Source organism: Nesoenas mayeri (genome assembly GCF_963082525.1).
Source record: "Nesoenas mayeri genome assembly, chromosome: 7".
NCBI lineage: Eukaryota > Metazoa > Chordata > Aves > Columbiformes > Columbidae > Nesoenas > Nesoenas mayeri.
The window spans coordinates 23,232,397-23,486,998 of record NC_137551.1 but is presented as its reverse complement, the minus strand read 5'-3'; the positions used below and the strand labels follow the sequence as shown (position 1 = coordinate 23,486,998).

The window sequence follows — 254,602 nt, the reverse complement described above, 5'->3', positions numbered from 1 at the left end:
ATCACAGACTGTTCAGTTTATGCATGTTAAGCAATACTTCCTTTGGCTAAAATGCAAAAAAAAAAGTCCTGGTAATGTAACTGCTACTTACCTACAGTTCTTAACAAATATTCTCTTGACTGTCTAGTGGATATAGAAACAAAACAAACAGAAGGGGATTTGTTTCCCCAAAATTACATCACTCAAATTTCTGTTAAGCTTCTTTTCAGTGTAAATTAAGAATATCCCTGTTGCTTCAAAAAGATGACAGCATCCTGCCCACTGGGCCAGAGAAATGATAACACACTCTTACAGTGATTTGGCCTGCAGTGAGGAAATCAGCCTTGTTAGCTCTTCTTCTAAGAATAAAGCCAAACAAAAAGGTTAATGCAGAGGTCAGAGGTGCATCCTTCAGAATTTAATTCATCAAATGCGCTAATAAGAACACTTTGTTATCATTTTTTAAATAGAGTGGTCGGATCAGAACAACTTGAAGAATAGAAACAATCCAGCAGTGACCTCACCATATCGACCTTAGAACTTGTCAAGATAAAGAGAAGCTGTGAGCTATTTGAACAGTCTTCTGCATCGCTGAACCCAGCCTCATCTCACCACAAAGTCTTTTATGAGAAGGAAGCTGAAGGTAATGTCTCTTTGTGAGGATCACTAGTAGCAAGGATTGTCTTCTACAGCTCTAGCAACAGTGCAGTGCAAGAGGCAGACAAAGGTTATACTATTACTCATGCTTTATTTGGTACAAACAATACATTTTAATCTACCTACCAGAAATCAAGCCAGATTGAGTCATAACTGTTGTGAGCTTGGATGCCTGAATTGTTCCTAATGTCTGAGTGAACCTTCCTGCTTTTGACAATCTGATTTGCAATCCAAAGGAGTTTGTGGTGTTAAGTACACTGAATAGATTTTGACTAATTCAGTCTCAGTTGAAAATAAGTGTGTATGTAATGGGATATTTCTGAGAAGAAGCCTCTTGTATTGTGCTTATCTGAGTACAAGGTTTGTTTGAATGGTGCTGTAGGCTTTATTGAACATCCTAGCTATGTCTTTGAAGAACTGACCTAATAAAATCTCGTGCTGAGGGTAGGGAGACGGTTAAATGTGAAACAACCACCACCCCCTCTGCCCAACCCAGTCCCTCCAAACAGGGATCAGACTTTCAACATCGGTTCTTTACACAGTGGGAAAGAACCAGCAATTAAAGCTTCTTAGGTCCTTGTAGTTGTCAAGTGTAAAAATTAATAGGCACCAATAAATGTTTTCTACAGTGATCAGTTTTTTTCTTTCATAAAAAGGGCTGAGCTTATTGATAATGGTTACACAAGTGAGACTTGCACATTCCTGACTTGCTGCATGATCTCAGACAAGTCACTAAGTTTTGGTCCTTCTGTTCTTTTTATGTGCTCTGTTTGTTTTGCCTACTTAGACTGAAAGCACTTCAGGACAGAATCTATCTCTGTGCTTTATGTAATGTCAGGCCAAACAAAGCTCTGTTTTACTTTTGAGCCCTTTAGACACTGCTGGAACATAAATACTTTCAAAGAGAATTAGCAACATGGGCTTTGAATGAGAAGTCATAGCCTGGCCTGAGAAGGAGTTCTTGTAGTCCTTCCCCCTCTGCTGATTAATGTTGTCTTTGAAACAGGAGACTGGGAATTATTGTGAACATTATAAATGTTCAGAATACTTGCACAGTTCTGGCAGACTGAAGGATGTGGGCTGAGTAGTTGGTTTCAGGGTACAGTGAGAGGGGCAAATTAAGTTAAGAGATGAATGGTCTGACTGCATGTTATAATTTCTTCCTCTCCAGAAGTTGCTGTCATCTCAGTTCTTCCGGTTGATCTTCTTTTTGTTTTTTAAACCTTGACATTTTTGTAGAGTCAAATTGCATTCTGTGGTAACTAGATGAAGATCTGAGATGAATGGAACTCTGGCAGAGACATAGGGTTAAGTATCCCGGGAGTGGAAACCTCTTAACCGTGATCAGCAGCAGAAAACATAGCAAGTGAACATGCACTGATTTAAATCAGTCCTGATCTCACGGGCGTGGAAAATAAGTGCAGTCAGAAATTCCTTCTTACTAATTTGGTGCCAGGCTGTGATGAGAGGCACCTGCAAAGGCAATCCACCGTTGAAATTACTCTGGCCTTTAATTTCTTTGTTTTAAAAGCTAAAGGAAGTCTCACTAAGATGGTTTTAGTTGACACAGTGACTGATCTATTAGTAGAAGGGCACATTTAAGTACAGGTAGAGTATATACAGTTTGCTTCACCTCACTTCTGGAGCTTTTAATTATTCCACAAATGCAACATGGAAGTTGTGGTGTGTGTGTTTTCACTCAGAAGACTTGTGGCTGCTGAAATGTCCTCTGTAATCAGAGAAAATATTTCTATCATGAGATTGACCCAGGTTTAGATAGTTTTTTGGTATCATCATGGTGGACTGTTCTAATTCACCTTCTAGTTCAATAACATGCATTTTAGTAATTGTAATTATTTAAGAAATAGTACTAAGTCATTAGAGCTCAAGGCAGGCCCATTGTTCACTTGCCTGCAGCATATATAGATGGAGGCAATATCTCATAAATCCATCAAATTAGGTGCATCTGTATGGGCTGTGAGATAGTTGGAGAATCCCGAACCTGCGCAGTGTCAAGGACAGTTAGACGCTTTCATACTTGGCAGTGCAACTTCACTAGCTAACAGCAAGTGGTGTAGACAGCAGCATAGCTGAGATCTTGCCCTTCTTTAACATGTGGGAATGTCACATGGAATTCATACCTATGAATATGTCAGTATAACTGAAACTCTACTGACAAATTGTGACAAGAAGTGGATGGTGCACCTGCCAGCATAATGGTGTGAAATGTAAATGTACAACAAAGTCTATAAGAGCACTTGCTCCTTGGATTTTGGTGCTGTCCAGGCAGGTACTACATACTAACCTATTCTGCTTTGCCAGGATAGGTAATTCTGGGTCTGTGCAGCGGCAGCTTTAGTCAAGTCTAGTCAGCCAGAGAGTTCAGACAGCTTCAAGGTTATGCAGCAGCTGAGTAGGAGTTTTCAGGAACAGCTTTGGACATTAATTTTTAATTACATCCTTTTTATTTTTTCAACTTGGCCCTAAAGTGAAATATGATTAAGGTTTTCCACACCAAGAATTTCACCTTCAAAGGCATTTGCAGCTGTGACCTCTGACACTCTCTGTGTTTCACTTATTTCTTCTCTGCTGACAGAAGGAGGAATTCATGTTCACTGTTCATAAATAGGATTGTGCTAGAGAACATCCTGACTCTATGTGCAGTCTCACTGCCTGCAGTCTGTCTGTTTGATCTGAAAACCCTGAATTTTCACCTACTCGCCTGATTTGAAAAGGGACAGATATTAGATTTTTCTCTGAAATGAACTTGATTTAACAGCTCTCTTTTCTAAGAGCCACAGATGGAAATGAAAGGTAGTTCCCTGTGCCATGTGCTCTGCCATGAATTATGTGGCAGACATGCTAAGTGATGCATATGATATTCTTAGAAACTATTTCGGTGGGATGTCACTACAGCAGCCAGGAGCAAATGCAGATGAAAGGCTCAACAGATAACAAACCAGAGGAATCCCCTTCAGTCTGAGGTTTGTGTCCTCACTCAGGAGTGAGATTTGGAATATGCTTGTCCTAGGTGTCATCAAAGTGTGTTTTGAAAGCATGGATACAGCTGTCCAGAGAATCTGAAAGGATTGCTGGCCAGCTCCTTTTTTTTTTTTTTTAATAGGTTACATCTGTCTTTGATGTGCTGCAAATACACCTATACGATCTATATCCAGATCAACAAACGTATAGTTTAATGTTTAGCACTAAGTCCTTCATAACCTTTCAATCAAGGGCTTCAGTTGTGTATTAATGGTATAGGTTTTTGTGCAGGTTCAAGAGCAGAAACAGCAGTATGAACTGGGGTAGGGAATATTTTGGCTCAACATGTCAGATATAGCCATTGGACACAGTTTGGCAATTACTTCAGTGTATATGTAATTTTAAGCACATAAGCAATTCTAGTCAGTTTGGCTTATGTTTAAGTGAATTGCTGAATGGGGAATTTCTGGCTCTTAGAGCTAGTCAGATCTTGGCTCCCAGGAGTCTTCCTCCAAACTTAACAGCATTTCTGCTCTACTCTCTTGTAGTAGAAAAGTGGTAGCCTGCTTTGCCCTGTCAGCAGAGACAGCAAATCTGCTTTAGCTACCATGTTGTGAGGATCTATCATTTATGCATTGGACAGATGACTTAGTGGGAATAAACACCCTATGGTTAGCTTGGAGAGGCTAAACAATGTAATCATAGAATCATCCCCATTTGGGTCGGAAAAGACCTTGGAGATCATCTAGTTCCAACCCCCCTGCCATGGGCGGGGATACCTTCCACTAGACCAGGTTGCTCAAAGCCCTATCCAACCTGGCCTTGAACACTTCCAGGGATGGGGCATCCACAGCTTCTCTAGGCAACCTGTTTCAGTGCCTCACTACCCTCACAGTGAAGAATTTCTTCCTTATATCTAACCTAAATATACCCTCTTTCAGCTTAAAGTCATTGCCCCTTGTCATATCAGTATGTGCCCTTGTAAAAAGTTCCTCTCCAGGTGTTTTGTAGGCCTCCCTTCGGTACTGTTGAAGCTGATATTCATTAGCTAGGTTTCATGAAAGTACAACCTAGCTAATTGCCAGAATCTTATACAAGCTTTTATAAAGTTGGGCACTTATTCCACAAAATTCAGAAGTTTACAGAATCTAAATAGGGCAGTACAGAATAGGAACCAAGAGACATGTTAGAAATTGAATTGCTTTTGCACTGAGATTGCGAAAGAAATGTGTGAGCTCCTTTGAACTAGTTGAACTAGAACATGAAGTTACGTTAGCTCCATCCTGTACATGAGATAAATATTGTTTGGGACTGTAAAGCTGCTTAACTCTTTAGGGAGAGGAGGGACCGTTTGGGACATTTGTAGGTGGGGGAAATGTATTTAAATCTCTGATGCTATTCCTTGTCCTGATTTTTTTTTTTTTTAATGGATCCTTCACTTTACTGCACCCTAACCCAAATGAATGAGAGACTTTCCCCACTCTCCCTTCTACTTCCTAGCTGCTGTTCATGTTTTCAGCTCTTCTTCCAGGCAGTGGGAAAAGCCACAAATAGCTGGGGAGTGCTGTCAGCTGTATCTAGTGTCTTCTCTGTCAGGAAATCCACAGCTGTTCCCAGGTGCAGCCCGAATATCCCCAAGCAAAGCAACAAGAGGTGAGGTGCAGCTTCTGTAGCACAAATAGGAGCACATAGCTCTGTGGATTGCATCAGACAGCATGGCCTGTTATGGCTCTCTGCTTTCCTCAGCTGTGCAGTCTAGCAGTTAAGACTTCTCTTCATACTTAAGAGCGAGGATGGGGTGGGGCATGGGGGTCCTAGAGCACGACTGTGACTCTGCTCATGGGGAGTGGTGGAACTGACAGATGATAAAAGTCACCTTCTGATGCCTCAGAAGGGATATCATGTTCTTCAGATCCATACAGAAGCAGCGTCTTCACTGGTTGCCTTGTCCCACTGCCAGGATGAGGCTATTACAAGTAAATGGCTTGGTAATAGGAGGAGTTGTAGAAGTGCCCCAGGAGTCCAAGCAGGTGGTACAGCTGGTGATGACAGGCTGGGTCTATGGGAAACAATGTGTGTGCTGGAGATAGCCAGGGAGAACTCATTTTATCAGGAGCCGGGCAGACTCACAGTCACATGGACCTGGCTCAGCTGTACAGCCTGAGCTTTAGGACGCTGAGAGAACAAAGTTTTCCAAACTTGCATGTTGTAGCTGAGTGACTCTGCAACCCAGTGACTGCCTTTCCTGGGGTTAGTGGGTTGTTCTTACAGTCCTATTTCTGCAAGGATCACAGAACAGAGGACCAGCTTCCCCCCCGCTCCAAATTTCTAATCTGACAGAGTATTTGGAATTGGCTCAGGAACTAGGCAAAGATTTAGTTTGAGTCTTTTGATATGAAATGTTCATTTCTAGCTAATGCTGTTTCTGTTACATCCCTCTTTCAGAGCGTGATTTCAGAGTGTTCTCTGATAGAAAGGCACTGCTACTTGCTGACTCTGCATTAGCTCCTGCAGCATTTAGTATGCAGCTTAATTTCTCTGTGAAAAGAGCTGACACAACCAGTTGCCATGAACTCTTCACACTTGACAGAAACATAGGTAAAGAGTGAAAAATCTGTGAAAATTAGGAAATTTGGATCAGAAGCAGGCAGGCTTAGGCCGAACTGTTCTGCTCAGAGGCAATACTGTGGTTTATAATTTACAAATTAATTACTAGAGAGCATAATTTGTGCAAGTGAAGGCAGTTTCCAGAGCAGAAAAGCTGCCTTAAATGTAGTTCTAAATTGTACTCAAATTAGGTTAGGAAAGCATGAGTTTGGGTAGTATTTAAAAGAGCAAAAGGAGAATCTCATATAGTGTTCTATTTCTGTTGTCATTCCTCAGTAGAAAGGCCATTATCAATCACCCATCTAGCCTCATATGCCATTCAGAAACAAGAAATCGAGAACAAGACAGAAATGGTGTTCCTTAAAATCCTTTTCTGAACAGAAATTGTTGTCCTACTTTACAGCAGAGGCAGGCATCTTCAGTTCAGGGTTGTGGTTGCTCTGTCAAAGGACATACTGAAATATGTTTTCTATGAACAGCCCTTTTTTATGTCTCAAATTTGGTGTCAACGAAAGGCTAAACTGCAAGAGAGATTCATCCTCCCCACATTTTGCCACTTTTCCTCTTACTTTGTACACCTGCTGTATACTCTCTACACTGTACAATGGAGCCCAGGCTCATAAGATGGGTGTGAATTTAAGATAGATTTTTCAATATATTTTGCATGAATAGTCTGACAAATGCAGAGATTACATGTATCTTAGCATTTGTTTTCCTTTGTCTTATACTACATCTAGCCTCACTGAGGATTAGCTATCAACAGCCATTACAGAGTAGTGAGTTAGATACAAGAGTTACTGTGTTATATAATGGTGTAAAGATTTGCAGACTCAGTCATATCTCCTCATGACTAGGTTGGTCGTTTTTTTCTTTTTGTCTTCTGGCTATATAGTCTATATTAAACTTTTTTTCAGGGCAGTGATTGAAGTAGTGTAACTGAAGAATTTTAGCAGTGAAATTTCTTGGTGCCTCAGGGATTTTTCCAGAACAAAGCATTACCAGATTGCTGGCTGATCATTAGGAAAATGTGTCCCAGAATCACAACTGTGGACTTTTATTTTGTTTTAATCAGCAAGAGAGACTGCTATGGTTTGTCATATTTATATCGTGTGGGCTTTTGGAGTAGTGCTTTCATTACATAGCCATAAAGTAGCAGTAATGCTCTGCCTGTAAACTCTCTTGACAGAAAAGTGCTAGAACATTCTAGCTCTGGATTTGTTTTTTTTGTCCTTTTAGAGTTGTGTGTCTGTGGTTTGCATTATCACTTGTTTCACATTTTAGGTTGCAGGTTCTTAAGCACTTTGAGGCTTTACTGTAATTTTCCTGTGTGGCAGGCCTTTTATTCGGTGTTTGTTGGAGTATATTATTTCTGCTGTTGTCAAGCATCAATATTTACCATCTTTGAAAGGAACAACATAATCACCTTATGTAAACATTTCAGCAGATAAACAAATCTCAGCTAAAAGGAGGAAAAAAGGGTCAAGGTCACAAAGCCAGATCCTCAAAGTTATATAGGTGATGTGAATTTGAGCATCACTGTGTCTAATTGTCTGGTTTGTGGTGGCTAGAGCATAATCCATGTCCTTGGGTTAGGCATCTGTACAGTAAATGTGGTGCGGAGATACCCAAGGTGCTTTAACATTTGCTAATTTAGTTGCTTTTGAGGGTGGATTAACACAAAAAGAATTTCATGATCATGACAGTCGAGTTAGCTTGTGTTATGCTGCCTACAGCTGGAGGAAGGCTTTTGCTTTCTGTTGTTCCACTTTATATAAAACAAGTCAAGACTCTTTGGGCAAAGAGGGTGGGAGCAAAGGAATGGCTTACTAATTGAAAGGCTTGGACACCCACTTGGGAGGAACTCTTGGTTTCTGCTGTTTCTGAGTTCATGCTATAAAGAGTATCAAATACTCTTACTTCTCTCTGCCAGAGAAATTTTTCTAGAAAAAAAATTTCTAGATAATTTTTTTTCTAGAAATTTTTCTAGATAAAAATATTAATTAAAATGGACTTCTTAACCTTTCCCCATTTCTGCTCCCTTCACCTTACTTCACCTCACATTTGCTAGTGTGCACTTGCAGGTCATTAGATGCAATTAAGTTCATCAGTGGGTAGAAAGCAATGATTAGGCATTTCCTAAGCTAGAACATGTTTAGATAAGACTGTAACATAAGAAAGTAACCAGCGTACCATTAAAGTTTTGTGTAAAGCTGGAACTCATGAGAACTGGGTGAAAGTTGAAACACTTTCTGGTGAAGTGGTACCCCACTGAAGTCTGTAAGACAGAATTGTGTCTTTGAATTAGTGGGAACAATATTCTGTCCCTTTTATGCATCTTTTGGCCTTTGATATTGCTTACCATTTTGATTAGCAAGTGATTTCAAATCAACGTGTTCAGCATAAAATGAGTGTTATATGGAGGTGACATGTTGTTTGAGTGTTTTTTAAAGGTATTTACATCTTGTAACATAGGTAGCAAGTTCTTAAGGTGAGTGGAATGCTTTTGTTTGTGTTCATTCATGTTTGATATTTTCCTTTTGTCATTGCAAGCAGCAGATGAAGGGATGCAAATGTTCAAGAGTAAAACTGTCCAATTCTTAGTTGTGACAAAGTATGTGTCTCAAAATATTCAATGTAGTTGCTACAACAATGAGCAAAAAAGTTTAGGCCTTGCTCCGTAGTGCAAGAAATTTGAAAAAGAAATAAAAACCAAACCCAAACCAAACACCTCTACTGCATAGAGAAGGAGAACTACACTTTTCTTCTCCTTTATGTGACACTTCTGATAAATATGTTTGCAAGTGCTTTCTGTGTTTAGGCTTGCAAGTTAAAAAAATACAGGAAACTACTGTGAGAATCTACGTAGATCTTGGGTACTGAACAATCTAGAAGTATTAAGACACAAGCAGTTTTAATCTTCCTGTTCACAAAAACATAGGCCCAAGCAATGCTAGGCAACAGCTCAGAGGGGATTTTAGGAAGCTGTTAGCAACTAAATGTCACTCAGGCACCTAAAAGTAGCAAATGGATAACTGGTTTTAATAATTTAGCCCCCAAGTGCCTACCATGCTAGTTAAGAAATGGCTGGCATGGCCACACTGGGAAGTAACATGAGTTCTGTCCTGACTATTGCCAAGGGACTGCATGTGACCTTATACTTGCTGGTATTTTATTTCTCCTTGCAAAACAGGAAAAGGGGAAGATTTCTGGACTTCTATCATGTTTCCATCTTAAATTGCTCTAGGTACAGTTTGTCATCCCAAGATAAACCTTGCACACCTTTGCTTGCCACTGGGGAGAGATAATGCATTTGAACAGACATAGTTTGTGCAGCTGGTGTATGCAACTTTGCCCTGTGTTCATAATAAAGTTATGTGGTATAAGGGTTTTGCAAGTAGCTAGTAACATTTTTATAGCAACAGGTTAAGTACATTGCTTGTTTTAAAAGCCATTTTCTCTGGTTGATCCCTAAGAGAGAGAATGCAACAATTCTCACCTTGCGCTCCTGCTGTTTAGCTTTTGCTAAGGAGGATTATGGCTTGTAAGAGCTAAGCTTTGGCTTTTCTGCAGGTCTGTGTGAGGGGTGGTGTGTTGCTTTGGTGCCTTGAGTACAAAAATATTTAGTTTAGAAGTGTGCCTAAATAGGTTTAATATACAAGCTTCAATAGTCATAGAGGTAGGTAGTTCAGTTTAAGCCTAGCAAAAATAATGCATGCAAGCCAAAAGCAAAAGAGGCCGTGCAGCCTTTTGTACTTAAGGGTATTGGTTGCAATTAAATTAATGCAATGGCTGAGTTAAATGCTGCTATCAGCTCGAGAAGGAAAATTGTCAGTATCAGTACCTTACAAGTGGCATGGCTTACTTTTATCAGTAATGGAAGGATTGGGGATTAGAAGATCCAGAGTGGCTGCGCTCCTTTCCATAATTGTTCTTTATAATAAAGGACAGGGGTAAATCCAGATTGACTTTGTCCAGATGGACTCAGGACATTGTGCGGACAGAAGCTACAACAAGCAGTTTAACCCTTACTAATTGGAAGGTGTTTGTAAGAACTCCCTCCTCAAATTTAACTCTGAAGTTACCAGAAGCCTACAAATTCTCATAAATGTATTTACTACTAGAATTCCTATTGCAGATGGCTGTCTTGTAAATCCGCTTCTGGAAGAACAGTCAGTAGACCATTCTCCTGAGAGTTCTGGTTATTCACTATCAATGAAGTCCATGCCTGAGCATCCTGTTTATTTTCTGGCATCCAAGCTTTCTTCTTTCATGTGTATGAGCTATTGCACGTGGTAATGTTAGGATAAAATAGCATAACACAAGCCACAGGTCTCTGCACATTAAAGGAGCATGCACAATACTTAGTCAGCACACATAATCTCATCAGCATGCATTTTCTAGTGTAATCGTAGGCAGTTCCTGTTTAAGTAGAACACATACATTGAAGTCAGCCTCTAATTTCTAGTGCTGATAGTTCCAGCCGGGTTGTTGAGCTGCATTTAGGTAGACATCAAAAGAAAGCAGTAATATAGAACGTGTACTATTCTTATGGTCTTCAGTTGCCCTGACGTAGCAGAATTCACATTTATTCAAGGAAGTATTCTAAGAGTTCCAAACAGCTATATTGCTGAGCTTTAATTGCCCCCTATTCTTCAAATAGAAACCATTAAAAAATAGTGTTGTTGTGCTTTTTTCTTTTACAACTGATGAGCCTAATCTTTAGCCTGCAGCCATTGTGAAACTGCTAATTAAAAAGTGCAATGTAAGTAAGCCAACAATTTTTGTCAAATTCAGAGAAAATAATTCAACAGTTCCTTTTTTTCAAGGCACTCAATACTGCATTTGGGAGGGAAAACTACATTGTCAGAAATATTTACATAATATAACATAATATAAATTTTTTATTTACTTTTGGCTTGGCATAATAAATGCCCTATCAAGGGTGGCTTTTCCATTTTAGAGACAAAACATAAGTGGACTGTAAACTTACATTATAAAATTACTAGAAAACATAGGCTTTGTGCATGTGAGTTTGTTGTGTATTTGCTTAACCTTATCTAGTGTAAATGGTTTTCCAATACAAGATCTGGGGTTTCTTTTAAGTAGTTCACAATCCCATAATTCATATCCCAGGATTTCCTTAGCATGTGCAAAGGATGACAAGTATCAGTACTTCATACAACTATATTTAATAAGTTATTACAGAAAAAAATAAAGTCCAAACTACAAAGTTTAAGCAGTTGTAAGCAATAGCAGCATTGAGCTCCATGTTTAGTCACAGTACTGCAGTTCCATACAAGCATTAGTCCAAGCCAAAAAGGAAGAAGCCTTGTTAGAATTACTAGCAAAAACAATCTAAGAGAACATGTAATAAAAGATACAGTACATATAAAATTAGTTGAAAAACAAGTACAGAGATCTTAGCCGTGAATGCTCTAAAAGTTATGTCCATTATTTTGACAGTAAAATTACAAATACCTAATACTTTATACCCCAACAGAACTGCATCCAGGGAAAAAAAGGAAAAAAAAAAAAAAAGAAAAGAAAAAAGACCCCGAATTATCACTTATTAGCACCCTGGTTTTCTGCTTACTGCTAAACTTTTTCTGATGTAAATTTGAGTGTGTCAGAATTATGTGATCAATGTGATTTCTGACCAGCTACCCATTTGGGGTATAGAGTAGTCACTAACATGAATATAAAATACTCTGTGGTATGAGAGAACACTATAGCAGCAGAGATTAGGAAGTTTGTCTGGTTTAAAAAAAAAAAAAAAAAAAAAAGGGTTTAGCTGACATCATACAAACCAGCATAAAAGCAACTACATATAAGCCAGATTAAACAAAAGAGACATTTCTACAAATCTGTGACTAATCTTTCACTCATACCTTGCAAGTAGAGATGTCACAATACTGAAATAGTAACATGGGAGCTTTTCCCAATTAAGCGGCTTTTTTTAATTATTTTTTATTTTTTTTACTACTCTAACAGATAGTGAAATTAGCAAAGTTATTTGCTAACTGCATATTTGCAATACAATTTGTTTTAGCCCATGCCTTGCTAGCAGGCTATAAAATACAAGCATGTAGGCAGAAATATAAGTATAAACTTTGTACCACTTAGCAGGAATTTTTTCATTCCTTCTTCATTCCTTAATCACCTTTGTTTGCAATTTGCATACATTCCAACCAGTAGTACCTAATTTGAGTCTAAATTTTACTTCACTATTTGATCTAGTCTATACATTACTTACAGAACTGAACACACAGAGGACACACAATGGACCAACTCTGGACGTATCTTTCCACAAGTTACAGATGAGCCACTCTAACACTCTAGCATAAGTTAGTCTAAAAGGTCATCAGTAACTCATTGAAGTAATTGTTTTGTCTAGAGAAAGTCATTGTATGCCCTGTTTACGCATCACCAGTTTTAGTCTGGATTGTTTTAGGTGCCAGAACAGAGAGTCACTGGCTTCAGGAAGGGGTTTCTTCTGGCTGCACAGGGAAACAAGGGTGATGTAAATGGAGGTGAAGCAAAAGGTGTTTTGATACTGGCACTTGGTATTGCCAGTACAAAAGAAAAAAAGGACACAGACACAAGAGAGGCTGAGAAGAACAGAGAAAGACAAAGAAACTGAACAGATGTTCAGACGTGGTGGCAATGTAAGTGCATTGCTACTGGGGAATGGACATACATTATTCTGCATTAGCTAGGCAGCTACCAACACTGTGTGGTAACTTCGTTAGAAAATGATGTGGGTACCTACAGTCTGTTCCATGCTGCCACATCAACATATGCAGGAAGTAAGTTGTGCAGGAAAGGGCCAATTTAATAAATAACACAGTGGCAAAATACAATGCAGAATATATATTTTAGGAGGTTCAATCTAAGACTATTGAAAAGCGAGTTTTTCGAGTTCATGACGACAAAAGTAATGGAGCGTTATGCTGAATGGGCAGGGTCAAAAACCCATTGTTTCAATAGATTTAGTTCATTATAACGGCAATAGTATTTCATCAGCACTGGTGGTGTATAAATCTAGACAGCGAACTGGTACTGTGACATCCCTATTATCTCCCTAAATCATTTTGATAAAGGAAAAGGCTTTTCAAAGTATCACATTTTTTTTCTGCTTCATTCTGTCATTTTATTGCCCAATTCTTTGTTACAGTTTTCCAATCACTTTACATAACCAACCATTTTCATCATTGCCACACTATTGTAAACCACATCAGCAAGTTAATACATAAAGCTTTGCATTTCAAAAAACTAGACACTTTAGTAACAATATTACAAAGATTTTAGCTTCAAAAATAACTGAAAATGAAAAAAATAAACTTTTAAAGAATTAGCATCATAAAATTAATTTATTCCAAGTAAAAATACAAAATAATATTAATGACATTGACCAGATATGAAAGTCTCTCCCAGAAACAACTATATTAATGGTTGAGAAAGCACTCCTTAAAGAAAATACGAAATAAAAATGAAAAATATGTAAATATGTTTAATTTTTTTCTTAGCAAAAAATCTTTCTAAAAATAACAATGAAAATTTGTCTCAGTACAAAGGCTACATTACTATTGAAAAAATACCAGCATGAAGAAAAGGTACATATTTGACAGTAGAAAAATGATTTTAGTGAATCACAATGTCTAAAGTCTGCAATGAAAATAAATCTGCAATAAAGATTTATGCCTTTTTTCTTTTCATTTTTCTTTTTTTTTTTTATACAAACAGTACAAACAGTATTGCACATAACAACAAATAGTCGAGGTTAGGTTAGCCTTCAAAAAAATCGACTAGTTCAAGTCTCACATCAGAAAAGGCCACAATAGGACCTGTTGTACCCAGGGGCTTCTTAGTCAAGTTGCAGTTCAGAACTCCATATTTTAAAAAATAACGTTTTTTGAAGGACTCTCTTTTAATATAACATATTAACAACTCAGGGGCACATTCATTTACAAAACAAAAGGGAGCATGTCATAATTTAATAAACTAAAAAAAGTTCTCTTTAAAAAAATACAAACAGAAGAACTCACAATTCTGGTCAGTCGTGCATAATCACACTTGATTATAAATATACAAATTAAGGGAAAATATTTTTTCACCTTCTATTCACAACTTTCAGCACCAAATGGATGTTGTGTTTACACCTGTTCTTGATGATGATTTTGCTTTAGATTTAATCAAACGTTATGCTATATTGTACATTTTCCTGCTTCTCTCTCTCTTTCTCTCTGGGGGGTATTTTTCTACATGAAAGAGGGGTAGTTCTTCAAAAAGGTTTACTTCTTTCACATAATTAGGTAGATTTCTGTAGGTTAGCTATGATCTTTAATATTACAGTTATAAAGCTCTAACTTCTTCATTTTCAAAAAAACTCAAATAAGCATGAAAAAAATAAAGTTACCCATCTGTTAAATCATTTTTCTTGCAGAATTAAATTAATATATATTTTTCTGAATAAACTTACTTAGAAAATATCATTTTCTTTCCTATATTTCAAAATTGAGGTATTGCAAAAGATCATGTCAGTCAGAAAGCATGCCTTTTTCTTTAAAAAAAATCATCAGCCGACTGTTGAAAACTGTCTAGATACAAAAAGTAGTGCATAACAAAATGTCTTGTACAGATGAAAAAAACCAAAACAAACAAACAAACAAAATAATCAAAAAACAGAAAAGACACCTGGGCTGCAAAAAGCAATATCACAAAATGCCCAGCAGGAACTTCAAAAGGGTAATTATAATAAGCATTTTAAACCAGTAAAAAACTATTTTTTCTTTTTCTTTTTTCTTTTTTTTTTTCTCCAAAAACAGAAAAAAAAATTCCTTTCAAAGCCAATACTTGCAACTAAACACTGGGAAAAACATTTTACCAAATTAGACACAAACAAGGACGTTACAACAAACAAAACCCAGAACACTTAAATCTACTATGCGGTGTCATATCCAGTCAGATTGTCCCCAGAACTACAAGAACAAAGGAGGAAAAAGGAAAAAAATAGTGTACACATTCTCACAATCATTAGTATACCAAGTGTGTTTATATTTATATGCTATCTGCAGCCCCATAGTTCATGCTAAAAAAATGTCCACTGTGTTAGCAGGTCTTAATCATATTCAAGCTTCACAGGATACATCCAGGGATTAGAGAGATAACACCACATCCACAGAGCAGACATCTCATGTTACTTTTATATGCAGACATTTCTTTAGCACCACTTTTTTCCTAACTTTCTTAAATGTGCCTAGTTTATTAGTTTGACAGACTATCTAATCGGTAGTGTATGTACGCTAACATGAGCTCTTTGGTTTTCTGGACAAGGTCTGCAGCTATGTAAAAGATGCAAGCATTAGGAGAGAGATTGTAACTAAGAGCTCATTTCTGTTTATGTACCTGTTACGAACTGTCAAAAAATGTGTTAATGTTGGATACAGAGGCTTTAACAGTTAAGTTTGATCACAGTACTAGACATAATCACTTTACTATATAAAATAAATTGCACGATATATAACAGAGCACCGCAAAGTACTTCATCTACCATCCACAAATTTGTTTTAAGAATATCCTACAGCTAGTTTTTATATCTGTGGTAATATAGGTCATTCTGTAATGGGCTGATCCTAATTTCAGAAGCATTACATTTATTGAGGCATGCCTTCCTCCAGTCAGTAATCCATTTTCTTTTTTTGTTACTGAGTATTTTGTAGCCTACGTAGATTCATAATTTGTGCATTGTGGGCAGGTTTTATATTAGACATATATAAAATTTATTGCATGCAGCAACCTGATTAAGTAAACATGCAGTCAAAAAATATTGACCTTCCTTGGAAGCTTTTCTGTATGCTATACTGATCTCCTTTCAGCAGCCATCACTATTTTAATCACATATTCATTTTTAAACTGATACACTAGCCTGAATAGAGTATTATGGTATTAGTAATACCATTTTAATAGCAGCAAAAGCTATTGCAGCATACATTTACATAACACTAAAAGACCTAACAAAAAAAAAAGAAAAAAGAAAAACCCACAACTAAACAAAACAAACAAAAACCCTCAGCAAAACAAAAGAAAAAAGTCTGATCCAGCTTATGAGGTATCATCCTTACAAGTCAAAATGGAGAGCAACTAAAGGCTTATTTTCTTTAAGGGTTATTACTATTCTAAATGACCCAAACTAACGATTGCTGAATATCTGTGTAAGTTTTTGCTACATCTGCCACCTACTTGTGAATATTACCTTTGGTAAGTCATCTGCTAGGGGCAAGTCTAAATTTCTGAAAATAAGTGCATGCTCCAGTTTATAAACAAAAATAATTATAACTATAATAAAAAAATCTTCATCACATACACATCAACCCAGTAAAGGCTGATGAGAATGGCAGTCTACGTAATGTCACTAGTGACAAGTCTTGTGTAGGAAATTAAGGTACCAAGCAGATGTTTGTGTGAATCAAAGTGCAAAATCAGTACAGTTACACTCTGCCGGTTTGTATTATACTGGACACTGAGTTCAGTAATGTGACTGTAAATAATAATAATAATAGTAATAAAAAGACCCATATCTTCATTAAAGTCGAGGACGAATGCACAGATTTCCAGAACACTAAGCCCTGAGGCAGCGCTCTCTTTTCACTCGATTTTATCTACTCCAGTACTTGTTGCTGGGTGAGGCCTGGCGTTCAGCTCCAGCGGAACGGGACGTGGCGGGGCCGGTCACCTCCCTCCTTTACCAGTGGTTTGTGGAACTCTCGCCCAGCACGAGAGTGTATGCTTGCCCAGCAGTATTCACAGTAATACTGCAAACAGGTAACGTTGGCACAAAAGAATGGAGCAAATTTTCCACCACAGCGAGTGCCCTGGCATTCATCACACATCTGATCATCCAGCACGTATGGCTTCACTTCCACCTGCACCAGGAAGAAGAAAAACAACTGTAAGAAGATTACATAGTTTTGCTAAGTATGAACAGAGGAAATAATTTTAATTCTTTTGAGTCTGTTGAAGGTTTTCAGCTGCTGCTGGATTAAAACAAAGAGGTTGGTAGTTAAATTTTCATATCAATCGCTTGTCAGAAAAATCTCAAGAAAGAAGGGTGTGCTTTGGTAAGTATTCAACATTTCTTGGAAAAGTTAGGTATGTGTAAGTATTAAGATGGAAGTACAGTAAAAATAGCCTCTCCAAGGATTTTGCTGTTGTCTAAGAAACCTTCAGGAATGTGAATACAGTTGTTATGGGGGCAGGGTGCAAGAGAGCACCATTTAGGAAGAAAAATTATAAAGAACAAACATATATTTCTAAGCTTCAGGGGTCTGGTGAGCTTCAGAGTTGTGTTGTTTTGTTCTTTTGGTGGTGGTTGGTCTGTGGTGTTTTTTTCCAGAGAGGTGTTTGTGGTAGGTTCTTGGTTGTTTTGTTTGGTTGGGTTTTTGTTTTTTGTTGTTGTTGTTGTTGCTGTTGTTTGTTTGTTTGTTTGTTTTCTAATGGGGGGTGGGAGGAGGAGCAAAATGCAGGACCAGACTAATACATGAAGAGAAAATTCAAATTAAACAAGATAAAATGCATTTGTATTAAATATTCTGCCTTATGCTGGCAAAAATCACTATCTAAAGATTTTCAGCTCTAGAAATGTAGCAAGATTTCATATTGTTCCAACTGTGGCCTTGCCATCAATTACAAATAGGCTGGAGAGCTGCTGACTTTTGTTCTACACTCAGTTGTAGACATCTTAGGACTGCAATTCTTTTTGTTTTTAAAGCACTTGTGCCAAATACAGCAGTATTTTGATGTCTCACTGGGCACTTGCAACAATACTATTACAGAAGCTGACAACATGCGCGTTTTCTCCTGTGTGTCTGTTCCTCAGAATCAAACCTACACATTTCAATTTAAATTGAGTGCTTATTCATGCTGGGGAATTCATTATCTTATGCATGTGTAATTCTTATGGCTCTATGATGCTATTTATAAAGTGGATTAAGTACAGTCAACTACATTGAAAGAGATTAAAAAATTGAGAGACTCATACTTTTATTATAAATAATTTTGCTGTAACTGCACAGGTGCTAGTTGGCAAAATTTGCATATTGCAAGGAAAATTTCATTCTGGTAACTATGCTTAAACGCATACAGTATTAAACACAGAAGGAGACAGTAAGTTGAAAAACAAGAAACCTATAATACAAAAAAGCTTTATGCTGAATTTTACTTCAGTTCATCCTGATGACATTTCAACAAATATCACTCATTTGAAGTAAAGCTTATATAGTGAATTCTATTTCTTTGAATTATATTTCTTGCCTTTTTTTTTTTTTTTTTTTTTTTTTTTACACTGTACTACTAGTATTGTAAGGGCCAAGTGTGAATAACTGCCGTTCCGCATATCAGATGCCCTACCAGTAAAATTAAAAGCATTGTGTAAAATAAACCAGCACTCTTCCAAATGACACTGGAAGGAAGCAGGTCCAATGTCCAGCACATCTCTAGATCCCCACTCGCATTTCCAAAGCATGAATTGTGAGGGTCTGAAATAGATTCTCTCTCACACTCTTTTTCTTGTGTTGGTTACTAGTAAAATAATTTCAAGAATGTGTGCTGTACCATTCAGGGATTTCAATCTATTAGATTTAAGAACTAGTATTTAAGGATGGATTAAGAGAGTTAATACTTCTTCAAACTCACAGATAAACTTATTTTAAAAACAACTAAAAGATGATTAAGTAAACCTAAATTATCAGTCAACAAACTGGGAAAAGTACTGATCTATGGAAAAAAACTACCAGCTAGCATCATTTCTGGCTCTATCCTAAAGCTTAGAAAAAATGTCAAGTTTTTAAGCATGGTAGATATATAAATCTCAAAGAGTTCACCACTGTGATTAAGGCTCCAAAATTAAACTTCTTACTCTCTGTAAAATTTTTCAGAATTCAATGGACCAGAAATATTTAGGAACAGCTTTGTCTTAGTTAAAATCATGAGGTATAGTAGCACCATAGAAAAATAGTTTGAAGATTTATAACTCCATTACCTCACCTAATCTGACAAAAAGTTCAGTTCTGATTTTATATATATATATTTTTTTTTTCTTTAATGTATACTGCACATCCTATACCTGTGAAGCTGACTGCTTAAGAAACAATTGATATCAGATTAAGTAGCAAATACGCCATCCCAATTGTAAAAATACATAGCAGCAGTACATTTTGTATGTTCTTTTGAGTAAGTCTAACAGTCCTCAAAAACATAGGTGGTATTTGTACATGTAATCAAGAAATGAAGACTGAAGGTCTAACAAAAATAAATCTCAGAAATTAAGTAATGTTTTCTTTTAACATCTTAGTAAATACCTTAGCTATACTGTATACTTGAAAAACCCTTTAGAAACCAGGATTTCATTTAGACTCAACAAAACCATCTCATTTTCTCCCCTTTTGCCTATCATGCATCTGTTGGTGTTTGGTTTTAGTTAAATAATTCTCAAGACTTTTGAGGTCAGCATTATCTATTACACTTATGATAAACCTATTTATGAACCTTAAGCCTTACTTAGAGAAAATGTTGCCTAAGAATAGCAGAAATGCCAGAAGCTATAGAGGTAGCCACTAACTAAAAGCTGTTGATGCAGAATGAGCAAACATCTAAAAGAGAAGAAGGAAGCTGGGAAGTTGTAGTGCTTGACCTTCAGAATTCAAAACAAAGCCAAGAACAAATGAGCTTATGACCATTCTCTGGTTTTAGTGCTAAACAGTTATTTACGATCCTTTTTTTTCACTCTACTTTAGCTGTTCAAATAGGCATATAAATAATTAACAAATGTCTCCTGACGAACAGGGGTTACAGTTTTCTCCAACACAGTATTAATATAAGGATGTTTTTAATTTCTGTACAGTTTTTAGAGTAAATGTTCCATGTGATTTTACTTACCCGTTTATCAATGTCATTATGTTGGAGCTGGACAAATCGAGCACTGATAGCAGCAATATAGCTCTGCTGATTGGAGAAAGCCACTCTGCCAGCACCTTTTGGATACTTCAGCTCTGGGTCTGTATCAATGCCAGCATAGCAGACACCTCCATATAAACGGTCCATAATCATTGCCAATTCAACTGCAAGAAGTGAATTGTTAAATATTATAGATTTAACATAAATAATAGTGTTGCATTTAGTTTGTTGCATTCAAAAAAGTGCCGCTTGCCTTAGCATACTTGTCTTCCAAAGTCTAAACCAGCAAACCCAAAAGTTGGTTTTAGCAGATTGAATCAACTCTACATAAATTATAGTAAAATAGAAAGGCAAAAACTAGGCTCTATAAAAAGAAACTTGGTGTGACTGAAGTGTGAAAAAAAAATGTAGAGCTACATTGTTAAAGTAGGTACCAGGTCAACTGTTTTAGAATTTATCATATTGTAAATTAAAACTGTGGTATCTGGGATTAGTTATTCAGGATCTCCTTCTGCTCCAGCCAGGCTTGTTCATGGTACTTCACATGTAAGATCATTAAAGATATTCCTGTTATTTAGAATCTGATATTTTGCCCTAAGTACTAAGGTTGAAAAGACATTAAGGAAGTGTTTTCCATTTGAAACAAAATTCTGTGAAACATCAGAAGTCATTATACTTGAAGTAAGCCTACATTTTGAGTGCAACTTAGTATTTTTGTAGAATGTTAACTTGATTGTGGATCTTCTAAAATGGTTTGTTGCTTTTTCTGACATTAAGAATAACTCTGAAGAAGTTATAAATAGTATTCATAAAATAAGACAGGCTGAGCACCTGGTTGGGAAACATACAGGAGGAAAGTTAAGGGAAGGAAATGAAGGAAGTGGAAAAGAGGCTGAAGGAAGTGCAGAAGCAGCATGTACGCTGTGCAGAGATATATGGCCACTGAGCCAAGTTCTCTATAACAGTTGGCAGGCAAACAAATTTGTGAGATGGACGAAGGACAGACCCTTGAAAAGCAAGATACTGGGAGTCATACAGACCCTGCCAAGTCAGCTATTTTTTTATGCTAATATGTGAAAACACTTTCAGTAGCAAAGTAAAATTTAGCTATCCAAGATGAAATGAAAAATATATGCTAAATACTTACACCCAAAATTCTCACTATTTAGTTACATATAGAGACAATTTTTAAACTGAGTATACGTGTTTCTGTATAAATGTATGTGTCACATTAAGGGAAGACCATACGCTAATTTGTCCACTTGCAACGAGCAAGCAAATGTCTGACTCATTCTATCAAACCAGATAATACTCTTGCTCCAAAAAGTAAGCATAATGTCAGCATAATGTCGTGACTAGTAGATTCTTCTGCTTATTAATCATTTGGAATCATCATTTAGTTAATGATCTCAGAAAGTGACACTACAGAATAAACATCAGGAACACTTAAAAACATTTACAATAGGAGTTCTAGTAAGTTACTCCTGCCAATAGACAATATATAGGATTCCTGGGCAAGGAAACCATACAGTGTTCAGACATCTTAGCAAAAACTTCTGTATCAGATCTTTAAAGTTGCAAACAAGAAAAACTGGAAGACTTGGAGAAGTTAACTATTTAAAGGCATCAGTTTTCAAATGTAATGCGTTTCAAATGTAAGCTACAAAAGGCCAAATGACAGTTTTATAAAGGCTGTGACTAGAAATGAGGAAATATTTAATTGTTACTATTTACATAATTGCCATCTTATAATTATTCCTTATTTTAAGATGGTGAGGAATGTGAAAGCTGCCAAGAAACCTGGGCTTGCACAAATCTTACTGTCAGCAATGGCCGTGGCACTTTGTGTACAGCTTCCCAAAAGAATTAGTATTAGGAGAAGGATAAAGTGAGCAGCTGAAGTTCTAGTGGGCTGGAAAGTGGCTGCCAAAGAGAAGTGAGGGCTACCAGGGAACCTGATCCAGCAGTGTTTCTCCCAGACAGTGACTGAGGGGCCTTGTCTACTACAGCCCTGGAAAATTAGGATTAGGGTTGAGAGAATGAAAAAAGGAAACCATGCAGCTGACTTGGAGTGAGGATGGGCAGGGAACTACTGAATGCAAGTGAGGGCTGTCAAAAGACCTAGATAGGAGAAGTGTTTCAGCTGGCTTCATGACCTTGTCATTGGCTCAACAAAAATATAAGGGTTAGGAAGAAAGGAGTGTCAAGCTACAGTTGGGAGCAGTGCTGAAAAGGTGCCTTCAAAACAAAGTCGGGGCTGCCAGGAGATCTGGGCTGGGATAAATCTTTACCTCTGGCCAAAGGCTAAGGAGTCTTGTCTATGGCTCTGCAAATCAAAGTGAAGAAATAGTTAAGGGTGAAGAAAAAAGATTGAGAAAAAGATCTGCATCAGGTGCGGGTCTGGTAAGTGGTCTTCAGCACAGAGTGGGGCCACCAAGAGACCCGGACTGGGAGAGATTTTTCTTCTCAACAGTGGCTGAGAAGCCTTGTCTATAGCTCCATGGGGAAGTTATGGTTAGGGTTGAGAAAAAAGGGAAAGAAATCATAGAGCTGCAGCTAAAATTGGTTTGGAAAGGGGCTGGGAGAAATTTGTCCTCTAGGCAAAGGAAAAGGGAACTTGTCTGCATCTCAGCAAGCAAGTCAGGGTTAGGACTAAGGTGGTATACGTTATGAAAAATCAGCCAAGTTGTAGGATATTGTGCAAACTTGGGGAAGACTGTTTCAACTGAAAATCCTAATCAGTAACTTATATGAAAGATAAGAAATGTTCACACTTTTGTATTTTCTAGACAGGAAGACACTACTGACTTAGAAAGTGAGCTATGATCTTTGGAAAACACAGGGTATACTTTCTGCTCTTTTACATACACCATATATCTTTTATCATCTTTTCTACTTAATCTGGAAGCTGCTACTACATGTCCTACATTTTCCTTGTACTCACCAGCTCGGAGGGGCCGTGGAACTCCTCCAACAAAGATAGTTTTTCTTGGATCCAAAGGCTGAGACCCATCCATCACAAAGTCACTGTCACTTAGGTTCCAAGGTCGGATTTGCACCTGTATTAAGGATTGTTTTTAGTAGAGGAACTTGACAACTCCATTAAAATTAAGAAACAACTGCCAAACCTTTCTGTAATTAAAAATATAATTTTAACTTAGCAAAAGCAGTAACTCAGTGGCGTAAGCTTATTGAAGTGTTTGAAAGAAGGTGGACAGTTCATTTATCACCTCTAGAGGCCAGGCTTGAGTCAAATTCCAACAGAGCAAACTGCCTCATTAATTCCCTGCTCCTAATCGCCATTATGATGGGAAATCTGTGAAAGGACTTTCAGAACATTTTACCGTGTATGTGCTATTACAGTTGTAGTTGGGGCTTCTGGCTTTTCTGAAATGACATACAGTGATCTACAAATTTTAAGCACTGATGGGGTGGAGACAAAATTAATTTCTGTACTTGGATACAAAAGAAGTTTTTATAATGTATGAATGCTCACTTCTGTTAGGCAGCAAGCACCACAGTTCATAAGGAATCTTTAGATTACACAGAAAAAAAAGTGCTCAGAATTTATTTAGATAAAGCTGTTCATCCATGTAGTGTTTTGATTCTAGAAACCACAGAGGCACACTCACTGTGGGGTTTTTCATTTATCTGTGCAAGCTTTTAAATAGTATTTTTAAAAGGCAGCACATTTTTTATCTAATCATATTTGTCTGTAGTTTTCAGCTGTGTATACCCATAGTCACAAAAGAGACTCGGACTAAATATTGTTAGAGATCTGAACTATAGAAGCAGGTTACTCTGTTTCTTCTATTCTGCTATGGCTGTCTCCATTACTTCTTTTTATCCTGCCGTTTTATTTAAGGTAAATGAGACCTAAATTATAAGTTGGTTAGTTATTGCATGCAGTAAAAATAATAATTAAGAAACCTAATGAAGTATGGGGATATTGGAAGCTATCTGGATTTTAATGGGGGTGGATAAAGTTTCTTCATTTCATTGCATAAGGTTTTCCTTCCTTTCAAATAATATCAAGGGGAAAAGTATAATCCGATTGTTTTACAGCTAACATTGTAAAAGGATGCATACTCTTGTGTGATACCAGAATTATCAAATATAAAACTTAATTGAACATGGCATTTATCAGAAAGAAGCAAATGCTAAAACCATGTTACACTGATACAGAAAGTCAATTCAATGTAACAGCAAGGACAGCAACAGGAAATGGACAGGTCAATTAACTGTAAGTATGTCTGTCTTTATTAACTGAAAAGAGGAACAGCAAATGCGTTAGCAACCAGCGTGTCCTGGCATAAGCTACTTACTGGTTTATCCTTGATTGTGGGACTTGACACACACAGGTAAAGTTTCCCATCTTCTTCCAGACAGGCATCTATCAGAGCTTGTACAGAGCTTTCTTCCTGGAACAGCAGAAAGGCGTAACCTTGGAAAGGATAAAGGCACAAGAAAGAAAAAAAAAAAACAGATTAATTTATAATGCATTTTTTAATAAAGAAAACAAACCCAAGAAGTTAATGAAATACACAAATTACAAATAAGTGTTAAGGCTATTAGTTTGTTTTCATAAATGAAGTTCACCAAGGAAATCATACCTTTGTCCAGTACTAATTTCAGAACAGAGACAAGTGTGTTTGCTGCATATGTTTATTTGATTAAGTAATGATTTTGAGTGTGATAATATATGCTGGTGAATAAGGAGTTCTTATTATCCAACAATTGTATCTGACCTAATTATCAGTGGTATCTGCTGGTATCAGTGATTATCATCTTACAAGGGGGGCACCGAGTTTGTGGTTACTATACAACGAATAAATATTAGAAGAAAGTGTCGAAACAGTGGACAGGTAGACAGATAAATAGACTTCTATGATCACATACTTAAGTATGAAAAAAAATGTTTACCTAAAAACAATAAGCATGAGCCAAAAAGAATGGCATGTGATGTGTTTTATTATAAGTAACAGACCTGCTGTTGTTATTTATATTTAAATAAAGCAGTTCAAAAGACAGAAAGAAGTAAGTCCAATAAAAATTGCTCTAAGTGATTCAGAATTTTAGGATTTTAATTTAGCCAGTAAAACTAAGTGTGTGTGGCATTCAGTGCTCTTCTGAATGCAGCTGGCAAGAAAGCTTTCTTCAGTTTTATCTAATATTACTACATTTGAATGAGGATTTGACCCAAGCAATCCATGCTTTTGCTACCTCAGAAGCGAAACTCATGCAGCACACCGGGCCCAAAGCAAAGCCACGTACAGACTGGCTGCTGGACTTCCTGTGGAGCATGCACTGATCTTTTGCTCCATAATGGGGACAACTCCGTTTTCTCACTGAATGTGAACTGTTGGCTTTGACCTTTAGAATTTGGCACTTGTGTGTCTTACAGGCTACCTCTTTTCAGAAAACCTGCAGCAATTAGAGGCAGCTGGAGTCTCAGCAGGGCCTGCTAGACTTTTTTCTGCCTAAGACTCTTGACACAAACCAAGCGCCTACACGATGATACACCATCTATAAATTATGACATCCTTTGATTGAGCTTTACACCGTCTATTTGCTATTAATAGAGTAGTGACTCTAATTCTGCACTGAGCATTGAGTGAATACTACTTGACATGTCCTTTTCAGATAAATACTACACCTCTCTGATTTATTAAAAAAATAGGACACTGAAAAAGTGTTTTCCTCTGTACAGTCACTATCTACCAAGTTCTCTCTTATCCTGCTGTCTCCAGTCCTGTTTGACTTCTTGAAGAATATTAAATTCTATGCAGCTGTTGGCTTCAGAGGCAAAAAAAGTTTGTGTTAACAACATACACATAGGCCGGAACACATCTAGAAAGAATGATCTGCCCAAGAAAACAAAACAGTTCGATAATCGCTCTTGGTGGTAAATAAGGAGCTTGCATACCTATAGTGGGAGTAGATTAAAGATACCAGTACCAATAAAAAATGAACTCAGTTTCTAGTATAAAAAATGAAGTTGGAAAATACATGTACCAAAATTAACATTATGTAAGTATTATCTCATACTAGATGCAATTTAATAATGAAATAACTTTTTTTTTTTTTTTTACACAGGAACAAAACATGGTATTTAATAACTTCAGCCACAATGTAAAGCAGAAACAGCACACCAATCTGTAAATCAAGAGTAATTAATTCTCTTTTTCCATCAGCTGTGTTTAAATACCAAGTTTGGCTGTAACTTTATAAAACCTTTAAGAGTATTCCTTCCTTAAGAGATTCTCAAAAAGATCTACTTTATGCATTATATCCTGTTCTACTGTATATTACCATTCCTGTTTCTACTACACACAATGAGAGATGAGCCTAGTCCCCAAAAAGCTTTAGTGCATGGCCACTTACTTCCAGTAGTCAGAATGGTCAATTATAGGGGCATGTAGGTTTAAACAAAATTTAATTCACGTTGAAAGACAGTAGGTGAGGTAGAATTAATCAGATGAACAGTTTCTAAAATAAAAATTTATTAATCCAAATAACTTGAATTATTTAGCAGATGCTAAATAAAAAAAATTAAAAATAAATAAATAAAAGTTGTTTAAAATTCCTCAGCACCATGTGCTTCAGCACATTCTCCTCTCTCTGTATCACAGATATCATATGACTTAAAAGCATATGTGTTTATTTTACAAGAAGTAAGAGATTTATTGAATTTCAACATTTTAATCCCCTACAGAAGAATGTTGGTAGCGTGCTGCGGCAATATGCTGCACACAGACCTCAGCAGTGATCCTTTCTTACCTGACTAGATATTCTAAATGTTTGAGGGCTCAAGAGACTGTTCCTGACGCAGATTCCACAAACAGGCAAGATATTTGAAGCCCCAGAAAATAGCAAGGTACCTGACAGCAGCTGTATATTCTATATGCACAGTTACACAGCTTCTTGGCTGAGCAGAAACAATCCAGCTCCTCAGCTGTTGGTACAACACATCACTGTAGTGCTGACAATAAACATTGCACTCTGCAATTCACTGGAAAAAGGCAACAGTGTATTTTGTTGTAAAAACTCACTACAGCTTTTAAATGGGTACAGCAGTGGGAAGATGAGAAGATTAATTTCCCTAGATTCTGAAGCACAGAGCTCCTCAACCGTGAGCTCAAGGATTCATTATTTTACAGAAAGCAGTACAAGAACCAAGCTCCTTTGTACATATCCCATTCTGACATCTAAACAGTGACACAATTTCCGTAAGAAAGGATAATTTAGACCACTTGGTCTAATTTCACTTAACCTTGCTGAGAACAAACTGGAAAATCTGGCATATACACTGTGTCTCACAAGCTTGAAACAAGGTCATTGCTTGAAATGCAAGATACTCTTCAACTACCATATAATATTGCTATAGTCTGGAAAATGCATTTTTGTCAGCCTAGACAGTCTGGAAAATCTCTTATTTCAACATCGACATAGGCAAACCTTCTCTAGTGATGGGAACCTTTCTGTATTACTGAAAGCATATCTTGTAATAAGGCCACCATGATCTCTCCAGAACAAGCTAAATGGAAAGCTTATTAAGGTGCTTACTCTGCCTTTCTCATGATAGCGGAATCTTGATATTCATACTTTCACGTTAAAAACTGTCATGTTGGTACAAATTATAGGCAATCAGATTGGAGTTTTAGCTACAAGTGCATCATGCATGTGTTCTACCCATCCTTTCTCAATGTCAAGTGAAAACAACTACTCACGAACCTTTATTAGGGTAGAATGTGTATTAAATGTACCAAGCAAGGGAGAAAATAAACTTTTGGCCTTGTAGACAGCATTCAACTGAGCCAGCCATAGCTGGTAGAGTTTATCAGAGAAGATCATCTTCTTTTCTAGACCAAAATATTGCTCAAAACGTAAAGATGATCCAACTTCATTCATTTCATGGCTCACCAGGAAAAGACTGACTGCATTTCAGAGCATCCATTAATAAAATATGTTTAAAAAAATTTTTAAAGGCTTTATTTTATTATTCTAAACCTGGTAACACCTTCCTTGTGCAGTGCCATCATCAGGCACAAAGTTTGGTGGAGTAAAACAAAATCGTTGACTGCATTTTGTAACCTATGGGAGAAGGTAGGAAATAAGTTGGGTATACTAGAATTTTTACACTCCTTTCAGCTTAAGTGATTAATTACTAATGTCAAAGTGCTAAGGCTGTCTGAACAGTCTCCAGTTACTTAGTGATGATATGGGAATATTTCAGAAAGGTGCTAATGAAGTAGCTGCACAGATCTCTCACTTAAGGAAGTCTGGATGGATTGGACTCCATCAGAAGGTTTTCTTAGAAACTTCAGTTAACTGTGACTTAGCTCCATTACTTCATATTAGCTGAAGTTTACCATTTGATGCACAGCTTGTCAATACTAAACGTAATTTATAAGTTCTTTAAGTTACTGCATTTGAGAACAGCAATTTATAAATTGCTCTTCAAATACATCAACCATGAGCTGTGCCTTCTGATACAGAGACACCATTTTGGCATTCAAACATTTTATATAAGCAATAGGGAAAGATTAACCTATTGCTCACCCTTAGGATAGGGGTTACTTTTCAAATTAAAAAAGAAATTATAATGAAGATTTATATATAAGGTCAAAGAGTATTTGAATATCCATGTCAGAGGTCTGCATATCATCTACTGACTTCCTATGTAATTAATCTCAAATCTATAATGCACAAAATTCAGCCTACTTACAAAATCAGATACAGAAATCATATTCTAAGGGTCTATCTCTTTGCGTACTGTATAGCAAGTCAGGACAGTCTTTAAGTAGTCACATGTATTCATTTCATATGCCAAATGGAAAGACTACTTGAAAAAAGTAAAACTACCTTGAAGCACATTTTCTTTCTGTCTTTTTAAAGTTTAGACAATGTGTTTCCTGATCTTTTACAGGCTCCAAGATTACAATGACATCTACCATCCACTTAGGATCTCTGTAAAAGTATTTCAATATAATTATCTACCTCATATTACTATGTAAAAAAAATAAGGTAGAGTTAAACTGGCAAAGAAAATTAATGTTCTAGTCTCATGTCTTTGGGATTATTTTTAGATGGTTACCTCAATTAGTAGATTTAAATAGATGCAATTTTAAAATGAAATACAAATAGTATTTTCTGTTATTTTTTTTTCTGGATTTTTAAAAATAGTTTTGCATTGGATTACAGTTGTATTTACTAGAACTTTTAGAATAAATTTATTTTAAAAACCCACAGCAAAAGAACATTTAGGAACAGTGTGAACCAAATTTCTAAATCAGTTAATGTGACGAGTCATTGCTCAAAGTAATCGTATTAGAAGATGCTTTGAACATGAATAAAACACATTTCTAAATCCAAAGATAAATTACTATTAAAAATGAAACTCATTTTTGGAAAATAAAAATCCGAGGTGTTAAAAAAAATGCAAAGTTTCTTTTAAACATTGCAGTGACATGGCTGGATTGTTAAAAAAACATCAAAGGCTTTAAATACTTAAGAAACCTCAAAATAGAAAGGGCTGTAATCTCAGCTACTGCAGAAGAGTGAAATTATGTATTAGTCAGAGCTGCAAAGATGAATTTCCTTCAGTGAGTCTAATTTTAAATGTCAGTATATGGCCCTGGCAGCTGATTCCTTTCTCTGAAAAACAAAATGTGTATAAGAAATGTGAATAGTTTAACATCTTACAACGAGACTCCTGTTCATTTTTACGCGTTTGTCAGACTAAGCCTGAGTATGGAAGAAATTCCCCATATGCCACATTAAAGATAGGTTTTGGGGTAGGTTTTGTTTGTTTTAATTATCAGATCCTGAATCTAAGTAGCAATTAAGTGCACGAAGTTAAATGGAAGACAGGATGTACACCAAGAAAAGTCAGCAAGTAAGTACATCATATGGAAGAGTTGAATGGAAATGAGCATTTAACCCCTACTACTAATGATCTTACCATATGACAACAGAGAAATTAGAAATAGTCTATGTTGTCATAAAAAACCTACCCATCCCCAGAATGTTTGCTTGCTCCATGAGGACATACATTATTTTTGAGACATGAGAGAGGTAACCAAATGTTTCCTTTGCACTTCAGTGCTGAATAGAAAGGACATTTCCCAAGTGCTGTAGTGAATATATACAGCTAAAGATTCACAAAGTCCCTTCAATTCAAAAACAAGTCAAGAAGCAGAAGGGATTTGTTAGTCATCACTACTTCAAGACTTTCACTGCTCGTGGGGAAAAAAACCCATCAGTATACATATACCATATCGGTTTGTCCTGTAGTAAAAATACTCCTACCCACCCGTATGGAGAAAGAAAACATTGAAATGCCTTTTTTAAAAACAAAAACAAACCTTACACTAAAATAATGTATCTTTTTACCTGGCATTTTACTTCTACAGTAGCGTAAAACATTGCAACAGCAAGTTTATAGGGTTGTCTCTTCTTTCAAAGGTCACAGCCATTTTAAAACTTCAGACTGCAACATGATCTATAAAAGCTATAAATCAGCATTAAAGGGTATAAAAACATAAAGGCTAGAACATACAATTTGGTTTATTGTAGTTATAAGAGTAGTCACATGAATTAATCATATGACAAAGACTAAATTTTTGATGAGGCAAGAGCTATCTCTGTGAAGTTTACTGGGTTAGCAGCTTGAAAAAAACATTTGTTTATGTTCATAAATACCAAAAGAGCAACTAAATACAGAATTGAGTTGTTCAGTTCTGGTTTTCAAGGGCAATATGAAATGGTGGCTGCTCTGAGCAGAGCAGCTCATTGTCATCCTCTGGAGGGGGTCAGGGCTGCTGCTATTGCTCTGAACAGATGGCTGAAAAGAAATCAGTTTCCAAGCTTGAACAAAACCCGTTACTCTTCTTTGCAAATAAGCCAATTTCCAATTCTGCTCCAACCAACATTAACATAGAAAAATTCTAGATAAATATAAATTGTCTGCTTGATTTCAGTTGCCTTAGCATGAGGCAAAATAAATTCAACACAAATATTTTCAGGGGAAAAAAGCAAAGGTCCAAAAATCCAGGCTACTTGTTAGGTGAAGTCAGTTATTTTTAAATAAGAAAATTTGATATTGGGGTTTACAATATATTTAATTTTAAACTATATGTTTTTCTTAAAATTTGTTTTTAAAGAAGGAAGGAAACAGCACTGTACTAGAGCTGTGCTAGAAAAAACACTTGGGACTGTTGCCAAGAGCTTCATGCAAAGTAAAGAACTTCCATCAAAATGATAGCCAGTGTCATTTACACAGATCAAAGCAGCAACCTGTTTCCTGATTTTGTATGATTGCACCTCTCCTGTGAGCAGACGGCTGATCTGCTCTGCACACTGAGTCAACTGTGCCTGGAGAGGAACTGAAGCTGTAAGACAGTTTGAAAACAGAATGCAGAGCTTCAGTACCAGGTTTTGACTTGTCTTCTTTCACTCAAGTGGTCAATTTGTTAATTGCTGCTGTGGTGCATGGCTGGTTAGTAAGGGGTTGGAATGTTCACTCACATGTCAGTTGTTTTCAGGTTGTAGTTGCTCAAGTTCCTTGTCTTTGTTAATTATACAGAAAAGATGCAGCTTGAAAAACCTTCCTTAATAATGTAAGGTTTTTCCAAAACTATGCGTTTTCCTGGGAGATTAGAATGGTACATTAAATATATATATATATTTGAACTATCAAATCCTCTAAAAAATTATGGTTTTCACTTTATTAAATGAAAACTTCATGGCCTCCATTGGTATACAACAGATTGCTGATTATATAGATAGATATAGTATAATCAGTAGTCATGTACATCATAGGTCCCAAAACTATGTAGAATTTGCATGGTATAAAGTAGCTAAGAACTGCCAGCCAGAGCACCAAGATGTGAGACACACAGCAGCTCCCAGTTTGTGAAATGAGAGGGAGGCAGATACCCCGCCTGGGCAGAGGCAGCCACAGCATCTCTCATTCCAGCATCTGATGAATTCTCCTTGCCAGTCCTAACCTCTGATTTGAGAGAATAGAAGTACAATTTGGGATATTACCTCTGATAAATTGCTGATTTATATATTCATATGATATTGCACTAATTTTACATTATCGTATCATTGTCTTAGGGGTAGAATTGTGTGCATCACTGCAGTGGTTCTAGGAATGGAAAATTGAATGTTAAAAATATAATGCTTATAGGAATTAGTGAAGAGAGCATGAGCTTATAATGCATGAAGCTATTACAACTGTCAGGGGGGTGGGAGTAGGAGACAACTTGTTTTTCACATGACCCTCAGAAACAGTGAAGATGCTGCAGTGCTAGTACAGAATCCCTCTCTTCACCACCACGCTCAGTCATGCCCTTGAACTTATTTCAATGATTTGAAAGAAGAATTTGGTGCTTCATAAATTATTATCAAAACAAGACATGGCACAAGCTGTTAGCAAAGCACTAAATATTATCAAGTCCTTGATATCACTATTGAAACGACTGCTTTTATCCTAGAGCCTATAATACTTACAGATCAATTCATGTATTTCCATTTACAAAACTAAAGGCAACATTTAAAGAAAGTCACATTTCAGTGGCAGGGTGGGGCATGCAAACCACAGTCAAATGTACTTGGCTTTAGAAGTGGTTAATCAGATAAACATTCTACTGCTTCCATTTCACAAAAGAGGTCTGATGACTTCCTATAGGTGAGTGATGGAAGGCTTTTTCTCTACTTCGATATGTTCGGATCCCAGGTAATGCTTTCACTTCTCCACTCTGTTTTCGCCGCCTTAAACCTCTTTTTGGTGTCTCAGTCATTAGTGGGTTTTGAAAGAAAATTTAGATAGATACTGTGAACTGACAGTCATTTAAAACAGCATTTTCTTTCATATGTGTCCTGTTAAGTGAGAATAGTGAAGAAGGAACATATTTTTCAGTCTGCTTATGAGACTTTTAGCCATTAGTCCATCCAAAATTTCACTATAGACAGCAGGTACATGGAATTATTTAATATATTTCATTTTAGCTTAAATATCTATTCACTATTAAGATACAGGGTGTTTCAACAAGATGGACTCAACTTGAAATGATGACTCTTTTGAAATTGGGTCCATCTTTTTGAAATATCCTGTATTTCTTCAATAAGAGACTTCTCAATCAGAATTCATACTTTTTTTCCCCATACAGACATTTCATAGTAGCTACAAATCCAGTGGGAATCTATGCCAGACCATATTTTTCCCTCCTGAGTAGGCCATGTGTGATGTGTAAGCTACTCAGTGACTCAGTTTGATACAGCAGTATTAACACACATGTACACTCAATTAGTATACCATATATCACAGCCTGATATATTTATCATTCATAAAAATGACAGAGATGCACACCCCTAAAGATGCATGATTCAGTGCTCTTATTTAGGAAATGGCATCAAGTCAATCATCAAGCTCCATGTGCTTCTGTTTCACTAAATACAAAGCTTTCCTTAAAAAAGGATGTGTCTCCCAAAGAAAGAGCTAAAAATAGCTGAAATTTTGAACTTAACTCTGTCCTGGATTTGGATAGCCAGTTATTTGTAAGACTCGTGTTTGATTATTAGAAGATAAATTCATGGGGCTCCTCCTTTCTCTTTGAGATAATCTTTAAGAACATTAAGATTTAAAACCTGTGTTCATAACCACGTCTACCTCTATTAAAACTAATTGCCCAATAAGTTAAAAAAAATATTCAATTTGCATGTAAGTTGGTTTCAGTTACCAATGTAGTACAGAATACTGAATACCCAAGACACATTCCTGAAAATCTCATCAAATAATGCATTCTTTAATAAGAATTATCTTTAAGATTTCCTTTTTTTGTCAAAAAGAGACATCAGTAAACTTGTCTGAAATTTGATTTATTTTTTGGCCACCATCAGTTCTTCAGATGACTGCATCACTTAACCAAACACTTGACTATTTTCCATTTAAGTCAGAGGAATTTTTAGTCTAAATAAGTCAAAACTTCAAGAGGTTTTCTGCAGGTAACAGCTGCACAACAATGAAGGAAAAAATATGAGCACTATACATAGGTAAGTCTTACTGAAGAATCCTAGTCAATTATTTCAGCATGCACCCAAACAAATTTACTGCAACAGTTAGTCCAGAGAGTGGATGCTTGGAATTGCTATTTAAACAGAACCTATTGAACTGGACATTTGATTGAAAGCTTGTGGTGATGAGTAGTGATTAGTAGATGCATGACCCAGACTCCAACCAGCTGCTCTTCAGATTTTAGAAGCAGCAATCCCCTTGAGACAAGCCTTAAATATCAACTGTGACGTAACTCAAGGTAGTCTAATAAAACAGTTCATGTAAAGTATAAGAAATCCCATTGCAATTTTAACCCTTCCAGGCTGTGAGTGAAAGAAGCAGCCTGCCTCTTTGCCAAATGGCCAACAGAAAAGTGTCTAGATGATTTATGGAAAGAATTTGTTCTGGAAATAGAAAATTATGTAAATCCAACATATGACCTTTAGCTTTTCGCTAAACAGTCAGGAGGCTTATGAAAAAAAAAAACAACCCATCAGTAGGTGCAGACGTGATGCTTATGAACTTCAAAACTGGAATTGCTGGAAGCAATGGATATGGCTTAAGTATCTCTCCTCCTGTAACGCACTACCGAGCCCATCAGTCACAGCAAACCTGAGGGGCGTTAGATACGACTTAACAGGAAAGGGGTACACAGACTGCAGCCCATGATACAGGCTTCCAAAGTAGCCTCTTTAATTGCCACCAAGAAATCAATTAGGTCTTTCAGAAACCCGATGTTTTTTTCTGTGGGAAATTCAAGGCCTTTTGATGACACTGGTCGTAAGACTGCTGATCCAGTTATGAGACGCCCTGTCTTCTTCCTATAATCATATAATCCAACAGAAGAAGTCTACAATGTAATGCAATTTTGAATATAAGGAAAACAACTTAATTGACGTCTGTGATGTAAAAAATGTATTTTGCCTCTATTAAAAACCTCTGAATAGACTACAAAACTCTTCTAGCAATATATTACTAATGCTGTAAAATGGAGTTACATGGTTAATTGCAGCCACCCCCCTGATTATATAAAACACTTCGCGATAGATTCAGATACGAAAGAGGCTGGTTGACAGATGCACATCCAGGCTAAAACTGAAAACAGATCACTGGATTGTCTTTCCAGTTTTTTTCTGGAGACTCTGGGGACTAGTGCATTAGTGAGGAAGAGTATGAAAACAAGTTGTTTCTCCGGCAGATTAGAGTGCAGCCAGGAGAAACTGTAGAGTTGTATTCGTCTTCAGATACCAGATACTAAAATCTTCATTTTCATGTGCATAACAGGTATGTCTGACAGTAAAATGTATCATATTAGCAACACACACTGGAAAGGCAACTCTAGGACTGTAACAGCCCTTGAACTCTCACTTTGGAGGCAGCAGAACTTTTCCTGCTTAAATAATCTGCTTGAGCTATAAAGAGGAACCCAGGGGATGGAGAGCTACTGGATTTATGTCCGGTATGACACATTATCCCCAAATGCATATTACTTCCTCAAAAACTGGAAAAATGTCCTTTATTTGTCTGTTGTACATGTACAACATCCTACAGCACACAGACATCGTATTATCCAATGTGATTAGACTGTTGATCCTAAAAATGTTTTTTAGTGGAACAAAAGAACTACCAGAAATGCCAGGACACCGGCAAGTATCCAAGAACCTGTTGAGGGTAGAGGATGTGCTGCAACCTGTGGGACAGATCTCAACAACTTTGAAATCTTTGGAGGAAGGTTAAAAAAAAAAAAAAATCTACACAGACAAGTATGGCGTAGACTAAAAGTCAAACACAATTTCTTAAGAACATGACCAAAAAAGAAAAAAAAGGCTAAATTTATTGATAGGACAGATCTAAATTTAGACAGCCTTCTTTTGTGTTATAGGCAGAAAATAATTTGATTTGGTCCCATTACATAAAATCTCACAAGAGCTTATTCCACTTAGGAAAATGTCTTACAGAGTGTTATCAAGCATGTGGTGCCACAAGATCTGTTCTTAGATCTATTCTTACAGCATAATAATTGAGCAACACTATTAGTAACTGCAGACCAACATCTGCCCTCCCCCCCGCCCCTCCCGGTCCTGAAAATGAGCCAGCCCAGTAATTGTGGGCATCGCATCAGATTTGTCCTGTCTTGACTGGAACAAGCCTTCTGACACCACATAAGGAGACTGAAGAAGAGAGAGAAATAGGCAGAAAGGGAGAAATTACTTTCTGAAAAACAAGGTTTTTCTCTCATAAGAACATTTGGTTTATACTACTGAGGAAGACAGAAGCTGCTGGGGTTGGATTTACTCTGCTTTATGATTGTGCTAGAACCCAGAAACCCAAATTTCATTCTTGAATTCTATGTCACACATCCTTTAACTTCCATGCCCTGGCTCTCAAAATAAGGTTTTCAGTGATAACAAACTACCTCAGGAATATTTGGCTGCAGTCATTATATTTTTCTCATAAGAAATAGCCTTTTAAAATGTATTTGGTTACTAGTAAGCAACTAGGTAAGACAGACATAAACACCTGCACTTCTACATCCAGTGGAGCCTGTGGATGCTGAGCCCTTTCTCAAGAGCCCCGGTCACTCCTTAGGCATCACAAGGTGCTGACAGGAGAAGGGTCCACAAATGAATGCTACAAAAATGTGCTTTCTTCAGGGATAAAAAAAAAATTCTATAGCAATCTAACAATTACAAAAGCAAACTGCTTTTGTTGAAAGCAACATGAAAGTTGTGAGACGATAATCCTGCAAAGCTATTTCAGAATCAGATTTGTTCTGCCTAGGCTTGATTGCTCAAAAATATGTTTATATTTTTCCTCACCAGATTCTTGTTTACTCCTAGAAAAATAAATTGGAAATGACATAGTTTTAGGGACAGAGATTCTCACTATGAAACAATCTCCCTGAATGCTTTTTGATAACTGGCACAGCAGTCTCAAATACAGATATTTTAAAATTACCATTATCAGTACACCAAGAACCCTCCAACATTTAGGAGAAGACAGGAAATAGTGCGAAGAGTATTACAAAGAGAGACTTAGACAAAAGTCGTTGAAAACCTAAAATAAAATTCTATACAAAACCAGCCTTAAGTTACACAGCTACAGAACAGCAGAGTAGTGTGTGCTGCATTTTGCTACCACACATCAAATGAATTGCATTGATTTGGGATTATGCTGCCCTGCTGTGGGAAGACAACAAGGATTAGAAATTATTAGGTGGGTGCAAAAGGAATTGTGGTTTTTGCGTTGTTGAAATTTGTCATTGGATATTGGAATACATTCTTAAATGTGGTTATATTATACATCATCTGAATGTGCTTTTGTTGTTTTATGGTTTCTTTGCTACTGATTTATAACTTGCTGGTTAATTTATATTTATTTTAGACTATGGAAATGATGTTAGAGAAAAAGCAAATTTGAGGAGATTTGGCTGATCCTCTTACAACTACATGAGAAGTTGCCGAAGAACTCAACATCAATCATTCTAGGGCCATTCAGCATTTGAAGGAAATTGAAAAGGTGAAAAGTCTCAACAAGTGGGTACCTCATGAGCTGACTGAAGATCCAAAAAATCATTCTGAAGTGTCGTCTTCTCTTACTCTATGCAACAGCAACAAACCATTTCTCGATTGGATTGTGACATGCGATGAAAAGTAGATTGTATATGAGAACTGGCAATAACAGCTCAGTGGTTGGACCAAGAAGAACCTCCAAGGCACTTCTCAAAGCCAAACTTGCACCACACAAAGGTCACAGTCACTGTTTGGTGGTCTGCTGCCGGTCTGATCTGCTGCAGCTTCCTCAATCCCAGCGAAACCTTTCCAGCTGAGAAGTCTGCTCAGCAAATCAGTGAGATGCACTGACCACCTGCAGCTGGCACTGGTCAACAGAAAAGGCCCAATTCTTCTCCACAACACCACCCAACCACACGTCACCCAAAGGACACTTCAAAAGTGGAATGAATTGGGCTACGAAGTTTTGCCTTTATCACCATATTCCCCTGACCTCTTGCCAACCAACTGCCACTTCTTCAAGCATCTCGACAACGTTTTGCAGAGAAAACGCTTCCACAACCAGCAAGATGCAGGAAATGCTTTGCAAGAATTCATTGAATCCCGAGGCGCAGATTTTTACACTATAGGAATAAACCAACTTATTTCTTATTTGGGCAGAACTGTTGATTGTACTGGTTCCTATTTTGATTAATAGAGATATGTTTGATCCTGGTTATAATGGTTTAAAATTAATGGTCCAAAACTGCAACTGCTTTTGCACCAACCTAATATATCCATGGCCTCAGACAGCAGTGGGTAAAAGGCTGATACCGCACACATGTGTGTTGGAACACATGTAAATAAAGTTTAATAAAGATCTTGCATCGCTGTTTGCCACGCAGTGTATTTCTGGATAAGGAACATCAATTTCCATTCTAGCAAATGCTATGATCTCTGACTTCTGCTCCTAGAAGACAGAAATTGGCTTGGCATTTTATGCTGGACTTTATTTTCTCACTCTATCTCTCACCTTTATCCAAACATCAGTCCTCCTCAACGGAAAGGAACAGAGGAAGGCTTTTGCATAATTTTTGTCATTTTAAAATATGTTGTGTAGTTTTTAGTGATTGCTAGAAAAATGGTAGTTATCAGAAGGAAATAAATCAGTCAAGTTGTTTTAAAGCTAGCAATCTGCTAAAAAATAACCTAAAAGAATGCTTTTGAAACAGTGGGCACCATCTGTTTAATTAAAAAAAGGAAAAAAAGTGACTGTAGTTAGCATAAGCCTTGCTTAACTCAGCAGACCAGCGAATAAGTAATAAAACCCCTCAGTTTATATTTCAATAAAATATGAATTATCTAGATTTTGCCCGAGTGAAATAGATTGTGTCATGGTAACGTGTAAGTACATTTGATAACTACATTCTTTAGCACATATTTCATTATTTCTCAACATTTCATAGGTACTTAAAAAATACTTGTCTAAGCATTAATTCCCAAAACTCTGCGGAAAGCCAAGTAAATACATTCCGAACTGGGCACCTGCTTACCCAAGACCAACACATGGCATATACAATTTTGCCAGTTCTGTTACTAACACATCCAGACAGATTCGAAGGAAGTCGTCCAAAGACTTTTCAGGCAATGGGAATGAATTGGCCTTATTCAGAAGCAAAGCATTAAAATCACTTTCAGCTTTACAACGCATAGGAGGAGTAAAAGGAAATGTGAAGGCAACAATACAGATGCTCAGAACTAGAAATAGCAACCTCTTGTACTCCTTGTCAACTGTTAGCAGCTTCTCTTGCCCAAGTGCATAATACACACTTTCAGAGACAAAACGGCTGGGTGCCACCGGTCCCTCTTCTCTCAGCAACCTAAATATTGAACTCGCTGGCAACCAACACATCCTGTAAAGGCTACTTGATCCATCAGATGATTTTGGTTTTGTTATTATAATAACCAAAATTCAACCATCCACCAAACCAGATCACTTTCCCAAACACGTGATCACAAGGTATTCTGTGATGTCAGGCAAGATTCAGTAAGGGTAGTGAAAACCTGGTGTAAAACCTGGATAATACAGACAGTACAGATGTGCTTGGGCAGTATGGTGTAGCCACATCCATGTTGATCTGCAGTCTCCCAAGGTCCACAGTCATAATGTTGGCATTGCACTGAAATAAGCCTTGTGTAAGTCACCATGCTGGAGACTGCAGTTAAGCTTATTTCACACACAACCAGTTTATGTCCATCAGGTCCAACACTAAACTTGAAGTAATGCGCCAAAACAAGCTTGTGGTGACACCATCCTGCTCGGGATCCCAAATCCAGGAAGCCTTCTTTGTTCAAGCTGATTGCTGCAGGAATGTTTCTGGACCCCAGCTAGTCCTGAATACAGCACACATGCCACTGCACCTAAGCTAATCAACCATACCAACTAATACATTAGCTAATACGGCTTGTTAGAACTGACTACACATCTGTGGCCTAACTTGCCGACTAAACTAACCAGATGCAGCCCTCAGGGTTGGGGGGAGGTCACCAGACTGGAAGCAACATTTTTATTTTAATCTTTCAGATTTCATGCTTGATCAGATTAGCCGTGGCTAATAGTTCCTGCTGCCTTTTGTTCCTAGTCCTAAGAATATCAAAGTGTTCCTCATATAGTGTGACTATAGGGAATTAATATATTGCACCAACAAAGTAAACATTCCACAGATTCAATAAATTATACCAGTAAGTAGATACTGGAAGTCTGTATTAATATACTCAGGACTGCAAGGGATCTCATCACCTGGATGTAACTATGAACACAAAAACCATGATGTAAAACTGCTCCAGTGTAAAACTCAGCTGACTCTGCTGACCCACAGCATCAACTGCTGATGCTGTCTGCTCCCAACCTCTGACTGAACGCTTACCGCAGCAAGCAAACAAAAAAATATTGAACTTGGTTGTAAGTCCAGACACTGCCCGCTGGTCTGACCCTACAGACACCAAGGAGTAATGAAAAGGACATCCATCAAAAGGACACTAATGTCTGCCTGGAAGTGATGCCGTATGTTCAGAAAGAGCAGGGTTCAGTTTTACTGCCAGTGGGGCACATTCAGGTAGGTGGGAGAAGCCTTGGAGGTCAAGCTTTATTAATGTGTGAACAAAGATTAGCCGCCACATCATCCCTGCTGCATTCCAATAATCCATTTTTCTCATTTACCTTAGAGATTGCTAGCACATGAGAAAAAACTCATTCTCTCCTCTATAATTTAATTTGTGCTTTTTTTTTTTACATATTTTCCATTTGAAAGAATCATATTCCAAATGTCAGAGAATTTACAAACTAGCAACGCAACGTGGAGGATGCCTAGAAAAAGGGAGAAACCATTTGAATTCACAAGTGTTTGACAGCTGAGTAAGTCATGTCACTGGATTTGTACCAAGTCTGATTTCAAACATCTCCTCTCATTTCACTGTATTTCTTAAAGAAATGCCTGATAAGGCATCAAACCAGCTTAAAATAAAAAGGTAAAAGAAAAAAAAAAAGAGTTCTACAGGAACTTCTAGTGAAAAACAGCAGTGGAGACATTTTATTGTGGTACTTGTGTCAATGATTCTGCAATAAGTTTGGAAAATAAGTACTCTTTATATATAAAATAGACGAAAAGCTGTGGAAAAAAATTATAATACACATCCAAAGTTTACCCTTTGATTCCTGGTAATAACATTCTCTCTTCTATGCAGATGCTGCCTGTACTGAATCACAGTAAGTCAAGTACATCTGCCCTACCAAACTTAACATAAATATAAGTGAATCTCAAAGACAGGAATGCAGGACGCATGATGCTGCAGCCCTGCCTGATAACTAAGAAGTCAGTTATAAATAAATCTGGAACAGTTGGGATTGACTGTTGTTTAGCACTTTCAGACAGACATTCAGGGCAACTGGCAGGGGCTTTGAAAGCTGTTTCCTATATTAGAATCACGACAAAAATAGAAGTGAGGCTGCATTCCCTTGTCTTCTGCTAAAATAGATCTTGTTCAAAAACATTTCTACAAGTTTGGTGAGGCATAACTAGTCCACTGACAGATACAGAACAAAATCATAATTGGAAGTCCCATGTTGATCTACTATGAATAGTTACTTAGTGAATTAATAAGAAAAAAGAAAGTAAAGAGTACCAGGAGATATTGGGGACAAGGAGAAGCTGGGTTTACTAAATTTTTTTAACTTGCAAGTGAAGCCACAATCAGAGTTCACTAGTCAAAAACATCCTAAAGGCCTTCAAAATAAAATAAAAAGGGAAAATCATATCTTTTTATCAACTGTCCTTAGGAAAATACGGGGGTTTTTGAGGTTTGGGGTGTTTTGTTGTTGGTTTTGGTTTGCTTGTCTTGCTTTGTTTTTTAGATTCAATATCAGATGTTGCATAACTACTGACAGCAAGGCTGAGTTGTGAGAATGGAACAGGAAGGAGAGAGCATTTATGGGGTTTTGTTCTGGTATTAAGTGCCCCAAACACTGTTTACAGGGCAAGCATTTGTCACAGACTTCTCACCTCCAGCGCTTAAGCTTCCAGATAAGTTAAGTTGGCTTTTTTTTGTGTGATTTTACAGTCAAATAAATCTATCAAAATATTGTAGGGTAAGCTAGTTCACTGACTGAACAGCCCATTGTTCTGCCAAAATACTCAGTGGCCTTAATGACCAATTAAGAGCTTTCAGGGTCAGTGAGAACAGCGAATCTTAACATACAGGTCAGAAATTCTGTGTGTAACTTTATGCTACTGGTTCAGATCATGACTGAGCTCCCAAACTACATGCAAGAGGCAGGCATGACTGAAAATGGAATGTATATACTATAATAAAAACTCATAGGAGAGACTAGGATACAGTAACAGCAATTTGATTTAGCCAAGTCACTCTCCCAGGCAGGTTCCCCATAATAGTTCTTTCTCAACTAAAACAGGTCTGCGTAATGTTTTGCTGACAGACAAAATATTACCTCACCTGCATGCACTCTAAAGCACCCTGAACCAAATAAGCTCCAACCTAGAATCCCAGCGACAGCTGCGTGTGACGCCAGCCTGCCCGGTCCTTAGCAGAGCTCCTTGCTGCAGTCCAGAGCCCGAGGTTCCGAGCAGCATCTTGGCTCAGAACACACAAAGAGGACTCATGCTTCTCTACAAAATACCCGGTTCCCCCAATCCAGCATGTCTTCTGGCATTATTCCTATAGTCTCTACAATATGCAAACTTGAAACAGAATCAGCATCAGGAAGTTTCTGCAACTTGCTTTCTAAAGTAAGCCTACTGTATATTAAGGCATGATTCAAGGACTCCAGATTTGCTGAAGAAGCACACATACAGGACCACATTTCAGTCACTGAATTGTGTTTTTTCTTTAATGGCAACTGCTGAAAATATGCTTGTTGAGAGAAAATTTGTCATAAAGAGTCTAATCTTTTCTTTATAATGGATTGCCACATTGCAGACATAGATTCCTTTTACCAAAACAGCCTGCATAAATGTATATTAAACTAATTACCTTTAGGTGGAAAATATGACTTGCTTTCAGCTTTGTGAGGCCAGTCCACCACAAGAGGTCCAAACCTACGAAAGCTGGCAGTGATCTCATCTACAAAAAACAAATGAAGCACCTTAGAGAGAATCTGAACACTGACAGTGGCAAGGTAAAAATGCTTACTAAAAAAAATAATCCACACCAAAACACCACCACTATTTTCTATACCTATTAAGAGCAGTGAAAACTGCAGTAATGTACATAGAGGATGCCTAAATATTCTTTCACCTCTATGCTATACATGGCTGCTTATAAAAGTAATTTTACATGCCACTAACGCACGTTTGCAGCAGGATTAAATGCAAACATGATCTATCAGAAGTGACTATGCTTCAGCTGCGGTCTATTTCTAATTATAGGCACAAACCAGGGTCAGATGCAGCCACATGGGACTGACGGAGGAGCGACATGTCAGCGTGGCCACTCCTTGCAGCATGCCCTAGAAAGCAGGCTGCGTCAGGTCATGCGGCTCCAGGGATTTCACCTTCCTCAGTCTCCTCTAGAAATCTGCCTTGAATTAACAAGTTATTTCTTTGCTTTTTGTGCATGAGTTTAGAAACACCATGGAACACACATCTAAAACTAACTTAGAGGACAATTTTGGTTTACATACAAATGTTTCCAAAAAAGTATTTTAAGTTGTTTTTAAAATTATTTTTCTTAATACATCTATTTATGTACTTTAAAGAAAGAAGTTGTTTACAATTGTGTCTAATGTGATGCTAGATAGATCGGAACAATAATCCATCAGGAGAAAAGTCTGAAGAGAAAGGCAGTGTTTTTTCCAATATTTTTGATTGCTGTTTCAGATGTGTCCAGTTTATCTGACACCTACACCTCAGATTTTTCAAGCGACTAGAGCCACACCACACATATTGTATAACTCAGGAGCTGAAGGAAAAAAGTGTTACTGGAGTAGACCTCTCGTGGAAGAGGGTAACAGCTCCCACATGGTCATGTTACTTCCTTGCAGGAAAGGCTGGCCATATATTTTGATTCTGAGTGACAAAGCAATGTCACATCAGTCATACCTGTTGGTCTGCTGCTTCTTACAGCTGGGGATTCAGATTGCACAGCAGTTCCTCTGTCAACAGTCCTGCAGCTCATGATGTGACATGGGAACTGCATTTGAGCTCTTTGCAAACCATAGCCTGGTAACTCATACTATTTTTTATTAAAATTGCATGTGCTTTAGGCTTCAATTTAGTAGATCAGATTCAGAGATCCCTCTCTTGTCATTATAAGGCATCATCAAATTCCCTGTGTATGCCAACTGAAGCTAGATAGTGATGGATTCCAGCTATAATATGAAAAAAACGCCCAAACCTTCCAATTCTATTTTGGGAGTCAGGGTGTGTGGGAGCACACACAAGTAGAGCACACAGCGACTGAGAAAAAACCTGACCAGCCCCACTAAACTGGTTATTATTTTGTAACCATATTAATTCCCCTGCATGTATGCTAGATATCAGAGCTGATTGATTAAAGCCTAATTTATTTTGGTAAGGACTGTATTAATGAAGTCTTTAAAGTCAATCCCATCCTTTGAAAAGAACAAGGAAGGACTGGAGGAGTGACAGGACCCACCAAATTCCCTTTTTCAGCTTTCCCACTTACATACGTGGGAACACCTGATGCTATTGCAGATGAGAAGACCTGCTCTGCAGGCATTTCTATCTCCATGTCTTCTGGTCTAAAGTACATAAGAATGGCAAATAAATGCTCAGGTCTTGCAAGGGGTGGTGGTGTTTGTTTTAAATAATGCAACAAGCGCTACAAGCGATATACCTGGGAAAACACATTTGTTTTTATGGAAATCTGACCTTTTAAAAGTAATTATATGAAAGCTAATTCCCACATCTCACCAATGTAACTTATTCACAGTACCTTCATCAATGTCAGGAGGAAGACCTCCAACAAACACCTTTCTAGAATAGCGTTCCACTCTTTCACCATTCTGACAGCGTGTTGGAGAGCTGAGACCCGATGATAAAGACTGATCACCATGACCATCGTCTAGGAAGCCATCTTCAAAAGGAAAGAGTGAAGACCGACCTGTAACAGATTTTGTAGTATTCATAGTTAACGCTATTTCCTGGAGAAGTAAATATTTCAGTAAAATTGTTACATTTTTGCTTTTACTGTTTTGCTTTAACAGAATTTGCATTTAAGGTCCCAGCTAGGTGGTCCAGTTATTGAAATGATGTTCATTAGTATAGCTTCTATTTTTCCAGGACTACATTATCCTTACAAGACAATAAACCTAATCAGCTTTAAAACAATCCCTTGCAAATGAATAGCAATGAAACCCAAGAAGTTATCTGCTGAAATTGTGTATAATAGCTATGAAAGAATCTTTGTTAAGATTTACATTTCAAACCCATTCTTTGAGATTTAGAAAGCAGATCACCCAAGCCCCCATGGGGCAGAGCAGGATGGTCCCTTCAGCGCGCTTGGCAGGGTCCTGCCCGCAAGGGCTGCCTCACCTCCCCCCGAGTGAACGGAGGCCTAAGCTGAGCAGAGCGGCAAACAGCAAAATAAACATAGAAAAGCTTTGTATTGTGGATATTGAACACGTAGGTGAAGCAAGCAGCTTAGCTAACAAGAAAAAAAGTAAATCTTTAGAATATTATTAAATAAAACACAAAAACTCGCGCTTGAAGGAAATCGTTGTTAACTAGGACAGCCTGTCAAGCTGTTACTCAGTGTTAAAACACCCTTTCAGTAAAGAATTGACAAAAAGTAACATAAATGGCTGCTATTCAGTTTGTTAATGAAAAGTGAAGAATTTATTGGTGATCGCCTGATGTGGTTGTTGCTATTATTGCCAAAGTATACACACATTGTCTTAAAAACAAACTTATTCATTCAGAAGATAAAGAAATATTCAAAGTCTGTATGTAAGCAGCACTGCAGAACACACCAGCTTCAGAATTTAATAATTCCTTATACCAGAGTTGAAAAATAAATCCTCCAATGTAGAGAGATGTATAAATTTTAACCGCATCTCAACTCTGAAAAGACTAATTGTCACCTCATCTCATGGAGGATTGTTTCCAGGGACGGAATTATAATTAATTGATACAAACAGCCTTAGGGTGTTAATTACAAATAGCAGTGCACATAAACTCAAAGGTAATGGATCACATGAAACTGACTTCCAGCAAGACCTAAGGAAGCATTAATACCATAAAGGTATTAAAAGCACAGAGAAACACAGGAAATAAAACAGGAACAAGGAGCAAAATCAAGACATGCAGAGGGAAACTAGTCAGAAAAATGTATACAATGAATATATCAGTAATAGTCTCCAGTTGTAAAGGACAGATTACAAAAAGAAGCAGCAACCCTATATATGGAAAACAAGGTAATGAACAGAAGCCAGGAAAGATGTTCTGACATGAATACCAGCCTGATTTTTTTTATGAACACCAGAAAAGTCTTGATCAGAAAGAATACATTGAATGCACAACGTTGACAGAGATCACAGATGCAAAAGTCCACTGAAGTAGAAATCCCACTGTGCTTTTAAGCACCAACATAAAAAACAGGGTAAATGCCACAATCAGAGAAGGATTTAGAGACGGTACTCTTCAAAATCTAGTATAGCTCATTGTCAGAAATGGGGAGTTTAGAGCATAAAACAGTAAAGACTATTGATGAATATTCCATTAATGGCAAACAGGTCATGCACATAGATAGACATCTGCATCTCAGCACAAAAGACAGCACATGCATGAGAGAAATATTAAATAGCAAGGCTAAAATTGTGTAAAAAGATCAGAAACCCCATTGACAATTAGGAAATTTGAAAATATCTGTAAGAGAATTACATTATATGAGGCATTAATGGAAGCTGACATGTCAAATTAAGAGATACTAGAACAACTAACAGGTCTGTACAGGTCTATGAGGAAGCTGAATTAGTGCTGAAGTTTTGAAGAAAAAAAAAATGCACAGCAGCTTAAAAAGATATCACCTCTTCCGCCAGATGCTTGACAGTCTGCAAGCATTGTACTCCAGTAAATGCAAAAGATGATCTATAACTGTATAGTTAAGTCAAATGTAGAGTTAAATGTATGAAGTATACATTTACAATAATGGAAAACATACAGAGAAGGGAATGGAGAGTGATTGTTCACTGTCTCTTCCAGTAAGGGGAAACTGAAGCCCACTGAATCCAATCAGCACAGGCAGGGCTGCAAGCAAATCAAACTGTGGGTCCCCTTGCCATGGGCCTTTTAGGATGCTGAAAAGTTTACGTAGGCTCAGAAAAGAAAATGAGCAAGAGGAGGAGAGAAACCTTTTCTGATGTAATAAATATTGAGACAGCAACTAAAGAGGCAAATCCCAGAGGCAAATCTCTGGGAGAGTATTATGGGAAAGCATCGCTAAATGTCCTGCTTTTATACTCTTGCACCCCTCCCCTGACTTCTCTGAGTTGTCAGTGTAGCAGAATAGATTTTGGGCTGATTTCCCATAGCTTGTGCTTACATCTAAACCTGAAAAACTGGTTATAAAAGTTGAAAACAAGGTACCTGGAAGAATGTGACTCAGCAACTCTAAGCACAATACCTTCAAAGAAATGCTTGCCTTTCTACTCAAAGAAAACAGAGAATCAGGTAGGGAACTGACTATGGCAGGAAATTTCTGACAAAACCTCTTCTCTCTGAAGATGCTTAGTCACAGTGACACAACCAAATGCTAATTAAAATATCCAAGTATAATAAACATGAAATGAATTCCTGTACAGATTGGCCTCTGGGTACTCTGCAAATTGCCACAATGCAAATAGTAAAAACAATAATATGGATATATGGGAACATTTGACAAACACATCATTTTTTAACACACTGTTTTAGAGTTTTATGTTCCTTAAGGTTAAGAAAGCTCAAAACAACATTATAAAATTAAAGGTAATTAAAAAGCGTAAATATCACAAACTTTAGTATTGTATGAAGAAGACAAGCTACAAAATCCCTAACGTTAATGACAAGACACACACACACACACACACACACCCCTACTTGTTATTATAGAAAAGCCTGAATTTCCTACAGGAAACAATTATTATGGAATGAAACATGCTTTTTGGTAGAATTTAAAAAAAATAAATCTGAAAGTCCAGCACATTCAGAACTTGTTTGCCCTGTTTTGTCATGACTACAGTTAGTATAAAACAGCCTACACTGTGTTCATCACAATTACTGCCACATTACTAATTTTACTTCTACAAGTAAACATGAGTTGCACAAAGTTAACAGTGTCCAGCTGATTCCCATCTCCTTCCCTACTTCGGTGCCATTTGATCAACCTGGAAACACGTGACACAATCTTAAAATGAAACTGAACAGTGTTCACATACACAGAGAGTATACAATATTATATACTATGCATACTTTCCCATTTGTTTCACTGCTATGAGAGCACTGAAAAAGTCTAAGTATTAGGATGCTTTCAACATCTGTTAACAATAGCCTGTTCTCTGGAAGCAGGGAAAAACAGGAAGGTACATTTGCAGGAAAAAAGCATTTTTTTCTGTTTGTTGTCAAATAAGCAATAAAACCAGTCAGCTTTGAACAAAATCAGCTTGATTTCTATATTACAAACTGTATTGGTACAGCCTGTACAGCTTACTACCTCAATCCTTACATATATGCAAACTACAAGTCACTTATAGGCTATCGGCTTGCTTGTGCAGTGAGCTTTGTCTCCCATGGGTTACTTTGGAAACATGATGCAAATTCTACATTTTGAAAAAGAAGCAACGTCACATGCAGAGCTGTCACAGATCATACATGAAAAAGAAGGCAAAATGAAGTTCAGTGCTGCAGTACTCCAAGCAGATGGCACCGCCTAACTCTAATTGTTGAAAGCTGCAATGTTCACTTTTTTCCCCCCCTCAATAAAAAACATTCTGTGTAGGCTACAGCATGGTACAGAAAGATAAGGTGCATTAGTAGCTTTCTTGGTAGTCTGTGAGCGTGCAATTGTCCATGTGCATTCATCTCTCAGAATAAACTTCTGTGTAGCACTGTACATTTGTAAAATGTTTTCAGCCTGCTTTTATTTTCTAAGGGTTTCCTATGATGAAATAAAGTTAAAATGCGCTCAAACATTGTATCTTTTCTTATAATTATCAATATTCACTGTTGAGGACAGTTATTAGTATTAGTATTCACAATAGTCTACCTAAGAGAATCCAACATAATACTCAAGTGAAATATTCAACAAAAAGTGTTTCATCTAAGAAGAAAAGTACTTTTTAGATGTTCAATGCGCTAGTTAAACATTGCACTCCTACAAAAAAAAAAACAACCAAACCACAACTGAAAACACTTTTTTTAACACTATGCATTTAAAGTCATAAATATGCATAACGAAAAAGTCTTTACATTCAGTCATCCTCCAGTTCATTAGTAATAGTAACACACTTGAAATTATCAGCTCAAGATCATCCTTGTTTTAAGCTGCTATTAAAAGGGAGATGTTCTACAAATGAAGGATACGAGATCGATTTATACGAAGCAATTGATCAACCAAATAATGTTAAAATTGGTAACATGTTACCATAAGAGAAATAAATATTTATTTCTCCCACTATTCAGCAAACAAAACATTTAGTAAATATTTTTACCTCTTCTCCGCCCATAGCTCCTGGCTGCATGTAAACACAGAAGAAAATTGTCGGTACAGCTGTCATTAGATTTAGCTCCGAAAGCAAAGAAAATGTAGATTCTACCTCTTCTCTTTTTCCCCTCCCACCATAAAGAAGGAAAAGACATTCAAAAAAGTGCAAGATGAAATTCAAACAACCCAATACAAGAGAAAAAGTTTGAAGTTGACACAGCCAGGGGAGGAAAAAGAAAAAAAAAAATAAAAAAAGAACAAGAACATACCTGCTATGCAAGTTTTCTAAATAGCAAAAGTATTAAAAAAAAGGCATATCAGACATACAGTATTATAAAATATTAATTTAGGATTATGGTTTTAAGAGGCAATAAACATCATCAATGGTAATCCTAATTAAAAGAATTAATTTTGCATTTTATTAATTAGTTGTGGAGAACACATTTTCTGATTATGTTTCAATTTAAATAGCTAACCATCTCTGAGTACTAAAACCCTACCAAAACCATATGAACTCAATAGCCACTATGTTCAGATGAATAAACAGACTGACAAAATGTCATTGTCACCACCAGAATTAATACAGCATTTCAATGAGACACGCATCGAGGGCAAAATCCACAATGTTGTACAAATGCAGAAGTGTATTTCATGATAAAATGGGAAATGCAAAAAGCAGCAATTTTTCATCTGAAATTGTAGAATACCAGAAAATAATCTGGAAAACAGTGCCTTCTACACAAGGACTTCAATCTGTCACAAAAGATAACTGTGGTCTTCCAAGGTAATTAGATGTGGAAGGCTTGGGATCATATAGTTTTTCAGACCGTGAGCTTAGGTAATAAGTGATAGAGCCTTGGTTTGCTTCTTTCTCCCACCACTGCAATACTACCTGTGTTCCTCCTCCTCCCCAGCTCCATCCATTTCCAATCCTAACACAATGCATTCTGCTCCTGCCCTACATGCCCAGGTTTTAGGTGTGATTCCTGTAGCTCTCCCTAAACTCTCCCTTAGCCCACTTCATCTTGTTCCCACTCCATCCTTCCATATACCAAGTGTTCTCTACCATAAATCCTTCAATTCATCCCGTTCTCCTATTTCCATCTTCAAATGCGCATCCTGAGGTGACCCACCATACCTCCTCAGCTTTTCCTACCTACTTTTCCCTGGCCAGCAATTACATGATAGATGAGTCGTGGCTGGTTGAGAACTACTCATCTGCTGACTGGTCTCCCGGCTGTCACCTCTGAGTGGCCCCAGGAGCTGCCCAGAGCGAGGCTGAGTCTCCTTCAGCACAGGCACTAGCAACCTCTCTTCTACTCAAGTAGCTTCTTCCTCAAGCCCTGAAGAAGAACAGTCTCAGACAGCATACACGTCTTTCTCCCCCGCCATCAATGAGGCCACAAAAGAATGAGTGTTTCATTAGGGAGATCAAAATATCTCAAGGGCTACTCTGAAGAACTGCTTCACAATTCATGCTTAACGAAGTCAGGAGAAGCTCTTTGTGTGAATAACTATTCAACTTCAGCGAGGCAGCTGCAAGTCCTGAAACAGACTCTGCTCCTCACACAGCAAGTGACAGGGAGAATTAATACTAGAGTTGGCTTTGCAGCAAAAATAAAATTAATCCTCCTCCTTTCTAGTTACTGCTAAAGCCATATTTCATTACTCATGATGGCAAAGAAACACTGCCAGACTTTATGTAGCAAGTCCTTGTCTTGTTGAATGCTCACATAACAAAAAAAGCATGTATCAAAGCACAGCTATCAACAAGTCTTGAGAACCATTGATTTGAAAGAGGTTTCTCAAACAGAATGCTACCAATTTAAAAACTAAATAAAGAAGCATTACTTTAACTAGAGATTAAAGACTTCGGTGTTTTTTTTAAACAAAATAAAGTGTTGTATGCTTAACATAAACATTTAGGCTCTGAACAAAATAGCGGTATGTGACGGCAGAAATCTACCAGCCTTCTGTAAATTTTAGAATAAACTATTGCTATACATGTGTTATAACACTTCTGTGTTATACTGGACTGCATAATACTACTTTTCTCTTATATATGCACTCACAGACATAACCTTTATGTCCATAAAAAAATTACTGAAGGTATATTTATAATTATCTGTAAATTTTAGGGAGGAAACAGTGTGATCCGCTTAAATAGGAAAACAATCAGCCTAGTCAGCTTTTGCTGATTTAAAAACATTGCATCACATTTAAACACTTAAAGAAGGTGAAGTTTCACCATTGTTGATTTTATTTTATTGATTTATATTATACACAATTTGAAAAGGAACAGGATTTTATCCAGGGACACGGTTTAGAGGTGGACTCAAAAGTGGCAGGTTAATGGCGGGACTCAAAAGTCTCTTCCAACCAAAATATTTCTATGATTCTATAATTAAAATTTACTTTTTCCAAAAAGCAGACAGTTATTCAGTAGGACAACTTAAGAATGTCAACACATACGTTATTATGTTGTTTATAAAGGATGCAAAATAAGAATGTGTCATTTCAGACATGTTAATAGAAAAATTCCCATCTTATTTATAAATCAAAGGTCAGAGCAGAACAGATTTAATAGTAGGAATGGTTCATCAGGTAAATTTAATAACCCCTCCAGTTTGGGTAAATATTTTAGAAAATAAACCATTTATAAATTATTCTTCAATTAAGACATTTGGGAGGCAATAAGAAAAGGGTTGTACTATTACAATTAAATCACAAGTATTGTATATCTGAAATTACCTTGTCTCTTGGGCAATTCCAACAGAAGACAAAAGATAAGAGACTGGGAGCTCCCAAAATTGTACCCACCAACAATGAAGCTACTCAGATTTATTCATTTTGGTGCCAAGTATGGATGTCATTTTGCATTGAAAACTATCTCCTGAAAGGTTTCAAAATTCAACACAAAAGTGATTCTTTTCTAGGTACGTCATAGAACATTACAGTATTAAGGAAAACATAGACACTTTAAGAAGCAATGAACACATTTTCCCATGTAAAATGTGAAATTGTTGCAAGCAGGCACTGATCAGTTGTGCAACTCCAAGAACGATCATCACTGTGTTCGTGTTTCTCCATCCCTTTGTAACTTTCTTTAACTGACAGGTAGAAAGTTACATAACCACTATGTCCCAAGTTGCACTTACTCAAATACAAAGGAACAATACATTCTTTTTTTACCTCCTGATAACCCTCCTGAAACTATTACCTCATCCCAGAAGGAAAGTGTATTTTTACCAACATGAACCTGTATGTTGCAGAACTCTAAGCTTCTAACAAACACACAAAACAAACTCCCCAAACCTAGCAATGAATTTGAGTAAATTTAGTGCTAATGCTACTGGAATTCTTGTAAGCCTGCAGCTAAGATTACCCATTTTTGCAATAACTCAACACACACTCAACTGAAATGCTCAAATTTTAACTTAATCTCAAAGAAACCTATATGAAACTGATGAAGAAGAATTTTAAAGGCTTGCATTTTGCAAACATTTATTTGGCACTGTACTGGTGGTATCAGAACACACTTGCAAAATCTTATCAAGAGCCACAAAACTCTTTTGAGATAATGTGGTTTATGAGATGAGCACAGCCGCACGGCACACAGAAGCACACATCCGCACAAGACAGCCCTCAAGGATTCCGAAGGAAGCGGTGACCTACCTAACAAGCCTTGCCTCTGGCCCTGGAAAGACAGAGGACCAGAATATCCACAGTGTGACAAGTTGGCAAGAGAAGAAAAGTTATGTGGATGAGGGAAGTTATTCTGCTGTTTTAAAGTTACTCTTGCTCTGTTAACCAAGAAAACAATCAAGAAACAGAATACTGCCTATTGTATCTCAACAAGTAAACCAACTTCATTCTTCAGGTCACTACTTAGGCTGAGAATAAGTTTAGAGGTTTGCCCTGTTGTATGTGTTGGAAGGTTCCAACACAAAAAGGGACATTGTGTAATTTGTGTGATAAAAGCAAACCATGTAAATAAATACCAGAATTGCACAAACGATTTCTGAGAATTATTAGTAAGGCTGGCGTTCTGCAATTTATTTGAAAGACATGAAATGAAGTGGCAACCTACAGAAAAGTATGGACTTTGACTAAAATATATTCTTATGAACTTATTTTTAGCATATGTTATAACATAGACATGAACCATATAGCTCAGCTGGAAAACCTATGAGAGTTCATATGCAATGCCCTGCTGGGTAAGACAAACGCACCATCCAGACAAGTATTCAGTCTTCAATAGTGACATTAGAGAGAGCACATTACACTGGCCCCTAATCAGTGATCTGTTTCTCTCCTGTTACCTTACTATTCATGGTCATTGGACGAAACACATTAGGAGGCACACTCTCACCTACTTATAATACCTACTTAAAGGCCTTTTGTTAACCGTTTGTCTAATGCTTTTTTGAACCTGCTGATACTATCTGCTTCTAGAAATTCCTGTGGAAGCACGTTCCAAAAGTAAACTACAGAAGCCCTTCTTTTTATGGGTTCTAAGTGGATCTACCAGAAGCTTCACCAGTTGCCTCATTAGTTCTAGCTCTGGGGAACATGGTGAACAGGAATTCTGCATTCCTTTGTGATTCTTCTAAGGCACCATCACATTCACTTTCAACCTTCTCCTTTCCGAACTGAAGCATTTCACCTTCATTCATCTCTTGGTAACTTGGTACAGTTACACTAGAAAGAGACTATAAGAAAGAGCAATCACAAGATCCAGAGAAAATTATATTCTAATAGTTAGCTATTTTGATAATACAAAATAAGACCATAGCTAACTGAAGGGAAAAAAAAAATAAAAACAAACAAAAACCACTTCAAAAGGCACAGAGAAACTGAAATAGAGCAGTGAAACTAATGTTCATTATCAGCCTCATTAGCTTTTCCCAAGGCTGTAAAGACAAAAAGCTTCTAAACCCCAAAGTTATGTAGTGTCACTGGCTTAATTTATTCCTATGGAGCATGACTATTCCATAGGAAGGCCATGAGAACACTTTTTCACAGAAAAAAATATGCATGCTTTGGGGCTTGTACTGGTTTATTATTCTAGTCTCAAATCACACCTGTAACTGGCCTGGCTATACTCTTGTAAGGCGTGTTGTATGCCCTGTTCAGAATACACTTCAGTTATGAGACAACAGAAAATAAAAATCGGTGGCAGTGATGACTACACAAAAGCCCAATTTAGGAATGCATATCATCTGATATGATTCAATTAAACACTGTCACAATATATCAGTACAAGAAGGCGTAATAATAACTTACAGTTCAATATCCCTGTGAACCAAGCCTTTGAAGTTAAGAGGCACTTGCAAAAACAAAAACGGCCTTACTTCATTTCCTAGAGACAACAGATGTTAGTCATGTGAAACAATGAGTATCCAGTCTAACAGCTTAATCTCTAATTACGGGTTCAATTTTTATGGATCAGAACCCGTGGGGAAAAGTTCCCCTGGGAAGACAGCTAGCTACACAAGAGAGAAAGTTGGTGGCACAATTAAGCTTGACTGAAATACAATCACCTTCTTGAAACATATTTTTTAGTGAAGCCAACCAATCACATGCTGATATTTATTCAACATGATACTATCACTACCATCAAGAAAACGTTCTGTATAGAAACTTGAGTATCATTCACCTACATCAAGCAGATCAAAAGCTTTCAGCAGCTTCAATACGGCTTAATTAATAACCTGTGAGAGACAACTTTCTGACAACCTTTTCAAATACATCATATCTTATTAAAAATATAATAGCTTAAGTCCATAGACAAGCTGATGTACTTCCAGTATGTTCATATAGGGGATAATATTGCCCAAATAAATTGTTGACTTGGCTTTTAATCCAGATTCTATAATATGTTGACTTGCCTTTTAATCCAGATTCTAACAGCAATAGAGAACTGACAAGCTGTGAAAGATCCTCCTCACAGATTTCAGCAGTGGTATGGACAGGATTAACCTTGATGTTTAAGGTACCGGAATCTTATTTCTAACTTGAAAAAATAATTTGTAACCCTGAAGCAGTCAGCAGTTCAGAACAATACTTGCTTTAATGACATTAAGAGTTGTCCAATAATTTTCTAAGATCAAAAAGGAAAATATGTCAAGTTTTTTCTTTTGAATAGTGGATCTCTGAAGTTCTCAGAGATCTGGCAAGTGAGTTACAGTGCCAGGGAAAATGAGGACCCCCAGCAGGACAAGAGCCTGCAAGTGCAATGCCTCCTGGAGCTGGAGTAAGAAGGCTCCATCAATAGGCTCCCATTGATCAGCGGCCTGTAGCAGATACCAACCACAAGATTCGCTTTGTTGCCTCGGTCTCTAATTCTCACCCATAAGCTTTCAACCTCTGGCTATTATCCAGAGACAGCTCTTCACATTCTATCCATTTCTTGATGCAGAGGGCAACACCTACACCCCTCCTTCCTTGCTTGTCCCTTCTGAACAGCCTGTAGCCAGCAATAGCCACACTCCAGTCATGGGATCCATCCCACCAAGTTTCAGTAATGGCAACTAGGTTGTGGCTTTCTAGTAGCACGGTGGCTTCCTGCTGCCTCCTGTTTTTTACCAATACTGCATGCACTGGTGTAGAAGTACATCAGCTACTACAATATCTATACAGTTCTAAAATTATATTCGGCCCTTTGAAGGCAACTGAAGGGGCTGATGTGACCCCTGGTAAAAATGAGTTTGACACGCCTGCCTTATAGGAACACACCTTAATTCCTTTGAGGTATTTCACTGGTGTTTCCCCATTGGCTCCTACTACCTCAGGAGCCCCTGGCTCATCTCCATTAAGCTTCACACGTGCTGCAGTGTAGCCAGCACATCTCAGAGCAACGGGCTACGGGCCCTCACTAGCAACCCATCCTTCCAGCCTTGCTGTGTCATCCCACAGCTTGTCACCGGCACGCCTGATATTACCCCACTCCCCCTTCAAGTCTAGTTTAAAGCTCTGCCAGTGACCCACACTCATGATAAGCAATGCAACAGAACTGCTTGTTTAAGAAAATAAAGCTCTTTCTTCCCCTTTTTCTACAGCTAGAAAAGCTGTTCACAAAGAACAAGATTTCTACCCTCTGGTCATTTTAAAGAGGTATAGTTTTGGGATTGGGAGGATTATTGCTCATCTAAGAGTGGTTCAAGAGGTGGTTCTCAATTTCCACTGATAGATGGGCTGGACATGCAGATAGGTATTGTGATCATTTGGTGATATTAGCCTCAACAGTCTCTTCTGGTTCACCTTTTTCCCAATGATAGCAATGAAAGCATTACAACAATCTCCCTGATAACATATGATGACATGCATACACAACTGAATCCCACCATCAGAAAAATACAACCTACATGGCAAGCTGTATGCAGTTAAGGCCCACACATTAGGCCTCAAACACTTGATCAGACACATGAACTGCATTTGATACTAAAACTATTATTTAAACAGCTTAGGTCTTTCATCCTTAGGCATATTAAGCAGCCAAGCATCTGTGCAAGAGGGAAGACTTATCTATTTTCAGTTCTTCATTTTAGTTTAAAAAAATAGATTAATGATAAAACTCACATTTCTAACAGCGAGGCCGATAGGAACTTCCTTCATATTGCTTCCAATCTACCAAACCTAATTCTGGACTGCAGTCTCATTTCTTTTACCATAATACATAATGCTTTTGGAATAGCCTGGCAAAGCTTTTTCTTAAAATTCTGCAGAAACAGATGGCAGTCGCCCACAATAGAGAGGATCACACAGATGAAAGGAAAGCACATTGGTGAGGTTATAAGGCAGAAAACATGGTGAGAGGAGAAAAAAAAAAAAAAGAAAAAGAAAAAAGAAAACCACAAAAAGGTAATAAAGAGCTACAAAGTTGGATTAGAAGGAAAAAAAATTAAGGAATCTTCCTCTACTAGAGAAAGACTTTAGCAGTCACCGATAAGAGATCCTGCCCTCAGAAACAGCCAAATCAGATCATGGGAAGTGCAGATGCTAATATAAAAAATTGAAGGGAGGAAAGAAGAAAAAGCATGTTTTATTGTTCCCCTGCCTTTCTCTGTCCCCTCCCCCTACTTTTTTTTTTTTAATTAAACAGGTATAGAAGGGACTCTGAGATATCAGCTAGCCCACCTCACAGCCCCCCAAGGCAGCACCAATACTGTTTGTACAGCTGGTTCTGAAAAACTTAACAAGGTTATGTATGAAGTGCCAGTTTGCACACGCTGGGACTGTTATGAACACTGCTACCTTTGCTATGTCACACTTTACATCTCTCATTTTTTCCCTCGAGTTAAATAAAGTCTGATCTCTTTATAATTAAATTAGGTCTAGTTTTGCAAACCTTATTACTTCTCTCAGTGTTCCTTATTCCTTCCTATTACTCCTTATATCTTAACAAGCAAGTAACCCAACCTGGCAATTGGGCTGATAAGCTCAGCAAATTCCTATAGGCAGGTACCAAACTATTAGAACAGATTGATGCATCTCAAAATTTAGCTGCACATTTTCTCAGACTTCTCTCACTACAAAAACCAAGCTTTTATTAGCTATTACACTGCCAACACAAGATTTTGCAAAACAAAAATAATTCAATAAACTTTCTATCCAGAATAGTTCATTTCAAAGTATACCAAAAGCATGAGCAGGAAATTCCAATATAAAATTCTATTTCAGCAACTTTAGTATATCTAAACACTGTACATGTTTGAAAACAATACATTAGAATATCAGAAGAGCAAAGTACAACAGTTCTTAAAGAAGTAAGGAAATCTTAAAACCAATTGAAGCATGAAAATAAAAAATGAAATTGTTTTGCTGCCATTACGTTTTCCGTCATGGCATGACAACTTCCCCACATAATTATTATTTATGTTTATGAAAACATCCAAAATCTCTATACAATCATCTAAAAAGGTGCTCCAAATCCTTGCCTTAATGTATTTTTCAAGTTATTTTATTCAGAACAAACAGAACTAAATGGCATAAATGAAAAGAAGACAGTCAGATGGAGAGCAAACACCACCAGACCTCACAGATGACATATTTTCATGAGACAAGAATGAACATTGGAAGCAGATGGAACATTCGAAGCCCAACAGTAAAGTCCCTGTACAGAGTAGCTTTAGGAAGAACAAAATTTCAGCATTTCACAAAGGGTTTTTTCTCATTTGTTGGTTTCACTACCTTTAGTATAAACTCATTTTACAGAAGTTTGTTTGGGATCCCAGCAATGCAGTTCAGTGCTTCCTTAGAAAGATCACACATGCTTGTTTACTCCCCATCTCCCATTTTCACCTGCTAAACTTGTCTCCCACTAAAGATGACTGTTGGCTTTCTGGAGTTCATAAGCAGCAACAAAGACAGCTCACTACCTAGCACGTAGGTGACTGTGTATTCATGCCAGTCATTTAGACCCATTTAGAGAGCTAATTAAAAAGGAGGACATATTAATTCAAGCAAATGTCCAGTGTCCCCCAAACAGAAGCAACCACTGCAGAAATGTATGACTACAAATGAGTGTGAGTATGAGCAAAAGAAGGGGATGGAGGAGACCTTTTGAGTTAAATTTGGCAAAGAAAAGTTATTTCTTTTCAGTTTTTCCTTAGTATTGTAAACATAACTTTTAATTAGCTTTGCAAACATCTACTAAAAATATTGTCAATACATCATTTCCCTTTAAGTCCATACAGTAACTTACATAGCTAAACTCAATTATTCAATTTATGCCAGATTTGCCCTAAAATTACAGTATCGTCTTTAAGAGTGTGCTGTAGATTAAAAGTTCATGAAAATTATTTTACTGTTTAGCTCAGTATGACTAACACTATTAAAAAGTTAACAAACAGGTGTCACTACTTGATTAAAAACACTATTTCAATTACAGAATTTCAATTAGAGCTCACATAGACAAAACCAATATTTTTTTCCCTTTGCACAATGTTTCAAATCTAAATATTTGCGTCTTCCTTTTGTTTCAATGCTCTTTAGGATTATGCTCAGATGTCTCTGAATATTTGAACACTGCATTCCTCAAGAGAAGCCTAATTCTGACAGAAAACTTCAAGTGCCTCTACTGTATGCCTATACACAAGCATAATGATATTTGTGAGAAGAAAAGATTCACAGTTATTATGCATTTAAAAGCAATCTCTTCTATCTCACTAATTTTGTCATTTCACAACTCAGTGCTGTGAGGTGATGATGATTCATAGCTTTGCACAATCACGAAAAAAGAGTAGTAGTATGCTCTACACTAAGCACTGGCAACTAAACAAGTAACACCTTCCCTCAAGCCAAACCGTCCCCTTCAATGTTTACAGGCAGCAGCTTGAGACAGTCAGTCAGGAAAATCCCTATTTTCTAAAGGCTGTAATCAATAAATCAGAATAACAGCTCAAGTACAGTTGAAAATGTTGCCACAAAGGATGAAAAGGAGCTAAAGAGATGAATGGCCCCCAGAAAACTTCCCGTCTTCCTATACCACGTGAAGAAAAGTTTTGCATTGCTGTTGGCATCAGCCTATGTTGTCTTCCAGCTTCAAAAGATTGTGTATGCTGTTAGTGAGAAATTGAGCTTTGAGTAATAAATCTTAAAGATTATTACTGTGTCTTCACAGCAAAAGAGGAACATGCCTATGTAGCAATGACTATAAATAGAACATGAAGGCTGGATTTGCAGTTTCAGCAGACAGTGTTCAGTTTCACAGAAATTATACATAGATATTACAAGTATTATGATTTAAAGAAGTTACATAAGTTCTCCAAATTGTTCCATGAATTACTGGGATTAAATATATTTGGAGAATTTTTATTTTATTTTAATTTACTTATATATATATATATTTTAATCCCAAACCATAACCATTCCAGCACAGGAAAGAATATTTCTTCTTGGACCAACTTTCCCTAGTATATTTCCCCATGCGGAAGTAAGGGATCACACAAGAATTACATAGTTCTAAATTTCTCAGTTTTAGCTGCAGACAAAAGAAAATTTAAATCACAGAAAGTAATTTTTAAGCTCAGGTACTTGAATACTTGCTTTTACTCCCAACCCTTTGAAGATTTAAGAGCAAAACCCAATAGGTTTCCCAGTACAATCATTCTGGCTTCTGGACTCTTTGTAATGGCCAAAACCAGTATGGCCTCGCCTACTATGGAATGGGAGGGAGAAGAGATGCAGGAGAAGGAAAATTTATGGGAACTTATCCAGACTTTTGATTTGCAATTTTATTGAAAAAAACCAATCACTACTATTTTGGATAAATTGCATATTTATGTTTCCAGGTTTATGCAAGTCTATAAACTTGCATATCTGTCAATAATCACATAATATTTTAAATACTGGAAATGCCTAAATATAACTTGGTTAGGTCACTCAGTTAGTTATACTAATCTTTTAGCCATATACCAGGACCATAGCTGCAAAGGATCATTATTTTTCCAAACTATTAGATTATATAGCTGCTCTAAAAATTTCACAGTAATTAGACGGAGAAAGAAATAATTTCTTAAATGTTATTTCCTTTAAAAGGGCAACTGATTTTTTTTAAGTTTATCTTGCAATGACATATATCAAAATAGAATATAATCAACTGCTTAGGATAAAAGTGAGTTGTCCCAAAATGAAACAACCCTGATATGATATTATACAGTATATAGTATAGATTTTTGTATCAGTTTTTCAGTCCCGTCTTTCAAAAACCTCTAGAAGACCCTGTAAGAAATACTGCTATATATTGCATAGTAACTGTTAATTTTTAAAAATATCTCAAAATTCACTTTTAATCCCCCGTCTTCACAATTATATTACTATTGCAATCAGCTTATTGAAATGCCCACATTAGAGAAACAAATACCTTGTGAGATCAGAATTCATGTCCAACAGCAGCAGACTGTACTGTGTGAAATTTATTCACACACACACACAGAGCTACATGACCAGCTTCCCCTTTTAATAAGGTCTTTAATTAAATGGAGCATTTCCCCTAGTTGATTTCCTGTAATGTCATGTGCCCATAAGAAAATGAGGCATATATGCTAACTACGATAATAGAAACTCTGCAAAATAGCTCAACATCATTAGCAGTGTAAAACAAACCAAATAAAAGGGCACAAGCATGGTCTTACAAGTTCCAAAAGCTGTCACTTAAAGCCAAATGTCAAAGTCCTTGCATCCTGTCTACTACAGATTTTTCATTCTTCACATTGACATATTCTTTTTAAATTTTGTGTGGCAGTACACAAAACACAATCTAATTTTAAGACTCTAAAAAAACCTGCAGCTTTCAACTATACACAGTGTATACTTATATAGATGATGCAAAGGCAAAAAATTTTAGAGAAGTTAGTAAATTAATCGTAACATACAACATTGTAAGCAAAACCAGACATTTCAAAACAGTAAGCATTTCTTCGGATTAGGTGGACAAAAAGTATGCTTTAATTTGCATAGTTCAATTCTACATTACGATGGCGGTGCCTGACACGCTGTCTGTCCCCCACATCGGAGGCTGGCTCTAGAGCTTCCACATCAATTTGGGCAGGTTTTTTCAATGTGTGTGCTCATGACTGGATATTTTTTAATTACTTTTTATTTTCCAACAGAAAGAAAAGCAATAATCTTTCAGTGAACTTCAGCCCCGCACTTCTCCTGTAGCCTATAGATGTCTAAACATACTCTCCAGTCCTGTCTACATAATGTTTAAAGGAAAACAAGAAAGTAAACTCCAACAGTCAACGTAAATGTACACAAAACTTGTAACAACTCATCCCAACAAGAAAAATATGTCTGGAGAGATATCGGAAATTAAAGTTCCAGATTCAACACACACACCCACAAAAGAGGGAACAACAGAGATTGTTTTGCAGTATTACCTATAGCAGGCATTATGAAGTTTCCAGTGGAACACATAAAGCTATTATAAAGCTAATATAAAGAACCATCAATTCTACCAATAAAATCAGAGATAACTGATTTATGAGAATAATTTTTAGATAGTGCACATAAACTTCTGTGCAAATATTATTGTTACACATAGTTATGTCTGGCTGTACAGCTACATACACAGTAGATGTAAAAAAAAAAAAAAAAACAAACCCTCAATATGACAGTAAGTCACTAAATATTAACTACTTACTATTAAGAGCCATAATATTGTCCGTTCCTGGATGATGGAAGTTTATTCCCATACGCCCTGCAATGTAAATAAAAGCTATTTTTAATGTCTTTATTTCAAACCTGAATTACATTCAATAACATGAAAATTTGCTAAAAGGAGAACAGCAGCCAGGGTAGCCAAATCTTCCACCTACTGAAGGCAACTTTGCAAGAATACACATTTAAGGTATTTAACACCATAGCACCTTTAGTGTTATGCACTTACAACACTGAAAATCACAAAATAAACACATAAATAATAACTTTTAATACATCCCTTTGCCTTCTACTAGGAAAGTATTACATTTACTCATTCAAAATAGAGCTTCAAAGGTCAATGTTGCTGCAGTTGTGTCTTTTATAGCAGGCTTCAAATAATAAGTACAGCAATACAAAAGCTCAATTGGTAAAAATAAACCACTATTTTCTATACTACATGTGACACCAGAAATTCTAGAGTTAATGGATTGTTAGAGACAGAGTGCTCACCCTTTTTTTATAATCTTCTCTAGGAATCTGCCATCACTTACTATTTGAGATAAGACATTAAGTTGGAGTGTTGTTCTCATGGAGTACATTCACATGTATTTGAAAAACATGCATTCTTGACCCACAATATGGGCCATCATATATACCATTAAACCCAAATGAACTCTGCGGGTGCCAGTTTCCAGGAAGCTAGAGCGATGCAAAATAGTACCAATTTTCTCACATGAAATTTAACAAACGAAAGGTTGGCTTAAGAATGTCTTTGATGACTTTAAGAACTGAAAGTGGGAACAAATTCACATGCGATTACTTTGTTTCACAGGAGACACAGACCACCAAGTCTACTTCTATCATCAAAGCAATGAATGAGCCAACTCTCCTACTATTCAGGTTAGTTTTAGATACTATTTAACTGAGCTGAAGTATTAAAAACTTCCCCTGAAGAAACTTTGTAACAGGACTATTTTAACTAAACCCCACATAACAATTTGAAAGCTGTAATTTATCTTAGTCCTCATTGAGAAAAAGATATGAAAGAATCACTATAGCCACATAAAAGATTATTTTAATTAAGTAATGCAAGTAACTTAGGTTACTTACAAGTGCTGTAATCCATTTTATATGCTCTCCATGTCTCTATATTTGTGGTTAAGTTTAAGAGCTAAGCAGACAGTTTACATTTTTTCACTATATTGGCACTCATATGTGGGAGATCAAGACTCACTCACTATACTGACGAACTAACATAGCCATTAAGTTCCTGTAGTGTAAATTCTCTTCCATACTTCTGCAAAACCGAGTTTTAACAAGTGTTGACAAAGCAGAACTAAAGCCAATCTTCTCCAACATTTTTAGTTCCTGTTAATAAGTTACAGCCTTCTATTTCCAGCCACAGAGACTGCTGTGCTGTAATTAGCGTTATTTCTGAATAGATACAACACAAAGTTTCAGTACACTTCTGAAATGAAGTCACAAGCAGTTTAAGAAAAGCAAATATATTTTATTCACATTATAATTTTCTCACTCTTTTAGAAAAAAGTACCCCTGCAATAAGACTGTGAAGCAAACACCTCCAGAAAGAAGTAGGGGCAGAAGAAAGGTAAATACAATTTTCATTTTTAATTCCCAACTCCTTCAGCAAAGCTTCTTAAAGAGAACTTCATTAACTACTTCAAATTTCCTAATTACAGATATCATTCTCCTATACATACTTCCACATTAATCTGGCACTGCAGAAACATAAAGCTGCTATGATTTCACTTAGTATAAGCTTGTGCCAAAATAAGTCAGGAGTCCTGCCAGATTGACATTAATTCCCTTTTTCTTAACAGTATATTAATGAGTGTTACAGGTATTACTTGTGAAAAGGTATATATATTAATCTATACTTGTAAACTGATACTTGTAACAGAAAAAAGGAATTTCTATTTAAAAAAAAAAAAAAGAGGAGTAAAATTCAAATGCATAATGCTTGGACAGGCCCTTCCCTCTTCCTTTGCTGAAGCTGAAATTCTGCTGTTTGACCAGCTTCAGAAATAGAATCATATCTGTGACATCTGGGTTTGGTTTTTTCCTCCCTCCAGGCTGTCACTGGACCAGGTGCTGCTGGCGTGACATTTTGTCACCTGCCCTTGGCCTGCTATTTTTAAACAGTTCTTGTCAGCTATCTTTTCAGAGGAGCAGAAAATACAGAGCAGCACAAGCAGAAGGACATGTTCTCACACTGAGCTAAGCAACAGTGTGGGATGATTCCGTGCATCTTCAGAGGTTCCCTAGTGCAATTCTGTAGAAACAAATTAATGGAATGCTTTCAAAACACACCTGTATTAAAAGCATTCAAAACAGACTGGTAACACACCAGTCATAAGACAATTAGTTACCAAAAATCATGTAGCCTCTCATGTTAACGACAACATTTGAGTATCTTGCTGTCTGAAAGCAAATTATCCAGTTGAAACCAAGAGGCTATATGCAGATTACAAAACTACATAGTTTTCTACGGAACAAGAAGAGAGAAAATATATATGAATTTGTTCATTTAAATGGGCAATGTAAAACTGTGAAATGTAAATAGGAATAGATGTCTGATGACATTTTTGGGTTAAACACAGAAATGACTACAGGAAAAAACATTTAAGAAAGCACATGTGTGCTACCCAGACCTTTATGAAGTCCATACAAGCACACATTTCTGTTATAGTTTAAAAATGGCATCTCTGGATAAAATATCTGTTTTTCAAGAATCCTAAGCACAATAAGCAGAAACACAGAGAAGTTATAGCACAGAAGCTATGGACTCCAGTAGTCCACTGAAATCATAAACAGGAATCCTTCCAGTAACAACATCCCCAGTACTTGTATTCAGCAGACATCTGCCATTTTCAGTTTGCCTGTCTTGGTTTCATAACTATCTATCGAGTATATTTTTACTTATGTGCATTTATAACACATAGACTGCAACAATAATCACTCTTTTACATAAGTCTTTTCAATTCCTAATCAAAAAAAAAAAAAAAAAAAAAAAAGTAGTTGTATATTTCTTGCTCAGGGTATAAATGAGGGTTTAATCCAGGCTGCTCTTTTGCATATCTTCTGTCATTAAATTCCTTAAATTCTCTCTCCTAACAGCTTTTGGAGAGACTTTTCTAGCTGGACTGCCTAAAATGCTCTGCTGTATGTCCAACATCATGTTTGTCATGGCAGAGCACCCAGTTCCTTCTTAGAGCACATCTCAAGCATATGCATCTTCTCTCTGTATTATATAGGAAATAAGAAGATCTCAAATGTAATTTAACTTCACCTCAGTCTTTGTAGAAAAGTCATGATTTTGAAACTATTCTGAAATCTTTCCAATAACTTAAGTAAGTATACCCTTCCCAGATATGAATCAGTTTATTAAGTCTTTCATAAGTAGATAATCTGATTTTTTTTAATTGTCTAGATAATTGCAAGTTACATGAACAGTTCTGAGAAAGAATGTTGTACCAGAAATAACAAACCCATATGTCAGGCATGGTTTTACCACTATTGCATTTGTTTGACAGCGTCTATCTAGAGCCAGACTTGCCTATAGTGGTCCCCTTAATCTCAACTTTAAAATCCATTGGTTTTAGCAGATATTGTAGCTTATGAATACAATCTGTTTACAACTAAGTGTAAAACTAATCTTTTATTTCATCATTGTTTATATGTGCTGGCATTATCATTATTTTTCTATGTCTGAAACAAACACCAGTGATTAATCAGTTCTAGATCTAACATTACTGCTTTTGCATGAAGAGATTTCTTAATTCACTTTCTCTTTCTATTCTTTTTCTCTTCCTAAGTGCGCTATGGATTTTTGAATTTGTGAAATCATAATCATCTCCCGGACATGAAACACTAACTCAGTTAAGAACTTTTATAGGTATTAGTTATAATACCTAGTCTCATCATTTTGATGTCACAATCAACATTCCAAGAAACAATGTCCATTGATCATGTGCTGAGTAAAACTTCTTCCACTGTTACACCTCATGGCTTTCACCAAGGTTGACCACTTACACCAATTGCTATTTGGCATAAGATTTGCTAGAAAATAGCAAAACTGGCTTGCTTCCGACCTTCCCGAACTTACTGGGAATGAGAATTTCCTCTCACATAGTTTTTAAGATCATTGTTGATATCAATTAGAAGTTATGACTAGAGACTCCAGTGGCAAGGTCAAATGAAACTGGCAACAGGACTAGGTCTGCTATACTTCCTTAGCATGAATACCTCCTTTATCATTCTTCTCTTTTCCAGCATGTGATTTCAAAGTTGGTGCCAACAAAAGGCATTACAAAACAGCAATAGTTATTTGGACAGACAAGTAGTAAGGGGGTAAAGATTAGACACAGAAAAGTGCAAAAATCAAAGCAATGCCAGTATTACCTCAAACATCTGAAAGAAGGTTATTTTAACTGATATGTATTTGGGGGTCTAGTTTACAGCAGAACCTAACAGCCTCCCAAAACTCTCACTCAACATACCCCAGCTCAACCATGAGTCTTTGCTCCATGATTCACAAATGGCCTAAAAGCATGAAGCGTGTGTGTGTATATATAAGAATTTTAATCATTTTTACCTGACTAGACCTCATAACATTCTCTCTCCTCTTCCCCCTGAAATACAGACACCTGAAACTGATGTTGCAGTAACTCAACATACATGCCCAAAACAATTTCAAAAGCAAGAACTGTGTAAGACAGGGTCTGCATAAAGAATTAGAAAAATAAAAGGTAACTCACTGAAGAAGTTTGTTGGTTTTTTTCTTCTTTTTCTTTCCCCTTCCCTCCCTCTCGTTTTCTTTTAAGTCTGTCTTTTGTTCACACTTACAATTTAAACAACTACTAGGGACCTACGTATCATTTATACATTAATGCACTCAGTGGAACAAAAATACTGTTGTTTGCCAGAAGGGAAATACAAAGAACTCTTACTATGTTTACATGTATAGATTTTTACTGTGCAAATACATATTGTGGCAATGTGAACAGCAGTGTATAGTTATCAAGTATGAATATCAGTAATAAAGCTTGCTGATGCAAACTGCTTCCTATTACTGACTAAACAAATACATGTGATCAGTAGACAAAGCAATCTATAAAATCTAACAGCATATACAAGACAATGAAAAGTATTCTTCATAAGTAAATTACAGTGTTCGAATAAAGCACGAAGTAAAGGTCTTGCATGTATTTAAGTAGTGCAAACATTTTTAGCTCAAAAGCAGCTATATTTTCAAAATTTTCATACTTTAAAAGAAAGAGCTGATGAATATAAAATGAAATCTGGTTTTACTTGTAAGGGGTAGACAGGTGTAATATACATACACATATATCCATTCTACATATAGTTCTAGAACTGTACTAAAAAGAGCAATATTGGTATTCTTACTGGGCAGTTTGGGGAGAATAAAATCAACCAATATGAAAGCAGACATTACCATTCTATTCTAAAGTATACAAAACCCTCAAAACAGTACAGAAGTGAGGAAGAAAAAGAAGAGGGGGAGGGGAAAACAAACCAACTTTAGGTGCCTCTGAGGCCAGTCCTAGTAGTACAATATAAAAATAGAAATAAAGAAAAGGAAAATTGATATCTGTATCACCACTCCTTAAACTAAACAAAGCAAACAAAAAAACCCCACCAGTCCAGCCCAGAATGGATTCTATAGGTCAAAGAAAAGGTCACGCTGGATGTCAGCAGCAAATTAGGAAGTATAATCATAACACAGGATCACTGAAGAAAGCACTTAAAGAAATACGAACCATTTAATGGTCATATTCCGTACTGGAAAAAAAAAAAAAAAAAAAGTGTTCTCTTGAATAAGCAGAGATTCCAATAGAAAGAAAACAGAGCACATTTCCTTTAAGAGGATTACCTTATTGCGCTCTACAACTACATGCTACAACCTCCTCTCAGAGAGTGTGTTGGTCTCTTCTTCCAAGTAGCAAGTGATAGGATGAGAGGAAATGGCCTCAAGTTGTACCAGAGGAGGTTCAGGTTGGATATTAGGAAACATTACTTCACAGAAAGGGTTGTAAGGCATTGGAACAGGCTGCCCAGGGAAATGGTTGAGTCAGCATTTCTGGAGGTGTTTAAGAGACATATAGATGAGGCTCTTAGGGACATGGTTTAGTGCTACAGTTAGGTTATGGTTGGACTCAATGATTTGGAGGGTGTCTTCCAACCAAAATGATTCTATGATTCTGTAATTAGCTTGAGTGGCCTGCCTTAATACACAAATAGATGTGCAAACACAGCTGTGTGCTCACTCTGGTCTTCATGTGCATTTACAGAAAGGTGTCTGATGAGCGTGGAGATTTTGAGAAACACTGTTACAGCGCACTTTTTTCTAATGGAAGTGTTGCAAAACGCTCTCCTGAGTGGCACCATTTCTAGGACTGAGATGACAACATTTGTTCTATTTGCATGACCTTTGTGTTCAGCTGCTGACTGCAAACACAAATATCGTCTATTCACCTTCACTTTTCTCAGGTCATGTGGCAAACTTACCATTTTGCTTACAAAAAGCTTATGAACAATTACAGATGAAGAGAATCTGGTAGCATGCAATGAAATTAACTGAAGATCAAGATGGAAAAGTAAAGATCTCTTCTATGTGTATTACAATATTGTCTAAGTTGCATATAATCTTGAATCACTGCTGTCATAACTCATTAACAACATAGTTAATTTAAATGTAAACAGGAAAACTGAAATGTATTTAGTTTTCATATGACCTGATACAGTCTTTACAGTAGTTAAAAAGTAGTAACCCCAGTAACTTCAGTTTTCTCTTGTGCGAATATATGGGTGTCATTCATACTAGGTATTGAAAACCAAGACAAAAAGGTTCCCCACAGATGCTATTTCTACCTCCAAACTGTTGTACATTTGTATTCAGAGTCTCAAACAATCTCAGAACAAAAAATGCTAAGATAGTCAGGGAGCACGTACATTCTACTGAAATATTATGACATAATCAGCACATATTTTATGTCTCCTTCTACAGTATAATAGCCATTAAAATTAGTTTTAGTAAATTCTGCTCTTGAAATTCTCCTTGTACTTGTGTAGAAATACTCATACTTGAAGATGTGTCAAATAGATACACATAAAAACCTCTGAATTTTTGTTAGCTGCACTTTACTAAGTTTCTTTCCATTCTGATATAGAATAAACCCCAAATATTACAGTTATCTACTGTAACAGTAAATTTTAAAAAAATATATATTTTGAAGGGACGTGATTTCTCTCCTCAATTTTATATTTTGATTCAGTTTCATGACCTGTCAGTAGTACATGTGCATAGCATATGATCTAACACAGCTGAAATATTTTATTTAATTATTTTAAAATAGAGCAAAGGCAGCTGCTAGTTTCTACTGATCAAAATATTTTTTTATAGATCAGAATGAGTCTGTTTGTGTTGCAATGCAATAGTTTGACACAGATAAACATATTGCAACAGTGACATATTGCACCACAGACAGGAGATGCTTTGATGTAGGAAAGAAATGTTTTGGTCAGTAATAAGTAGCATCTACCCATAGTTATTCTGATAATTCAGTTTTATCCTACAGCTTTAGATAGAAGTAGTACATAAGTACCAACAGGTTACAAAATACTGCAAATATATCCTTTGCTCATTAAAGCTAAACTCTCTCGCATGTTTTTGTAGCATATAATATATTTTATTGGCAACTCAGAAAATAAATAAGACAGTTCAGGAAAAACATCTTAGAAAATATTGCACAATTCTGTCATATGGGCATGTTTATGACTGACACAGGGAGCAACCAGATACCCTTGGCCATATACAGTAATTTGCCTTTAAGTAGAAGAAGCTTGACAATTCCTTTACTGTAGTTTTTTTGTTCTTTTTTCTCTCCTTTTTGAAAGGAGATTAGTATTTATGAATATTGACTGAAAGAAAAAATTTGAAGCCAGTCATGATGGCAGAGAAAGCAGGTAAGGAAGTTTGCCTAACTGTCTTGGGAGAAAAGAAAATGAGACTTCCTTATTAACGAGTGAGTTAGATCTCAAAGCATGAAAATGGCAAACGATTTTTAAAGTTACACAGTTCCCAGACTATGAGAAGAGAACAACAGGAACCTAGAGCAGGGTACCCCTATCTGGCAGGACAAGCTGAGAAATCAGTTTTAGACAGAAACAGAGTGAGAGCTGACACTGAAAATGTTCTTACAAGACTGGGCTCTAGAAAAAGTGCAACATAGATGGATAAGCTGGTAATTTATCTAAGTCCAGAAACCTCAGAGCTAGGTATCAAATCTCTCCTACAGTGAGAAACACCCAAAAAGAACTAAGTGACCCTAGCTCTCCTAGCTGGAGAGCACCAAGCCAGCATGCCAATCACACTGAGTTAGCACTCAGTGTAAGTAATTCAATATTGCAAGACTGAGGACCAGTTACTTTCTGCTTCTCTAACAATCCTTCAGCCTTTCTCTTTTTCCACAATTGAAAACAACATCCCTCAAAAAAAGTCACTTAATCACATGCCCTTTCGAGGCCAACTGGATCATGCTTTAAAAAAAAGTGACCTGCTTTGGTGACCTCAAAATAAACCAAATTTCCACAGCGTGCAGGACAAAGTCTGATTGTACCTCCGATTCAGAGAAGCTTCAGCTGCTACAAACAAGAGGAAAGACACTTTCTCACGGGGAACTTGTACCCCCAAATGAGAAGAAAATATACCAGAACCATTTCAGTTTGGTCTTCACATCAGAATCTTTTACGGTTAAGCCTCAAATCCGCATTCTAATCTAGGGCCTTTGTTCTATATCCAAGATAATTATTTTTTGTTTCAAGTATCTGCCGGGATGTGAGGGGGCACATACGCCAAGAAGGGCTATGTTCCAAGCAAAGTTTCGAACTCCAGATAAACCACCTGCAATATTTTACTAATGAATACATATACAGACAGTACTTCTAAAAATAAACATTTGCTGAACACTTTGTTGCCAGCAGCAGGCTGAGATTATCCTGAAATAGCTGCACTGGCTTTGTGACACACATTGGAGGCTCCAAGAGCTGTTATAGAATTAAATTTTTCTGTGTTTTCAAAATCAGGGGATTTTGGTCCTTATCTTTTCATCCTTTTTGTTTAGAAGTGTGAATAGGAAATACAAGGCCAACTGACATGTAAGTGCTGTTAGGTAAAATTGTTGGTGAAAACAAGGTTCACTTACCAAAAGGTGAACAATTTAAAAACTGATTTGAAAGCCACCTCATTACTTTTGTTTGTTCTCTAAATTGGGATTTTTGTAGTTGTTTTACTTTCTATGTACACAAGAAAAAGAGAGGGCAGCCACACATGCCAGAGAAGGGAAGATCTAAAGGGAAAAACTCACTAAGTTTAGCATGAAAGACAGAGGAGGTAAAATGAAGAAGCAGCTCTGAGATTTGGTTAAGTTAATAAGATTCTGGAAAAAGTACCTGAAATTTCACACAAAAGGCATTCACACAGGAATGTCTATGAGGAACTGAAAAATCAAGCTGAATTTACATAGACAGTATATTCAAAAGCTTCAAGGTGAAAATAAATGGAAATGTGACAACGACTGAAGAAACAAAAGCAAGCAGAGTCAATTACTTACTTTCTCAACACAATCACAGACCAAAATATGCTGCTACTTTAATGGGGAAAGCCAGAGGAGAGTGGGATAAATAAGGAAAAAAAAAAAAACAAGTGAGTTTAGAAGACAAGAGTAAGTGAACTCTGAGGAAGGTACAGAGAAGGACAGTAGTCGAAAACCTCCTGCATCTTTGCAAGAGGAAAAGCAGAAAATTGGAGGTACAGGGTAAGAGTCAATACCAAGGCAACAATGAAACCACAATAGGAAAGTGATCTGAGGAGTGGATCAATGTTTGCAGAAAAATGTTATGTTTTCATGAAAAGGATTCAATTAAAATAGGAACATAGATCTGTATAACAGAGAGGAAGGCAACACTTCATTGGATTGAGTCCAGAGCTGGGCCAGAAAGATGATCATAGGGCCAGAGAACCTCTCCTGTGAAGACAGGCTGAGAGAGATAGGAGAGAAAGCTCCAGGGAGACTTTCTCCAGTACCTAAAGCAGATCTGTGGGAAAGCTGGAGAGGGGCTTTTTACAAGGGCATGGAGTGATAGGACAAGGGGCAATGGCTTTAAACTAAAGAAGGTAGATTTAGATTAGATATAAGGAAGAAATTCTTAACCATGAAGGTGGTGAAGCACTGGAACAGGCTGCCCAGAGAAGCTGTGGATGCCCCATCCCTGGAAGTGTTCAAGGCCAGGCTGGATGGGGCTTTGAGCAACCTGGTCTAGTGGAAGGTGCCCCTGCCTGTGTCAGGGTGTTGGAACAAATGTCCCTTACAACCCAAGCCATTCTAAGGTTCTGTGACTTCTTGGAAGAGAGAATGAACATGTCCTGAAACAGCCACTCCTACAGGAGTTCAGGTTCATATAGTTCACTCAGGTTCATATGGAAATTCAGTCTTTAAAAAATTAGTCTCAATTTGTATATTTAAATAAATACTGATTTAAAAACCATGAACTTTTAGCTAGATTATAATACATTTAATAAGATATAATAAATATTTAAATTAGTTACTAGCAACTCAAATTTTTTTTTTTTTTATAACAGCCATATGAAAATTATATCCAGAAGAAATCTCAATTTTTGTTGAGCTTGTTTTTAGTGGTTTCAGGTTAACACTTATTCTGGAGGACTATGATCAGAACAGATATGAAACAGTATTTCTTGCCATTTTATACAGCTGAAAAATGGTTAAAGACACATGAAGGCTATAGTACAGCAAAATGCAAGATAATAGTGGAAAGCACAGGTTAAAATAGCTGACAATATAGAACCCAGTTTGGTATGGTTGTAAAAAAACTCTGTACCCAGAAAGATGGTGGAAGAGGAACACGACCTTAGACCAGAAGAAATATTTTTCCACATGTAATATAAGTGGGGAGGAGAACAAATGAGGAAGTCACAGCATCAGATAAGTATGGATATAAGCATTAGCATAGGAAGTGCCATACACAACTAAATTTCTTCTCTATCAATTTCAGTGTCCTGACTTTTTAAAGACTGGAAATCATTTCTATTTCAAGACTTCCTTTGTATTTGGTTTACTATTAGCTTCAGTCTTCAAAGTCACTAAGAATGCATTTGAGCAAGAACGTGTACCTATTTTTAAGCTTAACCAATGAAATATTGTCAGAGGAGTGTGCAGGTTGATCAGGAATATTTATTCATTGAAATGCTGCCACAGCATTTCACTATTCAGTATCATCTTCAATGCTACATCTGGTAGAACAAACATAGTTTAGTAGCATAAATAATCAAAACTTTCTCAGCACTTACAACATCTAACAGATTTTGGCTCCTCCTAACAACGTGAAATCCAAGTTAGGATACATTTTTAAAAAAGAAATCTGAAACAACTGTAGAGGTTAAGCTTGATACATTGTTTGTTTTAGAACCCTGTATACTAGATTGATGATCCAAAAATAAGAACAGTATTAAGTTTAAAAAAAGACGTTGAACATAACAATTGAACAGTTGCAGTACACATCTTCTGAACTGAATGACTGCAGCAGGAGACCCAACTGTGCAATTAGCTGATACGCAAAACCAAGTTTTGGAAACATCAGTTAGAAAATATTATGATTGTGCACTTAGAAGAAATGTACACACGTTTTACCTTATCTTCCTACCATAGAGTTTATTGACCTAAGATGGGGAAAAAGGAAGTCTTGCATAACTGACAACTCATTCATTAGCAAAAAGTTTATAGCGGTACTCAAAAGCTGATTTTTGTTTAAACACCAAGCAAGCATGGACATATGAATATTCCTAACCTGTAAAATGATTCCTCCACATTATATCAGCGAAACTCATTGGTGGGCCACTGGGAGGGTAGTGTTTACCTTTCAGAGGCTCATGATCAGTCCTTATCATATCCATTAAGGAATTTTCCAAAGAGTGCAAGTTAAAAGTGTCATAGGGCCTATTCCGGTCCTAGAAGAGAAAACAAAAAACATGAAAGGTAAGAAAGGCTGTTATAGAAAAAATCACTGTCTAACACAGGCTCATTTCTTATTTTGTAGAACTCCAGCATCCCATTCTACTTTTTTCTTGATAGAACTTCTTATATTACCAAAACCTATAAGCCTACAGTTAAAATGATACCCTTCATTTTGAAACTGCTGCTTTCACCAATACAGCTACACAGAGAGGCTTTTTAATACTTCTAAAAAATTATATACAACTAGTAGCTAATTCTAAAAATTATCATTTAAATTAGAACTTTAAAATACAGCAATATTAATGTTTACAGTGGAGAAATAAAATTGTTCCAGAGTTCAGAGGTTTTTGGTATACAGCTTCATCTTCTGTTGTCTGTCACAGTGCTACCTTACCAGCAGAGCAGAAGCAAGCAATGCTCAAGATGCCAGCGGGCACATTTGTTCCAGAAAGTACCAAGTAATTCTTCCAATGTCTAATATGAATCTCACATGTTTAAATAAAGTACACTAGATGCAAAATAAAACAAAAAGCAAGATAGGATATGCAACACTTCTAGACTAAGGCACTCAAAACCCTGAGCCAGGGTTGGTTTGTATTGTTTGGATCTCTCATTTTTAATTTGCTGTAGTTCAGCTTCTGTTTTTTAAGTAAAAGGAAAAACAAACAAATAAAATACACAAAACACAACCAACCTTTAGCAAACCTGTTGCAAAGCTCAGGAACAATCTTATGGAGCGAACAATCTATCCATGCCCATGTATTTAGAGTGCTGTACACAATGGGGCCATATAACAGAACAGTCCCCTTGTTGTAGCCAAACAGTTTCTAAAAAACTTTAATTTTCTTATTCTCATCACTATCATTAAAAAAAGTAAAGCAGAAGTATGTAAAAGATAGCAATTTTTCTTTGTACCCTATATTATGCTACAATTAATGAAGAGTGTTATAACATTCTACTGTGCAAAATGAAACTTTCATTTTAATATGCCCCCCAAATTCCTGGAACAATATTTTCTATGTGCTGGTTACTACACGATAATCTTCTTGCTTAAAATAACAAAACTTAAAATCCTCTGTCAAGAAGCAGCAGTATCTGCAGCAAATGTAACACAAGTATTATTTCTCTTAAACCCTCTTTTTCTTAGGTTGTCTTCAAATAAAACTGAAGGAGAGAATGAGCTCACTGGTATAATTAAGCATTCTTTCAATATTCCTGTTCTGGAATTCAAATAAATACACGTTATTAAAAGTTTGCTATTACTAAAAGCTCTGAAATACAGATCTTCCTACTGCCAAAAATCTCATGTTCAACCTACTCTAAACTGAAGATCCAAGTTCCCTTCTCCAACATGCTAATTTTGTATTTTCTAGAAGCGAACTGCCATTATTTTCTTCATACATTGTTTCATCTATTGACCTTTTTTGGCAGTCAAACATGATGTCCAAAGAATAAGACTTGATTTCTGTTAGAAGTTATACGAAGCACAAAAGTTCAAATGAGCTCACCGAATTTTAATTTTAATTGTTGATGATTTGTATGTCTTCAACAGCTGCTTAGAATGGCAACATTTGTACACTGTATTCAAAAGAGTACTTGTTCACCTCTCCAAATGGATCAACACATATGGAATACAAAATAAAATTTATGTCCAGGAAATCTAAAGTAGATCTTGAAAAACAAAAAACAACAAACCACAACAAACAACAAACCAACCAACCAAAAAAAAACAAACCACCCACCAAAACTTTCCTAAGAGAAGACTTTATTTTGGTTAAAACAACCCACTGGTAGGTAATACGTAGTAGGAGAGAAGAGTTTGTTTTATTTCATATTCCCTTTCTTAAAAGAAATGCAAGAAATTGAAAAGTGCAACTTGAATGTAAAAACAAACTCATTCTTGCAATATATTAGTAACTTGATTAAATAAGATCTATATTATTCCCTAAAAGCAAGAACTTTGATCATCTTTTCCTATTTATTTCTTTTAAATACCTGTACTGTGAACATGTAAGGAGGTCAGGTGTTACAGTACTAAACCACGGCACCGTTTTGAAGAGAAGATATGAAAGCAAATATACAGACTTTATCCTAAATAGAGGTGGGAAAGTATTTTTCAATGAGGTCTGATCTGGTTTACTATACAGCTGCAGCAGAGCTGAGCTGGCAAAACTAACACTGGCAGGAGAGCAAAAGGGCAGCTTTTCCACAATGATAGTTTATTCCAGCTTTAAACATTCCTGAGATTAGTCTTAAAGGCCAGAAGGAGTAAGTTCAGAAGAGGACACAGCCTACAAATTGAATTTAATTTTCCTTTATTAAAATGTATGTTAGTTATGTTTTAAATACGCTACTATAGCAGCAAAACCCTGGGAGGTCCTACTTCGTACTTCCCAAGAAGCTGTACACATGGAGGCATGTGAAAAAAAAGGGAGAAAAAAACCCGTAGCATCGAAGGCAAGGCTTCACAGGGCAGGTTTGCTAGAATGCAGGATCTTTCTAACCTTTTAAGGGGCATACAAACCTGCAATATATTTTCAAGATGAAAGATCAATTTAATCAACACCCTTTATCGAGGCAATTATAACACATCCACTATAGTATTAGAGCAAGCTAAATCAAGTAACAAATTTAGACACAACAGATTTTTACAAGTATGTTGTGGCATGTGCATAAGTATAACGTATGCTGACTACAGATTTTTCTAGTGTGGGTGACAAAACAAACAAGTCAGGGCTAACATTCTAGCTACTAAGTAGAACAGCTACTACTCTTTGTCTTAGTAGTTTTCATTTCAGTAGCAACTCATTTGTACTCAGTAGATTTGAAGACTGTTTCCTAAATTCAGCAATTTCTTGCAAGAAGCCTGGTGCTTCTGCAGATACACACACAAGATGATGTTTCCTTATTTGTCAGCATGAACTGGTTCTCCTGCTTTTGTGAACTGATACTGTTCCATCTCCCTGATTTGCCTTTTGCATTGTTTCCACAGGCTACCGACCTACTGCCAAACAACCCCAACAATGGAAACAGTTCATAAAGGTCCTTAGTGACCCATGAGAACTTTGCAAGGAAGTTCTGGGACTAGGACCATGAATGGAAATCAAAATATAAACTACAGAATGATAAAGCAGAATAAAAAACTCGGAAATGCAGCCTGAAAATCTAGCAAGTCAGGAAGATCTGCTGGAATCTTCTAGAGAAGACAAAGATCCTAAGACCTACTTAAACTACATTATAGATAAAAGACATTTCCAGCTACAAGCAAGCATTAAGTTAGCAAAAGATTAAGTCCAGCCTGCCCATGTGGGATTGCACTTCTGCTGTATACAGAGAGCAGCTCCTTCATTGTTTGCTGCTGCTGTATATGGCAGCATATTTCAGTTCTTACAATATTCTATTCTTGAAAGAAAGAAAAACAGCTTAGTAATAACAACTCAGAGAAGATATGGGTCCCAGAACTTTAAATCCCAGCCCTGGCTCTTATCTATACATTCATCCATGGCATAGACTTCCACAAAGCATGTATGTTAAACATAATGAGAAATTGTAAATGCATATGCAGGATCAGATTTTTGAAGGATCACAAAGTGAAACAGACCTCCAGTTGAAGCTGGGTATCAACTTTCTATCTTTAAATATCTGACCTGCAAAGCTGATTAGAAATGTCAGAAAATACAGTGTCTATGTCTTTTAATTTAAAACAAACAAAAGAATCACAACAGTAACTTTGCCAAAAATAACTGCAGAGTTGAGATACTAAAATGAGAAAATACAATAATTTGCTTTTTGCCTGCATTTTACGCTTTTGTGCATATATATTATGCTAGTCTTCAATTACAAAGCCATAATAATTTTTCAGAGGTCTCCAGTCTCCATCCAATATGCATAATGAACCAGGTCCAGAAATTAATAAAAAACAGGACTTTGAAGACATCTGTTTATCTCTAGGCCAGATGCCTGTGTTGCTTATCCCAGGAGATGGCTGAGGTATAATCAGTGTGTCAGCAAATTCCAGGAGGGGAAAGGACATACTTAAAATTAAATGTTATCTTAATTATGAAACAAAGATTACTTAGCAGTACCTGAACTAAGTATCATTCGTAATCAAAAGAACTTTTTCCCTATGTCATACCCTGTAATGTGGTGTGCTTTGTCCTGCCCCCTTCAGACTCAGAGCATGGGCATGTAAGGACAAGGCATACCTAGTGCTGCTTCAGTTCCCTCCCAGTAGATACACAAACCATGTCTTTACTGGCAAGAGGGAAAGGTAAAGAATGAGAAAAGAAAATACAACTATATTATGGATAACAAAGCCAAGATCAGGTCTATACCTAGGGCCATAAAAGGTGTTAGTGGACCTTAACACAGCATGGCTTCCTCACTACCTCTTTCAGCTTGAACACATAGTGCAACGTACTTGGAACTAATTAACTTAAAAAACAAAAATTACCAACATATCCCATGGCAGAAACATGGAGAACACACAGTTTCAGTTTTTGGAGCAAGGTGTATCTTTTTCTTCTGTCTCTGCAGGGGATAAAGGCAGTGGAGACACTTGACCATTAACTGATTAAACTACAGTCACGAAGTGAAAAGTTTTACCCTGAGAAGGCATGTCAGGAATCTAATACATGTTGCCCAAGCCTAGCTCTCATCCATACTCAAAATTCTTAACCATGCATTTATGCATGTGTTCAGTCCTTGTTGGCATGGTCATCCCCATCTGTAGCATACAATATACATTAAGCTAAGACATACACCTGATCTGCCTGGTTTTTAGTATGCAAGCAGCAAAACCTCAGGTACCTAGACGCTTCCAAATGTACATTTCCCTCTGCCTATACAATTCAGTCCATCTGCAAACTGACTTCCTGTTGAGTTTCCAAGCTTCCTATATTCTGAACAATGTCTCAGTTTCAGTAATTTATTTCAGCATTCTACGTTTTTACGCTGCCCTAGATTTTCAAGCTTCCTGCACCAGTGTGTGGCACAACACAGTCCAACTCTGCCGAGCAGCAAGATAGCTTCCGCTCACTGAACCGTTCGTTCACTGTTTCCAGGAGAATACCAAAACTCCAGTCAGGCTCAGCAAAGTCCCAGTATTTTTTACCTATTAGATTCTGGGACATTACATGCCATATTTTGATCAGAAGGAAGAGATGAGATCCCGGGGAACAGCTAAAATTCTTATGGCTTAAACAACTTTTCTATCGATGTGAACTTCTTCACTGTGGTCACTGCTGTGTTTCATTCTTCTGTGCCTGACATAAGCCTGGATTTGGCTGCACAGGATTGCTAAGCATTGCCAAATAAAGCTGAAGTCAATGGAAACATAGTTTCAAATAAATGCAGGGTAAAATGCCAACACTGTTTTAAACTGGGCTCACTCACTCCCTTCTAGCACCTGCAAGGGGAGTTACTACTAAGAATACGAGTAAAACAAGTTTGTCTTTCCCAATCCAAAGCAGCAAGAACAGCAATTGCAAAAAAAGTATTGCGGAAGTTCGGCTTGGGACATGCTCAATGTGCCATGAAGGTACACATGAATGATCACACACAGCAAGCTCTACATGCTCACTGAGCAGCCTTCAGCTCCTAGCAGCTTCAGCTGTGATACAATCCCACTTGCATTCTCAGTAAATTTTGGAGGAAAAAAAGAAAAAAAAAATCTGAGGAATATGGTCACATGGTAAAGTAAAATTATTACTTAGCAAAAGAACCAAAAAAACTATAAATACCAAGTGTTACTAAAATAACCAGAAATTGCAATAATTTTTTCCTTATGAAAAAATTTCCTTATGATTTCATGAAAATATAAAATAAAACAAAACAAATAAGAAGGCATAAAATATAGCTAGGAGGGACAAACAGGGTAAATTTGACTATGTACATGATAAAGACCATTACAGTAGAAACCAGTAGAACTACTACTACTAAGTCGTAATGGAATTTTATTCTAATTCCACTCTCTTTTTTGACCTTTCCAGCTAATTTCGGATAGCATTAAGCTAAGCTGGATTTAACATGTTCCTTTACTGGGAAAAAAAAAAAAAAAAAAAAAGACCGTTTTCTTCTGTTATTACTGCTCCTGGAATGCCCACAGAAGAAACACATTGACTTTTCACACATTTTTCTTTGCTCACTAGCAACTGTAGCACATTTTACTCTCAAAGGTGTTCAAAAGTTCACTGGGCAAAAGGTGAATTTTTTAAAGCTTGTTAAAAAAGCTTCTAAGAAAAATAAGGAAGTTTAATACAAATATAAAATAACATCTAATTATATATAGGTTATGGAAACATTTCCATATAATTTGAAAAATAGCATTTCAGAACTCTAACGATATTTAATCATCTTGCCTGTGTTATATAAACTTTTACAGTCAAAATTCAAGAATTCAGATTGAATCCAAAAGCCTTGAAAACTTGACCTACTCAACCATTTTTTTTTTCAGGAAAAAAAGGTAATGGTTGTATTCAAACTTTAGTCCCTTAAAAATTCTGAGTTCTAAAATGTTACAAGAAAACTGAAGATTTTCAGTGAAACGTTTGCAATGTTTCTTTCCAAATAAACTAAAAGGCACAGAAATAAGAGGTACAACAAGCATTATATAGCATTACAAAAACTAATATAAATTGTATTACTCAGTTTAAAGCTCACTTTACCTTGCAGTTAAAATGAGATTCCCTTTTTGTACACAACTAATACATGATTGAAATATATATAGAAATGTTCCAGCTTCATAGTCACAAGACTTGGCATTATATTCACTTATACAGAATATTCTGACACATTACCAACTATTCAATATTTGCTTGCAAACTGCGGGGCAAGAAAGTAACAATTCACCCTGCCTTTTCCTAAATTAGCAGTGGTAGCTGCAGGGCAGACTGAGAGGAACACATTAACTGTTGCCCTGGTTTAAGCAATCCATGTTTTGGAGTTGCAGGGAACAAACCACCATATGCCTCTACTGGATACAAACTCTCTCGTTCTGTATTATATCATTCATTTCTTTCCTCATAGCCTGACACACTGTGCTTCTTTGAAGCACCCTCAGTTATTCTTTCAATACAGACTTCTATAATAGGTCAAAGGTACTACTCACATGATCACTAGTGTTATTTCTCTGCCTCAGATTCAAAGACAGTAAAGCACCCAGGGAAATCCTTAAATCACCTAACCTAATGCTCCAATAGGGAACACTGTTTATTCCCAGAAAACAGAAATATAATATACTTAATATTTCAAACATCTTCCTTTTGTTATCAAAACAGTTAGACAATGTGTTTAAAAAAAACCCAAAGAAAAACCGCACAACAACCTACAAAACAGCTATAATCCTTACACTCATTACACTACTGTAGGGAATGATCTGCAGACATTACAACTAGCTGAGCACTCACTGTCAGGATTTATGTTTAGTCATATTTTGTTCAACGTGATGCTTTAGATAAAAATCTGCTCGTCAGTCCTGTTGCTGAATACATCTCAAAAAGCTGATGTATCCACTTTCTATTATAGTTACTGATTACACTAACAAACAGTTCTAACACTTGTAAAATATAGGATTAAAGTAGTTACACCCAAGATGATAATCAATTCACAACAACAAGCAAGTGGAAAAAAAAATATGCCAGCAGTAGAATTTATAAGGCTGTTCATTATACCCTTGAGCTATTAAAATGAAATAATTTAAGTGGTTCATTGGCCTGCTATGCAAGAGTTCAACACTGATAAATTACCTTTGGGCCTCTACCACTCTGTTCAGCAGAATGATGCCTGTCTGCCATAGCAAGGAAAAATACCATTGACCTAAGAACACCTTGCCAGCTAAATCAGCACAAGTGCAAACTTCAAATCACAAGACAAAAGCACTACAAAGATGCAAACACTGCAAATTATATTATTAATATTAGCTGTCATATGCCTTTAATTACTAAAATTACTTGTGTAAGCTGAGTCCTAACTTTATATTATTACAGCATGATTAATATGCATGACAAATTGTGGCTCAGGAATTTAAAACCTTCTTTAAAGAGATATACACAAAAATCCACTCTTGCGCCTTCTTCCTAATGGAGATTGAGAATGGTTAGGCAGTAAATGTTCTGCATCCTGGGACTTCACTGAGACACAATCTATCATAGAATCCCAAGCTGTCACAGCCACTTTCTCATAAGAGAAAAAGGACTACAGGCTCTTTCAACCTATGCACCTACTTCTAAACATGAGCTGGGGACCCCTGTGTAGCCACTGATAAACAAGTCTATCCTTTTCCTAAAGTGTCATTATGTTCGAAATTTTAATTTAAGAATATTTGCAATAAACTATTGGATCAGCTTCAAAGTTACCAAAGGCTGTGCAATGGAACTGAACAGACAGGAAACAGCAGAGAGTAGCAATCCAAAAATCACTCATAGCATCAAGCTCCACTTAAAGGAAGGGCAGAAGGAGAGGGGAAAAAAAAATCCCAACCCCAAATTATGTTTTAATTAGAAGCGACTCTTCAGATCAATTATATGCAAGTAATTCAATTTCAAATCAAATTTGGAAAAAAATAAGGAATTTTTCTGGTTGCAAGTACTGAATCATTCCACATATGCAAAATTTCAGTTTAATAACAAATTCAAAGTTAGTATATTAAATATATTATTTAGCATAATAAATGTATTAAAATAGTAACAGAAACACACTATGCATACTTGCATCTTTTATTACTTAAGAGACTTAAAGGCATTTAGGATATGAGGGAAAGAACAACCATCTTATGTACAAGGTACCTGAATATTTATGTTGAAACCCTGAAAAATAGCCAGAATAGGTATTTCTTCCTCTTAGAAGAAAAGAAGCCATAAGCATTTTTGTGTTGTCAGTTAGGGGGTATTCATTCAAACTACTGCTGCACATCTGGATTTAATTAATTAAAATCATTCAGAAATCTCATACAAGACATACAAGTACATGTATGAATTTGCAACTAACCAAAAGGAAACCATCTTCATGTTAACTCCACACAGAAATTAGAAAGGATACTCATAGGAGCAGGAAAAACACTTTCCTATTACATTATAAGAGCTGAACTGATGTAGTACAGGGCAAATTCAGTAAAGATTGCTCCAGACAGGGAAAATGTCTTGAGATAAAAGCCTACCTGATTTGCCACAGAACCTTCCTTTTTTGCACAAGGTAATAAAGATTGACAGACACCCTAAGAAACGTTGCTACAGGGAAAGAAGCAGAATGTTCAACCACTTAAGTACATTCAGGGAGACCATAACAAGTTCAGCATTAATATCCTGGACAACAAATGTCTAGGAAAAAGTCTAGCAAGACTGACAAAATAAACAAAAACTTATCAGAAGAAGTAATGAGAAAATAATGTAGCCTCCATAATCAGTATTAACATACAGGCTGAGAGAGTTGGGGTTGTTCAGCCTGGAGAAGGCTCCAAGGAGACCTTATTGCAGCTTTTGAGCACTTAAAAGGAGCCTGTAAGAAAGCTGGGGACGGACTTTTTATCAGGGCCTGTTACAACAGGACAAGGGGTAATGGTTTTAAACTAAAAGAGGGGATATTCAGGTTAGACATGAAGAAAAAAATTTTTACAATGAGAGTGGTAAAATACTGGCACAGGTTGCCCAAGAGAGGTGGTAGATAACCCATTCCTGAAAACATTCAAGGCCAGGCTGGACAGGGATCTGAGCAACCTGATCTGAGTGAAGATGTCCCTGCTCATTGCAGGGGGATTGGACTAGATGAGCTTTGAAGGTCCCTTCCAACACAAAGTATTCTATGATTCTATGAAAATCAGGTAAACAAGGGTAAACAGTAAAGACAGGTAAATATTAAGAGACAAAGCACTGTCATCTATCCAATTCAATAATACACATCAGGTGCATGTGAACACTGTAATCAAAGGAAGTCAGAGTTGCTAAGGCACAGTTAGTGGAACGACTAAAGCCGGTCCAAGTAAGAATGTCAGTACTGTGTATATCTGACCAGCAAATTAAAATGAAAGAAATGCAATAACTGAAGCAGGCTACAAAACCATAGATCACAAACACTGTTTCTAGTTTTTATGACTGAAATTCAAGGATGTCTTCTATTTAAGAAATAGCAAGCAGAGATACTGTAGCATCATACTTTGGTGATGCAATATCCTGGAAAATATGATTTCTGGTTCTTGAAAGAATATGATATGGCTGACCTAACAAGGACTTCAGTATAGCATTTCATATGGTGCTACAAGCAAAGTAACTAAATGGGGAAAAATGGTAATCAGTGCAACTGAGGTAAGAAAGAAAATGACAAAAAGGGAAACAAGTGAAAGTGTTAAACAGAAATCTACTACAGAAAGTTACTAATGGAGTTTCTTAAAGACAAATCTTGAGATCAATTTTATCAATAATGTTGGTTATTAAAGTAGGAACATGCTAATAATATTTACAAGATATCACTAATACAGAGGAGATCAGCTCATCATACAGAAAGCATTGAAATAATTTGAAGAACTGCAGCAAAGCAGGATGATATAGTAGCACTAACTAAAAGGTCATGACTTCAAAGTCAACTTTCACAATAAACTGGGACCTCACCATCCAGAAAGGAGACAGAAGGAACATAGACCAGAGCTTATTAGTTAATTTCTGGACAATTATAAGCCTTGAGTACAAATGTTAAGTGAGAAAAGGTAAGCAAAATTGCAGTCTATATGAAAAGTCATACTTCTAGTAGGGTTGTCTTTTGCATCTATCCACATCTGCATTAATAAAAAAAAAGCTATTAATATTTTCATTGCATTTGTTCTTTTAAATTATTCCCTTCACTTTACATGCCAAACATTGCCAAGGACAGAGCTATATTTTGAAACACTGACCAGTTCAAGTTTATATTTTAACAAGGCTACCATGTAAGTGAAATAGCAAGAAAACTTTCCAGTTTCTCTGGAAAATGAAGCATTCCAAACAAACTGTAAGATCTACTACAATCCATTTTCAAGTAATTTTAAATGGCTCACACAACATGAGTTACTATTCCCTTGCCTAACAAAAAAAAATTGTTACAAGTAATCTACTATCATGTCAGAAAAGCGTGTTCCTGTTTAGACAAGGGAGATAAGACTGTCCACAGACGTTTGCATCAAAACCTTACTTGTAAACTCTGCTGACAATTGTGGTTGATTTTACTACTCAGAAGTCCCAGGTACAGCTCCATTTATTAGCAGCCAGAAGCAGCAGGAGCCACCAAGCTCGATTGTCAAACCCAACCTAAAGTTTACAAGCTTTTACTTGTAGACATTCTCATCCACAGAAAAGTGAATGGGTATATTGTAATCTCGGATTACTATACAGGAAAATACCACAACTACACTTTCATTTTGTATTATAAAAATCCTACTTTTTCTTATCCCTGAGTTTTGCTTCCTTTACCCTGTTGTTCTGCCCTAGTTTTCCTACTGCACAGTTCGCTGCCACTTAGGGCTTTCTGAGGTTTAAGAAAAGCCCTTTCTGCTACTGCAAAATGTTTCACTGTTTGCGGGGCAGGGGCGGGGAGGGAGTGGGTGGTGGTTAATGACATGGGAAGAAACAATATGATCCTAGAAAGAATACATGACTAAGAGAACTATTTAACGAGATGAAATATTAGGTCAGACTGTTATGGTAATCATAATTTAAAACTAAAACATATCTTTATAACTAGTTTAAAGAAAATGTCAAAGCTACAAAGTATATTATGAACAGTTGACAGACTTGGTTATTATATCTTAATGCTTACTAAGCACATCAATATATGGTATTAGATTGGGTTACAAGCCATCTGCTAAAGTACTGGACCCTAGCAATCAGTTAACACATTAATCATTTATGAAACCTTTACAAATGTACAGTTACTGTAAAGGTTATGCAGTAAATGGTAGTAACACTAGCTACCTACATGTTAATTCATTAATGCTTTTAACAAATCTCCTTCACAGAGTAAAATACTACATTAAAGGATCTGTCTAAAAAAGCTCCAGAGTAGTACTCTGGAAAACACTTCCTGGTGAGACCACAGGGAACATGGAAGTCTAATATATTAGATTTAAGGCTTCTGAAGTATGATCTGTTGACCGCTGCAAGGTCATATAACAGTTCATGATTGTCTGTCACATGTTGCTAATTCTCTACCCTATTTCCAGCTGCTTAACATATGATAAATTTCAAAAAAAGTGTAGGTTTCTGTCTTTTACATCCTAGATGTCTGCGTGATAAACTAAGCAGATACAAGCTCTTCTGCACCTCAATCAATGCACACCACCAATAAAATACAAACAAGAATTGCTCAGAGCAATTCAAGAAGACCTTGCCATAGCTGCATAGGAGATAAGAAAAATATTACTGAATATGAGAAAAACACATTACTCGAGCTAAACCACAATTACTTTCTTATAAATAAGAGTGAAATTTTCCAGACAATTTTTTTCATCTTAACACTGCATTTTTAATACTTAATTGGATGGTCTGAAAAGACAGATTTTTTTTAAATCTATTATTTTTTTAGGCTAATGGGAAAGAAACAATGAAAAAAAAAGACCGTTGGAGAGGAATAGAAAAGAAAAAAAAAATCTAAAAATCCATAAAAGAACACCATCCCAGGTGAAAGTAAAAATACGTGTATAAAGGATACATATATCAGCATAGCTGAGCTAAAAAGATGGTCCAACGATACATGGCCCAAGCTCCAAAGTTGTTCACCCATTCCATACCTTTTTTTGTTTAACAGTCTAAATGCTTTCAGAATTGTTCACTACATACAGTGTATGACACGTAACTAAAATTAAATGGCATTTCACAGTTAGATGCCAGTGAGATACTTTTAGTAAATCATTATGGTTACTGATTTTGGCAGCAAAGTAAGATTTAGAAACAAAAAACTGTCACTTTGTTTCAATTTTTTATTAATTTGAGTTTTTAAAATAAGTATAGAGGCAGAAGAAATTTGAGGTTAGTGGAAGAAAGAAGCATAGAAAGTTTAAGATTGAAGAAATATTCAGGGAGACCTTATAGGAAAACTGTACATTTCTTTCTTCACAATAATTCTTCCATATATATATATATATATATATATAATGTTGGTATTAAAGACATAATTTTTTTTTTCATTTTATGTCAGAAGTGGTTTCTGGAAGATTGGTGTGGGGATGGCAAAAGAATATCAGTTCAGCCCGTTCAGACTAAGTTATCACTTGGTTAGAATTTCTGAATTTATAAAATTTAGAACTTCTAGCTAATATTTCTGAAAACTCCACTGTCCCTGAATTTATTTAAACCTACTTTAAATCCCTCATGCTATTAAGTTTGCACAGAAGCAATTCCCACAGAGAAAGTGAACATGACTCAGTTTATGACTACAGTGCTTTATTGGGACTTCGCCTGTAAAATGAAGCTTTGACATGGAAAGCAGAATAGGGAAGGCCAACTCAAATAAGAAGCCTCAGTGAAAAAGGGGATCAAAAAGCAGGAACAGAAAGAAGTGAAGAACGGAAGTTTGACAGGAGTGGAGCCGAACAGTTCAAGGCTGGATGAAACAAAAAAAGGGGCCCAGCCCACAAAAATCATGCTTCACCCACAACTGAAAGCCATTGACAGTATGTGCTCTGTACACACTACTTTCATTAATTTTGTTAAACCAAGAGCAATCTGTAGAGTTGACCAAAAGACTCTAACTTGGCTGATGAATCATGTGAAATCAACATCCTAACATGTAACAGAATCTCTGGTTTTGCTGAAGTGTTTTACTCAAGCTCCAGGAAATTTAAAAGAAAACCACAATTCTTACAAATTTTGCAAAGCCATACACACATGCACAAATTTAGGAAGTGCAGGAGTAAGACTGCCAGTGCAATTTAAGTTCTATCATTTTGCATTAAAAAACTATAGCTAAGTTTCAAAAACATTTTTCCAACAAAACCTCTATCTCATCCAGTGCCCATCAGTGCTGGTTTTGAATAACTAAGAGGTTGTTTGCTTACAGAAGCTCTATGGTGTTTCCTGCAGAATTTGGAAAATGTACATAGATAGTTGCAGGAAAAGCGAGTCTTCCAATTCAAGAAATTAACTATTTTCCTTCTTCTGTCTTCCCTCATGAAAAATTCTAAATTCCCGAATAATTTGTGCTTAAACTATAACTTTTTGCAGGTAACAATTTGTTTTCTACACTTTTTGGTAACTAATTTGAGATTTGCACAAGCAGCAGACTTAGGGACAGTCAATAGATGTTCTGTTTTCAAAGAGCTACATATGCTAAGTATTTCAGGAAAAAACAAAACACAACTTTTTCTTTTTCTCATATTGAACATAAAGAAGAAAATTATTTCCCCAAACTCTGTTCCTCTTGATTACATCCACAGAATGGAGATCACACCAGCCCTTTTAACACTGTTGTGACAAAGCAGATCAATATCTGTCCTGATCGGCACCATGCTTTACTTCTATGAGATCTTCTCCTATTAGATCTTATCTCTGGAATGAGTTTGAAAGGCATGCAATAAAGAGACAAAGCCACACCAAACAATGAGAAAAAGGAAGGTATCAAGTAGCTGTATTTTGCAAGTGCCACTGGGAACTTATAGACAGAATCATGTAATTGAAGCTTATGAAAATGTTGACCAAGTTTGAAGATACACAAGCAAAGTTTCTGCAGTATTTCACAACTTGCATTTTTAAAATCCTAAAATTTACACATAGTAATAAAAAGATTATACAAATGAAGATCTATCTTTCTATATAACAGTAGTTCATTCATCAAACTACTTTGAGACACCTGCTTATTGTTGGTATGTACAATATTCTAGTAATTGCTTAAAAGCAATGCTTTTGCACTTCTCGTAAATGTCGAATAAATAAAACAGGAAAAAACTAAATAAAGAAGAAATCATGAAACACTGCATGGTAATGAAAAAAAACAAACCTGGAATTAGTTACAGAATGGATAAAATGTCACAATAGCCTAAAAACTGGAAAGTCTAAGCATTGGTCTGACATACTTGTTAGAAAATGAGAATGGAAAACTACTACATTTCAACTTCCATAGTTGCTGAAAAAAAGCTTTAGATATTCTAAAGTAGGTGTTACTGAAAATTAATTACTATTATTTTCTGGAGAAAATGAACTGCTTATATATACACGGATATAGACTATAGATGTACATATATATTTTGTGTATACTTTTACACAAAACTGTGTATAACTATACACAAAATGCTAATATTACTAGGAACGGCAAATTTCCCTGAAGTTTTGAAATATGCATATTTTGTTTCTCTCCTACTACATGTTCCACGTATTCTTTTAGCTGACCAGAGAGAAAAAAAAATATAATCTCTAAACGCATGTGGACCTGTAGAAAGTTTCCCTATAGAAGGGAAGTTATTAGCCCACATAGCACCAGAAAGAGTTCAAAGGGAAATTCAGATGACCTTATGCTGAGTAAGCAGGAATTAGAAAACTCTGTTTCCTGACCTTTCTGAAATTATAGTTCTACTCCACTGTACCAAACAAGTAGGTTGAGATCAGAAATGGTACAAACTACTTCAGGCATCATCTTGCAAAACTAAGCACTTAACTGAGCTTGCAATAGGCTAGAAGGGCATAACAATCTGATTACCCCTGAGAGAAGATAGTAACTTTCACCTGCTTGTATTGTTCCTCCTATTTGAAGATCATACAGAATTTCTTTCCCTAGTTTTTTATATCTTCTGACAATAAAAATAGGATTTTTCTGAAGATGTGGAATATGAGTAAACCATTCTCTTTCATGTCAAGAAAATATGGTATTCCATTTTCAGCAGTTAATTGCAACCAACAATTATACACTAAAAGCTTTCAATATTGATTTCTGGGAGTTGAGAAGACAGAGTGAGGGGAAATAAGGAAGAGAAAGAGAAAATATATACTTTTTCTATCTAAAGTCTGCTAGCTGCCATTATGCTAAAGGTCTTAAACAGATCCTTTTCCTTAAATAACATATTACATGTTACTATGATAAAAGTAGAATCAAAGCAGCATGCTTATTTTGGGAAAAACAAATAAGTTTGTAAAGGCCTTTATTTGCTGTGGTAGTTTATGCCACAATTTGGAATAACGTTTTGATTAAATTTCTAGGACAAACATCTTTTATTTATGAATAGTATTTTTAAACTTGTAACACAATCTCAAGTGATCAGTAGGAAAAAGAAGAACAAGTAAAAGCCAGAGGGGCTCTCTCAGAGGTTCATCACTAGATAGTTTTGGTATGATGTTTTTCTCTTCAGCCTAATTTAAAAGTTTTTGAAAACACACTAGCCTACATAGTCCAAGCAAAACTCAGATTTCTACAGTTTAAGATCACTATATAACTTCAAAATAAGCAGTGCTATCTTTTATCTTCCCTTTGGTATGCTTCACTCAGAAATCACTCATGAGTGACCTAAATGAAAGGAGAGGTTTTTTACCAGCTACCAAGAAATGGAAATGTTCATCATTCACTCAGCAAACTCATGCTACTTCTTGAAAATCACCTGGAACAGAACACATTAGTCTTCCAGGTCTCTCTTTCTCTCACCTTCAATTCACAGGAACAGCTTCTAGGCAAAAAAAAAAAGTGAAAACTGGGGATGATACAAGACAGCAAATAGCAAAATAAACTGCCATCCCCTTCACCTTCCCTTCTACCTTACCTACCAAAGGAAAGACAGATAATTCTTTTATCAAATCTTTAAGACAAAATTATTGATTCATTGTTCTACATTAATACCTCAAATGTCTTTAAGGAAGTCCTGCCTATATATGGAGTTGCTCAGAATACCAACAGACTGAACTCACACCATTGCCCTACTTTCACTGCCTTTGAAGGCTTACCTACGATTCAGTTGGTTACTTCAAATCAAGACAACAATCAATAAGTAACTAGTTCACACATCATCATACTTTAACTATGAAACAGTCCTGTACTCCTACTGTATTTTAATAATTTGAAAATGCAGAAATTTAGAACTCAATCAGATCTAAAATCTAACAAAAATCGTAAGATACTTCAGAACTACTACGGCCAAAGTATCATGTATTGCTTGTATCTGTTACACTACTGAGATACGATGACATGTGTTCTCATATTTTAATATCCATAATCAGGATAATTGTTGATTGTCCCAATACAAGCATGTAAGAAAGAAGAAGAAGAAAAAAAAAAGTGGGATAAGTTACTTCCCCAACAACTAAGTCCTTTTTTGCTGTTGTTGTTCATAAGGTTGCAGGCTGCCAGTACTTTTGTGTCTCCATGCAGGAAAAATTAAGATTTGACATTTTTCTTTTCCCTAAATGTTAAGAAATAGTTTTCAAGACACCAGTAATGAAACTAAGTATGGTTATCTACTAAACTGTCAAGAAATAAGAGCTCAGAATGTCAAATTTAGGATAAAGAAACATGGTGTTTTCAAAAATAATCTTCAAATAGACTTATCGGATACAACTATTTCTGGTTTAAAAAAAAAAAAAAATCTAGATTTAAACAGACTTCAAAATGACAGTCACCAGTGGGTATTAGCCAGTAAAAGTCCCTTACTCATAAATATAAAACTGTGTTTGTTACACTTGTGAATGTTCCAATACCCGAATCCATTTTAATTCAGTCATTTTTAATACACAAACACACACGTATGTATATATATATATATATGTCATATCCTAATATGCATTTCAGGTCATTACAGTATTAAGAAACAGAACTATGACAATTAAGCTACAGTTAATTCACTGCCTGTGAAGAAGTTATCACAAACACTATAAAACTGAACTTTATAGTGTATTCTTTTCCCTAGGACTTGAACACAAAAATTACTCTGCATTACTTTACTGCATATGTATATATATTTATATGTATGTGCACGTATGCACATAATTTGTTTTGAGTATCAATCTGTATCGGCATGGAGAAAGCTAAGTATGGGCTAATCTCAGAGGCCTGAAGAACTTCAAATGTTTAAAGAAAGCAGCTTCTTAAGGAGCTGTCTACTAGTCACCAACCAAAAGTCACAATGGAAGTATAAACATGATGCAGTGGCCATTCCCTTGTCCTTCATTTCACCCAAACAGCCACAGTGTGTTAAGTACAACACAAGACAAAGTACTTGTGATTGCTAATGTATTACTAATTACTGTGTCCATACCTAAATGCATAAATATATACTTATACAAACATATATTTATGCATATATACCTATATTCAAACTTGCTGCACATTTTGGGTTGCATTTGTTTCAGTATGAAATATTGAAACTATATATAATTTCTAAATGTAGCTTATAATTTTACTTTGGTCCAGATTAATTCCTATTGAAAACAATGAAGAAAAAAAAACAAACACCAAAACAACTTGCCTTAAAAGAAACCCAACCTTTCTCAGCTTCCCTGCAGAAGACAGCATGTTAAAACTATCTTTATCCACAATACCACTTCATTTATTCCTGCTAGAGAAGTATTTATCAGTAAAGCTGCCAAGAATGACTTGATGTGTGTCAGACTCTTCAGAGCACCAACTTGCTGTGCATTTTTTAAATCTAAAACTTGCAATTGTACATTTTTATTGTTTGGAAAGAACACGACTCAGAAAGGACCAAATTTGAACAACTTCTAGGAAATAGATATAGTGTTGTTATTATTAAACATCCACAGAGCAGACTTCCTTAATTAGTATACTGGTCTCCAAACATTTAATTCCTTCTCTATTTTATCCATTAATTTCTTATTTGTGCTTCCAAGGGTCTATTTCAGGCACTATCAATCCTCCTAGCCCCACAAGCTGTGTCCAAATGTCTTCATATGGCCAAAAGCAATACACTATTTACCTGAGGGAAGTGAAAGAAAAGAGAATTTTTAGGAGCAGCTTAGCGGCATGAGATGACATTGGCTCTGCTTGAGCCCCAGTGCTCTGCTGTGAAAAGGAACTGAACCACTGCCCAGGCTCCAGGGACAATCAGTGCTCAAAGGCCAGAAATGAGGATCACCTGTCATTAACGGCACAACACTAGCGCCTGTCACAAGACAACCACAACAGACCTTCACCTGAACTACTTGGAAGCTGAAGAACATTCAAAAGAACAAACTGGCCAAATATCTATATTTCATACCTGGCCTTGTTCCACATCTGTTCCTGTGATCTTGTCTCCAACTCTCATCTGCTACATTATATTTCATTTCAGACTGATTGCTTCTTTTCTTTTCCAGCTATCAACTTCATGTCTTCAATTTTTTTTTTTATACAGTGCAATGAATTTCCCCTCAGTAAACATAAGAAACCATTCTCCTTTAAAGCAACTTTGGTTGCCTTTCAACACCAATTACAAGCCAGATGTCAACCGAATTCCTAACAATTTATATTTTATTTTTTTTTATATGTTCTGCAGCACAACTCCTTGGGACAGATGCCAACTGGTTTTGACATACAAGGTACACTAACATATTACTCAAATTTGGGGATGAGGATGTCTAGCATACTGCTTTATACACATGTTCTTAAGAACAAAAAACATTTTCAAATTCAACATTTTTTCCTAGAACTAGATATATCAGTAGCTGAGTATCAGCTGTCTTTAAATATTACAGACTTGGAACACAAACCTTGATTATAGATGTTTTCTCCTTAAAATTGTTTGATCACTGCAAAGATCTGAATTAAAAAACAGGTATCACTGACATTAATTCAACCAGCAAACATATTCTTATTTTTATTTTTACCTAGAACACCTTAGGCTTACTATCTGATTAAGGAATTAATTAAATTTAAACCACAAATTTTTATAAGCCTTACAATCTCAACAAAAGAGAAAAGAATGGGTTAGCATAAAGAACTCACTAATGTGCATTAATGTGTTGCTAGCAAGTTTACTGAAAGATATTTCTGAAGCAGATCAAAAATGTTTAGTTTTGAAGGGTAGCAGATGTACATGGATAAACCTGCCAGAATTACTTGATAGTGCTGACAAGCAGAACTTACTGTGTCAACTGTGTCAACACATTGCCCGATTTCTGAGCAGGAGAAAAAAAAAAGGCAACCAGAACCCAGGCAGTCACTCTTACATTAATTTGAATTCCCTTTTTATCAATGTAACTAAACAGTTGCCTCCTATTGATAGTACAGTTTCAAGACTTGGACAGTTTGTTAAGTATAGGAGCAATAACCACTAACCCAGATTACAATCTTGTATGCAAAATTCAGCACCTTGTATTAAAAAGAGCCTAAGAGAAAAAAAAAGTTTTCTAAGTTTCTAAGTTTTCTGAGTCTCTGAAATCACACTGTTATTCCAGCTGGTGCTGAGTATAGTCTAAGTATTTGCTTTCAGCTGAACAGGGAAATATCAGATTAAATTCAGAGAGAAAAAAACAAGTTTCCAAATTTACATATTGGCTAACTTAGCTTTTCAAAATCTTTATTTTAAAACCAAAGGACCTTTTCTTTAAAAACATTTATCTGCCTTTTTTCCTAGTGAAGACTAAATATCTGCTAGTTTAATTTGTGACAATTTACAGTCACGATAATAAAGCTGTCTAGTCAGCAAAGATGTATCTCACTGACCAAACCACAGAAATAAGAACATTTACTGTTGCTTTCCCTACTAATTCAAATCTACCAGAATTTTTAATATCTTACATGTAGACAATTTAAATAAAAGAATAGCTGCAAATTGAAACACATTTCCCATTCTAAGAAAAAAAAAAAAAAAGACTGGGAGCTATATTAATTAGCTTTCGTGTGGCTTTGCTTTGTGCAACGTAGTTGTTTCACCAGGCACATCGTGCCTAAAGTATAATCTTTCTTCAGACTTCAGTGTTACAGACACATTGACCAGCAGTTCACCAGCAGCCACTCCGCCTTCATTTAGGGCAGCCAATAAAAAATTAGCAACTCTCTCTTTAAACAGAATGAAGCAGCAAAATGAAATTTCTGGGCTGACTATAAGGTGCCCTCTTTGAATGGGATTGGAAAGTGCACAGGAATGCATGTATTTTACTTCAACAATCTCTTAAAGTAACCAGGAGGGGGTGTTTGGTTGTGGGTTTTTTTGGTTTACTGGGTTGTTGGTTTTTTTTTTTCTTTGTTTCTAATACTGTCAATCTAGATGCTATTCTTTCTATACTGGTAAGTGGAAAATCTTTCAGTTTATACTTTGCTGAGAAAGTGATTACCTAAAGAGAAAGCATATATGATTTCACTGTATTTCAAAACAGAACATTTCAATTTGTCTGAAATTTAAAAAGCTAACGTAGAAGCAATTTGAGATTCACTTCGCCTTGTACAGATATAACCATAACTGCATGCTGTGCTTTTTTCAACTTAAAATGGATTTCACACTATGACAGGTTTCATTCTGCATTAAAATTGCAAATCTTCTATGTGGCCCAGTTTCAGCTGCAATTGATCTGCTTTGTCGTCATAGATTTAAAAAACAAAACAAAACAAAAAACAAACCAACAACAAAAAACAAATCACAACAGTGAAGGGCACTGCAGCTTTAAATATTTCAGAGCTATGTAGCTAGTAAATAGACTCCATTGCAATATGGCTCTGAAGGTCGTGTCCTATTGTCTCTTTTCTCTGCAAATACTCTGAACAGCATAAAATGGTGTATTTTATACAATACCTCCCTGCCATTTCTAAATCACATCAATTGTATTAGGCATTTCCTTACTGGAAAGGACAGATACGCCACTCTTTCCATACACACCCACGCCGCTTCTAGATGTATTAAAAAAGTCCACTGTGAATATAACAGCAGGGTGTACGTATCAGACAGCTTTTCATATATATACCTTATGTGAACAGACTGCCCATTAAATCCCACCACAACAGAAGGGCAATTAGTTATTTCAGTGGTGATAAAATAATTAACTGGATTTCAGGTCAAAAAGCATCTTTGATTAAAATTACCATGCCAGTTAGAAAACTGAAGCCAGCAATTTTAACATCTCCTGTTTCTCAAATACGGGAAAATATGAAAGAAAAAAAATTATCACACACAGAGAAGTAACAGAACATAGCCTACCAAACCTATTTATCATGAAGGAAGGCTACTACCTTTTATATGCTAAAACAAACAAACAAGAATCACACAACAAAAAAAAAAAAACAAGCAAAAAGCCCTGTCACATTTAAGAATAAGATACAAGAAAAATAAGACTATAAACCTTAAGCCAGAATTTTGAAATGTTGTGTATGCACTCCCTATGATCAACCTCACTTCTTTCTTATTATTATTTTATGCAAATATGAGTTATGGAGGTGCCTCTCGGGTAAAACATAACATGAAATACACTCCTGCAAAAAATACAACTTTGCGACAGCAGTCACCACATAGAAGGTGCATGTAGTCATTTACCTGAAAAGGCAACAGATTGTTGCCATTGTCCGTCCTGAACGCATTATCTTCCATCCAGGATTTGGGGGTTAAGGGTGCAGCCCGTGGGAACTTCGGAGGGGCAATGACATTGCTGGAGAATGGTTTCTTAAGGGGTGAAATGGGATTGAGGGGAGAGGGCACACCAACCCCCACTCCCACGCCGACTCCCACTCCAACTGCCCTGCGAGGGTCCCTTCCAGCCTGCAGCCCGCCCCAAGGGTTGGAAGGTGTACTCCAAGCTGCATTTTGATGATTATTCCAGCTGGAAGAGGAAGAAGAGGAGGCAGAGGAGGAAGACGGTTTGCTGGTCATGATGGGCTGATGGCTGTAAGCAGCATTTCTCTGGGCAAAAGGTGCCTGATTAGGGCTCACAGGTGACCTCCGCTGCTGTTGCTGCTGAGCTTGCTGCTGCTGCTGCTGATGTTGGTGGTGTTGAGTCTGAGCTAGGCCAATTTGAGGCGAGAAAGTGCCACCAAATACAGGGTTGACATGGTGTGGAAAATTCTGGAAAAGCATTGTCCCATTGACTGGAGTAATCCCTTGGAAAAAGCTATCATCCACCGTGTTTGTGGTCCCTGTAGACCAGGTGCTGCCAAAGGAGGGAGACAAGGAGGTGCCGGCTGCAGGTTCTTGTTGAGGCTGGTGAAAGCTCAACCCAGGCAAAATGGGAGACTCCATCTGCATCTTCTCCTTGCTATTTTGGGACGGAGCCGATGTGCCGATACTAGTCACTGAACTGCTGTCTTCTGGTTTGGGTGCCTCCGACGAGATGGGTGTAGAGGGGGCTTCTGCTGAGTTTGGATCTTGCTGCTGCTGCTGCCGCTGCTGCTGGGGCTGGGCTTTGCTTTTGTCCATCAGTAAATCATCCTGCATGGTTTGCGCAGCTGAAACAGTAGGGAAAAAAAACCACAAAGACAGATTATTAACGTTGTCATTCATACCACAAACCAGGCTGTTTTAATCATTTGCCGGGTAAAAATCCCATCCAACTGCTATGCTACAGCAAGTTGCAAGGCAAACCTGTAATCTTCCCCCTCCCCCATTTAGGAATATGTAACCTTTGATCGTGCTAGATTGCCTTCAAAATATTTTTAAAGATGCTTCACCCTTTTTGATGCCTTGTTTCCCTTCAGTCTAAATGAGAGATGTGCTTATAGGGCAGAGATATACAGCAATTTCGCCACGTCTCTTTTCTCTTACACCGGAACTCAGAGCTCTCACCCTGCAATGAGAAACTGATTCTGGTTCCTGTTTTTCCAAGCACCCTCCTCCTCCACCTCCTCCCCCTGGTTATTTGCATACGTCAATAAATACTGCTGCGTCCTTCAGCAAGGTTAAAAAGACACCAGTCTTCACTCTTCTCCTCCCCCTTTTCTATTAGGGGACCTTTAAAGGAGCCGGGTACCGATTTTCCTTAATTAGCAAGCAAGCTTTCAATTATTTAGATTTATCAGAGAGAAAGCACAGACGAAATCTCGCCCTGACACGAAGCGGTTCTCAGCCGCACAATCCTTTCCTGGGCGTTTTGTGCCGCCCAGCTCGCCGCTTGCTGCGGGCATGAGACGCGATCGCAAAGACGGGGGCAGGGGAGGGGGGAGAGGGCGCGGAACGTGGAGACACTTAATGTGCAAAGACACCGACGGGTGTTACATTTGCCTTCGGTGACCTTAAGGACTTTCTGCGTAAAAAGCTATTTTACATCAAAGTAGTCTTTTGTCTAAAGGTATTTCTACTCGCCATATTTCTATATGCATGAAATCATCACTAATTTGTTCATTGGGCAAAAAATAAGGTCAAAATGAGCAGATCTGAGAGGTATTATTAGACTGAGATGTTTCTGATGCTTTCACAATGAAAAATAAAAGTGGGGGAAATCGAAATACTTGAAATATAGACACACCACATTTGAAAAGCCATCTTTATATGCACAAGACTCAAATTATTGGTGAAATCACTACGTAAGTTTAAAGTTTAAAAAGTAAACTTACGTAGAATGGTTGAGTCTTATATCAACTAGAAAAGGTGCTTCACATGAAATAGGACAGATCATATAATTTGATTATTATTTTGAAACACGATAGGACTGACAGATTTTAATGAACAGCAATTGTATGAAACTAGAACAGGAACCTCTACATTTTGCAGATTTTTAGTCAATTGAAGAGATAATTATAAATCTCAAAAGTATTTTAAATGAGCCAAAAATCACTTATTTTGAGTAACTGTGTCAAAGATGGTCATCACTGAATACCTAATTGCATTTCTATTGAGTTAATCATATGATATCAACATTCCTAAGATTGCATGTTTTTAGGATAGTTGTTTTCATGTAACAAACTAAAAGTTAAGCCAAATCAATTAACTGTTCAAGAAAGGTAGCAAAGAGTGAAGTCCATGACCCTCTCCTTTCCAACATCAATAGTTTTTAGAGGGTTCATGTGTATATTTAACAATTTTTGTTTCTTTCTTTCTTTTAAATGTCTTCTGAGCCATACACACATGTTTTAGTTAAAATTAATGTCAAGGGCAGGTTTCTGCTATCAAGCAAGTTACTAGTCATGCTCCCTATTATCTAGCTGTTCAATAAGTAAATCGAAGAGCAAGGGTTCATGAACAGACTATGCAGCAAGAACATGAAAGCAAGTTCTTAAGAAGAATGGAGTAAACTACTGCATCTGTAACACGCAGCTCTGCTGCTGCTGGGGGTGCAGAAAACCTTGTGAGGCACTTTAAAGCAATACTGCAGTAAGTCATAATACACCAAGCTCTGAGTAGCTTTGCATTAGCTTCATTTCGCTCAAAATCACTGTTACTCCTAACGCTACATAAAATTACTGATGATCCACATCAGAGAGAGAAAAAGACTATATGTACCCCCTCCCTGGTTCTGAGCTATCAGTATAAAAATATATTTAGAGAAAAAAACACAGCAGCTGAAATGTTAAAATTCTGTTGTCAATAAGGTATATTTAAATCAGTTAGTCACCAGCTATAGTGGCTAGCACAGCACTTACTTCAAATATGTACCTTGGCTTAGCTAGTTGTTTTTGATCTTTATCCTAAGGACTGTAATCCATGTTCATTTTCATGTTGCTTCTAAAAGGTAAAAATCACTGTACAATTCAACCCTCTTGTCAAGGTCAAGACCTACCTTTAATGAATGATGCCAGTCTGAATGGAAAAACACTGGACAATAAATGACTTTGAAAGACAGGCCAGCCAATATCTAATGTTGGGCTAATACACAGTACCTCTCAATTATTTGCTAGTTTAAGTATTTGTACAAATTTACAATCCAGTACAGGAAATCTATGTCCCCACAGCAATACCAGCTCTATTTGCATGCAGTAGCCCATGCAGTCAACACCGAAATTTTTAAGGAACAGTTACCTTTTGATTTTCTGTATTTAAAGATCAATAAAATGACAGTATATTTATTTTCTTCTTTCAGGTTTGGTATATGACAAATAGTCGACCACACTGGCAAGAGCACTTTGACAACTGGAAGCTTTCAGCGCATGCTCTCCCAAGGAATCATGGGGCTTGAAGTCTACAGATGGCATTTCACTGCTGCTAGCCTGAAAGGAACAGGGCTCGGAAGGAAACAAAATATGTGCACACTCCCTCTTTCCTGGGAAAATTGCTGCAGTCTGAATCACCAGCTCTGAGGACATAAACATCTGTCAGACTGAGCTGAAAGTGAGTAATTAAATAAGAGCTTTTAACAGTTTAATTTATAAGCCCAGATCAAATAGCTACCTATTCACAACAACAATTGCTAGACAAAGAAATAGTTCTACTATTTCCAAACTTCCTTCCAAACTCTGAACTTGTAATATAAGAAGTTAATTAGAAGCTCACACCAGCTATAAAGTATACAGCTATTACAAATGAGACTGTGTCATGTTGCTTAGCTGAAGAAAATATTAAATAATCACCTGTCACAATTTCTAAAAACATTCTGAAACTCAAACAGAAATAGGTCAAGTGCGAACATTTAAAACAAATCAAAATCAGCACATAGGTGAAAAGTTGCACTATTTAAATCATTTCCAGTTTCCAAGTGACTACTTTTTCATTACTCAGTTATTGTAACTATACTAAAAATTCTACCAAAAAAAAAAAAAAAAGCTCCTCAGAAAAAAAAAATGGAAAGTGCAAATTTTACTATTTAACATCCTATCTACTCTGTACACTGTGGTTCCACATTTTGGCTGCCTCCCTTCAACTACCCACTATCTGTGTATCTCCAGCCTTCACATCAACACATAACCTGACAGGAGTTCCTCTCATAAGATATTAATATTTTAATGATTAGTGTAGGTTGGGTAAAGTTTTCAGAATTCTGTTTACTGGCACTTGTGCTCTGTTTAGTACCAGTCCATGAATTATTCTGGACATTTATTCTGGATAATATTTCATAATACTAATTATTCAGGACCAAATGGGAATTACATTTTTAAAATCAGAAGTGTGACAATATGAGTGTTTAACAAAATTGCAGGCTGATTTTTTCCAAGGATGAAATATGTATAGCTTTATGCATGAAAGAGAGATGACTAAAGCTGAGAAAGGTAAATTAGGGCAGTTGAAAACAGGTTGTTAAAACACTTATGTCTCTACTTTCTACAGTTTGTTTGTGTTGGACTGTATGGTCTGCCTGCCTTAAATCAATGCTGAAATTAAAGAGTTTCTCAACACTTGCTCTAACCTGTTTGTGCTACTCTGAATCATTAAGGGCAGGAAAACTGCTTTCCTAAAGCACCTGAAAATACCTCACTTGTTGAAATATACCAGCTAGCACAGGGCAGGCTCTAGGTCTTCTGTACCCCTCCTTTACGTAGCTATTTACCTCTGGATAATTGCTTTTCAGATTATTTGAGGATGCATGTGGAAGTCACCGCACCCTTACTGTCAGTTCTTTCCAGGAGACAGCTTCACTTTGTAGATCAATTATTAAGATAAGGAGAGTGCTTATTATGATATTTGCAAATGGAGAAGCACTCCAGAACTGAAAAAAACTGGGACATAAAGACAGGTTTTGATCAACTAGACAGTAGAAGAAAACCAGTTTCTATAATAACAAAAGTTGTATCAGAACACAAGACCTTAATGCAATCTGGTATTTAAATTATTTGACCTGGGCCAGCTCCAAATAATCAAACATTAAAAAGGCCAAAATAAGCCTAGATAACTCAATCAACATTGTATTAAGTGTATTTTTATTTTATAAAATTTATTATTAAACTATTTAAGCCTTTTATGACTAACAAACCATGCTAGTCTTTTTGCCAGAAAGTGAATACTTCAACTAACTTGAAGGTTAAAATGAAGAATTAAGTTACTGAAAAAAATTTATTGTAGAAATGTTTGTATCACTTTAGATTTGTTTCATTTTAGTTTAATAGAGGGCTCCTTGTCTTTCTAAAGATGAAATCGAGTAGATAAAAAATGCCTAACTGATGTTGTAATTTAATTTTATGTATTACATTCATAGCCATTAAAGTGCAGTTTTGCCAAAATATAACACTTTCATATTGCCAGGTTACTTAGCTTTCACTGAAAACAGTGAATAATTCCAACAACCTTAATATTGTCAGATCAAAAGAACTGTATTAAGATTCTGCTCCTTCATTATTCAGTCTCTTTTTCAGGCCTTGAAGAAATGGTCAGATAAATATTTAATATACCTCCATATTGTTTTTACAGTAATTGCTAGTCAACTTCTTTATTAAGCTTAAACCTGTATAAATCTGTTATCAAACTATTTAGTATTTTAAAATCTGATCTTTTGACATAAATCTGATAGCCAAATTTAGGGCTCAATTTTAAGCCCAAAATAGCTTATGCTGGTTTTGAGGATTTTAATTAAGTTCTGTACTTGCCTTCAAATGTGCTGTTTTATTTCATTCAAAATGGCTGCCATCTCCAGTCAGTATCAGTGAGGCTGAGCTCAGTCAAAGCTCAATTAGTAGCAACCATTTTCCCTCACTTTGCATTGGCAAAAGGGAATCTGTACCCACGAGAGTTCTCTCAGGGCTCAAATGCAGCTGCTACCAGGTGAAGGCAAGAGAAGACAGAGTGAGTGCAATGAACATCATGGAGACAGAAGGAAGGAACAAAGAAGAATCTACAAAGGGATGATATGGGAAACAGTAGTTAAAAAAAAAAAAAATAACCTGCAAAAGGCAACGTGAGATGTATACTGGAAATCGCCAATGCAAAGAAGGAAGCATAAAGAATAAAAAGAAGAAAGAAAATGGAGAAAAAGGGAATGAGGGAGAGTGAAATGAAGGAGGAGATTGTCAGGGAGAATAAAGCAAGCATTTGAATAGAGCAGCTGCATATCCGGTCTTGTTAAGGGGAAGAGATGAGGCTGGAATGACAACTCTCGCTTTGTGAGAGAATGAGTTTTTTCTCAAATTTAGAAATGATAATATATGTATTTTAGGATCACACTTTGATTCTGAGAAGAGCAGAAAAATGGAGAATACATACCCCAAGTTCTCCAACAAACTACTGAACAATAAAAAGGCACATATCAGTTTTTCAATTCCAGGATATTTAAGCTATTTATGGGATATTAAGAGGTCTGCCACTATAGGATCATAGAATAGTCTGGGTTGGAAGTAACCTTCAAAGGTCACCTAGTCCAACCCACCTGTCATGAACAGGGACATCTTCAACTAGATCAGGTTGCTCAGAGCCCCGTCCAGCCTGGCCTGGGATGTGTCCACAGATGGGGCATCTACCACCTCTCTGGGAAACCTGTGCCAGTGTTTTACCACCCACACTGTAAAAAATTTCTTCCTCGTGTCTAGTCTGAATCTCCCCTCTTTTAGTTTAAAACCATTACCCTTTATCCTATCATGTTTTTATGTATCCTATTATGTTATTATATTCCATGTTTGGTAAAAAAAACGAAGAAAAACCCCATCCAAACCTACCAAATGTTCACTCTTAGACCTAATTTTCAAGTTTCATCTAGTCTTTTCATCCCTCCCTATGCCACTGGTAGAACAAAGCAGCCAGTGTTGTCACAGACTTCTTCAGCCTCCAATGGTAGTCAAGTGATCCTGAGTTCTGGTTACATTTTTTCAGGTAAGTCTTGTTCATAGCCATTATTACTCATCATGAGCTCATAGCATTATCCTAAATGGCAGACAACTAGCATATCCTTCCCACTCCAAGCCAAAATACAGAAATTGCACAAATCACATAATCCAAGGAATAAAACCAGTTTCCCTATTTCCATTATTAATTTTTGAGAATAAATATGTAAAACCTAAGCATTTGGCTAGTCTAGCTGATCAGTGCTCTGGCCAATAGACAATGCACTTATTCCAGACCAAGATAAGGAATCAGAAACTCTGATATCTAATATTGCTCTTATGTTTCATGAGCAGCTGTAATTGGGACAATGTTTATTAGGTTCTCTTCCAGGAAGTCATGCCCATATGGTTTACTCCAGCCACTGTATATCCAAGACTTATCGGTAGTACAAGCAAAACTGAATTTCACTGTTCCAATAATAAGTACAAAATAGATTTTCTGGGACAGGATGTTAGCATGATGCCTTCTTCCTACATGGTTCTATACATCCTGTAAAGAACATTTACATCACTGTAACTACTTTAGCATTCCTATTTATGATATTTGCAGCAATTAGAAAATAAACACCACCCTCCCTACTCTATACATATAATACTGCTTACAAGTCCCAAGTCTGGATGTTTTACATGCATTTTTACACTTTCCTCTCAGTGACAGATTGATTTTTCTCTAGCTAAGGCAGCACAGTCAAAGAATCCAGTGTATCCACTAAAGTCTCCTTCCTGTTCTACCTGATCTCTGTAGCCATATCTATCCACCAGGCAGATGCTACTTGTCTCGACCAAGAACAGATGTAGATTGATCCAGCTGTACAATTGTGAGGTGGGTCCTGTAAATTACTATCTTGTACAGAAACTGCAGCATAACAAAGTTGCAATTTACACAAGGTATCAGGGACTAGTTACATGTATCAAAACTTATTACAAGCTATTTATTAAAAAAAAATACATACCTATGTATTTATACATAACCTGAAAAGGAAAATACAAAGTTGCTTTTCACTAACCAACCTTAAGAACCTGGAATGTCACAACTGCCTCTGAATAGAGGGACCTCGCCCTTTGGGAAACGTGGCATGATGCAGAGCCTGTACATGCATGCAAATCTGCATACACCTGGACTGAGAAGAGTGGAGACAGATACCCGAAGTGGAGACAAACAGGAAGCCAACTTCTCTCCAGGTGCTATCCACCTTTGTGCTCTAAAGGCTTTTCAGCTTCTAGATTCCCAGTTTCACAGACTGTGATGGTCTGTATTGACATGAGAACATATAACAAATTTTAAAAGCACTTCAGAAGGATTTTTTTCTCATTAGGAAGCACACAAAGTGAAATGCGAGCGTTGCTACTACCACCAGCTGTCCCACACCTCACCCCACTTGTGCACAGAAGCCAGTGGCCACCAAGCCTCCATCGAGCACCAAGGGCCACTTACAAGGGCGCCAGGTGCTTGTCCTTGTCATTGCCAACAAACCCACAGAAACTGATCGATTTCTGCCATGCCAGCCACCGCCCTCCTCGGCAGCCTAACCGGGGTAGGCACCCGGCAATGTGCCCTCTTCCTTCGGGCCTCTCCGCCCCAAGGGCAGGGCCCGGGGGGGGCCGACCGGCCGAGCAGAAGGCGGGAGGTGCCGGCACCTGTTCGGCAGGCGAAGGAGTGTCTGGGGTGTGCAGGAGGGTGCTCCTTCCCTAAGGGCCCCTCACGCCCTGCGTGAGCAGGGTGGGGGCAGAGGAGAAGGCGGCCCAGTCTCTCCCGCCGCCCGGCGACCGCCGGGCAGCGCCGCCCCCCTCACACACGGCGAAGGGCAACGGCCGCTGCGCGAGAAGGAGGGTGGTGGCGCGAGAGCCCTTCCCGCTCGCCGACCCCTCCAGACCCTCAGGGCCACCGGGCGGCGGTGGGACGTGTGGCGGCCGCTGCTGCGGGCGCGGGGCCGGGCCCGCTGCTGACCTTCCCCGCCCAACTCCGTACGCCAACGGGGCCACCCTGCCACCGCGTTCCCCTACCTGCCCCGCGCGCGGTGCCGGGCAGCGGCTACGCGACAGCGGCGAGGAGCGGCATAGGGAGGAGAGAGGGAGCGGCACCACAGACGGGGGGGGGTGGGGGGTGGGACGGGAAAAGGGGGACGCGCCCCGCCGGACCTTTAAACTCCCGAGGGCGGCAGGACTACAGTTCCCAGCGTGCCGCGGCAGCCGCTGCCTCTGCCCCGGCGCAGGCGCACTGCGGCGACGGGACGTGGTGACGGGTGTCGCGGCTGCGCTCGGCACTGACCTCACAGAGGCGTCGCCGCCGCCTCTCACCCCAGCAGCGCGGCGGCCTGGGCCGCGCAGGCTCTGCGTGTGACTCCGTCCCGCCTCAGCGACCGGCGTTCTGCTTCGTCCCCGCCTGCCGAAGGAGGGGCCGCCCCGGCTGCGGGAGGGCGGTTTCGCTGCCTTTCCTCGGGCTTCCCTTCCCCCTCCGCCACACGCGTGACGCGCCGTTCCGTCGGCACCGGGCCCGCCTTTGTCAGGCTCCGGGCCCGTGGCTAGGCCCGCTCCTCCTCCCGGGAGCCATGTCCGAGCAGACGGGCTTGGCCCTGCCGCAGACCATGGACAGGTACGGGGAGGGCCCGGGCCCTGGGCGCTGTGGGAGAGAACCCTCGGGGTGGGCGTGTGGGTTCCCCTCGTGTCCCCGGCTGCCCGCGGGGTCGGTCCGTACTCCCTGCGGCGTGCCTGGGACTGCGGGGGGAGCTGCCGTAGGTGGTTGTTGGCGTGCGGCCGAGGCGGGGCAGGGCCTGGGCCGGCGGTGTGCGCCGGCTTCACTTTTTGGCTTCTTGAAACTTTGGTGGTCCGGGCGAAGCCGTGCAGGCTCTGTTTTAAGTCAGCGCAAGGTACCGCGGGCAGCAGTGCGGCTGTGGAAGGATCGCTCTGGCAGTGCTTGGGCAGGAGTAGCAGGAGGTGTGTCTGGGCTGACCCGGGTTCTGGGGACAGTGGTGGAGGCCTGCAGAAGGCTGTCTGGTTTCTGTGTGTCTAGGAGATACTGTAGGTATGGAAAGCATTGATGTGCATGTAAAATAAGGCACCAAAAGACAACTGAAGCTTAGCTGGCCTTGCGTGTTTTGTTACTGGTTTTATGACCTTTGGAGAAAGCCTACAATTGCTTTTTGGAGCGCTGTTAAAAAGTACAACCTAAACACTGCTTTGACTTAAGTACAGGGGAGGGAAGACACTAACTCTAAAGTTATTTTTATTGCACTTGTTTTCTTTTTATGCTTTTACTTGAATATGTAGCACTTTCACCCCGATCTCCTGAGTGCTTAAGGTTCCTTATGTGTAATTTTGAGTCATCCAGGAAGCCCTTAAGACCTGCCCCTATAAACAAAACAAACTGCTGACCTTTGTTGCAGGAGTTGTGATAGCCTGATATTTCAGAAGGTGGTGACCCGAAGGAAATCAGGCTTCCATTGATTAACCTGTCAATTTTTCATCATAAGGAAGCTCAAAACCCCTGGTGGTTTTTTTCCTTTCCAGATCACTTTGAAGGAAAGAGAATTTAGCAAAATACAGGCTGCCATAAGGCAAGTGATGGAGATATAAACTATGTTAGGCAGGGGCAGAACTTGTGCAGCCTGGAAGACAAGGATCAGAAGTTTCAGTTTGATGTAGAAAGAGGATAAAAGTGAGTTGAAGAGGCAGGAAAGGTTATTTGTCTGTGCTTTAGAAAAAGTGAAGATGTGAGATATGGCAATGGGATGATTTAGGCTATAATTTAGAACAATGTCTGTCAAAGAGTCTAGCAGTTAGGAACCATAAGTGCCTTTCCAGTAAGTAACAGGAAAAAGTAGGTAGGCAGATTTTTAGAAATACTATCAGCAAAGTTTTCAGTTTTATACAATTCCTGTGAATGTAGGGAACAAAATGGAAAAGCTAAGGAAGATGAAAAGGATTGGAAGGAGGATGATAGAACTATTGTGCAAGAGGTGGCAGGGGAAAGGAAAATATCAGGAAGTGTTTTGCAGAATTAACTCTGGAACTAAAACAAGACAAAATAACTCTTTTTTTTTTTTTTTTTCTTTTTTTTTTTCCTGAAATTTGTAGTCCAGTAATGTATAATATTTTATGTTTTCAAGATCCAGGAAACCATGATATTCTGAGTGGATTCCCTACTGTCTATGGCTATTACATCATACTATGAAGTCCTAGTTCACCCTTTTGGGAAATGGCTGTAAGGTGGTGTTTATGATCCTGTTGTGAACAACTGTTAAATTAAACAGTTAATTAAAAAAAGGAAATTAGTTAGTTAGTGGCTAAACCAGTTTACTGTTCTTCAATTGTTACATGTAATGGGTATGTGGGATTTGATGTACACTTAATATTTTTGTATCCTTTCAGCTTTGTGACATTTTAAGTTGTATCTCTGGCCCTTGTCAAAGACTTTTTCCAGTAAACTTGGAGTAGGAGAGTTGATATCATCTAAAAGAATTGGAAGTGTCCCTGTCTTTCTTAATAACAAGGACAGCAGGGAAAAAGTTTTAAATACCTAGGTGGTATAAAAGGTATGAAGAGAGACTGTGGCTTTTATATAAGAATTTGTTGCGCTCAGTATAGGAAATTTTAGAAACAGTGTAAGAATTGGTGAATGGGATGGTAAGAAGGAGCCAATTACTTAGGATTTGAATTTAATTCAGAATGCAGTACAATACCAGTAGAATGATTTTGGGGTAATCAAGACCTCAAAATACAGTTAGTATAAATAATTTTTCAGTTATGTATTGGGTTTATGAAGTGCGGTTATTTAAAAAAAAATATTCATCTCATTTCTGAAGGTTATAGATAACTGTTTTCATGTTGTATGTAGTGACGATCAAGATAAACCTTCGATATTTCACATAAGGGGATGTAACCCAGGGATGAATCCTCTGTAGGGATTCTGACAGCTTGAAATGCGTAGAGGCATCTAGGCATATCCTGTTATCTTGGTTGGTGATGACAGACTATTTCCCTGGGTAAGAGAAAAAAGAAAAAGTACATATGCAAAAGCGTAACTGTTAATATATTATAATTTAACACAAAGAATGTACTTCTAAATCAAATTCAGATCTCTTAGTGAAGCTTTCAGGAAATAGCTTTTCAGTGAATAATTCTTTATTTTTGTTCTAATAATTAAGACATTAGGAGGGAAAAAGTAGAGTTTTCTTTTGTTTCCAATACCTAGGTGGTCACACTAACAGTGGTTGTACTGTTGTATCAGGAGTAAGCTGTTGCTGCAGATCTGAATGTATGTACTGCTTTGTATACGAGGGTCAGAGCTCATATGTTAAGTTCTTTAATGATGTATTTGTGAGAGAGAACAGTTGACTGCTTCTCTTGACTCTTAGATTGTGTGTCTGTATGATTTACAGTTTTGGGGTTTTTTTCCTTGATAGAGTAATTTGGATTTCTCCAGTGTGTGGAGTGTCTTGGTAGCATGCTTGCCTGGGATTAATCTTTTTTTAATGCATTTTGTAGTACATCTCCTTTATTTTCCCTGCATAATTTCAGTCTGGAAGATAACTGTATGTTTGTAACACAGAAGGTAAAGGTTAAGGTGTAAGGAGTTTGTTATTTGGAATTTCTAGCTAAGGATTTTATACTTCCTTCGAGGATTGGCTGCAGCATAAATACAAGAAGCATGAGAAGTAGACATGACTGCGAAGTGACACTATATTCTGCAGCATTTAAGAAACTAATCCAGATTATTGTAATGATCCTTTCTGGCCTCAAAACTGGAATTTCCATCCCTCTTCTAATTTTTTCTCTTCAAGCTCATGTTTAGGTAAAGGCCTAGAGAATAGTCTTAAAATACTACTCTTTTCTGCATCCAGAATTCTTTGCAGTCTATAATGAAGGGCCATATTCCTGGACTGATGCGTGTACTTGAAAGGTAGTGATTAGTTGTCTGTCTAAATTGCGAGGTTTTATTGGTTTTAGTCCCTTTATTCATGTTGTTTCAATGCATAAATTACAGAAAGATAGAAATCTCCATTAAAAAATTTAAATTATGTGGCAGTAGTTCTTATGTGCTGTTAATCAATGTAAAAATCTTTTTCCAAGATTTAAACTAAATTGCCAGGTTACATGAAAATTCCTTAGAAATTATAGCTATGACTCTACTGGGTGCACAAGGCAAACTTTACTTGAAAGTCAATCCTAATGAATTTGCCAAATTTTAACAGGCAGAGGCTATTTGATACGCTGTACATATTTTTAATGTAAAGGCATTTTAAAAGGAAATACTTAGAAATATTATATTTTGAATGGTATTATGATGTCAAACCTTTACAGTGAAATTCTTGTGCCCAGTATGCGAAGATCATGAACTGAGTCAGTCCTTCTGGTGTTCTCAAATACAATTTTGAAAATACACAAAAACCCTTCAGTCTCTTATGTGCTTCTTTTCATATTTCCTATTCAATTAGGTCCTATACATTTTCTGTCTCTCAGCAGTGTTTGACAACAGTTCTTCCAATTGAACTCTTCTTAGGGTTTCTTCAAGCTGCCCTGTGTAGTAGCTGTCATAACAGGTATTCTGGCTTCTTAATGCATTTTTCAAACTTTTTCATTTTTCTGAGTAACTCTGGAGTTAATATGTTGAACTTTCTGGCAGATTTTGGTGCTGTATTTGATTTAAAAGCCTTTAAATACTTAGCATTTTTCCTGTGTCATTTGCTTATCAAATGCAATTTGACTTTACCTCCTATTTTTTAATAGTTATGTTTTTAAGCGGAACTAATGTGTAAATTCAGTATGTTTTTAAGTTATGTCTATAGCTACATATTGTCAATTTATATTTTGTAGTTTTCTGTAATAGCTTGCCTGTTATTGCCACAACATGGGTTGGCTGTGATCCTATGTAGCCTTCTTACAGAACACTTGATTGGGTCTCACTGAAGTTGCTCTTAGAATACATATAAGAAAACGAAATCAAGAACTATTTATCTTACTATGCACCTTGTACTATGTTGGTTGAGCAGTCACTTTCTGAAGTGACAAGATTTGAAAAATAGTTATTGAACATGTACTTGCCATAATGAAGTTGGTGGCAAGCCAATGTTGATAAAAAACCTAGACAATGTCAATATTTGAGTGATTAAAAGAAATCTTCAATGTAGTCAAATTTTTTAAAAATATTGTTACTTTTATGATAAATGTATCATCAGATGGACTCTGATTTACTTGATTTGTGAAGATAATCTGGTCAGTCTGCTGCCTTCAAAAAAAAAAAAAAGCTCTTCCCTAGCTCTGCCATTGCTTATATCTATCTTAATGTGAGCCATAATGCTAAAATGGAGTAGTGTTTTTAAGCATTGTTCTCTTGATTTCAGTTGGATTTTGTGTGGAATGCTTTTGCAGTTGGTTTTACCAAGGGTTCAGAATGCTGGGTTTTTGTTTTGTAGGGTTTTTTTTTAAAGCATGTTCTGTGGTAGTGATTTGTGGTACTCCTCATACTGTCTAAATTAAAGACAACTCCAGCTTCCTCTTTCCCATGTATTTCCCAGCTGGCCAGAACATGGGCACTTTTGCCACCTTATTTTTTTCAGTTTTTGAAGATGTTAGTCAAAATATCATAAATAATCTGTTGAAGGCTTCTGCAGGTACATGCTGAAGAATCAGTATAGTGGTAATTCTAGCATGGTTTAACTCTGACTGGATAGTAGTTGATTCAACTGTGGTTGATATGCAGCCCTCCTTGATAAAAACTAGAGTAACATCATACGACTGTTTAGTCCTCTACCCTTGCCATTCCTTATTTAAAGGAGACAGTAGAGTCAAAATTGCTTTAAAAGCAATTAAAAGATAAAATGCAGAATTGTAGTTGGCTTAAGAAATTACTTGTACTAGTGAGAGTGGAATACTGTTGCTATTTGCCAGAGCACTGATTTGTCAGAAAAATGCTATCAGTTGATGTTCAAAAGTTCCAAAATAGGAAATTAATGGATTTTCTATTTCAGTTTTCTGAACTGTCATCCTATTCCATGGTAATTTTTCTTTTTAATAAAAAAATAATATGCAGTGCTTTTGTGCATCATTTCCAGTTGCTTCTTTCATCCCAGTTAGCATGTGTGGTGTTGTGTTGGTATGAATCTTTTCCTTCCCTCTTTGGAAGTTTGGGCAGTGATTTAGGTTTACTTGGACAATTAATGGTTGATGCTGTAGTAACTAAAGACACAGGTTCAGATTAAGAACTTAATGCTGCAACCTAGGCAGTGTATTTAGTGCGCTGTGGTCCTTGATTTAAGACCTTTATTCTGAACTCCTTAAACTTTCACTGATTGTTGGGCTCTGTGAATAATCTCACTGACTAAAACTGACATGAGTAAATCTTTGTGGAAGTGGAGTTCAATCATATAAGATATGTAGAGTAATAGGTAACATAAAACACTTCATAGGTTTTATGTAATATTTTTGTTTCTCACAAACTATTTACCATCTTTGCAGTTATTTATTGTCTGTTTGTTCTACTTGCACTGATGAAGCTGGCCTCTTGTCATTGCCCTACATGAAAGCATTGTTTTCCATACAGCACAGTTAAACTCATTTTTTTGAAAGAGGACTTTGCCTGGCTTCTGGTTGAAGTCTATCAGCAGCTAGAAGTACCTGGCTTTCTGTTGTTCCTCTAGGTTATGCATATTTAGAAAGGAGAGAGCATAAAAAAGAATGGGCTGTGCTGGGTTGATCTCTCACCAGAAGGGTAACAATGCGTTCTTCCCTGTCTTTACTCCAGCTAATTGGAAGCTGATGTTGATATAAGAAGGAAAAAGTAAAATTTTGTGTATCTTAGAGTGGGTTTGAAGAATGAAAGTTCAAAACCATAATAACTTTATAATAGCTTGACTTTTTAATTATTGCTTCATCCAAGGTACTTCCATGTCTGTGCTGAAGATTCTGCATAGATTGAGTTCTTCCTGTGTCCTATTAGTAAAGATGATCAGTGAAAACTTATTGCAGACCTATAGAATGCCTTTTGCCCATCTCTACTACGTGTCAGCGTGTTATTTATAAACTATGTTAAATTTTTGTCTGTCATCTTATATGCATTATATTTCTGTATTTGATGTCTGCTCTGATGTGCTTAGGAACAAACATACATGTTTTAATTGCTGCTTAACTGTTAACTTTTACTTGCAGACAGAAGGCATTTTGTTCCTGCTATTTAAGTGTGTGGAAACTGCTAGGAGGCTACTTATAATTTTTGGTACTAAAAATGTTGGTGCTCCATGTATTATCGAGGCCTTCAAATAAGATTTTCACACATTTCATCTGCTTCCTCTTAAAAAGCTATACAAAAACTTGTTTATTGATATCTTCCACATAAAAGTACTCAGACCTCTATACTAGTGCCTAACTAGGATTGTTTCCTTTGGCATGGTGTCTTACATTGCTCACTGAAGTTAAAACTTTTGACAATCCAAATGTATTGAATAAATATCTTAATATATATAACAATTTACAGAGAAGAATCAATTGAAAGGTTTAGGTATTAATTTTGGAACATCTTTATAAGTAATACTTAAATAGTAGTGACTGTGCCAGCTGTTTAGGATTTGTTTGCTTGGTGCTTCTGACACCTTAACCTGCTCATGGTCTTACAGTACTGCAGAGTTCCTTATGTGAAAGTGGTAAGAGCTTTTTGATGCATCTTATTTTCTTCCTCTCAGCAACAGAATGAGTTGGGTACTACCTTGTTATAGGATGTAATGTCTATATTTACCAAAACAGTACATGACTTGCGCACTTTTAACTGGCATGTGTGGCTAACCACAAGTAGCGAATTCATATTCGGTCAGAAGAATGAGAAACCCCAATCTGAAGTGGTTATGTTTCTTTAAGCAAACTGCTTCTGGTTAGTGTTTCTAAATAAAACTGTTTTTAAAATCACACAAGGTGGTCAAAGGGCTGGAGCACATGACTTACTAGGAAAAGTTAGAAGGAACTAGGCCTGGTTAGCCTGCAAAAGAGATGGCTTGAGGATACCTACTAACCTTGTAATACCTACCAAGGAGATTGTTGATAAGACCGTCTGACTCTTTTTGGAGATTCCTGGCAGGATGATGAGAAACAACGACCATAAATTTGAACAGAGAAGGTTTCGGTGTGTGGAGATGGGCTGTGATGCAGTTGAGCTTTGGAACAGGTTGCCCAAGGCAGCTGTGGATCTCTGTCCATGGAGCTTCTCAAGACCCAGCTGGAGAAAGCTCTGATGGTCTGAATTCACAGTGTTGCTTCTGCCTTGGGCAGGAGGTTTGACTAGAGACCTCCTGTGGTCCGTTCCAACTCAAATAATTACATGATACCAACTCTAGATGCAACCCCAATTTAAACAGGGGGACACAGTGTTAGGGCTCTATTTGCACTGCATGACATGAGCATATTGTGCTGGATGTGCCAACATGGGAGTTACAGTCCACTAATACTTTCTGGCAAATCTGCACTTTTCCTTTTTTAGCATCTGTTCTGAAATCTGTACATAAAAATTAAGATCAATTCTTGCCTAGTTGGACTGGAATATTGTTTTTTTTCCTTTCATTTTCTCTAATTTTTTTTTTCTCCTGTTATTTTAATTTTAATACGAGTGCTTTTTGTTGATAGCTTTCTACCATTCAATGAAAACACTTAGGCTTCGGATTTTTGTGACAGTAATTTTGGGGAAAGTATTATATAGCACCTGCCTAACACTAATATAGGATAAGAGAAATTAGAATTCCACCTTTAAATGCACCTGTAAGAAAAAAAGAAAGTTTGTGCTGAAGTTGTATTAAATCTGGTACTAGCTGTTCATTTGTTTATAATTTTAAATCTTAATTATCTTAACTGACAAAGATACAAATGAAAATTAAACTGACCTGCTATATAACAGTTTCTCTATGATAAGTAAACACCAACTGATTCAGGGGCCAACCATGGAATCTCGGTGTACTTATTTAGAAACAACTCTCACAGAAAACAAACTTTTTGCATAAGTGTAGCTAGCATTTCTTGGCTTTTAGGTGGTTGATTGCTGATAAGGAGTATGAACTATTTAGTGGTCTCAGTTCATGTATCTTTTCCTTCAAGTTGTCCATATGAAAAAGAAATGTTAACACAGTGTGAAAGTAGTGAATATTAGAATTGTTATGGACAAGGGAGGCTGACATTCCAAGATTTTTTTTAAGCTGTTTTAATATCGTAGTTATTTCTTCACAATCTTTGTAGAAAAAAAAATATTAGACCCCCTATTTTAAAGCTTTAATGTTGTCATTACATCCCTTCTCATTTGTTTCTCCTGTTATAAATGCCTCCTCCTGGGATCAGAATAATTTTGTTTAGAAGTGGGTATTTTATATTGGACTAAAATGTGCCAAGACCAGTTAGCCTTCTGTGAAGGATATAATTACAGAAGGCCATGTGCTGAGTGCTCGTGACTGTGCTGCTGGTGAGTCACGCAGTCAATTCTACAGAGTACCCAGGAGAGTTACTTCATGTTTTCACCAAGGCACCTTGGAGTTTTGTTCACATTTATTCAGACTAAAGACATTTCCAAGTTTTCAATGTCTGCCACATTTGAGTGGGTTTTGTTTTTCTTGATGTATTAATGTCACAGTAATGTATCTTCTTGGAGTTTACTTTTTTTTTTAATTCTTATGGCTCAGATTTTTCAGTTTTTATTATGTATTTTAGGAGGATTTAAGATTACTTATGTAGTTTGGTTTGCTCTCTTACACTGTAAATTATCTGATAAAAATAGAAGTTATAAATTGAGAAGAGCTTGAGAAATAGTGTATGTTACATAAACCCTGAACTTCAAAGCAATTTGCTTGCTTTGGAGTCTTCCTGCCAATTTTTGCAGCTTTAGGACTACACTTCCTATTTTTCTTCTCTTTTCTTTGGAAGAACACAACAGAAAAATTGCTTATGGTCAGTTTAACCATGACATTCTCTATGCAGAAACTGAACTTTCATTTCACAATTGCCTTGCCTAAGAATGGAAGGTAAAGTGAGTAGTCATGATTTTGGTTTCTAACAGATTAATCTATGCTAAAATGTTTGATTTTGTAACTGAAGACATATTGCTTAAAGATTATTTTGTATTTTTACGGTACCTGTGTGATACTGGAAAATTGCTGCAGGAGGTTGAGCTCACATAATGCAGCCTTTGTCAATAGAATGTAACTTTGCACTTCTTGTCTTCTATCTTTTACTGGTCACAGCAATAGTTTAATGTCAAGACGGTTACAGTTTTAGACATGTCAAAGTTGGTCTAATCTGTATGTATGTTGCTCCTGATATTTGTAACATTTGTAACTCAGTACATGTACCACAAATACCAGTATTGGTATTTTTCTGATGAAACTCTCTTCCCCTTTCTCCTAGTGAAAAGTAATATTGTTTAATGCTAGTTTAATAGAAACAACATATTTTTATATTATTTTTGATAATGGGAGTCGTATTTAACGTTCCAGTTTGGAACAGCAGGTTAAAAAAATCTTGATACCAATCTTTGAAAACACAGATATGGTTAGTGCTCGATTAAGGAAGCTATTAAGTACATGTTAACCTACAGTTATGGAAAAGTAAATATTCCAGGAGGTACGAAGGGCTAATGCTTGTTATCCTTTGTCTCAGAACTCAAAGGAATAAAGGTTAAATTTCTTTAAGTCAACCAAACACTTCCTTTAACTTACATCTTGTCTAATAGAGGAAAAATAGATATAGTTTTGCTCACTGAATGATACAGATAATTAGGGAATTCTGGCAAAGCAATGAAGCAGTTGTGCAGTGGTTCCTAACCTTGGTCCATAGGCAGCATTTTCAAGCAAGCAGCGTGCTGTAAGCAGAGTTGCTTTGATGGCAAGGGTAGCCTCAATGCTAGTAATTTGAGATTCCTCAGTAACGCTAGGAAGTTTTCTGGGAACATTGACTGGGGAATCTTTCATATATGTAATTAAGCTATAGCAGTATCTTAGAGCATTGTCGCATACTTTGAGTCTCTTTTTACTAAGAAACAACCTCTGGTGTTCCAGAGCTTCAGATCAATTTTCTGCTGCCTACATTGATATTTTTCATAGAAATCTTCCCTCTATCCTCTATTTAACTGTGGTCATTTAGCATTAAGAAGTTAGAGAGCTAAATGAGTAATTTTCTGTGCACTGTTCTGTTTTTGTTGTTGTTGTTGTTGTTTCCACCCCCCAACATTTTGTATGCCTTGGTTTAATTTCAGTGTCACTATCTAACTGGAGAGAGTATTGACTGAGCTATTGAAAATGATGCAAGTGCTCTTTTTTCTTCCCCAAAAGAGTAGAATGCAGGTCGTGATGACTGTGATCAAGGTATAGTTGAAGATACTTTTTCCAGGAGGCCTCAGATGATTGAAGTTAGATATAGTTACTTATTTGTTATACTTTTATTGTCTGGCAAGTAAATCCGATGTATTGGAAACCATGGAGACAGTCAAAACCCAATGTTTAGCACCTGGCAAAATGTATGATATCCCTAGGGAGTGAGGAGTGCTGTCAGAATTTAATACAGTAGATTGCAGATGAATTACAGCAAGAATGGCTTTTAAAACTACTTCAAGGTCTGAAGCTGTCATCCTTTGCTAAATCTGGCAGTGTTGCTAGAACTTAGACAATTTTTTAGCCTCAAATAATAATCCATCCTCCTTTAAATCTTTATTGTACGTAAATGATATAGTTCAGCTTGTCAGTAGTTGGGTGTCTTACCTTCCTAGTAGGTCATGTTACCTGTTCAAGAAAGCTGCATTTGGCCTTCTTGCCGTCTAGAATTTCTGCAGTATCTTGACCGTGCTAGCAGCTTTTATTTCATCACTGGCTGTAAATATTAGTGTATGAATTCTGGCTCATCGAGCCTCTTACTACTTCAGTTATACCTTGACAGTATGCTGCTTTGCAGTTAGACACTGAGATAAGCTAAGACTTAAGGGAATTTCTTCAGGTTTTCATTTTTCTGATCAGGAGGAGCTTTCAGACATACTGCTATACAATTTTGTGAATATTACAGACAATTAATACATAAATAAGATGTTTAAAGGAACATTCAAGGAAGTAACTTTAAATAGGTTTTTAAACATAATTTGCTAGTTGCTTTTTATCTCTGTTACTTTGTATCTGTTACTTTCAATGTTTGTGATTATCGGCAGCTTTGTCAAACAATGCTCAAGCAAATGTTTTCCCCATGGAGTGTGCTATCTGCACTATAAAAAGAATCCATTAAATATTTAAGGCATTAATTTAATGCTATTAGAATTCTTCAGTGTTTGCTATGTAATGTATATACTTGACTATTTGTTCAGCTCTTCAAATCCTGTTGTTTGAGGCATATTTCAGTTTTGGAAGTTAATTGTTTTGTGTGTGTATGGGGTTGTTTTGGTTTTGTTGTTTGGTTTTTCTTTTTTCCGCTTGGTTTTAATCGTTTATTTTTCTTCCTAAACATGAGGGTAAGAATCAGTGGTAGTGCCCCCTAGCGGGTACTCAGGAGCTTAAATTGTTGAATGCCAAGCTGCTAGTATATAGTATACTATATATACTATATAATAATAACAGTTCAATTAGGAAAATGTGTCATGTTTTAGTAATGTGCTTATTGCATGAATAATAGTTTTACCTGAATTGTCCTTTGCACGTTTTTTAGTGGGGGCCTGTCTTCCCTCCCTCAAGAAATAAAACAAATGTTTGTAATAGCAAAGTTCTTTGTATATTTAGAGGCTCACAGCAAGGCCACCGAGCCTTGGTGACTTATCACTTTTTCCTTTTCAAAAAGTGAGAGTCTGATAATATTAAACAAAGCCTTTAAGAGAACTCAGTTTTGAAGTCTTTGCAAAAGGCACATGCCTGAATAACTGGTTGCAAAGATTTAATTTGTCCAGAATGAATGGTGATTTTTTTTTTTCTAGTGATAGTCTAGATTGCCTTTGACAAGCTAGAGACTAAAACCCAATGAGATAGCTAAATCTGTGGGGGATGTCTTGTTCTAAGCTGGGTAGAAGCAAAGGCCATAAAAGCCTTGTGAGGCACGATCCAAGCACCATAGGGGGTGGCTGGCAGTCAAAGGTTTAATTTTATCCACAAGCTAGAAAGTTGCCAGCAGGATTCTGTGAATTATCCTTTACTCATATCTGTGCCTTTATATAGTGTGGTTAACTCAAGTGTAAAATATTTCTCCTTAATTAGAGCTATAATTCAGAATATATAAATAAGTTTAAGTTGAACCTCCAGTAATCATTAGATCTTTCTGGTACAATTTCTAGTTAATTATTCTATGTTTTGTTTTTTGTGTTTGACCGACTGCTTATTGACTTTCAGTCATCCATGGGCTTTTATTAAAAGCTTTAAAAATTCTAGTTTAAACAATGCTATCCTGTGATTAGAGGAAGCCAGAACCTATATATGGATACCAATTGTGTGCCTACATGCTCACAGCAATATTAGCTTGATGTTCTCTATTTAACCTTTCCCTGCTGTTTTTAATGAAAGCGCTACTACAATAAAGGCTAGTTAGTATTGTTTCTAGATTGTCATCAGCTTCTCCTTGCTGACTAGATAGAGCAAAATTGGTTATTAGGTCAGATGACTTTCAGGAACTTCCTTTCAAGATTTTAGACTTTGTTTGGAGGTGACAGTGTGTTTTCTGACTGAACGATCCAGGATGGCATATGGCTGCTATGCCATGCTGCCTTAAAAAGGATCCACAGAAGTCATGATGGAGCATCTAAGACTACTATTTTTGCACTGGTATCTCTGTTCCTCATTCTGCCTGTGTGTCTTGGTTTTTTTAGCCTTAGGATAGCGTAAGGATTTTTTGAGGATGATAAAGCTTGGATCAAAGATAAAAATTATTTTCCGCTGTGTGTGATGGCCAGGAAAATATTGGGGAAAGAATGATGCTCCATGTGTAATCCTGTTGCAGTCTTGCTCTGCTAACGAGCTTCTACTATTGTGGTTGATAGGTTTGTATGCATTCTGCTGTTGAAGTCTTTCTGTTGCACATTAGGCTTCACAGCTGAGTTCATCTCTTCCAGCAGTTAAACTGTGAAGCATGGTGCGAGCTGCATTTATTGGGTTAGGTGGTATTCCCCTCTTTGCCGCCGTTATCAGGGGTACGTGGGCTAGGCTCGCATTCTGTTGTGACCAGATAGTGGCCCCGTAGCACAAGAATCTTACTCCTGCTGGTTCTTTCAAACTTGGGAAAAGGAAGTGTTTAGCAGTAGCATTTGCAATGCATTGTTTCTTTTGCTTTTTGAGAGAACAGTTTGCTGTGTTGCCCTGCTAAAATGCTAGCCAGCTCCAAAGCAGCTTGTCTATGTTGGATTCTGTTAGGTAACTCCCTCAACTTTTCCAACATCATAGTCTTCCTGCTTACAAATGATCTTACAGTATTTAGAGTGTAGTTGGCAGGTTTATTGGAAGCTTATTACTATTCTTCATCAAATATATTTTATCTGTCTGTATAGACTGTGCATAAAAATTTGTTATAGATGCTCATGAAAAATGGCCTCTTCCAATGAGCAGATTTGTGGATCATCCTTTGGAACAGTGCCTTTTTCTGGCCAGTTACTGGAGTGCTTTCAGCCATTTCTTCCAAGATATGTTTTCATCCCTCGCTGCGTTGGCTCTCTGTGCTATCATTGCTATCACTTATGTTTCAGCTTTTTCACTTTTTTCTTTTTGGATGTGGAATGCAATTACAATAAGCCACTCAGTCACTTCATACTTAGCAGAACAAGGATGCTTTACTTGGATAGCAAGATACCAGCAAATTCCTGCTGCTTTAAGGGAAAGCAGTGTGCTTTATGATGTGGGAGAAACGCAGAAAAGTTTTCTTGAAGAGATTTCTTACATTTTATGAAGGATCTGTAATGAGAGGAAAAATGCTTTTTAGCTCATGGGTCTAGAGCATGTCATGCATGTTCAAATTTGCATTTCCCATGGTAAGGGTCAGGTCCTGCTAAAAGTCCTGCTAAAAGTCTTGCAAGAATTTTATTTCCTCAGAAGTTTCCTGGTTTTGCTTGCCATTCATACATATGTGTCACTCAACACTGGGGGGAAAATTTCAAGACATTTTGCATTCTATCTTGCAGTACTAAATATTTGAAACCAGCCTGTAAAGCAGCTGTGCTGTCCTAGTTTTGCAGGTCATCTTGTGGACATGATATCTGCTGGGCTTATGGGGCATTAAATATTTCTGCAAATTTTTTACTAGTGTATATAGAATTAAATTACTTTTTTTATTGCCTACACAGTCATTCCTTCTTGAAAACAAAGCTGTATCATGGTGAATTCAGCTCCCACAGACTGAGGCAGATTTGATTTAAATAGCATTAATTAGATCCTTAGAACCTAAGACTGTTTTGGGAAAAAAGTAACCTTTAGAAGGAGTATAACTCAATGCAAAGGAAAGCAGTCTGCCTCTAGCTGTGTCTGTTGGTGCTGGAGGATCTTACTGGTGTATTGGAGCCGTAACTCCAACCAGGTACGGCAGAGAACAGCTTCCTTACTGATGAGAAACTCATGGTTTAGAGAAACCTGCTTTTAGGTGGGCCTTGGCTTTCTAGATTAGTCATATAACATTTCAAGTGTAGGCTCTCTAGTCTTTAATACAACTTCCTCTCCATCCATTTGCTCTTAACTTATGTCCTGAAAAGAGTTTGTCTTTGGTAGAGAAAAAACTGGATGTGATAAATGAGCTATTTTTGGAGTCAGAATAGAATTTTTGAGACCAGAGAGATTTAGTTGCTGGGGAGCTGAATTTAAAAGGCATTTGTAACCCTATATTCAAAGCTGAAATAATGATATTGGTATGTTTTTTGTGTATGTTTTGGTTTGTTTTTTTCTTAAGCCAAGGAAGCGTGGAAAAATACATTAGTGTTATTGATTTGTCTCTGCAGAAAGTCATCAAGGAAAAAGGTTTGAGTTTCTATCAGAAACAATGCTTTGTTCTACCTTGTCAGCCTTTTCTATTTCAGGTTATCTGAGTAGCAGCCTGATTCAGTGGTAAGAATCAAGGTCATATTTTATTCAGTACAAGAAAATGGAAAATCTGGCAAGAGCCAAGCTACTTGTTTTGAAATGGTTTATTTAGCCCTTTCTGCTACAGCTGCTGTCAATGGAAGGAGATTAAGCTGATGACAGAATACAAGGAATTTACTGTTCATTATTCATGACTTGCTAAAGGTTTAAGTCTGTAAAGGATTTTGTTATTCTTTTCATGGGTCTTTCAGGTTTTCAGATATTATTGCCTGGCAAGAAATTGGATGAAGCAATTACAGAAAAGATGCATATTTTTTTTGACTTATTAAGCTTAACAGAAAACTTGAATAGAATTTAATCTATGTAGTATTTATGGACAAAGTCACTAGATGAAATTGCAGTGTAGCAAGACTATATTCATGCTTAAGTCTGTCATTTGAATAAACTTTAGCCTTCTGTGGTATGGTGGCATCTGACTTTACTGGCACCCACAGATCTGACTAGCTCTATTGTGAAGCCTTTACTGTAAACCCAAAAATCTAAGTTACAAATTTAGCAGTCAAAGACCTAAGTAGGATGTGGAATGGATGAGTGAACATTTACCTTTAATGCACAAAAAAACTGTCAAGGAGGAACAATTCTCAGTAGTGTTGTATTGTGCTGTTTGTTCTTAGAGTAAATTCAGTGGTTCTTGGTATAAATAGAAAATTAATAAACACTGGAAGAACTTGCATTCCTGAAGAACTTCTTGATATCAAGTGCAATGAATCAAAATGTCTGCCATACTTTGTAATACTTTCCAACCTTTGTGGTGGTCTCAGCATTTTCATCTAGATTCCTACTAGCTTGTGGCTTGGCTGTCTTTCCTCCTCCTGCTTAGGAAGGTTAGCAGTCCTAAAGGAAAGGACACGTTATAGGTGCATATGGGAGCATGAAGGTGACAAGAGGGATGGTAGTACAGGAGAGCATAACATGACAATTGTGATTTAAACACATGTGGGAAAAGACAGAAGCAAAGTCAGACTTTGCTTTTTCATTTCCATTAAGACAAATGAAAAGAATTGCAGATCTGATTCAAGATGTCAGTCTTCCAACTGAACAGTTTTCTCGAATGCAAACTGATACATTTCTGGTTTTAGAGCCAATGTTAACAATTTACATCTGTACCTGCTATGACGATGTTCTGTACTCACAACGGGACATGTGGATGTGACAGTAATGTTTGTTTTACCTATTTGTTGAATATTAAATTGCCTTTCCTGGAGTCTTCCCTGGAATCTCCATGTCAAATTTTGTTCCCTTTCACAAGCATGCCAGTAATAAGTTGCTACAGGCAATGTTCTGCTCTTAGATGCTCACAGCTTAATTTCAGTTTACTTCACCACTATAAATTAGAAGAAGACTTAGTGCTTTGAAAGAATCTCTTACAGATATTTCACAGGCACAGTAACAAAACATGGTTATTCTTCTGTCGAGAAACATTTTCACTTTACAAATAGAATACTATCCAAAGTAGTGAGGTCTTAAAAGGAAGCTGTTAGACAAAAATATTTTTCATTACTTCAAGTTTGAGCCTGACAAAATTCAAGTTTCCCATTGTAGATTTTTACTCCATTTTTCCTCACAGAGGAGTTAAAAACAAAACCAGAACATAACCCCCAACCTATTTACAAGTGACATGGTAAGGAGAAATAGTGACCTTTTAAAGGAATTACTACATTTTTGTTGCTTTGAAAGTGGCTCTAGTAAGATGGGCCCTTGCTATGCATGTCATTCCCTTCTAAATGTTGTTTTACAAGCTTTTGTTGGTTAGAAGCTTGTTTCTTTATTTTTTTATTAAGAGGTGCAGAGGAGAGACCTTCAATATGTATATGTTCAAGTATAAATTTGTCAAGTAAGTCTTATGACAGCTATTTAGCACTGATTTCCATAAAAGAGAGATGACAATCTGGCAAAATGACTGGAGTTAGAGGGGACTGCTGAATCGTAATTTCTCCTCCCAGGTGCTAACAAAGGTTAAAGGTGGGATGCAGAAAGGGCAGACCAAAACAAAAATATGAAGGGGAGATGGAGTAGTTGAGAAGCTGAAACAAGGAAGAAATTTGACTGAAGTGTTTAAAAGGCTAGGAAGAAAATTTATCATGGACAACAAATTTTAGGGCAGGGGAAGGAAAAGCATCATGAACCATGGTAACATCCCTACATAGAAACTACAATCACAATGCTTGAATCTTAACATTATTGTTAAGAGAACAAAACTTCAGCAGCAACATAGTGCTGCAAAACTTCAGTTAGTGCATAATGTCTAATTAGAATCTATTTTGATAGTTAAATTATAAGCATGTTGTTGCTATACACTTTTATAAAAGTTTAACTATGATTGCAATGGCTTGTGCAAAATATTTCTTTTTAAAAATGCATCTAACCAGATTATATATATACTATATCCTTATTTTGTTAGATTTTTTTTGTCTGGTTTATTATCTGAATTTCAGTATCTTCAGTATGGGAATCAGCATATTATTTCACACTAAAAACTAAGTGATTGGGTCAACATATCTGATATGTTCCAAGGTAGATCCATATTTTACTTTGTCTTGCAAGTTGTACACCTCACAAGGCTCTGGCCTAATCATCAGATCAAGTGTCTGGGAGTTGCCAGGATGTGTGTTCCCTTCGGGTCAGGTTACATGGCCTGTCAGTCTTGTGTTTTCTTCTTACAGAATTAACATGTTTGAATTTTATATATCAAGATAATTCTTCAGTGCAGAATTTTCCTCCTCTAGTAGGACAGTAGAATTTTGAAATACTTTGTAACTTAATTTATATTATACAAAATCAATATCTGAATGAAGTACTGTCTTTTTTCAAAGAGAGAGAATGAATTGAATATAATGATTTACAGTTTGGTTTGTGATACATTGTATATTTGTGTTGTTTTGTCATTTAAGTGGATTGGAGTTAGTTTCTCAAGTAACAGGCTACTGTATTGATTTATATTTTTAATTTTAAAAACTTAGAAAAATGTCTACTATAGAAAGAGATGATAATACAATTAAAATATATGAATTTTTCATGTTTCATTATTCTGAGGTTGAACTATCGTCTCAATGCTTTTTAATTGATGAATTATCTGAAAGCTAAGTTAGTAATTCAGAATGTATTAACAGCAGTTGTTTAGCTGTCTGTAATATTATGTAAACAGCAGAACAAGACTGTGGTACAAAATGCTTACATTTGTTGTAAGAATGAAGTAACAATCATCATCTCCTCTAGGTGCACATTTTCTAAAACTATATGCTTTCATATGTGAAAGCTTATTTTAAGCATGTAAAAGCAAAAAATATATATATATTTTTTTCTTTCCTGTAATTACAGAAGCTGCTGGGTTTGCTTTGCTACCGATGAGGATGATCGGACTGCAGAGTGGGTGAGACCTTGCAGGTGCAGGGGCTCCACCAAATGGGTGCATCAGACTTGCCTACAGCGCTGGGTGGATGAAAAGCAAAGAGGAAACAGTACTGCTAGAGTTGCTTGTCCTCAGTGCAATGCAGAATACTTAATAGTATTTCCAAAGCTAGGTAAGTTATGTATCATTTAAATGTTAAACATAATACAATGGGTTGTTCTTATTTTTTTTCTCTTTTGTGTTCAGAGCATCAATTCTGGTGAAAATTTGTCTGTTCCCTTTTCCGGACAGAAAGAAATAACTTTATATTCTGCTAGTGTCCTATTTGGTGGCTTAGTTAAATACCTTCTGAAAATTCTGGACATGTTCCACTTGGATATATTGATAAATCTTATTAGTAATTGACCTATAATTAATTCACAGTTAATGTGACTTTTTTCTTGTTGAGGAAAGGGTGACTTCTTTCACCAACTGCAACATGTCAGCACATAAACACGTCCTTTTGTTTTTCCTCAGCTTGCAGAGAAGCTGTTATCAAAGGAAATCCTGAAAATTTTACTGAGCAACCTGTTTCATTACCTGAAAAACATATTTTTACTTTGTTTGGGAAGCATTCCTGAGTTAATATTGCCCTGTATTCAAGAGGCAGAATATCTGTGGTTGCTGGGCACTGCTCTAGCTCTGTTTGTCAAGGCAAAAGAAAAAACTTGGAGATGCTCTTCCAGAGTCTACTTACTTGAGTAGCCGAGTAGGACACTGCACAATATGTTGCATATATTTAAATAAGCAGTGGTTGCTGTTATTCCAGCCCTCTTTTGCCAGTATGTTCTATATGGTGTATTAAGTAGGGCAGGAAAATGAAATGTTGCCATGGAAACTTTAATTTTGTTTAAAAACCTTAAAGAAATGCTGATATAGCATGTAAGTATAGCCGTTTAGAGGATTTTAAATAATATTTTAAGTATCTTATTTCTGTAATGAAACAGCTGAAAATAACTTGCGCTGTCAGTTCTTTGGGACACAACCTCTTTTCTTTTAGTATAAAGGCTGATGAAATGAAGATGTGAAGGGAATTTTATATGGGTGATGCCATTTCTTTCCATGATAGAATACTAAGTAATGGGAAAGAAAATATGTACTAGTATATTGTTGATATTCAAGAAAACATAAACCAGCACGAACCTTACTACCAAGTTACTCATATATCCACCATAGTTCAGCTTTGCTATAAGGATAAGGTAGAGAGGAATCTTAATCTCCAACATAAAGAAGGCATCAAAGGATAACATTTAGCATTGGGTGTGGGGGGGAATGGTTTCATATCTGGACACTTAGAAGGTACCACAAAACTTGAAGCTGTTTACAATTCTTGTATCTTGAATTATGAAATTGTAATGTCAGCTTCATTTACATTTTATTTTGGGATTGGAAAAAAGGAAAGCAAGTATAGTTTGGAGAGGATATGTGCACATAGACAACAACAGGAATTGTCATTTGTTCTTGCAATTTGTGGCATACTTTATTTGAAAGCTAAAATCTCTAAATGCTGACATTTCCGGCTTCTGAAGCCGGCCTTAAATGCTTGCACAAGATTGTTCAGCTCTTGCATGCAATAATCTTTTGATGTATTATATTTTCCCTCACAATACAATCTTTTCTATTTTTAAGATGAGAAGGGCATAAAAATTCAGACTTGTGTAAGAGTATAGTAGACCTCCATAGCAGCGCAGGGAGATTAATTTGGCTCCATCAAACATCAGTCATGAAGCTGAAGTGCCTTAAACAAATGAGGCGGTCTGGCCTTTTTGTCGCTCTTTATAGTAACCCAAAACTGTTATATCATGACTCAAGCTGTAAGTCAGTCAAGGTCGCAGCAGGCAGAGTTAGGGCAGTAAGATGTTTTCAAGCAGCAGCCCTGTCTCTGCTGCAGGTATCTTTTGAGGACATTATTAGTCGTACCATTTAAGAAACTAAAATTACTTGAGCAGGGAAGAAGTAACAACTAAAGTTTCCTGGAGGTATCATAGTTCAGAAACTTATTTACATTAAGACTTCTCAGATGTAGTGCTGGAAACTTTTTCCTAAAATAAAATTTCTGTGAAAAGGCACTCCCTAACATAACTGCTTCTATATGTGATTATAGTTTTGAAGTAATGTCAACTTGAGGAGACATCAGCAAATATCTCTGAGTAACAGTGGGTGTCTGTGTATTTACCAATTGAAAACAACCCCCCTAGTGATTATCTTCTTAAAATTACAATTCCATTCAAATTTGATAGTGCTTATCTGTTTTAGAGATTGGAAGTAACTATGTTCTTACTCACTATTTTCCTCTCTTCTGACTACTTTTTTTATTAAATAGGAAAATATTATTGCTACTTCGAAAGTACCTGAAATATGTTTTAGATAATTATTTCAATTTAATAAATAGAAAACAGTTTTGCAGAAAAAGCTCTGTTAAAGCATTATAGTTTTTAAAAAAATATTTTTCTTTTTATTTTGTATTTCTTTTAATTTCTGTATCAGTGATATTTAATTTCCTGCTTCTTTTCCTTAATGCTATCTTAAAAGAAACAGTTATGTTTGTCCTCCTTTGTCACTACTTTCTTCCTAAAAGGCTAATTAAAACAAAAAATATTGGAAGTTTTTTTTTTTTTCTAGTTTTTTTCTCAAGATTCTATACCTAATTCTGCAGCTTGCTTCTTTTAATGGTTAGTATTAGTGGGTGCAATTTGTTAGTGCTTTTAGTTAGACTTCTGTTGCCATATCACCTTGCCAAGACGTATGTGGTGAGTTTCAGGGCCTTGTGTTGCCTTTTAGGACTCAAAAAATATGATGGGTTTTTTGAGTCTCTTGTCTTCACATTTTTCAAACAAATGTAAGTTTTCAAAATGTCACAATTAAACAACTTTTTCAGTGATTGTGGGAAACAGTCAAGATGTGTAAGTTACTGTGTGTTTAGCACTTGAAGTTATGACCTTGTTGCTACTTTCAGCACGTTGATAGACATCTCAGCACTTTAAGTCTGTTCTGGAAAGTTAAACACAACTGTTACTACAGTTGAACTGCCTGTTCCAGTTCTTTGGATTTTGAGTAGTGTGTTCCTTCTTCAGAGACCCTTTAATTTTGGTACCTAATCAATAATAAGATGCTCAACTTGAGAATAAATTAACTTTATAGTTGTGCTTTGTCAGCTGCTTATGAACTAATTTACATGGGTTGATGTATTTGAAGCAGGGTGCTGTTGAGATGTTTAGTGTCTTACAAGACACATAGGAAGACGCCTCTTGCACTTAAAACTAGAACTTATTACTAAAACAAAGAATGCACAGTGTAACAGAAGATGTACACAAAGGTAACAAGTTTGAAGTATATGAGTAATTGGTTAAGAACTTGAAGCTCCAACAGAGCTAGAGACTACATAAAGCAAGATTCTGCCCAGGTTGCTTAGCACTGCCCACTAGTCTGATAAATAACTTGGCAGTATTTACAGTGGCTTTTGTTGAGACTGCATATAAGCTACATGTGTTTAAATTGCAGCGCTTCAGTCTGGCATTTGCACACACACCTATGTATGGAAAAAAAACCTGTAATCCTTCTATAAGGTCTCTGGATGCTATTGCTGTACAAACAGTATGTAAATCCTACCCTGTTCTCAAAAATTTAAAAAAAAAGCCATATCACAAACCAGATGTATTTGGGAGTGCTGTACAAGAATACCAATGCCGATAAAACATAACAATGAACAAGTTCAAACAGATGTTCCTATTGCTTGTTTACATTGGCTGACTTGAGCTGAGTAGAGCTGGTTGTTTTGAAAGCATTCACACTAGAGCTGTTTTCTTGAAAGAGAAGAACCAACTAAGTCGTGAAACAGGAGTAACAATTTTATCAATGTGGCTGACAAATAAACTTTCTGCAATTTTTTTTTTAATGTGAATTTCAAATCTTGATCATACATTTAAATGCATGGCTTTTAATTCTTTTGGTGTAAATCTGATAGCTCAGAGACAATCTCTTTGGGAACAGGGTGATAACTTATCACCACCCCAAAAAACTAGGAATATAAAATTGCTATGTACTAGGAGTATTCAAGCCAAGAATTGAACAGCAAGTAATTTTTGTGTATTTGGACAGTGTCAAATATGATGCTTTTACCTTTAGAAAAGTAAAAAAGAAAAAAGCCTTGACACCTAATCTTCTTAGTTCTGTGCAAGCTCAGAACAAGTTTTGATTAACTGGAAGTTAGGACACAACTCAGGATCGTGCACGAAACAGAGCATGTGAACTAGCATTGAGTGGAAGTCCTGTAGGTCTAGTCTCTCAGGACTTTAGTAAGCCACTTAACACCATTGCTCAAGAGATCACTCCCTGCCTCCCCCCAACCCCGCAAGAAGACCAAGAAAAAAAAGATTAGGAAGTAGTAAAATAAGTAGATGCCAAGTGGATAAACTGTGATGATTACATGGAGGATTAGTTACTTGAAGAATGCCCATGTGTTTTGAGAATAACTTTAATATTTTCACTGATTTTGGTAAGGAAAACGTAGGAAGGAGCTAATGCAGAACTGGAGGAGAACAGTCTGTAGAATTTGTTGACAAATAGGAAAGTAACATGGAATCTGAACATAGTGTTGACATTTTTGACTTCCATACATACAATTTAGACTTCAGTTTCTGGCTTTTGCTTTGCTGGTGCTCTTACACTCTCAAAGAAAAGATGCAAGTGTGCCCTTGGTTATGTCACCAAAGTTGGTCAGGGTAATGTCTTGTTTTCTCTGGAAGGTGCACTTGTCCACAGACAGAACAATGAAACTCTATTCATGTGTTGTTGTCCATGACAATAAATAACCTCAACAGGAGGGCTTTTCCTCCAACATTTGAGAGGTCATTTTCTAAAAATATTGAATGTAGCCTCTTCCAGCAGAAAGAATCTTTCATATTGACTGTGCTACTTTTTACTGTAGAGCAGCATAGCTTAGTGACAGAATTCTCAGGTGAGGCTGTCAAAAATAAGCACATGAAGTACATTACTACTAATTAGTATTTCCTTTTTGAAAATTAAAATATCTGACAAATAAAAAAGGCCACTAAGCCTAAAATGATTTCTACAACAGAAGAATTCTGATTCAACACAAAGCAAGCTAGTCAGCTTTAGTGGGTAAATTAGTCAGTGCTCTAACCAGTGCTCTCAGAAAGATGTTGTGATGAATGAAATGGTAGGTAGAAATAAGATACAAGTTTAGCTTAGTAGCTTTTAAATTATATATTGTCATTTAAACAGCATGCGTGGGATGTCACATTTGCATTTTGCCAAATTTTTTCTTATCGGTGATAGATGCTGAGAGTTTTCTTCAGTATGCTTACATGCATATATTTTGAAACCTTACTTTTCCTTTATCATAGGTCCAGTTGTTTACGTTTTGGATCTTGCAGATCGACTGATCTCAAAGGCATGTCCATTTGCTGCGGCTGGAATAATGGTGGGCTCTATATACTGGACAGCTGTTACATATGGAGCTGTGACGGTGATGCAGGTACACGTGTTCCTTCTTACTAGCTTTGAAAGCGAGACTTCTAAAGAAATAGTCCATTAATGAAGACTCCTCTTTCTTCAGCTTAAAACATGCTTTAGCTGATTTCAGCACTTTCAGTGTAGTTAATAAATGAATTGAAGACAGCTGGATAGAAAGCTTTTCACTTTGAACTGATCATACTGTATAAAGCCACGTAGGCCTGTTCAAACATGGTTTGGTGTGCAACTAACAAAATTCCCTACTCCTGCAGCTGGCTGCCCTTTGTGTGGCACGCTGGTGAACGCACTTCTATTCTTGCAGAAAAGGTGCCATTACCACCTAACTATTAATGGATAGTCTAATTCTTCAGAAAATACTTGAGACTAATCTTTTACCTATAGAAAAATTTTGCTAGTAGCATTCAAAGAGTTGAGACATGAATTTTTTAGTCCTACCACTTTTTTTTATTTTATAAAGGAAAATCTGTGGTCTGGATGGTGCATTTTGTTCATAAGCAACAAGTGCAAAACCCTGCAAATTAAGAGTATATTCTTCTAATAACTTCAGACTGTATGGTTAGTTGAAAGGGAAAAATACTTATTTTTCTTCTGTTCTTGTGGACTTGCTATTTAAATATAAAAATGATGTTGATAGGTGGTCGACTGTTAACTATTGAAAGACTCATTCATGGCCGTCCTTTTTTATTAAAACATCTTGAGATACTTGCTATCAATTTATCCTTTAAAGAGCAAATTGTAAATTCTTCTATGTATTTTGAAAAGCATGCTGGTTTGATGTTTCAGATATTTAGGTTTTTACTTAACACAGAAGCACATGAAACTTCTTGAGATGGTAAGGAATTGTGTTACAGCTCTCTGCAAGATTAATGATTTGCAAGCTAGAGCTGGTAGCTTGCCTGCATTACACTTGATAAGCAACCAAGGACACAAAGGGAATACTCACTATTTTAGGGGAAATGGTATTCTTTTTTCTTAACTTAAAATGCGTGGGCAACCCCAAACAAACTAGTGTTTTTAAAAATTATATTATTTGTTCAGTTGTGTGTGTTATGTTTGTCAACTATATGCATGTTTACCAGGTTGTGGGTCACAAAGAAGGTCTTGATGTCATGGAGAGAGCTGATCCTTTATTTCTTCTGATTGGACTTCCCACTATCCCAGTCATGCTAATACTGGGCAAGATGATTCGTTGGGAGGACTATGTGCTCAGGCTGTGGCGCAAATATTCTAATAAGCTACAAATTTTGAACAGCATATTTCCAGGTAATGTGATTCAATTTAAAAGGGAATATCAAGCTTGAATTTGTGTCTTTAGGAGATGGGGATAGGCAAGTAGTTTTTGCCATTCTTAAGTAAAGGTGATTAACACCTTCACTCTGTTTTATGTTGTCTATTCAGATTCAGTTTGTAAAGTGCCTGGTGAGAAAGTTGGGCAAGAGGAGCAGGAGCATGGTGTCAGTTAAGGCCTTGCTAACAGAAGAAGCTACTGAAAAATCCTGGGTCTTACTTGACAGTAAAAATGAATACAGTCATGTAATAGAAATGGATCATTCACTGAGAAGAAGGCTAGTTCTCCAAAAGTAATTGGGCTATAGACTTGTAATGCAGTGGGGGGTAGGAACTAACGTGCTATGTTCTGTTGGAGGTTGTGGCTGTGTAACCTTCTCTTCCCCCACTCTCATCCCTTTAGGCATTGGATGTCCTGTTCCTCGTATTCCAGCAGAGGCCAACCCTTTGGCAGACCATGTCTCCGCTACACGTATTCTATGTGGAGCTCTCGTTTTCCCTACTATTGCCACAATAGTTGGCAAGCTGATGTTCAGCAGCGTTAACTCAAATTTACAAAGGACAATCTTGGTAAGATTCAGTTGGGTTTTTTTTTTGTTTCATAAACAATTATAAAATGGGAATATGAAGTGTTGAGTTGTGGAAGGAGTGGGGAAAAAAATAACATAACTTGATCTAGAATGTGAGTGGCATTTGATTAAGGGAAGGGGTTTTTTTTTTAAGGTTGCTTATCTTGGCAGTGGACAAGCATCATGTGTGTTAGAGGCTTTATCCTTATGACTGAAACTAATCTCAATTCAAGACAAGGCTGAAACTTGTATCTGGATTGTACTAGGTTGAGCTAAGCAGTAATTAAGGGTGATAATGACGATGAGGAACCAGCAGCTTCTAACAACAATCTCTGCAAGTGAAGTCTGGGGTTTATATTATCAACATGTTCATATTAGTGTTTGTTTAATAAGGAGAGAAAACAAACTCTCTGTAGAAGTGGAATGAAGGTGGAGGACAAAGATAAAAATATCTTCCTTTGTGAATATTCTCTCTGGCTTGGAGCCTTTCAGAGGAAAACACACTGTATTTGGTTAAGATGCTACTTCTGGTCATCTGACTGTCACTTCAGACCTGTTTTCAATACCAACATATTTGTATGCCCCTCTCTTCCATATGGAAGAAACAGTGATATTACAACTGTTCATGCAGACTAAAGGCTTCTTAGTGTCTCTTCTTATTTGGAAGAGTTGAGATAAACATTTTGTAAAACTTCTGAGAAGTTTGCTTTACAAAAAAGCAGATTTTATTTCAATCCACACTTGCTTTTGGCAAGTGGCTTTTTTCATAAATAGTATTATTCCTTATGCCATGTATAGTATATATTCAGAGAAGGGAGGAAAGCAAATACATATCTGCATTGTACTTTGTTCTTTAAATAGGATGGGGTTTGCTTTTTTTGTTTTTTAGAGGGTTTTTTTAGAATATTTGTCAGACTTCCAAGCAAATAAAAGCTTTCAGAAGATTTTATAGATCCAGTATGTAATCCTTTTAAGTAAAATTAACCTCTTTAATAGCGCATTGTGACAGAAAACTTTGAGATACTCATTTGGAATTGTTCTAATTAGTTAAACTTCAAAAGAAAATGCTATGTGATTGGAAAAGAAATTTTCTTTGACCAGAAATTTTAAAAAATAATATTTCTAAGGATATGACACTGAACTGTGCAGGTTTTCAAAATATCTTTTCATTTCAGGGTGGAATAGCTTTTGTTGCTATAAAAGGAGCTTTTAAGGTTTACTTCAAACAGCAGCAATATTTGCGCCAAGCTCACCGCAAGATTTTAAATTATCCTGAGCAAGAAGGAGCGTAAGGCTGTGACCTCCAGATGTCGTACAGTCTCACCTAACAGGTTTCCATGTTGTGTTGGTTCCATCGTTATTGCACAGTAGTGGAGAATTGTGATACGTTGCTGCTCCTATTTTTTTTCTTGATATATAATAAAGCACTGTCTTGTGGCAGGGTAAATCCTTCAGCAACCACTGAACCTAAGAATGTGACTTTCATTATATTTGGGTATTTCTGTTGGGTGACAGGCTTATGAATTGTTTTCTTGAGCCAATATGCTGAATGGAAAAAAAGCGCATCAACTATAGAACAAAAGCATTTTAAATTGTGTAGTTAATGTAAGCTATATCCAAATGCCTTTTCTATATGTGTTTTCATGCCCATGCTATCATCCAGTTCAGCATTTCTCACAATGAAGGGAATTTTTTTTAGAAAAGAAATGAGAGTCATTACCAAGGAGAAGTAATTGTGGGACATCAGTCAATAAAGACTTCCTTGGTTGTCACTGGTATCAAACAGGGAGTGTAAAACACTCAAATGACTGGTCAGAGAAAGCAGTAGATCACAAGACTTGTGTGTCAGCTCTAGCCACCTAAGAACTAGGTGGTGAAATTAGCACGGCTTCCAGGTGACTTTTATTACTGGTCGTTTGTACTGTCCTGTCCTATCTTTTGCAGTGCCTAGGGTTATTTTCTCATGGCTCTTTTAGTTTTGTAACTGGTGCTGGATAGCATTTTTTTCCTCCACAGTAAAATAATTACATGAGGGGAAGTAAATTTCAGTTCCTCCTTTTGTATTCAAGTATTAAAGCACTTGTTTAGCGTTCATGTTCCTTTTGCTTATGTAAATATCTGTACCAGTACAAAGAGCAGTGGCAGTGTGAGGAAACAACAATGGATGCTAAAGACTAGACCTAAGTGACAGTTGAGGGCAACCTTCTAACCCTGCAGGCCTGGGGGTGGCTCAGTCCCAGGACTGGGTTCCAAGGCAGGACTGGCTGTGAGGGGATGACACTACACAGTGGTACCTGACCTGCAGCAGTGGGACAGGCGCCCCTAAGGCAACTGGGCTCCATTTGGTAAAGGACACACCTTAAATATGTAATAAACTGAGTTTATTTATACAGTAAGCTTTACTGTTACAGTATGTTCAGAGTAGCCAGCTGAGGGGAGATTGTTAGCACTTCAGTTATTTCTTGTATTCATGCACCTAATTTCAACAGAAATTAACTGGTTTGTGAAGTTAAATTTTGACAAACATGATACAGCCATTGAATATTCATACCACACCTAACCTAGATTTAGTAGTTGAAGTGTTTTCTGAACAACAATTTATTTGATTTTTCTCAAAGTTGTGGGTGATTGGTTTTTTTTTTCCTTGTTCATATTAGTATGTCAAATGCATGGAGAAAGGTTAAAATTTTTTTTTTAGTGGAAGTATTCATAAGTAAATACTTATTTTCAGCAGAAATAAAGTAAATGCAGAATGGTCTTCACGTTTGACTGCAATAATGTATGTTAGAGAAATTCAAAATATGATACTTTTTCTATAGTATGTTTATCTTAATTACTGAGATGTAATATTTTAGACCTGTACAAAAGTGTATATAATGGCCAACTAGTATTCCAAAACTATACAGGTATTGAAAATTACACATTCAATCAATATCAAATACTTCTGAGGTCTTGCTGTAACTGAAGAATTACTATAATCTTATAAGTCTGCTGATTATATTTGTCTTAGTGGGCTCACTTTTATATAAAACTCTAAATATAGAGTAGCAATCTCTGAAAGTTGCTGCTTTCTGTAAGATAGTCTTGAAACAATATAATATGTATTTCTTACAGAATTCCTCATTTTGAGAAAAGAGCTTTTCAGTGGTCCTCACTGTATATATTTCCAACCAATTTATTACTGTTTTTTAAAGTCTCATTAAGAAGTGAATGATGCAAAAATTACTGGGTCTGAAACTTGTTCCATGGGAAAGCTCGTAGTCTTCTCTGGAAGTTAAAGCTATTGTAGAAATACAATTATAAAAATACTGTATGGATTATAAAATTATTTCACCTAAGTGTCAGAAGTTCATGACTGTTGTAAATCTTGTTTTTAAGTATTGCAAATTATAGTGACATCGAATTAGGTTGAATAAATATTTTTTACACTTCCTTGTGTATTTTTTTCAGTTGAACAAAAGCTTGTAGCAAAACTTCTGGGTGAAAAAATGTGTTTTGTTTTAATGCATATCTAAGGATTTATATAAACAATTTTAAGTTGATAGCCTAAAGAAATATCTTGGAGATGATGGAAGAATTACTATAAGACTTTAAACTTACATTTTTTTGGATAATGCATTTCTCAAATCCTTTAAGCAAAAGAATTGTTGCAACATGAACAACTTTGGGTAATACAGAACCTGGGTTGGGAGTTACTACATGTATCTGGGTTGGCTGATGTGTGGAGCATTACTGATGTGGGAATAAACTGATCTCTCTTCATTGAGAAAGACAATACTAGCTGTAGGAAGGGTTTTTTCACTAATAGCTGATTTATGTTCCATTACTTTCAGAACAAGGAATATGAAATGTTATCTAGCATTTCTCAGTGTACTTTCTTATCTGTAACTTTGTCTTCCATTACATCAACATAGAGGCACAAATTATCTTAGCCATGATTATGGAGATCCATGGGAGATGGTTCTCCTCTCTCCCCACCTATCTTAAACTCTTAGGTTTAGACGGAGCCCTACTATACTTTTCAGTATTTTTTTGTTTGAATGGTGCTTCTTTCCTTCATCTTCTTTCCCCTGCAGAAGCTTAGTAACAATTTGCACAAGTTGCCTGGTTAAAGCATATTGATCCCCTCCTCATCGAGAGTTGTTTCTCAAAGGTTTGCTGTCTCCCTTGGTTGTCAGGGAAGGATCCAACCATGTAGCTATTTAAGGCCTCTCCAGCATTTAAAGTAGTTCTGTCCTTGTAAGAAAAGATACGCTTAGGTATAGTGACGTCAGTCAGAGTATCTATTTTAATTGAGGACACAATTTTGCTAGAATTTCAGCTGCATAATGTTTATCATGGCAGCTGTGAGGAGTCCCCTTTTTAAATGCATACTGTGGAACCTGGACAAGTTTGTGGAGTGTTTGAAGGTTGTTTGCAGTATTTTTCACTAGCTGCTTTTTATAAAAGTTTTGAACCACAGACAAGTATGTCTCTTTGTTTGCATAGTGGATAGGAACTGGAAGTAAAACTGCAAAGGTCATGGTTTCATTTTCTGTTGCACCAGTAATCTTGCTTTTGGAACCTTCATGTTCTGTGTCCATGCCACCTGTATTTGGGGTTTCTTTTTTGACGAACTAGGATCAAATTTTATTGCATCATTGAGTACAGTCATGTTATCTGTTATAAGAAATGCTGTGATAACAATTCCTGCTTCCCATTTTTAAGTACAATTGCCAGTTTTACTAACAAGTCTGGTTTTGGAATTTTTTTCTAGCAGGCAACTGCTGCTGAAACTTATGTTTATGTATAGTTTTTTGGTCATTGGTTTGCTTTATGCAGTTGGTTGGTTGCTTTGTTTAAGCATGCTGGGATGGGGGTTGATAGAGGAAAGCATGAGATAGGATCATAGGTAAAAGCTGGGAAATTCTGGAAAACAGTCTTAGTGGTTGTCCTCTCACTAACAGGCCCCTTCCTCTGCACACTTGCAAAGTCAATACTTTGTTCTACATAATGTGAAATGGAACTTACTATCCAAACCCAGTAAGTAGTTGAATATTCATAAGTTCTTGTGCAGTTCGATAATAAGTTTTGATAATGGTTTTGCAGAGTGACCAAAATTGAAGTGATTCTGTTTTGGCATGTAAGTACTATTCATCACCTTAATTTTCTTCCTTTTTTTTCCCCTCAAAATATGGGGACACGTGGGTATTTAATTGGGATGGCACTTGCCAGATTGACAGAAAGTTCAAGGAGGCTCACAGTTAACCTGGGGCATTAGCCTGCGAGAGGAACTCTTTATGGAAACCAACCTTTGTCCTGAATTTTGAGAAGTTTTTATTCATTCCAGTGTATTTTTGTGTGCGTATTTAAATTTAAAAATTGTACTAAAAGTGTCCTAAGTACATCCATGTAAGCAGCAATAGATTGGAAAATGGTTCTTGCTAGGACTGAGGCAACGGTTTAATCCATTGCACTACTACACAGTCAGGATCAACATTATTTACAGTTTTGTCAACTAAACAAAATTTGATGCAGGCAGTATTTAAGATACCTAAAAACATTAAGGCTGTGCAGTTTTAATTATATACTTTCTTTTTTGCTAATCTAATGGCTTAATTTATTTTCACTTTAACATTTGAGGAATCCTGCTGTTGCTATCTTGCTATTCTTATCTCCATTTCCCTAAACTGAGACCTTGACTCTTCATTTACCATGACTTACTGACAGTTTATTCTTACTGTTTCTACCTGGGTTTTCTGGGCAGGAAAATCTTCAAGTTATTCAAGAAATGACACATACTCTTTGTTATTAAACTTAATGAGGTAAATAAGTACTCTTCTCACGTGTACTCAGAATATACCACTAAATCTGGCAGTAAATCATCCTCCTTATCCTCACAACCTCTCAGTACCTGAACTACCATCTTCTAGCCCCGTTGACTGAACAGGCACATCTTCTCCCACTTGCTGTGTTTTGGGCAAAGCTTCTCTCTTAAATCTGTTTCAATAATTTCCAGCATAACCTGGGGAAATCAGAAGCCAGTGTTCCTTAATTAGTTGGTTTGATTCGTGTAGGCGCTGAGGCCAAGACTTCTTGCTTCATTGCTGTTGAGCAGGTTGCTCTATTGGAATGAGCTGTAACATGAGAAGTATTTGTGCCAAAGTTTGCCCAGCATTTCAACCATTCAAATTATTCCTGCTTTACTAATTTATAGAAGTCCAGCATAGGCTTTACTAATTCATTTCAAGGCCTTATTCAATGGCTTGAGTAATACAGCTCCCTTTCCAGAAAGGCAGCAGTCACAAGAATGTTACTGCGACTGGAGGAAAAATAGAAAATATCTGTTCTGTAAACCGGGATGAACTATCTCTATTAGAACATGGCCCCTGTACCTCAAGAAGGTTTGAAAATCTGTGGCCTCTTTTTCCATTCTTGCCAGCTAGTTATTCACATGCTCTGTATATTTAATTGCTTTTGCACCTCTGAATATTGTGAGCATAAAGTAGTTCTTTCTGGTTGTACTATACTCAGTAGTTCAGTAGAAAAATTCCATTCCAGAACCACTAAAAGCAAATAGCAGACATGACTTGAAACTGCTTCAACTAAACAGCTCAGCAGCACCTGTCAAAACATATCTTGCAGGCACCTCATTTAATGCTGGATGACGAAGCCATGGAAAAGCAATTGCCAAAGCAGGGGGTTGCTGTAGGAACTACTATTCAATTCACTTCTTGCATCAGACCACTCTGTGATACAGCATGTGCACAGCTCTGTTTTGGGTGGTTTGTATTTTGCAGTTGCTCTTCTGCACTTACAACAATTCAGTAACACTTAGCTGCAGCTAATGGGAATTGATAGAACAACACACTGATCTGAGTATTTACTGTATGTCTAAGGACAATTTTTTGAGTAATTGTCCTTTTTCTGCTGTGAATCATTACTAACTCCCCAACTCTCTACCTCTGGAAGAGCCTCTCCCTACCAAATATCCAGATACGTCTCATGCACAGAAGACAGAATACATAAACTAGCACAGAATCAAAAACATGTTTATTTTTATGAAAATCAACAGTGTTTTTTGTTTCTTCAGCAGCAAAATGTTAGCTAGTTCAGATTGGGGAAAAAAACTCTACCACCCTGCCTCCCTTGCATGCTTCTAGGTTAAGATCCCATGGGTAATTCCAAGTTGGTTACTAGTGATAGTTTCCAATGTTACTCTTGCATGAGCCGCTTGCACTACTCTGTTTCAAACAAGGCCACAGTGCAGAAGGAAGGTCTTGCTTCTCCAGAATACTTGTGCTTCACCTTCAGGGATTTTTTTTTTTTATTTAATCCAAGACAGATGTTTGTTAAATATACATCACATTCTAGTAACTCCCTCTGGATGAGAAGCATTGCAGAAGCTTCGTGGAATGCAAGTTACATGATGAGAGTTGTTTGCAGAGGAGGGGATTGAAGAAATAAAAGCTTAATTGAAGATAATTTCAGAGGTAGAAAAAAATGCCATTTTGACAAACTGAATCTGAGCCTTAGACCAAATTTCCTCAGTACCAAGTTAAGAATGTCTACTGGGATTTCTCTTAACCAAGACTTTACTAGTGTCTTATGTCAAAATGGTGGCCAAAGTCCTTACTGACTGCAGCTGGCATTCAGATGTTATATAAGTAATTATCTGCAAACCTGCACTGACAAGCAGAATGCATCTTCTGTAGTTATCCTATTTGTCCTTGTTACCACATTAATTAAATCCCGTAAACCTCACTTAGAGTGTCTCATCATTTTGGAATACAACCATTTATGGCATCCACACATGAACAGTTTAAGGAAAGTCAAAACAAATAATAATAAGCTGGACACCTTCGTTAGATGGTCAGCAGCTTTAAGAGCCTCATTACAGGGTAATCAGTTGCATCTGGATATTCCTTAGGAGCAAATTACCAAAGTGTTTTAAAAAGCATTGCATAAGACTTGAATTAATCCCTTTTGGCAGCTGCATAATCATCATCTGGGAAGCCACATAATCCTTTTCTTGCACCTTACATATTCTTAGAAATCGCAGCCACTGAGCCAATGTTAAAACATGTTTGCATACATATGAACATGACATGCAGCTTGGATGGTCGTTTTTACTTTTGTTTTAGTTCCATTCTGTATTTAAAAGATCAAGACTTGTGATATTTCACACCACAGGAAAGGCACAAAAGGCATAAGCAAGCTGAATTCTGTATGTGGCAGTTCCAAATAAATATACTGAAATATAATTAGGATAAATCAAACATGCACCACAATGATATGGCATGAGACAAGCAGACTCCAAAAGCGAGTGGTGTATTTTTGCATCCTAACATTTCCTGTATTCACAAAGCCGATTCCCTCCTTATTATTACATTTTTGAGATGTAATTAGATGGTCTCAAAATATCTTTTTTCTATAACAACCCTTTTTGAAAGTCAAGTTTCTACTAATTGACTTGCAAAGGAACTGAACAGTATCACCATCAAAATACAGTAACATGACTTCATGTTTCCTGTCTAATAGATAAGGAAGCTGAAGGATGCGGACAGCGTACAATGAAGTTAAATTCTATTACCGTTAACAGATGAACTTGGTGTTGTTTTGAGTTGTGCATTTAGTTAATTTGTCTTTTAAAATATATTAGCATTTTAAAAGGGTGCACATACACAACAAAACCTGCCTTTTTGCTCAATACTGATACCAAAACAAAATGGCGATACCAGAGTGGCAGCCTACTGTACCGGCCAGCCTGCCCTTCCAATGCTGTTCTCTTCATCTTGTGCAGGGGTCTCACCTGGCTGGCAACAGCAGCATGTGCTGAAAGCTCCAGGATGTGAAGAATCACTTAACACAAAATCAGCTAGTGACTGAAGTGTGAGGGGTGCTACAGGCAATGACTGCAGGGTCACTTTTATCTGCACAATGTGATTTTTCAGTCCCAGAAGGCCTACAAACAAATTCCTTCTTCCATCTATAGAAAGCAAGCAACCACTTGACAACATAAATAGTCAATCCTAATGGAGGAGTGGGGTTTCTCTAGCATATTTCTCAAATTTGTCACATCTGGATGTTCTTGCAGACTGAATTTCAGCTGGTTCAAGGTGTAGTTACACAGCTCAGGTATGATCTTTGCTGGATAAGCAGAGGCACATAGAACAACTTTGTGATGCACTGATCCATGGATACGCCACCTGGTATTTCAAATGGTACTGCACCTTGCCCATTCCTACTTTCCACATGATTGCTGGACACTACTGGGATTCCTTTGGGTGAGATCATGATGTCCCTGCCTTCAGGCTCAGTTACCTCCAGAGGAAGCACCTGCAGCCCACAGCAGATGCCCTGTCCTGGGGCCCGACCACCACGTTGCTGACACATACAAAAGAGGGATGTGCAGACCTGAGATGGTGCCAGCTCATTGCATACCTGCACCAGGGGTCTGGTCCTGGGGCAGTGGGCATCTACAGAGCTTTGGCTGACCTAAAAGTTATTGCTTTGTACTGGAGCCGGGCTGGCAGGCCAGCACCCCTCTCTTCCTCTGGGACAGAAGCCAAGCACAGTTCTAGGACACAGGAAAGGCCCGTGAGTCACGCTGTGGTGTCAAAGGCATAAAGGGCACAAGGTGCCCTCTGCCAGTGCTGTACGGTGAGAGCATGGCTGAAATAGCTGTTACTTGCTTCAAGTAAGGAAGAGTTTGAGACTAATCTGCTCTATTGAGCAAGCTTCATGCACATTTTTCCCGCAGCAGGTGCAATATTTAAAAATCCTTTAGTGGTACATTATAAGGCTCCGACAGCAATATGCGGACAGACCTCAGTACAGCTGCTTTACAGAGGCCAGGTCAGCCTCAGAGTTTGCAAAATAACAAAATACATAAATGAGAGCATTGCAGCAGGATTCTGGACCCATACCAACTGCTTGGCAGGAAAGAGATACAGATTTCATATCATGTCTAGAACAAGATCATCCTTCCTTATCACAGCTGTGGTTGCAATGTAAGCCTGGAGCAGATACTGGAATTCTACAATTCTGCATTTTCTGAAAGCAGATCTAGGGGCCCCAGCAGGTAAAATGCTAGGGCTTGCCAGCACTTCTTTTTCCTGCTTCTGATCCTCCTGCCAGTAGTTACAGTTATGCTGAAAAGTTACTTTGGAAGGTCACAGATAAAGATAGTTGGATATGGATTTGCAATCCCTGAACACATGCAGTATTTGAGAAGATGGTCTGATCTCATTCTGGTTCAGTCCTTTTATAGTTAATCTCCCATTTTCTAACTGTGTAGGAATTGCAGATCTTGGCTAATCCTTCCTGTACGCCTCTGGTGGTTGGAACTTTTTCCATTGACAGCAGTTCCTCAGTACAGCTAAACAAAATCACTGTAAGCTGTCAAACAGAAGACAAATGAGAGCTTACAAAATAGAATACTTGCTGAACTGAGACAAAACTTCAGGCGCCAACAATGATGATGGTGGGGGAGCAGAGACTATCTCGTTATAATTGCCAATTTAGCAACAGCTGAGCCTGTGCTTATCTGAATTGGTACTTCTGCTAAATTCAGGATGTTTTTGTCCTATGCTAAGCCTTGACATTAGCAGAGACAATGCAAATGCAGTGTTCCAGGGATAACTCCTCTCTCAAAAAACAGCAGGTGGTGGTTAGTGTGAGGACTGACTCCCAGGGGAAGATTGCTTTTTTCCCTCATGTGGGCACCTGCTGTGGAGCTAAGATTTTTTTGCATCTGCCTGCAAGCAGCAAGGTGATGACCGTGCACTGGTGTTTTTTCAGTTGAGGTTTGTAATTGTTCTCAGTTCAAGCCTTCACCTTTTTTTCTAAGCCCAAAATATAAATCCACCTTATTGTTGTTGTTGTTCAAAGCTTTCAAATCATACTCTTGAAGTCCTATCTAGATAATGGCTTGTCTTTGGATTGTGCTTCATAAAATGAGCATTCTGTTTTATCATGAAGTGGCTGCCACCAAACATCGGTGAATAAATTGTAAGTGTGCCTTATTCTATCAAGGATTGGTGATTTGTGAGAGATAATTACTGTTTAGGCTGTTGATTTGCTCTCTCAGCAAAAGATGTTTCAAGTTAATGAACAGCATATAAAAGGATATATAAAAAAATGCAAGAACCATTTGTCTCAAATAAATTTTGCTCCAATGCAGTAAAATGCAGACAAGAGTGCAGTAACAAAACAAATGCTCTTGCCCTTTTAAATGAAAACCAGTGTCTCAGGGCAATTTATATGACGGCAATAACTCATAATCTAAAAATAATCATGAACTATAATATTAGGCACAGGAAGTCCAAGTGAAAAAGAGCATGTTTAGTCTATAGATTATGTGAGTAATACAGTGTGGCATAGCTAAAACAGAAAGAGAATACAGAGTCCTGAAATTAAACTTAGACTATTCATTACATGAATAGAGGATGGCAAGAAACTGGAATATGAAACACATGTACAGGTATATTGCTGTCTATTTTGGGACAGCAACTTTCCAACAGCCTTCTAACCCGCATTGTATACAGGAGGAACCACATCCCTTCTCCAAGCTGACAGTTATTCTAGTCCCATAAATAGTACACTAAATTATGCAAGAGAAAAATAAAGTTGGAGGGATGACACAAAAATAAGCTACAGGATACAAACAAGGGAGAAAGTTGCCTTTGGCTGATATTTGAATTGTTATAGACCAATGTGCTGCATCATAAAAGGCTTTGATGGGCCTATCATCAGCCGGGGTGTAATCTCATTTCCCATGGTATGCTCTCCAAGTCATGGCTGCAGGTCTTTCTTCTTTCAATATGGGCAGCATGTCTGGTTTGCAGTTTGGAGATGAGGCAGATCATAGGCGTTTGTACTGCCTGTGGTCTGAGGTGTCAATATTTGAACCAGCTTTGACCAAAAGTGCTGCTCCCGAGCTCATGCAGGGGGTCCTGCTGGCAGGGGCAGGGGCTGGCAGCACCCGTTCTGCCCGGAGCAGGTGTGCGGTGGCAGGAGTGCCAGTCTGGAGCACAGGGGGTCAGAAGAACCGAGCTTAGCAAGGAAGCTTTGTCTTTCTCAGTCTTGCTCTTTAACATGCAAGTAATCACTTGAGACTTGCACCACGGTGGTTTGTAGGCATAAGGTCTAAGGCCATTCAAGCTGACAAAGCTCTGACTCATCTCTCCTGTGCACTGGGGTGATAGGCTTTCTGCATTAGCTCAAGTCTTTGAAATAAAAAAACTGACAGAGGAAAGACAAAAGGGAATTTAACAAAATGTCATAATTAATTAAACGACGTTTTAAATCACCAACTGCAATGTTATTCAATTTCAGTGGATAGGAAATTAAATAATTCAAAATATTTCAAATATCACAAAGCTACTATTCAATTGAAAGCTCAAAAGTTCAGATCAATCTTCAGAGGGGTATATTTCTAATGGACAGGACTTCTCTCAAGCCAAGAACATGCATTATCTCTGCAATGTTCTTTTCACGCTTACAGCTCTGGAGAGTACAATTTATTCATCTGTCAGATTTTATGCACTTCTTGCCAGGGTATCGTTTATATCTTATTTCTCCAAACCAGAAAAAAAAAAAAAAAAAATTAGAAAGAGACAGCAAACAGAATAAACCCTTTAAATACAAATCAGCTGATTCAGAGCCTCTTCTCTATTTTCTATCTTCTTCAACCATATTGCCTTCTATTACCCTTATGTTAAACCACTCAGATGAGCTTTTGCTCTCTGTGACAGAATTACAGAGAACAGGATAAGTAGTTTATCCTTTCAGTGTGCAAACCAGGCGTCTCCTCAAGCAGATGTGTTTGCGAGCCACCACGGGCAGGCGCAGTCGAGGGCTGCTCACACCTAGCAGCGTGACTGAAAAGGAAGGTCCCGCTGCACAGCAAAGAACAGCGAAACAGGCAGATGATTCCCCTATTGCTGCGTAATTCCGTTCTTCAGTCACTGTGCAAAGTATGCAGTTAATGAGTCACCTACTGCTGCCAAAGCAATTTCTCTTCTTGTGGTCTGTAATGAAGGCCAATGTTGCTCTTCTTTCCCCAGCACCCACGTGCCTGCACATGTACAGAGAGTTCCCCCACACAAGAAAGTCTAGAGACAAGAGAAGGCCGTTAGTACACACTTTCGGAAAGCTAATGTGTGGGATCCTTTCTGTTCAAGGACAAATGAGCCTTAAGTTACAGAGCTTTCCAAGGCAATGTTTCCTCCTCCACTCCCACCTGACACTGGAAGGCTGCTACCACCATCAGGTTGCCTGAGATTTCCTTTACTAAGACCATGTTTCCAATTGCTAAGAACCTTGTAAAACTTTAAATACCATATGCTATGTGCCCTACAGTGAGTATCTGTGGAAGATTTCTTCTGTGATAGTTTGGTCACTTAATGAGAAATTGCAGTAGGTCTCTGAGTCTCAAAGCCTGAGGCAGGGAATTGAAAATTAGGTGGTAGGGAGGACTTCAGATTGGTGGTTGAGGTGGTGACTTCTCTGACTTGTATGAAGAATCTTCCTAAACACCTTGAAAATTTAAAGGTGATGCTGCTCAGCTGGGATTTGATGAAAAGGAACTGGAATTTTCCAAGGATTTTTTGGTGTAAGGGGCACGTTAAAAGAAGCAACGAGTCTTAACACCTTATCACTACCCACAGTGCTGTATAGCGAGCGGGATGTGCAAAGCAGCCAGCCTGTCCTCCTGAGCTCTCAGTGACTTCCCTGCTTAGCCTGTCCTACTCAGAGGCAAAATATAAAATGGGGATTCAGCAACAGGTGTAGTAAATGAAGGACAAGGAGCTTGAGCACTGAGCAGTCATTGAGAAAAATGGATAAGAGATTGTGGGCATTGATCTGTGACAGTCTAGGCCTGCAGAAGGGCTCTGGGTGTGGGGAGCTGTGGATCACAGATCGGGGCGAGGGGGCAGATGACAAATGGATGAGGAGATGAGGACTGAGACTGCCCAGAGAGAAGGCTGCGGATCCAGAGATGGGGATGGTCAGGAAGCAGACACAGAGGTCTGTCACCATCAGAGCCTGGAGCAACGTGTGCCTCAGCTCCTCTGCTGCTCTCCAGCACCTGGAAATGCCAGTGATGGGGCTTATCGCACAGACACACACGTCCTCATCGATGACACATCCAGCACATGACAGATCCTGTGGCTCTGCCCCAAGAGATAACGCATGGCTGTGTCGCTCAGGTAACCCGTAAGGAATGCTGCTCCCCGCACTTCAGTTTCCCTTTAGTTTGAACACTTGGCAATTACACCCCGAAGTCTGAGCTTTAAGTACTGAACTGCCAAGCCCCCTGTTATGTCGAACGCTAGGAAATACCAGAACCACGGTGGCTTACACAACTTTAGTCCTGACCTGTTTTGTGAAAAGATCTGTCCGTGACGTGCCCGTTCACTCTTCCACAGCCCCCCACGCCACTCTCTTCGAAACTTGCTCCACAGGCACAATGGCCGTTTTCATGACTTTCCCCATGGTGCCTGTTGTTACAACGCCAAGCACTCCACAAGGACACCCTTCCCTGGCAGGGTGAGCAGTGGGCAGTACCTGCTGTGCCAACCAATTTAAATCATCTCACTCATGATGCCCATAACCTGATATATGTAGTTTTTTCCTCAGAATAATGGACATCACGTCAGTCACATGGTCAATACACAGCAACGCCATGGCTCCGCTTCCTGCTGCAAATCAAGCCCTGGTAATTCACGGACACCCTCCTCAGCCCCTAAAAAAGAGGCGGGTGTGCGGTAAGAGGGCACCTGCACCCCCCGCCCGCCGAGCCCTGACAGCCCAGCCCGGCCCGGCGCCGCCATGCAGGCCGGCGCGGCCCGCCTCCCGCCGCCCGGGCTCCCACACGGGCCTCAGCCAGCGGGACTGCCGCTCCCGGCCGCCATTGTCCATCCCCTTCCCCTCAGCGGGGCCGCCTCTCACCTCCCCCGGCCCGCTCGGCGTCCGTCCACCACACCCGGTTCCTCTCACCGCCTCACGGCGCCCCGGCTCGGCGGCAGCTCCCGCGCGTCCCCGCTCCCGCCGCCGGGTCCCTCAGGCCGGGAGCAAACGGCGGGAGGACGGGCCGGCCCGCGCTCGGGCAGCGGCTCCGAGCGCCCGGGGAGAACAGCCCTAGCGCGCGGGACACTGCGCTGGGCGAGATGTCGCAGTCTTGCTCCTTATAAAATACACATCGGGACAATTTCAGCGATTTAAAGGTGATTTATTTTCTCCGATTAAGCACTTAAATTTCTCTTTGTAGCATCGTACAAATATCATTTTCCCCAGCAGAACGGAGAAAGTAATTTTCATGCATAAAGATACACAACTCCTCACATTGCTATAAGGAATCACAGCAAATCTTGTATCGTGTAGCACCAAGAATTGTAATTACAGTGTGAAGAAAAGATACCACGAAAGCTACTTTTTTTTTCATGGTGAATCATTTAAGCCAACATGTTCTTTCTGAAGTATATGCTGTTTCCCAAGCAATAAAAATTAAACTTTGCATTAAAAAAATTAAAATATACCTGTTTTCAAAACTTGACAGTTTCTACAAATTAAGCTATGAAATTTTATTTCTTTTCTTGCATAGCAATTTTCTTCAAACTTGGAAACAGATTAAGAAAAAGAAAAATCAATTCTTCCTTTCCTGGCCTTCCCTGACCCAACCTGGTCAAAAAGCAGGGAGCAATTACTGAATATGCACAACTGCATCACGAGCCTGAACATTCCTCTGCAAATTAAGCATACAGTCCTACTCTTAAATTTCTTAGTGTAAAAATGGCAATATTTCAATATATACTGTCAAGTCACTCTTACTTGACTTTCCAGGTCAAAAAATATTTGGTAAGTGCCAGCTCTAAAAACTCAGCAAGGGACCAACAAAGTCAAACTTCAGGTCTTTCCCTCTCTTGCTGACATCGCGATAACCAAAACACTCAGTTCTGTTGTGTTTTCATCACAAGGACTGGGACTAGATGTGACGGGTAATTTCAAACACACACACACACAGCATTACCTGGAGGCACAGGGAACCTCTTGGAAATAGCACGAATTAGTGCACTATCCATACTGCAGAAGAGGAGACATAATTAAACTTCCTTTCTGAGAAGGAAAAGCTAGTAACGTTTAGTATTAAATTGAACCAAAGGAAAGACCTGTTGAGTAAGGAGGTTTGATGTAGCTGCTGCTCAAGAGCAGAACTTCACCATTTGCCCAAGGCATCTGAGATGGAAAGAGGCCAACAGAGGGGATCGCTCTCACAATAACTTTAGCCACTTGTACTTTCAGAATCAGGAAGACACATTATAAATTCAGCTTTTTATATGGACACGCTGCTGCCCGTCTGTGGGTACTGTCGTGCTACCCATTCTCATGACATCCCTCCCAACTGGGCAATCTCTCTCCTGCAATACCAGTCTACCAGGACTGTGCGTGCTGTTGCCAGGACGTGTGGTATCATGTATGAGGGCACCTCAGGATGTTCAATGAACCAAAAATTACCAATGGAAGAAGTAAAATAATTCAAGCTTACTGATTGTGCTATCCCTTATATTCTTCTTTAATCACACACATAAATCTACACTCAGTTTTGACTTCATGTTGCAGTCCATTTTCTAAACAATTACCTCTCCTTGAGCTGCTGGACAACCAGATACGTTAAATCTTTCCTCACAATTTTGGAAGGGGTATTATTTACTTAAGCTCAAGAAAAAAAAAAAGTGATAAGATTAATTACATTGCAAACACATACTTTACAAATGTAGGTATACATTATCTTGGGGTTTAAGTTATCTTTTTGCTTGCACGGTGTACGGTGACTCCTTAGGGAATACCAAGGCAGCTCCTCTGGCATCTCTGTACAGATCTGTCACAGCTCAGTCACACCACTGCTACATTAAAGCTCAGTCCAGCAAGATATAAAACTACAGGACTCTATTTAATGTTCTTTCTATATAAGGCTGTGACTATAAATCTGGATCTCGAAGTAAAGAAAAAAAAACCCCATGAATGTTACAAGACTTCCAGGGCTATTAAGATATTCCAACATTATTTAATATTATTTTAAATGACTAGTCAGAATCTATGCCAAAACCATTGTAAAATATACATAGTTTATAATCTGGGGCTATCAACCTACTACAGGGCAATATATTTACTCCAGTTGTCAGGCCAGCTTAAGTATTTGCTTAGGGTTTATTCTCCAGATTATCTCAACTGCTGTCTGTTCAGTAGAGAATGCAGAGTTAATGAAAATAATGAGAAATTCTGCTACGTTTTATTCTGTTACTTTCAAAGCTCAAAGAAACTTAGACTGTTCAGACACAAAGCTGTCCTGAAAATAAGGTTTTGTATTCACTCTTAATTACTCAAGTAAATATTTTTAAAAGGCTAATACATATTATTAGCTATACAGCGCCACAGTTGTGCATTGGTAGTTTACAGACATAACACATGACCGCTTTTCACAGGAATTTGTAATTTATACACAATGACTTGACAGATAGACATGATTATCAGACAAGGAGTGCAAAATGGCATGCATCTGGTTGCTTTCAGCTTATATGCATCATCTTCCATTTCAACATTATCTTTATTCAGTAGCTCACACTGCAGGCAAGCACCTCAGCTCACTCTTACATTTTGTATACACTGAGCTTAATACAATCTTCTGTATTTTCACATTCGTAACATCTTTAAACTAATGATTACTGACATTTACGTTCAAGTGGAAAATCCAAACTACAAACATTCTTTGTATATACATTCTTCAAGTTACAGAAAGCCTACAAGCTACTCCACTCTTAAATATGCTTCCTTCCAGAAAAAGGCTGCATAAGGTACATTTTAATTAGATTATTCACAGCAATAAAATCATATTGTGCATACAACAGCAGATCAGTCTCCTGCTGCGGTTGAATAGCACCTGTTTTCAAATTATTTCTGATATAGTTCTACTTGCTTACATCTCCCACTCTGCTGAGCTCCAGCAGCAGGCCAGGGCAGCTCGCCAGGCTCAGACACACTGTAGATGCCATCTTGGTATAATTTAATGGGTAAAGCTTGCCATGATTAGAAGATATATTCTAATCATAGAAGAAGTATCCAGTATCCTAGAACACGCATGCAGCCCAGACTGGGTACAGGCTGGTGCTAAAGGGACATCAGTGACACTGATGAGACAATGGGAGTACTCTGGTCATCTCACCTTGGTCAGAGAGACGTGATGCAGTGTGAGATGAACAGCAACATCTCTGCCTTTGGAGATGACACAGGGGGCATCAGAATCAGACAATCAGCTTGTGGAGATGCCAGATCCAGTTATATGTACAGATTCCTGTGTTCCTTAAATACATTTAATGCTGCAGAACCATCACAATTACTTTGTCTTCCTACACTTTTATCTGGAAATAAATATTAATCAAATCTATGAATGGGAGAATTATCTGCATAGTTTTCCGATTCCTGAAGGTTTACTCTTAACAGGTACGTGCCGGTGAATGACACTGGTGTCTCTCAACTGCAAAACAGAACTGCACTTGCAATAAGTGGTCATAAGAAACGCTTTTTTTCTCCGTGGTGCTGCAGAAGGCTTGCAACGCACAAGTCTTAGCAGGCTAAAAGTTACTGTAATGACAAAAGATTGGGTGGGGAAATGCTGAACTGTGTGACAGCCACCGACTGCAGAGCACTGACGGGCGCTCATCTGTTGTGACCTTCCCTGGCTCTTGCATATATGTGCAAATCAGCATTTGGGGTGAACCCTGTCTGCTGAACTTACTGCATTCCAAAGTAAGTTGGAAGTTTGAAAAATATCAAGTTTGAACACTAATGCTGTGAAATGTTTACATGTTTCTCGTGTTTTAAACCAGTTCCAACATTGCCTTATCAAGTGCACCACTTAAATAGCTATACAGCAAATTTTTTAAGATTCCTGCCCACTAAAAGGCATTACCTCAAAAATTTAGATCTTCAAAGCCCAGTCTCCGCTTTCACTAACTTTTGTCCACACCCACATTTTCTATATTCAATTTCCCAGATACCATTTTTGCACATGTTCTGAAATGATTCAGCCTTAACAATAAAAAAATGCATTAGTATTGATCTCCTGCATCTCCATGGAATTCACAACTAGGTCTCCTATTTCTCCCATCACAGGAGCTCATCCTTTACAACAAACTTAACGTAAAAAGTACATTTCTCCTATGCCACAACTCAGTGGTTAGTGCAAGTTACCAAAAATTCGACTTCCATTTCCATCTTCTATTAGAATTTTCTCAAGCTCATTTTTTACACTTCCCAGGAGGCTGATAACGTAGGGGGGGACCTCCTCATTCTCATCTGTTGAACCTGTTCTAATTTTGTAGACTAAGCATTCCCCACCAAAGGATGTGCGTGTATGAGCCACGTGTACCACAGGACACCCAGCTCCCTGTATGGCTGGAGTTGGGGCTGGAAAGGGGTCCCCAGTTCCACCTGCTGCTCCAGTGAAAAGTTTATCTATCAGTCGCTAGAAGGCGGCCACGACTGCTGGCTGCCCTTCTGGAAAGGAGAGCAAGGCAGGGGGCGAAAAGCTGTAATGGAAATCTGGAGCAGGAAGCACATCTAACACAGAGTCAGGTGGTGGTGAACCCTCACAAATGCGGGATTTAGACTTGGTTATCAATAAGGGCAGTTCACGTCCAAGCACTTACACAATATTCTGAGAAAGCTCAAGCATTTTTTAATGGCTAACAGTCACAGTCAACGTAAATTTGGACAGCTTGATTTTTTTGCAAAAGATAATAAAGCCAATGAGTCACGATTTACACCAGTCCCTAGTGACTGGGAGTGGAGAAGGAGAGCCCTGGTGCTGGGGGCAAGTGATATTCCAGGTGGGCTGCAGGCACTGTGTTTCTCCATAGAGAGAATCAGCTACTCTTGCCAATGCCAAGGACAAAACCTGTCTCTTTTAACGTTGTTAACTGCCAGATAATACTTCAAGGAGCCCCATTACAAGAGCAGAAATACCTGCTGACTTATATCTTTACGCTGTCAGAATTCAGAATTAACACTATTTACTGTTCTAACAATCACATTTACTCCTAACCTTTCTAAACGTAATCTTTTGGCGTGCATAAAACAAAGAAAATGACTAGGGAAAGTACTTTCTCAAAAGCAACACTAAAGCTGCATTAGGCACGATTCAGTCTGGCTGCAGCGATGTTCTGAATTTAGAATTTCAGATTGTGTAATTAAAATCCTGTCTTGTGCAAATATTTCTACCTTTATATTATTACGTTTTCATACACTTAGAGAGCAACAGAGGTGGATCTACCCGAAAGGTGCGGGATGGCACATGGCAAAGTCCTCTGAAACTTCCCCAGAGGTGACTGGAACACTTCTCCAGCAATGCTACTCAGCATCACTACCCCAAGCAACTGGAGAGCGGAAAATCACAATTAACTTATAATAAAAAACACACACAGACTGATAGATGTAACATTACCAGTATGCAAAAAAATTTAAATGAAACAAATTAAGAACTCCAAACACTAAATTCAGGTTTTTTATTGTAAACAGAATAACTCTAGCACTCTGTCATACTGGCTGTGTCACATGCACCCAATTCCACATCAACTGCTTAAAATAGCACTTGCAAAAATTACAGTTATGTAATAATAATTTATGGTTTCTTACATAAACTAATTAACAAGCACTAAAATTGAATTACAGTGTATTCTAGGTAGTTTTTTATTGCTTGTAGACACTGCAGCTTTGGATCCATTAAAATGAACCCATTAGTATGCCTGAGTTTATCAAAATTTACTGCTCTATTCAAACTCAGAAACTATAAAATGCTGGAGAACACTTAAAAGCAATTAAGAGTTGCTGCAAAACTACATGGGTTTCCACATCCAGTCACAGAACTTTGAAATTCTACATATTTTTCCTCTGGAAAACATGATTTGTGAGCTTGTGTTAAACACACTGCCATTCCAATTTATTTATATAATTTGTTAAAATTAGAGTTGATAGTAGTCCCATGAAAATATATATATATATATATCTATTTTTACATACGATAGAAGCCATTTTATTTTATTCACGGTAAGAGTGGTATGTTTAAATACTAAAATCCCAAAATATATTTTTTTATAATGTTGTCAAAACTTTTAATATATATAATACAAATATTTTTACTAAAGGAAAACTATAAACAAAAGCAAAATGCAAGAGGGTAAAGAGAACATTTTATGTGAAAGATCCATGAAAAATACGGTGAACAGAGACACCTCTACTGATTTTGCTTATATTAATTCTTTGTTTTGCCTCAGACTACAAAAAAATGCTAGTGGCCTTCCTTGGCAACAGGTTACATCACAACCTACCATCAAATTTATTAAAAAGATGTTGAAACACATACTGTTAACCTTTGAAACAACTTTTAAATACACTGTATGTATTCAATTAGAAGAGACCCTCAGATAAATACAATATAAAGGCCCTTGCCCTGTCAAAGCATTCATTCAGTTTGGCTTCAGAGCCAGCATAAGAACATTGATTCACTGACAAGAACAGCCCCATTGAATATAACAAGATTCCGGCATATGACACCATGTGTGTCACGTCAGGGCCTTCATTTCAGGTTCTTTTAAAACAAAGCAAACTCTCAGTAACACTCCCGATGAGCAGATTTTATATCTTCAGTGCTTTGCATACTCTATCCTGTCTGAATACTTACAATCAACTTTATGTATTAAACAGGTAGGAGAACTTAGTAAGATGCTCGCTTACCTTTTCCTACTTGGGGGCTGTCCCACCCATCAGACCGCTCTGCAGAAGGCTACAGCAAACTTGGAGAAGGTTAGACACCATATATTGTTTTATCATTTTATTAAATTATGCAATATATATACATATAGTACTTCAATATACTTCTTGATCCTGCTGGGTTTTGTGCAGGCCTCTTAAAAGAAGTAGGAATAAACATTTTGTGATGTAACCTGAAGCACAGCCTGCACCACTGCAGAACTGCACACACAGTGCTGCCCCAAACGCCTTCCCGAGGGACCAGAAGGGCCCTCACAGACACAGCCAGTGTGGCCGATTCATCACAGCACCTGTCTCTGACATTCACCTGTTCTTGAGTGAAGAACTAACACGTGCTTTAAGGTATGTGCGCTAGTAAGTACTTTGCTGCACCAAGACCTGACATACAAATGAGGCAAAACAGACTGAGTTCTTCATCGGTACATGCGCAACTGAAAACAAAAAATGTCACCAAATCAAGTATTTTATATACCAAATGGAAACAATTCACAGTAACACAAACACTGAACAGGATGTTGACAGCATCAAGAGACTGGGACAACACTTTTGATAACAAAATTAAGATGTACTATTAAAGTGTTTCCAGCATTTTACTAGTTTTGATACAAAATGTCCCCAAATTTGTATAGAAAGATTAAAATCATGCCCGTATCCTCAATTATTCTCACTAAGATAACTCTCTCATGACTGTGTTGTTAAAATTTCCTTTTTTCCCCCCACTAGTCTTCATAAAACTTAAATAGAAAATATGTTGGTTGCATTAAGGATCAATTAAAAAAAGTATCATTCAACATGTTACTTCAAAAAAATGTGAAAGTCTCTTTTTTTAAGAAAAATTGTTGACCCCCACCCAAAAAAGGACCTACTTGTCTCACCCCCTCCAGCTCCCAATAAGATAATTATTGGGATACTAAATGGTGTTTCTCAGGGACAGTAAGTATATTTCAAGCAATTCTGTTTGCTCTGGAGGGTTATTTTATCAAAATGAAAATTTGAAGGGATATACTATTTAAAAAATATACTGCATCTACAAGTTTATTATTATTTTTGTTTCAGTTGATTTTGGTTTTCAACAGGTTGTCTGTAATATAAATGACACATGACCACAACTGATTTTGATATAGTCTCTATCCCTAACACACAGCTAATATCAAATGAACCAAGAAGGAATTTGGGACTTTCATAACAAACAGAACCATTCATCCCAATGATCTTTAATAATTTTGCTCATCATGAAGTCCCCTGAATCCATGTCAGTACTGATCATTTGCCTCTCTTCATCCATGGGGGTTCTTCACAGTTTTGCAGCCATGAAATTGATATGTGGTTTCACCAGTGGAAAGAGTGGCAGACTGCGCTTGAATTCTGTCATATTTTCAATCACACTTGGCTGCAAAGAAGTGCACGCAAGAAAAAGTCTGCTCAATATCTTTAGTCAGAAAAGTGAGAAATTCCTTGCTTTTCATTTTAACTTTTGCTACAGCTACACAGAAACACATTTTTCTTGCTCTGTTCTACAATATTAGTGATTGTCACCATTTAAAAACCAGAACAGTGATCCACATTTCATTACTACAGATCCCCCAAAATACAAAGGTAACAGGACACACTGTTAAAAAGAAGAAAAACATGAGGAAAAATCCCTGTTGTTATACAGGATGACACCATCTATGGAAAAAAAGCTGAAACATCAGTCCCACAATATCAATTATTTTAAAAAGTTTTTCCCTCCAAATTTATATTTAACGATACTAAACTTCCATATTAAGAATACAGCCTGGCATTTTTTATGTGTTATTTCTTTTTACCTGTGGTAGTGGTGGTGCTGGTGCCAGGTTCACATCATTTTGGCAGGGAAATTCTCCAACAACAGGGCCTATTTAACATCATCAGAATTAATTCAGGACAACAATTTAATGAGTACCTTTTACATAATCAACTGTCTTATAAGACAGGTATCTATATAAAGCACAGGTTATTAATTTTAAAGGATCTCTAAATAAGATTTTGCTTTTATACTCCATGGCTGTCTTTTGAAAGAGTTTAATCCATCATTTGACTTGAAAACATGTGCTGAGGCAGCGGCTTTTGTTCATTTTACTTGCACATGAAGAAAATGTAGAAATAAAAATTACTAATCTACCGATCAATGAATACTCAAAACTGTTTCCCAGTACAAATCATGCAAACAGTAGTAAATGTCAGTGGTATATCACAGCAGGAGCAATGCAACAACAGCACATCTTGCCTACAGAGGCCTGGGGGTTACTCTGTAGGCTCTGTGTACCAAAATTCTGGGTAACGCTCCAAGTCTTCCCCTCCTGTCCCCATGCACGTCCTACTCCAGTGCCCCCAAACTTCTTCCTGCATCCAACCCACTTGTCTGTAAGAACTTCTAGTCTTAAATTCCTTAAACCTCCCTTCTACCTCCATACCCAAATTTCAACCCTAAACTTCACCCTATGAGTTCAAGGTCTTCCCCCTGCTAAAATCCCAGGTATCTCTACCCTACTGCTTCCTGCTCTTTTCCACTCCCAGGGAAAATGGTGTGTGTGTGTGCAGGAGGAAGGGTACCTGCACTTGGAAGAATGCTCGTCTGGACTCATAGGAAATGCACTGAAGTCCCAATTCCTCTTTCATGGCAGAAGAGAGGCCATGTGACAGATTAAATGGTTTAGGACTGGGGAGTATGTGGAGAGAATACCTTGCTATAGTTTCTGGAAGAGTAACCACTTGCTAGATTGTCTCACATGCTCACCTTTGTCTTGGGAAGATCCCATTGCAAGCAACTAAGAAACCATTCTGCCAATGGAGTTACTACATTTTAAAAAGTAGGGAGGAGTATTAGATCTATTTCTACTTCACAATGATTAGTCACGAAAACTGAAGGATGCTTTGAAGCAAGTCTTCCCTACTCAGCTGCAGTGTTACAATTTCCATAGTACCATAAAAATCAACCATTCTGAGACTGGAAGGAGTTTCGTGACAGGCACACAGCTACCAGCAAGCCTTTCATATTCCTGATTTTGCAAACAGTTACATGTTGGAATTTAAGTCCAGTATAAACTGGTGAAAAATCCGCACAAAACACCACAGAAGTTTTTCCTCTCAGTTTATTTATATTAACCAGGAACACTCTTAACCTTTTCCTCTTGAATTCTAAAATGGAACAACAAAGTTTACAATGCACAGCTGATGTAGATTATTTGAAAATAAAACCTAAATAAACTTTTACTTTCTCTAGTTTAAATATAATGTTTGACATTCCCAGAGGGTTGGGGTTTGTTTTTGTTTTTCCTTCCAAAGTGCCTGAATAAAATTGTGGACATGCATTGCTTGTCAGCAAAAACCCCCACTCTCAATGGACCAACAACTGAAAATCCTATTTTGTTTTTCCCTGTAGGACTATTACAGAGGTTTATGTTTGTTTTAAATTATCCCATTGAAAAAAGAAGTGCTATTTTAAGATATATTGTTTTAATATCAATATACTTCAGAATGGCTAAAGACCTTGGCCACAAACATCAATCAGAAAATTTGAAGCACCCGTGTGAAAAAAAACAACTATAAAAATAAATACTTTTTTATCTGAAAGGTAAATAATCTCTAGAGCTGAGTTCTTCTTATAGTGCATTTGCATAATACATGGCTGTTTTTAACCACGACTTGCTTGAACAGGAATTGATTAAATACTATATTCAGCACAATACTTACAGGAATCCATTTCCCTTGCAAGGACATGTACTGATACCTTGTGTCTTCTGGGAGCATCTATTGCCAACAGCACCTACGGTAAAAAACATCAAGCCCTTCAGCTGTGAGAAGAATGACAGCATATAAATTTTAATTTAAGCTTTAAAATGAGGAATGAATTCTGAGATGCCTGTTCAAACATCATTAAAGGTCATCCCTACAGTACTTCTAATCATTTCACAATCAAGTTACGAAATCAATGTACTGTTTGGGAATCAGAAAAACTGAAAGTAATAGGAATTCAGCCATTAACTGTCATGGTATCAGGAATGCACTCTAAACTCTCTGCAGAATTTTCAATCCCTAGCAGCCTCCTGGAAGCACATTACCCTGAACACATTTATTAAACTCAGCTGACTAGCTCACCAATCTAGCCAGTTACTTCTGCTCTGGAATACTGGGTAATCATGTATTGAGCATTAGTGTAAGCAAAATAATATCGGTTCTTACAAAAAGAGAATGTGGATACTTGTTCAAGTTTTCATTATTAAACAAAGACTGCTGGAATTCCATTTACTAAGAGTTTGCATTTGCTGCATATCTTTACCCATGCTATTGTACTATTAAAAAAAAAAAAAAGGCAAAAAGGAAAAGACAAAGTACAAAAGAGAAACCATTTTGAAAGACATTAGCCCCAACTCAAGAGAAAGAAAGAACATACAGATACACACATACCCGTGCTCCTTCATGGGCAGAGATTTTTCCATACAACAGTAAGTTCCACATACATGCATCTACATTATTTTGCCAAGTATTCCCTGAGCTATTAGCTGCTCCATAAGTAATAAAACAATATGTACACTTTGCAATATAGTGAGTTATTATTGTCTATGAAATTTTAAAAAAAGAAAGAATGAGGCCCAACTTGTTTGGGGGGAGGGGGGAAGGATACCTCCCTAGATATCTAATATAAGCAACTGAAATACTATCTAGCAACTTCATGCTGGGTTGAAATGTACAATTACTGCATCATTATGCTGTTCCTTTGTTCTGCCTAACTATGAGAAGATAGAAAAAAAAGGTGCTGATTTACGGTGAATAAAGCTTTAAAAATACCTGTTTCATTCACAATTCATGCACACAAAATGAATGGAATCATTTACTGGTTGAAGAAAAATATAAAAGAACAAATATACAATTTTGGCCAAGCTCAGTCATAAACCAGCACAATTTTATTCATAAAGAAAGGATAAACGAGACAAGAAAAGAATAAAAGATGGTAAAAAACCAAAACAAAACAAAACCAGAACCACACACAAACAGCAAAAATCCACCACCCACAAAATAAACAAAGAAAACCACCACCAAACCAAACCACAGAAACCCCCCACAATCCTTTTCCACAATGTTTACAGTATGCTAGCTGTCATTAAACTAATTAAGATTCAGGAAACACAGTTACAATTAATGCAGATACCTTAATAATATCATCTACCTGAAACAGGTGTATGCTTTCATCGTTCACACAAATAACATCCAGTTATATCTACATCTCTTTCCAAGTTACATCTACATCTCCTTCCAAGTTACATTTTAAGTACATGACTAACTTACCTTGTAGAACTGTATAATATCGTCCTTGGTTAGGGTCTTCAGATAAGCCACTTCAATGTTATCTGCACAACAACAGTACAAATTAGAACAAGTCTGCAAATCATAGCTGGTTATTAGCACACTACTTATTCAAAGTATTTTTCTTTCAAATTCAGGTGCTGTAATTGACTGCAAATATGATTTTCATTCTTAACTTTCAAGCTAGTACTTGCCTCATTAAAATTGCCACTGGAAACTTGGCAGAAATTTACACTTCATTTGATTTTACTTACAAAAAAATGCATGTTTGAAGAATACCGATTGCACTGTCTGTTATTCAGTAGCTAAGACAGATATGCCTGCTTCTGTATATTATCTTCAATTCAATATTACACATTTCTAATGAAGACTGATTATAGATGGCTTTCATTCACAGTGAAGAGAACAGGATGGTAGGATGCACTTTGGCAGGATGTACTTTTAAATAAATGTGAGGAATGGTGGCTACCTGGCACCGGTTCAGGAATAATCACCTTTAATATAGCTGGGAACAATGTGTCTCAGTAGCTACATCACTTCATATGAATCGAGCTGTAATGAATTAATCATGTGGTATCACTGCTGCCCAAGTGGGACTGTTTTGTGTTGTAGACATGCTTGCTTTTCTTAGGGTTAGCAGGAAGATCAAACAAGAAATACGTGCAAGAGAACAAATGTGCAGCTAACAAGCCTGTGAGTCAGGCTGTAAGTAATTAATATGAAGTTCTACATGGATGAAATAAAAAAGAATCAATAAAACGCAGTTTGAAAGACTAGATGACATTTGGAAGAAAAATTTTAAATGAAGTAAAACAGTAAAAGTAATAATAACAATGTAAAAACCTGAAGAAAAAACCCTTTCACTTCTTAAGGCTGGAATATGAATTTCTGATTTTGAGAATTCTAGTCATATTAGAATCATTAATGAAATAAAATTACTAGTGGGTAGAAGGGAATTAAAGATAGAAAAGTCAAGGGAAACAACAAATTGAGTGGGATTTAGATATGAAAGTCACGGCTACAGCTAGCAGTAAGAAATTCCAGGGAGATAATACAGATCCAAGTACGGTAAAAACAGAAACACAAGTCAGAGAAAAACTAAACTGTTTCAGACACAAAAAAGAGTACATGAGGGGATAAGTTTCCACATCACTCTTTATACTCAGGCATGAAACCTTGGCAGTAGTTCTCATTCTCTCTCAAGACCAAGCTAGATGACAATTCAAAGTGCTTCATTATTTAAACCATTCACAGTTAGTCATTGTCGACCAAAAAGACTATCTTTGCTACCATGGAAGGCCAGCATTGTGTGTGTAAAGCAGAAGAGAACTCACAGGATGCAGAATGAGTTTTCTGTAGGAAGCACATTATGCATGGAAGATGGGAAATTATAGCTGTGAATAAGAGTTGAGACATGAAAATGTGAAAAGCTGATCTGTACCTAAAACTTTATTTTTAATGTCAGAAACTATATTATTAATATACCTCAGAATTTGGACTAAAAATCTCCAAACAATGATGAAAAAGGGAAAAATACAACTTAAATACTATGTAGGACCACAATGTAAATAACTGTCCGTCCATTTTCAGTAATAACACCAGATGTTTGATCTCAATTGGTCTTCTACAAGCTTCTAATCTTCAAAGTACCATGGATGAAACAAAAAAACCCAGAATTCATGTTCCTTCAAGCCTACTCTAAGCAGAGACAGGTCACATGTTGGTCAAGATCCCTGCTGTTGCCACTGCCATGGCTCCTTCAGAGGAGCTGTGCAATGGGAAGAGGAATAGGGTTGATACAAATGTGTGCACCCGCAGAAGTGTCAAGTGTGTCTGAATGCGTCTCAGTCAAGTAGCAGGCACGTATGTAACACACATGTTTGACCACCACCGAAATAAATTTGATCTCCTGCGACATCAACATTTGCATTCAAACCACTTCCAATCCTTGACCTACTCTAAGTGTCCCTGAGGTCAGTGAAGCTTTCACACCGCCCAGCATACAGCGAACATCAGGAACACGCTTATCCTCCAACAGCTCCCACAGCACTGAGAGCACAGGCTGCACAAATGAGGTGTTTTCTCAGGGCAGAAGGAAAAAATACAACTTACAGACACAAATCACAAAAAATATATTAAATTATGCACAGACTATGTAAAAGTTTAAGTCATTCCCAAATGAATATCACACTCAAGAGTCACAAGTGTAGCCAAACTAGTATAAGCATTCGGTTTTAAAGGAATTATAATTTGTCTTACCTCTGTCAAAGTTATACTGCTGGGAAATGATTTCTCCCCAATATTTAGCACATTCTGCAGACAGCTTCTTTGGTTTGTCTAGACGACGAATTGCTAAAGCTTGGATATGTTTTTGGAAGGCCTCTTCTGTCATATCTTCTATGCATTTCTCCATAGTTTTTAAGAATGCTTCAACTCTGCTTTCTAGATAGTGTGGTGGCTTTTCAGACTGGATAATAAATCGCAGTCCTTGTATGCCATTTGCCCGACGTGGACCACTGAACACAATGTAACCTGGGCAAAACAAATTAAAACAAATTAAAAGAAATTCCTTGTTCCAGCATTAAATTTGCCAAACACAGTATGTTTTACAGGAATGCAATTTTATGCTAAGCTTAATTCTGTGTTATAAATGAAATATGCAGGTTTTAAAAATATGCCACTGTATTTTTTGGAAACACCTTTATTTTACTGAGATAAATATCAGTTCGGGGAGGGTGAGGAGGAGATGAGGAACACTAGGACAGAACAAAAGGAATTCTGTCATCAGGATTAGGTAACCAGGAATTAAGCTGTACTCTAGTGCTTCAGGAGACTCAACTTTAGCAACTTATTATCATTTTTTCATAATGTCTAATCTGAATTATCTTTGCTGCAATGTAAGACCACTATTTCTTATCAATTAGATACAAAGAAAATATTATTCCCTTCCTTTTTGTTGCAGCATTTTACTTATCTGAACACTCAAGCCTTTTTTCAGTCTTCTTCCCTTTTTTGATAACTAATTTGTCACAGTTCAGTCTTTTAAATGCTGTTTCATAGTTCTCTAATCGTTCCTTGATGCTCATGTCGCTTCTCATGCTCATGTCCATACCTGAACAATACACCAGTATTTTCTGTGTGAATCCTGTAAGCTCCCAATTATGCATCCCAGCGTTTTACACAGCGGCGTGACACTGCTGAATTATGTTCTACTTCTGATCCACTGTAACCTGTAGAATGTTTTCTACAAAACTGCTGCCTCGCCAGTTGCTTCCTACCTTGTATCTGTGCCACTGATTATTTCCTGCCAAACTGTTGCTACCAAATTGCGTCGGATCTTCCTTCAAGTCCTGTTTCCAAAATGTCAAACTAATTTTGAATTCTATCTTCCCACACACTTGCAGCCTCTCCCAGCTTAGCATTATCTGAAGGTTTAGTATATGCACTCTTCTATCATCCAGAGTTTGGATGAAAATACTAAACAGCACTGGATCACAACAGAGCTCTGCATAACACCATTTTTCTCATGAGCTGTTCTTCAGTCCTGACTTTCCAGATGGCCTTGTGTAGCACTTCCACCTAGGTGCTCTAGCTTGCTTGAGAATTTTACGTGCCTTTTGTACTACCAAGAAGAGACATATGACATCACCACTTCCATCTGTACAGCCAAACTCTGTATTAAAAAATAAGCTTAGTTTGACCTGAGTTTGTCCAGTGACAGTCCCTCAGTTATCTTCTATGGATTTAGAACTGGTCTAATAACTTATTCCATATTTTCCAGGAACCAGAATTAAGCTGACTGATCTGTAATTTCCCTGCTCTTCTCTTTCCTTTTTTAAGGAAAGATACGGCATTTACCCATGTTTATTTTTCCAGTATCTCATCTATCATCCACAAATTCTCAGTTAAAAGATTTCTAATTCCAGGATTGCATAATTTTGGTTGGTTTTTTTTTTTAATGTAACATAGAGTTCATCATGCCTGAACTCTTTAAAAGCTTCTAATTTGCCCGAACAGCCTTTAATCTGTTATTCTTCTGTTCAAAGGTAAGCCTTGGACTTTGATCGCTGGTACTTATTTTGGAAATCATCTGGTCATACTTGATATTTCAAGTGAAAACTAACAAAGCCATCCTAAAACATAATGACTTTTTTTTCCCCCACCACTGACAACTTTTCCTCTTTCTTGTACCATTAAGTATTTATTTAATGAGTTCTTGTTACTACTTCGCCTGTTTATAGCAGTTACACAGTGCTGGACACGCAGAGTTCTTCCTCACTGGCTCTCCCCCTCCTCTTCATCTGTTACCTCCAGTTTCTATACAAAACCTGCCACCAGCACATTCCAAAAGCCTGCTAAATAACCTGTGTCCTGCCCTATTTTCAACATTATCTAGATAATTAAAATCCCTTTGTTCGAAATGCTATGGCTGATTCTGCTAGTTGCTCATAAGAAGTCTAATCTTGCCTGGTCTGCCGGGTAGTTGACAGTCATCACACTGAGACATGTCCCTGCCTCTCACCTTTGGGAAAACTTCTTCTCACCAGTGCTTCAATCATGCAAACCATCACATAAAGTCTCTGTCTCTCCCTGTCATCCTGTTTGGAGTAATTTTACCAGCCCTCAGGCTTACTGGTTCAGGTAACAATTATTTGTGCTTACTGGCGAACAGCTATACTCTAAAAAAGCCTGAAATGTATTTAGGTCTTCACCAACATGGCAGCTTACCATTCCCCATGCAGCAGTATTCCTAAGCTAGGGCTTGTGAATCATCAAGCGCACCCAGAAGTAGGATCACAAGCACAAAAGACCAAACTCCTACTGATTCTTTCAGAGGATCTAAAAATCTCGGAAACTGATCTAATCTCCTTACGCTAGATATGAAATTTCTGTACAGTTATCAAACTTCTTTAAAGCTAGAGTTGGTTTCAGATATTTCAGAATTTTCTTAAAAACTATGCTTGCTTCTCAATTTAGAGCATGTGCACAGTAATATTCCTTTGAGTCACCAACAGTTAAAATTATTTACATTTACCAACTGCACTCTAAATGGCATTCACTAAGCAAGGAAAGAATGTCTCACCATCTCCCATGTAAGTGTGTGAGTGTGTGAGTGTGTATACTATGGGAAAACGTACCTAATTGTTCCTTGGTGCGCAGAGTATTGAAGCAGGGTTCCGAGATAATTTGACAAAAAAGTTCCAAAAACATGTTCTCAGAAGTGCTCTGCATGTCTGTCTGGTAATATATTTCAATGCCACAATTGTTATGAACTTCATTTCTCTGTTGATATACAAACCAACCTCCTAAAAGGCAAAGTTAAAACATTCGAGTTCATAAAAATGTACATTCTTATTGTCCACAATTAAAAAGACTATGGTCCATCAGTTGTGGAATGGAATTATAATAAATGGCTCACGACTGTTAAAGCAGAATTTCCACTAACAGCGTACTTTTCATGAAACGAGTAAAGAAAAGATTATTTTAACACATCGAAATGTCATAGCTTGAGCATATCAGCAAGCAAACTGAAACTGGCTGTTTCTCCTCAAGCAAATATTTTTGGAACTGGAGTAGAATTCTGCATTGCCTGTAGTGTATAAATAGTTTCTAAGGACTATTTGTCAGAAACATTTATGAACATTAAAAATACTTCAGCATTTCAAAGCCATGGCTTCTTTGGTATATGGCAGTTTGCACAGGCTGATGATCAGTTATGGGTAATTTGCTGTGGCTGTATAGCTACATATGTCATCATTCCTGTATAACTCCCAGCAATTCCGTGAAGCTCCTTTCTTATATATTTATATACATATGTATTTCACAATAGAACTAAAATCATATACAAACACTATGACAGCAAAATAATTTATATTAGAAAAAAACAAAGTTACTTGTGTAAAATCTTTTATTCTTCTCAAAAAGCAAGAGTCATGAGATGATCCTTCACTGAATGTTCAATTAATACTCAGAAGTGCTCAAAGAATAGTGCTTATGCAAACGTGTGTACCATCCGTAGCAGAGTGGGACATGGCTCTTATTTCCGTAAATCATACTGAGTGAATTAGGGTTAAATCACAGAATGGTCTGGGTTTGAAGGGACCTTAAAGATCACCTATTTCAAACTTCTGAGAAGTTGAATTTACATACACAGATCAAAAATGAAATCAAATACATTTTCAAGTATGCCAGAAAGATAATATATTAGTGTATAGTTTTATTAACAAAACCATCCCCTAATTATATTTTTAAAGTTTAAAATAATTTGAAGGAAGTCTGATTTTGAAACAAACTCCTAGCAACAGAGTAACATTCATTTTAAAATGCCATTAACAAACTGATTCTTAATTTAATGTGCATTAAAAGCCGTAAAGAAATCATGTAACTTACTGTCAGGAAGCTGCACTTCTCTGTATCTCACCAGCTGACTGGGAAGCAGCGGCTTTGTATGAGCGTGCTCAATGAGAGTGTCCTCAACCATCTGCATAATTCCTAACGCAGCCTGGAAGAGAAAACATAAGAGGATTTTTAACTATCGTTAGTTACTCTGTACCTAACAGCAGGGTAAGACTTTCCAATTATTCATGGTGACATGAAAGAAAAGAAGAGAAAAGAAGAAAAAAGAATCAAGAACAGAAAGTATGGATATTGTAATTTAATAATACAGGAGAATTTAAGTAGATGAGAGGAAGTGGGGCTTTAGGGGTTGAGGATTTTGTATTTTGTTGTTGTTTTTTAATTTTTGTTATTTTTGTTGTTTACACATTTAACTCCTCCTCCTCCTCCCCAGCACTTTTGAAATTAAAGTTCAATGGGCTTTTTTTTTTTCCTTTCCTTTCACCACTTTGATGTACTCATCTTTCAAAGTTTGAAAACAAGACACCTACAATGTAAGTTTGCAAAATAAACCACACCTCATCAGACAGGATTTTAAGAAAACAAATTAATGGCTGAGTTCAAGCATGCATTCTATTGATGTGCTGGCAGCATTAGGACTCATTGTCCAGATACTTTCTTTTATTTGATGGATTAAAATAATAAAAATTATAAGTGATCTTACCACAAACATGCAAAAGGTCTGAAAACTTAATAACCACATGTCTCTTCCAATACCCCCCCAAAAACCCCAGCCAGTATCAAAGACAAAAAGATTCAGGTCTAGCAGTTTGAAAGGTTAGAGAAAAATCATACACATTCTTCCAATCAAGCCAACATATTAAGACAAAATATTTACAAGATTGTTCAGGCAGATGTTCTGAACACAATTAGTTTACTATTCATCCATTTGCCGCAAATAAATAAAAGAACAGTTAAAAAACAAATATCAGAATGAAATTAATTCAAGAATAAGTGGGAATTTTAAGCTCGGTAGGTCTTCATTCTTCCAAAAGTACTGACTCACTAAAAAATTTTTCAGTGCTGAAAGGTATCACAAGAGTAAGTCAATTTTCACTGAATTTGAGATAGAAAAACTTCTTAGATCCAGATTAAGATTTCTGAGTTTTGTCAGTGATGATCACATCACAGGCACTGAAGGACAGAGAAGTTTTCCTATCTGCATCTATTTAGGGAGGTTTGCAGATAATTTATAAACATTACAGAGCTATGGGCATAACAGTACAGGCCTTCCCAGTTCTTCAGCTGTAGGACTCTTCAACAGCCACCCATTTATGCCAACTAAAGAACACATTTCTCTGCTATTACTGCATGTCCTGGTTTTGTTAAAAACAAGTTTCTCTTTTAGTGAATTTGCCTGTCAGCTAAAGCCTTCATATTAGCTGCATTTTCCCGGAGAACCAGACACATGTTTTGGTAAACATAGCAATGGAATGCAAACTTATTGATAAGCACGGATGGACATCTCACAAGAGAGGCGACGAGAAACAAGTGACCAAGAAACTGACCAACTGTGTATAACATTCCGTTCACGTGAATACTTCATATAAAAGTGGGAGATCACAAGGATCTTGCCCCTTTTTCCCTTTGCCTTTTTCCTTTTCCTCATGGCTGACATTAGGAGAGGACCTTGCTAGTCGTCCCTGTGAACTGAGGCCTAGTGACAGACTGAATCCAGCTCCGGTTGGCTGCAGAGTCTAACCCAGGACTTCGGGTGCCAGCTCTGCAGTTGCTGAGACTTTCAAGATTGGTTTTGTATATTTTGTATTATTTTCTCTATTCTTATTAGTAGCATTAGTAAAACATCTTTAATTTTTTTCCAACTCTCTTCTCTCTGTTCTTCTTTTCCTCCTGATCGCCTGTCCTGAGTGGGAAGGGGGGAGACGGAGGGGTAAAAGGGGGAAGTGGGGGGGAGAGGGAGCTAACAATACATCTGCCAGGGTTTTATTGTCACCCCGCAATCTAAACCCTCAACACTGCATCATCATGTAAATCTAAAAAACCTGGTCTTCAGATAAATTTCAGAAGGAACTGACTTTCATATACAAATATGTAAGAAATAAGGACGGAAAAAAAAGTGAGATTATTTTTTACAATTCTCCAGAAGAAAAATAGTCTATAAACCAAAAATATTTTAGACATCCTTGAAAGAGAAAACTTTGTGCATCCAGCACTATTGGCTCCTTTATTCTTTTAGTTTTCCCCTCCTTAGTAGTTAACTTTCTTCTCCAAACATTCACAGCAGTCATTAGCAGTGTTTGTAACATCTCCTGCTAGTAAAGTATCAAAGAGCTGGTATAACACAGAAATAATACTATAGGAACCCCACCAAAAAAAGAAAGTAAACATGTACAAGAAAAGCACTACGTTTTTTTATTGGTACATATGTTCATATGTTTGTTATATTTCTTATTCAAATATGAACTGTTATTATTCTAACTGAAGACAGAACAAATGTCTCCTGATTTTTACTTCAAAGACGACACAATCGAGAGCTGACACTTCTTTTTTATGGGCCACCATCCTTGTTTAGCTTTGTACAAAGTACTTCATTTGGAAGGATGTTGGATTCTTAAATCTTGGTTAGTTAGCCTGAACCTTTTAAATAGAAACACAGGATCTGCAGTACATCATTCCTTATTCAGCTTGATCACACTACAGGAATGATATGCAACATAAATTTTAAAATATTTAGATCATAAGTTGTTTTTTATTAAATTTCTGCGAGGAACACAAGGGCAGCACTTAGCCTAATAAATCTAAAGTGAAAAAAAATGACACCATGATACTCCCATAAGACGAAAAAGTACAAAGTCAAATTATGAAAACACCTTTGGCAAAACTGTTTTCAGATCTGAAAAGATTAAACTAGTCTTCCATTTTTATGCTGCTTTGAGATAAAAATTGTATTATTAAAGAAAGTATCACACCAACCTGTTTTGTTATATTGCCATGGAGAAGAGCTTCAATGTGTAACCGTGACAACAGTTGAGCTATAAAGGCTTTGAGGCGGGGAAGAGTGACATCTGGAATAGATATTTAGACAGTTAAACCAATTACATACATTTATACACTAAGAAGTACCTAACTCATCATTAGATATGGTGTGTTTCTTAGAAGAGGAGAAACTCATCATCATGAAAAAGTGAAACTCTCTTTAAAAATGCAACACTGGAAAGTTTCCAGGTCTAAATAGCAGCACTCATCATATAGTTTGTTCTGCTTAGAATTTACACACATCTGACCCAGATTCCAAAAAGAAAAAAAAAAAAAAAAGAAAAAGGCCTTCTTTCCAATCATGTTGAACAAACATTCATTCTCCAGAGAAAACAGCTGCAATCACTCAGGTGGTGTTCCAAGATAAAGCCTTAGTTATTAAACAAGCAGCATGTAGTTTATAATGCTGGAGAAACACATTGTGCATTTATCATCTAGACAAAAAAAAAAAGAACCTCAGCTTAAATATGGTGTTTTGATAGCACCTTTGTAACAAACAATGCACAAGAAAAATATTTTTGCAATGTATCCCAGAGTATATATATACACACACACATTCTATGCTGGCCTGTCTTGGCAAAGTAGTTTTCATATGTAATACAAAGTATAGTTTAACAAATAGAATCAATGGAATAAGAAAAGGATGGTTGAATGGATGGGGTGTTTATCACAAAGTCAACATCTCCACTCTTAATTCCCTGACGCTATAAGAACATGCATACCACACCACCAAATCCATTAATTTCTTAATTTGTCATTTTCTCAACTAAAATAAAAACTAACAATATTTGTGTATTTCACAAAAGTTTCAAAAAGGCAAATGTACTCAAGATTATGAGGTCACTCAGTTATTCAGTGGGGGATGCATACACAGAACAGTTAGGGTTGGAAGGGACCTCTGGAGATCATCTAGTCCAACACACCTGCTAAAGTAGGTTCACCTAGAACAGACTGCACAGGAATGTGTCCAGGCGGGTTTTGAATGTCTCCAGAGAAGGAGACTCCACAGCCTCTCTGGGCAGCCTGTTCCAGTGCTCTGGCACCCCCACAGTAAAGAAGTTTTTCCTCATGTTCAGACGGAACCTCCTGTGCTTCAGTCTGTGCCTGTTGCCCTCATCCTATCATTGGGCACCACTGAAAGGAGTCTGGTCCCATCCTCTTGACACCCACCATTGAGATATTTATAAACATTTGTGAAATCCCCTCTCAGCCTTCTCTAGACTGAACAGACTCAGTTCTCTGAGTCTCTCCTCATAAGAAAGGTGCTCCAGGCCCCTCATCATCTTCATAGCCCTCTGCTGGACTCCCTCCAGTAATTCCTTGTCCTGAAACCGGGGAGCCCAGAACTGGATGCAGGACCTCAGATGCAGCTTCCCCAGGGCAGAGAAGAGGGGGAGGATAACCTCCCTTGACCTGCTGGTCACACTCTACTCATTCAACAGATCTGTGATTTGTATTAGAAAAACCCCTGCGGTGCTTATCAGTCCTTACCTCTTCTAAAAGAGATAACTGACCACCATGAAAATATTAATTTCCACATTTTCTCCTGATTCCAAATCAACTTTTTATTGTTGCATAATCCTAATCTTAATTTTTGCCTCTAGAATTGCTTATTAATAGTGCACAAGATTAGGGTTACATCAAGTGTGAGAGAGGAAAAAAAAATCACGCATAAACTCCCTGTATTTCAAGCAGATCTCCAGCAATGCTAAGTAGACAGTACTCCTTTCCAGGATTCCATTTTTGGCCATTCTTATGATGAATACAGTCGCATTAATCTTACTAAGACAACTTACACATGGAATAGAAAATCTCCTATGTTTTCAAAATTCAGTAGTCATTAAAAAAGGAATGACCTACATATAGCTGAACCAACTGCCATGAAAATCAGCATTAGTTTTGTCATTGACTTCACAGGCAGCACTGGCACCACTGCTAATCTCAGAGACACCGGCAATCATTCAAGAAAGTATACAACTAAACGTTTATATTTATATCCTGGAGCAATCCTGTAGGAAAAAAACCCACACAGCCTGGTGCAGCCAGCTCAGGGCACCTATGGAGTCTATCTTTATAAAGCAGTTTTCAGCATCGTGACTTCAAACACTACGCTATGTGTCACTCTGGTAACTATGGATACGTGTTCTGAATCCTCCCCCTCAAATACATACAAAAGCCAGATACTCTTCCTGAAAATAATGCCGCTGTGTATTCCAATAACATACTACAAAATAGTTCTCAAACTGTCCCAGTAACAACCTTTTGTTGTAACACAGTAAGATACAGGTAGGGAAGAGTTCTTCAGCTATTACTAAAATCAATTACATCTCCTCATTTGAAATTTCTTCTTAGTCCAAATATAATGGAATGCCTGCTCTTTATTAAAACTCACAATGTTCTTTATTCTTTATTATCATTATCTATAGAAATAATATATTTTTTTCTTTACTATCTAGAGTTCTTTGTTATCTACAGAAACAGGAGTTCGGATTCCCCGAAAATGGAAAAAACGAACCAGCATGCACACTGGGAAGTACAATGCAGATACACTGCAATGTCTGCAGAATGCTAACTAGAGCCAAATGATGGTAGCAGTGGTGGTTAAGCACTGAATTCACTACACTCAGACTCATGCTCACAAAGCCGTTCAAGTTTTGCCTGAACTTTTGTCTGCAAGTTTCTCCATGTGAAGCCTTTTGCCTGAACTACCATACTTTCTAGAAACTGGAGGACAAGCACAGAGGCATCGAGATCCATCAGCACCAGCTCAGGTCTGGCACTGCAGGGGCTTCACTTGAACAATGGGCACAGTTCAAAAGCAGTACCTTCATTAGTTTAGTAACAAGGCATTTTCCATTAAAAATAATATTTTAAAGTATAAAGTATAAAACTGGCAGAACGTTACCATCTAGAGCTTCTTTTAATTCATCTTTGGTCCAAGCAACTTCTGTCATCAGGAGTCGGAGATAATACATTGCGTGCTGGTGAGGCTGTTCAGCCCTGAAGTTGTTAAGTGATCTCATGTACTAAAACAAAATAATTAAGTTCAAATTATAGAACTCTATTTCTAAACATAAAATATTAACCTTGTAATCTCAACTTTGTGTACCATCAAAAAGATGCATTTCAAATGTCAAGAACACTCTCTTGCTTGTTTGACCTGTTAAAAAATTGTGTTAAATTACGTTAGTAATAATGTGATCTTCTGAGCCTATGGATTAAGCAGTAGCCATTAATATAGTTGAAATGAGCGCAAAATCATACTTCTCCATAAAATTAATGACTGGAAATTTAATTATTTTACTTAGACCTAAATAAGCATTTGCATCAAGTCGCTCTACCCAGGAAATACACATTCTATGATGACTGTCTGGGGGCGGGGTGGCGGAATATCACTAACACAAAATCTGTCTTTCTCCCAGTTGCTTCATGGGGCTGACTTGGTTAGAAAAATACAGGAGCACCTGGGAAATTCTTTGCCTCGAGACAGGAGGTATGAGAGAAGAATCAGCAAACTTCTCCAAGGACACTCCTTTCTAGTCCAGCTGCACCTTTACAAAATAAGCAAATTAAGAGTCTGGGCAAGCTGGAATATTTTCCAGTACAGGAGAAAAGTAATCCATTTCAGTGCACGTGAGTGAGAAACAGCCAGCATGAAGCTGCTGAGGATGAATCCTTCTATCTGTTCCAAACAGAAGCCAGATGCTGGTATCTCCCTTATCTGCTAGATGTAGATACGAGGGGAAAAACTGCCATCCCCCACTGGATTTGAGTTTTTGTATTTTGTCCTTATTTTACATACTCAAAAAGTCTATATAACAAAAGCCTGTAAGATGACAAAACATGCATAATAGAGACAAAGTCTGAGTAAACTGTGAAAACAATCAGGAAAATATCTTAAACTAAAAGAAAATTACCCAAAACAGATCATTCACAGACCTGTGGTTGGGTTTTTAATACCTTGAAGTTTGTCACATCCAGTTAAAACTTTCCAGACAATTAATTTATCTTAGGTACACAAAGCCGTAAATAAAGTGCTGTTAAAACCAATCTACCTCATGTATTATGTCTACCTGCTTAGAGTTTCCTACTAGGGAACTAAAGATGGCCCCAGTGTCTGCCTAGGTCAGCCACCTGTTTAAAAACCACCAGCGGCAGAAGATTAAAGTAAAACCCCAGCAAGCACGGAGAGATCTGCCACCAGCAAGCATGGAGAGATCTGCCCTGCAGCCCCAGCTCTCATCTGCTGCAGACTCTTCACGAGCTTTCTGGGCCACAAGTCAGCCCGTTCCCAACACCCGTCTAACCCTTGTGCACTGACACCTCCACAGCTCACTGCAATGAGTGCCAATACCTAATCTGCTCATTCCCTTTCTTTCACCTCTGCCCTGCTCTAAAGAAAGCACCTGAAGAACAATCATGCATCTTGTTTGGCTTAGCAAATGTAATCACCGTTCATACATTTACTTCAGGAGCTAAAAAAAAATAGTCAAAGTTATATTCCATTTATGTAGATCAGTCACTAAATTTAGGAAGTCAGACTTCTGGAAGTCAACATGTACTTAACCAGCTGGTTACTTTTTCACCAAAGAACCCTGACCCAGGAGCAGAGCTCGTCTTCACATCTGGGGAGGAGAACCGCTGCAAATCTTCTCAACACTTCAGTTCCCCCTTTATCCTTTTCTCCCTTCTTTTATGGCTAAATCCCATTGGGGCTTTTCCAAATTGTAAAACAGGATAGCAAGTTAAGATTCCCCCTGCCCTTAGATTTCTACTATCAAATCAAGTTGCAATCTCTTGATCAAACATACAAAAGACTGACTGAGAGATATTCCAGGGCCAGTTATTTTTAACTGAAGAATGTAATATAAACACTCCATGGAACTCGTGACCACAAAAAAAAGACAAAAGAAAAAATCTCCCACAGTCTCATGAGGCAGAATTTCACCCTGTATTTCCATAGATAATCAGCACTCAGATTTCATTTAAAAGTCAATGCATGCAATTTTAAATTACTCCAAAATGTACATTTCTCTTGTATCTTACCGCTTCCTTGATAATTTCAAATCTTTTTTCATCAATCTCAAAAGTAGCCATTTTCTCAATGATCTTCTTGAGCAAGATATGTTGCTTGTCATTATAACCTTTTACAGAAAGCTATGGAAAAAGTGCATAATTTGCTTTAAATATAGAAGATAAAAGAATAAAACAATTACTAAGTCTTGTATAATTCAATGAACAATACACATTTCAACACTTACTCTAAATTCAACATTAACTCATTCTGAAATAAAATCCCTTTGCCATCAAAAAATAACCAACTGACAAATAAAATATTGACTATTTGCCCAGGAGTTATGAAAGCAGAAAACTAATGTAATTTCATGCTGATGTACACAAATTGTACTCAGAATACAGATTTTTAACGTCTACAAGTATTGAGTCCAGTCAGCAAACTCTACATCTGAGTACTGGAATGGTTTTACTCTAGATTTCTCAGTTTAGTAATAAAATCTAGATTCACAGAATTGTTATCCTCTCTGATTTACTCTTCACCTTATTCCATGTTTATCTTGTTGCTCAGAAAAATATCTTATTGAAGTGGAAGTGAGCAGTACAACAAGAAAACAGGCACTGTCGACAGCAGCACAATTTATCACCAGGATGGCGCTGGGCTGAAACACCAAAGTAGTTAAGTCTACAGTCGTAATGAGATATTGATCTGATCGGGCACCTTTTTTTTTCTTTAAGTATACATGAAATAAACTTAATAATTTTAAAAAATAACACAGAAACTTTAAAATGCCTATATGATTGCATCAAACTACAGAAAATTTGTCTGGTGAAAAATGGCATTAGAAGACCTTTTTGCAGGGGGAAACTTCATTTTTTGGTATCTGGAAACAGGAATTTAATTAGATTTGTGCAATTTAATTACTAAGGGTAAAATTACTAAGTGTAAAACTAACTCCTGCTTTCTAGCAGGAAGCATTTTTTCTTCGCTAGTTGCTGAAACATACCTGGACCAGGAATATGAAGAAAAAGCTCACCTAAGTGGGTTTATGACACAGGCTGATATCCTAAATTAGCCTAAAAATCCAAACTGTTCAACAATCACCGTGGGCAATTGTTTTCAGTGTAGCATCTCTCCTTGTTTAAAGTATCAACACTGTACAATTACACCTATTGACTATAAAATTTCTCACAACATAGAAAATACTAGAAGTTCCCAGATATCAAAATGGAATAAACTGATTTAATACAGAATCTTCGCATTAGAAGAATATGAAGACCTTACAAGAAACAGCTAATATCTAAAACAACTCTAAACTTCTAAACTTTGACTACAAATGAAGAAAATGGCACAGACACACCCCCCCTTTTTATGTCGTTGTTCTTTTAAAAGGAGCTAACTCTGACCATGGAAATGTCAGCAAGCTTTGAAACTGAGAACAGACAACCATGTTTGCAGTAAGCTGAGTAAATGCTCCCAGGAAATAAGATTTGCATTGGATAAAAAAAAGAAATTGCAGCACTGTCTTTCATACAGAAAATGTAAAGACAATATACAGTATATTCTCTTGCTAAGATACTTTGGAAAATAATACTTTTACAGGAAATTTCAAAACACATTTTGGTACAAAATTATGGTTAGTAAAAGCTTTTAATACTTCAAGACAGACTATTAAAATATCCTAAGTATCATAGGAGAAGCTATGTAATAAGTAACAATTGATCATAATGTAACTATTTAATTAAGTATTATCAGCACTTTAAAACAGATTATAAAACATGTAATAAAAACAAACCCTAAGGAAAAGCCATAAATATCCAGCATTGCATTCTAATGAACACATGCACAATCCATATCCACAGCTCACTAAAGCAGAATTAGAGAATTATAACAAAATCTATGAAGTCGAGATCATTCAACAGAAAAGTTAATATTTTTATATAGAAACCAGCAAGAGTAGTTTCAAGAGACCATGCAAGCAAGTAAAATTTTGAACTAGAATGCAATAATTGCACTGCACACATGTTCACAAGACACCGCAATCTTGAACAAGTCACTGATTATAATACACTGGTTTGCTTTGCCTTTAATTCATGAGATATATGCAAGGAAAAAAACATTAACCATCTCATTTAGAAATGCAGAAGTCAAATGTTTTCTCCAAGCTCAACAACTCCCAAGCTGTTTCATTTCCTCCTGCGTTTTTTTCTTACTTACAAGTATTGCATTCATTCCTGATGCAATGCCATAGCTCAAACCTGAGAGGCGTGCTGCATATGTATACTCTTTTAAATCATCCTTCAATAACCTGATAAACAGGTATGTCATGTTGCAATGGAGAGGATCAGCATAAATGTAGCGACTAACAAAAAGAAAAACAAAAGAGATGCTTTGATACCTCGAGCAGTGACAAAGTAATGGATGAAGAAACATGACTGAAGAGTATGTATATGCAGCCTCATGATCAGTAGCTCTTGAATAGGAAAGCTGAAGTGTACCATTTATTTAATAGCATGAAAAGGTGGGTCTTCTACCCCAATCAGAAGGTTTTCAGTAGATATCTGACAAACTGAAATAAATATGTAAGCTTGGATTATGGTTGCTTTTTGCCTTTTTATTTTTTTTAAATGGAGGAACAAATCTTACAACTAATTAATTTCATGAGTGATAGAAAAATAAAGAAGAAAATTTGCTTAATATGAATGGAAAGATTGTTGAAGACTTTGAACAAAATTCAACTTAAAATTCAAATTAAAGAAAGGATGGTTAATAACCAAGATCAAAAGGAGTAACAGCCTTAGACGCATTTTTTTAATAGAAGTCCTTCCATCAAATCAATAGAAAAATGTTGATGAGTGGAAGTAGTTTTAAGGCTCTAAGCTCGTCCTTGATTTGGGTACTTACATACATCCCATAGATGGTATTTTGGAGATCATAGTTCAAGCCAGCTAGTTCTGCTGCATATGCATACTCGTTGAGGGAGTCTTTGAGTAGTTCAAGGTACAAATAGGCCATGTTACAATGCAAGGGATCCACGTAAGCAAATGGGCTGGAAGAAAATGTTGAAAGTAAAATATGCAGTTTAAAATGATTTCTCAGTTTCTTTTGGCCTTTTAAGTTTGATCTGAAGGAGAGAGTATTGCTGTGAGTATGCTGATGGATCCCACTGTGAAGTATTCCTATTTCAAAGCCAAATATGAACATACCTGAAAATAATTTAGCTTGTTTATGGTTTGAGCAATACCTAAATATATTGAAGATACCAGAGATATTATCTTCTTTGTGCTCATAAATGAAGATGTGTTATATTTACTCTGCTGCACAGTCAGGAATTCACCAGGAGTAAAATAAACCAAATATACCCTGAATAAATAACATGATTTCATAGACTGAAATGAAAGCCTATGTGCTGAACATTAATTTAATCAATACTTATACACTATCAGAAAAATAAATATGTTTCTATTAAAAATTTAAGAGATTAGCAATTTGTTGTGGTATGAAAAACATGCAGTACATTAATTCTGCTTGGGAAAGAAGTCTGGCATACCCATTTTCACATCACCATAATTTTTTGTGTTATCTTTTTAACGGCAACAACTATCCAAGCTCTACTGTTGTATTAGAAACATCTGATCACACACAATATCGCCACAAATTTCTCAAAAAGAGAAATGCACCTCAAAGACTCAAGCCATGTTTCAACTGCGCTAATTGTTAAATGTCTGAGTGTTTTAAAGATTTGCAAAATCATGATGAGTTATTTGTACTATAATGGAATACTTATGTCTAAAGCTTCTAAAGTGCATGTAAATTCATTAACAATTTCACAGAAATAATCAGCAATATCTAAAACAATTTGCTGTCCATATATGTCTTACAATTCAAAACCATGTCATTTGCACTTGTTTTCCCTACGCAGCCACTAATGGTCATATTCAGAGAAGTGCTATTATATGCGTTTATGCCTACATAGCATGGTATTTTGTAGTGTATACCAACATTAATGTAGCAAAACAAAGATCACATCACCACACCACACAGGCTGATAAAATACATTGCAAAAGTATTTTTAAGAAGGTTCCTAGTAGTTTATAGTAAGACCTTGCCTTCTTCCTCCATTTAGATGAAGGAAGCACAGGAAGATATTTTTAATAAATAAACAAATAGCTCTAGTAGAGAAGCAGATCCTGCTACAGTCTGAAATCTTAGCTGGGTTCGGGCTTGTGTAACTTAAGCAAACAGGTCAGTTAAAAAAAAAAAAAAAAAAAAAAGGACTCTGCTATTTTCATTTCTCCCTACAACGACAATTTCCCAAAACTGAGCTATTTCAATATGCCCAATGATGCAAATCCAATTAATATAGAATTTTTTAATTAAGACTGAATTCAAAGCAAGATGTAGGTCAATCCTATGTTATCTCAAACCTTCCTCCAAACTCATTATGTTCTTTTCCGTTTTGATCCTAGAATAGAGACGTAGTCAGTTCGAGTGATTATTATGTCCATATCAGTTATAACATCTGTATGCTCATTTAGCTGGCAAAGGCCAACAGGGAGTTTTGAAAATAATGAAGACTACTAAATCATTAATCCTCAAGTGAAAAATAACAGAAAACAAATTATAACACTGTTCTGAGAGTTTCTTCCTATTAATGACAACTTCGTAAATAAATGCTTATTTCTAGTTTACCTTTTTTTGACTAGGCTTGAGGAAGCAGAACCCAATCTGTGACAGTGTCCTTGAAAAATCTTAAAGTCCAGTCTTTTCCCCTTTCAAACAGCTGTTAAGGACGCAGCCGGAATCAACACCATAGTGTTGATACTGGGTTGCCTTAAGAGCAACTCAGGTTGCTTGAAATGTTTCTTAAGCTGGAAGGTAGCAAGTCTCTAGTTAAAAATAATGAGCATTGTATTTTTAACATCCACCTCTCTAAATCTTGGGAAACTTAGAGTGCAGAGCTTATAACTACGTATAGAAACTTTTCAAAACAATAGCACATCGCATTGTTATTTGGCTTCCTTTTAAGAAAGAACACTTGTTGAGTTCTTAAGTCATAACTCATACAAAAGTAAATGCCTATCATCATCCTTTAGGCTGGATGGTAAGTCCCATGTCAGAAGGAAGGTTTTACTGTGGTGGTTCTTTAATGGAAGTCTGGCACCATGTAAGACTTCAAGAGGTTCATATACTCAGATTGTTCCTACTGGATTTGCATGTTTGAAGGAGAAACCACCCTCATAAACTTCCTCTTAATTCATCTACACAGCAGCAGCTGCTACAGTATCTGAGTCGGGAATTCTTCCAATGGTTTGTACTCATTAGAGCTGCAGGCAGAAGAAATCCTCCTAGTTTTTTTCTCTTACTGAAGCAGTCTGTAGCATAAACAAATTCCTGTGATCTGTTACAAGGCAGCACAGACATCGTATTTTGATCTAGAGCTGAGGCTAAAACTTCTTATGAAAACCCGTGTTACTAAGATGGCTTTATTTCCCAATTTACTTAGCCACAAGAGCTATGGATAATTTTGTCATGTCTCACAAATAAACACCATACATTTTACCATTTCATCTGACAATCATCAGCATGACCAGTCCCAAGCAAGAGGTTGACAAAGAATCATTCTTAAGTATCAAAACCAGACAAACCTGCTCATAACTTCTTTTGGAGATTACATACCCAGTATTATAAAAATCTCCTCATATCTGCTCATATACAATTACCATCTTATTTTTAAAGAAAATGAAAGAATCCTTGTCCCCAATCCTATGAACAAACCCAGTTTTCACCTGTAACCATTCCTAGGAGGAAAGGGACAAATAATTCCATTACATTAGTCAACAAAGCTCAAGTACTCCTAGCTATCCTCACTGACACTGAAGTACAAATCTAACTGGGAAAGACTATCACCGTATATCCAGTTTAAGATGTCCCTGCTCACTGCAGAGTGGCTGGACTAGATGACCTTCAAAAGTCTCTTCCAACCCAAACCATGCTATGATACCGTGTGTATTTGTGCATACTTATAACTTTGTGTGCTCTACACAAAATTAATTATTATATTTTAATCATTCACAAACTGGTAAAGAGATTGGATCCCTCATAGTTAATTTGGAATTCATTTCAAAAAAACCCCATAAGTGTATAACAAACTCAGTCTCCATCAAGAAAATCCTGGTTTGGATTTTGGCCAAACCTAGTACAATGGAAAGCCACCAGGTATGAACAAAAAGGTAAAGTACTGCAATTGTTTCGATCTTCCATTTCCTGACACACAGTATTTGAAACAGCTGTAACATTTGTTTCAAAAAGCAAAAAGAAAGAGGAAATGCTCAGACAATCTACTTGCCCCAAGCAGCACTAACACCAGTGCCAAGATCTGATGCATTCTGAAAAAACCCTCTGTCTAAAATTCTGCCAAGAAAAATTTCAAGTGGTCACTCAAACCAAGGACTCAGCAGTGCATCCATAAGCATCCATCGGAGCCCACAAAACAACCTTTCCAGCAATATCACTACATCACTTAATTAGCCCAAAGGAGGAGAATTCCTGAAATTATTTTCACTGTCAGTAGTCCAGCACAGAAACAGCTGCATTCTAAACAAAGCAGTACTTTCTGTAATTCAAAAGTTAGAAATTATTACTTGAAAGGAACACTAAGAAGGTGCTTCACTGTCACGCTCACTTAAAAAAAAAAACACAAAAGAATCATGTGACGAAAATAATGCAAGACCAGAATAAACATTACAGCACTTTATCATGCACCTTGAAGTGAGAATCACACATTCATTGATAATACAGACAGTGTTCTTCTTAAAAACAACAAAAAAAATCAGTTGTTGGTGTCAGTAAAATAAAATCCCACAACTCCAACTTTAAGCACTTAGAATTTTATACTGGCTTGCATTATGCAAATTAAACCAGAATTTGAACCTAAAACCATTATCAAAATAGCATTTTATAATGAAAACATTATCTTAGAATAGTTGTTGTTTAGTAATTAAAGATAATACACATACATTTTTAAGAGGTATATTGCAATGTGTAGCAGGTGCTATTGGCAGACCCATTTCAGGTATAGCAAATAAAACATAAAATAAAATTTATTTTTAAAGTGTTTTTAGATAAACTTTTCCTGTTAATATAGATGGAGCACCTCAAATTGCTTCCTACTACATAACTTGTATGAGCCTTCTTACTATCTCTATCTTATTGCATATTCCCAAGTAAGGAACATTTTGAAGCCTCAATACACGCAAGAAAGTTTTTACCACAGAAATGCAGATTCCCAAACAAGAAAATTTTAAAGAGCAGTTTGTGCATTATACTTAACATGGCATACCTGAAAAACTCAAAGTTGAGACAAGCTTTTGGCAAAAAAAATTTGTCATCTTGCTTGAACCACAGTTTGCTCATAGCAGTGTCCTGCATCAAGAAAAGAGGTTCTGTTAGGTCACCTAACTTTTAACTGTAATATATTACAGTATTTAAAAAAAAGTCTCTTCGCTGCTTCAAATCACAGTTTAGCGTTGTCCCCTTAAATTCATGTTTTTGCTATATACATTTGCATGTACATCCATCTGTCCTTATCAAGACTCTCTTCTCACCATGTGTCACTTTAACAAGCAGTTAAATGGCTGCAGCGTTGTGAAGGAGCTTATGATCAAAATGCGAACTACTCTTCTAGAGCAGGAATGATCAAAGACAAAAATAAAGTTAGCTTCACACAATTCCTGGCTAACGCTGGCATTACGAAGATGTGCCATTATGAGGACAGCACTACAGCACCATATAGTTGGCTGTTTTAGACTAAGAATATAATTAATGCATTATATGTTGTTTTAAAGTAACATTGATAATGAAAACCATATGGACATCTAGAAAAAGTCGTAAAACTAATTGGAAATTAGTTAAAACATCTGTCACCTATATTTTTTAGAATAATCTCCGAGTACAAGAGAGAATCTAAACGACTTCCCCTATTCTTTTGCCCCCACAAAAGCTGTGAAATAGTTACCCTCTCTCTGTTCCAACTCTAATTAACTTTATCCCCCAACACTTTTTCTTTAAATTGCTATACATAATAAGAGAGAACTTTTAAATATAAAATTATTTCTCTTTCTCATCTTTTTGAGCACACGTTCTTTGCTTCTCCAGGATTTGGCATTGTATTTTCCTCCTGCTTTTTCTATAAAAGAACCAAGTCTCACCTCTTACAGTGCACCTTCCTCTACACAACATTCTACTCATATTCAAAAGCCAAATTACAGCTTCTCTCCAAGACAACAAAAATTTTATTCTGTTAAATTGCTACTATGCCGTTTAGAATACATCTTACATCAGAGACAGAATGATAAACAGTAGAGCCCATCTGTAGCACTGGAGACCAGATCCAACAGCTGGAGATGACCAACTGCAGGCCGCAGTAACAGTCTGGCCCTCAAATGCTCTTTCCTGAGGGCTTTTCAGGGCAAGATGTGCCACAACAACAGAGGTGACGTAGTGACACACTGCCAGGGAAAAAGGCCATCCTGTTCCTGCACTTATGTTCCCATCCCTCTCTTTCTCCACAACGCTGGTCCGGTCCATAGTAAGCTCACTTAGGCATATAAAACAGCAGAAAAATCGCCTCTTTTGTACAGATAATCTCTACTGATTAGTTCTTACAATGTTTCACTGTGGGGTCAGACAAATGCCAGGGCACACAAAAACAAAATGTCACAAATATAAAGCTGGAGAGAAAATAAAAGAGATGCAGGCAAAATAGATCATTTCCATTTTCATCAAATACAGATGATTTAAAACCTTTTCCCTCAAAAAACATATTTTAGTAGGAAAGGAAAAGCTAAAAGCAAATACATTTCTAAAGCAATGATGCCTTAAAGCAAAGCTTTTGTGTCAATCACACTGAAGGATCATCAAGTTTCGGCAGCAATCCAATTAGTGTTACTTAAGAGAGCTGTGGCATTTGTCCCTGCTGAGATTTAGGGTTTCATTTTAGGATGAACCTAAACATATGCTCAAAGTCCTCTTCTGTCACTAATTCTGCTTCAAGCATGTACCTAAGATGCCCTGTGCAGAGCAAACATGTTCTCCTGAAGGATGCCTTTGCACTGAACTAGACCTGTACTGACCTAGTGTGCAAAATGTATTCCTGAATTGAGTATTCAAGCTGAAGCACAACACGCAATTGAGGAGACTTATCCTCCAACTATGGAACAAAGATGAGCATTAGCAAAGACAACTACACTTTAGTCGTGAGAAGTAATTTTTAGTAAATTTTAGGTACTCGGAAAAACTGAGATTCGCTAAATGTATTGAGATCATTAAATGATGCCTGCAGGAGACTGCAGAGTGATGTTTATTTATGTGTTTATTTTTTCCATGCAATCACAAGCTTTTTCCATACACACTTAGAGAAGAATAGCCTCGTCTACACTCTCGATTACTGAACACTGCTCAGAAAAAATATAAGAGCGGCACTGCTGAATAAACAGCTTTAATATTATTTCTATCAATAGTTATCCCACTTTCAAAAGGGCAAAGAGTTCAAGCTGTTTTGTAGATTCATTTCTGCAGGAACCCAAATAGTCATAATCCAAAGTTCAGCACGAAACTGTTTTTCTGGCCATATCTTGAAGTTTTCTACTTTTTTTGTTCATTATACTTTGGAATATGACATGATTTGTATTTTAAAAATACACAGGAATTAACTGCTGACTTCCCAGAAGGTTAGCTAGCAAACGGACCAAACACAGCTTACCTTGACAAGGGCAGGGTACTGTGTCGCATCTTTTTCCAATGGCAAAATCTCAAAGTTAGTAGGAATGAATTCATTCTTCATCGGAAGCTTAAATTTCCCGTTCAGGTCAGCATTTTGCCATTTCTAGATAAATAGCAGAAACAATGAGGCTAAGTATAATTTCTGCTTAATTAATGGATATCTACTTATTTATTTTATGCTGTGACAAATGATTTAAAAAATGTGTTCCATTAGCTTATGTGTAAATACTATTAAGATAACAAGGAAAGAGAGGAATATCTAGGAAACCAAGCTGGGGTCGGCTATCAGCAGCATGAAGTGCTCCAAGGAGGAAGACAAAAGATAAAAAATAATTTTGAGAACTTTACAGTAGATTGAAAGGTGATTCTATGCTTCATATTTTCTGCTACTTCAGGCTCTAAAATAAAGTATTAAAGTAAATACATAAGCAAGAATTCTAATCAAGAACAGACATATGGGCAAGCTAAAGGGTGAAGTGTTCTTATGCAATATCACTTCAAAAAATGCTCAGCAGGTCCAATTTAGCTCTCGGATGTATTTTACAGCCATCTTTTCTCAAAAAAAATAGATCAATAACAACTTCAATGAGGATTTGCCCACCTCCTTTGTTCGAGTTTTGATTTTTAACTCATTTAATTGGCAAAATATACTCATTTTCTAAGTTGCAAAAATCAATTTCAGAAACACAGTTACACGTAGCAGTTGTAAAGTGATTCTCTTCATAAGAACAGATTCGTTCACTAACATCTAATAGAGACTTATAAGTTTTAAAAAGTTAATGCTTATATTTTTAAGTAGCCACTGCATATTATGGATCTTTTATAGGAAAAATGGTGTAACATTCCCTGTACTCAACATGGTTTAAAACCATTACAACCTAGCCGTCCTATGTAATAAACATTTGAAATCTAAAGACTAACATAAGATCCTTACTTCTCATAATATTAAACACTCATTGGACAATTTTTACACTACATATAGCAGCAGATTTAAGTTCTCTCTTCAACTAAATGGAAAAATAGGCAAAGAAATTATCAGTCTTTCACTTGCAGATATTAGAGTATCTTAATACATTTTAACATGCCTTAATGACTTCATCAGAAATTGCTTCTTGCTTGTATTGCGTTCCATACCAGTCTTCTGTGCGATCAGTTTTCCCTTCAAAAGACTTGGAAACTATTGCAACTCTGAAAACAAAGAGACAAAGCACTTTGGCATGAATGAGTCCAAGAAAAGACTGAGAAATTATTCAGAGCACAATTTCTGTTCCATGCACTTATTTCTGGAAAAGGTCCCTGGACAGTTACAGAGTACATTTGGATGGCAAGTACACATATACTGAATGACATACAAAGGTCAACCATGAAATCAGGTTCTCAGCGTCACTTAATTTTACTGTTTTTCTCAAGCGTTACAAGCTAGAGTTACACACAAGTATTGTTGCAGTAAATTTCTATTTTTTAGACTTTATCCTTGTTCAGAAAACACAGAAAGTAGTCCTTGAGATCTTCTACAAAATTAACGAAGTAACTACAACATTATTCACACCACCTGTATCAACACTCGGATATGTGAAAACAGCAATTACGGAAATTTCATTCCAGACCTAGTGTTTTAGATTATATTATTGCAGTTTCATTCTCCCATTCACAATCTGTTATGAAGAGAGTTTCTTCATATAGTATCATTCTCATATTCTTATTTTAGATCGATACCTGTCTCTCCCCCCTGCCCCCATTTTTTTTAATTTTTTTTGAGGGGAAGAGGGGAAAAGCAGGAAGGTTTGTGTGTTTTACAGTCAATACAACAAAATTCTACTCAATTAGAAACCTAAATCGTAGAATCTCTCTAGTTGGGACTCATAAGGATCATCGATTTCAACTCCCTGCTTCGCACAGGACTACCTAAAACTAAACTGTATGACTAAGAGCATTGTCCAGATGCTCCTTAAACCAAAGAACACACCTAAATAAGAAGAAAACCAGAATAAAGAAAACTACCAACTTATCAGTATTTTTTCAGTAGTCTGCATAACAGACATCAAGAAAAGTCTAATGTTTTAAACAGCCTACAACACAAAAGAGTATTCAATGGAAAAAAAGTAACAAGCTTTAAGAGTAAATAGATGTTTAGAAGAATTCTGAAATGGTCAAAAAAGGTAGCACAATTACCTCCTACATATATTTAACAACCCCTAGATGCTGAATAACACAGTAACAAACTTTGTCGAATCTTGTGCAGATGGCTGCACTGCACATTAAAACATCAAAATATATGCAATGTAAGTGTTCTTTTTTTAATCACAGTATCTTCAGGCCAGGAACATTCTGTTGTGTATTTCTAATGTGCATGGCAAAGTAAATCAAAACAGGCATATGGATGTGCCTCGAACTACAATATTTTACTTTACAAACATGTTACTGGAAAATACCTTTGGGATGAATTTCACAATACATTGAGAATTTTAAATATGTGGCCTATTAATACTGTAAATGTCTACGTCTTCATCCCTCTTTTTTCATCTAATGTTTACCCAAAAATGACTAAATGATCCAAGGTTGAAGAAAATAGGATTCTGCTGTATTTGTTTTCTATATTCCCCTATTATGAACATTTTCAAATCATTATCAATTGAATTTGTGCATTGCATTTTGAGTAGCAGGAGACCAGGTAAATATATAGCTACCATTAGATGCATTTAAATAAATGTCAAATACAACTCAAAGTCACATGGGACTGTAAAGACACATTCTCTAGCAATAGATTAAAAAACTGAAGAACGACTTGTACCACAGACTGTTTAGTTTTGGGACAATATTTTAAATCATCCACACTAAAGAGGGCTAATCAAATCTCATGTTTCAGGGATGCATATTTCCTCTGGGCTGAGGAAAGGAGAGATTTTTATTCTTGACCTTTGAAAGAACCACATGATTAGCATGAACATGCACACACACACAAAAAACAACAACTGCTCATCTGCAAAAGGTACGCTATATCCAAATCACAATGAGAATATTCACAGATTTCACAGAATGTTAGGGAATGGAAGGGACCTCAAAAGATCACCTAGTCCAATCCCCCTGCTGGAGCAGGAACACCCAGATGAGGTTACACAGGAAGGCGTCCAGGCAGGTTTTGAATGTCTCCAGAGTAGGAGACTCCACAACCTCCCTGGGCAGCCTGTTCCAGTGTCTGTCACCCTCACTGAGAAGAAGTTTCTTCTCAAATTTAAGTGGAACCTCTTGTCTTACAGTTTGAACCCATTACCCCTTGTACTATATCATTGGTTGTCACAGAAAAGAGCCTGGCTTCATCCTCATGACACTCACCCTTTATATATCTGTAAACATTAATGAGGTCACCCCTAAGTCTCCTCCAAGCTAAAGAGACCCAGCTCCCTCAGCCTTTCCTCACAAGGGAGATGCTCCACTCCTTTAATCATCTTTGTTGCCCTGCGCTGGACTCTCTCCAGCAGTTCCGTGTCCTTCGGGAACTGAGGGGCCCAGAACTGGACACAATATTCCAAATGGGGTCTCATCGGGGCAGAGTAGAGGGGAAGGAGAACCTCTCTTGACCTACTAACCACCCCCCTTCTAATACACCCCAGGATGCCATTGGCCTTCCAGGCCACAAGGGCACACTGCTGGCTCATGGTCATCCTGCTGTCTACCAGGACCCCCAGGTCCCTTTCCCCTACACTGCTCTCTAATAGGTCATTCCCCAACTTATACTGGAACCTGGCATCTTTAAGAGATCTATTATTTCATCTCTCATTGCAAATGGCAATAAAAATGGTTAACATTTTTATTGTGACTTCATATAAAATGGTTTCATATCTGTTTGCATGTTACATCTATTTCATTTTCTGTACAAAAGGAACAATACTAAATAAATATTCAGCCAAGAACTAAGCATTTCAATCATAGAGAATATTTTTCTTGTAACACAGCAGACGCTAGCTCAGTCAACAAGGCGGAATCTCTTAGAGAGATTGTTGTTTACATTAAAATGAGCCATAAAAATATTCTATTATGTTTTGCATTTTAACTTGGACAGCTGGCAAGCAAAAACTATCATGTACGGATGAAGTTGCTAAGAGACTATAAAACCCATAAAGTCTATTAGAATTTCAGAGCAACCTACCAGGCCTTTGCATCCATTAAATAAAATATAATTTAAAACAAACAAAAGAAGTCTTAAGGTAAAATATTATCCTGATAAAATTCCAGTAATCATGCAGTTTGAGCAGCAAGACAAAGGTGCTTTACAGTAAAACACACCGATGTCTGTTATTTGACATTCCCTCCTTTCATCTTCCAACATACCAATGCTCAAGCAGTAGTGACAACCCAAGCACCCAAACATTTGCTGTAGGAACATACTAAAATGAAAGAGCTAAAAATAATTCTGTCTGCTCAATGTATAAGGAATGTTATTGTGGAAATCAACACCACAATTCTACAAGCAGTTCTGCTTCAGGGGATCCTCCTGCCCTCCCTATACTCCAAATCACTACTGGAACAATTACTTACATTTTGAGCTCTCACACCCACAACCACGCGAAACAAACCAAAAGATGTTTCGTCTGCCCAAGACTTACAACCTAAACCGAGATACAAGCACCAACAGCAATGAACACCAGGACAGGAAGAGAAGAGGGGAAAAGAAACACCAGAGGTAGAAATATAATGCAATGGAATTACTTAACTCTATCATGATGCATCTTTAAAGTTGCTAATTATGTAATGTTACTTCTGCTTTTTGTTTCTGTCTTGTGCTGTATAGCACTATGAGCATCCACATGGTTTAAGACAGAGTGGAAATGCACTGGAAAAAGAAGACAAGGCATCAGGTAATCTTTAATAGCACCTGCTTGTAACATATTTAAATCCAACCAGTGCAATTAGGCTTCTGAGCCCATTCATAAACATGGAAAACAGCTGAAACTAGAAATGCAATTTAATTCTGTATGTACATTCTTGTACATGCAAGCTGTTGTAGTCCCCAGTTATGGCCAATCTTCAAAAACAAGCACAATTTCTATAATGTGACACATTAGGATACCATCTTGTTTTTCACTCTCCTGAAATCTAAAATGAAGCTACAAGTGACAGATCCACAGGAGAGTGTGACTTGGGAAGAGAATGTTTGCTTTAAAATTAATGTACTTCCAGGAAAGATTATCAACTATTCTATTCCACATTCACGTAAGAAAACTTAAGCTTCTAACAGTGAAAAAGTAATAGACTTCAAGACCACAGAATTTGTGGTATTAGTAGCAGACATATCAAAGCAAATTTGTTGCAAAAAAATGAATTTATACTTAAAAAGGAACAATTGCCCCCCCTCCCTTTTTTTTAATGAACTGATTTAAAAATTGTCTTTCAAATGCATAAAATAACATGATTGAGACAAAAACAGTAAAAGCTGATTGGTTTATAACTTCCCCCCAAACCATCAGTAAAACTGATGTGAGGCCATATAGGTTATATAGACTGTTAAAAGCCAGTTCCACACAAATCTCATTAGAAAACAGGGTAAGAGGGGAACCCACGTACAGAGAAATATTGCTGGGATGCAGCATTCTCATCATTCTGCAGAAGTACAAGTTATTCGTTAGGGTTGAGTAAAACTGAAATCACTACAAACACAATGGTTTGTGAGGAGAAATAAGTAAACAAATCATGACTTTCAAAATCTTTACTCAGATACAATGCAAGTAGAAAATGAACACATTCTATATTTGTAAAATGTTTATCATCAGGGATGAGCAAAATAACTGTTTGCTCTCTATCTGTGAAATTCCAGCCCTTAGAAATTTCTGTATCAACATTTGCAGCATTCATTTTATTTTTCTTCCCTTTAGAATAGCACTGGCTCTGCACTCTGGCTATCAAGAGAGGAAAAAAGTCCATTTACTACCCAGGGGAAAATGTTCTTTAGTTGCTTAATCTGATGAGTCACTAGCTTCTCAGATTTTAATAAGAGCATTTCTTCTGCAGATATGAGGAGGAAAAATGGTATTGGAAATGACGGGAAAATTACATTTTTCAGCTAAGATTGTGACACACGCCAAGTCTATTCCCTTATCTTCACAGATGGCTGGCAAAACCCAATGCGGTTTGAACAAGCAAAAATGATACTTACATCTTTAAAAGGTTTCCCTCTTAGGGAAATAAAGCAACTAAATGCAAGAAGTAGCGTGTAAGAAGTAGTGTGTGCCCCCGCAGAAGTGAAGAGGGGAGGAGAAGATGAGAACTTCCTGTTATGGCTCAGTCAAACACAAGTACATATGGATACTCGCTACCATCTGTGAGTATGGATATTTTTCCATACTTTTTCAAAACACGGTTTGTTAAGAAAATAACAGTTGAAAAGGTAAACTTTTAAAAAACACGCTGAACAGTAGTCTCTAACTGTGAATGCAGCTACCCCAATACAGATATACCAAGAGGAGTCCTTAGTGCAGGGGAATTCCAATAGGATTATGAAAATAAAACTTGTACATAAAACCACGATAAAAAGGAAGAATTTAAATAAATGGAAACTAAACCATTGCAAGACACAATTTATGCAAGGCATAAAAAAGAAAAAAATAAAAGGGAATAAAAAACAGGCAAAGGGATGATGTGGCACATACTAATTCTTTCATAAAAAGGAGAATGGAAAGGTAAACATGAGCATAAATATCAGTGAGTAGCAGATAACCAGAACACACATAGATATTTAAAAGCACGTGTCCACATTTTTTTGTTAGTATATACAACTAGCTCAAGGGAAGACAAAAGAAGAATACGAGCTACTGGACTGATAGTTTACTGCATGCATACAGATACAGATGTAATAAAAACCAGTAAAACAAAAAGGCATCCTTTTATTAGCATCTGTAATCTCAACTCACTGTTTCAAGAGAGCCCACTAAAAATCCAAATCCTTTCCTGAATCTTTGTAACATACCATATAATCACTTTAAGTAGTATATAAGGGTCTTTTCCCCAAGATATGTTATTTTTACAGAAATCTGAAATAAAAGATACTATAAAATTATGTTCCTTGTTATATTTTACTCTACTTGGAAGTATCTTAGTTAAGTGCAATTAGCTCAGATTTTAAAACACCTGATGCCCTGAATAAAACATGTAATTCCCACTAAAACTGAAAGGACTTACACTTTGACATCTGAGAAAAATCAGCTTGCAGTATTATCCTAACCAAGCTACACAGAAAAAAATGTATCATTTAGAGAAGCAGGAAAAAGCAACATGACATTTAAGATTCTCAGATTTGGTTTGATGTTTTGGGTTTCCTTTTGTAAGTCATAGTTTTAGAGAAGACAAATAGTCTGAACTTAAAGAGAGCTAAGATGTGAATGTATAGTTGTTATGGCAATGGGAAACACTAGCATAGTTTTAGTCTACACATAATCCGCAATACGATTACTCTGACACATAGCGTTCAACCTCAAAACATGCCTGCTGCTATGTCATTACAGGCCTCCTGCAGACCTCATTAGACCTATGTTGGAATACTAATGCTTTGCTGAATTTGCTGGTAGAACTGCATTTAATCAGTCTTTGGTCACTCTCTAGTTTGTACATATTTATATTTAAGCCTCAACAGGACAGCTATGGATATCACCACCTTTAAGACCTACTAAAATCTCTGCAACCAAAAGAATATATAATTTAACAATAAACTGAAGAGGCCACAAAACCACATATATTCCAGATTTGAAAGTCCCTTTATCTCCCAATATTTAGCTTTTTTATTCAAATGCTTAAAATCACATAATCATTATAATCCATAACTGAGGTAAAGTGAAGAGACATTGTGGTTAGTCCTGAGGGAAGATTAAACACCTTTCCTCCAGCACCCAAAAAAATGCACAGTAACAACAAGCTAGAAGAAAGCAGGGGGAGACCTGAGACTCCAGAGATTCCAAGATTCCATGGAGTAACAGAAGTTACTAGGTGACCATCCGCCTCCCTCTGATCACAAGCTTTCTGGATTCAGTCACCATTTCTCTTCTGTTATGAAAACCTGGAGCCTTTCCTGTACAGAAACACACACCTATTCTATCAAATGGAATTTCCAAAACACCCCACTCCTGTGCCTCTCCAATCTAAAGGTACTATACTTTGCTCCTTGAAAACTCACACATACAGCATTCAAAACAGGTCGAATTCGAAAAGCTGAGATGAAACAACTGTCTCCATTACCTGAAGGATCAAAGCTTCCCAGTTGCTTCATATACTAAAGCTGATCATCTTTGGTTGGTATTTGCTCTATATGTGTTCCATCTTGGAAAAAAAGTCCTTGTTTTATTTAAAATTAATCCACAACTACCAAGTGTAGAGAATATTCCTGTCTCCAGCAAGTCACTTTGTGAAATGTGAGAAGACTGATGTAACCCTACAAAATTACTATAAATAAAAGATACATATAATAGCCAACAATTCTCTTCCTCAGTTACTAATGTTTCAAACAAGTTATAGCTAAATTCCCATGCCTTTTTAGAAGTACTTTTTCCTCTCTAATAATATTCTTGTTCACCTTGCCATTTTTTTTTTAAATGAGGACAAAGAGGAACACAGAATTACAACTGCAAGTATAAACTTACATTAACTAAAATAAAATAACATTGTGAAACAGCTATGTTTACTACATATTTGATAAAAGCTCACCATGTAACATTCTAAATTGTTCTAAATCTTGTTATCACTATTCCTGTGCTTCTGATTGCATTGTATAGACTTTAATTTTCTCCCTCTACCTGCATTCTCTACACTTTTCTTCCTCACACCAGTAACTTTTGAACTAGTTAATAGGGCTATTTTATGCTGAAGTCCCATCAGCTGGAAGAGAGTCCTAAAAGGCCGGCACAGCCAGCAACAGGAGTAACACAGAAAGCTGACTCATCATCTGTGGCATCTGACAAGCTTAAAGAGTCTATGAATGTATTTGCATATATTTATTTCCTCTAGCAATTTTCAAAAATTTAAGCAAGCAGATGCTTTGGAAGTTCTCTGGCTAATTCAACAAAGACCCAATTTACATTATGAAAGGTATCCTTTCCTAAGATAATATTGACCATTTTCTTGTAATGTTAAGAGCCACATTTTAAAAGCTGTGTGAAGCCATAATAAACATCAGCTCTGATTAAGTACCTGTAGCTTGTTTACTAAATCAGTATCAAAAATGGTTTACATATTGCTTGTAAATAATTCTAAATACAGTTAAAAGTTCCAATTCATGTGGAATTTGATTAAGCCTTCTTCAGAGACGAAGTAACTATGTATTCTCTCTTTTAATTACTGCAACAGTGTTTATGCTAAACTCTTTTATCAAATTGCCAGTAAGTTGCGTGGTAGATCAACATGAAAATACATTCAAAATGCAAGTATTTCATACGAGAGGAAAGAGAACCTGGAAATTTTCTTTAAAGTATTGTTTGTTCAAAATATGATATCTCGAAATACTCAAGCTTCAGTTGCAGCATCCCACACACATTACACATAGATGCACACCCACACACAAAGATATAGGCTCTGCTTTAAAAGGCATTAATTCCTATGGCAACCACCGTCACTGACACAGGCAGCTCCATTTATTTTATCATTACTCGTGTACGCTGAGAAACATCAGAACCCTGTGACATTTGCCAATACAATTCATAATCCATTTTTATCCTACTTTATCCAATAATTATTTGAAATATACCATCTTTTGAAAATAAAGCAGCATGCATCTTAAACTAAATGAATATATAAGACAGATTGTGTTACAAACACAGTGGATTCATGCCCAAACTTGCGCAATAATTTCAGAAGGCTGAAATATATGAACTCCAGAAATATGTGAACACATGCCCCACTGCCCTTTTATATCCAAAACTGCCTGAAAATTGCAGTTTAACTTACCGAACATTTTCTGGTCTCAATTTATCCAGTACCATCTCTATTAAATCAGGCCTGAATTCTTCAAGCAAATATTCAGCAGCCAAAACTTCTTCTATAGGATAATACTAAAAAACAAAGCCCAGAAATATGAAGATGAACTAAACAAAAACTAAGCAGCAAAAAAACCTACTTTTTTGGAAAGGAAATAAAAGTGTACACTTCTGGCCACTAAATCTGTATTAATTCGGTAATTTCAAATTAGAAGTGCATAGATGTCTTAAAATCTCTCTCGTAAAAGTGAACAAGACGGAGTAATACTCTAACTATGCAATCATATTTCTCCTATATTGGGTAATTTTATATCCTGCATATTACCATTTTTTTACCTTGAAATATTTTATGTCTCAATATAAAAAGTCACCCATCTTTAAATAATGTTTTGAATTAACTAAAATAAAAATAACATGGTAAATGCTGACCCCTGGAGGATATTTTTAAAGAGCAAAGAACGCCAAGTACTGACTAGAGTGCATATTGGAAAAACAAAATATAACAAAGAAAAAAAAACAAAATGAAACACACACTAACGCAATAAGTTTTTTAGGATTCTCTAGGAATTCAATTTTTATTTACAGTAATGTAAAGGAAAGTATATTTCAATTATCTAAAAGTATAATACAAATTTACATAATTTTAATTCTATTTTTTTTTAGGATCAAACTGAAAATCTCTTATGGTACACCATAATTTAAGAGGAAAAAACAGTTAAGCTTCCTCTGAATATAAGTGTGGTTGACAGGAAAATTCTGTTGACAAACACCTGTTTACCAAGGGAAAAATACCAGGTGACTTAAGCACCAAGTACTTGCAGTTTGCCAAACAGGTACACTTTTTTTGACCAGAATTATTATAAAATGGCTTCTGATTTACATTCATTATACAAAAAACTACAGTGGAATGACTTCCAGAACATAGAGTAATTCACACAAAGGATTTTGGAAAAGAGAAGGGAGGCGGGGGACAACCAAGGACAACAAACAAAACCTGTGTTACAAAAAATTCCAATGTGAATGCTGAAGATCGAGAATTTCAAAGTCTCTTCAAAAAGGTTAATCATACACTAAAGTATGCTCATTAAACTACATTCTGCATAAATGGCTAAGCAGACTAAGCAACCTCAATGGGAAATTGTAAGTAATCTATGCACTTCTAACCTGAAATTACTAAGGCGACACAAATTTAGCAACTAGAAGTGTACACTTTATTTCCTTCACAAACACAGGCCACAACCTACCCACCAACTGGAACTGAAAATTACATCTATTTGGTTACTTTGCTATTTTTGTATTGCAGAAGGGTTGGACAAGATAACCTCCAGAGGTCCAGTCCAACCTGAACCATTTTGTGATTCTCTGATTACTTTTCAGCAAGGTCAGAGCATAATGCAACTAAACCAGACTTAAACTACAGACTAAAACTACTAAAACATACAACAATTAGATTAAAATGAAATGTTTTAAATGATACAATTAAGGACACAAAACAAAAGGAAAAGGGTACTGCAAACCAAGGAATAACTACCTGGAAAACATCAAGCCTATATGACAAATATGAAATTTAATTTGGCAGTAAGGCCTTAGTGGTGACTCTTTAGACCAGCACAAATGTGCTTTAAAGATGATCCTCTGTTTTGTTGAATAAAAAGGTTTTTAAAATCCTTTTGGTAAATACGTAACAACTTATGACATTACATTTACTCATGCTAACTTATACACAGGTTCTTCTCCAACTTAAGAAAATCAGCTACTATCTGTAAGCGTATGAGATCACCAAACAACAGTTCTAGTTTGGTTAATTCAAAGTATAAACTTAGTGTGACTCAGAGGCAATAAAGAGAACTAGAAAAGTTCAAGCAACTAACAGCAGAATCAGAATTACCATTCATACTGCAAAGCACAGCAAAAGAAAAGCAGTGAAAGGAGACAAGTTCTGAAGCAACACCCTCCTCTTTGGAACACTGCTGCCAACTTCCTGGCCTGATTTTTGGAAACAGCAATTGGAACTGGGAACGATCCAACAAATACAGACCACTGAAAGACTGTTTCAGAAGTTCTTTTGTAAAAAAGCTTTTCTGCATGTGACAGAACAAAAGCAAGGGGCATCATCTCAAATAGGAGCTCCTTTAATTATCCATGTATATGTTTTCAGTTAAGTCTAATGCTTTTTAGTAAACAGAAAGACAATTCTACAATTAAAGATCTTTATTTTAGACTTTATTAACTAAAGGCAAAGGACCATTAACGGGAATTCCTGCAAAGAAATCAAAAATGCCTCTGAGTAGATGTAGACATCAGCTGTGCAATGGAAAATGGTTGCTATGTATCAAAGATAGATGAATTTCACTAGACAAAAAATTCTCTGCCTAAATCTTCCCTCAGTGCACAATGAGGGAATGGAATTCTGCAAGAAGCATAAAGACCAAGTATAAAGCTATATGACAATGCTTTCAGTGTGAATATGTAATCACATTAGCAGAGTCAAACATCTATAATTTTCTATCTTAATACAAACATTTCTGCTTGCTGCAATATTTCAACATTGTTAACTATGGAAGCATTTAGAAACACAGTGCTTGTGTTTATGATAAAGTATTCTTTATCTAATATTTCCCTAGAGAACATTTAGGTATCAAGTAGATACAGAATGACAAGGTAGGTATCACTTAAGAAACACTGCAATAGATCAAATAGCAACTCCAATTATAAAATCAGTTCTACCAAGTATTGAAGTATAAGTTGTAGAGAGTGAAGGAAATGGGACTTCCTGACTGACAAAACTAAGATCTGTGCAGCGTATTAACTTCAGTAAGCTCAAGAAGTGCGAACAACCTTCGTATATACCTGTGTTTATTAGGAGTATAATCAAACATACTAAGTGACTATCATATTGTAAACAAAACAAAACCAAACAAAAACCCAAACAACAAGCAAACCCCCCCACACTTACATGCAACATTCCTGCAAGCTTTGATGTGTAACCTCGTGGTCGTTCTTTATCTTTAAATCTGAAGGCCACAGCATTTAGATCCTAGGAAATAATGTAGAAAGGGTTGAAAAGCCTATATTAAAGACAATTTTAAGAATAATTATGGGCTACTGAATTCCTTTTATAAAAAAGAAAAGGAAGAAGTTTTATTGTATCCATTTTATAGTTGTTAGACAGGTACCCAACACAAAATTTTTCGGTAATACTCAATTTGCACAAAACTCACAAGCAATTTCAGGTAGTCTCACAATGTGAAGTGTTATACAAGTCTTGTAAGTCCTGTTCATCATTAGAGTTCTGTCCCATAGCTCATATATTTAAATTTCCTGATAATGTGAACACACACCAACTTTGATACAACTAACACATAGTGTTCCAGTACAATGTTTGTTGTATGTTAATGAACTGAAGCCTTTCCCTTTTCCTTTTTAGTTCCTTTTTTTCCAGCCAGACAAAAAGTAATTTTAGACACACAAAAAGTATGTTTCTTTATGCTGTCTTAGCCACAGAAATACAACACATCCTTCTTAGAATACAATGGCATGGATGAATTAAAGGGATCTAAGACTATAAAGCAAATGAAAAGGACAGTCCATCTTTTCTGTGACACAGTGCAGAGAGTCTGGTTAACTCAACAATTCAGCTGGAAAATAAACTCAAAAGAAGATACTTTCCAAACTAGTTTGCCAGCTCTTCTGATACCTCACAGCCTCAGGAGTGCTGAGGCTGATACAAAAGGAGCAAGGGAAAGACACAGGGATGAGATGGAAGGATGAAACTACCTCTTTCAGATCTTGTATTTGCTTACAATGACAGCGAAACAATTCTATTGGGACTTTTAGCAGATGGTAAAGGAACTTCTTTTACAGGTTTACAGTGTCAAAATGCAAGAAAGAAAGTTAATGCATCTGCAGATTTTCTATGCTTAGAAGAGACTGGACAGTTTTCACCAAATAAAGCTAAGATGGAACAAACAAAATCTTTAGCCAAGTATTTGTAGTAAACCAATTAGACTATACATGTAAATAAAGCTGGTTTTATTTCACACTTGCACTGCGAAGTGCAGTACTATTTAGCTCTAATAGGATACTTTACATTTTTGCTCTGTGCACACTGAACCATACAGAATTATAAGAAGCATGAACAGTTCAGCAAAGACTGAAGTGTACAGCCAAAGTACTCCATGAAAAGCTTTAGTTCACGCCTCAAAGAGGTGAGAAAACAAACAGCAGATTAAATGTCCTACTGCCTTTACAATCTCAACTACACAAATTGACACATCAAAGAAGAGAGGGGTAGAATAACAGCCATTTCAATTTCCAGTTCAGTGTTACCCCTCACAGCAAGTGCTTGTTCCCCCTCCACCTTCAGTGAGGACTACAGAAGGTTACGCAAAACCCTTGCAGACAGAATAAGATGCTTATTCCTCCACCTCGATTACACTATCATAAAATATAAACTCATAGCTCTAGAAAAGCATTTCATATTCACATTAAGACGTTATATTCTCAATGTCCTTGTCATTCATGTCATGTTGCACCTTCAAAATTAATGAACTTAACCACCATGCAATTACTAGAGACTATTTCCACAGACAATAAATCTATTTCTACTTATAATTCAAAAATTTGTAAGAATACAACCACCGCAGATCTCAAGTACCAATCACTGTACCTTGCACTCTTGGAAAACCCATTCTTGAGGTCCTTCCGTACGTAGTTTTTGAATATACTGAAACATGTGCAAAATAATATCTTCAACGTGCACTGGAAAGAAAAAAATACTTGCTTAGTAATTCACCCAGTTCTGCACAAAGAAAAAATTATGAATAACACAAATATGTAAGGTTTTATTTTGAATTACACCCTGATACATCAAGATATTTAAGTACATATGCAATCCCACAGGCAAAGTTTAAAACGTTTTTCTGAGACATGAATTTAAAGTAAGTGTAAGCTAATTCTGAGAACTGCATTGAACATCTTACATTAAGATACTGATTTATAATATGATTTAACTCAGGTCTAAAGAGTATGAATAAGAACCCAAAGGGATTAACAGCTTTTCTTTTAAAGAAATTTAGTTTAAAGTATTTAATTAAATACTTTAACATAACCTCAAATAAGTTGGTTTCTTATGTTAGATGAAGTGTGTTAGCATACTGAGAGGATCTAAACACAGAAGAATAACCAGTTAATTAAAATTAATCAGTTTTCAAGCTATAAACACAATTAGTCTCTTTGGATACAAACAGAAACCCATCAGATCAGGAATAACATGGAATGCAGACATAGTGATTCACTTACGAAGTCCTTCCTCTGTCAAGTCCACATTAATGATGAAAAACATGAAACCTCTTGCACCTTCCTTCTGTCCTCCAACAAGAGTATTTACCCATCCTATGAAATTAAAATAAAAAATATTATATAATCATATTTGTAACAATTTATGCCACTTTTTGTATGATTCAGCATCATTAAATTACTTTCACTGTTTGGAACACAGCGATATAAAGAAAAATAGCGAAATACACACTCTTGTAGTCTTCCAGACACTAAGGGACCTGACAGTAGTCTCTAAGTCAGTGACAGAGACAAGATCATTATGTCAAAGTTCAGAAAACTCTCTAAATTTGGGTACAGGAAAGAGAGCACAAGAAATAATAGCTTCAGTAGTCAACAGTGCCTGTTATTGATTTTTACCCACCTCAGAAACAAAAATGAAGTGCAAAATTACTTACAACTCAAACTATTCAGTTGGAGGCTTTAAACTTAATATACAGAGGTCAATTTTAAGTGAAAAATAGCTAAGCTTTAAAACATTGTGTAATAAATTACTTTTTCCTTCTTTATCTTTAAAGAACTTACCTTTGGCTTTAAGCTCTGATAAAAGACTCCCTGGGCCTTCATGCCCAATCAGGTGACCAAGGTAATGGCCAGGGTTTGATTTATAGTACTTCTGAAGGTCTGGTATAGGAAATGTGACATAAAGATTTCTAATGTCCTTAATAGGTACCACTTTGTAAAGTTGCTGGGGAGGGAAACAAAGAGATCCATAAACAAAAGGAAACTCACATTATTTTATTCATCTCAAGAGCACATATCATGTTCCCTTCACATACACACATTTTATTACAAACATATCAACAAAATCTTGAGAGCAAAGGTATATAACTTAGCTATATAACTTAGGGAACCACTTTAGCCATTCATGATGCAAACAAAAAGAGAATTCATTATCTCGATTGCTTAAAGCTGCAACCAAATGTAGAACCTTTACTATAAACTATACAAAACTATACTATACTCAGCATGGAAAGGTGGGTGGAAAACTAAGAAAGAAATACGGAACTTAACAGGGTCACTGACAGAAAAGTAGTGAAGTGCAAAATGTATTAGTGAAACACAAAACACACACTCCTAATGGAAAAAGTATCTCTATACATACTCGAAGATGTTCTTCTTGGAAAGGATGTTCAGGAAACTCTGGTATAGGGACATTTTTATTCTCTACTTCTGAAAATAACTTTACCACTAAACAGGTCAGTTCATCCAAGGACTCTAGAATAAAGAAACATTGGAAAAAACGTAATTATTATGTGACAATTCTGGCAAATTTTTATTTTTTAATATTCTTGGAGGGAGACATGAATTATACATAAAAGTAGTTCTAATGGTATTATGATTATTAATTTCAGAAAGAAAATCTATACTAATACTTAAGTTTTGAACTATAATGTGCTGTAAGCACCATGCTTATTAAAGGAAGGCTTCAACCATGATTAATATGAATTCTGTAAGCAGAAAAAAATATCTTTAAATATATTCAGCTGGAACTGAAGAAAAGACACAAGTGATAATCGATATTTACAAAAATAAACATTCCACAAAAAGCTTAAGGGACATGGAACTACAGTTGCAAATTTTCCTGAGTTAAAGCATCTTAACCAAAACTTGGCTTTCCTTCAGCCTCAGCTCACCTCCAGTACTTCATGTACACTGTGAGCCAGGGTCATCTGTCCTCACCGCCCCAAAATTTCACACACATGTGACCTGTTCAAGCACTTCTTTGACAACCATTCTATTTCAGTCTGTGACTCTAGTACTCTCCGAAAATGAGAGGAAGACCATTTGCGGAAAGAATTTGATGCTGTGCATGAATTCACCTAAATTGACCTACACTGGTTTTGTTGAAATAACACCTTCAAAATAGCTATCTGCTTAAAGAAATGCATTTTGGAGCATATCTCAAAATGAGAATAAGATAAGGAAGACTCATGCATCAAGTTTTTTAGTACAGGACTTTCACAGGTGGGCACTGAAGAAAAAAACAGGCATCTCTTAGGTGTCTCAAAGTACAACCATAATCCTTGAAAGCCTTCAAAAAGCAGTTACCTTGTCAGAACAATCCCGCTCAGATTTAGGAAGCAGAATCCTGCCCAACATAAGTGTGCTCCTACTCTACACTGACAGAACTGCGCAGGGAAAAAATACAAAACCAAAACCAACGCAAACCAAGATGTCACTGCACAATAAAATTCCATGAACTGCGTGTACTTCTATTAAAGACCACTATTTTGTATCCACATCAGCAAAACACACCGTCACTTAAGCTTTACAACTACAGTGAGAGTTTACTCCAGGACAGATTTCCAGTCACCATGGTGATTCTTACTGAAAAAGTTTCCATTTAAAAGTCTGTTTGTGAACTGCTGTACTAAAGCTGTTCTATGATTACTCAGTGAACTTTGCTTTCAATTACATTAAAAAATTAATTTAATTTTAGCAAACTTTAGAGTATCTATTACTGTTCACTAGAGAAATTGTATTCTGAGTCCCCTATCAATTTTACTGACTGTTTTTTTAATTAGTTTTACATTACATATATAAAGTGGTGGGGAAATCAGATAATTACTAGGCTGCATACAGCTTTAGACATTCATTTATTTCCGAACACACAAGCATAGAGAGATCCTGGGTGGCCTGCAGTGTGCAACTCAACCTGTTTTTGTATTAGAGAATTTCTATTTATTTATTTAGGTATTAATTAGTAGTACTGCTACACTGATAGCGAGGTATTCCAGCAGTTTTCTGGAGTTTGCTTTTTAAGGATGAAGTCTCTGAAAATTAAAAAAAAAAAAAAAAATCAAGAAGAATGCAGAACTTGCAAATTTTCAAATTTGATGCTAGAGGTAAGTCCTTAAACAGCCAAATCAGTCACTAATACAAAGCCTTCTGGAAAGCAACTGCATAGCTCTGCTTGAACAAATAACAGAGTGAGAAAAGGTATGTGTCTTTTCAGGGAAAACAAGATGGCACTTTTGTCCAAATAGCATCTCACTATCACAGTGACAACTGCTTAAGTAAGGTACATTTTGTATCAGTTTCCTACTCAGCATCCTGTTAACACATAGTTGTAAAGGAAGATTTCACTTTGCTAATGAATTTTATTCCATTCATACTCGCCATCTGAGCATTATTGTAAAACACCATATAAATACCAGTCTGCTAGCATATTTTCAAAAGCAAACAGTTTTCAACACACTGTTATTAAGCTTTTGGCAAACCAATGTAAAATATCATCTCAACTGTGAAAGATTTTAAATAGTTAGAACCTCTAAAGTTAATTCAGAGATATACTGAAGTAAAGGCTTTTAATCTAAATGTTAGGTTAGGTTTATCCTTTGAGAATACAGAAATTTTTGTAGTGGAAGTACAAGTGTAAAATATGAAAACAATATCAAAAGCCCTCCCAACATCTGAAACCAGACAGGTGCCCGTCTTCATAAGACAAACATACAATGACAGCAACTGCTGACTTGATCACAGATTTTAAATTTTCAGCTTATTTTTTCTACTGAAACCTTATAAGCACATAAATTTATACATTGCAAGTTGCTTTGGAGACTTCACTAAACATAATTTTATGTTCGGTCAGACTGCACAAGCTTCACTTTTTTCCCTCCTGTAAATTTTCAGACACTTGCACACACTTCATTTTCTTCAAACATAAATACATGTAAAGTCTTATTCAACCAACAGAATAAAACTCACCTCTTCCTAAGACACAAATAGCCATTAAATTTGATGAATAATAAGTAGAATGGAACTTCAATAGCTCTTGTCTTACATCTATTCCTTCTTTGGTTGGTCTAGTTTCCAGAGTGAGTTTGTTCCCTGGAACATAAAAAAAAAAGGTTAACAATACTTGATGTTTATGAATTTACAAATCAAAAAGAAAAATATAAATTAATAAATCTGTTTTCCTCCAAATGTATAGTAATTTAAAAAATAATTACTATACATAATAAGTAAACTGGACCAATACTGTCTCAGCCTATCAGACAATAAATACTTCCACTCTCAATCTGCACAGTCCTAAAAAAATGAGGACGTTTCAGTCTTCCAAATTAATCTTTTTAATTTTAATGGATTATTTAAAAGCAATGCAAGTAAGCCCGTGCTCTAATTAAGAAGAACATTCTCCTTTGGCATATTTGTAGTAGGTTTTCTGCCATACACACATTCCTGTCATAGGGATCACTGTGTGAGATTACTTGTGGCAATATGTACCACAAATTATAGCCTAGTATATTAAATGAAATCAATAATTACTAATTCATAAACATGATTTGTAATTGTGACTGTTCAGCTTCTGCTTCACAAACAGTTGAGCTGTTGCTGCAGTAATGGACCAGGACTAGAGAGAAAGAGAACTACAACTCTCCCTGCATAAGCAGAGGATACCAAACTCTCTCCATTAAGTTATCTTCCTGTTAATTAGTGCCATCTTTTCATTAACATCAAACTTTCAATAATTTACTCTAAGGACATACTCCACATTTCTAGTCAAAGCAGAACTAGTAAAGGTAAGAACTTGAAAAAACAGAAGAATTAAGAGTCTACGAAGAGCACACTGGATTTTAATCAATGTCATTTCCCATTACTACATGGACACACAAAATGGTCAACAGAATCTACAGAATCAACAGAAACTACAAACTAATACTCTTATCTGTTAACTTTGAGAACAGTAACTCCCTTAAACCACAACCAGACCTGACAAAGAGGAGAGGAAGGGATAAAGAAGAAGAGTAAGGCAAGAAATATAGCAGAAAAGTTGACTTGTGTGTTTATAGGCAAAAAAGCAAGGAGACTGTGAGAGTATGCCCACTATGCCTATGTGACAACTGCACAAATCCTACAGTCATCGATATAAGTTAATACAAATTAATGAGGCAAAATTAGCTAAATAACATAAGACAAGTATATTGTCCAGATGTTTGGTGATTAGATATAAGTCTAATTACAACTGCAACAGTCAACAAATCAACATAGATAGGCTGACTGAAGCACTATACTGCTTTACTTTTCAAAGTTCACATGTGAGTAAAAAAAAAAAAGGATTCTTAATGACACCTAAAAACGATAATGAGGGTAATGCATTTAAAATATTTTGTCTATATTCCTCACCAGCTACAGACAAATGAAATGCAGAAGTGTTAGATAACCTACTGTGTTCATTCCCACAGAATGAATACATAGGTTAAAATAAAATCAAATAAAGGAAAAGCTTTAGCTCAGTAACTGTGCTGTTACAGTAATGGAGCACATTAAGAGGCAACAGTTAGAAGACACCTTGCAGATGTAGGAATATGGACATTAGATAGTGCAAAAGTGACCTGAAGCATCAAATGGAGCCATTCCTGGATTCTGCTAGACGAACAACATCTCAGCTGGTCAAAACGAAACAATAAGAAGGATGCCAACTGCAACTGTCACGAAAACCGTATCATAGTTGTCATCTCTTTGGGTAAATAAAAAACACCAAAGCTGGGCTCTATTCCTGCAGAGTCAGATCTACAGGAAGGTTATGTACTTTAATTTAATTTCTGAATCAGAGCCTAACCTTGAATTTGAGCACATTTCAGGTATCCTCCCCAGGAAAGTATTTAATTTGTGTCACCTATAAAACCTTCTCAAATTGCAGAAAACTATTTCTGCAACTTCCACTTATGTTTTCTAAGCACCATATAGAAATTAAATAATCTCCTCAGTAGCAAAGATTGTGGACCGTAGTTTGTATGCTTGCCTGCCTATCAATATGTATTTCCCAATACTTTATTTTCAAATGTTCCTGTTTGGAGAATGCAGTTACTGTTTCTTGTTTGAGACAGCCTCTCTTTATGGGTGAGCAGAGTAACACATTCTCTTGTAGCAGCTGGCTACAAGCCCCTCAACTATGCCCTCCTTCACCAGCTGCAAAAATATTATTCCATTTCTTGAGACAGAGGAAGAAATCAGTCCTTAAAGCCCACTGTCTGCCCTCCCACCACCCTGCTGTAACCAGTATTTGCATCAACTATTAATCCAGCAAACTGACCCAGCCACAAAACACATGATTGCTCGAGGATTAAAGGGTGCAGTGCGTTAATTAATAGTCCTGTTACTTTGACAGTTTCAAAAATAAACTCATGTAGAAAATAACTTACATGAAAACAGACAAAATCCAAACATTTGAACTTTCGCCAAAGCATCAAACATTTGTGGTTTTGACCATAACCATGGTATCTTACTTTAATGCTTTTTAAATTGAGGTTTTGGGGTGATTTTTTTGAACTGTTACTAATCATTCTGTGAATAATAAAGCCTGAAAAAAAAACCTACAGCCATAAGACTGGAATTTATCCAAGGCTGTTTTATCTATCCATCTACTACTGTCCTGCTTTATGCTTAAGATTTTGTTCTTGTATTTTTACTCAATAATTTTGACATTACTTTGCTGATATTTCTGATTCAACCTAGTGACCATCATCTAGTCCTTATGCAATAAGGACAATTTAGCAAAAAGAGCATGTGGCTAACAACAATTTAAACACCCTTCACTCACTTTGCTATGCACGAAGACTTAACAGTACCAAATTATGACAAATCCAGTAATTGGAAAACAGTGTTCACTGCAGTAATTATCAGAATCATAAAGGCTGCTTCATCACTGTACTGCAAGTCTTGGATCACTCTGTTTCCTGTTTTAGTCTAGCTCTGTTTGGTCTATGATGTGGAAAATGTGATAAAGCACCATAATAAACATGTATGGAGAGGAAAAAGGGGAATTGTTTCAGTCTGTCCTTAACAATTTTACATAAACAATAATACTATGTCACACAGAACTCCAATGAATAGATAATTATATTCTCACAAACCTGTTCCAAATTTACTGAAGGGATGATTGGGGTTTCCAGTAGCTTTCTCCAATTGAAACAACCTCCAGGCATCATTCATCAGATTCTTCTCGTGCTCAGAATCAACAGCATTCACTTCCCTGTCTTTGCAGCTTTCATCAAACAAAGGGCACAGGAAAAACTGGGCAAATCTAAACAGAAAAATTTGTATTCCAGTCAAGAGTACTGTACATAAATGGTAAGAGAAAAGTATGAAGCTTGGTACCTCCTGAAAACAGCTGAATATATTATTTTTTTAATGCAGAACTTATAAATTCCGTAACCATTTTTACACCAATTCACTATTTCTCAATTTCTTCATGTATAAATACAGACAACAACATATTCATAATCTAAAATACTACAAGGATCAAGGACTTTGCATCATAATTCTTATACTGAAAGTTTCTACTGTTTTGAATTCTAGCTGCAAGAGGCTCTTAATCTCGCAAATCAAATCAGTCTTGTCAGACACCTCAGGAAAATTCAAAGGGAAAATCCACTCTCTACCTCCATAACTACACACCTTTCAATTTCTGTCCCCTTCCACCAAAGGCAGAGATTCCAGTTAGTTCCCTTCAATAAAGGCATCCTAATATATTTCTAGGCTTCATCCTTCCTTTGCTATCAATGAAATACAGATCCTATGGGAAGTACAGTTTTGACTACATAACCAGTGTATTTGCACAATGCATAAATTCATGATCATTCTGCGCCCCACATTTCGAAAAAAAAAAAATTCAGCATAAACACAACCTTTGAACTTCAAAAAATCTGCCTCAGTGAAGAACTCTGCTAGCTGGAACTTAAAAACATCTGGTATCAGTTTTAACAAAAGGTAGTGTTCTCAATCCTTTCTTTAATATCATGATAAAACTATCAAAAAACTTTTACACAATTTCAAATTCCACCTATACAAGAAAAAATAGGTATTAAAAAGGTGTTTACCTGTCTAGTGCACCTTCTAGATGTTCATGTGACACATCGAAGTAATAGTTGGTATGTTCTCCACTTGTGAAAGCATTTGAGCTCCCGGCATGCTCACTAAGAAACTGGCTATACTCATTCTCTTTCGGATATTTCTTGGTTCCCAGGAACAGCATATGCTCACAAAAATGACTAAGCCCAGCAATGTTGGGGGGATCAGACAACGATCCTGCAGGAGGAAAAATTTCATGTAACTCTTCATAAAAAGTAATACTAAAGCTTTATGTCTTTAAAAGTGCTTTATATTCCAATATGTTGCCTCAGGCAATTATATCAATTCTGTAGATGTAAGCAGACAGTTGTGCAGCTATTGTCAACTAAACTCAATCTCTAATAAAAAAAAAAAAATTAGAATCAGCAACTGAACCACTTAGTGTTTCAAATCACCTCTCTGCATCAGCCCACAATGCCTTATAGAGACAATTTTTCAATTGAAGTCCATGACTCATAATCTGTAAAGACCTGGCAGATCACAATGTTCTGACTTCTATATCTTGACTTTAATAACTGCTCTGTGTTAAAAGGCAGCGTTTGCTAACCACAATCAAGGAGGTATTTATCCTGTGGTTTACAGGATGACTGATAACCTGTAATTGTCTAAACACAAACAGCTATTGATGACCAGTTAGTAGGTGTAAAGGCAGACAGATCAAAAGACAATAATGATGTGCAAGAATGAAAGCCAGAAACATGGAAGTCTCAGTCTGGCAGTCCTGCTTTGGAGTGTGCAATGATGTGCCATGGGACAGTAGAGACAAAGGCAACTGATAGATCTCCTCCAGTACATGTGCAGGAACTGCATGCTGCAGTTGCCTATTACTGTCATAGTTCCTAACAAAACCACATTTAGGATGCTCTGAACTAGATAATGATTTGGGACAGCCACATCCATAAAAATCCAGAATTTTTCAAAGTTACTTTACTACTTCTGTCCTAACAACAGCAGCGAGAGCTCCCAACTGCAAACATGGCAAGAGGATACTTAGTTAATGTGTGTGTGCATCATCATTTCCAAGGAACTGAGGAATTACACAAGCTTGAGAAACATCTCCGATATAACAAAAAAGGTTCCAGTATTCCAAAGAGTCAAAGTAACTGCCTTCCCTTCTATTTCCAGTATTTCTGTTTGCACACTTAAGCATCATCGGAGTTAGGGAGTGCCTCTCCAACTCCTCCAGCACTACAGCATTTTATCACCTCTACAAATCAACAACATGGGAAAAAAAAAAAAGTCTAACATGACAGATGGAGCTGTCTGAAATAATTGCAGTCGCATCCACCCCTTTTCTGCTTACAAAAGATCTTTCATAACACAAAACTTAATAGTTAAAAGAAGTCTTTCTACTGACTGGGCTACACTTATTGTACTCTGTGTTTACTCAAGAGAATTTAATTAACTCTAATAATTTTCAACTTGATGTGTCAGAGAATTAAGCTCTAAATTACAATGAAAGGCTAGGCTGCCAACTACATACCACTCCTCTCAATTTATTTGCAATTAATATACCAAAATTTAAAGTATTTCTATTAATGACATAATGAACACAACATGCATTAAATACCTATGTGCACATCAAGCGCTGCTGAAGACTTGTCTGTGGTGGGGTCACTAATGAGAAGAGCTTTAATGCCATTTGCCAATTCCAGTCCACGATATTCTCGTTTATCCTCAGGTGATTTTATAATTTTGTTTGTTATTCTCTTAATAGCTGGATTGTTCATTTTGTTGTTTGTCTCTTTCGGAAACCTTAAAGAAAACAAAAGAAATTTCAGTTACTATTTTTACTTAAGCCCCGCTTATATTTTAACACTATGTTAGACAATACTGGGTGAAACTGACAGCAAGGAATTTAGTTTTGCACAACTCATAGAACTGGCCTGGAAGTTCAGATCCTGAGTGATATTGCTGTTAAAAAACAAAAACAAAACACACACACACAAAACAAACAAAAACCACACCCACAGACCAATCAACATGATAAAATTGTAGATCATGTAATTAAATGTTTCAAGTTTCATATCACAGGTAATTTAAAAAATAACTTAGTAAGGAAACATCTCCTTATTCAATTATGACAAGAGTGAAATGAAATGAGGCATACATTGCTACCTCAAGTATACTTGCAGGCTTCAGGAAAGTATTTAATGCATCTGAGTTGGTGGCTATATTATGACTGTTGTAACTTTGTCAGAGAAACAAAATTTTACTAATAAACCACTGGATTTGTACACTAAAGCAAAAAAGGTGACACCATTTACAATACTGCCATAAAAATACAGACAGACTGCAAAATTGCCATGATAAACAGGAATGGACTGTCTCACATGTTTAACTTATACTATTAGTTTAACAGACCTGCTACAAAACATACTTCTTTAATGGCACCATTTTGAAATGCTAAGAAACTAAGTATGATTCTTAAATTCTAAACTCTGGTTATGCAATTTTTTTAAATGCCAAGTGAAAAGGCAAGACATTCATACCTGGATATCTGGGGAGGAAGAGTGGAACCACTTGGCTGTATGTTGAAGAACAAACAAACCAAGCAATCAATCAATAGAAAAAAAACCCAAACAAACCACACATGCAAAAAGCAAACTCCAGCAACAGGAAATCAGAGCATTATGGTCTGAGCAAATCATGTGGTGCATTCCTGTATGTAGCAGCCATTGAACTGTAACCCTGTTTTACACAAAGGGTTTTAGAGCAGAGCCTGTTATAAATACATAGTATCAACCAAACTCAAGTCTTTTCCCATGGTGAAATGTTGCTTGACCTATTGCCAAGTAACTTACTACATGAGCTTCGGTAGTCAGTGCTGAGCTAATTCCACTTACAAAGAAAAGCAGATCCCAGTCTAACTTCCCACCACAACACATACACAGAGGCAGGAGAAACTTTGTGTGGCCCTGTCAATATCATATGGACAACAAGGAGTTTCACAGTATTTACTTTTCCATTTTTGGGTTGTACAGTTCAAGGAACTTCGCCCAATTTTTAAGACTACATACAAACTTTAAGACCATACAGGTTGTGGAACATGAAGGACTGCACAGTTCTCAACACTGTTTCACGTCTTCAGTCGTGACATTTTAACTAACTCTATATAGAGAAACAACTGCATACTCAACATTGCCAGATACACAAAAAACAACTTCGGAAAAATCTGCTTATATATTTTATTTACAGTTTGAAATTACAAATGAAAAAGGGAGTCAGCTAATAAAAATCTCCTTCCTAAAAATACTGTATCATTCTCAAAATGGGAAGCAGTTCCATGAGCTACTGTCACTCCGGATTATCTCCTTCCCAGTTACTCATGTGATTCTAAAACACAAAAACAACAGTCAACTTAAAGCCAGTAAATGCACAGCCATCAGTGTTGGTTTCAAATATTATAATGAGGCTGATAAAGAGTTCTCATTATAAAGTTTCTGAACACAATGTCTACAGTAGAATCAGTGAAAAACAGTGTTTCACAAACAGACAATTAAGATTTTACCTATAGCAGAGTGAAAGTTTGCATAAGACTGGATTTATGCTTAAGGAAGGAGGCACATATCTAAACTAGAGAAGATATTATTGAAAAAAAAGAATCACAAACAACAAAATAAAAAAAAAAAAAAAACCACAACAGCAAACCAAACAACAGTAAAGTAAGTGTTAGATCTCTGAATATTTTTAAAGAAGTAAAAATATTACTTTGGAACTTCTAAATAGACTTAAGTTATAACACACCCTTATATGAAAGAAAGCAAAATTACAAACAGGAATTATAACCCAAATTAAAAAAATAAAAGCACTGAGTACAGAAAGCATCCACAAATAATCAGAATCTGAATGCCTCTAAGCAAGAGCCATAAACAACATGAAGTAACTTTTTAAAATGTATAGCTCAATGCCTTTTAGAAGGAAACACTTCTACTACTAAAACATGGTTCTCACACTACAAATTACTTAGAAAAGGTACAGTTAAATGTAATCACTAAACAGTAACTGAAATGCTGAATTTAAATTTACATGTCTACACTCTCATTTAAACCTGTAATTTATCCACTGGTTTAACTCTGTACTTTGGCTAAATCTGCTTGGAATATCTATGGACTTCATTCATCTGAAAAAAATGCAGACACCATTGAAAAACAAAGGATACTCCAAGTACAGCAATATCTATGTTTCTCTGCATCAACAGCACTGTTATAATCCATGCTTATGATTGAAAAAATGCCTTCTTGTTCAACGTTCAGAGTCCTAAGTAGAAATACTCCGCTAAAAATACTGTGTAAAATTTATGAAATGATAAGATATATTAGCTTTCATAGATGAAAAATCAGTAACTAAACTGTTGTTAATTGTATTTCACTTGAACACAATTTTATTGGATTGACAAATATAAGTATGTAGGGGAGCAATGAGGTCCCTGAATCTCCTGACTTCACATCTGCTAAGGAACACCTATCACTTAGTTTTCAGCTAAAATATTTCATCTCATTAAGATACTAGTTGCTTATCATAAGATGCATATATACTATAAAATTCTCCAGGGTTTTTTTGTAAATGTTATACAATTTCCTTGTCATCTGATATCTCCTTGTTATTTCTACACCACATCATTAAGTCACAGAACTTTACTGTTTGTTCAGATGACTCATCTTTCCAATGTGATTCATCAAATTACACAGCTTCTGTGAAATCTTAAGAGATTTCAATTGATGTCTTGTGAAGCTGTACACCTCCACTTCATCTTATTATCATAGCCTACTTCTGCCTCCTTCATAGGCTACCTGCAGCTTGGCAGTCAAATTTCAGTATGGAAAAAACATACAATTTTTGAAAGGTCAAAATCAGTAATTAAGCCTTCAAATCAAGGACTTAGACTCATATCTCTGTCTTCATTGTTATTTCAGTGGGCGTTGTGAATACAACATTCTCTGCAAATGGATTCGCATGATTAACCCAAAACTATTTCCCTGCAAACTAAACTGTAGTACCAGACAACTCATGTAAAAACAAGAGCAGATCAACTATGCAATAATCCTGGAAGGCAATGCATCAAAAGCACAAGACCTACACCTTCTTGCTTAAGTACTGTTCCTCCTGGTGCTGTTACTACAATACAATGGCTAGAAAAGAATATTTCACTTAAGATAGAGTACTTATACAATGACTCTTTCTAAGGAGTAGACTGTAAGACGTAATACTAAACATTCTTTCATATGATTGCTTTTGCACGCAAATTTTAAGTTCTCTAAGTGCAATAGCTTTATAACAATACTCTGTTCCGTTTTTTCACACAAGAATCCTGGAACAATACAAACCACTTTTTGACAATAGAATTGCTTTTGACTGTAGGCAAGAAAGTAATGGAAACAGAAAGAATTCTACATTTCTTGTAGCTTTTTGAGAAGTAGTTCAATTCCTAAAGTCATGTTCAGACTCTGTGTCGAAGTACATGTGCTGTATCTATTTGCTATGCTGTCCTTAAAGTGAGCACTGAATGCTGATGGGCAGTAGCAAAGAAATTCATCCACAAACTAGATGCTATATTTACTGCAGAGCTAATATCCTAACAAAAATGTCACTAAAAGAAATATTGTCATACTACCCTCACAAAACAGAAGCAATAGAGAAAGACCCAATAAAGCTAAGACAGTAAGACCAAATACAAAGCATTACTGCAACACTGGGGATTCTTTCACTGGCTCAAAAAAATACAGGTGGCAAGACGACAGAGCTAGAAAGAAAAAATTAAAAGTATAGGGGATGTTTGAACCGAGAGTAATATCCCTGTTCAATGACTAGGAAATATGAAACATTCTTCCTCCTCATCAAAATTGCTTCATTTGTTACAGGAAAATGGTTAAAAAAGATGCTGAATTTTACACTACAACACTTTGAAGTAAAATTATATTATATTCTTTGAGACCCTGGTTTTGTAATGATTTCTGGGCAGTCAGTCCCTCAGAACCAGGGAGGCTCTCTGGGGATGCCAAGTTCCACCTGCAAATAGAGTATTACATAGTGGGATTAAGTGATACATGATTCTGCCTAACTATTCTAGTTTTAAAATTTATTTTAGTAAACTTACTTTAATTAAAGATTAACTATAGTGTAGTCAAATCTAAGTTCAGTGTTTGAACAATTAAAGAACCACATTTGAAAACCAATTAACAGAAACTCCTGAGGGTTGCTTCAACGCAAGACTGTAACTAGCTAATAAAAATATGACCCCAAAGCAGAAACTCCAAAGCTCTTTTCAAGATCTTTTTTGGCATGACACACTGCACATATTTAAGTCAAATGCTCACGCACAGGTCTGAGCCAGAGGAATGACCACAAACACTAATCGGCTTGAAGTAACCAGATGAAAGTCAACAGTTATCAGATCAGCAGATTAAGATGCTTCCTTTCAATTTATATCAGTTGCCTTAAAATCTGGGGTTTGCTTGAAGTTTTTATGCAACTGAACCTAAGTGACTTCTTTGGACACACCTGTGGGTGTTGTGACATACTCACTTTTAAGTTTAGACTTGTATATATCAGGATCTGAATTGCTCCTCATTTTCACCTCATTTCATCTGTCCTTTGAATACACTTGGTATGTTATGCAGACTGCAATTCAGTTGTTATTCAAGTTCTGTGTGTTTGAAACTATACAAAAAACACAGTAATGTTCAAACTCACTTGTTCCAAGTTCTGTATTTTATTTATATCCACTTCTCTTCAGCTTTTATTTTTTAAATTCTAAACTTAATTGCCTACCACTTACCAGGGTGAGGTGAAACCTTTGTTCAGCCAAAACATGTCTCTGCTCTGTCTTGCAAGGGAACTACCACTGATAACTTGCCCTCTGTACTATTTGCTAATCTATCTTGGTTTACAGTTCTTAGTAACGTACATGAAGATTTCTTTAGCTACCAGGCTCTAGAGTGAAAGAAGTGCTGCGTGCTTCGGCAGGAGGCCCAGTGCTGCAGAACTACCAGCCAGAGTTTCCTCACCTCTCTTACAGCGATGACAGCACTGAATTGAGCACTCTGGAGGAGTCCATCAACATCTTCAGCTGTAAGCTCTTGGCTTCACAACAGTAAAATAAATCTCCATTCTTCCACAGATCTCCACTCCTCCTTTTCGTCTCTTGCATCCACCTCTCCTCACAACAGCAGTAGAATTCAATGGCATTGTGACATTGTAACAGGGACATTACCGGTAAGTCAACTAACAATCTACCTCCTCTCTTCTTGATTCACCTGTATGCTATAATTATTGGCTTTTTAATCTAAACTGTAGGCAGTACAAGTTTGCTCCTAAAAATCAGACAAATGTTTTTACTAAGTTCTGTTACCAAGAGTGTAGTTGAGGAAAAAAAAGGAGCAGAGAAAGAGCAACCTAAAAAACAAACAAACAAACCCACAACTCAGGTGGTGATTCCCATAAAGGATACTTCAAGAGACTACCCATAACTGTTTCAGGTTACAGGTTCATCAGCAGACAAACCTAGTAATCCCTCTTTTACATATTCAGAGATTAAAACAGTTCACATTATTCAGCATCCATAAAGCATCAGTCCTCTGTGAATTTACTTGCCATGAAGCTTGAGAACGTACAAGATCCCAACACATTCCCAATGCTGATCTAAATAAACCAGATTGCATACACGGGCAGACAGACTGCATAAGTAGATAAACTACTCAAAATGTTAACATGTTTTATCACTTTTAAACTCATCAGGAATTCAACATACTACTTCATACACAAAAGCCCCAAATAACAGAGACTTAAAATTATTTAATCAGTGCTCCCAAGTTATTAAGAACAACTGATCATGCCAAATTAGGAAAGTTTGAAGATGACGAATATTTGTAATGTTTTGTTATGTAGTTAATTTTGAAGAAATTCTGAAGTCTTGTGCATTTTCAGAACCTCTGTCTGCAGCTTTTTGCCCAATATGTAACTGACTCACAGAATTCCCTCCTAACAATGGTTCCCAGGGCGGTCGCCTACCTTGCTCTCATTCCCAGAAGGGTCCGGCTTCTGCAGCTTCTAGATCAAAGCAGTAAAACTTGGTCTACCACAGGTTTCACTGCTACCTCGACAGCGTACAGGAATTATAAGTAGCATTAATGAGACAGTAACAGGTGGGAACTTGGCAAAAAGACGGGCCCTGGTAGTTTCACATGCAAGATCAGGCCCCAACTGAGTAACTGGCCCAAGCAGTAAAATGATGTGTGTTTTCAACAGCCTTGTGGGGGTCAAACAGGATGGGCTACACAATTAAGACACCATAAAGCTAATTTACTGCCTTAAAACCACATTCTCTAACTTGAGCGTTCCAGAGTTTCCAAAGCACTGGGTAAAAAAAGTCAAACAAAAAGGAAGGATTTTATACAATCTGATTTCAGACACAGTAATAAAGAATAACAAGGTTTTTAAAATTTCTAAATCACTTCAGCGTACTTTTTCTATCTCTTCAAAAATTGCCCCAAACAATTCAGCAAAACAGACCCTCTAGGATAAACAAGTTTTTTCCAGATTTACCAGAAAGAGAAAATAATTTCAGTCTTTCCTTAGAACATCTTTCCTTCAATTTTTTACAAGATTGCTGAAAATTAAGCAAATTCCAAAAGGGTTTTGAAGACCTTCATTATTTGAAAGATTGGTTCTTTTTAAAATTTAATTAAAATTATCTGTTTTAGTCTTTACACAATATGATGATAGAGGATTTTCAGAATGATTTCACAAACCTGGCATAGTATTTTGGCTTGCATCACTGTTTTTGTCAGTGTCAAATTGCATGCTAAGAACAAAACTGATGAGACTAGTTTCTGTGTTACATGACCAGCTGCTTGAAAGTGTACTTTACTAATTTTCTTCAAAAATGTACTCATTAATTCAATTAATTGCTTTATGCATTGAATACTTGCAAGCCAGTGGTTCTCATTCCCTCTTCCTCAACATTCTTCCACCACCACCCTCAGGCTGCAGGGCTTGGTCCACAACCCAGCGCAGCAGTGATGTCTGTAGCGCATGGCCCCGCACAGGCTGGGAAACAGAAAGCTGGACGCTACAGGAGAGATCTCTGTGTTTTATTCTAACTGTATTTTGATGTGTATTTCATACATTTTATCCGCAAGTAGCACATCAGATTGCCCAAGACTCTTTGTAAAGCCAACTCACTTAACACTTTATGCTACCATCTGTCTCATACCCTCAAAAACTTGTGAGATCTGAATTAAAAAAACAAGATGAGATTAAAACTTCAGTTATACTGCATAACAACAAGAAATACACAGAAAGATGAGAGAATTGGCAAGACAACCTGATTTAGCAACAAAAACAAAAAGAACTTTGGGATTCTGAATCATGAAAAGTACTGTAATCACACATTAAAAACAACTGCTTATCTAACACTAGAGCTTTGACATAACCAACAGACCTGTAAAAACGAGCAGTTTACAAGAGTCAGCGGTGTGTTTCAACAAAGGAGTCCTGGCTGTTTACCTATTTATTGCTTTAGTTTTTACGAATTTGTACAATTCAATTCTAGTTCTACTGTTAGTGCTGTAAGTAAACTCTCAACTCTACAGGTTTTTTTTTTTATTTAAATTGCTCGGGCAAGCTACAGTTCTGACTCATTCTAAAAACAAGTCGCAGAAGGTCAGATTGAAATAGAAAGCTACAGTGAAGCACCTTTCAAACAAGCTACATCAAAAATCACCTTATTATATATACGGTCCTCTCTCATAAGTGTGTTTTAGCAACTTATAAACATCGTAAAGATGCTCATTGACAGACCACGCATATACAAATACGAACTGCTGGCACAAAAATAATTAAATCAATTCCTCTACAGGCATCTTTATTACAAATTTTTTGATTCCCATCTTATTAAAACATTGATATGTCAAAATTATGAAAGCCTCTAATACAATAAAATTAATGTATCAAAAATATCAACCCAACAAGAAATTTCTCAAACGGTCTGACTGTATTTTTAGTAAATGACTTCCACAACAGCCTGCAATGACCCCTAGCTTTGAGCCTAACACCTACCAGTTCAGTGAAACACTGGAGGTAGTAAACTGTTTGTCTCTTCCCTCTTCTTTCTTCTGGACCAAACAGGGTAGGGAACTACTTCTGTGTTCATGTGCAAAATAAGTTATGTCCTTGACACTCTGATCAAATTTCCAAAGGTACCATTTCATCTAAGGGATTAAGCCACAGCCTTACAAGGGACTGAAGACTGAAAGGAGAAAGGGAGAAAAAAGAACATGGAAACACGCAAATATGAACTCTTCTAGGGACTCCCCAACTAGAATAGAACACCTCAATGCTGTACATGAGATGAGAAGGAGGAGGTAAGAAGTTCTAAGTGAGAAATGAACTTGCCATTTGAGGTACAGACTAAGGTTAAAATTATGAGACAAAAAGTTAAAGCTGAAAAAAAAAAGGGTGAAAGTATGAACAAAATTCAGAAACAGAAACAAGGAACGTGTAATTGAAAAAAATATTCTTAATTTTCACGTTTGCCATCTTAAAAGAATCATTATGTGAAAGCACTATCCCTGCTCTGCTCTCATTTCATTATTATTTATGCAAATGTTAATTCATAATTAAAATTAAACAGATCATTAAATCACAGTTGTAGGCAGTATGAAAACACAACAGGCCTACTCACGTATATAAAGTTAAGCCCAAATACTGCACATACTCACATGCTCAAAGAGGAGTAATCCAGCAGGGGAAACTACAGCCTGAGAAAAGCACTGGCTTTTATTTTATTACTTTTCCAATAATGAAGCATACATAGCAATTATGAACAATAACGGTGCATCTGAATTTTGACACACGAGCATTGACGGCATGAGTCATCATAACTCACCGTTTTTTTCCTGAAAGAAGCTACATTTGACGTCTCCTACTTTTGCAGCGTTAAATACAGGGTTTGCTCAAAAGAGAAAAAGAGAGAGAATAACTTTCCCTCACGCAGCTCCCTTCCTGGAACAACTTTGCCGAGTTCTTCAGCAGTTCTGAAGTGCCCCTCAGGCCAACCCTGCCAAGCCTGTCGCCTGCTCCTCCCTCGACTGAGGCACTTACTGTCCCCCCTGGAGCTGGTAACACACACACAAACAAGGCCCACAAACGCCAGCACTAAACAGCTCGTCAAAAACTGAAGAGGCCGCTCCCATCAACTTCGGGTAACTCTGACAGCAGCTTCTTTTCAAACAATTTAAACTTTGGGTTTGTATATTTAAGGCCTAGGAAGACATGGCAAGTTAAGCAACATGAAAACTCCATGGGTTTGGTTGTTTTGTGGGTTGGGTTTTTTTTTGTTTTTTTTTTTTTTAACGGGACGGGGGGAAAGCAGCAACAAAGCAAGACCACGGGGCAACCAAATCCGCGCCACAGCCGCACGGCTGATGGCCGAACCTGCTTTGTCAAGGGAGGCGCAGGGGAGACATTGGAGCCGGGCAGCCCCTGCACACCGGGCTCCCCGGGCGGGCCCTGCCAGGGGCGGGCAGGGCACAGGCCTTCCCGGCACACGCGGGCCCGCCGCCGCCCCCAGCTCCCCCAGCACTTCCCACCGAGGACTTCGTTGCCGGCCCCGCATTTCCGCGGCTGGGGCTCCCCTGGTTCCCCGCAAACCGGGGCTGAAGCCGCACTCGGGGCAGGGCGGGCATTCCCCCGGCCACACAAGGTGCCCCCGCGCCGGCACCTCTTAAACAACACCACCGGGGACAGGAGCGGATCTCTGACCTCACGGCCCATCGCGCAGCGCCAGGACCCGGGAGCCCGCCCAAGACCACCCGCTCCGGCTCCCACCGCCCCAGACACCGTACCCGAGAACGCTGCGCCGCCGGCACTGAAGGAAAAAGCGGGAGGCCGGGGCGGCCCAGGGGCGCGCTAAGCCCAGCACGGCCCGCCTCAGCACAGGAAGCAGCCACTGCCGCATATCCCGGCCCCGCCGCCAGCGCCCGGCCTCTCCCCGCCGCTGCCGCCCGCCCCGGCCCGGCTGCGCTCGCCTCAGCACACGCCGCTCTTCGGCGCCGCGGCCGGCGGCGGCGCCATCTTCTCCGCCCGCCTCCCCTCGCCGCTTGGCCAATCCCTCCCCGGCGCCCTCGGGGTCCCGTCCGCCCTCCTCGCCCGGCGGGGCCGCCGCCACCGCGCTGGGCCTAGCGGGGCCCGTACCTGAGGGTGCGGGAGACTGCCTGGGCTGCCGGGAGGGCCGGCGCTGCGGCTGGGGAGGGGGCAGGGGGCCTCTGGGAGGAGGCGGAGGCGGTGGAGGGGGTGGGTGGCTGGGCGGGGAGCCGGGGCGACACTCGTCGCGGCGGCGGGGCCGGGGAACCGCGCCCGGCGGAGGCGGACGGGACTGCGACGGCAAGGGCAGCGAGGCGGCCCCGCCGGTGTCCCGGCCGCGGGGCTCGGTTGCGCCAGCGGAGGGACCGCGGTGCGGTCGGGCGCGGAGGGAGCGCCCCGCCCGCCCGCTTCCTGGTCGCCGGGCTCCGCGTCCCTGCCGGCGAAAGCCAAGACAAAAGGTAATTAGACGCCTCGTAATTTGAGTAATGCGGGTGCGGTGCGTACCCGAGTGGCAGAGATTTCAGATTTCCCAGTGCAGCGGGTGTCAAAATCTCCTTCCCCCCGGGGCGAGAATTCCCCCTGCGGGCGCCTCGCTCACCCGCCTGCCGCAGGGGGGCTGCGGCACCGCAGCCGCGCTGCCTCGGGCACAGGACTCTCCTCGCAGGATGGGTTGACGAGGTGCCAATGCTGCGTAAGGTTGAACTTCTGTCAAAACTCCATGTATTTGGTTCTCTGGGGAGATTTCCCTGTGAGAGAGTTGTGCTTGTGACTGGCTGCTTTAATTCTTTACCAGGAAACAAACAAACAAAGCACTGTTTGCAGTCCTAGTAATGTGGTTTCTTCAGATGTAGCTATTTTTCTTTGCCTTATTTCTCAAACCTTAAGCAGAAAAAAAAGAAATACTACATTTAATGCCTGATTCTAGTCCAAGGACATATCATCTCATGCTTCCCCACTGCTTGCCTTTTATTATAGGGGAGGGAAGCTGGAAGTTCACAGAACCCTCCTCCTGTCATAAAAAGGTAGAAAGATGCAACCTGACATGTCAGCTAAGGTTATCTCTTCACCCAAAAATGAGACTGAAGATGTATCAGAAGAAGCTTTAAACTAGTCAGCTTTGGTCAAATGAGCTTTTAGAAGTGGCAGTTCGCTAGTCCATATGGTCAACAAAATCTGTCAGGGAATTGGGGTAGACATTCAGCTGTTGCTTTCCACTGAGGTCTGTGCTGCTATAGAGATGCTCTTAGCAGTACCTGAGCTACCCAGTTTAGAGCATTCGTGTCTACATCAAGTGCACCCACGCTTCTGGCCTCAGTTTAGACACAGACCTGTCTCTCAAGTTAACTAATCCTGGTTGGAGCAAGGCAGTTGGTAGTTTTCACCTAAATTAACTGGCTGGATTTAGAACTATGTGGGAGCCTAATTTTAACACAGTATGTTAATGCCTGTGAAAATGGATATCTTTGTCCTGATAAGATTCTAGTTCGAGGCAGTCTGTTGTGTTTTGTTTAGTTTTCCATTTCCTAGTGTTTGTATAAGTCAAGACCGGGCCAGAGGGAAGGAGAACAGGATAAATGGTGAGATCTTAAATCTTACTTCTGCCCTATTGCCAGTGCATCAGAGAAGGTAATACTGCTGTGTCTGGCAGAGAGCTCACTGCCAGATGGGTGCCTCTTAGTGATCTGTCTCCTTGCTCTCTAAAGCAACTGGAGGATTAAGAGGTGGTGAAGTTGCTCACTTAAATTAGTAGAAATGCTTCTGCCTTTATTGTTAACACAAGTTGTAGGTATGTTATATCAGTTATGTGGGGGTGAAAGCTACAGAAGTATGCAGAGTTTCAGGCAGTTTATTCCTTTATCAGGTCCTGACAGAGTTTGCTAGCCTAATGTAGTGGAATGTATATATTTAGCTAATGCTGACCTGATGTATATTTAGCTACTCTGATAAATCCTCCCTTTCCCTATAGATCTTGCCTAGGACATACATGGGGCAATCCTGGGAAAGCAAAGTAGACTGTAGCAGGAAAACTTGAGTTTGCTAATAGTCTGCTAATAGTTGCATCTAAAGCAAGTGCTTCTGCTTCTGTAGTTGTGATGAAAGATCGCGTGTCCTCATGCATCTAATATAGCTATTGCAGCAGAGATGTGCAATAGAGGTCACACCTACTGTACTTTACACCCATTTTATCCACAGTAAGCTTATTTAGCACCTGTTCAATGGCACTGATGTTTATTCAGAGCAGATTGTGTTCTTATAATCTAAACCCTCTGTGTTTCAGTTTATACTAGCCAAAATTACACTCATCCAGTATTTTTGATATCTTTTCCATGTTTTAAAGACATTTTTATTTTGATACCATCAGCAAAAGTAGAGAGGACCTTCAGTAAATTTGTTTCTCAGTGTAGTCCAGCAACTAAGATTTCCCCATGAAACTTTAATTGCTCATAGACAATTGGTGCTTTTAGTCCTGTTTTCTTCATCTGCCCTAGTGTAAAAACAGGTGTGGTCCAAAAGATCAAATGCATTTAAGTGTGATTTATAATAAGGGTGGAAATTATTCCAAACTTCCCATGAGGAAGCTTTACAGAGTAGCAGTATGGAGATTCTTGTTCAGGATATGTGATGTAACTGTACAGTGCAAGGAAAGTGATCCTCAAAGTAGGCAAGTTACAAGTAATTTAGAATAAAACCAGTATTTTATATTCTTCTTGAAAGGCAAGCAGCAGCAAATGTAAAACTCTAAGTACAGTCTTGATATGCTTTTAATGGAAGCATATTTTTGCACCTAGCTAAAATTCTGGATTAAATTCAAACTGTAATTGTATATAAAATGGCTTTGTAGCAAACTGGCCTCAGGCTGAAAAAAGCATAGCTTATGATTGTTATTTCCACTCCAAAATAAATCGTGGCCATTTCATAACAAGGCATATATAAAAAAAAAAAGATAACCTGTTGACTGCTCTCAGTATGAAAACACTGACTTAATTACATTTTAAAACATTCAAGTCAAAAGATAATGAGAAACCAAGGAGACATTTCCTGTTGACTTCAATGGGTCCTGTGAAGTCTAGATGTTTCCAGTTTTCCTATTTATTGTTCCATTTCTTTTTATGTAAAGGATGTCATCCAGCTGCATGCCTTAACTGAAAATAGGTACGTGTATGGAAAATTATTAGCTTTACTCTGAGCTGATTACACGAATGCATACACCCCTGCTATTATTATGGTGACCATAACTATAAAAAGATGTAAAAGTGCTAACATCTGTGTCTGTGTTGGACAGTGATCTGGCACATGGGCAGAAAAAAGACATCCTTTATTCTGTCTGTTTTCCTTAATTAGTTGAAACCAATTCGGTTTTTCATTATCATCATGATAGAATACCAGATTGGAAGGCACCACAAGGATCATCTGGTCCAACCTTCCCAGGCAGAAGCACAGTCTAGATGAGATGGCCCACCACCCTGTCCAGCTGAATCTTAAAAAAGTGTCCAATGCTGGGGAATCCACCACTTCCCTGGGAAGATTATTCTAATGGCAAATTTTTCTCATTGTGAAAAATTTCCTTCTTGTGTCCAATCAGAATCTCCCCAGGAGTAACTTGTACCCATTGGCCCCTGTCTTTTCCATGTGATGCCTTGTAAAAGGGGGGTCTCCATCTTCTTTGTAGCCACCCTTTAAATACTGGGACATGGTGATAAGGTCTCCTCTCACCTGCTTTTCTCAAGGCTGAACAAAACCATTTCTCCCAACCTTTCCTCATATGGCAGCTTCCCAGTCCTTTGATCATCTTTGTGGCCCTTCTCTGTACTCTCTCCAGCCTGTCTGCATCTTTTTTTTATAGCAGAGACCAAAACTGAACACAGTATTCAAGGTGCGGCCTGACAAGCATTGAGTCCTTAATTTTTAACAAAAAGGTAGTTATTGTATCTTTCATTTTTAACAGTGAAATAATTATCCTGTTACTCTGACTGAAGGAGAACCCTGTCCTCAGCTGAGAATAGACCAGTACAGTGTTTGTGCAAGTCCTTGTTGTTTAATTTTCTGTATGTGGACAACACATTAGAATATTACTGGTCAACTGAACAGGCTGTTCAAAGGCTAGAAATTGCTCTATGTGTATCTGAGGTGCAGGTTATCTCCCCTTTAATGTGAATATGCAATTAATCAATAACTTTTTCCTATGGCACTGGTAATATTGAACATTATTAAACTCTCCACGTATTCAATACACCTCATACCCTGTGTAGCATCTTGGTAATCAAAACAAGTGTTACTAAGCCTTGAAGAAGTCTCACTCAAACTTGTAATTTGTATTAATTATATCTCTCCATTATTATAACCTTCCTTAATTCTTATCTAATCATGCTTAGTGTCAACAATTTTTACTATTTGTCAGGACTTCATACCTATAATTATCCAGGTCATCTGATAGAAACCCTAGGAAAACACTGGATTTTTTTTGAAACATGTATAGTCTCTGAATATCCCTATGATAGAACGACTTCTTGTTGGCAAGCTTTAGTGAAAGATTATCCTTTTTGATCGATAAGTGGGGATTAGTAATATCTACTGAAGCCGTTACACTGGCAGTTGTGGGTATTGCATAATCTATTTTCCTGTAATGTTTTTGTCTCCCTTAAATAAAAATAAAATCTATTTGTCACAGATGATGTACGTGCCTTCTTAAAGGTCATTCTCCCAATCACTGTTAAGACTATCCTAAGTATTCTTGTTTCTTTTTGATTGTATTTATTTTTATTGCTTGCAAAATGCTAGTTCCCTGTTACTCAGTTTGTGTTTATACTATATTAGTATCTTTAGGCTTTACCTAATCTAAGAAAATGTATGACCTATGCTATAAATTGACCTTGTAAAACAGAGCTGCAGCTACTAAACTGCATGCATCTATGGAGAAGGTTGCTATCAGCCAGATTCAACTCCCCTTGCTTAAATACAGGTTTGAATGAGCTCTTATTTTCTTCTGTGTTTGTGAGATATATGTTTATATTGTGAGCAAAATTCTGACTAATGCAAATTAAGCTTTCATACTAGAAAATAATAAACAGGCAGAAATGGGAAGAAAAGACTTCTTGTGTTCCAATGCTGCGTTCTTTTTTATGATCCCTATGAAGGCATATAGAGCAAAAGGTAAAGATTCATTATATTCACATACCCACATCTGACTTTTCAGTCTATCAGTCGCTCCTACACAATTGTTTATACGAATTATTTTTGTTCTTAACATGTATGGAATACAGAAAGCAAATAAGAATAAGGGTGGTCTCAGTATGTTTGCAATAGGTATCACTTTTATCTTAAATTAGTTTTCTCACTTGGTTAAATTTTCACTTAACTGAAACAAAACGCATTATTGTAATTTTTTTAGTGTTTTATTATAGGAAAAAAAAATAGCACGTCTAAATAGTACCAACCCACCAAACTCATTTTAGTTGGAAAGTTAAGCTCTAGGACTGGTAGAAAATACAGATTCCTTACGCATCTGTGTGTATAAATATTAAGTGTTTTGTTACAAGCTTTTTCTACAGAATCATCGCCTGATTTCTAGGTTTGAGGCCAAAAGGTTAAGAATTGATGAAGGGCAGTAATTCTTCTGGCAGTTACTAACTTCCAAATGTCTGTCCTTGCAAAGCAGTTTTATTTTCATTGTAGTATATTTATATGCTGTATATACTTTAAGATTGTATTGTTTTCAGTGGCAAGCAAGCAGTAAAGTCTTACAAGGAGCAAAGAGAAAACACTCACTCAGAAAGACTGGAAATAAAAATTGTTATTAATCACTATAAAGATTTCACAGTTCTTATCCTGTCTCATCATCAGTCTATATTTAGAAAGGCAGACAAATGTGTTGAATGTTGATGTTTTCTGAACCCATTTCTGCTCATAGCAGCCTAGGAACCCAACACTTCATGTCCTTCTCTATAAATTAATGTGTGTATTTCTCAGGTCCTGTTCTTTATGCCTAGTATAAGATTGATAGGCTCTGACATGGTTTTAACTTTTGAGATAAATGGTAGAGGAGCATAATGTGATGCTGCTTCATGTCACTGTCAGAAAAATTACCGCAAGCCTTATGGCTTAGGATTCATCTGTTATTACCTTTAAGAACTCATGGAGGAGGTGTAAGTTTCAAAGCAGCCAATTTTAAAACGAAGAAAGAGAAGGGGCAGAAGCTGCAAAAATTACAGATGGGTAATCTTAATTTCGCAACTGGGAAGGCCCTAGAACAACCGCAGAACACTGTAGGCCATAACACATAGGTGACAGTATAAGTGTAGGAGCCAGTACAGATCTGTTGAGAACAAAGCATGTCAGACCAGTTACATCTTCTCTAACATCTGCTTCTTCCCATCTGCCCACAAGACCTGTTGTCCTGTGATAGATCTCCTCCTAGCGAAGCTTTTAATACCATCTCAAACATCTCAAAGGAAGCTCTCACACAGAAGTTAGGGTGACGTAAATTAAACTGCTAGTAAGAGGATGCAAACTTGTACTTCCTGCGTGGTTGACATGATCTAGTTTGAAAATAAAAGGAGGGATGAGGTACACCCTGCAGAGTTTTGTCTTTAGCCTTTAACTATTTATTTTCATTCTGAGGTAGGATTTTCCCAATAATGTAGCAGCCAATACCAGCCCGTAAACACATTTAAAGTTAGGTGTGCAGTTCAGAGTGGTGGTGACGAACTGCGCTGGGGACCAGCCCCAGTTCAAGCGGGCACGGAGGGAGCAGAGCAGAGCTCCGTGGCTGGGGGCAGAAGCTGCCCGGCCCGGCAGTGGCCGTGGGGACAGCGAGGTGCCGGCCGGGAATGGGGGCGCTGCGCCCCGCCGCGCCAGCAGCAACACGGTGTTTTCAAACGGGCCCGGTGAGGCGGCCAGCCGCCCGGCGCTGCGGGGCGTGCTTCTCTGAGGCCGAACGTGACGTTTAAAGAAAACGGGGGATAACGGCAGAGCCGGTGGGGACAGAAGCAAGGACGGCCGGGGGCTCGAGCTGTGATGAAGGACTGCAAGGATGACGTGCATCTCGGAGCAGGATGACCGAGAGGAGCAGTTGGGATGCCCTCACACACACGGGTGTCCAGCGGCGGCTGCAAAGAGGCCAGAGTTTCCCGCTGCCCCCTCGTGAGCGCGGGCGGTACTGGTGGCAAAAAATAGTTGTACAGCAGGTTCGAGCTGGACGTCAGATAGAAGGTCACCGCAGTGCGGGGAGCAGCTCAGAAGCCGTAACGCAAATGCACGCCTCGCCGGTCCCGGACGGCGGGATCCCGCTGCCATCTCGCCACCCGCTCGGTCTCGTCATGGTGTGGCCTGCCCCGCCGTCGGCGCGCTGGGGCTGTGCTGCGCTGCGCTGCGCTGCGCTGCGCTGCGCTGCGCTGTGCTGTGCTGTGCTGTGCTGTGCTGTGCTGCCGGGGAGGGACCCGCCCCCGGCGCTCGGTCACGTGACAGCCACCGGCTGGGCACGGCAGCTCCCAGCGTGCCTTGCGCTCGGGGCGGCACCGCCGCAGCCGTCGTGCGCTTGCGTCACCGCTACAATTTGAAAGTCAGTCCCGTGGTGCCCCGCGGGCTCCCGCTGATTGGCCGGGCGGGGGGGCGGTGCTTGGTTCGAATTCGGCGGCAGAGCGCGCGCCCCCGGTCGGCGGGCGGTTGGCTCGAGCCCGGGCGCCCCGGAGTACCGCGGTCAGCGTTTCGCCTCTCTCCCCCCAGCAGGTTTCGCGCCCGGGCCCGCCATGGCTTCCTTCACCTTCCAGGGCAGTGGTGGCGCTAAGAAGGAGGAGAAGGGCAAGAACATCCAGGTGGTGGTGCGATGCAGGTAGGCGCGGCGGCCTCCTTTTCCCTCCCCGGGCGAGCGTTGGCGGTAAGCCCGCAGCAGTAGCCCGCGGGGAGCTGGTGGAGCCCGGCCTCCTGACCCCCCTGGGACTGCGGGCTGAAGCGTTCGCTGCGCTGTCCCTCAGGGGTCCCGGTGTGCCCGGCCAGCCCGGGCCGCCCTGGTGTGGCAGACTGACGGGGCGCCGTGCAGCCTGCGGCTCTGCTCCTCAGAGCCCCGGTGGGCCAACTGCGGCATGTTTCTCCCAGTGTCCCGTTATTAAAGAGCGCTCTGGGACACCCAGACGGTGCTCGTTACTGCGTTTTAAAGTGCCCATCGGAGGCATTAACTGTACGTGTGGCGGGCCCGGTAGCCGGCAGAGATAATCGGCACTTCCGCTGGATTAACGCTGCTGTGAATAATCTCCTACGGTTTAAAAAGGCAAAAAGTTGCAACTTCCTAATTTGATTCACCCAGTATGAAGCTATGTAGGAAGGTTAAGAAGAGATGGATGGGTTAGTATGCTTGATATCAATTCAAGGGACTAAAATAGAAGAACCGATTTTTTTTTCTTCTGTAGGAAGCTGCTACGATTTAATTACTCATAAAATTTTTGCTGCACCCACTTATCAGTCTTTTATATAACTTCACTAATGCAGACTATTTGAATTCAGACTAAAGGGTATTGGAGAGTTGAGGGGGCTTTACCTCTTATGTAATGACAAACTACCTTGATTTATATGATTAATTTATTTTTTTGTATGGTATGACAGGTTTCAGGTACCATAAAATTAGGTTATTGTCATAATTTTGAAGTGACTTTAAAGACTTCTTCACTTATATTGAGTCTTAATTGTTCTTAGAGTGTTGCTTGTTAAAATTGTAGCACTGCTCATGGTTGAGTCATGTTCCAAAAGGCCTTTGGAAGGCTTTTTTGAGCCAGAACTGCAGATGTTAGGTTACATATTATTACTAGTACGTTTTGCAATCATTATATCCTCATGCTTGGAAGTTCTACCTTTACAGATCCACAATGAAAACAGAAATTAAAATGCATTTTTCTCTTATTTTTGCAGCACAATTAAAAAGCTGCTGAAGTAAATGTTATGAGATTGGTGAAAGTGTTGATGTAAAACGAGGCTATTGCAAACAAAGGATAATGTTACTCTAGCAATGGAGTTTAAAACACTGTCAAGAGTAATAATTTTCTTTTTCGTCTGATTAGTTTCAACTGTTCTGGAATAGCCTCACTATGTATCACAGTACATTTTAATTAAAAAGGGTGCTCAATATGACAGTAGCATCGGTATTGTCCATAGTGTAGTGTTTTGCTTTTGTTGCAATTTGCAGACTGGGTCCTACATCAAGATTTAGTCTCTAATCTATAAAAAACTTTATAGCTCACCTTTGCTCTTGCCTCTTGTACAGCTTTTCTTTTAAATAGAACTTCAGTGTGTTTCAGGTGGTAAATGTTCCTTCTGCCTTTTTCTTCTACATCAGTTAGGTTCTACTTCTCTTACAAATAGGTAGACAAATGCAGTTGTCTTAATTTACTTCCAAAACTTGATGTGTCTGAGCTTATCACAAACCTTGTCAAGCGACACATTCACTATGCTTTTGTAAAACATGAATTTAGAAGCTCAGAATGCATGCATTAATGTTGTTAATAATGCATGTTAATACACTTCATACCAAACGGGATGAACCTGTGATCAGATGTCACCATGGCGTGCCAGGTTGCTGCTTGCCTAGTGGCGCGTGGTGATCATCTGCATGAATGTTCCAGCCTGGATGAATTGCTCCTCTAGCTTCCCAGTTGCAGGCTATCATACCGTAAGGCTTTTGACTGGTTCACTGTTATGTCATTGCAGAGTAGAATATATTCATTGTTCAGCCTCCTGCTACTTTAAAAGTTGCAAAACCAGAGCTGTAACTTGCCTCTGTGAACAAGATTTTAGTGATGTTCTGTTTTCACCAGTCTTACACCCATGTGTGTAGTGGTCTGTTCAGAATCTAACACTTCATCCTCAGTGCTATGTTGAGGAAGAAATGTTAACCACAAGAGTCAGGAAACTCAAGATACCGTGCACTTGTGGTTTTGTTTGTTTTTTGGTTTTGTTTTTTTTTAAACATTATAGTTTAAAGATACAGCATCTGAAGTGCCTCTACTATCAAAATATTTTAAAGATTACTAAGGTTGTAGAAGTTCTGTTTTCAAGTTGGCTGTTCAGGTCAGCTCTACAGGTAGCATAAACATTCAGTGCAGTACCACTACTAAATGAGTGATAAAATAGCATTTCATCCTTTTGATTTTCAGCCTATGGTGATTTCTATCCTTTTTTTTTGGGAGAAATTGTTGCAAGTGTCCCTTCAGGAAAATTGTGTGCACCAGATTTAGTGTAACTTAGTGATGAAACAAAATGCTTTCTTAAATGCTTATTACACCTTTATTAAACTTTGCTTAAAACTCAGAATAAAAAGGTATGTGGACTTTTTTCCCCAAAAAATCCAATGTTCTAATCTGTTTTATGAAATTACGTTCACAATTCACAAACCCTGTTCAAATGCATCAGCATTATAAATGTTATGGTATTGCTGTCTACTGTTCCGCTATTAGTAGGGTCTTTTAGTATTTCTGGTGCTTTCGATCATTGTGTCATCAGTGCGAGAAGTAGGCTTCATCGTTTGTGTAAGCAAAAAATAAAGACTTTTTAAAGTTTATTAGTTTGATTCACTATTAATTTTCATGTATAAGTTTTTCCTTTTTTGAAGACTCTTATTTATACAACTATTTGGTACATTTAATCTTCCACCCCTCTGCCATTAAACAACATTTTCTAATGCAAGTTAGCTGTGTGCTCATCTAAATGATCTCAAAAGAGTTTATAGACTTGTTAAAAAATACATGTGTGAAGAAACTAAAAGCTATAGATTCTTGGGTTGTCCCACAGTGGGTGGAAGGAGAAACGAGGTCTGGAAACTGCCAAATTGTGTCAGTTTTTCCTTAAACAATTATTAAACAAATTTAGTTTAAAAGCTTTATGTTCCTTTTACCCAATTACACTATTCTGGATGTGTAAACTGAGTGATGTTACTGCTTTGTCAGTTTATGTTCTCGTTAGCAACTACATCAACCCAATATTCTTAACTCCTGTCTTTTTAGGCCTTTTAATGCCTCAGAACGTAAAGCAAGCTCCTATGCTGTTGTAGACTGTGATCAGACAAGAAAGGAAGTCAGTGTCCGCACTGGAGGAGTGACTGATAAGACATCAAGAAAGACTTACACATTTGATATGGTAACTGCTTGTCAAGTTCTAGAAACAAGCTAATACATTTTTTCTAATATGATCTGAGAACTGTACTGGGTGATGCTATGCATTACTGTATGGATAAATGGGATATGTTGTCTGTGCCTCAACAGGTTTTTGGAGCTCAGGCAAAGCAGATTGATGTGTACCGGAGTGTTGTGTGTCCCATTTTGGATGAAGTTATTATGGGCTACAATTGTACAGTGTTTGCGTAAGTAAGCCAATAATTATTATTAGGAAATTTTATTTTACTTTTAGTTTGTTTACATTTTAGTTTTTTATTCTCACAGTTATGGCCAAACTGGTACTGGTAAGACCTTCACAATGGAAGGAGAGCGGTCACCCAATGAGGAATACACTTGGGAAGAGGTATATTTTTCACTCCTGAGGTTTCTCTTATTTGTACTGTAATTCAAAGTGAGAAATTGCAGAAGGCTGAAGAAAACCAAAGGTTGATGCCTTTCAGATCTGCAGTTGACTTTCCTTATATGTTTGCAAATTAACAAATGGTCTCATTCACTTAGATGAAAATAAAATCTTGCATCTTGAATCTTGCATCTTGCTATGAATCTTTGTGATCTCTATATGGAAGGTTATCTTTGTCCAATGTATTCTTGCTTATATCAAATCAGACTATTTAGCTGAAATTCTATTTCCACCCCCAAATCTGTTTCAGTACCTTTATGAATTAAATATTTCACTTTAATTTATAGGATCCACTAGCAGGTATAATACCCCGTACATTGCATCAAATATTTGAAAAGCTCTCGGAGAATGGTACTGAATTTTCGGTTAAAGTCTCTCTTTTGGAAATCTATAATGAGGAGCTTTTTGATCTTCTGAATCCAACTTCTGATGTTGGAGAAAGACTGCAGATGTTTGATGACCCTCGAAACAAGGTTAGCACCATCTTTCAAAATTTGTTATCTCATGGCTTTCACAATTGTTGAAATATGTATAATAACCATGCATTGTTTTCTGACAGAGGGGTGTAATTATTAAAGGCTTGGAAGAAATAACTGTACATAACAAAAATGAAGTCTACCAAATCCTGGAGAGGGGTGCAGCAAAAAGAACAACTGCAGCGACTTACATGAATGCATATTCCAGGTACACACATTTTGTTTTGTTCTAGTTTTATTAAACAGGCCCTTACTGAAGAAGTACAAGATGTTGAAGCTAGAGCAAACCTGGCATGATCTTGAGATTGTGTATCACAGTTCAGATTGCGAAATGTGGATTAGAAAGGCATAGTTAGAACTTCTTCCTTATCACATCCTCTAGGGTGATATATTGTAATAGGTGTATGAAGGGACATTATAAAATCTGAACTAGTCTCATCTTGCAAGTGGGCAAGCTGTTTCTCTCTGCATGTATGTTTGTTTGTTTGTTTACATAAGCTTCACATCTCGTTTAGAGTTTGCTTGCTTTGCTATGCATGCAGTGCCTAGTGGGAACACTAGCCCTGGAATTCTACCTAGCTGTAGCTGAGATATAAGTAGAAGAATCACAGAATCGACTGGGTTGGAAAAGACCTCAGAGATAATCAAGTCCAACCCTTGGTCTGACTCCAGTCCATTTACTAGATCATGGCACTAAGTGCCATGTCCAATCTCAGTTTAAAAACCTCCAGGGACAGTGAGTCCACCACCTCCCTGGGCAGCCATTCCAATGCCTGATCACTCTCTCCATAAAGAATTTCTTTCTAATATCCAGCCTAAATTTCCCCTGGCAGAGTTTAAGCCTATGCCCCCTTGTCCTATTGCTGACTGTTCTTAATCTGGCATTTAGAGGATTAAAATGTAATTATAACTCTAAGTTAGGAAGTTAACTTTTTGAAAGCTTTCTATGTCTATGGAAACAAAAGCAGTCTAAGAGATAGGTTACTGAAATGTGTATGGGCTAGCATGAGATAAATATTCTCTTCAGCAGTTATTGTGCTGCTTCAAAAAGAAGGCTGTAGTCCTTTCAAGTTTAGAAGCTGTTTAGATAATACGCCTGTATTAGGGAGGCGGCTTGTCTTTGTTCTAGCTGTCATGGCTGGCTGGGTTTTTTTCTAGTCCTGTTTACAAATGTATGAGTCTCAAGTGTCTCTTCCTCTTGTCACCAGCAGTAGAAAATGGTACATTAGGATTTGTTACCGAAGTTTTAATTTCAAAATACTACTGAGATCTGGTTTTTTACAGATCAACACAAGACCCTGTTTTCAAAGCCCAGCTTCCAAAAACTTGTAAACAGAATTGTGGAAGTTGGGAATAAGATTGATGGATTTTTTTTTTTATTTTTTTTTATTTTTTTATTTTTTTAGTTTTATTTATGTATGGTAATGCAGGCTACTAGAATCTAGCAGAGACACCTTGATCAAAAATATTGTTGTTTATTACTGATTTCTTATTCTTGAACTGCAGTTGTGGTATCTGTCACTGTCATGATCCAGTGTTACAATAAGCAATGAACACCCTCCCCATGTCATATTTTACAGTAAAGATATACTGAGCACTCCTGTTTGCTGGTGCGAGGGAATGGCTGCTTGGCTACTGCAGATTAGAACACAGAACTAATTTCATCTGAAGTTATAGGGACTTTAGAGAATTCATTCTGTCTGAACTGTTTTATGTGCGGTCAAACTGGTGTAAATTGATGTCTATAGTTTTCTATATATGTCAGCTTCCTGTTGTAGAAACTTATTAGAGGAATAAGCTCAAGCTAAAATGATCTTAAAATGTTCTACTGTTTTGAATTAAAACTGAACTTCTGTAGTTTTAATATTGGATTCAGCTACTTGCAGATTTTTTTTTTTAGTCTGAATAAAGAAAATTAGATTTCTTAATCTCACATTCTGTAAAACTCTTCTTAGTATATTGGCTGAAAAAAAAATCTACAAGCCAGGTTTCTTGATGTGTCTGTGAGTTGAGAACACACAAATGTAAATAAAACTCAAGTGTTTCTCTTGGTTTTATTTGAAATACGATAAAATTTACCAGGCAAATGTCATCCGGTTGTTTTATCACTGTATTAAGTACCATATTTATAGGTATGCACACAAAAATATACTTGGTAGAAGAACTTTGTGTGTTGAAAATGTCTAAGTCCAAATTAATGGGTCAAATGTATTCTCTAAGAAGAGCATGCGTACCCAGCTCGCAGCAGTGTTGTGAAGCAAGCAGATTATTTGGCTTTAATGGAATGTCTGACTGAAACTGAATTCTTTTATAGCCGTTCCCACTCTGTGTTTTCAATTACCATCCATATGAAAGAAACAACAGTAGATGGAGAAGAACTTGTCAAAATTGGGAAGCTAAACTTGGTAAGTATTTGAATGAAATTTAATTGATGACTTTCTTAAAGTAATGAAGTGGAGTAATTTAACCATATTATCTTGAAAATCTAAGGTGGGATTTCTTTTTTTTTTTTCCTAATAAAGTAAAAGGTGATTGTCTTTCATAAAGTAAAATGAACTATATTTGTCACTCTGAGAAATGTTTGTCCCATTTGTCAACCCAATGTCTCCTGAACAACTCATAAGCTAGTTAATGTCTGTTGTGTTCTGCAACACTATGGGGCAAGCATTCTTCAGGGTGATTGGAGACAGAAACATCTCCTTCCTCTTTCAGGTTGATCTTGCAGGAAGTGAAAACATTGGTCGTTCTGGGGCAGTCGACAAAAGAGCTCGTGAAGCTGGTAATATCAACCAGTCTCTTCTGACACTAGGAAGAGTTATTACCGCTCTGGTAGAACGAGCCCCACATATTCCATACAGGGAATCTAAACTCACAAGAATCCTTCAAGACTCTCTTGGAGGACGAACAAAAACATCAATAATTGCCACAGTTTCTCCTGCATCTATAAATCTTGAGGTAACTTTAAGTCTGAAGATCTGTTTCTAAAATAGATATTATTTTTTGCTAATAATACAAATAGTATGAGTTAACTCCTCAACTTGACCTGGGGTACATCTGTTTGTCACAGGAAACATTGAGTACACTGGAATATGCCCACAGAGCAAAAAATATAATGAACAAGCCTGAAATTAATCAGAAGCTAACAAAAAAAGCACTTATTAAGGTAAGCTTGACATATCTTCACAGATCAAGTTACAGGCTAGGTTTGACCCTGTTAACATAGGTTTTGCAATGCGGGAATTGCAAAGTTGTGCTGAAGCCATAACTAGTAGCATTGCTTTTCTGAGGTGATTTTAATCACTGAACTGATGCTTTCAAACTAAACTGCTACAGCATTAGTCACTTTGCAGAGGCTGAAACTTGTGAAGACTGAAGCTGGGTAGAGGGCTGTTGCTACTAGCTGTGACTTTGAGTATGGATTACCTGTTTAGAAGTTAGTGGAGAATCACTAAATAACACGATGTTTTTTTTTCTGGAATTGCTGTTTTATCAGCTTCATTACCTAGAAAGCACCCAAATTGAAGTGAACTTGTCATTAAGTATCAATGAAGAGCCAATATAAAGTAGCCGAGTGCTACTAAAGAAGCTGTGATTCCCATTGTGAGCTGTTATACGATGCCAAGTATGATTCAAATTAGAGGTTTCAATGTTCTACATATATCCAATGGTATAAATTTACATGGTGCTATACTCAACTTACTTGGAACAGCAGTGTTTTGCTCTTGTGTTTATGCAAAGCTTCTGTAGAGCACTATATTTGTCAAGTATCTGTTAAGTTAAATCTTGAAAGCAAAGTAGAAATCTCCAGCTTTACGTGTGATTGTTTCTTTATGCAGGAATATACTGAAGAGATTGAGCGCCTGAAGCGAGATCTTGCTGCCACACGAGAAAAAAATGGAGTCTATATTTCCCTTGAAAATTATGAGTATGTCTTCACATTTTCTTTAAAATGACTGACAACAAATTTCAGATACTTGTACCCATCCTTGTACCAAAATGCTTTCAGATCCATTTTCACACCAGAAAATTGAAAGCTGTCTGGAGAATTTACCTGACTGGTCAACTTGCTCTTCACAAATTATTACACAGATAGAAGCTTAAAGAGTAGATTTACACTGAGGACTTTATATATATGTGGAACTTACTATAAGCATAGTCAGGATGCAGACTGACCTCATGTAGTGTTTTTTTCAGTGGAAGCTCATAGAGGAGAGCAAATTTGATATAGTTTACTTCACTTTGTAAGAGGGCTAGTTTACACAAAGTTTAAAATGGAAAATTATCTTAAACCCTTTCTGCATTAAGTGAAAATTAGCTGCTTTTTAGACAGAAGTTAGAAATATTTATTTTTCAAAATTACTAAATATGTAGTATAAAAACAATATATAATCTTGAAATTAGCTCTTATTTGACTAACATTTCTTTGTGGTTTTTGTTGTTGCGTTTTATTGTTTGGCTTTTTTTAATCCTCTCTTGAGAGCCCTTAATGGAAAGCTGACGGTTCAGGAAGAACAAATTGTAGAATACATTGACAAAATCAGTGTCATGGAGGAAGAAGTGAAAAGAGTAAGTGACATTTCTCAACTGTGGCTTAAATCTACCAAAAAATGAAAGATTTTTGAGGAAGGAGGAAAAAGTTTGAGCAAAGAACAGTCTGAAGAGTTTTTGTTCTTAAAATTCCCTAATTAGTCCAGAGTGGAAGCTTCCTAATCCTTAAAGTTATCCTTTCAAGTTGCAAGATGCAAACATTTTTTTTAAAAGCTGCTTTAATGTCTACCACTTTGCCTTTAGTTTGTTTGGGTTTTCAGCAAAAATCTGGCTGTAAAATGGTTATCTCAGTTGACAGATACCTACTTCTGAGCAAAGAATGAGGGAGAGAGCAGAGGCTGTGAGTTCCCATTAACAAATTACACAGGAAATGGGAGCTTCCTCCTTAAAAGAAGTGCAGAAATTAATTTGCTGCAATATGTAACTACTCTGTGTTATCAGCTTTACTGAGTTTCCATTCTGTCTGCTTAGGTTTGTTTAGTGGGATTTTTTTCCTTGTGCTCTAACAATTGTTCTGTCATGTGTCTTGAGCAGGAGAGCAAGTGATTATTACAGTGGAAGTGGTATTGATTTGCTGTTTTCAGTAAATATAGAGACTATACAAATCTATAGTGTAGGTTTAAGACCTCTGAACCTTACAGCTGAAACTACATTGGTAGATGACAACTTGCCTTTTGGTGTTTTGGCATAATTTGAGAGGTGTGAAGTGGGACTGCTGAACTTGCAAAAAGCAGTGTTACCGACTGATGTTTATCTTCCAATTTAGATCACTGAACTATTCACAGTTAATAAAAATGAACTTGAACAATGTAAAATAGATCTGCAAATCAAGGAGAAAGAACTGGAAGAAACACAGAAAGATCTGCAAGAAACCAAGGTTCATCTGGCTGAGGAGGAATATGTGGTTTCAGTCTTGGAAAACACGGAACAAAATCTTCATGGCACAGCTAGCAAGGTTGTCACAGTTCTTGCACCTAACTGGAATAGTAGCTTCCCATGTTTAGAAGTCTCATGGGCTGTTCAAGGAAATCATTGTTGCTAAAACATGATGTGAAAGTGACAAAACCTGATTTTAAGATGGAAAACTAGGATTCTCTCTATATAAATTATATTATGATGAAAAACACTACTTAAGATTGCAGGACTTTCACTGTGGTAATATTGACAGTTGACTGCTAAAGACACTGGTTGGTCTGGAGGTAACTTTTACTCAGGCCAGTTTGTCATGAGAGTTCCAGTGTTTTGCAGTATCTGTTGTCATGAGTTTTGCAGAACAAGTAGTTTTCTTTACTAGAAGCTTATGGCTGGCCTTACAAAAGAGTAAGTTATATATAACTGAGGTAGAAAAACAACAGAATCTTTGCAGAGGTGTGTGGACTAATTTACACTCACTGAGTGAATAATGGAAACTGTTGCCCTGTCACCTCTATATTGTAGGGTAAAGGTTCGTACTTGTAGGTTGGTCATAATTATCAAAACAGACTTGGTGTAGGGAGATAAAGTGAGTGTCCTGCTATTTAAACAGCAAAGAGATGAAACTTGTGTCTTTAGTCAACATGAAAATTTATTTCTACTCAGATTCCTGTAACACTGGGAGGGCACACCTATTTTTTTTGCATGTGGGTTGTGGAATGTTTGTGTGAGAGAAACAGGTACAGAAATTTACACTGACTGCAAAACCAAGAATCCACTACACGTTTAACTTCTAAATTGTTTATCACAGAACTAGTACTGGAAATCTCTTGCTTGAGTACTGTTGAAGAATATATTTACTGGTAAATCTTTCAGAAAAAAGTTGAACTGGTCAGGAGTTTTTTTTATTTACTATTCTTTGATAAATGATAATTCCTTAAATTCTGAGGATGTCCTTTATTAATGCCTTCATTTCAAAGTTAGAATAAAGTGTCTCTGTTAGGTAACTTTTTCCTGTGTTCTAAGACTGTCAATGATATAACACCAGGATTAAGAACAGTTGTAATTTGATGTAAAGGGAAATTCCTGTCTTTCTAGGAAGATAGCTTCTCCTTTAACTCAGAACTACAGTAGCTTTTGGTTGTATAATATATGCTTGACTTCTTTAAAGACTGACTAAAATATCTTTTAAAAAATTATAGTTACTTAGTACAGTTGAAGAAACTACAAAAGATGTATCTGGTCTCCATGCAAAACTGGACCGTAAGAAGGCTGTCGATCAACACAATGCTATCATCCAAAATACATTTGCAGGACAAATGAATGTTTTGTTCAACAAAATACAAGATTCAGTTAGTGAAAACAGTTTGAAGCAGCAACAGATGTTGACATCTTACACAAATTTTATAGGTAAGTGTGATACCTGTGTCAGTGTGTCATTCTGAATTTTTCAACAGTAGTATCAAAAACTGCTTTCTAAAACAGATCTGTTTAAGTCTAAGAGGCTTTTTTTTTAAGTAATGTAATAATTATAGTTGCACCAATAATAATGTATCTGGAGTGATCAACATCTTCCCTGTGCTGTAAGAGGCAATAAGGTGATGAGCAATAAAAAAGTGCCTATCTTATAATGAAAATTTAAAAAGAAAAATTTAATGCTTCTTGATTTCTTTCGTAGGTGAACTCCTGTCTACCAGTTCTTCAGCAGCTAATGTTATTGCATCAGTTGTATCAGCATCTTTTGCCTCTGTTAAAGAATTGGTGTCTACTGAAGTTTCTCACGTGTCCGAAAAAATAACACAACATGAGAATCTGTCACTTGATTGTAAAGCTGAGCTGCTGAGATTAATTGTTAGTAAATTTACATACTCATTTTCCTATATTTAAGTAATATGTTCTCAGTCAAAAGGGCTTCAGTCAATATTCTGATGCTCTCTGTCTCTGCTTCAGCATTTGGCCATGATTATGTCCTATTCCACTTCCCCTCCCATGTCACCACCACAGGCTGTAATGTGCTATATAACAAATGCTGTAATAGCAAAATATATGGATATGGATAGCTTCTTACAAAAATAGATGAAGGAACAATTATATTCTGTTTTACTTGTTTTCTTACCTCTTTTTCCTAGGAGGAACACACATCTGGATTAGGAAGAGCATTAAATAGCTTGACACCAATGGTAGAATTTGTATTGGGGCTAAACCATCAGTTTCAGAATAATATGAAGAAATATTCTGCTGTGGCTGACAAGGTAATGCACATGACTTGTCTGTTTACCTTGTGCTTTCCTATTTCATTTAATTTACAGAAAACCCTTTGGTGGTTTTGCTGCAGTGTCAGAGCATTTCCACTTCTGTTCTGGCCTTTTCTCCTCTATTCTGTCGCATGAGTTCTACCCTTTAGGTCTTTCTTTCAGACTTCTGTTTCACTTCTGAATGCGTGGTGTATTTTGTTACCTTGTTACCTATATTGGCACAACCGCTCACATTAAGTGCAACAGAAAAATGGTGTAAGTGTGAAAGCTTGAAGTTATATGTAACAAATACTTGATATCATCTTTAATATGGTCTCTTTTTTTTTTTTTTTAACCTGAAATAACCAACTTAGACAAGTCTTATCACGTTCAGTTTCTCCTGCTGTCATGCCAAACTTTCTCCTGGGGAGTGTGATGCTGCATCTTGTTAACAATAAGTGCAGACAACAGCACACTTACAAAAAGTCCTTAGATTCCATTTTTAGTTCTAGTCTATCTCATAATGTTTATGTAGAACTGCAGCCTCACTCTTCCGTTCCTTTTTTTCCATTTTGTCAAAAATGAGCCTGTGTTGCTGATGACCTGTTGCTCTGACTGAAAAAATTCCCACTTCTGTCAATTACAACTCATGTGAAATCAACTCCCCTTGTCTAGATGCTTTTTATTGGTTTTCAGACTTAGACCGCAAACAACCCATGGCTTTGCCAGCTCTTGCTTCTTGCTCTTGTCTTAACCAAGTACCTTGTCTGTGTCTTCCTGTTTTTTCTACCTTGCATGCCAAATTTTGTGTTTGGAAAAGCCCACACCAAGTTCTAGTCTGTAGCCTCAGGTTACTCTAAGTGTTGTTTTCCCCTTTTTATGTACAATACTTTTTTAGCGCCTTTTTACAATTTCTTTGGGGTAGAGTTGATTTCTATATAAATTATGCTATAGAAAAGTATACAGTTCTTACCTAAAGACAAATCTCTAACTCTATTTAAAACTCTTTTCAAAGATGGAGAGACATAATAAGGAAATGGATACCTTCTTTGGAGATCTTTCTCTTGCTCTGAAAAATTTACGGGAAGAAACGGCTGGTGTTTTTGCTCAGCTTCAGCATGATTGTGAGAATTTAAAAGAAGAAATGGAAATGACAAGGCTTGCACATGCAAAGGTATCCTTAGAGTAAGATGAAATCCTAACACAAATTGTGATTGCTTGCCTTGATTTAAACTCTTTAGCAGTAGACCATTGTGTTTGTATCAGAAGAAATGTTAGGACAATACACTGATCCTAATTCTTAGCCTTTCTTTGTTGAGCTGCTCTAAGAAGCTTATGTAGGAAAGTAATAAAAACAATTTTACCCTGGCTCTAAGCATGTCCAGTATATGTGCCTTTATGTATATTTCCAAAAGCAAAGTGCCTGTATGTTCTCTACACAAAAATTGTACCTTCAGCTTTAGAATAACAAAGGTCTTACATTTGCTGCATTTTTAATAGAGGCATTCAGGCACCCTTTAAGAATTATTTAAAAGTGTAGAATAACAGTGAAATGTATGACATTTTTCTTATAGACCACAGCTGAATTAATGTCCTCACTGCAAAGCCAGCTTGACCTGTTTGCTCAGGAGACTCAGAAGAACTTAAATAATGTACTTGCAAAGAATGGGAGCTTGAAGACCACCATCACTGCTGTGCAAGAAAATGTTCACCTGTAAGGAGCAGATTACTTTTGGTGTATACTGATGCAAGATAAAACTATGTATGAAGAGGACCACAAAATTAGATGCTCTTCATATCTATATGCATATAAAGTCTTCTGGACAAGTCGTGTGTTAGAGCTGAGTTCTGCCAGAGAATGTAGAGCATAGTTCACCTTTCCCCAGAGTAAAAGGTAGCTCTGCAAGGCTTTTTGTCAGACTTGTCTCTTGAGTATATTGCAGATAAGAGACCATGGTTTGGGGGCAATGTGCTGATGAACAGCCTTCAGTATGGCTGGACTTAAGAACTTCATACCATAAAGTCATAACTTGAAGTATAATGGTGTATCTATTGCAGCATGCTTCATTCAGTTGCAGGCCAGATAACTATGGTCGTGCCAAAGCTGGTTGTTTGGTTGTTTCAGGGGATTTAACAAATCTACTACTTTGAGTGCTGCCATTGGTGAATTTACTAAATAGAGCAACAACTTTATAATTATCTGGTTTGATAGAACTGCATTAATTCACTGGTTCTGGTCTTGAATATTTCTAAATGTAGAATGTGTTAACATCCACCTGTCAGTCTCTGAACTGTTAAAAATATATTGCAGGAAAACAACAGACCTAGTCAGCAGTACAACTTCGAATCACAGCAAATTTACTGCCTCTGTGGATGATTTCTCTCAAGAACTCAGGATCATAAATGCTGAAAACAAGATGATGCTGGAAAAATCCACTGACCACTGTCAACAGCTTCTCAGCAATCTCAAAAATGTATCTCAGGATACTGATAAATGGGGTGAATTTACAGCTGGTCAGATAGTCAACTTTACCAATCAGCAGCTATTGTCCTTCGGTTATGAGAAACAGCAACTACAGTGTCTAGAAAAGGTACCTATAGTCATTTGTAGCCTAATACAACATTTTCATACAAACTTTGACAGTAGAATTTGTAGGGGAAAGAAGTTTTCACAGTCAGAACTGGATTGTGGGGTTTTTTGATCTTTGACTCATATCGCTCAGCTTAAATAGATGCAATTAGAAGCTTAATTTAAAAGGAAGACTTTGAACTTGAAGTGCAAATGATCTGAAAATATGATGTCTTAATTGATCCCATGCAGCTAACTTCAATTTGTGATTTGGACTTTTTGCATCTCATTGGTATATATCTCTAATTCTAGAGCTTTATTTGCCAGTAATGTCTCTGGTAGATTTGCACAGTGATCACATACAGACTATATTCTGGAGGATGCAGGTGACTTTATTGGTCAGAGGGATTAATGTTATGAGACAAAGCATTTCTTTTAGGTATTTTATCTACTACTTCTGGCCTCTTATCTGAGAATTTCTCTAATTTTAATTTCCATCACAAATGTCACTTCTCACCCTTCTTGTTTTGTTGTTATAATAGGTAATGAAATAGACAAATCCAACATTTTGCTGACTTTTAGAAAGAAAAACCTAAGTGTTAAAAGCTTTTGCAGTCTTAAGAAACCCCTGTATCTGTTATACCTACTGAACACTTCAGGAGTTCAATTCCAATGTGAATGGCCTTTTCTCCTACAAATGCATAAAGCTTCTAGTGCTTGTAGGATTTTCACCTGAATCTCCTAATTCTGTGCAAGGTTGGGCACAGAAGCATGAAGAGTCTGATCTGAACCAGATGGTATCACCTTTATTCTTATGAGTAGCTTTCTAAAATGATCATACTTTCTAAGAAACTGACTCTCTGCTGAAGATAGTTCTCAAAATGAGTGTAAACCTGACACTGAAACTTTTCATTTTGACATCTGCCAGTCGTTTGTTCCAGGTCATGTCACTAATTGTGCCCTACAACTTAGAAAAGAGGCCATAACCCTAACTTCGCTGTTAATTTGATGGTTTTGTTTGTTTTGTTTTCAGAAAAATGAAAACAACTGTGATAAAGCAATAGCTGAAGTTGTTGACCATATCAGTAGACAAAAGGCTGTTGAGGAGAAGGTACTAAATGACCTCCTTGACCAGATGAAGGTTGATCAGGAGATACTCGAGGAGCAGAAACTTACACTTAATGAGGAAGCACAGCGTGGACTGACTCAAGTTAATTGTTTCCTGCAAGAGGACCTTAAAGTCGATATTCCAACAGGTATTTAAAGTAGGTTGGGGCATAATGGTCTTACAGAATGCAGTCTGAAGTTGCAGAGTTTACGAGTGAAGGTTAATGGAGACATAACAGAACTAGTAGCCTTGCACCTCTTTTAAGGTGCATGCAAAGAACGATGGCCGAACAAAGCATGATTTCTGTATTGAGTTAATGTAAAATTGAGGATCTGTAATTAAAGCAATTGCTGAAAGTGTTTACAGTGCCTTTCATTAGTTGTACAATCTTCATTGAAGGGACAACTCCACAGAGAAGAGATTACTGCTATCCAGTCACACTTGTGAGAACAGAACCCCGGGAAATTTTACTGGAGCAATTAAGGCAAAAGCAACTAAAGGTTGATGCTATGCTAAACAGTATGACAAAGGAAGTGGAGGATAATGCAGATCAGGTATGTATATGAATGGCAAATGAGATTCTTCAGTGAAGTTTTCATATATCTTCAGGAGGGGTTTTTTTTTTATGCCACTGTGGAGAGTTGAGAAGAACCCCGGAGCTGTTGAAGCCTTTGTGTTTTACACGGCACTTGGAGTCGCGTGTGCTAAGCTTTTGACAAAAATAAGACATTAATAATTTAGATACTTTCATTTCCATTTGTCAAAAATGGAAGTGCCATGTCTTTTATAGATCTGATCATGCTTATTACATTCACCTAGGAAATTCAGACACTAAGTACACTTTTCTGAAAACTTCTATTTTAGGACCTGTTGGAAGAGGAGGAGGGGTTGCAAGAATCCAATGAAAGCTTTGCTAGTGACAGATCCTTAGTGGATACAAATATATGCTGCCATGTAAATGGTGGTATTCCCTTTTTTCAGGTAAATTCCTCAGATATTTCAAACAACTGTGTATTTAAGACTGAAGAAAAATTATTGTTCCATGATAGTACGTAGTCTAAAATCACCTGTCGTCTAGTGCAGTCTCAACTTTTAAAAATTCCATAAAATATACCTTGTTAAACTTGAGCTAAAATAACAGTAGATAAAATAATGCAAATTTCTGACAAGCTGGACAGGCAGCAGAAAACTCCACAGCAAATAATCCTGCATGAAAAAAATAGTTGTAATTACTTGACATAAACACATGTGTTTTAATGGAAAAGTTGAAATTAGATGTGGAGTATTTTCTTTAGAGGTCAGACAGAAGTATTAGCATTCCTCATTCTTCACCGATTGGTTTTAATTATTATTTTCTTCCTTTTGACCTTCTTCCTCTACTACTGTATCAGGGTAAAGCCCTGATAATATTAGTCTTTGGTTTGGTTGGGGTGGTGGGGAGGTTGTGTTTACTTGTTATAGATACCTTAAAAGTAGTTGCTGAGCTTTTAGATGTCTACAATAAATTTCTTTAGTAAATACAATATTAGGAACCTTTTTCAGGAGTTCTACCACCTTTTTTTTCTGCTGCATTGTATATTGGGAAGGTAGTCTTTAATTTCTTTGTGTTTTCTAAACATGGATAATTTATTGGGCATTTTCTTTAAATCCCAGCACAAAAGGAGTCACAAAAAGGATAAAGAGAACAAATCTGCAGCTACAGTGGAGAAGAACAAAATAGAGGATATGACGGAATCACTTCTTCCCAAATCTAAGCCTCCTCTAAGATCACTGAACTAAGATAACCTGGTTTTAAATACTTATGTCTGATTGTCTACTGAGCCATAACTCACTTTGGTTTTTTTCCATCTCTGTATATAGTGATACATTGATGCAAATTTGGATCAAAAGATTGACCTGCAGGATGTCCTGCCTTTATCCAGTGTTTGTATGCTGTAGCTTGCAAAAATGTTAACTTAAAAAAACAAAAACAAAAAACAAACCTGCAGATTATGGTGCTATATGGCTATATGTTAGAGTTTTATGTTGTCATATAAGAGATCCTTTTCTGTTTCTCAGTAGATTTAAAACAGCAGAAAGGGATGTGGAAAAATGCTTTGTCAGCCTTAGTAACTACCATTTTATTTTTTTAATTAGCTGTAAATAAGTTCTGGTTTTGTACCTACTTTTTAGTCTGATTCCTGTTTCTATGAAGTAAATAGTTGTCTTTTGACTGGGATACTTCAAATAAATCATTGATATGTGGAAAACAAATGTATAAGTACCTCCTACAAACAAGCTTACATATGACTTTCATTTTATTACCAGATTAAATTTAGCTAAAACATTAGCAGCTATGTCATAAGTCTTGTGCTGTCAGGAAAGGATGGTTCCCTCCCTTGTCTTGTAACAGGCAACAGCTTTATATCAGTGCCTCTTTAGTGTATGAAGGCTAGTCTCAACTGCTGGGTTTGGGTGGGTGGTTTTGGTTTTGTTTTGAACCCCATGGTTCTTATCTTCCTCTTAACCTGCAGCTGTGGTGTGTTGGCTTATGTATTGTAAACTGCCAGCATTTCTTTTAACATGTAGATGCTTCACATTAAAACATGCAAACATGTTTACAAATGCAGCTCTAATGTTGTATAATAACAGTAAATTTCCAGTAATTGACAGTAGCGTCTGACCAGCTGTTTTTTTCATGCTGCTTACCTGAGAATTTGAAGAAGACTTCAAGCAATGATGTGCTAAAACAGTAGATGAATAGGATTATGATGAAAGGGGGGATAGACGCTAGAAGACAGCCTTAATTTACATTGAAGCACCATTTTTAGCTAATTGTCAAAATATGATTGAAGAGATTGACCATTTTCCGATATCTAGGTTCCTATAACTTTTTGGCTATTTGTCTTTGACAAATATGACAACTAGGAATACTCTGGACACCATTCAGACAGAACACTGCAGTCCTGCTGATAGACAGGAAAATATAATTTGGAGTATGCCCTTGCACTGATTCTCTGAACTCTCTAGCATGAGACACACCATTAATCAGTTGTTTGTCTAAACACCTGTCTTGCCTCTTATCCCTTTTCTTTTGTCTCTGTAGGCAAAGCTAATTGCTTTTTTTTAACAGCCTGATATGAGAGAAAGCATTAATTACCTTTCAAATTTATAAGAGACACAATAAATGTGTTGTGGTAGGGTTTCTTTTTTTTTTTTTGTTTTAGGAAAGTGTTATGATATCTTGGGTACCTAGTTTATACACCAAATCTTTCTGTTGTTATATGGGACTTGAAACACTGCAAGCTGCAGGGCTGTCTTCAGAGAATGGTGTAATGTGAAATTCTGGCACCAGAAACTTTATGGATATAAGAACTCCTCTGGTCATTTTGTTAATGCTGATGAGATATTAGCATGATCTTCAGAGACTGTTTGAGAAATCATGTACTAAGTAAAATTCAACCAGGAGAGCTGATCCCACAGCACTATTGGAGTGGCCTGAGCCAAATGAGAGGGCCTTGTGTGAGCCATTAACCCTGCTGCTGCTTTTTCCCTATGGAGTTCACAGGATCAGTATGAACGAACAAACTGGAACAGCCAGTACCCAAGGAGGCTCACAGCCATAAACCCATGCTAGAATCTGTGCTTCCTGGTGTTATCCTCTTTGAAACTGTCTCCTCTACTTTACTTATTTGCTTTCCCCTGGTACAGGCACAGGCTCTTCTCCTGACAACTAGGGGCCTTAACAGCCATATGAATTTCAGGGAGTGCTTGCATGCCCTCCCTTTTTCTGAAGTACCCCCTTCAGCGTTGAGCTTGCTTTTGTTTGCAATACTGGCATGGCAGATCCTTGTTTCTGGAGGTCACACCAGAAAACTGAATAGGGTGAAAAATACAGTTGCAGAACCTGTCTTGGCTTCTCTGTCTATGTCTCTTCTCCCACTAGATGGCTCTAACACTTTAAGTGTTAGTCCAGAGCTCAAATACTGACCACTAACCAGGACTTACAAATAAGCAATTTTGCCAAGCTTTTTGTCAAACATCTGTTAAAAGACCAAGTTTCAAAAAATAATGTTGAATTTGTACTTTCACAAGTATAATTTTATATTTGAGTTTGGGAGAGAGGTTGTTTCATGAAGAGCCGCATTTGAGAAAAAGATGATCTAGCCTACGTCTTGATCTTTGCTGTAGGGCTAATGGATGTCTTTAGTAACTAAATACTTGTCCTGACCTGCTGCCTGGGTTCATCACCATGTAGGCCCAAAGTAGAAAGCAATGCTTATTTGTCTGTTATAGTGTACAATGTAAGATGGAAGGAGAAAAGGAGGGTAAGAAAAATAGCCACTGGATTCACAGGTCTAAGCCGGAGGAAGAAATGACATGGTCCAGGCCAGCTTACAAGGGTGTTTTGAATTTATCTTGTTAGAAGGCATCCTTTATTAGAAGAGTAGGAAGACATTTCCACAGAATAAATAGCAAGGGCTTCCCATGACTGAATCAGTTCAGCTGAACACGAGGGAGAGTTGGGGTGACTGGGGCTGTACTATGTGGCAATGTTCTGATTAACCTGATGGGGTTTTTTTTCAGATTCTGGATTAGTGGCCAACTGGGACAGCTCTTGATTTAATGAAAAACCTAGGCAGGATGAATGCAATGTGGGGAAATGAAGTGAGGAAATACAGGAGTTTAATTGCATGTTAAGGGGGAATGCGAAGAGCGATAAGAGAGCCATGGGAAGCACAGATAATCAGAGCCAGCAGCTTGCTTTTCAAATGAAAAGTGAGCAGTTGGGAGGAAATGTAGGCAAGGAAACTTCCTGCTTCCTCCTGGAAATAGGGGAGCTGTGCCACTTGCTGCATCAGAGTCGTTGGGAGATGCAGTATTTTTTGTCTGTTAGGTGTTGGTCACCATTGCCTACAGGTAGAGGAAACAAGAGAAAGCCTGTAACTCTTTGGAGCAATAAAAGAAAAAATAAAGCTAGAAGGATGTGAAAAAATAAAGTTTAATATTGCTTTTCCATCAAAAAGAGATTGAAGGGGAAAAAAAGAGTTTTAATGTTACAGAGTATTAAAAACAGGAAAAAAGAAATAGATTTTAAAATACATAGTCAATAAAGATATACTTTTTAAACAAGTGTTTACAACTATTTGACTACTATTTTTTTCTTTCCCTCCTTTTTATGGTAGGGGGTAATGCTCTATAAACTGTGTGCCCACCCATGCAGTTACTTTATAAAGTTAAACAACAATAAATCGTGCTAGGCTTTGCATTAATATGCTTTATGTGACATAGTATTAGAGGTGAGATGTAGACCACCTAGCAAAGCAGGCGGGTCCTGTAGGTTGAACACAAACTCAATCCACAGCAGCGTTGCTCTGCTCAATCTGCTGTCAAAGGAGGGCACGTTATAGCTGCACAAGAGCTCTTCAGACAGGTAAAAAGGAGCTGATGTTCAGTCCAGCAGTGTCTTGTCAGGAAAGAAGTTAGAAACAGCTGCCATTTTTATATGAGGTTTGAAAATTGTTCCATATTTACAGATTTCTAAAACTTCATGAGAAGACTGTCGGCTTTCAGGTGGCACAAGATTAGATTTTGTAAAATAATGGAGGTTAACTGAATTGTTTCCTTTTTCTCCACAATATTAAACGTATATAAACATTCCCTTTACTTCCTTAGTTATACTTGAAATGCTTTTGTAGCTCTTGGTCTGTTCATAACCTAAACATTGTAATTCAAAGAATGAGGCACAATGGCTAAAAATTTTAACTTGATTACTGTGTTTTGTTTATCAAAAATTACCAAAATGTAATAATGAAATAAATAGAAATAAGACATAGAAGTCTATTTTATTTTCTTCAGATCTTTCTAGATATGATCATCTACAGTTGTTGATAACTTTCTTCTGACAACATCCAGAGCACAAAAGCTACTATGTGAAGATTTTTTTTCATGTGATAAGGAGTTGTATTTTCATTGGCAGAAGTTAATTTTTTAAAAAAGCCTGATTAACACAGTTTTACAAAGTGAAAAATAACAATTAGCAAGAAATAAAATGTTCTTTTAGCATTTATGACAAACATTATACAAAGCACATTAAATACATGGTAAGATACTTATCTTCTTCTCCTCCCCAACCATTCCGAGTAATAACAATGAATGCTGCTTCTCAGAGAACTGATTTCACCACTGCACAAGTCCAGTCTTACATGGGGCTAATTCTGCTGCAGTCATTTGATTTATACTGAAGTAATAAAGTGAAGGGTCAGACCCTTTGTTTTCCAAAGTACATACTGAGCTGATAATTATGCTTGAAAAAAAAATTTAAAAATTAAGGCCATGTTTGGTCTCTCTGGCCAAGAGATGTCATGATATTTAGAAGGGTTTGTCTAGGCAAGCCTGGAAGTTGTTTTCATCCCTAATTCTGTGTGATCTTTCACATGTAGGTACTTCAAGCATACCTGCTGCCCCTACTTTGTAAAACGCCTTTGGATCCTCCAGGATGGGTGTGGTGTTATTGGTAAAAGCCCAGTTGCAGTTAAAAGACCAAACGCCTGTTGGAGCTGCCTGCAGTGGCCGCTGCCACGCCAGTGTCCTTAGGCCCAGCGTGTATCACAAGGACAGAGGAACCTTTTAAACCTCCGAAGGACGGCACAGCCCCTGTTTTCCAAAAAATAACTTTATGCTGAATGTGAGCACCACTACTTCCACTTCAGGAGCAGAAACCTGTGAGCACGTTTCTGAGGGAGTACATGCCATTTTTTTTTTTATTTTTTTTTTAAACATAGGAGCTATGTGTCATAAAGACTCTTTGGGAAATTGTTTTTTCACTTTTCAATTAGCTTCCCCTAACATTCAAATCTAAGCATAAGCAGCATTATCACTATGTTCAGAAGCTACAGGAAACAAAGTAGTGAATCACTTATGATTTGTTATAGCCACCATCTTCTGTAATTTAATTAAAATATTGCATTAATTTGAAAACCATTCAGCTATAGATACATATTGAAATGATTATAACATAATAATGATAGATACCAAAATTTTGCTCACTGACTTTTAACAGTTTATTTTAGGAAACTCAGTGCAGCAGGATAAACCTTGAATATACAGATTAATGCAAGGAAGGAAATTTTATTATGTCTGTTAGTTAATACAGAAGCCAATCTTATTAATCATGGATTTACAGAGGGCTGTTTTATTAGATGTTAACCATAGCTTATGTTGACAATTGATTTTCATTGTAGGACAACTAAATTTATTATTTGTAATAAGATAAAGATAATTAAATTGACTTTATAAAGGTTACTATCGTAAATGTTAGTACCTGTGAATAGCAAACATCAAACTGCTTTAGCAGCGAAAATTCAGTTAAGTGATAGGCACTTTCTTTCCATTAGATTGAATAGTCTCTGAACATTTTTAGCCTGCATTTTATTTCCCAGAGTTTATATCTACTGCTCTGAAAAAAATGCTTGGGTTGAAGCCTCACTTTCAGTTTATTTTCTTTCCAATAAAACAGGATAAAAACATTTTTAAAGTTATAGAAGTAAACCAAACCAAAATAAAGCACTATGTAGAAGTGCATTACGCAATGGAGTTTTGTCCTGTCATTTCTCAGATTGTAATTAAATTATTCAGAATAGTATGTAGAAAAAGGGTTTGGATCTACAATAAAATCTGACTTTTAAGGGATTTTAAGTATTAAAAAGAGTAATTATTAAGGAAGCTAATATGGACCTTGCAAAAATGAGAGTACTTGGAACTTAATCCTTTTAAATTGTATTGTTATCATGATGTGTCTCTCCCCATCCCTTAATATCATCCATCCATCTGGGTATGATCTTTTGAAAATGTGGAGGAATACAGCAATGTTAGAGACCTTGGAAAAGCGCTAAACTAATATCTTCAAACCTAGTGACAGCAATTCCTGAGATTTGATAATGTGGGAACTATCCAGTGCAAAAATAATTCAATCAGAATGCTCACAGTGTATTTTTACTGTAATATTGATCTCTCGTTTCTAGTTCTAATTTGCCACAGCATTCCAGGTTTGTACCTTGTCATTACTACTTTGGTGTTTTGGAGCAGTACTGGGAGGAAAGAGGGAGTACTTTAGGAAAGCCGTTTTCAACCATGGTGGAAGACTGAATATTTGATATGTTGGGTTTTTTTAATGAAATACACTGGGCTGCAGGATATTTGTGTTATTAGAGGTAATTGTGATTAGTTCTTTCATGGTTTTGCAGCTCGTGGAAAGAAGAGTCAGGCAGATGACAGTGAGCAGAGGAAATGAGCAGCACATCTCAAGAAGTAGAGGTTACCAGAGTTGCCAGGCTGCTGGTTGCTGGGCTGCAACGTGGACGCCAACCCCGTGTGTCTGTTACGCTCAGTCTGTAATCAGCTTGGTGCCCAGAGCAAAAAGTGCTGAAATTGTTTGTAACTTACACTGATGGCCAGTTGCCCTATGGCATTGTTGCTGGTGCCGCTTTCTCTAACAGAAGAGCTATAAAACACCTTGTGCCCACTGTATTTTCGATGCTTTGTTGTTCTTGTGTGGACTCTCCTGACGATGTGAGCCCAGAGCTCTGTGCTGCTTGCTTCAAGGGTAAGTAAGGATCTTGCACTGCCAGGATCCAAGAATTACAGATAAACTCCTCTTCTCTTTGTCATTCCTACTGCGTGAACAGCCACAAAAATCTGGTCAGAAGTGAGTGCCCGCTCTGAAAGCAAGGAGGAGGGTGCTGGCACAAGTGCTGCTGCCATGCCTTCAGGGCTGGCTGCCACTGCTGCCCACCTGCCCTGCCAACAGAAGCTACTGTCGAAGCATAGCCTGTATATCTCTTCCTATGCCACCCCACTTCGAATCTTGTCATATTCATGGACCTGCAATTATTTCTGCTTGTGTTTTGTGTGCTGAGGAGCCCGGTCTCAAAGCTATCTGCAGCTCAGTGTGACAGAAAATGGGCTTTCAGCCCTCACCACCTCTTCAGCAGCTGTGGTTGATTTTGGTGGAGCTCAGAAGTTCAGGTGAAGTCTAGGTGGAGGTTGTCATGCTCAAGCCATCTCTTGACCCCAGGTTTTCCTGCCAAAGCAAGGCATGGCCTGCATTCACCCCAGCCATGTGTGTTCAGGCACCTAAGTCGAGGTGCTTCAGTGAGAACCCTGTCAGGCTCTGCTCTCTCCAAAGTTGGGAGAGAGAGATGGGAACCTTAGGGGGCAATTCATTGCTAGGTATCCTACTTGTTTCTCTCCATTGACTACGTGGGAACCTAAGGAGGTAATGATTTTAACTTGGATGCTACAAGTGCGTAAGCGAATCTGGGATAAGCATCACTCACTTTGAATTTTCCTATTGTGGGTTTTGGTTTTGGTTTTTTTTTTTTTTCTTTAGTGTGAAAGACATTTATTGAAACATAAAATACAGATGCCTTGGCTGAATTTTGCCTCTTCACAGCTACCTCACACTGTACTCTTAGCCACCTTCAGGTCATTATAAATAGCACTTTTGGATCCTCTGTAGTGGAGGTGCTGAAGCCATCGCAAGAATCTAATATTGTCTGGTTTTAATACATTACTTAATCTGTTCGGGACTAAGCCAAGGCGGACTCATTCTTCAGGCAGTTTCCATTTTGATGTAGTATTTACATTAAATGAAAGGCCATGATCCTGTTCAAAGACATGATTTCCCCCTCTCTCCCCTGCTGTCATTAGAGTCAGATAACAGGAAGAGACAGTAAGATAACTGCCACTTATTTAGATTTCACCGAAGCTTTCAGGCAGAAACAGGGACGCCAGCCAGAGCCAAATCAATTCGTTTGAATGATTTGCTGATTACCTGTGTTAGTTATTCCCTGATTATCTTTCCTGGTGTCCATGGCTAGCTCTTTGCCTTTGGGCTTGGGTTTGCTGTTTATTTTAAGCTATTATTTCTGAGGAATATTCTGCATAATGAGTAGTGCACAGCTGTCTCTAGAGACAAGAATAATTGGCACTGGAAAAACTGGGGAGCGATATGCTAATAACTGATTGTCAGGAAAAAGATTGGTCATAGTTTTTCATGGAGGCATACTAACTTCTTAGGGAAACCAGACTAATAAAGTAGCCTTTGATAGCTCCTTTCAAGACTATGGCTTGAACACTTGGATCACTGCTTTTGTGTCATAATTAATATTTAAATTATGGACATTCCAAGAGCTCCCTGCCAAGATACACTGAACAAGGCACTATGTGGATCATACCTGTAGAAGAATTTAGACTAAAAGACCAGGGAGCAGGTGAACAGGCACAGACAGGCAGGAATGCGGCGAACTGAGCTCCAGCAGCAACACGCCATGGCAAAGGCAGGTGTACAGGCCTCCAGTTTCCAGTGCAGAGTTACTGGACCGTGGTCTTCTCTGTCCCCTGTCTGGCAGCACAGTGCTGCCGGAGTCACTGCTGCATCCCTCACTGGGAGTTCACGTTCTACATCCCAGTAGGGCTCAGACAAAAAATAGGACCAGTGTTGCTCCTAATGCCTGACTTGAATGTAAGCTTTCCCCCCATGGAATCTACCATCACACAAGACAAGGACCTATAGCAAGATGCTGAAGTTAAAGTACTGCGTAATGGAGCTAGAGTAGCAAACAACTAATTCACTCAGGTAGTGCAGTTTGACCTTCTCCCTCCTTCAGCCAAAGGACCTGAAAAATTCTTCAAAATCCAAGGAAATGTCCTGTACTTCGGGGTTTCTGGTGACAAAGAGAAAATGAAGCCTCTGTATTTGATCCTTTCGCACTTCCATTACCCTCCCTGTGAGGCAGGCCCCTTAGCCCACAAGCAGATTGTTTTCTGGCTTTTAACCACCTGCATTTTAACAACATAATGTAGATAAACATATACAGCCTTATCCACAATGGAAATAAATAACTTTATTCTATTAATTACCTTGCCTGAATGAATTTATCTGCAGTAACTAAGGCAGTTAGCACATGGTCTGATCTAAAGCAGAAGCGGGGAAACTAAGCTGTGACCAAAATGAGATTCTGTTGTTCTGAATGATGCGGAAAGAAACCTCAATGACAAAGCAATACAGATGAAATCAGACTACATGTTTTGCAGCCAAACACACAGAACAAGAAACGAAAGCAACTCATGATGCTATCAGAATTACAGGCCAGTTTTCCCTCCCTCTCGGGCTGGAGTGACTGGTGCAGCCTGTGG

At 37.4% G+C, this 254,602-nt stretch overlaps 4 protein-coding genes across 15 annotated transcripts; 2 read left to right on the top strand and 2 right to left on the bottom strand.

Moving 5' to 3' along the window:
- Positions 1–13,459: 13,459 nt before the first annotated feature.
- Positions 13,460–107,066, bottom strand: CPEB3 (cytoplasmic polyadenylation element binding protein 3). The gene is made up of 10 exons (XM_080347581.1): positions 106,957–107,066; positions 97,555–98,459; positions 74,995–75,154; positions 63,089–63,145; positions 45,199–45,366; positions 43,276–43,365; positions 24,501–24,619; positions 23,120–23,234; positions 20,158–20,339; positions 13,460–17,147 (listed from the first exon to the last, which is right to left on the bottom strand). The coding sequence occupies exons 2-10, from the start codon at positions 98,446–98,448 to the stop codon at positions 16,920–16,922; spliced, it is 2,013 nt and encodes a 670-aa protein (XP_080203707.1). The 5' UTR covers positions 98,449–98,459; positions 106,957–107,066; the 3' UTR covers positions 13,460–16,919.
- On the top strand, positions 106,981–134,919 carry MARCHF5 (membrane associated ring-CH-type finger 5). The gene is made up of 6 exons (XM_080347582.1): positions 106,981–107,280; positions 126,044–126,246; positions 131,480–131,610; positions 132,689–132,872; positions 133,300–133,466; positions 134,641–134,919. The coding sequence occupies exons 1-6, from the start codon at positions 107,237–107,239 to the stop codon at positions 134,755–134,757; spliced, it is 846 nt and encodes a 281-aa protein (XP_080203708.1). The 5' UTR covers positions 106,981–107,236; the 3' UTR covers positions 134,758–134,919.
- Positions 121,095–220,811, bottom strand: IDE (insulin degrading enzyme). Of its 12 annotated transcripts, none has more exons than XM_080347576.1 (28): positions 219,784–219,901; positions 217,997–218,186; positions 209,508–209,692; positions 207,907–208,114; positions 206,941–207,110; positions 203,792–203,914; positions 201,186–201,298; positions 200,606–200,768; positions 200,045–200,137; positions 199,413–199,504; positions 197,700–197,780; positions 194,715–194,818; positions 185,876–185,978; positions 184,771–184,893; positions 182,350–182,432; positions 177,912–178,056; positions 175,040–175,150; positions 172,899–173,019; positions 169,931–170,022; positions 166,991–167,102; positions 165,739–165,906; positions 162,860–163,132; positions 160,583–160,644; positions 158,990–159,062; positions 157,084–157,151; positions 148,403–156,665; positions 147,830–148,149; positions 121,095–121,549 (listed from the first exon to the last, which is right to left on the bottom strand). In XM_080347576.1, the coding sequence occupies exons 2-26, from the start codon at positions 218,146–218,148 to the stop codon at positions 156,570–156,572; spliced, it is 3,114 nt and encodes a 1,037-aa protein (XP_080203702.1). In that variant the 5' UTR covers positions 218,149–218,186; positions 219,784–219,901; the 3' UTR covers positions 121,095–121,549; positions 147,830–148,149; positions 148,403–156,569. The 12 variants fall into 12 exon arrangements, with proteins under 12 accessions (XP_080203702.1, XP_080203699.1, XP_080203703.1 ...); XM_080347577.1 differs by lacking the exon at positions 121,095–121,549 and adding an exon at positions 140,447–140,850; XM_080347575.1 differs by lacking the exon at positions 121,095–121,549 and adding an exon at positions 146,020–146,562.
- Positions 220,812–227,766: 6,955 nt separating this feature from the next.
- On the top strand, positions 227,767–245,203 carry KIF11 (kinesin family member 11; the record flags this gene model as incomplete). Its single annotated transcript, XM_080348119.1, has 22 exons — positions 227,767–227,849; positions 231,007–231,139; positions 231,265–231,362; positions 231,442–231,520; positions 231,865–232,050; positions 232,137–232,261; positions 234,368–234,458; positions 234,766–235,008; positions 235,121–235,216; positions 235,890–235,978; positions 236,532–236,619; positions 237,368–237,556; positions 238,716–238,923; positions 239,192–239,364; positions 239,643–239,765; positions 240,763–240,921; positions 241,322–241,461; positions 242,059–242,338; positions 243,350–243,572; positions 243,824–243,978; positions 244,289–244,405; positions 245,078–245,203. The coding sequence occupies 22 exons, from the start codon at positions 227,767–227,769 to the stop codon at positions 245,201–245,203; spliced, it is 3,204 nt and encodes a 1,067-aa protein (XP_080204245.1).
- Between the last annotated feature and the right edge of the window lie 9,399 nt (positions 245,204–254,602).

Excerpts from the sequence above, each read along its gene's own strand:
- CPEB3 (XM_080347581.1), bottom strand. The coding sequence starts at position 98,448 with ATGCAGGATGATTTACTGATGGACAAAAGCAAAGCCCAGCCCCAGCAG. Across the intron at positions 24,620-43,275 it reads GTCATATTTTCCACCTAAAG|GTTACGCCTTTCTGCTGTTC; the intron begins GTAATTAGTTTA and ends ATCCTTTCCAAG. Across the intron at positions 20,340-23,119 it reads TCCACGGCCCCTCCGAGCTG|TTGAATTGGCAATGATTATG; the intron begins GTGAGTACAAGG and ends CACTTCTTGCAG.
- MARCHF5 (XM_080347582.1), top strand. The coding sequence starts at position 107,237 with ATGTCCGAGCAGACGGGCTTGGCCCTGCCGCAGACCATGGACAG. Across the intron at positions 132,873-133,299 it reads TTTGAACAGCATATTTCCAG|GCATTGGATGTCCTGTTCCT; the intron begins GTAATGTGATTC and ends TCATCCCTTTAG. Across the intron at positions 133,467-134,640 it reads ATTTACAAAGGACAATCTTG|GGTGGAATAGCTTTTGTTGC; the intron begins GTAAGATTCAGT and ends TTTTCATTTCAG.
- IDE (XM_080347576.1), bottom strand. The coding sequence starts at position 218,148 with ATGAAATGGTACCTTTGGAAATTTGATCAGAGTGTCAAGGACATAACT. Across the intron at positions 178,057-182,349 it reads CTCAACTTTGAGTTTTTCAG|CCCATTTGCTTACGTGGATC; the intron begins GTATGCCATGTT and ends ATTTTCTTCCAG. Across the intron at positions 170,023-172,898 it reads ATTAAAAGAAGCTCTAGATG|ATGTCACTCTTCCCCGCCTC; the intron begins GTAACGTTCTGC and ends TATCTATTCCAG.